Raw genomic sequence first — 288,358 nt, forward strand, 5'->3', positions numbered from 1 at the left:
TGTCTAAATGATGCCGGAAGAATTTGAAAACGCAAAAATAATTATCCGTTAAACTATTTTTCCGCGTCCACACGTAAACACAAAAACGACCCGAAAACGCTAAAGTTATTTGATTCCACAATACACCTACATGTTTTCCACCCGCGTGTCACAGGTTGGATGTCGAATTCAAAACAAAAATCTACCAAACTCAAAGTAAAAAACAAGAATGAAGACTTTGTTTGGACAGACGACAAGCACAAACTCATAAATGCAGCATGCCGCATACTGTCATATCCTTTTAATTTATATGCTTCATGTTATATATAACAGCCATTGCCATAGATACTGACATAGCGATTGATCTTAAATTCCGTTTTGGTACTATGGACGTATCAAATCTTTGAGATATTTTGGCGCCATATTGTTCAAGCATTTATATGTTAATAACTAAAATCTAGATTGTAATTCTGTATTCTACCCGTTGCCAGTGCAAATAGGCGTGATACGGTCGTATTTATTAGACTTGTGCACCGGCCTAGCTGCTGAATTTTGCCAACACTTTGAAGTTTCTGAATCGAATAAGCAGGAAGTCTACAAAAGAGCGAATTTCAAAAGTCTAACCGTGATGTAATAAAAGCATGTACTAGAATTTCAGCCCATTGTCTCGAAAGATATTTGCCTATTTGCCATAAGTTTTGCAGGTGAAAAAGCAGATATACCAGTTTCAGTCACGTGATTTTTCATGGTCATAGCTGAATCAAAATAGACGCCTATATTCATGGCGTTATTAGAAGGTTTCATAATCTCTTCACAGACAGAGACAGAAGATATAGGTGGTGGTGGCGATGTCGAGCACTTAATATAAGGAATTTAGTTTTGTCATTATTCATTTTTAGTAGAGTCTTTGACATCCACTGATTAACATTCTTTATACATGCTTCCATTATAGTCCTTGCAAAGTCCGCCTCTGAAGATTTTAAAGAAATGTAGATTTGGGTATCATCAACATAATAATAGAATGATAACCCATTCCATCACGGATAATATCAGCCAGAGGAGTTGTTTACAATAAAAACAACATTGGTCCGAGCACCGAGCCCTGTGGAAGACCACAAAGCAATTCACTGCGTGTCGAAACTTCACAACGCACGCTGACGAACTGTTTTCTTTCTGACAGGTATAGGATGTAAACTACCTAAGGACATCACTTGTCAAACCAAATAGCGGTGTTAATCTAGTCAACGGTATTGGTGATCCACTGTGTCAAACGCAGCTCATAAATCAGCTAGAAGGAATATAACGGATATCCATGCTCGCAGGACATCATTATATGCACCTTAATAAGAGAGGATTCCGTACTATCCTTTGTCTCATAAGCAAAATGAAAAATTTCATGTAAACTATTTTCGTTGATATATGAAATTAGATACGGGCAAAAGTTTCCAAAATCCTGATGGCCTGATGACAGTTTCTTCAAATGAGGATCCAGGACACAAATCTTTAAGTTACAAGGCATAATACGTCGTAAGGCATAAGTCGTCATAGATAAATTTACGATCTTAGTTATAGCAGGAAGCAGCAGGTCAGAACAATTTTAGAAAAACAAAGCAGGAATTGGATCCAAGCTACAAGACTTGGCCATACTCTAATGTAACAGTTTCGCTACCTCATTATTAGTGGTCATAGTAAATTTAGCGAACTCATTCACACCCTGCACAGGGTGTATAAAAAAACCTGCAAATACCATAATTTGTATGCACGAGATTATAATTATGTACATTAGAATTTCAATGACTGTGCAACTAATTACGCTTCTGGGATTTGAAAATACGTGTCCCAGGGTTATCAGACAAGCACACAAAGTGAACTAAACTTATGAGTTCGATTACGAATGGCTCAGTTAAGAACAGAACTAATAGGCGTACTTTAAAACAAGAAATACTCTTTGCTCTGTTGTTAGCTGAGCCATTCGTAATCGACCTAATTTTAATTCACTTTGTGTGCTTGTTTTGATAATCCTGCACGTATTTTCAAATCCCAGAAGCGTAATTAGTTGCACGGTCATTGAAATTCTAAAGTGCATAAAAATTATGGTATTTGCAGTTTTTTTATACAACCTGTATATGTTTTTCTCTTTGGATATTATCTTTGAATGAAATTCCGCGGGACACAAGACAGCAATATTTAGATTCTGGTAAATAAAGGTATGATGCATACACCTGCCCCTGTCTGGTTTTTTCTAAAAAATATATATTCGAGTTTTTGCTTCCATACTACACTCTTAAAGTATCTTACATACCTGCTATACTGGAGTTGTGAATTTGGAAGCGATCGGTCTTTGCTTATTTTTAGCAGCGCGTGCAGATTCCTGCGAAACTCGAAAGCTCTAAAGAAAACCTTAATTACGCGGAAACAAAACACCGGATGGAACTCGTGCTGCGGCGCGCTCATGGAAATCACTATTGTCTTAGACTTCAACAAATCATCTAAGTATAAGAGAATCATGATTCATGATCCCTAAAAATTAATGCAGATTATCGTTATCGCTTCGATTTTGAAATAACTACCTGCACTTGGCATTATGTGTATTTGCGGTCTTTTCAAGAATGCATAGTTGCACCATGCATCTGCCCACCACATGGTTCTTTTTTATACTAATACATTGTACACGAAGACTTTGGCACATTTCTCTCTTCCCATGCATAATTATCGGACTTAACTATTTAAAAATTTATCAGCGCTAAAATTGTTGTTAATAAATATCTTCTCTTAATATTGTAGCCCCAGTCTTGTTGCCTTGTTGCCTTTCTAATAATTTTCTGTTGTAAACTCAGGATTTCTAACATGCGTAAAGCGCATGGCGAGATCACTTTACTCCAGGGAGATCCAATCTTATGACGTAATTTTCGAAAAGGTCTATTCCGATCCTATAGATAAATCCATATATATATATATATATATATATATATATATATATATATATATATATTATATATATATATATATATATATATAATATATATATATAATCCTAATATATAGACCTATAAATAACTTTTTAAACCATGAGTAAATTCGTTTACATACATATATACATATTGACTAAAAAGATACATTATTAGGCATTTTGATATAGTCTGAAAGCTTTAAAGATATTTGTCGATTAGTTCAATACGAATTTCTTTCCTGTAGCTGCATGTCAGCAACAATGGCTTAATGTCGTAAACATCGCCGAAGATAAACAGATTTTGAAGTATCATTAGTGTAAAGCCCTGGTCAAACGAGAATGATAGTTGATGAGAGTTGAGAAGCGAGAGTTCGCACGAGAGTTTTCCAAACATTTTGCACTATTGTTCTGTCACTAGTCAGAGTCTAGTCTGCTACGAAATGCAAACCGCTAGCGCTTTTGCAACTCTCATCAACTCTTATGACCGATCAAACGCGCCCAAACTCTCATCAACTCTCATCAACTCTCATCAACTCTCATCAACTCTCATCAACTCTCATCAACTCTCATCAAAATTTGAACCAGTTCAAAGTCGATGAGAGTTGATCAGAGTGCACGAGAGTGTATGAAAGTTCGCGGTCAAACGCAAGCGAGTGAAACTCTCATCAACTCTCATCAACTATCATCATTCTCGTTTGACCAGGGCTTAACGATAATATTATAAGAAGCAGGATTTAAGCTGATGATAATTATCCACTTCAACGCGTTTTCGCTGTCAAAATGATGGAAATTAATTGTGTTAAATTCCGCGATAAAGCTGGACAAGTAATAGTTTGATTTGAAGTTTTTTGTTAAGTGATTGGAAAAATATTTATACTGCTGCGATAAAGGAATCCACGGCTCGCCAAATGATGAGACATCGCTCGCTAAATGATGATGACACTTTATTTTATCGGCGAAATACTTCAATTTCGCACCTCTTTTTTGATATTTGGGCTTTGTAGGTATAACTAGCTAGGGAGAAGATATACTGTTGCTGCGTATTTCGAGTACTCGAAGTGCTTGTATTAAATTTTATTGCCATTTGGAGAAGCCCTGTCACTAGGCAACTGCCTGATTATTTATTAGATTGATATCAGGCACTGACGTTCGCTTTTTAGGCCCCATCAAATAGGCGTAGTCAATAACAGAATCCGCTATCAATTCACAATTAGCATATCAAAAGTATTAGTTTACGTATCGATCCTGTGACAAATTTATATTTGCTCCTTGCAAAATATACATATAACAATGTTTGCCTTGGTTAATAAAGCTTGAAAATATTCACAGTCAGCTTAAGGAGAAGCAGCATGAATCAGAGCTAAGACAGTCCTAACTTAACGTAGGTAATAGTTGATACATGCTGTCAAAATACCCGACATGTGTTGATATTGGTGGTATTGTTAGATCTTGGCAGTGAGAGAGTGACATTATCAATAACAACATAGTCAAACAGCGTGTTTGGACCGTTCTCGGTTTGATATTTACTTTTCTTGGCTTCGCCTTACCAGCTGGAAGGTAAGTCTGATCCCCTTTACCATCTGATAGTTTAAGTAAATATAGAATTAAACTTATTCCGAAAAAAGTAACAATATCTTAAAGCAATATCTTGTTAATATCTGCAGAAGATGAATCGAGTGATTCGAAACACACAGATTTATTTAATTGTGTAATGTGAAATTTTGCACACTTTTTTCGGAATAACTTCAATTCTGTAAGTCTGATATTGCGCATATTTTTCTGTATTTCAGTATTGGTATAAAATGATCAAATGAACACCGTCGCAACCCCTCGTCTCTCTTAGAACTATTTATCATCCATAAAAAAATACCATTGCAAATCACAGCACGAAGGCTTATAGTAGGCTAATATGAAATTTGTGCGGAGTTATGAAACATACAATTGCAAATATTTGATTTTAAACATGCATTATTTTTTTATATTTCTTACGGAATTTATAAGATTTTGAATCGTTGAATAAATTTGTTTAAATAAAAACCAAAATAAATACGGGCCAACATATCGTATTAGACTATTTCCTGAATTTGCTGCCGACATAAGTGGTTATCCTATTACCGAAACTTTGTAGTTCCCGCTTACACTATATCGGATTTGCTGGACAAGATATCTTAGTATACCGTTGTTTAAGAAGCAATGATTCGTAGCAAATTCTTATTATATATTGTCATATATCTAAATATTTTGGTATCTAACATGAAATACTTCACAGCGTATAATGACATTATCACAGAGTTGGACCAACTTCGAAAGCAATACGGTAAAATAACTAAAGATGGACACGCCGTATACTGCCAAATTCTTTATCTGTACTTTCATTTTGTGTTTCAAAAGTCGGGTAGACTCTTGTATTTCTCTGTGTTCTGACAGGAATACAATTAGTATTTTACACTATATTTATTATCCCATGCACATTACCTCTTTAGCACAGTCATCATCTCATCGCTCCATACATGCACTATATAAATCCAGGCACGGGAGCATAGGGGGGGGGGGTGAAATATTTAGTTAATTTCCGCTGAAATATTTAGTTAATTTTAATACTGTTGCGCAACCACGTCAGTCACCATATACCCCCCAGGTTCAATTTCGTGGCACCGTCCCTGAAATGCTCGTTGCAATAATTCCGCTCTTTGACTATAAGTCTTTAACAAAACATAATATACTATCCATGTGGTGCATGGAAGTGTTGATACACTACCAGTACTTATAAAAACGACGTCCAAAGCATTGTACACTGACTCACTTTTTATGTAGCCTCGTTTCCCTGACGTCTTTTTATGTAGAGAGTTTGAGAAAAATTGAGACACATTTTTCATCTCACAACATGCAATGTAAAGGATTTCATTGAAATTAAAAACCCCAAGTCTTCCTGTTTTTTACTATCAAAAACAACGACCTCGACCTCTTTAGATTGAGCGGGAAAGCGTTGGCGATGCACGTAATTACAAGTTATACATAACAACTATTTAAGTTATAAAGGTATATTCTTATAAGTTCAACTTAGTTTGTTATGCAGAAGATACTTACCCTATTCTTGACATCCTCGTTCAAGCATAATCATTGACTTGTGGTAAAAAGTGTCTTGCTTTGGGTTGCCAATATTCATTAATTTTTAGAAAGCTTCAACGTATCCAAGAGCGAAGAGTGCATATTGTACGACACTTGGAATATATAACAAGAAGAATATGGACACAATTCTATCGCTTTTCCTGCTCGTCTTGTACCACGCTGAAATAGTGCATGGAGCGGTGGTATTTTGCGATAGTGTTAACTACACAATAATAAGCGACACTCGTCGTAGCACAGCGTTAAGAAGTAAGCAACCCCACATTTGTGATAAAGAAATTATTGTCGACGATCATTGGTATCGATTTAAAAGTGCAGCTGGCAATACAATCCCCACAGTAAATCCGGGTACACAACGCTGTGGCGCGCTGATTCCAATTTGGTTCCAAGGAACTCATCCAACCACCGAGAATCTTGTTGTTGATGGGAAGGCATGTGCGGCAATTCCTTTTTACCAGCCTCCTGGCTGTGGTATATCCTTTTCCATAAAGGTTGTTAAATGTCCGGGCGATTTTTACCTTTATCGACTCAAAAAGCCCGCAAGTTGTGGTTTCGCTTATTGTGCAGGTAAATGGTTTGGTTTCTATGTCAGGCTAAAACATGGCAACGGGGGAAGGTGGCCGGGGTCTTTGACCCCAAATTTTTTTGGAGGTGGGGTTATTGAAGTAAAAGTCAACTTTAATTAGCGTTAAGGAGTTGCTATAGAGAATTAAAATTTTCCTGGGGGTATTCTTTTTAGCACTACCCCGCTACTCCCTGGTGGTGCAAAGACCCCGCCCACTCTATAACACCCTCCGTGGGTCTGTTTAAAAGCAAACTATAAATTTTTGTAGTTGGTGTTCATAAGTTATGTTAATCACCACTGGACAAAGTTTTCAAACAAGTCGTTCAAATTGTAACAATAAGTGATTTCAATTCTACAGGGTGTCCCCAAAAAAACGAAAACTATTGAAATCACCCATAACAATGTAATTGTTAGAGTTTGAATGACTAACGGCACTCATGGTGGGACCCACAAGTGTATAAATGTTTGCCATAAGCATTTTTATGCATGATGCAGTAAAATTTCTCTAATTATCACAATAAACACTCGTTGTTCCGCGGTCAGCTGTACCGTTTTCTTTCGAAGCAATAATAAGGCTAATTTAAATTTAATCATACTCACCATTTCAAATTTTTCGTATTTAGCGTTTTATAAGTAGCATTAAATCCCCATGCACGGACTAAAATTTGTGAACACACATTCAAATTTTAACAATGAGTGATTTCAATAGTTTTCGTTTTTTTAGACACCCTGTATTTTTGGGGGTTTTTTGGGACACCCTGTAGAACAAACCTCATTTTGCATCATTGCTTTGTGTACAATTATTTGGTGTAAGAGTGCATGATACAGTAGCTATAAGAAAGTTTTTAGTAATACTTTTACAAAATATATTTACGTATTTACCAATATGATAAATCATAACAGTCATTGGTAAATCATAACAAGTCTGCCTATGAAAAAGGCGATTCTGCATCACCGTCCGCTTCACCCGCGCGGGCGTAGCGGCCTTTGAAATTCTGCCCATGCGACTGTGACCGGCCTAAAAAACAAAGTGCGCTTGGCCCGCGCGGGCGGAGCGGATTTAATGGAGAATCGCCTTAAATTTCACACGCGTCAACTAATGACTATTCACGACCCTTTCATAACATCTTCGACCATACAATGTTTGATATCCCTGTTTTCTGTACTACCTACCTCTCAGATTTCACTGTCAGAACATTGCAATTTTGCCTAGTTCAATATTTCCCCTTTATTGGTGCTGTTGTTATTGACTTCAAATCCACGATTTACGGTCTCCAATAATTAAAAAAAAATACCTACTGGCTAATAATTATACACTTCGTTTTAAAGACCAACATCATTCCAAAATACTGCAAATTAAACTCCACTTTATCATCTGCAGGAGACAAAATTGCATCGCCTATAATCGATACGCCATCTGACGTTGTGCCGACGGTGGTATTTTGCGATAGTGTTAACTACACAATAATAAGTGACACTCGTCGTAGCACAGCGTTAAGAAGTAAGCAACCCTACATCTGTGATCAAAAAATTATCGTCGACGATCATTGGTATCGATTTAAAAGTGCAGCTGGCAATACAATCCCCACAGTAAATCCGGGTACACAACGCTGTGGCGCGCTGATTCCAATTTGGTTCCAAGGAACTCATCCAACCACCGAGAATCTTGTTGTTGATGGGAAGGCATGTGCGGCCATTCCTTTTTACCAGCCTCCTGGCTGTGGTATATCCTTTTCCATAAAGGTTGTTAAATGTTCGGGCGATTTTTACCTTTATCGACTCAAAAAACCCGCAAGTTGTGGTTTCGCTTATTGTGCAGGTAAATGGTTTGGTTTCTATGTCAGCCTAAAACATGGCACACGGAGCCGGGGTAAGGTGGTCGGGGTCTTTGACTCCAATTTTTTTTCAAGGGGGGGGGCTATTAAAGTAAAAGTAAACTTTAATTAGCGTTAAGGAGTTGCTATAGAAATTAAAATTTCTGGGGGTATTCTTTTTAGGACTACCCCGCTACTCCCTGGTAGGCCAAAGACCCCGCCCACTCTATAAAACTCTCCGTGGGACTGTTTAAAAGCAAATTATAAATTTTTGTAGTTGGTGTTCATAAGTTATGTTAAGCAACGTTTAAAAGTTTTCAAACAAGTCATTCAAATTTGAACAATAGGTGATTTCAATTCTAGTTTTGGGGGGTTTTTTGGAACACCAGGTAGAACGAACGAACGAACCTCATTGGTCCAAGAGTGCATGATACAGTAGCTAAGAAAGTTTTGAGTGATAGTTATGGACAAAATATATTTATGTATTTACCAATGTGGTAAATTATAACAGTCATTGGTAAATCATAACAAGTCTGCTTGTGAATAAATTTCACACGCATCAACTAATGACTATTCACGACCCTTTCACAACATCTTCGACCATACAATGTTTAATATCCCTATTTTCTGAACTACCTACCTTTCAGATTTCACTCTCAGAATATTGCAATTTTTTCCTAGTTCAATATTTCCCCTTTATTGGTGTTGTTGTTATTGACTTCATATCCACGATTTACGGTCTCCAATAAATAAAAAATTTTACCTACTGGCTAATAATTATACACTTCGTTTTAAAGACCAACATCATTCCATAATACTGCAAATTAAACTCCACTCTATCATCTGCAGGAGACAAAATTGTATCGCCTATAATCGATACGCCATCAGACGTTGTGCTGATGGATGTTTCTACAAAACTGTCTGCAACACTGAAAACTAAATCCATCGACGTCGTCACCACATCCAAGCAAATTTATACCTCAGCAGGTAGGCTGATATAATTAAAAAGTATCCCTTAAAAAATCCGTAACCAGTGACAAGGCCATTAAGGTATTATAAGTTTAGGACTAATTTACTCTGCATGTTATTACCATTGATGATTGATTCGCAACTGAACTGAATTTTCTCGAGAAATATCGTAAATGACATATTACAACAATAATTACTTGTAGTCGTGCTCAGGTTTGGAAGACCGGGGCTGATATTTCAGAGATATTTAAAGAAATAATCAACATTAAGTTAAGTTTAGCTTAATGATCAGTTGATTATGAGAATTTACTTTCAATATTGCAGAAATATCAGCCGCAGTCACACAATCTACAATCATATACATCTTCAATAGGTTCGTGTTGTTGTCGTTGTCGTTGTTAATATACATTATTGTTTCGTGAAAACAATATATAGTATTATTATTGACATTTATGCATAAATTAAGTGGAAGCATGGACCACGTGACAAACATAAAATAAGAAACACGTTGTTGTTAAAATTCAGGAGTTTTACGATGTAGAGTATTAGGCCAAAGAAATCAAATAAATACTTAGAAAATATGTGATATTTGGAAAGTCTGTATGATGAGAACTCTACATCGCTGTTTGTTCAATTCTGGCGAGCCAATTATACACCTCCTTTTAAATATCCCTATCAGCAATTAATACATGCAAAAATACTCCTAATTATAATCCACTCTATCATACACAGGCGCCAGGTTTGCATCGACTGTAATCCATACGCCACCAATAACTATTCGGCCAGTGGATGTTTCTACAAAACTGGCTGCAATACTGAAAACTAAATCTACCGACGTCGTCACCGAATCCGAGCTTTACGAGATCCTACCAAGGGTAAGGGTTCTGCAAAGTTACTCATCAGCAGGTAGGTAAAAATAAAAAACTTTATTACATCGCTGAACAATTTTAGTAGCTTCCTCAATGTGTAGACGTTTTACATGCAGTCGATATTATTTACTTTAACATAATTCACTGATGACATCTTGCAGCAAAGATGGAAAATTAAATTATATCATTGCATGTTTTAAACCGATGGGTTTACGAAACTGAAATTTGGAATGAATTTGCATTCGCATTAACCAGTGACAAGGCCATTGAGGTATTTTAAGTTTTGGACTAGTTTACTCTGCATGTAATACCTTTGATGATTGATTCGCATTTGAACAGAATTTTCTCGAGAAATATCGTAAATGACATTGTCGCGCAACTTCGCCTCTCTGCAAGTTACGCTGCTGCTGGCACCAGATTCAACGAATACCACAACTCGGGGACTGCATTTTTAACTTTTATTAACACTCTATGTACAGGTATATTTTGTACACACTTAGTGCACGTGGATGACACAATATTCTTAAGACGACACGCTTAAGATAGACACACTCACTCTGACGTTACGGTGACAACACACCACACAATACAACTCTCCTAACAACACTAACCTAAAGTTTACAATTTTACATATATTTATACTAAAGCTATAGGGGATATTATTCCATTTTGACATCAATTTCCTTTGCGCAATTTATGCACGTCCCAGGATGTTTTTTCCCGCAACGCAGTTAACTCTCTAACCGCACTGCCCCCATTTTTCCATCCGTTTGCGTTAGCGTGTGGGACAGGCGGTTTCCTTCTTCGTGGTTGGACGTGCGTTTGTTTGCGCGCATTATTTCCCCTGTTTTCAAGTTTATTCTTTTTCCACATAAATGAATATAATTATATGAATATATATATAATACACACACAACAACTGTACAGACAAACATGACATTTGACACATTTTCACGACAGACATATTACAACAATAATTACTTGTACAGGGTGTCTCAAAAAAAACGCAACCATCTTAATATTCTAAAATTCATATTGTTCATAAGCTCAATGGATTTTATGCCCCTGGGATTTTAAAATGGCTTCTGCTAATAGTCAAATCAGCTAAACTAATAATGGTGCAGCTAACAACCGAACAACGAGTTTTTATTGTCGTGCATGATAACTTGAATGCTAACTGTCGACCTTGTAAAATAAATTGTAAATAAAATTTTACTTGTTAAATACTTTCAATTCAGCTCGTTGGTTTACGCACCCGACTTTGTTTACCGATGATTGTGCCTAGAATATGATTACAAGCTTTCTCGCATTCCAGGGGCCAAACGTCTTTTGTGTTGTAGAACAAAGAGGATATTCGTGAATATTAAGTGTTGCGTTTTTTTTATACACCCTGTAGTTGTGCTCAGGTTTGGAAGACCAGGGCTGATATTTTAGCAATATTTAAAGAAATAATCAACTTTAAGTTAAGTTAAGTTTAAATTAATGTTGATTATGAGAATTGACTTTCAATATTGCAGAAATATCAGCCGCAGCCACACAATCTATATAATTATATTATACATCTTCAATAGGCTCCTGTTGTTGTCGTTGTTGATGTCGTTGTCGTTGTCGTTGTTAATATATTATTAACAACGTCCCTATCAGCAATAAATACATGCAAAAATATACTCCTAATTATAATCCACTCTATCGTACACAGGAGCCAGGATTGCATCGTCTGTAATACATACGCCATCAGTAGATATTCCAATGGATATTTCTACAACACTGGCTGCAATACTGAAAACTAAACCCACCGACGTCGTCGCCGAATCCGAGCTTTACGAGATCCTACCAAGGGTAAGGGTTCTGCAAAGTTACTCATCAGCAGGTAGGTAAAAAAAAATATTACGTCGCTGAACAATTTTAATAGCTTCTTTAATGTGTGGACGTTTTACATGCAGTCGATATTATTTAATTTAACATAATTCACTGAAGGCATCTTGCAGCAAAGGTCGAAAATTACATCATTGCATGTTTTAAACCGATCGGTTTACGAAATTGAAATTTGCAATAAATTTGCATTCTCATTGGTTTTTTATAATTCAAAAGTATTCCATAAAAATTCGTAACCAGTGACAAGGCCGTTGATGCATGTATTCTATAAATTACATGTTAATAGTTACTTGTAGTCGCCTGTTAGGTTTAAAAGACCGCAGCTGATATTTCAGCGATATTAAAAGAAATAATCAACATTAAGTTAAAGTTTAGCTTATTGTCGATTTTAAGAATTTTCTTTAAATATCAGCCGCAGTACAATCTACAGTCATACAATTTACAAAATTATTATCTGACTTATATGTTTGAAATACAAGATGAAGAGCTACAGATATAGAAAAACACCAGGGGTGGGTTGTATGAAAGCCGAATAGCGCTATCTATCGAATAGTGTTTTTTTCAATCGCTTAAAAATCGTTCGTTGTTTACTATAACTTTGATTAAATCTTCGTATTCCTAAATCATAGATCCTCTTCAACTTAATTGTTGGTTTCAAAGATCAACTTTTATCGTTTTTCGTGCATTTTTAGAATAGTTGAACAAATCACTATCCAGTGGATAGCGCTATCCAGCCTTCGTACAACTGGTCCCAACTGGTGATACATGCATCTAGAAAATCTACACTCCTGAATTTATAATTGCTAACTTGCTGACTTTTTATCCATGATTTATCGGGGCTCTAATCAAATAATTCTCCTTACTGGCAGCCATAGTATGCACTTCGTTTTAAAGATCCTATCGGCAATAAAGACATGCAAATATACTGCTAATTACAATGCACTCTATCATCTGCAGGGGACAGGATTCCATCGCCTGTACTCCATTCACTATCAGAAAATATGCCAATGGAGATTTCTACAAAACTGGCTGCAACTGTGAAAACTAAATCCACTGACGTCGTCACCACATCCGCGCTTTACGGGAGCCTACCAACGGATCTCGAATTTAACACCTTAGCAGGTAGGTAGAAAAAATATCATTGCATGGCCTAATAACTATAATGGCCTCTTGAATGTAAAACGTTTTCTATTATTGCAATTCATATTTAATTGGACAAGAACTGGTCTGCAGCTAGTCTGTTTATTGTTGCTGTTGTTGTTGTTGTTGTTGTTGTTGTTGTTGTTGTTGTTGTTGTTGTTGGTAGCGTTGTTAATTGTCATTATCGTTGTATGCGGAGGCAAAATGCCAAGGGAATAAGATTGGGTGAGTCAGGGTGACGTATTTAATAGAATTTACAATTTTACTGTGCAGGAACGTTTTAATTCTAAATATTCGAAGGTTTGGCATGACTGCATTATTTGCTTGTATGCAAAATTCCTTATAATAGCGTAAAAGGCGAGCATGCTGAATATACCGCTTAGGTTTAGTTGGTAACAATTACTAACAAGTCGGTTAGACGTCGAAGGTGTTTAACGGAAGACAATACTTGATTTTTTACTATACACTGTTTTATATCCATGCAGCATCGAATCATTATTTTAACACATGATTTAAAAACCTTGCAACTCCTGCTGAGGGCTCGTTGTGCACATTGTACACTAAATAATGTTGAGAAATAATTGTCTTTGTCTTAGAAATCAAACAACTGACAGAAATGTTGTAATCACACCAATATATTGGAAGCAATAGACCTGCTAGACTATAACGACGACACACTGGCCGTTTGCTGTCAGAGCGCCTTATATATATATCCGTATAATAATTAGCTTTGGTATGACGATTGGTTTTCAAAGGCATAAGCCGCTATATTTAAACTATTACGACATCGTTAGAGTATATGATTATACATTTGCCGTTCAGGTTTTGTACTGTTTTGATGTTTTCCTTATTAAACATCAGAGGCAGGAAATTACAAAAGATTAAATTGTAATGACATATAATATATATCTTATATATATTTTATATACTATATATATTATATATATATTAATTATTGTTGCATTCTTGCTTTCCTAATCAAGTTCCCTCGGAAACTCATTAATTACTGAAACATTAAGAAGCTTAAAACGTTAAGCCGTTCTAGAAATCTGTCTTTACAATTCATGTCTTGCTATATTTCAAATCATTCTAAAAATGTCAACGTCTTTGTCATGCTAATATCAATAATTTCAACAACATTATATTTAACGTCGCGATTAAAGCATATTTTCATATGACATGTAGAATATGGACGCAATTCTACCGTTTCTTCTGTTCGTTTTGTACCACGCTCAAGGAGTTCTAGGTGCGACATTTTGCGATAGCGTTAATTACACAATAATAAACGACACTCGTCGTAGTACAGCGTTTGAAAGTAAAACGCCCTACTCATGCGATCGAGGATATATCGTCGAGGATCATTGGTATCGATTTCAAAGTGCAGCTGGTAATACAATGCCCACAACAAATCCAGGTTTACAACGTTGTGGCACGTACGTTCCAATTTGGTTCCAAGGAACTCATCCATCCATTGAGAATCTTGTTGTTGATGCTAAAGCATGTGCAGCCGTTCCGTACACCCTTCCTGTTGGCTGTGGCCAATCTTTTGCCATAAAAGTTGTTAAATGCCCGAGCGATTTTTACCTGTATCGATTGAAAGAGCCTACAACTTGTGCATCCGCTTATTGTGCAGGTAATAGATCATTTCCGCGCATCAAACAGCCATTTGCTTAATAATGCTGTGTGGTTTAACGATGCTTAAAAATACATATGAGAATGTTAAGGCAAGCAAACTTCTTTGTTTATACAATGGGATATTTTTCACAATTTTTCAACCTGTGATTTAACTGGAGGTTCTAGATTATCGTGTTAACTTACGACGTGAACCGATCAAACCCTGAGCCTAAAATTTTCTTTCTCTCCCAAGCCTAAAAGTAGAAATGTTTGAAGCCTATGCATATAGCTATTTATGAATATTGTAGTTAAATGCGGTCAAAGTTTACAAACTCGTTGGACATGCATTCCACTTCGGACAACTATTCTTATAAATTTGATTCCAGTTTTGCAAGTTATATAATAATATTTATTGAGTCTCCGTGAGATTGGCGCCAATAATATTTAATTATATTTTCAGAATTGATTAATAAATAAACACCATTATATGTCATTGTTTTGAATACCTTTAGCCAGAGTACATGCTAGCTACAAATAAAAGGTTTTTAAGGCATGTATGGTATTCTTTTAGTTTGCGTGTTTACCAAATCGAAGAATCGAATTTGTGTATTTACCAAATCGGTGAATTAAGACGTTGTTACACTATGCAACTTTCCTTGCAACGTGCAATGCACTTGTACTATTGAGGCAGGCAACTAAAGTTGTTATATACGAACATTTTCTACGATCTGCGACGTCTCACGCCTTGAATTTCGGACACTCTCTACAAATTAACATCCCTCAAAATGAGAATTGCATTGCAAGTTGCAGGGAAAATTTCATAGTGTAATAGCCTCGTTTTGCCTTCAATCAGGAAAAATTTATTTCGAACATTAACTTAATTTAATTTAAAAATATTTGCTGTTATATGAACTAAGGAAAGGTATCGTTGAAAAGCTAATGAATAACTGCTCCTGCAAATCATCAAATTGAATACATCCTTCTTTAAGATCTTCTTTAAGTTTTTTGACACATCATCTGGCTATTGTATCTTATCCGAGTTCCTCATCGACATTAACATAATCGATATTCAAGCCATGGGGGTAATTTTCTTTATACACTCAAACTCTATCTAAGGCTCGATATTTCCTATGGAATATCAGAGCCTAAATTTCAGTGTTTTACCTCAAATGTTATAATCGATCAAGAAATAACTTTCTCAATGACTAGTAGTAACAAAATTCATGTTCCTACACTCGAGTGTGAGTGAGCATTTTTAATACAAGCGTATGTATTACGTGTCATCAGTGTCTCTGATTACGGATATCAAACTGGTATCTTTTTTCGATATTGTCAACCAATATGCCTAATTCTGTAAACTAGCATCCGTAATAAATTTGTTTTTAATCCATACCAAATATTAGGGCCCAGCCACCAAGTATTCAGGTTTGTTGGTGTCCGTTTTGATATTCTAGCTAAACGGCTAGAGTAACGCCCCGACAGCCGATGTGTGCGTGTGCCTCCATAAAAAAGCCATTTTTGTGCCTGTTTATTGAAGCTGTCTTAGCTATTGAATTCATTCAATATAATCTCATTTTTAAAAAATAGTGTAACAAAACGTTATTCTTACATGTAATACTACAAATAATGAGCACCGAAGGCGAGGTGCATGAATGCCCCTGAGTATACATACCGCGTGACGACCAGGTTTTTATTTAGTTTATTCACCGAATCTAAGGGCAAATCATTGTTTTAGTATAATTACAAAGGTGATAATAGCTATAGAAAATTTTCTTCAAAATTTCCGATGATCACCCTTTAGTTTTGTAATTATAATAAAAACTACTTGCATTCTCTATATCCTTTGCAGGGGACAAGATTGCCTCGTCTGTAATCCATACGACTTCAATTGTTTCAGACGCCCGTGTTTCTATAACGCCTCCTTTATCGCTGAGTGCAAACTTCACCGAAGTCGTTAAGCCTTTGATATCAGCAGTTTTGTTATCTTCAACTGTAGCAGGTTGGTCAAAATTCTGATTATATTGTCAATATATAATTTATTGTAACCCTTGCATGTGACATTGTGTTGAAAGAAATGTAAAACAATTTAGACAGAAAAATCGGTAGGAAGCTATACCGAAAAAAAATCATAGTTTATCAAAAAAGACACTTTTTTTTCCTTTGAAACATAAAAATACGGAAAATATGGTCTTGAAATGTTTACAAATGTACTTTTTTCTTGCCTTTTTACCAACGAGTGCCCAGAATTTTCAATATCACCTTAGCTTTGTATCTAATAAAACTAGAGATTACTTCATAGTTGGCGAGTGCGTACGATTTTTATGCACAAGTTGTGAAGGATAACAAAACGAACGAGTGACCGTAGCGAACGAGTGAGTTTGCGATCTTTCACAACGAGTTCATAACAAAATCGTACAAACGAGTCAACCATGAAGTAATTTGTTTATTGAATGTGTTTATAAATCAATTCGACAACGTCACGCTTTGGCGGAATATACAAAAACACAGCGAGCAACAAAATCGAAATTTTATGCATCAAACATATGTATTACCGTTCAGTTTCTTTGTAATTTTGCTCTATAGAATTTAGAGATTCTTTCTGAAAGATTTGAGAATGTGCTGAATGTGAAAACATCTTGAATATGAGAATTATGTTTTGAATCTCCCTCCCCTATTTCGATGCCATCTTGAAAGAAAATGTAAACAAATTACCGCCAAAATGACATACGACAATCTTTTCACGTGTGAAGAATATCGTACGTCCAATCAAAAGCCTTGTATGGCATTTTTCACGCATGAAAAACATCGTACGTTCAATAAAATTGCATGAAATTAATTTACACAGTGAAATATTATTTCATCATTCTGCTGTGCATAAATCTCTATACACATATAATAAAAACTATTTACCTTCTCTATATCGCTTCCTTTATTGCTGAGTACTAACTCCACCAAAGTGGTCAAGCCTTTCATATCAACAATTTTGCCATCTTCAACTTTCAATATAATTTATATTATAATACTTGTGACATTGTGTTGAAAAAGAATGTAAAACAATTTAGACAGAAAAATCGGTTAGAAGCCATCGTAAAAAAATCATAGTTTATTAACAAAGTCACTTTATTGTACCTTTGACACATAAAATACGGAAGACATGATTACATCATCTGTAATCCTTACGTCATCAATGGTTTTGGATGCCCGTGTTTCTAAAACACTTCCTTTTTCACTGAGTACTAACTCCACCGAAGTCGTCAAGCCTTTGAAGTCAACAGTTTTGCCGTCTTTAACTGTTGCAGGTTGTTAAAAATTCTGATTATATTCTGAATAATTATAATTTATTGTAACTCTTGTGACTATGTGTTGAAAGTAACGTAAAACATTTATAGGAAGTATTTTTTTGTAGGTAGCTACAGTAAAAGAATCATATCAACAAAATTAGTCACTTTTTTTCCTTTGAAACATAAAATACGGAAAATATGGTCTTGAAACGTTTGAAAATGTACTTTTTATGCGTGTTGACCAACAGTGTCCACAATTTTCAATAATCGCGTTAGCTTTGTAATTTTAATTAAAAATATCTACCTGCTCCATCGTTTGCAGTAGCCATGATTGCATCGTCTGTAATCCTTTCGTCGTCAATGGTTTTAGATGCCCGTGTTTCTACAACGCTTCCTTTTTTGCTGAGTTCTAACTCCACCGAAGTCGTCAAGCCTTTGATATCAACAGTTTTGCCATCTTCAACTGTAGCAGGTTGGTAAAAATTCTGATTATATTTTCAATATAATTTATCATAACCCTTGTGACATTCATGTGTTGAAAGAATGTATAACAATTCAAAAATAGCTAGTATTAACAAAGTAGCTATAAAGCTGCAGTTTTTTCTTTCCATTTTCCTGCCCCTGAAGAAGAAATTAGCCTAATATGCAAATTTTCAATTCATAAATAAATGCTGCTTTTTACGTAACCATCAAATCTTAAACTGCTAGCTTGAATACTTCTTGGAACTATTAATGTGATTGAAATATTTTGAATTTAGGTTTAAGCCGTGCATGCACTCTATTATACACAGTGCACAATTAATGTATTCTAACTTTTATGACCAATGAATAACGTTATCTACCTACACTCACTGATGACATATTTAACAATTATTGAATGAGGTTAAACATGATATGAAGAATTACCATGCCGACGTTTGTCAAAAATATTGTGCTAATTATAATTTGAGGACTCTTTCATCTGCAGGGAACAGGATCGCATCGCCTGTAATCCATACGTCATCAGAAATTATACCGATACATATTACCAGCGTTGTCACCACATCCGAGCTTTACGGGAACCTATCAACGATTCTGCCCATTTACACCTCAACAAGTAGGTTACAAATTGTATGGCTTAACAATTGTAATGGTCTATTACATAATTTGTTTATTTCACTGCAGATGTTTTGACAACACTCTCAGTAACACCTAGTAGTAAAGGTAAGTTTGCAGCAAACGAAAAAGTTCTAATGATGTGGTGACCATAGTTTCGGTTAAAAAAAGTTTAAGGCCCGTTTCAGACGTTGAATTTTTATGTGCCAAATCGAATACAAATGAACTCCAACAAAGACTATAATATTGCATTAACGTGCGTATTCTAATTGCAAAGTCGACGTTAAAAAGTATCTCGAATAGTGAGTGACATGCTGTTTATGACGATTCCTGAGTTTACTCCATTTTTTTCCCATGTTACCTTATAACTCGAAATCATAAGGATTATACCATTCTTGATTGTTCATTAATTTTGTGCTATGATTGCGTCGTGAACCTTATAATTCATCCAAAGGTTCCTGGTTTAACGGTACAGGGACACGTACCCTTCCTTTTCCTTGAAAACACCAAAATGTGCCCCTTTTTCATGCGAGCTTGTAGTTGTTTGAATCTTTGAACGTGGCAGTCATTGTTCAATTGCAATGTGTATTATACACTATAAATAAAAATTACTTTACTAGTTTGCTATTCTCACAGATGTAAATAATATAGTGATTGCAAAAATCTTGAAATTTACCACAATTAAGCCCGTAGAGACGGGCAAGTTTTACTTCACAAGCTTTCCTAACTAGTTCTCTTGCTCTTTTGTATGGAGAAAAACGTTTTCCTTGACACGTTTTATTTGCTCCTGCATGTGAACGCGAAAAAATGACGAAATTTTCTAGACAAATTTTACGATAATATAAGGATATAATTATTTACGATAATATGAGCCTTGATAAAATGAGCATACGACCGAATCTCAAAACAAAACAAATGATAAAACTTCAAAAACCCGCGCTTTTCCCTACTGTGCTGTTCCCTACTGCGCAATTCCTTGTCATGTTTTCCTTGACGGCCGTACACACGAGCATTTTTATTTGTTGAAAAGCAGTTGCGGAGGGTCATGTCGCAGCTCTCGGAAGCTTTCGTCCAATTGGATAATGCTTTTCTATGCGTTTTAAAGAACGAAGCTATATACTATTTGTTGAAACAGAAATGTATTGCAAAGTTCAGCCGATGAAAATCACTTTGGCGAGGAGCTGCGACACTACCCGTGGGTTGCGAGTCTAGGGTTAGGCAGAATAAATTAAAAGGCTTAATTTTAAATTCAAAATATCTTATCATAACAACGCTATTGGTCATGGATCCCTAAAGAATATTTTAAAATAAAAATCTACCAATGCGATTACGATTTTCGACTGTAGGGAAAACTTGCCAATTTGTTCGCGTACAGTACACACGAGCAAATAAAATTTGGCAAGGAAACGTGTAAAGGAAAACAAGCCCAGCATGAGATGGGACCCTTTAAGTTTATTATTATATAAACAAGCGCTGCATATGAGCTCATGACTAATGTGAAATCTGGTTGACTCTCTACTAGACAGATATTAGCTCATATCTGTCTAGTATAGAGAAACGTAAAGAAAATGGTTGCAAGTTTGAGAGAGTTACTCGACGATGAAACTCAAGTTTCCTTGATAAAAGTACACCAAAGTGCACCGAAAGGGTGACAACCTTGAAAAAACCACGATACGTTATTTAGTTATTCAATTTTTAAAAAAGTGTATTCACTATTGTTTAAATAACAAATGAATTTGAAATTTGTTTTTATCCAGCGCTTGTTTTTTTCTCAATCTCGTCGTATATGACAAATAACTAGCCCGCCTCGTCAACTATCAGCGTATACGACTCCAGTTCGCAAAAAAACTGTTAATTATGCGGTCCGGTTAAATATTTTAGCGTTTCCTGTAATCTGATTGGCCATGCGAGCGGTCCGTATGAGGGGCCGTACGGGCCGCACGAGATTTTAAAGCACGCACGCGGCGGGTGGGAAATCAAAAAAAATAAATATACTCTTTACCAGTTTAGTCGGTACGCATAGGGAAAATTTTCCTCGGTCTCAAAAACGTCCCGAGGCCTTCGGCCTCAGGCTGTTTTTGAGAACTTGGGAACTAGGACCTCCAATCTCGTAAAAACATATATATATTTGCCTTTCAGATGTGATCAAATGTGAAGAATCGCACAAAGTTTGCCATTCCAATGCTATCTGCACCAACAGTGGAGTATATTTTTCCTGTAAATGTCGGCATGGTTTCACGGGCGATGGTAAACAATGTTTTGGTGAGTTTGAGTAAAGTAACTATTAAATTACCAGAAATATCAGAGAGGTTTGTAGTACGCATGCTCATAGTGACATAGTGCCATAGGTTATGAAGTGCAGCGTTATAAGAAAAATAAGTCCTGAACGCAAAAAGTATAGGTTTGCCTTATGTATTTCGCACGTGAATGTGACAACCAAATTTAAAGAATGCAATGGGAATTGACTAACTTCCATAACATCTACAGACACAATGCTATCAATCCTTGGTGTTCCAAAAAACGACCCTGTTTAGATCACTCTTTTGATGTTAATAGTGAGTTTAAAGATTTACCAAATCTACGACGCGAGTGTGAAGTAATGCTGCTCAAATTTCCACAGTTTCCCAAAAGCGATGGAAATTATAGACTCCTTTTGATAAAGAAAGTCAGAGCCATTTGTAAAACAAATTATTACTGGTTTCCTCACGCTAGAAGCATTTTCATGTCACGTCGTAGATTTGGTGTATCTTAAACCCACTATGTAATAATACTATGTCACAATGGGTGTTCAAAATAAAATAACTCAATTGTGGGTACTTTTTGGGTCACCCTGTAGATTACACGTACGGACCAATTATTAGGCCTATTGACCAATATATGCTACATTGCCCTGCTATGTTAAAGTCGGATTAAATCGAAATATATATTCATCATTCGATTTGAATTTGACATGTATATGAGCAAAACATCTGGTAGTAACTAATTAGAACTTCTTATTCGTTTTTTCATCACAAAAAGTGAATATTCGAGATTATTTCAAAACCTATCTAGATCTTGACGAGTGCAATAAAGCTCTTGATGATTGTCACCAAAACGCTACCTGTATCAATACCCCTGGAAGTTATTTCTGTAAATGTGCGAAAGGACTTATCGGTGACGGCAAACAGAAGTGTTCTAGACCGGGTAAGTGTAAATATAGCAGTAACGAAAAGGTTACTCTGCGCGATTTTGTTGCAATTGCAATGGAATTGCCAGTGACCGGAGCTTCCCATTACAAAACTCGCATCTTGCTTGCAAATTGCAAGCCTCTAACCATCATATCGCAAAAATTTGGTATGCAAATCAAAAGAATTTGCACTACAACTTGCATGGCAAGTTGGAAAATTAAACAATTTAAAGAATGTATAAAGGGATTTATGCAGTCAAGTGTTCTTTTAAGTACTACTTAATATCTAATAATCGCATATTTGAAGCTCTGTGTTGATGGTTTAAGCTCGCCTTGTGGGCATTATCCGCCCTTTGATGAAGATTATTTAAACGTTTATATATTATGTACGAACGATTAGCGACGCTATAATGTTGGGTTGGGTTGAGCTGCACCAATGCAAAGTGTTTTTAAATCAAAACATAATGATGGCAAAGTTACGTTAACATTCCATCGGTGGAAATCTAAGATAAATAGTTGGCACTGTTTTGCAACTGCTCCGCTTCCAATCAATGAATGGGTGTTCTTGTGCCGACATAGAGTTCTCATGAATAAGAACATCAATCTATCAAAAAGAAATCTCACATTTTTATGCGGTCTAAAAATGCAGTGTTACATTAATGGTGTGTTAAACAAAGTCAAATCACCTATTTTAATGTAAGTGTTCTCCAATCCAAGATATATTATTTAGAATGGCGGCCGTTGCATATTTGTCAGCTTTTAAATATATCAATACTTCTGCTATATGAAATATATTTACAAGTTTGCAGTATGAAATATATTAACACTTCTGCAGTTTTTCATTACCACATTCAATACTACACATATTTCAATCAATGCTGCATCACGTGTGCAGAACAACGTATGCAGCACAAAAGGTGCAGTACCGCAGGCTCAATATAGGCCCTGTCCTTGGAATGGTTTAATTTTAATTTTTGATTAAACTTAACAACGTTCTTTCATCAAGGAGCCCACTCACAAATTGCGATTTTCGATGAACGAAGATACTAATAAATATATCAATAGACTATAAAAGATAAAAAAGTCAGAGAATTTAAGAACTGCTAATTGCAATCTTAAAACTAATAAAAGGTAGTGTTCTAATATGTTCCGGCCGGAAGATTGTTCCAATCATCAACGTAATGACAGACAAAGCAGTTTTGTCCCCAGGTATTCTTTGAATTCATTTTGGCTTAATTAGATTGTTTTTATTACGAGTGCTATAATTGTGAATGTCAGTAAACGATAAAAAATTAAAATTCTAATCCAAAAGACCATTCATTCCCTTGTAGATAAAAATGAAACAATGTATGCTGACATTTTCCATTTCTTCCATTTCAAATCTGCTAGAGCTTCAGTAGTCGATGATTGTTTAGGTGTATCTATAGAATTATACTCTTCCAGCAGTGTTTTAGATGACTTGTATCTTCTGCATCAAGATTTGATTATGCTCGCCTCCCCATACAATACCCCCATAATCTAATAATGATAAGATCATTGTCTTAACAAACAATTCCCTTGTAGCCATTGGTAGTCAGTGCTTTATTCTTCGGAGAATTCCGATACGTTTATATATATGCTTTATTGCAAACATAATCTACGTGGTCTTTCCAGGAATCCAAAGTCTCCTGAATAACTACACCTATGTATTTTAAAGGACTCTACCCTGTCCACTTCAGTGTTAATATCGAGAGTAAATTGATTAAAGGATTTGAGTTTATTCGTTCACCCAATTAGCATGGATTTAGATTTACTAATATTCAAAGCAAGTTTCTGTAACAAAAGCTTATGTAACTGCGATGCTGATTTTGAAGAACAGCAAATCGCTGTGTCATCACCAGACAATGTTGCAGTGGTGTTAACTAGGCAACTGGTTAATTCATTCGCATTAATAGAAATAAGGGACTAAAAATGGACCCCTGATGAACTCCCACGGTGACCTTGCGTGTTGTGGATGAGGTTTGACCAATCACTGTGCTCTGTGTACGAGCTGAAAGATAAGAATTGAACCATGTAAGATGTGTGGTCCTTATCCCCAGACTCCTCAGCTTCTGGAGCATTATGGTATGGTCTATATGATATGGTCCACAGAAACTATCCATTTCGAAAAGATAAGTTATCAATATAACAAAGATGGAGCAATAACAGCAGCACCATCACGAAGCAGGCGGACACTGATTTTATCGATACCAATAGCCTTGTTGGTTTTTAACGACATAGCTGTTCTTTAACAAACTTTATTGTAACTGGCTGGAATTCAAAACATTAACATGAACTTATACATGGATCAAGCTTTACTGTTGAGAAAATTTTTGTTAGTTTCTTGCCAATGCTTGAAAAGTGCTGATTTAGACTTTCAGCAATTCCCTTGGGAGCCGTTCTTAATTTCCCATCAACTAAATTAGCATTTATATCATTCTGACATTTAGAAAACAAGGATTCCTTAATAGCTTTCCACATCTTAGAGCTATATTATTGCTCGCTTCTTCAATAATCATGAGTCATGGCCAGAAATTGCGGACATGGAATATGCAGATTGCCGTAGCAAATTTGCATATCTGTTCAAATATTATTCGTTTGCAGAACTATAAATTATATTGCGCATTCTTAAATTTTGCAAAATTTAAGAAAATCATTTCATCTTTGCTATTTGCCCTGGTTGTTTCTTGTAACTCGTGTCATATTGAAGATCCTGAGGTAATATTTTGCTGGCAAAGGTTTATGTCGGCTCTGCATTTTTATTTTATTTCTACGCTATTACGGTTTTCGTTTTATATGGTATTCAACGTGATAAATGACCAAAACTTTGTTTTGAAAATGCAGGACGAATACTGATAAAACATTTTGAAATACTGTATAAAAATATTAAGATTAACTTGCTCTGCAACGAGCAATTAAGGCAAATTATAATTGACCTACCTAAAGGTGTATTTTTAGCGTTTAGTACTGTGCACATTACAGTTTACTATAAACTCACGAAGCTTTATTTTGACACCATATGCAAATTTAGGCGGAAGTAGAATGTTAAATATGTCCGAATTTTCTGGCCATGTTACAATAATATCCTGATTTAAGCCGTTTATCCTCACGATTGGCATAATTTCTCAATTTACTTGAATTTTGTTTCCGTAAAAAATGTGAGTTAAAGATTATTCACATTTTTTTGTTGCAATATAGCCCCAAAACGAAAGAAGCTGTAAAAGTAGTTCTGTAATCAGTTTTTTTAGTTATATCACCAAGCTCTCGGTGATTTTAAGAGAAATATGGCATGCAGAATCAAGTGTATTACCCAATTATATTTAAAGACACGATTTCAATAATAATGTCTATTTAAGAAAATGACCCCTACAACAAGAACCGTGCTAACTTAACCCATTTTGTAGAAGAACAGTGTTCAATGCAAATTGTGTAAGTATTTAGCGTCATTAAGTATAGTCGTATAATGTGGTGTGCTTGCAAACTTACGATATCTATTTAGGTATTTATACATTAAATATAATTATTTTTATGGTGCTAATAAGATCCCAGTATTCCCAGTTCGCAATCATTCTTAAAGAATTTTTTTAAATATACCAGTTATGCGAATAGATATATCAGAATAGATGTAAGGGTTCATAGATAGTGTAGAAAAGCAATTATGATATCGTTATTTAAATGGTTCTCATTTAAAAGCAGGTATTGAATCTCAATCACCGAATTAAGGTTCGATATTTAAGTCTCCAGCCATTTCTTTCATGTCGATTTCTTCACCAGCTTTTCCGTGGTATGAAATTCCTTTCGGTTGGCTTCTTGAAATTTCGGCTCTTTGCTTCTTCCTGAGTTCCTCTTCCCTGTGCTTTCTCTGTCTTCTCACACGCAGCACAATAACTATAATGAGGAAAAGGACAACCACAACAACACCAGCGATAATCACAGCATTGCGAATCGTTTTGTCCGTTGAGCCATTTTTGTCGTCGTCTGCGTCATGTTCATTCACTAGGATTAAAAAGGTAAGATTCGTAAGTTTATGTGTTTTTTTACTGGAAAATATCGCAATTCAATAGATTCTAGGTCACCACGGTGCAAATGGAAAGTTACCATAAACGTACTGTTGAAGCATTCTCGTGACCATTAATATTTTTTTTCACAATGGGTAATGATGCAACCTGCATGTGCTGATTTGCAAACACGTTAAACTGCATACAATCAGTAGCGTAGCCAGCCCTGTCGATTTGTCCCGCTATGCTAATATTTTCGTGTTCACTGACTGTGAAAACAATAGATTTCTAAAGACATGAATAATTATAATAACTCAAAATTTACATAGCGGGACAAAATTGTCAGGCTGGCTACGCCACTGCATGCAATGCCAATTGCTCCGTTAATAAGCAGAGTAACTCCACGCGTGCAGGAGTGTCAAAACGTTGGGTGAGTAAAACGATTAGTATAATTATTTTACAGCAATATAATCTAGTTTTATAATAAAAGTAATTGCCGTAATAAAAAACTTTAAACCTCGTTAATCATTATTTTGTGCATGCACTCCTAGCAGACGCATTTATGTAATTCACTTCTCACCGTTCATCTCAAACGTCATGTTGCCGAGTTTGCCAGTCTCTGCCACTTTGAGTAATGGTTCAAGTGGAGCTTTTACTTCATCGGAAAATATCAACACGAAATTTACAATTATACTTCCGGGTCTGTAATTAAAACACGCTAAATTAGGTGCAGGTATTTTAAAGCTCCCGGCTGCTATTCGAACATAATATGCGAAAGAAAACTACATATCATTATTCTAATTATTTTCCCAACTGTTTACATGTTAAAAAGTTTACTATGCACTACTCCTAGAAAAAAGTTTGGTCTAATGGTGAAAGGATTGTCGAGGTAAAGTACAAAGAGAAATACAAACGGAAATACATTGAACTTATTGAATAAAAAGGAATATTTTAAGGAAAAATTCCAAAAATAAGAAATATTTTAAGCAGAAACGTCTTTATTTCTCAATATACAAACAATTAATTGTTGAATCTTAACTCTTCCAAAATTATATTTGACATACCTGAAGTTTTTGACAATTAAGTAACTAAACTCTGGAACGTTGTTATAAATTGTCCTGATCTGTTAAATATGAGAGACATGGTTAATTATATATTATTACGAAACATGTTTAAAACCTATTTTAAAATAAAAGACAACTTATTTTAAAATAAAAGACAACTTTTTTAAAAATTGAGAAATTTGGGCTCAAAAATACCGTCATGCTTTGCGAAAAATATGTAAATTTTGTTGTTTTTTGGAACATGGCGACAAAGGAGTGAATTTATTAAATTTTGTTCTGTTTTTGATATGAAAACATACTCGATGGTTCATCTAAGAGACGAAATTTTAAATTCAACATATTTGACTGTAATGGATGTACATTAGCTTGGTCCGCGACGTTTCAAATGAGAATAATGCGCCTCGAACACTGGGGCCGTATTCTTCGAATGTCGAACACACAAAGGTATGGTTATCTTAACTCTTTTGTTTCTATTCTTATGTAGTTAGATCTCGAAAATATTTCTATGGATGGCAACATATGTACCCAAATGTTGTGTCTTGCCAAGATCGGTTTGATCTTGACCCCAGGTTATTAAGTTTTTTCCCTTTTAAATGAGCGACCTTTTTTTCAGGTCTAAAAGCCTCATTAACGATGGCCTTAAAAATTATACTGCAAATACACCTTGAAATTGATGCCGATCACAAAAAAACTGTATTCCATGTGTAAAAGCGTTATCGTATGCGCAAATAAACGTCAAGTTATTTTTGTTTTAAAGAATACTGATAGAATAAAAATTCATTTTTGATCGGCAAATATTTTTATTGTATACCATTTTTTCGGACGGTTTAGGGTGTCGATAATCGTATCATATTGTAGATATTTCTAAGTTTAAACCAATTGGCACACTGTGGGACCTATATTACATTATACTACAATGTATATGGAAAAAAACAGTGCCTGTTTCAAGGAATTCTAAGCGAATGGTCCTCGCGAAATTTTACTAACTAAAGATATTAGTCACTCCATTTTCCCTACATTGAGCAAAAATTGAAGGTTTTATTTTGTTGGTTTTAGAATACTCTAGCTATTGGTTAAACAATAAAATGTTTGATAATTATGTAGCTCTAAGATCAAATATCATCATAATGGAAGCCATATTCTAGCAAGAAACTTAAAAAAAGGATTATGAGACTTTTTTATTTTGAAAATGTCAGCTTTTTGCATGACTGAGCACAAACATGATGAAAGGCTTCACTTAATTGAAAAAATATTGTTTAATATTGATTGGCACACTCCAAGGTAGTTTTATTCTTGAAGTTTATGTATCACACTACAAAATAAAGGTGGTTTTAAAAAATTTGGGGTGGATGGTCCTCGCAGAATTTGACTATTTTCATTTGTATTTCCATTGGGTTCAATTAAGGTGGTCCTGTGATGTTTTCCAATCCCTGGTTAACTCTCAAGGCTTGTCCAGGGTTATAACTTGCTCTAGATATAAAAACTTGTTTAAATTGTATTTTTTAGCCTTAATTATCTATCCACAAGGTGTTTCTTTGGCAACAGTGATTTACTTGTTAATTAAATAATTGGATTTTGCATTATTTTTGCCAACATTAGTGCATCTTTTATAACCCTCAGTCTTTCTAGAATATTGGCAAAGATGAAAATATTGCAAAAATTGGCTTGTACAATATGAGTTTGTGTGACAAAATTACAATGTTTCAACATAAAACAGATTTTCTATATACACAACCTGTATTTACTTGAATAGCCCAGTGTTGCTAACTGATTTTTGGATATAAAATAAGAGCTATGCTGTCAGCTGTGTAAACAATTGGCTTTAAACCCATTTTATATTTCTATGGAGATTGTATATGGTTTTATTTATCCTGGTTAAACAAACACATGTTGCACAAATTTGTGCAAATACAGGCCCCAGCTTGTCTCTGGATCCTACATCCTAAATGCCTATCTCTGGATCCTACATCCTAAATTTGTCTACAACATCCTTTCTTGTTAACCCCAGATTTGTCCTGATAAATCTCTTATAGAGGAATTTTCCATTGCATGATAAAAAATATGAAAAATCCTTATTTACATATATGAAAAATCCTATATTACTTTTTATTGCAGACTTTCTTTAAAAACAGTGGAAACAACTCAAGATTGGAAAAACACTTTTTATTACTATTATTGTTATAATATTTTAACAATAAAGCCACATTATAATTATATATTACCTATACTTATAGTTTTATAATTTTGGAATGAACTGTCCCATGATTGACCCATCAATTGTCCTACATGAGTACATGTCCTATATTCTGTACCCACCACACAAGGAATTGATTGTTAGAATAGAGAGGACAGTTGTTTTTTAAATAAATCAAAATAGTTTGACTTCCTCCTTGTTTGTGTTGTTTCTTGAAAGAGATTATTTAGGTCTTTATTATTGTTGTGATAAACTGATAGGCCGTAGGATGAGCATCCAAAAGATGCTTAGAAAACGGATTCCGTTGCACCCCTCGTGAAACTACATAATTTTCACATGAATCAATAGATAAAAACTTACTTTATCAGAATCCGTCGCTCCCCAAGCGAAACAGGTGCACAATTGGGAAAACAATCCCTCCAAAGTTTTCTATATTCGCGCTTCGAAATATTCAAATCGCCATTGTTTTAGTAGCAAATGCGCATGCGCTTGTCAGCCAAACACGCACTGCGCACGCGCATAAGCACGCACATGCTTCGAGTTATGCAAAATAATCATGGCTGAAGATATTTATAACACTCGAATATCCTCATGTTTTATTCATTTTGATGGCGTTACGGAGCAACTTTGCAAAGTTACACGCCAAAGGCGTAAGAAATTTCTTGAGTGTAGGTCCAAAATGGGCCAAACTTAAATGTCAACAAGCTGAAATAGCTAAGAAATCTTACGAAAACATCGATGACGGATCTGTCAATTCATACATGGAGAAGAACCCTGACAGCATTAACTGAGAATGGTACCATCATATGAAATGCTGGAAGAGATTTTGTGATGAAGAGAAGATCCGTAGACAACAGCGAAAGGAAGAAAAAGGAGAAGGCACTAGCTCTGAAACTGTAACTCCTACCGAAGGACTACATGTGAAAGTGGAACCAATGGAACCAAGGCGAAAAATTACACGACAATCAGTCGCAGACGTTAATAAGACCCTGCCTAAAAGAAACGAGCATGTACTTCCAGAGATATGTATTGTTTGTGGAAGAGATTCCTCTTAGTTCTCACTAGACAAGGTATGGTCATTTTGATAGATATAATATACTAGTGCAATGTGCACTAGTAGCTGGTGCAATGTGCACTAGTAGCACAGCATTCTCAGTTTGGTTTTAAAATATCTTGAATTGTGGTCAATTAAGTTTATTTAGTCTTAGGGTAAAGTAGTTTCTAATGCTACAAACATCCAACTGTGTTATTAGCAGATATTAAGTTTAATAGTTTTGTTCACATCAGGTGACTAAGAAGAGAAGAAGAACCCCACTCATGTTGGCAGAAACAATTGATGCTGGTCTTCTACGTACAGCTGCCGAGAGAAAGAATGATGAACGGATACTCGTGTAAATCCGGGGGAAAGACTGTGTAGCACTGGAAGTCCACTATCACAAAGTTTGCTACTGCAATCATACAAATTTTCTCACCAGAGAGACAAAGAAGCAATTGGAGACTGAAAGATCTACAGTGTACGAGAAGTCTTATGATGTCTTCTGTAAGAAAGTAATCAAGACTGAGGTCATCGCAAATAAGCAAATAAGGTACATGAAAGATTGCTGGAGAAATTTGTTATCATTGCTAAGGACACCGAGAATGTGGATGCATCTAAATATAGAGCTTTTAAACTCAAGCAACGACAGATGAAAAGTTATCCCCAACTTGTGTTCTATGTACCGAAAATGAGAAATGTTAGTGAGATTGTATATGTGGAAAATTTGGATTCTTCCGAATTAGGAGGAACATATGTCAAACAAGTCAGAAAACAACGATGAAGACTTTGATGAAGAGAGCTATACCGGTACCATTGATGATGATGATCTGAATTCCAACACAGAAACTGAGGGAAATTCTAAAGTCAATGAGTTACAAATTCTATACAATGCTACATTGATTCTTCGCCAAAAGGTCCAAGATATACCAAAACTGAATCTTCCTTGGCCACCATTGGCATCTGATTTGACAATAGATAATGTGCAAAAAGTGGTTCCATGTGAACTTTTTAATGTATTGGCTTGGACTTGTGGATTCTCTTCAGAGCCAACTTTAAGTGAGTACGTGCCAATTGAGGGCAAGAACAGTTCCAAACTAACATCAATTGTACAAGACCTTGTGAATTTAGCATCTGGGGTAAGGAATCTTACACCCAAGAGCATAGCACTTGCCATGGCACTTAGACAACTGACAGGTTCAGCCTCAGTAATTTCTCTATTGAGTGGCTTTGGACATTGCATGTCACACTCATTTGTATTGTGCCATGAAACTGCCCTTGCACAGATGAATATATCCAATGATTCTGCTATTCCTCCAGGCTTTGTTAGTGATGTTCCAACTACTCTTGCATGGGATAATGCGTTTGGCCAAGGCTATATTTAAGCGAAATATTTAACTTGTTTCTTGATTGTGTGAGTTGTATGTATATTTATATATTCTCCGTCCTGTTTGATACAGGTGGGTTTTTTACCTCACAAATTTTTATTGAATTAAGATGTTAATAAGTAGAATTATACGTTAAAACGGTATTTTGAAACAATAGCCAATAAATTGAAGTGATTTAGCATATGAGCAAGCAAAATGTACAATGTGTTTTAACAATATTTATTGTGTGTGTATTTATTCGTTAATATTACAAGGTTTGATCTTTATTCTGTGATTTTATTTTGTTATTTTTACACGGGAAATCGGGGAAAACCCACAGGGAAAATCCATTTTTCCTGTCTGCGCGTGCGCAGTGCGAGTTTGGCTGACAAGCGCATGCGTATTTGCTACTAAAACAATGGCGGTTCGAATATTTCGAAGCGCGAATATAGCAAACTTTGGAGGGATTTTTTTCCCATTTGTGCACCTGTTTCGCTTGGGGAGCGACGGATTCTGATAAAGTAAGTTTTTATCTATTGATTCATGTGAAAATTATGTAGTTTCACGAGGGGTGCAACGGAATTGCATCTTTTGGATGCTCATCCTACGGCCTATGATCTTCAACCTATAACACAGAGCATGCAATAATAAACCATCCACTCTCCCACTGCAACCCAAATGCGAGTTTACCGGTATCTGAAACTATTGTTCATATTTTCCAAGACGTGTTGAAGACCTAGGAATAAAAACCGTAACATTTGAAATTTTTATTTTATCACAAGGCTTATAAATCACTAAAATCAGTATATTTCAATATGTTACACATTGCCATTGGTGTGTGTCACTCCTTCGCGCTAATAAAAATGTGCCCATGGAAAATTATATCATTCAAAATACCAAAAAAATTGAACGAACACTCACCTGATGTTCTTCTTTATTTCAAGGAGCTTTTCGCCTTTTGAAATTCTCCAAAAGTTAGTAAAACAGCTGTCACTCGACACGAAAACTTGACCAAACTTGTAAATTCAAAATGGCCGCGAAGCATATTCTAGCGAAGGCCTGGTTGCTAAGTTTTGAGCCTTTTTCACAAAAAATACGCGATTTTTAAAAAAATCTCCTCTTAATTACAAGCGTCTTAGTAATTAAACTGATTTAAACTAAAAATCCAAAACTTTTACATAGTTTAAAACTTAGAATCATATATATAAAAACTTAACTTTGCTATAGACTTTGTTACTTAAATGGTATGTATGAGTGCAATAGCACTATGTTTTTTGTAATGTATATACACATCTTTGCTTCAAGTAAATTTGTAATTAACGTAAGCTTGTCTTCCTCGTTTTTTTTTATTTCATTAGCTATTCAGTTGTATAGTCGCTAGTTATTATAGGCGTGTGAAGTCTAGGATGTATGTTTACCTATACGGTTTTCCGCGTAGCATAATTTCGAAGTTAACTTTAAATTAAATTAATTTAATTTTTACTTCGACATACCTCAATTGTTATCCGCGAGGCAAGCTCCCTGTACTCTTTGGATGTATTGTCAGTTAATTGATCAACCCATTTTTCACTTTTCAATGTTATTTTAGATTCCACGTGGTTCTTTTCTACGTCCATATTAAGCAAAATTCAAGAGAAGGTGTTTGCACGAATTATATTCAATAACATAAAAAGCAAATTTCGGATAAACAAGACATCTTGAGAATCAAAATATAATTCAAACAAGACGCAGATTAAGACTGTAAATTTTCGACTTTATTACAAACTCATCTTTAGACAGAATGAAATACAATACTTTACAACACATATATATATACAACACAGAGAGAGAGCGCACGTGTCAATCCAGCATGTAGGCGGAAGGCCGGTAAACCAGGCAGAGCGAAACATGATAAGGTTGTGAATAAAACTAAATATGTATGCTAGATTTACAACAATATGTTATATATAGATTTAAGGAAGGAAAAAGAAGACCCGAAAATTAAAATATAGAGAGATTAGTAAACAGATCAGTAAAGTAGATCAGTAAACCTTATCTCGGAAATCGGGGCGATTTTCTGCTTATAAATCTTGTCTCAATAAAACTTAATACAAAGATTTCTTTCCAAACCGGTAAAATTCGTCACAATTTACGACACTAAAAGGTTTTCATATTTTGTTTCCAACAAAGACAAACTTCCCTCTTTATCTCGTAGCAATTTAGTATATTTGCTCTGCGCTGCGGGAAAACTTATATTAATTGGCATGACGCAAAGGTGCCTTTTTGTACGTTTGAAAGAGCATTCTACTAGGCTCTAGTGCGGTAGGCCAACATTCTCTGAGTGTGACACGCTCAATCTTAAGCCACACTACAAAACCAATTCTTACCACTCAACGATATACCTTTATCTTTGAATAACCCTTCTCCTATTGAGAACTTAGCTTTCAATAACTGTAGAATTCTTCACATATAGCTAAATTGAGTAACTATCATATTCTCGCCTTTCTTGAAGCACTCTTAATCAAACATAACAAACCTTTCCTTAACACTGGACTTAAAGCCACTGTTCACTTAATCTCTCTAATAATTAATGACTTTTGCATAATAGACCAACTTTTGAATAGGCAGCAAAAAGGAAATTTCGAAAGTGCAAACAAATTTAGTAAAAACCAAGTTTGGCTGCAAAATATTGTAAAGTACGGAAAATATAGCCATGCGAAGTTGGCAGTTTTGTATACTTTTTTACTACGGCCGAAAGTATGTAACTAAATTAGTTAAACGCTTCCGGACGTAGTAAAAAAGTATACAAAATTGGCTACTTTGCGTGGCTATATTTTCCGTAATACTTGACATTTTACGGCCAAACTTGGCAATTATACTAATTTCGGTATGCGCTTTTTAGCTGTGGTGATTTATTTCCTTCTTGTTAGCTAGATCGTAAGTTGGTCTATTATGCAAAAGGTCCATTGTCGGGTCTTTCTTTTCCTTCCTAAATCTATCTAACATATTGTTGTAAATATAGCATACATATTTAGTTTTATTCATAACCTTATCATGTTTCGCTCTGCTTGGTTTACCGGCCTTCCGCCTATACATGCTGGATTGACACTTGCCCTCTCTCTCTCTGTTGTATACATATGCGTTGTAAAGTATTGTATTTCATTCTGTCTGAAGATGACTTTGTAATAAAGTCGAAAATTTAGCTACAGTCTTAATATGTGTCTTGTATGAATTATATTTTGATTCCCAAGATGTCTTGTTTATTCGGAATTCCTTTTTACTTTACTTTTTTAAATTGTCTGCTGGTCATGGTTTTTATATTCAATACCAGTGATAAGAAATTGGGTACACAATTTAGATCCAATTAATGTAAATTTAAAACTAGGGACACGGGCATGCAGCATCCCCTCGCCATTTTGAACAAAGCTAAATATTTCATGAATTACCTTACCCTCTAATCTTATATTATAAAATGCGTTAAATAAGCCCATAGCCTATGATAGGTGATGTTTCAATTTTTTCGGATTAGTAACCGGCTCGGGGATAATTGACAAACAACTTGGGCGCAAGGTTCTTTGATTGAACTCCAAATCAGTCATGATATAAATCATTATGGTTAGCGGTTAGGGTTATAGGGTTGATAATTGAATGCGGGAAAAACCAAGGCCTCGCAACAAACATCCTTCAACCTCATTTAGATTGATAAAAGATCGAGGAGACATCTTGTTGCAGGGGAATAATTTTAATTACTCATTAATATAAGAAGTGTTCCGGCTCACAGCATAAAAGTATTCGTGTTTTCTTAATAAAATACATACCTTTCACGTTATTAAGTTCACAATATTTTCCATCGCCTTTAAATAATGGTGGACATTTTTCACAGGTATATCCCTCCGAATTCAGTGCGGAAGAACATTTGAGTCCAGGAAAACAGGGCTGCTCGCTGCAAGGATTTGAGCGTTTTTCACATTTTTCACCGGTGAATGGTTCCTTACAATTGCAAATATAGTCGGATTTCTGCACTGGATAAGTGATATTCTGCTTTTTCTGACATGTACCATTTTGTTCACATGGACATTGCATCGCTTTCACATTGAGAACTAGAAAATTCTGGGCACCCTTTTTATCTTTAACCAGTATATAAACACTTCCACTTTCTTTAAGTTCCGGTATTGTAAGAAAACCGTTTTCTGTGATTTCAGCCGTGGTTGCGGTTCCGTTTGACATTAACTCAAAAACTAGATCCTCGTCCTCGGGATCGCGTGCTTCGATCGGAATTCTGAAGTCCATATTCAAGATTGCGTAGACTGAACTTGGAGTATTTATAAGCGGAGATTTATTTTCTATAGAGGTTTTAAAGCAAAAATTTTTATATTCTCGAAATTTAGTAAACTAAATATTAAATATATTTATAAAAGCACTACGTGAATTAGTCTATTGCAGAGCTTTCGATCCGGCCTTCATCGATGGTCAAGGCCATTCGTATCTAACTCACCGAAGCAATCATGGTAATCATCACCAATAAACCCGTCTAGGCATTCACATGTGTTGATACATGTTGCATATTTATGGCAAACATCCGGAATTTTTATGCATTCATTAACGTCTAAAATATTAGCCGTAGCCTAGCAACAGAAACTCGCCTTCGAGGGCACCGTGTCACAATTCTTTCTTATCCAACTTTATGCCCTAGCCATCCATTTGATCAAAAACAGGTCCTTTATTAACGATTTAAAGTGGATTTTGTCGCGCGGCTATGCTGGAGAAAAATTGCACCTTGAAATGTTGTTGGAAACAAGTTACCGCCTTATGAAGATTTCATCATCCGTGTGTATTAATATCTCTGACAAAAAAATAGAAAGCCGAGGGCGAGCTGGCTGATCATTGCAGCCGGAAAACCTTACTAACGGAATCAGTGGCGTAGCGAGCTTGCTTGCATGGCAATTTAGTCCTGCTATGCAAATTTGATGTTATTATTTTTATTCATTTCTTTATAGAATTTCATTGTTTTCACAGTCAACAAATACGAAAATATTAACATACCATGACTGAATTGTCGGGCTGGCTACGCTACTGTACGAAATATAAGAGATACTGCATGAGGCAAAATTAATGAGCACACTACGTGTCAATTTAATTCGTACTTCGAAACTAAAAAGACTAACTTCGAAAAGTAATTGCAATTTTAAACACGATTTTGTAGAACGCCTATGGTTAGTAGATTTTTTGTAAATGATCGAAGATAAAAATGAAATAAAAATGGTGTTCAGGTTTATAGCCTCCCGAGCTTTATGCGAATTAGAAAGAATTTAAGATGCCAAATCATGGGACACTCAGATATGGCAACGCAAAGCAGTGTAAAAGCATGCAATAATACATACGTATCACACGACGTCCTGAAATGAAATGGATCAAACCAAGCGGGATCCTCAAGAGGCAATAAAGCTCGAAATTTCATTTGGCTTTGGACATTTCCAATTCACTGCTGATTCTGGTTTATACATTGTATTAATGAACAGTACTAAAACCCAACAAACCGAACCTGCACTCTTAAAACTTATTAAACATTAGGAATCATAAGGAATTGGTGGAATACGAAGATTTAAACGTCCCCGCGTCACGAATGTATATGAGTATATTATACCTTTGTTTCTACATATTTTAACTCACGTTGCATGCCATGCGTGGCCGACGCATTAGAGGCAAATTCCCCTGCCGCTGCATGTTTAAAAATTCTTCTGCCGCTGTTTAAATTTGCTCTAAATTATACTAATTTTACAGTCTACCATCCCCAATGTATCCTTCCAAACATTGACAAAAATAACTTCCTTCAATATTTGTGCAAGTAGCATTTTTGTGGCAAATGTCAGGAGTTTCCAAGCATTCATTCACATCTAAACATTATTAATTATTTAATTGATTGAGTAATCACTTTGATATTATCCCAACGAGGAATCCACAGAAAAGGCTCATTACAGGAAGTGTTATACAGTAACTTTGCAAATCAATATAAAACTAAAGTTCAATTTGAGTTTCTTTTGTAGAAGGTTGAAAAAGAGGCTCAAATATGTGTTATTCATGCCCGAGACTTTTGATCATAGTTGTTCTAGGTCCCAGCAATTGTACCGTCACCCAAAAGATCATAAATCACCAAAAAAAAGTTAGAAGAAAGTATATAACGCCTGTTTTAGAATTTTTCATGTATTTACATGGTCGTCATAGAATTTTTAGTATAGAACGCGGGCAGAAAACGGCCATACCATCCCGAAAATAACGGAAATACTTAATTGTTGTCGTACTTAACGACAGAAAATAGGTACCATGGAAACCTGTTCATTTCCACTGGTCTAAATGAGACGCTTCAATTTTTTTATTCCGTGTCAAAGTTTAAATTCCCTCAATATCTCGTTAAATAATATATTTAGTGCACCTGGCTTCTTAATTAAAAAACTCACCAGAACAATCAATGTAACCATCGCCAATGAAGCCGTTCATACATTCACAAGTATAATTTCCTTTAGTATTTGTGCACGTAGCATTTTTGTGGCAAATGTCAGGAGTTTTTACGCATTCATTCACATCTAAACCGTGCAAACAATTATGTTTAAATACACTTTTGAATATTTGCATCACCATAAAACCAAATGATATCGCGTATACGTGATATGTCGTATAACCTTTAAAGTGTTTAATTTCAACACACGTATGCCTACGTCACATAATAATCAGCATTTTCCCGTTTAACTTTATTAGGGGAAGTTGATCAAATTATTTAAGATTTATTACGTCGTCCGGTATTAAAGATTTTGCGGACCAGTCATTGGGCGAAAGGTTCGCGCTAAGTTGTATAGAAAACACATAGAATGGGGAAGCTTAACGCTTTTTTGAAAGCTGTTGAAAAAATACCATATGGCGGGCTGAGGATGGCTGAAACTCCACGAAATATTTCTTAACCATTTCTCATCTCTATATGCAGATAAATTTCCACTTTTCCATTCCTAGCTTATAGACTTTCCTTCACTTTCTAAATTTATTCCCTTTTATTAGTTTTCTATTATCGAAAAACTCACCAGAACAATTATGTCTACCATCCCCAATGAATCCTTCCAAACAATGACAGGAATAATTTCCTTCAATATTTGTGCACGTAGCATTCTTGTGGCAAATCTCAGGAGTTTCCAAGCATTCATTCACATCTAAACCGTGCAAACAATTGTGTTTAAATACACTTTTGGATATTTGCATCATAATATGACCACAGGATATCATGTGTGTTGTAATTCTTATAACCATTAAAATGTCTTCGACATGTGTACGCCTACGTCACATAATTATCAGCATTTTCCTGTTTAACTTTATGAGGGGAAATTCATCAAATTATTCAAGATTTATTACCTCCAGTATTCACCATCGCGACGATGTTGTATAGAAAACACATTTAGATATGAGCGAACTTAACATGCTTTTTTCAAAGGTGTTGAAAAAAATACCATTTCGGCGGGCTGTGGATGGCTGAAAGTCCTCGAAATATTTCTAATTATTTTCCTCTGAATATTCAGATAAAGGTTCACTTTTCCATTCCTAGCTTAGAGGCTTTCCTTCACTTTCTAAATTTATTCCCTTTTATTAGTTTTCTATTACCGAAAAACTCACCAGAACAATTATGTCTACCATCCCCAATGAATCCTTCCAAACAATGACAGGAATAACTTCCTTCAATATTTGTGCACGTAGCATTCTTGTGGCAAATGTCAGGAGTTTCCAAGCATTCATTCACATCTAAAAAATGTTAGCAATCCATTGAGAAACCACCGCCACGTTGTAATTTGCGCTATTATACCGACATGAAATCCACAGAAAAGACAACATTATAGGATTTTTCATACAGGAATGTTTCATGTGAATGCGAAATCAAGAGTAATTTCTAGTTTTTTAGCTAGATACGGAGGTGGAATCAAAACGAGGCTTAAATGTGTCATTTCACCACAATTTGGATATCTAAGATTATAGTTGTTCCATGCAGTTGCCAAGGCAAACTCCACCCAAAAGACCATAATTATTGACCACGAAACAATGCAAGAAGAAATATAGCGCCTGTTTTAAATTTTATATGACTGCATGTATTTACAGGCATGGTGCGTATAGGATTTTTGGGGTGGAAACAGCCTGATCATAGCCGAAAACAAAGGAGATACTTCATTGTTGTCGTACTTAGCAACAGAAGCTATAGGTACCATGGAAACCTGTCCATTTCATATAGTCTAAATGAGACGCTTCAATTTTTTATTGTGTATCAAAGTTTAAATTCCCTCAATATCGCGTTAAATATTATATTTAGTGCATCTGGCTTCTTAATTGACAAACTCACCAGAACAATCAATGTAACCATCGCCAATGAACCCGTTCATACATTCACAAGTATAATTTCCTTTAGTATTTGTGCACGTAGCATTTTTGTGGCAAATGTCAGGAGTTTTTACGCATTCATTCACATCTAAACCGTGCAAACAATTATGTTTAAATACACTTTTGAATATTTGCATCACCATAAAACCAAATGATATCGCGTATACGTGATATGTCGTATAACCTTTAAAATGTTTAATTTCAACACACGTATGCCTACGTCACATAATAATCAGCATTTTCCCGTTTAACTTTATTAGGGGAAGTTGATCAAATTATTTAAGATTTATTACGTCGTCGGTATTAAATTTGCGGACCAGTCATTGGGCGAAAGGTTCGCGCTAAGTTGTATAGAAAACACATATAGAAATGGGGAAGCTTAACGCGCTTTTTTGAAAGCTGTTGAAAAAGATACCACTATAGCGGGCTGAGGATGGCTGAAACTCCACGAAATATTTCTTTAACCATTTCTCATCTCTATATGCAGATAAATTTCCACTTTTCCATTCCTAGCTTATAGACTTTCCTTCACTTTCTAAATTTATTCCCTTTTATTAGTTTTCTATTATCGAAAAACTCACCAGAACAATTATGTCTACCATCCCCAATGAATCCTTCCAAACAATGACAGGAATAATTTCCTTCAATATTTGTGCACGTAGCATTCTTGTGGCAAATCTCAGGAGTTTCCAAGCATTCATTCACATCTAAACCGTGCAAACAATTATGTTTAAACACACTTTTGGATATTTGCATCATAAAATAACCACAAGATATCACCTGTGTACTATATCTTAACCCTTAAAGTGTTTTCAACATGTGCAGGCCTACGTCAAATAATAATCAGCATTTTTCTGTTTAACTTTATGGGGAGAAATTCATCAAATTATTCAAGATTTATTACGTCCGGTATTCACGATAGCGACAGTGTTGTGTAGATAGCACATCTAGATATGAGCGAGCTTAACATGCTTTTTTGAAAGCTGTTGAAAAAAATACCACTATGGCGGGCTGAGGATAGCTGAAATTCCACGAAATATTTCTAACCGTTCCTCATTTCCATATGCCCAGATAAATTTTGACTTTTCCATTCCTAGCTTATAAACTTTCCTTCACTTTTTAAATTTATTCCCTTTTTTTAGATTTCAATTATCTAAAAACTCACCAGAACAATTATGTCTACCATCCCCAATGAATCCTTCCAAACAATGACAGGAATAACTTCCTTTAATATTTGTGCACGTAGCATTCTTGTGGCAAATGTCAGGAGTTTCCAAGCATTCATTCACATCTAAAGAATGTTAGCAATCCATTGAGAAACCACAGCCACGTTGTAATTTGCGCTATTATACCAACAAGAAATCCGCAGCAACATTATAGGATTTTTCCCACAGGAATGTTGCATGTGAATGCGAAGTCAACGATAATTTTTAGTTTCTTAGGTAGAGCCGAAGGTTGAAACATAACCAGAAATTCGGGACATTACCAATTACCATAAAAGTTCATAATGCCAGGATTTTGCAAACCAAGATGGCTTCCTTGTTAATATAGAATTATAAGGCACGTGACGAAATTTAAAAATTAAAGCAACTTTTTGTATTATTTGTTTATTTTTATATTACCTCTAACAGTAATGTCATTTCAGCAACTAACCATTATATTGCAAGAATATAATTATAATAGTTAATTGTTGAAATGACATTTTTGTGGCAAATATCAGTAGTTTTTACGCATTCATTCACATGTATAAGCCGTGCAAACAATTGTTTTTAAATACACTTTTATATTATTATTTGCATCATTGTATGACCACATGCATGCAGGATATATACAGCGATATCGCTCTTAGCTCGTTGGCACTTTTTCCGTTATTACCGTTTCCTGATAAAATTAATGAAACTTTTCTCTGAGACTGAAACGTACCTGAACAATTATGGCGACCATCGCCAGTAAACCCGTTCAGACATTCACAGGTAAAGTTTCCTTTCAAATTGGTGCAAGTGGCATTTTTGTGGCAAATATCAGGACTTTCTACGCATTCATTCACATCTAAACAGTAATGTAAATTGTATGAGTTGACTATATACGCATGTAGTAGCCCTTGGGGCTGCTTTCCAATGTCGCTTTTTGCACGTACGTGCACGCGCATAAAAGCTTAAAACATTGTAAGTTGCTATTTAATTTTATTCCAGAAAAACACACCAAATCATCAACAGAATCCAACTCTTTGTTTTTTTTCTGCAATAAAATTATTTATATAATTATAACAATTAACTTATAGAAGGTTTTAAACTTTTACGTGCGTGCAAACACAAAAGACCCGACAGTGGAAAACAGCCATAAACGAAAAACTTCCCAGGAAAATTTTCATAAAAGTTAGCCTATGACTATGTCCAGAAATATCACAAAATATGTAGTTTCTTTTACTCTTAAAACACTCTTATCTAAGATTGAATAATTATATAACAGGAAACGGCCTTAATAGCTACCTGTGCAATTCATTTTTCCGTCGCCCGTGAAGCCATTTATGCACTGGCACACGAAGGATCCATTTTTCTGAACACACTCTCCGTTGATGTGGCATACATTAGGATTTGAGTCACATGGGCCAATTTCTTTTTATTTGGAAGTATGGGAATAGCATTATAGTTATTGTGCCTTAAATGCATATGCGCGATGCTATTAGAAACAGACCTATCAGTCCTATCTGCATGAACTCAATTTTGGTTTTAAACTATTCGCACGGCGTGAAACGCTATACATACACCGATCTGGCTCGAGTTGAACACTCGCGACTGAACAACAATTAAATCAACAACTAAAACAATTCTTTTTGCCTTGAAATATGACTCACTTGATAGGGTACTAATTCCGTTCGGAAACTAATGTATATAGGAATACCCCCGAATTGCATGCGAGCGGATCCAAATTCTGTGTAACGGACGTTGGATTGTTTGGTTAGTATGCGCAAGTGCGAAATTTAATTTCCAGTTTATTTGCAAAATTTTGAGCTTTGTATGTCGTTTTATACAGTGCATGGTAGGGAATGATTTTTTTATATTATTTTAAGATGCAAAAGCCTATAGACGACCTAATGCAGCAACAAACATGCAATATTTATGCACTTTTATATATGGCTATTTCTTGCAAAGAATGACAGTATGCTATTAGCTTTCAACTAATTTGGGACTATCAAGTCGTTTTAAAAATATAAGCTTCAGTCTGGCTGGCTCAACCCACAATTAATGGATCTTCTAGCTACGGCCCTAGTTGAAACGCGAAATAAAACGATACTTAAAATACTTCGTTCACAAGCGATTCGATCGCGAATGTTACCGCTTTACGGTCCAATCCATTGAGTTCCTTTGAGACACTGAATTAAAATAAATACATACCTCTGGTGCAGTTTTCCCCATTTCCTGTATACCCCCATGGACAAGGTCCACAACTGAATGTTGCAATCATATCTTTGCATGGGACGTCAGCGAAACATGGATTGGATGCACACTCGTTCACCTTTAAAAATGCGATGGTTAGAATACTCATAAAAATGCCTACAACAAAAACTCGTGCCATTTCACATTACAGTACTGTCCAGAAATAACCTAACAAAAGTTAACCTAGGTCAAACCTCGGTCTGATCGCGGTTTTATAACCGAGATCAGACCGCGCGCGGGGTAGAACCGCAGTGAGACGGAGCTTTAACCTTGGCCTAACTCGGTCTGACAGACGTTGGCTTAAGATTTTTTCGGTATTCGTTGAGAAGACTAGCTCACATTGCTTTTTTTTAATGACTCATAAAGTTAAAGTTAACATTTAGTTTATACTTTTACGAATAATAATATAATCATTACGGATTAAGCCGAGCAAAAACACTGGGACAAGGTAGTAAAAGTAGGCGTGGCGGGGGTGTGAGTTTTTGTGCTTGAGAAGTAATGTGTTATGATAATGCCTTTGTGATGCTTTTGGTCTTTAAAGGTCGCAAATTTAAATGTCTCCTGAATCAAGGTAAAATGTCTATTTCGTGACAATTTTTGGGACTGTGTTTAAAAAAATTCGACTCAGTTTCATGCCATAATTCAATTTATTCCACTCTAACTAAAATCTACGAACAGAGTCGCCAAGAATTTGGGTTTTTGTTATATTCACAAAAATACATTCGGGTTTCCCAAGGGATTTTGCGGTGAAATGTAAAATATTTTCACAAAAAAACTTAAAATGGCCTGAATTTTGAGGAAAGAAAATAGAATGGAAAAACATTATTTAGCTTGGAACACGTTTACACAAATCTCTTTAAAACTTTACGGCTGACTTTGCGCTCAACTATAAATACTGAAACTTCTTTTACTATAATCGTTAATTGAAGTAACAGATTTAATTCATGAAACAGCCAAACACGGTATATAATGTTACCAAATGACTGGAGAAGAATTACCTCAATTTCACAAAGACTGCCAGTGTAACCTGCAAAACATGAACAGGAGAACCCGGGTTGTTCATTATTACAAGTTCCCTTTTGACAAGGTTTCGACACGTCACATTCGTTGACATCAAGCTCACATAAAGTACCGGAATATTCAGCAGGACAGGAACAGATGAAATTTCCTGACCCATCCAGATAACGATAGTTAGGGAAACATTCTCCTGAATTTTGACATGGACATGTCTTGATTACAACAGAAACATTAAGCATAGAATAAGCTCCACATTCGTCAGTGACGTTAAACTGAAACACTGTGAATTCAGTTGTGTTTTTCGTCCAAGTAAATAAGCCATTTTCTGTAAGAGTTGCACCAAATATTTCATCCTGCGCAAATTTGTAATGGATTTTCCTATTTTCAGGATCTACTGCGTTCAGTTGTACCCGAAGTTGTTTCCCTTGAAATGCATGGAAGACAGCTGGATTTGTAAAGTTAGGTCGCAGGTTATCTAAAAAATTAATTTCTCAGTAAGTTTAAACACAGTATATTTTATTGCATATTTTGCTACATAACCATTATATACCATATATAAACATACAAAGGAAGAAAGAGAATAAAGACAAAAACATATACGATGATCAACATCTCAACTGCACGCACGCGAGTAGTTGAGTTATATAATATATATATATATATATATATATATATATATATATATATATATATATATATTGATATATATATATATATATATATATATATATATATATATATATATATATATATATGTATAGCTACGTCTCTGGGATTCTGGAACAGTACTCTCAGCTACGAAGACACTTGCTTGCATGTGTGTATTATGTAGTGGAAATGCATGCATGCACGTAATATCCTGGCTGAAATTACTTCTACGCTACATCGCAAAAAAGGAAATAATGATATTTTGGTATAGGAAAATAAAAGCTCTTTTGGAGAATACCAGTTCTGTGGATTATATAGGTCTTATACAGAGGTATATGCGTATTATGTTTGCGTTCTTTCGAAACATGCAGCGTTATTCAAATACAGCAGCATGTAGTTTAAATAAATTCATGCTACTACTAGTTTTGTAGGTCCCTAAGTATAGCCCATCCAGTTGGTTGAATAATGGTGGTCAAAATATTACTTCAACCAGTCATACACACGAAATGAATATTTTAAAACTTAAATCTACCGACCATCGCAATTATTCAAAATACATTTTAGCGAGACGATGTCAGAATAATTCGCTTTTCTTTATGGACTTTACTATAGTAAACATTACAAGATTTATTTGGTTTTCATAAGAGATGTTATCTTTGACGCTTCGAAAATTGAATTAATCCCCGAGTCGGTGCGGAGCACCGTGCGACGGTACTAATTCCGCTCGGATATTTACACCCACGATGTGCAAATGCGAAATCAAAGTCGTCCGCCATTATGCAACGGACCTTACGCTATGGACGGTCTTTTACGTTAGATTTAGATTTTTTAGACGGTCTTTTACGTTATTACATTACAGGGAAACTCCATTGTAAAATATACTTGTGGTCAAGACTTTCTACGTTTCTTAACAAAAAAAAACAAGACGCCTACTATAGGCGTTATATGATCGCGTCTTTCACAGCGGCGTAGCCAGCCCAGCTACATGCAAATTTTGTGTCGTAAATGTTCTTAATAATAAAAATGAGCAATATACCGAACTATAGTCGCATGTTGAAAGCAGGAGAAACAAACAACAGCCCATTTCGAAACTGCTTGAAATCCTTTAGTGCAGGCTTATTCTGCTCGGCGTGTGCAGTTAGTTGTATGTGTAATGAGTGTAAAGATAAAGATAGCACTTGCTAGCATCTTGATCGCTTTATTGATTCTACTTTACTGCTTCGAAGTTCGAAGGTGGAACGAAATATGCCCGATACGAACGAAATATGTTGTATAAGTGAATACAACACGTGATATAGCTAGCAACTTACATGTGCGTAGGTTCCCGATTAGGGTGATATGGCCTGCAGCTAGCGACGCTGGGGGTCGACCCGAGAGGAAAATAATAAAAAAAAGCAAGCCGAAACTATAGACGCGATCAACAAGACCAAATTTTCGACCGAATTCAAAGCGTATAATGAAGTCGGAAGATTTTACACTTTTGATAATATCTCACCTGGCACAGCTTTAAAAAGACATTATTTTATGGTAAACACAACTTTAATATTCTGAAATGTATTTCACTATAAATTAACCTGAATGTGTTATGTGATAGACGATATTATAATTTCATTTATAAACTCCTTTTTATAATGACAAAAAGATAATCAAATAAAAGTATTCGCGTGCAAAAGCAAGTCGAGGCCTATGACTTAAAACATCGAAAGTTGTATGAGACGTCTAATGTTGTATTTCATGGTAAATAATCATTAAAATAATTTACCATAACACTGACTATAGATGAATAACTTAACTTCCCGAAAAAGGTAAGAATCTTGTCGTATTTTTGCCATTTTTTTCACAAAATTATGCGGATAAACTTTCATCGTTTGAAACTATGCGGCCGTTGCGAGTTGCTATGACCTAATCTGTACCATCATGGTTATTGACTAGAGTGCATCCACTTCCAGAAAAATATTTCCATACTTCTTTTCTCACATACTCAAACATACTCACATACCACCCTCTAAAACCCCCCAACCCACATAAATTTTCTAACTATCATGCATGTTACCATCCTTATGCTTAGCTAATTTCGTTTAACTGAGGGGAGGATTTGCTGCATGCATGTATTCTAGTATTAAATTAATTTGTATATTTAAATCTAAGCAGGAAAGGCGAGAGGTACGTAAAAACAATAAAGATTAGTTTCAAAATAAGTGAAGTACCTACGTTAAGATTATTGTGCCACAAATGCATGTATTTGAGAAATATTTATTCTGTAGACTACACAATGCTATAAATAACATAATTATTACCTCGTCGTTCCTGCCATGATGTTGTTGAAATATTCGGTAGACATTGTTGACACCAGTCAGTAGGATGGCTTTCGTTTTGTGCAAAACAATGTCCAAAAATTAGGCAGGAATTATTCTGTTTCAAAAGAAATCACATACAAAACAGAATGCACATGGTATTATAATTGATGGGATAAAAGATGAAGTCAATATGGTTCAAAAAAGCCGAGGATAACATTCTGATATTGAAATTTTATTTTATTTTAAAATTATAATCATGCGGATAACCTGGAATCGTGTAATTACAAAAATTTATCGGAAGAGTCTGCATTCTTGCAAAAAAAAGCAAGAAATGTGAAGCAATTATAATGATACCTGATGCATTTCATAACGTGCAAGAACTCGGGAAATATTATACGTACGATTCATGGATTAAGGGAAGGAATTTTTGCACAATTCGCTACTAAGAGCAATTCTTTGTATCAAAATTCAATATGGTTGCCCAAGAAGAGAAAAATACCGACCTTAAACTCACATCCAGTACTAGTATTACAGTCTTGACACACAGAGTCATACGTGATAAATAGCATTGAATTTTTTGAGATGTTGATCCGATTATTGGAAATCCCGATCCTTAATCCAGCAGCTGTAACCCCCACATTGTCATAGTCACCGAGATTGACTGGTGACTCAGGGAGTGAGCATTTTACTTCCGCAAAGTCCACTTGTAAACCAGAAGAAATCATGGTAGCATTGCTTGGTGTCCATGCTGAGTCAATCACCTTTGCGGATAAGAAACATGCTGTTGCACTTGTTGACAAAAACATAGATAACTATTCAATAACTGTTTAATAAGTATTTGGGCTGAGTTAACGTGCAGATAGCTATAAATAACCCTTTGTATGATTATCGCTTCAAATAAATTCGCTCCGAGAATCTTAATCAGGAGAATCAGTGTCCCCTTTTTATTACCTTGTATTCCTTAAGATGACAGGTCAGATTTTCCGATGCTACCAGTGGGAATGCATAAATTCCAACATTTCGACAAGGTCGTTTCCTCACATCACACAATCCAGCCTTTCGAATATCAAAGACAAAAGGCCTGTCTTTTAAAGATACGGAACAGTCAGGAGCAGTATAATCTTTATCGCATATGCACGTTGCATTAGAACAATTTCCATGATTTGAACAATCACTCGGACATAGATATTCAAAAATATCTGTTGCAACTTCAAATTCACCATCGGTGTTGTTTTTGTAATATGAGGAATTTGTTAAAATGTTCTTTTTACAGCTGGTTTCCATCGCTGCAAAGTTGTCCGTTGCCCAAGAAATATCATCAGTCGCCTTTGTAAAACATAGAGATACTAAATACTTCCACATGCACGCTTTAACATTCGTATATTTAATATTTATACACTATTATATATTATTTATATATCTTGGAGTCTTTTTCCAGGCAATTATGATATTTTTATGCTCGTTTGTGGCACGTCTACTTATATATTGAATGCGTCAATGCGATCCTTTGAATTAAAAGGGTATCTTAAATCTTAAACAACTTAGCGTCAGATGTGGCATTACGACTGCCTAAAACAGACAAAAACTCTCCTGACGAAGCCCCTCAGGTCGAAACGTCGAAACGTGTTTTGTCTCTTTTAGAGAGTTGTTATACCACATTTGATGCTAAGTTTTTGGAAGACGCTGCCACGCTGCTCTCTGGTTATATTGGGACGTATCGGCATCTTAGCCACCCTTTCCCCTGCAGCAAAAGCATGGAGGCGGCTCAATTTTAAATTTGAGAGAATTGCGTTGAAAACGTTCTCGCGAATGTTTATAATGACGATGTCATTATACAAATAAAATTCTAGTCATACAAAATTCGAAATAAAGGTATTTTGTAAAGAGTTTATACTCCTGAATGACACTTTTGTCACTGATAGCAGAAAAATGGTCCGAACATGTTGTGTACCTTAATATCCGAAATGCAACTTTCAACAACGCTGTCTAGGTTTACTCCGGTTACAGTCCCGCAACTTTGCCCGCCTTTCGAGTTTCTTATTTTTTCGTTGCAAATATTGGTTACTTCTGCCTCTGTGAGGCCATTTGGCGTGGGCCATGTTGGAGAAGTTATTGTTATATTTGGCGGATTAAATGACGGTATATCATCCTGATCGTCAACAGTGTCATCGGGTGAAAATAAAGCACGTTTTCTTCTTCGGGTATTATTTGGCGGTTCTTTCCCACACAATCCTAAGCAGTGAAATATGCGTCAATTCAACTTATTGCTAAAACAAAATTTGAAACGTACCTACTCTTCAAGCAATTTGCTAGCATTTTTGCAACAAAGTTTAGAAGATAGGGTTAGATAAGAGCAATAATTCTGTTAGAGTTCCTAACATTTTCCATTTCAAAATTAATCGGGTAAACTTAACATTACCTCTACTCCCCCCGAATCTTTTGTAGTCGCTTATTTTCTTTTTTAACCCCCACCCCCTCATGCCAATCTTCGAAATTTTAATGAAAAACACACAAGACCTCCTCCCCGTTAATCTTAAATAGCGTTATAGAAAAACACTCAACTATCTTATCTTAACTATCTTCACAACCAAGCATGGTATCATATTAACAACTTCTTATGGAAATTACTCTGATCGAAGTTAAATTCCTTCTCGACAGTAAAGAGTTCTAACTTCTATTGAACAAAATTACAAAGAAACTGAATGGTAATAAATATGTTTTGATGGATAAAGTTTCGATTTTGTTGCTCGCTGTGTTTTTGTATATTAAAAGCGTGTCGTTGTCAAATTGATCTCTATACACATTTAATAAACAAATTACTTCATGGTTGGCTCGTTTGTACGATTTTTATTATGCACTTGATGCGAAGGATCGCAAACTCACTCGTTCGCTGCGCTCACTCGTTCGTATTGCGATCCTTCACAACTCGTGCATAAAAATCGTATTAACTACACAAATTAGATCTGAGTTTCTGTAATTCTTTAGCCGCCCTAAGCTGGTTTTCCACTAGGCAAAATTTTTTAACCGAACAAAATTTTTCTTCTGATATTCTTTTAAATTGTGAGAATTCGACCGGTAGCGGCTCCCTTGACCGGTGACAATTGAAAAGACACGTGACAGGTCACATGACACGAGCCGTTTTATAATACTGCAATATAAATGTTATTGTTTATTACCAGTGGCGTAGCCAGCCCGACGATGTTGTCCCGCTATGTAAATTTTGAGTTATTATAATTATTCATGTCTTTAGAAATCTATTGTTTTCACAGTCAGTGAACACCAAAATATTAGCATAGCGGGACAAATCGACAGGCTGGCTACGCTACTGTTTATTACCATGGTGCATCGAAAGGTAGTTTAATAAAAATGATATCGCTATCATTTGTCGCAATTATATTCAAAAAGTTTTGATAAAGAGTAGAATAACAAATAAAACATACCTTCAGTCGACTGACTTAGACCATTACCATTGTCGTCTGTAAATACATCAGGGAAACATTTCTTTGCAGCCTTATCACCACAAAAGCTCTTTTCCCTCCCGCAGACACAGATATCTTCATTCAGACATTCATTGTGTATTCCATCTTCACCTTCAATGTCACCGGCATATTGAAATATGCTATCCTTGTCATCAATCCTTTAACGGAAAATACTTCATTAATAATAATTCTCTTTAATGCTATACTACATGTACCAAAACTTTAAAACCATATTTAGTTAAGACGACGTACCGTTTATTGAGGAATATACAAACTGTATATACAGTAGAATCATAAAAAATCATGTGAAAGTAATCATATGTTATTTGCAAAAGCAAAATATTCTAATAACCAATTATTTGAAAAATCAAAGAACGCAATAACCAAGGAATAAATTTTCTTTCGGAATCGAATCCAATGCATTTCTGTCTATAATGATGATTTATCTTGCGTGTTCGTAAATACATCTTCAAAGCAATTAAACAAATTGACAAGGTTGGGTCTTATATTTATACAAGGTGTATCAAAGATAATTCTAGTATTAGTATAGTCACAGCGGGAAATTTGGAAGTTTGAATTTTTCTCCGTGACTACTAAAACCAGAATTATCTGCAAGCTTGATACGTCATTATGTAGCTATAAGGTCTATTACCAGTAGGTAACCCCCCCCCCATATAGCGAGGAAATCACGCACCGCGTGGACCCCACGCGGGACGTCGGAAACTATCGGATTTTCCCGAAGATATGCGTGGTCTCCACGCAGGATGAGAGTGCGAAGTTTTTAAGCGTAATTAAGTACACAGAAAAGATTGGCGAGGGAAATATTTTATTTGTCAGGTTACACATTTCGTATATTAACATTTTAATGGTATTTTCATAACATTAGGACTGTTTATTTTAAAAGTTCGTTTTCTATGTATGCTTTGCGATGCTTCCCCTCTCAGTTCATACTTTAATTTTTATTTGTTCGTAACATGTGTCAATATGCCCATAACGAATGCACGAGCGCCATATTATTTCCATACACCAATTGTCATGACAAGGGCATCCAAGATTTCATAACGTTTGTCAATATATCGATGACGAACGCAAGCGTGCCAAATCATTCGAATAAACCGTTTGTTTGTAAATGTTTGACTTTCATTCCAGATAGGTATCCATCTTTCTTTTGCCTTTTCCGTCAGTTCATTTAGAATTTTATTTTCAAGACTGGAAAAACACATGTCGATACGTTGTATAAGTTCGTCCTTCCATAAAAATCTGATGTTGGCTGTCATAATGTCGAATGATAAGTAATATGCTGTAGCGTTTTCACAGTAAATGAAGCATCTTCGGTTACAAGATCCGCCTATTGTTAACGAAACTCAAACCTAATAGCCCTTTTAATGTTGGCGATACTGGGATAGTGATGAATTGATCAGACAATAGAGGGATTAATGTGAATATAATTAATTACGCTAAAAGCATTGCATTGAAACGTTTCCCCTGGTTAGTTTGCTAACAAATATTATACACTAAAGGATTCGGGGTAAAAATTTTTTACTCAATTTACTAACCCTATTAGTGAGGTGGCTATTTTAATATTAGCGACACTGGGATAATAATGAATTGATCAGATACAGAGGGATTAATGTGAATATAATTAATTACGCCAGAAGTGTTGCATTGAAACGTATCCCCTGGTTAGTTTACTCATAAATATTACACGCGAAAAGATGATTCAGGGGAAATAAGTTTACTCAATTTTCAAACTATTTGCCGTAATGCATAATTTGACTGAAGTGACTCTTTCACAGTGACATTGTGAAAACAAACGAAAGTACGTGTGAGGAATAGTAACGATTTAGTTCATTGATGATGAGAATAATGTGTGTATGATTAATATGAAATTATTAGTATCATAGAGATTTCGTTTACGTTCTTTCGAAAATTTGGGGGTTCTTAAAAAAATACCGGTTTTTTTTCTTTTTCTTCTTCTTTTCCTTGCTTTAAATCTTCTCCAGCTACATCGAGAAGGCCTCAACTTCGACTTTGGCACAGTCTTGGTACGCCCAGGCATCCAAGTGTCTGCCACAGGTCTCTAACCAGCCCAGCTGATCAAACAGTTTTTCTGCTTTGGGGCAGCCAAAGCATTCCAAATTAACTGAAGGGATGCTTAGTTTTTTAGAAAATCCCTTTCAATAATTCCGCCTTTGTAGGCAATCGTACAGTTTGCGTTCTTTTTTATTTTCCTGTAGAAATTATCCACGATTGCCTCCAACTGCGAAATATGGAATGTTTTGACGCCCTGCGGCACCCCAAACGGTAGTTTGTGGATTTTCTTCTGTACGAATTTGCACGCCTTTTGGTCTTTTTCACTTAAATCCGACCAACGAAGCCCAATGTTAAAAAAGAAGGATTGCCCGTAGGTATCCCCGACTTTGATGATACGGAGCTCCTTGCAGCGGAATTCAATTCCTACTCGAAATCCGTCCATATCCACGACAGCTGCGATGTCATCTTTGCAAGCCATTGCGAACGATGAGCGTGATTTGTGAGCTGACTCAAATATAAAGCGAATTAATTTCGAAAGTGGGCGTGCCGTTCATATATCGTAATATCTCGTTAATCTCGTTCATATCTAGTTAATATCTCGTAAACTTTTCATGAAGTTTTTGCGATCGTCGCTGCACAAACCCTCTCCAATGCCTCGTCAAAGTACATACATATGCGGCCGGAAAGAAGAAAATTTCAGATATGGATTAACGATTTTAACATTTATTTGTCTTGCAATTAGTTACAGCAATAAATAATAATTTCTTCTAAAACGTTTTTTTACCATTGGACTAAATTTAAAGTCTAATTATCATCATCGTCATAATCTTCACTGTCTTTATTTTCCTCGTCATCATCAATCTCGTGGTCGCTTAAAAGTCTTTTAACAAGAAACCTTCTCTTATCAACTGCAGCTTCTATTGCTTCTTCTGGCTCAAAATCATCATTTTGAATAAACGCATCTTTTGTGTTCATTATTTTCTTATGTACTGGATCTTTCTTTAGTTGTCTTATCCACAAAAGGCGCTCTAAGTAGATATTTTCTAATTCTTTCTGGAGTCTAGGCATAATATTCAAGTAAGCTTTCTCTTTAGCAGAGTGCTCATCGAAACCTCTGTTTATGAGGCGTTCTTTCATTTCCTCGAAAGCTGTGTTACTTCTTTGTTTTGCTTCTTCTATTAGTGGTATCCAGGGATCCATTTCCTCTCCAGATTCTGAGTCAGTCGCCGTCGAACTTCCAGACTGCTGAGTAGAAGTTGTTGAGACATCGTCACGGAAATCTCTTTCTTGACTGTCCGAGTCTGTTTGAGACATGTTTTTTTCTTGTTCTCGTAATGGACAGTATTCCTGTTCGTGTCTACGCTGATTGTAACCGCGATTAAAGTATCTTCTGCAAAATTGGCAGCTCATTCCCTTAGCACTGCAGGCGTGAAAATGCCTTGTTATCGAGCAGTAATGCAGTTTTATGAGCAAATGAGCATGTGCTCATGAGCAGTTATGAGCATGTGCTCATCTGCTCATCGCATAAAATGGCACCCGGTTCATTGAAATTTTTCAGGCCCAATATGATATAATTTATATTGTTCAATTTAAAAAAATAATGTCGGTTGCAATTTCTATGCGATGAGCAGATGAGCATCTGCTAATGAGCAGTTATGAGCATGTGCTCATCTGCTCATCGCATAAAATTTGTAACGGATATTCCACCTCTAATTTGAAATGGAAAAAACCTGCCCAGACAAATGTTTAAGATATTTGTAAAATTGTTCTACTTAGTTATATTGTTACAAGCGTTAATCCGTGTCTTAATTTATGGTCCAAGCAACGCGTTGATTACAAATTTTATGCGATGAGCAGATGAGCACATGCTCATAACTGCTCATTAGCAGATGCTCATCTGCTCATCGCATAGAAATTGCAACCGACATTATTTTTTTAAATTGAACAATATAAATTATATTATATTGGGCCTGAAAAATTTCAATGAACCGGGTGCCATTTTATGCGATGAGCAGATGAGCACATGCTCATAACTGCTCATGAGCACATGCTCATTTGCTCATAAAACTGCATTACTGCTCGATAACAAGGCATTTTCACGCCTGCAGTGCTAAGGGAATGAGCTGCCAATTTTGCAGAAGATACTTTAATCGCGGTTACAATCAGCGTAGACACGAACAGGAATACTGTCCATTACGAGAACAAGAAAAAAACATGTCTCAAACAGACTCGGACAGTCAAGAAAGAGATTTCCGTGACGATGTCTCAACAACTTCTACTCAGCAGTCTGGAAGTTCGACGGCGACTGACTCAGAATCTGGAGAGGAAATGGATCCCTGGATACCACTAATAGAAGAAGCAAAACAAAGAAGTAACACAGCTTTCGAGGAAATGAAAGAACGCCTCATAAACAGAGGTTTCGATGAGCACTCTGCTAAAGAGAAAGCTTACTTGAATATTATGCCTAGACTCCAGAAAGAATTAGAAAATATCTACTTAGAGCGCCTTTTGTGGATAAGACAACTAAAGAAAGATCCAGTACATAAGAAAATAATGAACACAAAAGATGCGTTTATTCAAAATGATGATTTTGAGCCAGAAGAAGCAATAGAAGCTGCAGTTGATAAGAGAAGGTTTCTTGTTAAAAGACTTTTAAGCGACCACGAGATTGATGATGACGAGGAAAATAAAGACAGTGAAGATTATGACGATGATGATAATTAGACTTTAAATTTAGTCCAATGGTAAAAAAACGTTTTAGAAGAAATTATTATTTATTGCTGTAACTAATTGCAAGACAAATAAATGTTAAAATCGTTAATCCATATCTGAAATTTTCTTCTTTCCGGCCGCATATGTATGTACTTTGACGAGGCATTGGAGAGGGTTTGTGCAGCGACGATCGCAAAAACTTCATGAAAAGTTTACGAGATATTAACTAGATATGAACGAGATTAACGAGATATTACGATATATGAACGGCACGCCCACTTTCGAAATTAATTCGCTTTATATTTGAGTCAGCTCACAAATCACGCTCATCGTTCGCAATGGCTTGCAAAGATGACATCGCAGCTGTCGTGGATATGGACGGATTTCGAGTAGGAATTGAATTCCGCTGCAAGGAGCTCCGTATCATCAAAGTCGGGGATACCTACGGGCAATCCTTCTTTTTTTAACATTGGGCTTCGTTGGTCGGATTTAAGTGAAAAAGACCAAAAGGCGTGCAAATTCGTACAGAAGAAAATCCACAAACTACCGTTTGGGGTGCCGCAGGGCGTCAAAAGCATTCCATATTTCGCAGTTGGAGGCAATCGTGGATAATTTCTACAGGAAAATAAAAAAGAACGCAAACTGTACGATTGCCTACAAAGGCGGAATTATTGAAAGGGATTTTCTAAAAAACTAAGCATCCCTTCAGTTAATTTGGAATGCTTTGGCTGCCCCAAAGCAGAAAAACTGTTTGATCAGCTGGGCTGGTTAGAGACCTGTGGCAGACACTTGGATGCCTGGGCGTACCAAGACTGTGCCAAAGTCGAAGTTGAGGCCTTCTCGATGTAGCTGGAGAAGATTTAAAGCAAGGAAAAGAAGAAGAAAAAGAAAAAAACCGGTTCTTTTTTAAGAACCCCCAAATTTTCGAAAGAACGTAAACGAAATCTCTATGATATTAATAATTTCATATTAATCATACACACATTATTCTCATCATCAATGAACTAAATCGTTACTATTCCTCACACGTACTTTCGTTTGTTTTCACAATGTCACTGTGAAAGAGTCACTTCAGTCAAATTATGCATTACGGCAAATAGTTTGAAAATTGAGTAAACTTATTTCCCCTGAATCATCTTTTCGCGTGTAATATTTATGAGTAAACTAACCAGGGGATACGTTTCAATGCAACGCTTCTGGCGTAATTAATTATATTCACATTAATCCCTCTGTATCTGATCAATTCATTATTATCCCAGTGTCGCTAATATTAAAATAGCCACCTCACTAATAGGGTTAGTAAATTGAGTAAAAAATTTTTACCCCGAATCCTTTAGTGTATAATATTTGTTAGCAAACTAACCAGGGGAAACGTTTCAATGCAATGCTTTTAGCGTAATTAATTATATTCACATTAATCCCTCTATTGTCTGATCAATTCATACTATCCCAGTATCGCCAACATTAAAAGGGCTATTAGGTTTGAGTTTCGTTAACAATAGGCGGATCTTGTAACCGAAGATGCTTCATTTACTGTGAAAACGCTACAGCATATTACTTATCATTCGACATTATGACAGCCAACATCAGATTTTTATGGAAGGACGAACTTATACAACGTATCGACATGTGTTTTTCCAGTCTTGAAAATAAAATTCTAAATGAACTGACGGAAAAGGCAAAAGAAAGATGGATACCTATCTGGAATGAAAGTCAAACATTTACAAACAAACGGTTTATTCGAATGATTTGGCACGCTTGCGTTCGTCATCGATATATTGACAAACGTTATGAAATCTTGGATGCCCTTGTCGATAACATGACAATTGGTGTATGGAAATAATATGGCGCTCGTGCATTCGTTATGGGCATATTGACACATGTTACGAACAAATAAAAATTAAAGTATGAACTGAGAGGGGAAGCATCGCAAAGCATACATAGAAAACGAACTTTTAAAATAAACAGTCCTAATGTTATGAAAATACCATTAAAATGTTAATATACGAAATGTGTAACCTGACAAATAAAATATTTCCCTCGCCAATCTTTTCTGTGTACTTAATTACGCTTAAAAACTTCGCACTCTCATCCTGCGTGGAGACCACGCATATCTTCGGGAAAATCCGATAGTTTCCGACGTCCCGCGTGGGGTCCACGCGGTGCGTGATTTCCTCGCTATATGGGGGGGGTTACCTACTATTACCTTTGCATGTATTGTAAATTTTCCCTTTTACGGGGACTAAACTTGTTAGCCAGTTCACAATTAGTTCTTACCTGTTGGAATTACCAAATTCTTTTACAGATTTCCCCCCAAAATCGTCGTTGGGGTTTCCATTAAAATTTCCACACAAGCCATCTATATCGTGTTGTTCGTCATTAACCGGTCTTGGAGCTTTAACATACGTGCTCAGTCCCCAATACCTTCTCTCGACAGTTACAACGACACCAGAGGGTAGAGTGGTCTACGGAGTAGAATTATGGTTGTACATGGTTAAATGTTGCTTTAATTTTATAAGTCGGAACTGTGGAAATTATTAGGGAGGTTAAGATCGACTTCCGCTACGAGTACCGATACCAATATTCAGTCACGCGAATGCGCAGACGTAACAATCGTCCAAAATGTGATAACACCGGAGTCGCGAGACGCGAGTACCGTTTTGGGGCTGAAAATGGAAGTGGATAGGTAGGCGAAGTACCGAATTATATTTACTGTATTATTGCATTTCCTGCAGTTTTTTCTAATAATATTATTTAGTTTTTAGTTGTGTAATGTTTCTGCTTTGTTTGTTGAGACTTAAGGATTGTGATTGAAGTTTTTGATGTGAATATAGCCGCTATACTCCGCCGTGTTTATTTACTTCTTACGGAAGTCACAATCTTAACGCTTTAAAGTTTCCGCGCTGCCAAACAGTAATACGTCATGTATTTTTGTATCGGTACTGGTACTGGTAGTGGTAGTGGAAGTAGATCTTAACCTCCCTAATATCAGGGCATTGGCAGAGGGTGGACAACGCTTTCAAACGAATTATAATTCAGCTATTACGTAGCTATGCGCAGGGCCGTAGCTAGAAGCTTAATTGGGGGAGGCATCATATTCATGTATTCGTCTTATGCCCGACTGATTTCTTTTGCACGCTATTGTTCTATATAACGGTATATAAACATGAATAATAATATACACGGCCCTGTCTATACGTATGCGACTTATAGTTGTCGAACTCAAACTAGAAAATTCAAAACAACAAAAACTCACTTTGTAATGCATTTGGTTCCCAACTGCGGTTTTCGTTGTACTAAACCCGTCTTTGAGAGAATTTGCCATCTGACGTGACTTGGTGATTAAATTTTGAGGATTTTTCCACCAGGGAGTTTTCCCTTTTGACGGTTCGCCAGCTTGACACATGTCAAAAATTTGAAAAAAAAATCCCTCTTTAATAGCAACAGCACAATTACAACTTGCAAACCATGTTGCACAGCTTTTCTGTCTTGTTTGAACCTTGAACAAGAGAACATTTGATTAAATGAAAAATGACTCTCGCATTGATCGGTAATAACAGAATTCGAAGTTTATTTCACACTCAATGGGAATAAATGTGTGAGCTTTTTGGATACATGCGTATATTCAATTGTCTCATATATATAAATACACTTGTTGATTTCGTTGGTTTGTATTTTTATGCACGACTGAACATGGCTGAAAAACTCTTAGTACTTTATATATTCATAATTATATCAACATTCACAGAAATGTATATTGTTTACACTCCATTTTTCTGAGGACATTTGTCAATCGAATAATGTGCATAATATTAGATTCTTGCTTGATGCTTTTTTTATTTAGACTTAGCCTATTTTTTTATTCACCAATGTGCAATGATTTTTTTCCTTATTTTTTATATTTTCATAATTTTATTATGCGCGTCAGTAATATCATACCTGGGTGTCTGATGCTTTGTTTCGATAGAGGATAAAGGTTCCTATTCCCATGAAGTCATACTGTCTGCACGAAAATACACGAATGATAAATTTATCTTATAAAAGAATTGAAATTTGACAGATTGACAAAATTTCATCCAATTTAGCCAGTTATACAAAGGTTGACAAAGCTAGGAAGTTCAACCGACATGTTATTAGGAAAAGCTCCATAATATCATGTCATAATTTATTAAGAAGGTTTTCTAGTGATTCACTTTTTAAATTAAAATATACAGGGTGTCCCAAAAAATCCCCAAAACTAATAAACCCATAACAATTAAAGTACTGGTTACAGTTTGAATCCATCTGTTTGAGACAAGTGTACAAATGTTTGCACGACACAAGCATTTTTATGCATTAACAACATTTACACTTTTCAAATATGGATAACACTATTTGAATTTACAACACAAGCACCTTGACGTTTGACGTGTCCCTCTTTTCCGGCAAATTTTGGATATTTGTAGCCATTTAGCATTTTATAAGTTGTGGAGGTTCAAAGGGTCTTAATTTCGAGTGTATACGCTTTTTGCGATGCCGATGCAGTGCTCTTGCCATTCAGATTCGACTCCTGCACGGCAGATTCGATTCCTGCCGGAGAACCAATAGTTGATTCATTTTTCCATTAAACGTTCCTGGCTTGAATTTGAAGTGTGTATAATTCCACTCGAGATTAAGACCCTTTGAACCCCTATAATTTTCAAGCATCGTGTGAAATTCCAAAAAAAAAATTTTCAACTGCGAGACACTGCAAAATCACGCTGCGATAGTTATAAGCCGGGTTTAATTTTGATTTTCGATCTGATGATGTGCTGAATTTGTTAGGTTGGGATTTGTTAGGTCTCTAGACATGAGACGTGATAATGTTAAATCCATGTTTTGGTAATATTAAATCCGTTTCACGATTTCGAAGATCATAGAGGGAATCGCCCTCACTGCATGCGCATGCATCGCCGAAATAATTGTTTTAAATTTGGAGCAGTATGATGATCAAGTATGATCATTTCCTTTGGAATAATCTACATTTTCAACTGCCGATCCTATTCAATCATTTAAATGGATAGTAAAATCTATTTTGAGGTGAAGCTGAGCTGTTCTCATTCTCATATCGTTTTTTATCCACCCTTATTTCACAGTATGTTCTACGTAATGTTTTGTTTGTATATTTTTAATGTAAATATGCCCCTGGCCTGATGAAAAACAGCAATGCTGATGAGGCTAGCGTGTTTAAATAAAGTATTATGTATCTACGTGTGCATGTATGTATGTATGTAATTTTATAATAGATCCCCACAGAAAATTCGCGGACATGCAAGTCGTTCAAATTTTAACATTAGCGGATTTCAATAGTTTTGGTTTTTTGGACACGCTGTATATGTAATCGTTGACTTATTGACTATGCTGCATGCATGGGCATACATAGTTCTATGTATAGTTACTGCATGGTAAGGAATAAATGATATAAAACATTTTATGTAAATCACACACTTACCTTTTGTCAAATGATAAAAAATGAGGATCTGTTACGGAGTAACAAGTTTGTTTGTCTTTGGCCCGATTTACAGTGACCTAAGATTTTTATAATTATTTTGATATATATATTTTAGATATAGTTGTTAGGTTAGCCCTGTAGCTATATAAAAATTAATGAAATGTTATAACATATAAATAGATATATAACGGCAATGTCAACATACCGTAATAGTAGGAAACTGGTAACTGATCCAAAATTTATTATTTGTTTCATTGTAAATAGACTGGTGAAATTTGAAGGTTGCCACATCAGGTTGATTGGCATTTTGAACAAATTGCTTGCATGATGCTAATAACTTTATATGCAGAGGGTTATAAAAGGAATTACTTGTCCTTAGTTGAGTTTCACAACGTGGGTTCTGAACCTCGTTTGATATTTCGCCACGCACGCATATTTCGTTCACAAATTCATTGTTTTCTGGATGAATCTCAAAATTGAAGGGTCGCTCATTAATTGGAAGATAAGGCCGCAAAGTTATAGTTATATGTCTGTCGTTGCCACATTCATTCAGCGTCACATGTTGTGGAAATACCTAAAAGTTCAATTGAAATTGAATTTCGTTCCAAATTGATATATACATGCAATATGGGAATGCAGACATCGGCATTCGTCGTTGCGAACAAATCCTACTATAATTAAACTGCACATGCAAATATTTATGTCGACGACTAAATTATGACTTCGTTTAAATATCTCATGACGGTGAACTGATACTGAGATATACTTTAATTGAGTCTTGGAATGTTATTGTAAATATATATGCATTATTCATTAACTGCAATACAGTATTAAAAATATTATCACAAAATGCCCTATACCTATTTCTTGTTATGCAAACGTTACAAGGTTACAGGGTGTTCGAAATGACGTATATGCGCGAGTATCGTGTATCCGGCCCATGCGTGAAAAAACATGTGCTTTTGGGAATGCCTTCGAGGCGAACAATACTGTAACCTTGTGTCATGTATTTTGTATAATTTTCGTTTATTTTATTAAACCTGAAATCAAAAACTGAGTGAAGATACTATTTACAACACAGGGAAGCATAAAAAAATTACAGTAGCTCTATCCATCGGATCCGGTTATCTGGTCTTTCACATATGTTAAAATTGATAAAATAATGAAGTTGAAAATCAGGTATAGTTTTGTGGGCTAAATTCGTAAAACTAATGGCGTTGTTAAAAAAAACTAAAGACAAAAAGTTCAATCGTTCGCGCATGACCAATCGGAAAAAACTAATTTACTTGTAGCCACAGTGCTTTACGAATAATGATGTTACATGCAATCTGACCAAATTCTAAAATTTGATGTATGCCAGTGATTCGTTAAAAACATGTCTTGTACGCATATATAGGCGGGAATAAGATTATATTAGGATTTAAAAAAGGTTTTTTCAAATTATCACATACTGAAATTCCTGTAAAAATTGTGTTACTTTGTTTCCATCCTGACCATTTAGCAGCTGTTCCTTTATATCTTGCTTGAATCTCACAGTAAACCTTAAGAAGGTGAAGTGATTTTTTTTCGTGTTCAATAAAACAAACATAAATAGCGCTATATTATTTAACTGTTTACAAACTAGTAGCAATTAAATTAAAACACCAGGGACCGGTTGCCCAAAAGCCGGTTAGCCTAACCCTGGGTTTTATTATGCATTAGTTGACTTGGATGTTAAATAATAAAAATTTAAAAGCATGTAAAATTTTCCGTACGTGCATGTGTTGTGCGTGCGAATAAAAAACGCGTAAGTCAAAAGCAGCCTTTAACCCATGTTTTGCACTAACCCAGGGGTAAATTTAACCTGCTTTTGAACAATTGGCCCCAGGGGCCGGTTGTTCGAAAGGCGTTTAGCTTAAACGGTGGATAAGCCAAAGTTTAAAAATATTCTCATAGATCTTGTAAATGAGTGAACCTGCATTTTATGCATTAAACATATACTTCCATTGAAAATTAAACTATTTACATCGAAATATTTCGGCTCAATTGTTCAATAAATATATAATATTGCTTTCTATTTTGAAGTTATCCACCGTTTAAGCTAAACGCCTTTCGAACAACTGGCCCCAGGTCTTTAAATTTCATGCGCTTCCTCCTGGGGTGAGTTGTTCAAAACTAGGTTAACAATAACCGGGCTTTGTGCAACACAAATCAATCGACGTTTAAAATTTAACCCTGGGTTAGCGTTAGCCGGCTTTTGAACAACTGCCCCCTGCAAACAACTTTAAGACAGGAAATAACAATTGCCAAATTTATTGGCTATAGCGATTGGTTGTTAAGAAATGTAATTGCCACGTAATTATCCGAAAGGCCCTTATGTTGCGCTACCTAATAAGCAAGTCCTGTCTATTTGGTGCAAATGATAAAAGGAAAGAAACATTTAAGAATGAAAAAAAATGTTTGATTATGCCAATCTTTAAAAAGCGAGATGTATATTTAGAAATACACGGAGGAAGGCTTTTTGAGTTTTCTATTGATTCATCAACTGGCCTACAAAAATACACAAAAATTTGCGTCGACAGTTCGACTTTTGCCCTGATTAATAGTAAATGTATATATAAGGATATATCTATTCTTTATACCTCCGTATTGAATTTATACCATTGTGCCGAGGGAGGGGTCCCAGGTTCAACAAAACCACCCATTCCGTCAGAAAACTCGAAATCATAGAAAAACTCTCTTTTATCCATGCCGTCAAAATCATGTTCAATGCGGCGCTCGGGATCATTTTTATCACCAATCCAGCGTACTTTAAACTCGACAAGAGAGGAATTCCCATTGTACACCCAACTACAATTTAACTGAACGTTTTCTTTACCATCATTGTTTGGATTCGCAACGATTTTGTCGACGACGGGAATGGCGTCTAGAAACATTATTTGTACGATTAATAGCAATTATAGCTAATCAAAGCAAAAATTTAATTTCACCACAAGCATGCAGTAATTTAATATTTTAAGCCAGGCGCACACAACGCCCGATTTTAGTCGGTCGAGTAAAACCTTGCGTAGGCGATGTCTTTTTTACAGTCGGCTGACAGCAATCGGAATATATAAAATCAGCTTGATATTTGCCGATTAAAATCGGCTGACTAAAATCGTGTACGTCTGGCTTTAGTGGAATTCAAGTCCATTTGTGAACAAAGGGTTTTACTGCTGCTATTAATTGTACTTAATTGTTGCTGCATGGCTATAAGCCATTATAATATATAGCTATTAAGGTCAGTTAACTCGAGAGGCAGAGAGACAGAGAGTTGGCATTATATTTGATAATGCTATTTAACTAGCTACTTACCGGGGCAAAGCGGAATATTTGTTCCTGGATGATACGTACATTGCTGTGGCAGCTTTGTACCTAAAAAGTCACATTGTATCATTAATAATATATACCAAAGCGGTAAGGCACGTGCATTGTTGATTTTGACGATTTTACCACTCATTGGAACTCATTGGCTCTTCCCTCGTTAAAATTAAGAGAAATTGTTATTGTAATTGATATATATATATATATATATATATATATATTATAATATATATATATATATATATATATATTATATATATATATATTATTATATATATATATATATATATATATATATATATATATATATATATATATCTTGGCTAATATTGTATAGAAATAATACAAGGCTTACATTCAAATTTAAGTTAAACACCACTCCACTCAATAAACTTTACTTGAAAACGATATATTTTTTAGTTTTTAAATTAAATTAAGTAAAAGAGGAGGAACATTTTTTGCGCCACCCGGATTCCCAAATCTCAAATATTAGGGATTGCGAAAGGGGTTGCATTGAGATTGCGTAGGATATGTTCCGATGAGGATGAATTTAAACAAAAATGTGAAGAGTACTATCAATATCTGATTGATTGTGGGCATGACGGTGAGCACGTTCGTAACGTATTTGAAGAAATTGGTGGTATGACACGTCAGGAAGCGCGCAGGAGTAAACGTAAGAACGAGGGTAGACCTTGCGCTTTTATTAGCAAGTTCAATCCTCGAGCACCGGATATTTGCAAAATATTTCGTAGGCATAGAAATATTATTGATAATGATGGGCTGGCTAAACAAATTCTGCCGGAAGGTGCTATTCGTGTTTCATATAAACGGTCTAGCAATTTAAAAGAGTTATTGGCTCCTTCTAATCCATTTAAAACTAAGGAGCTAATGGTTAAGGGTTCCTTTGCATGTGCGGCCAGGAGGTGTGATTGTTGTAAAAACTTAATTCCTAGTCCCCAGTGTGTCCTTTTGTTCTACCATCACGGGTAGGTCGTACAATATTTGTAAGTCGCTTACGTGTACCTCGCAGAATGTTGTTTATCTAGCCCATTGTGTGGCTTGTGATTTGCAGGGAGTTGGATCTACAGCTAATTTTAAATTTAGACTGGCTAATTACAAGTCACATATTAAGCATAAGAAACGAACGTGTGGGATAGTTAATCACTTTATTGATTGTCATGGGGCAGGTCACTCGAGTCTTAAATTTATGTTGATAGATCAACATCATGAGAATGTTAGACAAAGGGAGAATTTTTGGATAGGTACCTCAATTACCAACTTGAAAGGTTTGAATAGTAGCCACGATTTTGTACAACAATAGTTAGCCTTAGGTTTTCTTATTATTTTATGCAAGTTTTTTACTATATAAACGTTAGCTGAATTTTGTATTAGGTCTTAGTTCTGATGAAGGTTGTGGAACACAATCGAAAATTTAATATAATATTTATATTCAAATATACTTTGATTCGTAGTAGACTTTGTGTTTGATATATCTATGTTTCGTCTACTGAAAAGATCTTGGACATTTGTTACTTATATATATTATATATAATATATTATTATATATATATATATATATATATATATATATATATATATATATCCAAAGAATTAACGGTAACGAAGAGTTCACAGAACTTGACAATGGTTGAAGAGCGCTCAATACCGTTACCGGCAGAGCGAAGATATATTTATTTATTAAAAGACTAGCTTAGCTACTCGGAGTTTCACGCTATAAAGCGATCATCAGGCTACGTGAAACTCCGAGTAGCTAAGCTAGTCTTTTAATAAATAAATATATATATATATAATATAATATATATATATATATAATATATATAATATATATATCCAAATAATTGACTGTAAAAAAAAGATCACAGAACTTGACAATGGTTGGAGAGCGCTCAATACCATTACTGGCAGAGCGATAATATATATTTATTGAAAGACTAGCTTAGCTACTCGGAGTTTCACGCTATAAAGCGATCATCAGGCTAATGGCAGGTCTGGTTGCTATTCTCTATATTTACATCGTGATATAAGGTGTCGAATTACGTGTCTACATTTCGTAAAGAGTTCAGAGCGTTTGTTCAGCAGTGTTCTAGTTTTGTCTTTCATGATATGGAGTTTCTCCTCAAGGCAGAGGTTGCATCTTCTTGAACCGGCTTTGTAGGCTGGGACAGTTTTCAGTAGGGACCATGAAATCGAAAAATCTTTCTTAGCTTCCTTCAGCTTCCATATGTGTTTCGACAGTTCCGTCTCCTTGGCATACTTCTTATTCGCGAAAGATTTTGCGTGATTTCGGTAGCGTGTTTTGAAAACGTCCGCAGTGACTCCGATGTACCTGACTGGTGGATCGTTGTTGCGCGTGGACACTTCGGCTTGGTAGACTACGTTTGATGTGAGGCATTTACCTTCAGCTGGGCATTTTTCCGGTAGTCTGCAGTTGCATTGTCGTTGTTTGCTTGTGTCGTTTGTGTTGCGTTTGTCTGTTTTGTGTGTTGTTCAGTATTTTCTGTGGTTGTTTGTTTATGAATGAGCGCATGTTGTCAAGACAGCCGTAGCTGATTCGTACGTTATGTCGATTGAAAATTTTATGGAGTTGATTGGAAGGTGGGAAGACAAACACTTCCCACCTTCCAATCAACTCCATAAAATTTTCAATCGACATAACGTACGAATCAGCTACGGCTGTCTTGACAACATGCGCTCATTCATAAACAAACACAACAAGAAAATACTGAACAAACACACAAAACAGACAAACGCAAACACAAACGACACAAGCAAACAACGACAATGCAACTGCAGACTACCGGAAAAATGCCCAGCTGAAGGTAAATGCCTCACATCAAACGTAGTCTACCAAGCCGAAGTGTCCACGCGCAACAACGATCCACCAGCCAGGTACATCGGAGTCACTGCGGACGTTTTCAAAACACGCTACCGAAATCACGCAAAATCTTTCGCGAATAAGAAGTATGCCAAGGAGACGGAACTGTCGAAACACATATGGAAGCTGAAGGAAGCTAAGAAAGATTTTTCGATTTCATGGTCCCTACTGAAAACTGTCCCAGCCTACAAAGCCGGTTCAAGAAGAGATGCAACCTCTGCCTTGAGGAGAAACTCCATATCATGAAAGACAAAACTAGAACACTGCTGAACAAACGCTCTGAACTCTTTACGAAATGTAGACACGTAATTCGACACCTTATATCACGATGTAAATATAGAGAATAGCAACCAGACCTGCCATTAGCCTGATGATCGCTTTATAGCGTGAAACTCCGAGTAGCTAAGCTAGTCTTTCAATAAATATATTAATATAATATATATATGTATATATATAATATATTATAATATAATAATATATATATAATATATATATATAATTATATATATATATATATATATATATATATATATATATATATATATATATGTACAACACAAAAGACGAGACGACATAAACTGAACTGACAAAAGAAATATTGAATAGTTTGAGATAAAAGTAGAATGAATATTGAATAGAATGTATATACCCATTATATACCCATTTGCAAAAACGTTGGCCGCAGATAGATAGATAGATAGATACTCGAAATCTAGTTAGAATTGCATATGTTGTATAATATGATTGAAATCCCATGCAAATGTATTCATATGCAATTGTAATTAGACTTCGAGTATCTATCTATCTGCGGCCAACGTTTTTGCAAATGGGTGTGTATATATAAATATATATATATATATATATATATATATATATATATATATATATATATATATATATATATATATATATATTATATATATATATATTTATATATATATATATATATATAAATATTAATATATTATATTATATATTATATATATATATATATATATATATATATATATATATATATATATAGCTATACATATATTAAACCCTATTTCTTATGCAGGCATTTTGATGCATCTCTGTTGCTATCGCATGCTAAGCTTGTAAATGGTTTTAGCTCTAGAAATGTTTTGCCTGAAAGATGGCGCTGGTGTTTCAAGATTCAACATCGGTCTTACCTCGGTTCAACCTCAGTTTCACCTAGGTTTACCACAGTTCAGTTTTTTATTGGGTTATTTCTAGACAGTAGTTTATTATCTATATATAGTTTATCTATTGCTGTAGCGCGTAACGCACCTGCACAATAAGCTAAAGAACATTGCTGTGGCTCTTTTAACCGATACAGATAAAAATCACCTGGAAATTTAACAACTTTGATGTTGTAGGAGACACCGCAGCCGTAGGGAAAGATGTAAGGTAGGTTAGCGCAAGCTTTTGCGTCTGTGACAACATTTTTCGCTGTTGGGTGGTTGCCATTAAACCATATTGGGGAATATGTACCACAGCGAAGAAGACCAGGGTTTGTTGTGGGCATTTCGTTACCAGATTCACTGTGGAATCGATACCACTTATCGTCTTCGATGAAACCGCGGTCACAGATATAAGGTGCGGAACTTTTATGCGCTGCACTCCGGCGCGTCTCATTGATAAATGTATACTCGACATTATCGCAATTAAACTCTCCACGCACAACTTGAGCGTGATACACAGCAAGGAAAATGAATAATGTAATCGCGTTCATATTTCTCTTGCCACAGAAACGGCTAGCTAATAACTGAGCAAAATGAGAAAGCTGCATGTCTATATGAAATTATATTATTTCGACGTTTGCCTTAATTACAAGACTTCCTCATTCATCAACAATTAAAATAGCTATATGCATGTATAAATAATAAACAGATTTTTTCTATACTCTGAGGTACTGTATAGCTATATATAGTTTGAACATCAAATTTTTGCTGTACATATAACGCTGCGTGATACAAAGCTATACCTATAGCTTTCAGTCATAAAACTCATACAACACGTAGCTACTTTTTAGACACACTGTATAATTTTTTTAATAGATATATTTGGAATTTTAATAGGCTATAATTTGTATAGAGTTTGCGTTAATTTCGACGCGATGGTTAATAACCTGTAATTGTCGTCGGAGAATGTTACCAACATCTAGATCTTGCTCTTGACACAACTCGAGAAAACCGCAAAAATAGAAACGCAATAGTATTTTTCTTACAAATATTAGGTTGTCACGTCAACGCTACCAACAAATCGCTTTATTAACTTAATAATTAAAACGAGTAAATGAAAGTAGACTTGAACTGTTATAACTGCAAAAGTTTAATGTGCTTCATTGTGGTATATATACCATACTGTGGTATATATACTATACTGTGGTATAGTTACTCTTTTGAAAAAAGATTTTGCACGCAAATGAGTCGTTTCAGATTGTTTATCTTCAGCAAATATTTTATAAATGCACAGGAGGACTGAGAAAAGTAGCTTTTTAGTAACATTTATTGTATTCTACGCAAAATCATCATCCATGTTGTTCGCGTTACTTGGCAGAGGCTTGGGAAATATCCTTCCTCTAATCATACCCCGCGCGCTGATAATTGTTGAGATACTTCATGTAATAGTAAACCCAAGTCTCTGGGGAGGGGAGAGGTCTGAGAGGACTTGTTGGCATTTTGTTACCAGATTTACTGGGGGATCGATACCACTTAATTGTAGTCTTCGATGAATCCGCGGTCACCATATAAGGTGCTGAACTTTCATACGCTGCACTCCGGCGCGTCTAATTGATAAATGTGTACTTTGATAAATGTGACATTTTCGCAACTAAACTCTCCACGTACATCTTAAGAGTGATACAAAGCAAGGAACAAGATAGATACAATCGCATTCATATTTTTCTTGTCACAGAAAATCAACGGATATTAAATAAGTATAGCATTCGACCGGAATTAATTTGAATTGAGTTCATAAATTCTACTCCTCAGTTAATTTTTCTTCACCCGAAAAACTCAAAAACACAATAACTGTGATACCTACTTGTAGAAGGCATAATCTACGAGGAGGCCGTCAGTATTATTTTGATGTTTTCGAGAACAAACTTCCTCATTCATCAGATTTTTGTTAGCGGCTAAATGTGAGAAACGCTGCGGGATATTAGAAAACAATATATATTAAGCCATAATTTTCATTGAAGAAATAGAATTCTGCGTTGTGTTACTTACTTTGTTAGTTACTTTTGTATATGTACGTACTATGGCATCAGCATAGGAAAACACCCGACAACTTATAGTTAGGTGAAAACAAGATTCAATAACTCAGCGAGTTTATATTTGCGCTAAAAATAGCGGAAAACCAGCAATCGAATGCTTTGAAAAATGTCATAGGTGCGATACAAATAAAAAAGGAATCGCATTGGCCAATGTGAATGCTTAATATTTATTTTCATTTTAGATGGAAAGCTCGTTTCCCCAAATTTTGGAGTGATGCCGTTGTATTTTGATTTTTCAACAATTTCTTCATACAGCGGCCCAACAGTGGACAACCTTACGAATTAAATTAATGATTAAATCCTTCGCCCTGATATAGTTTTTCATATAGATAATTCTTTAGATTTGCATGCATGCATTCAACCTCCGTATAATACGGTAATATCGTTTATTTTTATTTCTGTAGCGCGTAACGTACCTGCACAGTAAGCCAACGAACATTGTTGTGGCTCTTTTAACCGATAGAGATAAAAATCGCCTGGACATTTAACAACTTTGATGTTATAGGAGACACCGCAACCGGGCGGGGAGATAAAAGGTATGGCGGCGCAAGCTCTTGCGTCCTTGACATCATTTTCAACTGTTGGATGAGTGCCGTCAAACCATATTGGGACATATGTACCACAGCGAAGAAGACCAGGGTTTGTTGTGGGCATTTCGTTACCTGATTCACTGTGAAATCGATACCACTTATCGTCTTCGATGAAACCGCGGTCGCAGATATAAGGTGCTGAACTTTTAAACGCTGAACTCCGGCGTGTCTCATTGATAAATGTGTACTCGACATTATCGCAACTAAAATCACCACGCACATTTCGAGCGTGATACAAAGCAAGGAACAAAATAGATACGATCGCGTTCATATTTCTCTTATGTCGTTGACTGCGAAATAATCATTGACTGAGCACAATCAGTAAGCTGTCAAAATTATTTCGACGTTCGCCTGATGTAACATTCTTATTGATCAACATTGTATAAACAGGTTTTTTTATGCTAAATGTGGTAGAAGCGATGCGGGATATTAATTAAATAAGTGTAGCATCAATCCTGAATTAATTTCAATTGAATAGATAAATTCTGCTCCATGGGATACAGATAATAAGTTGACTAACAAAAACTCCAAAACACATTAACTGTAATACAGATCAGTAGGAGGTATAATAACGGAATCTCGTTAGCATGGATTCCTCTTGTATAGCAGAACCATTAGCTAATTAAATGTTTGAGCAAAAATGAGGAAGTTGGCTGTCAATATCAGCCCCTTTTACACTACGCTCAATTTATTGGCACGGCGCGCTAAAATGGGTACGCGTACCCAATACAAAGGCGAATACAAATAAAAAAGGCACGGGTACCCATTTTAGCCGTGCCGATAAATTGAGTGTAGTGTATACGGGGCTATCAGTTCGACGCTTCTCGCCAAAATTTCCTGATTCGTCAGATTTTTGTTATGCCAGATAGAACGCTGCGAGATATTAGAAAACATATAGTTTCAAGCTGTGATACATATTTCGAAAAATAACATCTTGTAAACTCAATATATGAGCTACTGACAAAACAAGACGGGAATTTTACGGCGATATTTTGACTTTAGTTCAAAGTCATTGTAAAACAAAAATAAGCTATTTACTTGCTTGCTTACTGTCATATGCAAAATCTCAACGAGGCAGGAAGAGATGACGTGATAGCGTATAACACTACACTATTAACAAACAAACAATTATGACTTACAAGAGCGAGTTCTTCACGGACGCCTTTTACATAACTATTATTTAGCACTGGCTTTCTACATTTAATGTATATAGAAGGCGGTAGCACTGAGATTCAATGTAAGTCATAATAGATTACTACAGCTCTAACTTGCAATCACATTGGTAGATTTGCATGTAAAAAATAGTATTCTTTAAAAATGAATAGCGTTTTTATCAAGGTATACGAATATAAAATATAATACCAAAATATGGTGAAGCATACGTTTACACATGCCTATAAAGAAGTAGGCTACTCGCGGTTAATAGCGTTTGAATGAAATTTGCGTAAACAAAACCGAAAGAAATAAGTGTAAAAGTATAGTTTTTCTATTACTTGTTTTGTTAGTTTTGTTATCAGCAAATTCGATGTTCGTAAGAAAAACATGGTAAGATCTAGCGCATTACCCAATTATATTTCGAGACAGCCATTAATTGAATAAGCCATGCATGTGTTTGCAATATTTTGTCCCTTAGCAAACGCGGAGTGCCTGCGAGGGTACTTATTCCGCTCGCAGATTAAGAATTAAACCCGGGAGAACATAGCGGAATCCAAAGTGGTCCAAATTCTGGCATATGGTAAAGCAAAAATTTTTATGGGTTGGGGTAAAACGCGGATACGGAGGGACGGATAGCGACGGACGAACGGACGAACGGACGGACAGATCACTTACTTTTCAATAAAACAAATTTTAAAAATATATATATGATTTATATGGTATAAAATATGAATTTCGGGCGTTTAAAAGTCATATCCGTGTTAATGGTATGAAATATGATTTTCGGGCGTTTAAAAGGCATATCCGCGAATCGGGTAAAACGCGGATATGGTATAAAATAGTATTTTTGGGCGTTTAAAAGTCATATTCACGTTTTGCCCAATCGGGTAAAACCGGAGGATATGGTATAAAATATGACGGATATTGCACAAATACAGCAGCAAATTCCACCAGATGCGCAAACACAGCAGCAAGTACCACCTTGTTCGCAAATGCCGCAGAAAAGATTCACCAGTTGCACAAATACCGGAGTAAATACCACCGGGTGCACAAATACCGCAAGCGACTTCATTCGTTCCTCAACCAATAAGTGGAACTTTCCAACTTTATTACCTTGACTACTATCTCTCAAATACACGATTTTGCTTTGGCTGTGGGCAGGCTCTAAAACCAAATAACCATATACTACATCCACCTTTTAACATGACTGTCGTTACCAAAATGCTTTGCTGGTACATGCATCCAATATCAGGTGGAAGAGTCAGCAAGGCGGGGAATGTGTACTTTCATGTGAAATGAGATCCGACCTGCGTAGAAGTAGCAAGCTGGTTAGCACCACAACTCACCATGCAACATCTACTGCTCCGACAGTTTGGAATGCAAATCTAATACACTATTATACAAATATGTATACGTTATACTAAACTTGCACGTTTATGAATCTATTCATATTTCATATTCATATTTTATATTCATGAGCGGAACAGTTTGAAATGGGTGACCTGTGTAATTCCAGTCCGTGCGCGGTTCCAAAAAAGGCACGAGAAAGCATGTAAAGTAACGTAACACGAACGCTGTGACTTATAGAGAGTGCGAGATTATGCATGTGGTATTTGTTTGATTACATTTTATTTAAAAAAAGATTATGAGTGAATATCTGTGTACCGGCACAATTTCGGTACATTCTTATTTTATATTCATATTTATGTAGTCATATTTATCTAGTCACAGTTTATTTTTAAACGCCCGAAAAGCATATTTTATACCATATCCGCGTTTTACCCTATTGGGTAAAAAACGGATATGACGTTTAAAATTTGTTTTATTGAAAAGTAAGCTATCCGTCCGACCGTCCGTATCTGCGTTTTACCCTAACCCAATTTTTATATTCTCGAAATTTAGTGAACTAATTATTAAATATATTTATAGAAAACACTACGTGAATTAGTCTAATATAATACAAAGCTTTGGATCCGGCCTTTATCGATGATCAAGGCCATTCGTATTTAACTCGCCGAAGCAATCATGGTAACCATCACCAATAAACCCGTCTAAGCATTGACATGTGTAATTTCCTTCAATATTGTTGATACACGCGTTGCATTTTTATGGCAAACTTGGCATCCGGAATTTTAACGTCTAAAATGTAGCTACCGACCATGTAAGTAAATGGTAAATATTAGCCGTGGCCTAACAACAGAAACTCGTCTTCGGGGGTACCGTGTCACAATTCTTTCCTATCCAACTTTTCTCCCAAGCCACCCGTTTGATCAAAAACAGGTCCTTTAATTTATTCACGATTTAAGTGGATTTTGTCGGCTATCACTGGAGGATTATTTTCACAGTATATGAATACCAAAATATTAACATAGCGTGACTAAATTGTCTCGCTGGCTACGCTACTGTACGAAATATAAGAGATACTGAGGCAATTCAATTCAATTCAATTCAAAAGCCTTTGTTAGAATACTCAAAACAAACGTTTGAGTTTACATAGATTTTTACCTGGGTATACATCATCATGAGTATTTACATCAATTAAAAGTATAGAATTTAAAATCTCTAAAGTAAGAATAATATGATTTAATAATCTAAGTTCTAGAATAAAAGCGTTGATAATTTATATAAAATTAAATAAGAATCCATTTATAAAAGCTTTTTTGAATCTCTCTGTTTTAACTTTTGTCTTCAATTTTGATGTCAATCCCAGGATTCCCAGCGAAATGGTCAATCCTTGTCCTGTGCCAATGCTTTTCTTTCGCTTTTTGTTCAAAAAAAGCTTGTGACACTTTGTCTTCCTAAAATTGTTGGGCTGCTTTTTCTCTCTCAAAATAACAACCTGAAATCAAGACGAGGTTGCTTGGAACGTAGATGTCTAGAAAATTAGCATAATGTGCATATTGCAGGGGGGGGTGACGAACACGGACATGAATCACATGATGGGAGAACATGCATGTAACAATGTTGAGCCAAGCACATAATATAAACACTGAATTGTCGCAATTAAGCAAAACATTTGTGAAGTATTCAAATTGTTGAGAATTCCATGCTGCGACATGGCTTTAAAGATCTTCTTTTTTGCTCTAACTTTGTTCCTGCTTGATGTTAATGCCTTTTCAAACAAGTAAGTACAGTATATGATTTGCTAAGCCTTTTATGATGTACCAAGCAAGAACGATCGATTGATATACTTTGAAGCCTATATTTGTTATTCTCTACTTAAACACTTCTACTGATTTGCTTACATCCGTTATTTGATTTCGTCTTGAATTGCGTTCAGATTGCAGCTGCATATCGCGCTGTTTTGCAGAATATAGACCTTACTATGCAGCTTATTTTGGACGTTTTGACAAAGATGAACTATCCATGTATACAATATTGCAATTGCACAAAAGTGAAGACTGGGTTCTTCCTAGGTTCATGGTTCATAGTGAGTTCAAGAGGACGAAGGGTAGCCGTTTTTGTTACCCAGGGCAAAGTAAAATACAGGCTATTTCATACTGTCTCCTAATCTAGTAAACCTCTCCTTCATTTAGTTCGTATTTTATAACGGCTCCGTACACATTTCGACCCGGGATGTCTGTGAAAATGAGCGTTCTCATTCTGAGAGCAATGCCGCATGATGCCCCGGTTACAATCAACGTGAAGTTCTCAATTGATGTTAAGCAAATTGCATCTGCTTCTGGAGTTTTTAACGCAGGTTTGCAAGTTGAATAGTCTAAATACATATCCGCAAGACACATTATATCTAACACAGTTGTTGCAATGTTGAAACTCAACTGTATAATATACACTGAGAAAAATGTGATATCTGCATGCACGCTATTATTTGTCACTGTCATCAGAAAACCTTAACATTATTGTTTTAATACTGTAATAATTTTTTTCAACCTTGTGTTGCATGGTAGTGTCTTAGAGGCTAATATGTTCATATTTCTCTCTGATAATACAGGACAAACTGGTTCACTTCTACTTCAAGTGAGTTGGTTAAATATTTATTAGAAATCAGTCAGGCAAACTGTAATCAATTAATCAATCTCTACAGTATTCTAATTCATATATGTTTCCACAGATTCCATCAGAAGGATTTCCAGAGAACAGTGACAACTATCGTACAAATAAATATTTATACATCACTGGTTCTGGTGGGTTGACATTTAACGAGACAAGACAAGCTAATTTCATTACGTTTGAGATGAAAGGATTCACAATATATGTCCAAACTGACAAAGGCATTTATAAACCAGGACAAACAGGCAAGAGCTATTTTATTGGCCACTAAACATTTAACTCAATAACTTAATTTTACATGTAGTATTAATGTAGATGACCAACCAAGTACCGTACTTTTAAATCTCCAACTTTTCCACACAGTTCACATGAGAATTCTGGCAGTTTACCCAAGTCTGAAAGTTCTTATTGGAAAGGTAAATATTCAAACCAGAATAAGTTATTGTAGAGATCTTCAGTTTGTGAAAATACATAATGATCACATCTGTTTTTTCTTTTTATCCATAGATGACAATAACTGTATCAGTAAGTATTGGATATACTTCTTGTTAACCCTACTAGGATTTTCCTTCTCCATCAATTAAGGTTTGCTGTCTTACTCGGTTACTGCTCAGGTATATAATAATTTAATAACGTTTCAGTACTATTTATAGGATCCCAAGGGCAATAAGCTTGCCTTGTGGAAAGATGTGAGCAGTGCTTCAGGTTAGTTCTCTCCAATTCATTCTAGTCAATGATTGCTACAAATTCTGTCATATATCATTTTTTCTTATTTATAAATCTAGGCATAGTTTCTAAAGATTTTGAACTATCCTCCCAGCCAAACATGGGTGAATGGAAAATATCAGTTGAGATTGAGGTAAATTATAACCTATAAATTTGTGAAAAGAAACACAAAATTTGTATGTTTATTATTTAGCCGAATAACTTTCTTTATGTACATTTTCTCAATGATTCTTATTATAGAATGTAAAGAAGGAGACAAAATTTGATGTCAAGGAATATGGTATAATAAAATGAAATATCTTGCATCTAGAAATAAAATATTGTTTTTGAAACTTGACATAATCAACATGCATTGTCTATTGTTTTAATCAGTTCTCCCAAAATATGAAGTAAAAATCTTAACAAGCAGTTATGCATCAAAAGGAAATGGAGATATACAAGGAACTATTACAGCTAAGTATGTTGTACTTAAAAGACTGCAAGACTTTGTGTTCCACTTTAAAGACTTTGTGTTAATCAGTCTGACAGGAAAAATTATTGAGAAACAATGAAACTTTGACAGAGCAATGTATTCTTATCCATCACCTGGTAATTTTTAAGGTATACTTATGGAAAAGGAGTAAAAGGAAAGGCCAAGTTGTCTGCTTATTCCAGCTATGACTTTGTTAGGAAGTATGAACTGAATTTTGATGATGTAAGTGTCTATATTTAATTAAAACCCCTAGGCTAAAAGGAGATTGAGAGTGTCAATTGTACATGCATGCATACTTGCATCAGTATTTTTTGTTGGTTTATACTTCTGCAACAAAAGTTGTAAAGAATTTTGATTGGCAAACTGCAGTAAACTCATAGTCTCATAAATTTAAGCATGATAGAGAGTTCCATGCAAAATTTTCACTCTTGTTAAATTTTAGTTTTCAGGGATCGACTCTATTGATATTTTAGTTGTTTCTTACAGTTTGACGGAAGTCATGAATTTTTAATACCAAAGGAGAAGGTTGAATGGTTGCACACCCACAGCAATCCTTATCAAAATAATTATGGCTCGGAGCTTAAGTTGAATGCATCTGTAACAGAAACACTGACAAAGAAGACGTATTCTGGCAAAACGACTGTGAAACTGTACCGAAGTGCAGTCACTCTTAAGTATGCTGATTCGAACCCTGAAACTTTTAAAACTGGCTTCCCATTTCAAGCGCTGGTAAGATCAAGGATTTCCTTTGAACAACTTAATTATCATAGTAGAGATTCCTCCTCCCAAATTTTAAGTACAGTAGGTGCAACTTTAACTATTCCCTCTCCCTTTTCATTTAGAACAAAACCTATTTTCTCACCCCTTTTGCAAGAAGGAAGATTTAGTTGCTTCCAATTTCTATTATATAGTTTGATCTTGGGGTTTACTTCTAGCCCCCCCCCCTACAAACTTGCATCCACCCCCTCTTTTAATTGGAGGTGGAACCTGATATGATCATATGCAGTATTTATACATTGCTGATTTTCTTTGTTAGATTGAAGTAACTCGACAAGACGGCAGTCCTCTGGCTGATCACATAGTCATCGTCACATCAACAACCAAACCTGATGATCGAGCAATTTCATCCACTTATGCAAGCGATAAGGATGGCTATGTTATTTTTCGCCGAAATATTGGGCAAAATATCAGCAGTCTACGCATTGAGGTATCGTATGGACTGTATGCATGATGACTTTCTCAGGCCATTACAAGTTTGAGAGATAAATGGATTCTGCATCATTAAATTTCTTTGGTTACAGGCAAAGACCAGAGATAGGTTCGGTGAAGAAGTCAGCATGCATCGTAAATCATTGTTGAAATTCAGGTCAAATAGCAATACATATCTGGGTGTAACAGCCGAGAGTTATGAAGTTCAGGTGAGGAAGTGGATCACTTGTTAGTAACAATGTTGCTGCTTTTCGTATTTTATTCACATTTTAACTTAATTCGTACGTACACTTTAGGCTGGGAAAGAAATCGTTTGTCATGTCAAATCAACAGAGAAATTTGGATCCCTAAATTTCATTGTAAGTTGGCTTAAACATTGTAAGTTTCTATTTTGTATAAAGCAAGTTTTGTTTTTTGTAAAAGAGAAAGTAAGTCTGAAAGTAAGGTCTGTTGGGAAAACCTTTCTAAATAAAACGAGCATCCTCCAAACAGTACCGGTACCTTGTGTTACAGTATACACAGTTCAAGAAGGTTGCATCAAGCCCGTTCAGCTTAAACGGTGGATAAGCAAAATTAGATCACTCTCTTAGATCTCACTTTGAACAGTTTCTTGAATGAGTCAACTTGAATATTATGCACTGAATATGTAGTTGTAATTAAACAGTATATTTGTATTAGGGTCAAAAACATGTAGTTTAAACGGCAGACTTGCTTTCTATTTTGAACTTAACCACCGTTCCCATGCAGCTCTGATATAATTTCTTAATCCTTTTATTTAGCTACTCTCGCGAGGAAATACGATAGAATCGAAAACCGTAATTCATAACCCCTTCGTTCAAACTGCAACCTTGAAGTTCATGGCTACCAGTATCATGTCGCCGACAGCAAAGATTGTGGTATATTTTATACGAAACGATGGAGAACTTGTGGCCGACAGTGTTACAGTTAAAGTAAATGGGGCTTTTGAGAACGATGTAGGTCATGAAAGAATAGTAGCTTAAAATTGGACGTTTGCAATAATTGAGAAAATCCGCTTGCTTCAACATGGGACATGCTACATTTCAGGTTTCTGTTGAGTTTAACACCACTCAAACCAAGCCAGGAGAGAATGTTACTGTCAACGTGAAGGCTTCGCCGAATTCTGAAGTTGGACTGTTGGCAGTTGACAAGAGTGTACTCTTGTTGGATGAAGGAAATGACTTCTCTGTGTCCCAGGTTGGTGTAAAAGTTAGTTTAGTTTAGGTTTCCTCCTGTAGTAATAACACTGGATCAATAAGAGATGATCCTTACTGGACCTCTAGGAAGAACAGTTTAAAACTGATAGAGTTATCCAGTATAAATAATGTTAGTTTAGTTTAGGTTTCCTCCTGTAGTAATAACACTGGATCAATAAGAGATGATCCTTACTGGACCTCTAGGAAGAACAGTTTAGAACCGATAGAGCTATCCAGTATAAATAAAGTTAGTTTAGTTTAGGTTTCCTCCTGTAGTAATAACACTGGATCAATAAGAGATGATCCTTACTGGACCTCTAGGAAGAACAGTTTAGAACCGATAGAGCTATCCAGTATAAATAAAGTTAGTTTAGTTTAGGTTTCCTCCTGTAGTAACACTCACTGGATCAATAAGAGATGATCCTTACTGGACCTCTAGGGAGAACATTTTAAATTCTAGGTGATGGAAGAGTTAGAAAGTTATGGCGGGGATGGGTCATTCCCCCCCTGGTGGCGATGGAGACGACGTCGATCATTCTTCCCATGGTACCCCAGGGCGCAAGACTCACTCCAGATATTCGAGGCATGTTACAGACAAAATTATAATAATTATTTTATATTTATAAAAATAATTCTTTATAGCAGAAATCTGCCATAATTTGGAGGAATATAAAACCTTTATTCTTATATGTTAATCCAAATACGATATTTTATACTTGTAGGGAGTGAAACTGCGGGTCATATCGGACTGTAAAGGTGTTAGAAATAATAATAACTTCCGTTATCCTTATGATTGTAAGTATTTTTTGAGGTGAACTCTCTGAGTTGTAGAAAAATCAGTGTTTCTCTGTAATTTATACAAAAAAGTCGCGCAGAAGAGTTTGCTAAACTCGTTGCCAGAATTAATTTTTGACATGGGGACGTTGGTTAAGTTCAAAATAGAAAGCAAGTCTATCGTTTTATTCAACATGCAAACTAAATATTTTAACCTTAATACGACGATACTGTTTACAACTACATATTCAGTGCATAATATTCAAGTTCACTCATTCCAGAGAGACGTAAGAGTGTTATTTAATTTTGACTACACCGTTTAAGCTAAACGGGCTTGATACAACTGGCCCCAGTACTATACCAATAATTTCCAGACGATAATAATACTATATTAGTAAATCGGTGAGTGATTTGTATTAACTAACTCTCATTTAGATTCCCGATTTCCTTTAATGGAGAGAATGGACATGAATGTCAAAGCAGGTTTGCCATTAAAAGAAGTGACTAAAGTCAGAACCATCTTTCCAGAGACTTGGCTATGGGAAACTACTCGTACAAAGTCAGTGTTTTACAACCTTATCGTTGATAGCTAACAGTGATTTTTATTTATGCACACTCCATTACCTTTTATAGTTCAGCGGGGCAAGCGCAGGTGCTGAGTAAATCACCAGATACCATTACGTCATGGGTGTTGAGTGGTTTTTCTGTTTCCAATGTAACAGGCTTTGGAGTGGCAAACGAGAAACCCCAGGTTTGAAAATAAGAATATCTGAATCTCCATAGTTCATATTACTGCAAGTAACTTCGGTCAATGACTTTTTTGTCTTCATATTTCTTCTTTTTTAATATAGCTTCGAGTATTTCAACCATTCTTCTTGTCCCTGGATCTTCCATATTCTGTGATCAGAGGAGAGGAAGTTGCCATCAAAGTTATCGTATTTAACTACGAGAATAAGGAAGTTAAGGTGCATTTTTTAGGCAACTTTAAAGATCTGGATCAATATAGAAAACAGTTTAAAATGCCATAATTTCAGTATAAATAAAGTTAGTTTAGTTTAGGTTTCTTCCTGTAGTAACACTGAATCAATAAGAGATGATCCTTACTGGACCTCTAGGAAAAACAGTGTAGAACTGGGGCGAGTTGTTCGAAAGGCGTTTAGCTTAAACGGTGGATAAGCCAAATTTCAAAAACACTCCCATAGATGTTGTGAATGGTTGCGCCTGCATCTTGTGCACTAAATATGTACTTCCATTGAAAATTAAACTATTTTCATCGAAATATTTCAGCTCAGTTGTTCAATAAATAGATAATTTTGTTTTCAATTTTGAACTTATCTACCGTTTAAGCTAAACGCCTTTCGAACAACCGACCCCTGATCTTTAGAACAGTTTAGAGCTCTCCAGTTTAAATAAAGTTAGTTTAGTTTAAGTTTTCCCCTTCTACAGTAACACTTGCATGTTCACGATTATTGTTAAAGCTATCTATTCACTTTATTTCTTTAGGTAACCGTTACCTTAAAACGTTCTGATGACTGGGAGAATATGGTTGAGGAAGATGAAAATAGTCTCATAAAGAACAGTGACGCAAGTGACGTTATTCACGTCATCAAGGTTTTGGCCAATAGTGGAACTGCAATATCGTTTCCCATAATACCTAAAAAGCTTGGTTACATTCCCATCACAGTTCATGCGCAGACCACGACGTCGGCTGATGGTGTAAGACGAACCCTCCTGGTCGAGGTAAGCCCAATGCATTGCTGGGTTAAAGATACTGTAGTTGACGTCGTGTTCTTATAAACGAATTTCACATTTGACTTCAACTACGTTTAAGTTGCTCGTGATTGGCTAATCTGATAGACTTGTCATATTTGATTGGGTCAAGTTTTCGAAATGATAGCAGTTGTGGTAACACCCAAATCTGAACCTCGCTATTGTCTGACATACTTGAGGTCTTTGTTACCAACGGTTCATCTACGCCCCTTTACCCCCTTTACAATTGACAATTGACTGATTTTTATATCTCTTCAGCCCGAGGGTATCGAGCAAGAATATTCGTACAGTCTTCTTATTGATTTAAGTTCTTCAGGTATTTCATCTCATTGTTTTTAACTACTGACACACGTTCATCTTATATCCTCATATTCCAACGACCATGCATTTGTCTTCATATTTTGTATAGCAAAGTTCACCAAAGAGTTGGAACTCGCCTTGCCGTCCGATGTGGTCGTAGGCTCGCCCAAAGGGACGATATCAGTGATTGGTTAGTATTCATTGTTAGAACTACACTCAGATGCCTTACTTATTAACCAAAATATTCCCACCAATGAACTCCGCTTTGTTTTTATCAAAAGGTGACATTATGGGCTCATCAATTAGTGGCATAGAGAAACTGCTCAGAATGCCCTACGGTTGCGGGGAACAAAATATGATCAACTTTGCACCAAGCATGTTCATTCGCGCCTATTTGGAAAACGTCGGCCAGCTTACACCAAGTATTAAGGAAAAGTCGATTAAATTCATGACGTCAGGTAAGCTCATCCCTTGCACTGTCTTTCCCGCAGATGTCCAAAGTTGTCAAAGTCTTTGCCCTCGAAGGAAAGGGTCTGCTGGATATTCTAGATATTTTAGTTATTTCGTAGGGTACCAACGGGAATTAACCTATCAGCATTCAGATGGTTCGTACAGCGCTTTTGGTGAAGGACGTGGTGGAAGATCGGGTAGTTTATGGTATGTTTTCATTCAACGTCGATTCAATTTCGTTTCTCGTGATGGTCCAGTGAGGATCATCTCTTATTGAACCAGTGTTACTACAGGAGGAAACCTAAACTATATAAACTAACTTTATTTATACTGGATAGCTCTATCAGTTCTAAACTGTTCTTCATAGTAAGGATCATCTCTTATTGATCCTGTGCCACTACAGGAGGAAACCTAAACTAATCTGAACTTAATTTTAGGTTAACGGCCTTTGTTGTAAAGTCATTCTCACGTGCGAAATCCTACATTTATATTGACCCTGCCGTCCAGAGAAAAAGTTTAGCCTTCATCTTGTCAACTCAGCAAAGAGATGGATCATTTTCTGAGTCTGGTCGCGTCAGTAGCTATTTACAGGTATGACTTATAACGCCACTGGTGTCAATACCGAGGGTTGATGCATTGTTAGGCCGTACTTATGAGCTTTTGTGTTTATTCCAGGGTGGATTAAAATCGTCAACTCCAGAGGCCTTAACCGCGTATGTTCTGGTGTCGCTCTTGGAATCTGGAGATGAAAGTTCTGTAAGTATGTGGTAAAAAGCCTTTGCACTGGTAACAATATCCAATAGACCTTTCTCATATTGACTTCAGAAAAAACATTCTTTTTCAGGAGACGAAACTGGGAATTTCCAAAGCTGTACGATTCCTTAAAACAAAACTAAGTGGCATAAGCGATGTCTACACATTGGCATTGATCGCATACGCCTTCGAACTTGCTGATGATACCGCTAAAGAAACTGCTTTAGAAAAACTAATGACGAAGGCGATTAGAGAAGGTAATTTTACCGAAAGAAACGTGTCATTTTGTGAGTATTTATAGACCGCATATCTCTCCAAACTCTAAACTGTTCTTCCCGAGATCCAGTAAGGATCATCTCGTATTGATCCAGTGTTACTACAAGAGGAACCTAAACTAAACTAACTTTATTTATACTGGATAGCTCTATCGGTTCTAAACTGTTCTTCCTAGAGGTCCAGTAAGGATCATCTCGTATTGATCCACTGTTACTATACAGGAGGAAACCTAAACTAAACTAACTTTATTTATACTGGATAGCTCTATCAGTTCTAAACTGTTTTTCGTAGAGATCCAGTAAGGATCATCTTTTGTTGATCCAGTGTTACTACAGGAGGAAACCTAAACTAAACTAACTTTATTTATACTGGATAGCTCTATCAGTTGTAATCTAACATTTGAAGATCATCTCTGATTGATCCAGTGTTATCACCAACTCTGGTTTACTAAAACTGTATACTGTAAAAAACTATGTCTTTACCAGTTTCCAGTTTTAAATTGTTTCTAGATTTTCAGATATTTTTTAATTTTAGATGGAACACTACATTGGAAACAAAGTAGTTCAGTAAATTCCAAATCAAGCCCTTGGCTTCGTCCATATTACAGACCTCCTTCAGCCGACGTTGAGATTACATCATACGTTCTGTTAGTGTATGCTCATAGAAACAACACGCAGAATGGGTTACCTATTGCACAATGGTTGGCTCAACAACGGAACTCACTTGGAGGGTATTCTTCCACTCAGGTAAGTTCGAAGGATCAGTCTGCGAAATCCATTACACCTGTTCCAAATTGTTCTTGCATGGAATGCTAGTAAAACTAACTTTATTTATACTGGATATCTCTATTAGTTCTAAACTGTTCTTCCTAGAGATCCAGTAAGGATCATCTCTTACTGATCCAGTGTTACTACAGGAGGAAACCTAAACTAAACTAACTTTATTTATACTGGATAGCTTCATCAGTTCTAAAGTGTTCTTCCTAGAGGTCCAGAAAGGATCACAGTGTGTGTTTTTTTCACAGGATACTGTGATTGGTCTCCAGGCGCTTTCAGTTTTTGCTCCTCTCGTGTTTTCGTCTGACGTTCATTTCACAGTAGATGTGGGATTGTCAGCAAAAGCTGGTTATAGCAAATCATTTTCAGTGAACAAAGATAACTTGATTGTTTTGCAGGAAGAGGAGGTACGCTTCAAATATGACTACTGAATTAGATTCCTGAAATCCCAGATATTTCACAGAGTGTATAGCGTTCCATTTTTTGCGAAGTGCCAAACAATACCCCATATAAATTATCTACTAAAATGATCGATCTATAGTGAAACTGAATAATATTTCATTTATGTCCAAGAAAAGATCTAGATAAAAGTAAAGCTAATTATACGTTTATTATTTCCTGTAGCTTCCAACAGTGAATGGCAAAGTTTTGATTTCATCACAAGGAAAAGGAATTGGCGTATTACAGGTGAGTTTCTGGTGTGTTTTTACTTCGAATACCCAAAACTCCTGCCGTGTGGTAATCAATATTTACTTGTTCAAGATTGGAGTGACATACAACGTTAAAAATGCTCCAACCGATAATTCGTTTAATGTCAAAGTTAAAGTGAAAAACGTCGACAATAACAAAGTCGAAGCTGAGTCGTGTGTAAGATACACGGGTGATGGCCAAAATTCTGGAATGGCGATTCTTGAGTTTGGTTTGCCGTCTGGATTTAGTTTGGACCCGGACGTTGTACCCAAGGTTTGTTTGTAGTTCAAATTATACTATTAATACCAGCCAAAACAAAATAGTTGAAAAGCCGCAAATGGTTCAGTATTTTGTTTCTACAATTTTAGCTTCTCGAAACCGAGGGAAATAAAGTCGAAAAAATTGAAACACCAGGAAAAAAAGCGGTCCTATACTTTAACGAAGTAAGTTTTATCTATGGTTTTATGTTGTATCAGTTGACATGCAAACATACAACTTTATTTCAACAGGTCCCGAAGAGCAGTGACGTCTGTGTGAAAATAAAATCAGTCAGAACTCACGCTATTGGCAAAACTCAACCAATCCCAGTCATCGTTTACGATTATTATAAACCAGGTATTTACCTTTTTCAAACTAATAACTATATGTTAGTGAATTATTGATCCAGTGTTACTACAGGAGGAAACTTTATTTAACTAAACTAACTTTATTTAAAATGTTGTGCTTTAGAAAAACGAGCAACAACGATGTATGTGACACAAGATGATGTCAGCGTGTGTGACGTATGCGGTGAATGCGCAAACTGTAAACCTCGGCCCCAGGAGACTGGTCACGCGGAACATGTGGCTTCAATCTCTCATATTTTAATGCTTGTATTCGCAATTTTTCTATACTATATTCACTAAGTATATTTGTTAGTTGCATTATGTATATACGTTATAGCTATAATCTAATCTGATACCACAAGAACGTTGCAGTTCACCTACAATAATAGGAAGTTTGAGCAAGGCAACGAAGTACGAAGACGAAGACAAACTTCACAATTTTTTAACGTCTGCGCATCATTTGCGCATACTCCGCTTAAGGTCAGCGGCGAGGGTTTAACGTCTTCGTCAACGGTTTAACTACTATTCCCATGGCTACCTCGGCCGAAACACGTCTTCGTACTTCGTTTCCTTGCTCAAACTCGCTAATAACAATAGGTGAAGTATATATAGTTAGAAAAGGCAAAAATATTCAAGACCCAATACAACAGTAAAACTGATGAACATGTGCTCGCCATTATATAGACATATATCAACTTTAGATATGCTATTTAAGACACTTGAGAAGCGGGAATTGTAAATTTCATATATCATGTTATTAATCTTGCAGACTATTGATAAACACTATTTGTATAATTTCAGTATTGAAAAATGGCCTTTGAGCATTCTGATTGGCTCCCTCAGCAGTAACTCTGAGGCAATAGTTACTGCTCAGAGCAGTCTGAGCAGTAACTATTGCTTTTCCCCAAAAAAACATGACTGAAAATACTCAAAATCAAAATTATATTCATAAAATAAACACGTGTATCAGTTGTATTTATAAATAAAACTTTTTCAATACTGAAATTATACTAAAACAATTAGTCGCCTCAGGCTCGATGATTACAAGCCTATATTCACTTCGCCTTCGGCTCAGTGAATATAGGCTTGTAATCACCTCGCCTTCGGCGACTAATTGTTAAATAGTAATAAATAAACACTAATATGATGCATTAATAAATATTCCTCTCCCACTCAGGCGAAATTCACGTTTATACATTTATACAGGGTGAGTGAAAAAAACTGACACCGGAGTCGGACTTTGGAGGTTGAATGTTGCGGGCTATATAAGAATATTGGTCAAAAATCGCCGTTTAGAGCGGAAGTTGCGGGAAAACTTCTCGTACTGCTTCCACTATGCAATATTTCTTTTCCTTACATTCCGAATTGAAAGCTACATGTTTTGGCGCGTATTTTGATATGAATTTCGTACATATTCAACGTGAATTAGCGTCGGACCGAGGGCCATGAACTGTAGGTCTCTGCTGTTGGTGTCTCTGCTGTTGGTGATGGTTGGTGATGTGAACACAATCAGAATGAAGGCCCGCCGTTTACTTACGAGATAAACTGCAGGCAAGAGAATTTTATATTTTCACCTTGTATGCTTTATTAAATATAGTATTGTTCAATACCGTGTATATTTTGACAAATTTTAAGCCTGACAAATGCTTTCTAAATATATACTGTAAATAGCGTCGGCAATAGCCTACGCTGCTACAGTACACATTGATGATTTTCTTATTGATATATTGTTTATTAGTGTATATATTATATAATATGCTGGAATAAGGGACATTAATATCGTTCACATCGGCTACCTGCGCGTGCAAGGTCGAATTTTAATCAAAAGGTTTTATTGTTATTGTTATTATCGGCTCTATCGTCTATATTGACGCGGCGGCCAAAACACGAGGCTTTTCATGCTGAAGAAACGGGAAATATATTAACTTTGCCATAGCCCATAGGGTCGCCATTCATCAAAACGCGAATCGTATCCTTTGAAATGCGTACGAACACGTTTATTTTCTTGATCAATCTTTTTGATCTCAACTTCGTAAAGGTTATTGTCTTTCGCCTCCCGTTTTTCCACATCGAACCGCAAATTCGTGGACAAAACGTTGAGGTTTGCATAATGTGCGCTTTGGTCTAGACACCATATTGTTTTACAAGGCGCGCATTTTGTAATAGAAAAAAACTGGACACTAGTTTGAGCAAATGTTCATCTCAATAGGGAAAGAGTTTGACGGACACTTTTTATCCATGCAGCATCGATTGAATTAAAAAGCTTGGAACTTCTGCTGAGGATTCGTTGTGCACATTGTAATTTGTACACTAAATGATGTTGAGAAATAATTGTCTTTGTCTTAGAAATAAAACAATTGACAGAAATGTTGTAATCACATGCACCAATACAGCGTGAGTCAAAAAAAAGTCCCCCCTATTGAAATGAAGCCTTTGTTGATTTGAATGCATGATCAACGCAGTAGTGTGTAAATAGCATAGTTATTAGGTTGAGGCATTCAAATAAAGCGTCTTGCTTTCAATTGGGTTTATCATAATATTAAGGCAATCAGATTCTAACAAAGGCTTGATTTCAATAGAGGGGACTTTTTTCTGACTCACCCTGTATATTGGAAGCAATAAGCTTTGGTATGACGATTGGTTTTCAAAGGCATAAGCCGCTATTAAAAAACTATTACGACATCGTTAGAGTATGATTGTACAGGGTGTCTAAAAAAAACCCGCAAGCACTTAAGCCTAGGTTATACGTCGCATTTTGGTCGCGTCGAATGCAATTCAAACAATAGATAATGAGATGATAAACCTCATTAAGCTTCATTATCATCTCATTATCTACTGTTTGAATTGCATTCGACGCGACCAAAATGCGACGTATAACCTAGGCCTTAAATATGCAAGAATATTAATATTGTTCGGGTTTGCACCATACAGTACTGTATTTCAAATTATTCTAAAAATGTCATGCTTTGTCATGTCAGGCTTTGTCATGCTAATATCAATCATTTCAACAACATTTTAACGTCCCCGTTAAAGCATATTTTCACATGACATGTAGAATATGGACGCAATTCTATCGTTTCTTCTGTTCGTTTTGTACCACGCTCAAGGAGTTCTATAGTTGCGGCATTTTGCGATAGCGTTAATTACACAATAATAAGCGATACTCGTCGTAGTACAGCGTTTGAAAGTAAAACGCCCTACATTTGCGATCGAGGATTCACCGTCGACGATGAGTGGTATCGATTTCAAAGTACAGCTGGTAATACAATGCCCACAAAAAATCCGGGTTTACAACGTTGTGGCACGTACGTTCCAATTTGGTTCGAAGGAAGTCATCCGACCATCGAGAACTTGTTGTTGATGCCAAAGCATGTGCAGCCGTTCCCTACATGCATCCTTCCTCCTGGCTGTGGCGAATCTTTTGCCATAAAAGTTGTTAGATGCCCGAGCGATTTTTACCTGTATTGATTGAAAGAACCTACAAGTTGTGCTTCGCTACTTGTGCAGGTAATAGATCATTTCTGCGCGAAGCATAAAATGTTTGTATTCCACTAGAGGATGGATTGGAATAAAAGATTCACTTTAACGTTCGCAGTTAACATCAAACAACCGATCAAACCCTGGTCCTAGCACTTTCTTTCTCTCCCAAGACTAGAAGTAGAAATGTTTGAAGCCAATGCATTATAGCTATTTACTGAATATCGTATTATTGTATTATCATTCCATTTCGATTAGACAACTGTTCTTATAATTGTCACATACAAAGACCACCATATGTCATTGTTTTGTGTATCTTTAGCCAGAGTGCATGCTAGCTACAAAGAGAAGGTTTTAAAAGGCATGTATGGTATTCTTTTAGTTTGTTTATTTACCAAATCGGTGAATTAAGGCGTTGTTACACTATGCAACTTTCCTTGCAACGTTTAATGCACTTGTACTATTGAGGCATCTAAAGTTGTCAAATACGAACATTTTCTACGATCTGCAACGTTTCCTTGAATTTCGGGCACCTTTTACAAATTGACCTCCCTCAAAATGAGAATTGCATTGCAAGTTGCAAGGAAAATTCCATTGTGTATAATAGCCTCGTTTTGCCTTCAATCAGGAAAAATTTATTTCGAACATTAATTTAATTGAATTTAAAAATATTTGCTGTTATGCTGTGCTATGAACTAAAGAAAAGTGTCGTTGAAAAGCTAATAAATAACTGCTCATTCAAATCATCAAATTGAATTTATCCTTCTTTAAGATCTGTTAATTTCATATCCGTTTTTTGATACATCATCTGGCTATTATATCTTATCCGAGATCCTCATCGGCATTAATATAATCGATATACATGCAAGCCATGGATAATTTTCTTTGTACACTCAAACTCAAGGGATATCTCAATCTTCTTATAACGTTTCGATATTTCCAATGGATACCTCAAATGTTATTATCGTTCAAGAAATAACTTTCTCAATGATTAGTAATAACAAAATTTTCATGTTACACTCGAGTGTCAGTAAGCATTTTTAATACAGGCGTATATCTCTAAATTACGGAAATCAAACTGGTATCTTTCCTCGATATTTTCAACCAATATATGCATAATTAGACCCCAGCCACCACGTATTCGGGTTTGTTGGTGTCCGTTTTGATATTCTAGCTAAATAGCTAGAGAAAACGCTCCGTCAGCCGATGTGTGCATGTGTCCATAAAAACGCCATTTTTGTGTCTGTCGTAACTTATTGAATTCATTCAATATAATCTCATCTCTAAAAATAGTTTAACAAAACGTTATTGTTATATGTTGTAATGAACACCGAAGACGAGGTGCATGAATGTCGCTGAATATAGATACCTTGACGATATTCACCGAATCAGAGGGCAAATAATTTTTTTAGTATAATTACAAAAGTGATTATAGTTATAGAAAATTTTCTTCAAAATTTCCAATAATCACCTTAGCTTTGAAATTATAATAAAAACTACTTACATTCTCTATATCTTTTACAGGAGACATGATTGCATCGTCTGTAATCCATACGACATCAATGGTTTTAGATGCCCGTGTTTCTACAACACTTCCTTTATCGCTGAGTGCTAACTCCACCGAAGTCGTCAAGCCTTTGATATCAACAGTTTTGCCATCTTCAACTGTAGCAGGTTGGTAAAAATTCTGATTATATTCTGAATATGATTTATCATAACCCTTGTGACAATGTGTTGATAAAATAATGCAAAACAGTTTAGAAAGAAGAATCGGTATGAAGTTACCGTAAAAAAGTTTATCAACAAAGTCACTTTATTTTTCATTTGAAACACGGAAAATATGGTCTTGAAATGTTTGCAAATGTACTTTTTAATTTCCTATTTACCAACGAGTGCCTAGAATTTTCAATATCACCTTAACGTTGTATTTAAGATGAAAACTATATATACTCACATTTTCATCGTTTTATCCGCAAAAAAAACTGTTCAATGCAGTAACTTGTGTAATTATATAGCGTCATTAAGTGTAGTGGTATAATATCAATTGCGGTATTTATATAGTAAATTATATGCATGGTGCTAATAAGATCCCAGTATTCCCAATTCGCAATCATTCTTAATTAAACAGTAAGTATATGAGTTATTCGAATAGATATATCAGAATAGATGCATGCATGTACATGCAGTATTGTCCAAAATAAAGCCGAATTAAGGTTCGATATTTAAGTCTCCACCCGCACAACTAGCCTTGAATTCCATCTCTTTCATGTCCATTTCTTCACCATCTTTTCTCTGGAATGAAACTCCTTTCGGTTGGCTTCTTGTAGTTACGGCTCTTTGCTTCTTCCTTAATTCCTTTTCTCTGTGCTTTCTCTGTCTTCTCACGCGCAGCACAACAATAAGTATAATGAGGGAAAGTAGGACCACAACAACAGCGATAATCACAGCAATGCGAATAGTTTCGTTCATTGAGTCATTTTTGTCGTCCTCTGGATCAGGTTCATTCACTAAAATTGGAAATAGTAAGGTTTCTAACAAGAATTACAAATTGAGATATATGTTGTGAGTGATCTTCCCTCAGTCATCTGTTGCATGGGTAGTCTTCATGAAGACCTGCAGGATGGTATTGTCGTGTCAAAAAACTTGATATTGTTTATTATACAATATCAGTACATCGTGGTTATGCTGATGAGAATATGAAGCAGTATAATTATACGCATTTGCATTGGATGAAACCGTAGTACTATGGTACGTGTGCTCAGAAAATCATCCTGACAAGCAAAAATCGCTGAAATCGAGATGCACGTCAAAATATAGGGAAATAATTATATTCTAAATATAATACTAATATGGTAATGTGTATAGCTACTGAAATCTCGCATTTTTTTGCATAAGCTGATAAGGCTAGTTTTGAAATTATTTTGTACAATTGCAGCAGCATGCATGCAATTCATTTCTAACCGTTCATCTCGAAGGTCATGTTCCCGAGTTTTCCAGTCTCTGCCACCTTGAGCAATGGTTCAAGAGGGGCCTTTACTTCATCGGAAAATATCAACATGAAATTTACAATTATACTTCCGGGTCTGTAATTAAAACACATAAATTAGGTGCAAGTATTTTAAAGTGTCCGGCAATTATTGAGAGAAACAAGCACGGTTTGCTTCTGGTTTCATCAAATGTTGTTTTTTGGTGATAAATTGTAGAGGTAAATTTAAATACATTATAAGATATACATTACAAATGATTACAATAAAACCGTCGCTTCCTGGAATGGAATGCGCGGAAGAAAAAATCGCGGGAACAAAGGTGCTTGCTTTTGGCCAACAGGGGCAAGTTTTCATTTTTACATGGTAATTTGTGCAAATTTTGTCTAAACAATTACAAAAAAGTATAGCCTGTAATGGTGAAAGACGTGTCGAGGTAAAGTACAAATATAGGAAAACAAACATCGACGAAAATACATTGAACTTATTACTAATACCCGAACCGATAGACCAAAACTGTTGAATCTGAACCCTTGCAGACATACCCCCTTTATGAAGTAAACACGTCAAACGAAAATCCTCATTTTTATGTGTAATAGAGGCAAGGTTATATTTAATAATGATATTTGACATACCTGAAGTTTTTGACAATTACATAACTAAACCCTGGAACCTTGTTGTAAATTGTTCTGATCTGTTAAATATGAGAGAGTTACTAAAAAGCGTCTTCAAATCAATCATGACAGTATATGACGGCAAATTTTGATATGCAATTTACGAAAGAAACATAATGCAGGTTTTTGTATAGTTTGTTTCAACATACCTCATTTGTTATCCGAGAGGCAAGTTCCCTGTACTCCTTGGATGTATTTTCCATTAATTTGACATCCCATTCTTCACTTTTCAATGTCATCTTAGACTCCACGTGGTTCTTTTTAACGTCTATATAAGCAAAATTCAAGGGAGATCTAGCGTTTGCTATATTATTTGAATAAAGAGGTTTGAATAAAATATATTTACCAACAGTTACAAAAATTGTGTTCAGAGGTTCAAATAATTATCCCTATATATCTGTTTATACACTCCCAATTAAAAAAAAAACACTACTAAATAGCCTGAAAATATTAGCTAGCTAAAACAAAAATTTATAAATAATCAACAAAAACCTTGGACTGCTGGTTCTTGCGTCTATTTAATATGATAGTGCATTGATATGATCATGCATTGATAATTTAATGCGGTTAACCTGAAAGGCCTCGCAATGCCTCGGGCTTGATTTAGACCGAATTTTTTCAAAGATTTAAGAGATGGCTAATTGTATTAATCAATATATAGCTATAAGCAAAATTCTTGGAATCAGGAACTATTATATACGGGTTACCAACATGTCACACCTCTAAACTATGACGATGACTAGTTCATTGGCTAGCATTAATAGCTATGAATTACGCAACTCCTTGGCCCACAACATACCTTTCACGTTATCTAGTTCACAATATTTCCCATCGCCTTTAAATAATGGTGGACATTTTTCACAGGTAAATCCTTCAGAATTCAGTGCGGATGAACATTTAAGTCCAGGAAAACAGGGCTGTTCTCTGCAAGGATTTGAGCGTTTTTCACATTTTTCACCGGTGAATGGGTCTTTACAATGGCAAATATAGTCGGATTTCTGCACTGGATAAGTGATATTCTGCTTTTTCTGACATGTACCATTTTGTTCACATGGACATTGCATCGCTTTCACATTGAGAACTAGAAAATTCTGGGCACCCTTTTTATCTTTAACCAGTATATAAACACTTCCACTTTCTTTAAGTTCCGGTATTGTAAGGAAACCGTTTTCTGTGATTTCAGCCGTGGTTGCGGTTCCGTTTGACATTAACTCAAAAACTAGATCCTCGTCCTCGGGATCGCGTGCTTCGATCGGAATTCTGAAGTCCATATTCAAGATTGCGTAGACTGAACTTGGAGTATTTATAAGCGGAGATTTATTTTCTATAGAGGTTTTAAAGCAAAAATTTTTATATTCTCGAAATTTAGTAAACTAAATATTAAATATATTTATAAAAGCACTACGTGAATTAGTCTATTGCAGAGCTTTGGATCCGGCCTTCATCGATGGTCAAGGCCATTTGTATTTAACTCACCGAAGCAATCATGGTAATCATCACCAATAAACCCGTCTAGGCATTCACATGTGTTGATACATCATACATGTTGCATATTTATGGCAAACATCCGGAATTTTTACGCATTCATTAACGTCTAAAATATTAGCCGTGGCCTAGCAACAGAAACTCGCCTTCGAGGGCACCGTGTCTTCACAATTCTTCTTATCCAACTTTATGCCCTAGCCATCCGTTTGATCAAAAACAGGTCTTTTATTAACGATTTAAAGTGGATTTTGTCGCGCGGCTATGCTGGAGAAAAATTGCACCTTGAAATTTTGTTGGAAACAAGTTACCGCCTTATGAAGATTTCATCGTCCGTGTGTATTAATATCTCTGACAAGAAAGTAGAAAGCCGAGGGCGAGCTGGCTGATCATTGCAGCCGGAAAACATTACTACGGAATCAGTGGCGTAGCGAGCTTGCTTGCATGGTAATTTAGTCCTGCTATGCAAATTTGATGTTATTATCATTATTCATTTCTTTATAGAATTTCAGTGTTTTCACAGTCAACGAATACGAAAATATTAACATAGCATGACTGAATTGTCGGGCTGGCTACGCTACTGTACGAAATATAAGAGATACTGAAGCAAAATTAATGAGCAAACTACGTGTCAATTTAATTCGTACTTCGAAACTAAAAAGACTAACTTCGAAAAGTAATTGCAATTTTAAACACGATTTTGTAGAACGCCTATGAAATTGATCAAACCAAGCGGGATCCTCGAGAGGCAATAAAGCTCGAAATTTCATTTGGCTTTGGGCATTTCCAATTCACTGCTGATTCTGGTTTATACATTGTATTAATGAACAGTACTGAAACCCAACAAACCGAACCTGCACTCTTAAAACTTATTAAACATTAGGAATCATCATGCAGGAATTGGTGGAATACGAAGATTTAAACGTCCCCGAGTCACGAATGTATATGAGTATATTATACCTTTGTTTCTACATATTTTAACTCACGTTGCCATGCGTGGCCGACGCATTAGACGCAAATTCCCCTGCCGCTGTTTAAAAAATTCCTCTGCCGCGGTTTAAAAATTCCTCTGCCGCTGTTTAAATTTGCTCTAAATTACTAATTTTACAGCGTATACGTAAATTACTGCATGTTATCTAAAAAACTCACCAGAACAATTATGTCTACCATCCCCAATGTATCCTTCCAAACATTGACAAAAATAACTTCCTTCAATATTTGTGCAAGTAGCATTTTTGTGGCAAATATCAGGAGTTTCCAAGCATTCATTCACATCTAAACATTATTAATCATTTAATTGATTGAGTAATCACTTTGATATTTGCGCCATTATCCCAACGAGGAATCCACAGAAAAGGCCCATTACAAGAAGTGTTATACAGAAACTTTGCAAATCAATGTGAAACCAAAGTTCATTTTGAGTTTCTTTTGTAGAAGGTTGAAAAAGAGGCGCAAATATGTGTTATTCATGCCCGAGACTTTTGATCATAGTTGTTCTAGGTCCCAGCAATTGTACCGTAACCCAAAAGATCATCAATCACCAAAAAAAAGTTAGAAGAAAATATATAACGCCTGTTTTAGAACTTTTCATGTATTTACATGGTCGTCATAAAATTTTTAGTATAGAACGCGGGCAGACAACGGCCATACCATCCCGAAAATAACGGAACTACTTAATTGTTGTCGTACTTAGCAAAAAAAATAGGTACCATGAAAACCTGTTCATTTCCAATGGTCTAATTGAGACGCTTCAATTTTTTATACCGTGTCAAAAGTTTAAATTCCCTCAATATCGCGTTAAATAATATATTTAGTGCACCTGGCTTCTTAATTGACAAACTCACCAGAACAATCAATGTAACCATCGCCAATGAACCCGTTCATACATTCACAAGTATAATTTCCTTTAGTATTTGTGCACGTAGCATTTTTGTGGCAAATGTCAGGAGTTTTTACGCATTCATTCACATCTAAACCGTGCAAACAATTATGTTTAAATACACTTTTGGATATTTGCATCACCATATAACCAAATGATATCGCGTATACGTGATTTGTCGTATAACCTTTAAAATGTTTAATTTCAACACACGTATGCTTATGTCACATAATAATCAGCATTTTCCCGTTTAACTTTATTGGGGGAAATTGATCAAATTATTTAAGATTTATCACGTCCTGTATTAAGGATTTGGCGGACCAGTCATTGGGCGAAAGGTTCGCGCAGAGTTGTATAGAAAACACTTATTGATATATGGGGAAGCTTAACATGCTTTTTTGAAAGCTGTTGAAAAAAATACCATTATGGCGGGCTGAGGATAGCTGATACTCCACGAAATATTTCTATAACCATTTCTCATCTCCATATGCAGATAAATTTTCACTTTTCCATTCCTAGCTTATAGACTTTCCTTCACTTTCTAAATTTATTCCCTTTTATTAGATTTCTTTTATCTGAAAACTCACCAGAACAATTATGTCTACCATCCCCAATGAATCCTTCCAAACAATGACAGGAATAACTTCCTTCAATATTTGTGCACGTAGCATTCTTGTGACAAATGTCAGGAGTTTCCAAGCATTCATTCACATCTAAACCGTGCAAACAATTGTGTTTAAATACACTTTTGGATATTTGCATCATAATATGACCACAGGATATCATGTGTGTACTAATTCTTATAACCATTAAAATGTCTTCGACATGTGTAGGCCTACGTCACATAATTATCAGCATTTTCCTGTTTAACTTTATGAGGGGAAATTCATCAAATTATTCAAGATTTATTACGTCCGGTATTCACCATCGCGACGATGTTGTATAGAAAACACATTTAGATATGAGCGAGCTTAACATGCTTTTTTCAAAGGTGTTGAAAAAAATACCATTTCGGCGGGCTGTGGATAGCTGAAAGTCCTCGAAATATTTCTAATTATTTCTCCTCTGAATATTCAGATAAACGTTCACTTTTCCATTCCTAGCTTAGAGGCTTTCCTTCACTTTCTAAATTTATTCCCTTTTATTAGTTTTCTACTATCGAAAAACTCACCAGAACAATTATGTCTACCATCCCCAATGAATCCTTCCAAACAATGACAGGAATAACTTCCTTCAATATTTGTGCACGTAGCATTCTTGTGGCAAATGTCAGGAGTTTCCAAGCATTCATTCACATCTAAAAAATGTTAGCAATCCATTGAGAAACCACCGCCACGTTGTAATTTGCGCTATTATACCAACAAGAAATCCGCAGAAAAGACAACATTAAAGGATTTTTCATACAGGAATGTTTCATGTGAACACGAAATCAAGAGTAATTTCTAGTTTTTTAGCTAGATACGGAGGTGGAATTAAAACGTGGCTTAAATGTGTCATCTCACCACAATTTGGATATCTAAGATTATAGTTGTTCCATGCAGTTGCCAAGGCAAACTCCACCCAAAAGACCATAATTATTGACCACGAAACGATGCAAGAAGAAATATAGCGCCTGTTTTGAATTTTATATGACTGTATTTACATGGTGCGTATAGGATTTTTGGGGTGGAAACGGCCCGATCATAGCCGAAAACAAAGGAGATACTTCATTGTTGTCGTACTTAGCAAAAGAAGCTATAGGTACCATGGAAACCTGTCCATTTCATATAGTCTAAACGAGACGCTTCAATTTTTTATTGTGTATCAAAGTTTAAATTCCCTCAATATCGCGTTAAATAATATATTTAGTGCACCTGGCTTCTTAATTGACAAACTCACCAGAACAATCAATGTAACCATCGCCAATGTACCCGTTCATACATTCACAAGTATAATTTCCTTTAGTATTTGTGCACGTAGCATTTTTGTGGCAAATGTCAGGAGTTTTTACGCATTCATTCACATCTAAACCGTGCAAACAATTATGTTTAAATACACTTTTGGATATTTGCATCACCATATAACCAAATGATATCGCGTATACCATATATGTCGTATAACCTTTAAAATGTTTAATTTCAACACACGTATGCTTACGTCACATAATAATCAGCATTTTCCCGTTTAACTTTATTGGGGGAAATTGATCAAATTATTTAAGATTTATTACGTCCGGTATTAACGATTTGGCGGACCAGTCATTCGGCGAAAGGTTCGCGCAGAGTTGTATAGAAAACACCTATGGATATATGGGGAAGCTTAACATGCTTTTTTGAAAGCTGTTCAAAAAAATACCACTATGGCGGGCTGAGGATGGCTGAAACTCCACGAAATATTTCTATAACCATTTCTCATCTCCATATGCAGATAAATTTTCACTTTTCCATTCCTAGCTTATAGACTTTCCTTCACTTTCTAAATTTATTCCCTTTTATTAGATTTCTTTTATCTGAAAACGCACCAGAACAATTATGTCTACCATCCCCAATGAATCCTTCCAAACAATGACAGGAATAACTTCCTTCAATATTTGTGCACGTAGCATTCTTGTGGCAAATGTCAGGAGTTTCCAAGCATTCATTCACATCTAAACCGTGCAAACATTTGTGTTTAAATACACTTTTGGATATTTGCATCATAATATGACCACAGGATATCATGTGTGTACTAATTCTTATAACCATTAAAATGTCTTCGACATGTGTAGGCCTACGTCACATAATTATCAGCATTTTCCTGTTTAACTTTATGAGGGGAAATTCATCAAATTATTCAAGATTTATTACGTCCGGTATTCACCATCGCTACGATGTTGTATAGAAAACACATTTAGATATGAGCGAACTTAACATGCTTTTTTCAAAGGTGTTGAAAAAAATACCATTTCGGCGGGCTTTGGATAGCTGAAAGTCCTCGAAATATTTCTATTTATTTCTCCTCTCAATATTCAGATAAACGTTCACTTTTCCATTCCTAGCTTAGAGGCTTTCCTTCACTTTCTAAATTTATTCCCTTTTATTAGTTTTCTATTATCGAAAAACTCACCAGAACAATTATGTCTACCATCCCCAATGAATCCTTCCAAACAATGACAGGAATAACTTCCTTCAATATTGTGCACGTAGCATTGTTGTGGCAAATGTCGGAGTTTCCAAGCATTCATTCACATCTAAAAAATGTTAGCAATCCATTGAGAAACCACCGCCACGTTGTAATTTGCGCTATTATACCAACAAGAAATCCGCAGAAAAGACAACATTAAAGGATTTTTCATACAGGAATGTTTCATGTGAACACGAAATCAAGAGTAATTTCTAGTTTTTTAGCTAGATACGGAGGTGGAATTAAAACGAGGCTTAAATGTGTCATTTCACCACAATTTGGATATCTAAGATTATAGTTGTTCCATGCAGTTGCCAAGGCAAACTCCACCCAAAAGACCATAATTATTGACCACGAAACAATGCAAGAAGAAATATAGCGCCTGTTTTAAATTTTATATGACTGTATTTACATGGTGCGTATAGGATTTTGGGGTGGAAACAGCCCGATCATAGCCGAAAACAAAGGAGATACTTCATTGTTGTCGTACTTAGCAACAGAAGCTATACGTACCATGGAAACCTGTTCATTTCATATAGTCTAAATGAGACGCTTCAATTTTTTATTGTGTATCAAAGTTTAAATTCCCTCAATATCGCGTTAAATAATATATTTAGTGCACCTGGCTTCTTAATTGACAAACTCACCAGAACAATCAATGTAACCATCGCCAATGAACCCGTTCATACATTCACAAGTATAATTTCCTTTAGTATTTGTGCACGTAGCATTTTTGTGGCAAATGTCAGGAGTTTTTACGCATTCATTCACATCTAAACCGTGCAAACAATTATGTTTAAATACACTTTTGGATATTTGCATCACCATATAACCAAATGATATCGCGTATACGTGATTTGTCGTATAACCTTTAAAATGTTTAATTTCAACACACGTATGCTTACGTCACATAATAATCAGCATTTTCCCGTTTAACTTTATTGGGGGAAATTGATCAAATTATTTAAGATTTATCACGTCCGGTATTAAGGATTTGGCGGACCAGTCATTGGGCGAAAGGTTCGCGCAGAGTTGTATAGAAAACACTTATTGGTATATGGGGAAGCTTAACATGCTTTTTTGAAAGCTGTTCAAAAAAATACCATTATGGCGGGCTGAGGATGGCTGAAACTCCACGAAATATTTCTATAACCATTTCTCATCTCCATATGCAGATAAATTTTCACTTTTCCATTCCTAGCTTATAGACTTTCCTTCACTTTCTAAATTTATTCCCTTTTATTAGATTTCTTTTATCTGAAAACTCACCAGAACAATTATGTCTACCATCCCCAATGAATCCTTCCAAACAATGACAGGAATAACTTCCTTCAATATTTGTGCACGTAGCATTCTTGTGGCAAATGTCAGGAGTTTCCAAGCATTCATTCACATCTAAACCGTGCAAACAATTGTGTTTAAATACACTTTTGGATATTTGCATCATAATATGACCACAGATATCATGTGTGTACTAATTCTTATAACCATTAAAATGTCTTCGACATGTGTAGGCCTACGTCACATAATTATCAGCATTTTCCTGTTTAACTTTATGAGGGGAAATTCATCAAATTATTCAAGATTTATTACGTCCGGTATTCACCATCGCTACGATGTTGTATAGAAAACACATTTAGATATGAGCGAACTTAACATGCTTTTTTCAAAGGTGTTGAAAAAAATACCATTTCGGCGGGCTGTGGATAGCTGAAAGTCCTCGAAATATTTCTAATTATTTCTCCTCTGAATATTCAGATAAACGTTCACTTTTCCATTCCTAGCTTAGAGGCTTTCCTTCACTTTCTAAATTTATTCCCTTTTATTAGTTTTCTATTACCGAAAAACTCACCAGAACAATTATGTCTACCATCCCCAATGAATCCTTCCAAACAATGACAGGAATAACTTCCTTCAATATTTGTGCACGTAGCATTCTTGTGGCAAATGTCAGGAGTTTCCAAGCATTCATTCACATCTAAAAAATGTTAGCAATCCATTGAGAAACCACCGCCACGTTGTAATTTGCGCTATTATACCAACAAGAAATCCGCAGAAAAGACAACATTATAGGATTTTTCATACAGGAATGTTTCATGTGAATGCGAAAACAAGAGTAATTTCTAGTTTTTTAGCTAGATACGGAGGTGGAATTAAAACGAGGCTTAAATGTGTCATCTCACCACAATTTGGATATCTAAAATTATAGTTGTTCCATGCAGTTGCCAAGGCAAACTCCACCCAAAGACCATAATTATTGACCACGAAACAATGCAAGAAGAAATATAGCGCCTGTTTTAAATTTTATATGACTGTATTTACATGGTGCGTATAGGAATTTTGAAGTGGAAACGGCCTGATCATAGCCGAAAACAAAGGAGATACTTCATTGTTGTCGTACTTAGCAACAGAAGCTATAGGTACCATGAAAACCTGTTCATTTCCAATGGTCTAATTGAGACGCTTCAATTTTTTATACCGTGTCAAAAGTTTAAATTCCCTCAATATCGCGTTAAATAATATATTTAGTGCACCTGGCTTCTTAATTGACAAACTCACCAGAACAATCAATGTAACCATCGCCAATGAACCCGTTCATACATTCACAAGTATAATTTCCTTTAGTATTTGTGCACGTAGCATTTTTGTGGCAAATGTCAGGAGTTTTTACGCATTCATTCACATCTAAACCGTGCAAACAATTATGTTTAAATACACTTTTGGATATTTGCATCACCATATAACCAAATGATATCGCGTATACGTGATTTGTCGTATAACCTTTAAAATGTTTAATTTTCAACACACGTATGCTTACGTCACATAATAATCAGCATTTTCCCGTTTAACTTTATTGGGGGAAATTGATCAAATTATTTAAGATTTATCACGTCCGGTATTAAGGATTTGGCGGACCAGTCATTGGGCGAAAGGTTCGCGCAGAGTTGTATAGAAAACACTTATTGGTATATGGGGAAGCTTAACATGCTTTTTTGAAAGCTGTTCAAAAAAATACCATTATGGCGGGCTGAGGATGGCTGAAACTCCACGAAATATTTCTATAACCATTTCTCATCTCCATATGCAGATAAATTTTCACTTTTCCATTCCTAGCTTATAGACTTTCCTTCACTTTCTAAATTTATTCCCTTTTATTAGATTTCTTTTATCTGAAAACTCACCAGAACAATTATGTCTACCATCCCCAATGAATCCTTCCAAACAATGACAGGAATAACTTCCTTCAATATTTGTGCACGTAGCATTCTTGTGGCAAATGTCAGGAGTTTCCAAGCATTCATTCACATCTAAACCGTGCAAACAATTGTGTTTAAATACACTTTTGGATATTTGCATCATAATATGACCACAGAATATCATGTGTGTACTAATTCTTATAACCATTAAAATGTCTTCGACATGTGTAGGCCTACGTCACATAATTATCAGCATTTTCCTGTTTAACTTTATGAGGGGAAATTCATCAAATTATTCAAGATTTATTACGTCCGGTATTCACCATCGCTACGATGTTGTATAGAAAACACATTTAGATATGAGCGAACTTAACATGCTTTTTTCAAAGGTGTTGAAAAAAATACCATTTCGGCGGGCTGTGGATAGCTGAAAGTCCTCGAAATATTTCTAATTATTTCTCCTCTGAATATTCAGATAAACGTTCACTTTTCCATTCCTAGCTTAGAGGCTTTCCTTCACTTTCTAAATTTATTCCCTTTTATTAGTTTTCTATTACCGAAAAACTCACCAGAACAATTATGTCTACCATCCCCAATGAATCCTTCCAAACAATGACAGGAATAACTTCCTTCAATATTTGTGCACGTAGCATTCTTGTGGCAAATGTCAGGAGTTTCCAAGCATTCATTCACATCTAAAAAATGTTAGCAATCCATTGAGAAACCACCGCCACGTTGTAATTTGCGCTATTATACCAACAAGAAATCCGCAGAAAAGACAACATTATAGGATTTTTCATACAGGAATGTTTCATGTGAATGCGAAAACAAGAGTAATTTCTAGTTTTTTAGCTAGATACGGAGGTGGAATTAAAACGAGGCTTAAATGTGTCATCTCACCACAATTTGGATATCTAAATTATAGTTGTTCCATGCAGTTGCCAAGGCAAACTCCACCCAAAAGACCATAATTATTGACCACGAAACAATGCAAGAAGAAATATAGCGCCTGTTTTAAATTTTATATGACTGTATTTACATGGTGCGTATAGGAATTTTGAAGTGGAAACGGCCTGATCATAGCCGAAAACAAAGGAGATACTTCATTGTTGTCGTACTTAGCAACAGAAGCTATAGGTACCATGAAAACCTGTTCATTTCCAATGGTCTAATTGAGACGCTTCAATTTTTTATACCGTGTCAAAAGTTTAAATTCCCTCAATATCGCGTTAGATAATATATTTAGTGCACCTGGCTTCTTAATTGACAAACTCACCAGAACAATCAATGTAACCATCGCCAATGAACCCGTTCATACATTCACAAGTATAATTTCCTTTAGTATTTGTGCACGTAGCATTTTTGTGGCAAATGTCAGGAGTTTTTACGCATTCATTCACATCTAAACCGTGCAAACAATTATGTTTAAATACACTTTTGGATATTTGCATCACCATATAACCAAATGATATCGCGTATACGTGATTTGTCGTATAACCTTTAAAATGTTTAATTTTCAACACACGTATGCTTACGTCACATAATAATCAGCATTTTCCCGTTTAACTTTATTGGGGGAAATTGATCAAATTATTTAAGATTTATTACGTCCGGTATTAAGATTTGGCGGACCAGTCATTGGGCGAAAGGTTCGCGCAGAGTTGTATAGAAAACACTATGGTATATGGGGAAGCTTAACATGCTTTTTTGAAAGCTGTTCAAAAAAATACCATTATGGCGGGCTGAGGATGGCTGAAACTCCACGAAATATTTCTATAACCATTTCTCATCTCCATATGCAGATAAATTTTCACTTTTCCATTCCTAGCTTATAGACTTTCCTTCACTTTTCTAAATTTATTCCCTTTTATTAGATTTCTTTTATCTGAAAACTCACCAGAACAATTATGTCTACCATCCCCAATGAATCCTTCCAAACAATGACAGGAATAACTTCCTTCAATATTTGTGCACGTAGCATTCTTGTGGCAAATGTCAGGAGTTTCCAAGCATTCATTCACATCTAAACCGTGCAAACAATTGTGTTTAAATACACTTTTGGATATTTGCATCATAATATGACCACAATATCATGTGTGTACTAATTCTTATAACCATTAAAATGTCTTCGACATGTGTAGGCCTACGTCACATAATTATCAGCATTTTCCTGTTTAACTTTATGAGGGGAAATTCATCAATATTCAAGATTTATTACGTCCGGTATTCACCATCGCTACGATGTTGTATAGAAAACACATTTAGATATGAGCGAACTTAACATGCTTTTTCAAAGGTGTTGAAAAAAATACCATTTCGGCGGGCTGTGGATAGCTGAAAGTCCTCGAAATATTTCTAATTATTTCTCCTCTGAATATTCAGATAAACGTTCACTTTTCCATTCCTAGCTTAGAGGCTTTCCTTCACTTTCTAAATTTATTCCCTTTTATTAGTTTTCTATTACCGAAAAACTCACCAGAACAATTATGTCTACCATCCCCAATGAATCCTTCCAAACAATGACAGGAATAACTTCCTTCAATATTTGTGCACGTAGCATTCTTGTGGCAAATGTCAGGAGTTTCCAAGCATTCATTCACATCTAAAAAATGTTAGCAATCCATTGAGAAACCACCGCCACGTTGTAATTTGCGCTATTATACCAACAAGAAATCCGCAGAAAAGACAACATTATAGGATTTTTCATACAGGAATGTTTCATGTGAATGCGAAAACAAGAGTAATTTCTAGTTTTTTAGCTAGATACGGAGGTGGAATTAAAACGAGGCTTAAATGTGTCATCTCACCACAATTTGGATATCTAAAATTATAGTTGTTCCATGCAGTTGCCAAGGCAAACTCCACCCAAAAGACCATAATTATTGACCACGAAACAATGCAAGAAGAAATATAGCGCCTGTTTTAAATTTTATATGACTGTATTTACATGTGCGTATAGGAATTTTGAAGTGGAAACGGCCTGATCATAGCCGAAAACAAAGGAGATACTTCATTGTTGTCGTACTTAGCAACAGAAGCTATAGGTACCATAAACCTGTTCATTTCCAATGGTCTAATTGAGACGCTTCAATTTTTTATACCGTGTCAAAAGTTTAAATTCCCTCAATATCGCGTTAATAATATATTTAGTGCACCTGGCTTCTTAATTGACAAACTCACCAGAACAATCAATGTAACCATCGCCAATGAACCCGTTCATACATTCACAAGTATAATTTCCTTTAGTATTTGTGCACGTAGCATTTTTGTGGCAAATGTCAGGAGTTTTTACGCATTCATTCACATTTAAACCGTGCAAACAATTATGTTTAAATACACTTTTGGATATTTGCATCACCATATAACCAAATGATATCGCGTATACGTGATTTGTCGTATAACCTTTAAATGTTTAATTTCAACACACGTATGCTTACGTCACATAATAATCAGCATTTTCCCGTTTAACTTTATTGGGGGAAATTGATCAAATTATTTAAGATTTTTACGTCCGGTATTAACGATTTGGCGGACCAGTCATTGGGCGAAAGGTTCGCGCAGAGTTGTATAGAAAAACCTATGGATATATGGGGAAGCTTAACATGCTTTTTTGAAAGCTGTTCAAAAAATACCACTATGGCGGCTGAGGATGGCTGAAACTCCACGAAATATTTCTATAACCATTTCTCATCTCCATATGCAGATAAATTTTCACTTTTCCATTCCTAGCTTATAGACTTTCCTTCACTTTCTAAATTTATTCCCTTTTATTAGATTTCTTTTATCTGAAAACGCACCAGAACAATTATGTCTACCATCCCCAATGAATCCTTCCAAACAATGACAGGAATAACTTCCTTCAAATTTGTGCACGTAGCATTCTTGTGGCAAATGTCAGGAGTTTCCAAGCATTCATTCACATCTAAACCGTGCAAACATTGTGTTTAAATACACTTTTGGATATTTGCATCATAATATGTCCACAGGATATCATGTGTTACAATCTTATAACCATTAAAATGTCTTCGACATGTGTAGGCCTACGTCACATAATTATCAGCATTTTCCTGTTTAACTTTTGAGGGGAAATTCATCAAATTATTCAAGATTTATTACGTCCGGTTTCACCATCGCGATGTGTATAGAAACACATTTAGATATGAGCGAGCTTAACATGCTTTTTTCAAAGGTGTTGAAAAAAATACCATTTCGGCGGGCTGTGGATAGCTGAAAGTCCTCGAAATATTTCTAATTATTTTCTCTGAATATTCAGATAAACGTTCACTTTTCCATTCCTAGCTTAGAGGCTTTCCTTCACTTTCTAAATTTATTCCCTTTTATTAGTTTTCTATTACGAAAAACTCACCAGAACAATTATGTCTACCATCCCCAATGAATCCTTCCAAACAATGACAGGAATAACTTCCTTCAATATTTGTGCACGTAGCATTCTTGTGGCAAATGTCAGGAGTTTCCAAGCATTCATTCACATCTAAAAAATGTTAGGAATCCATTGAGAAACCACCGCCACGTTGTAATTTGCGCTATTATACCAACAAGAAATCCGCAGAAAAGACAACATTATAGGATTTTTCATACAGGAATGTTTCATGTGAATGCGAAAACAAGAGTAATTTCTAGTTTTTTAGCTAGATACGGAGGTGGAATTAAAACGAGGCTTAAATGTGTCATCTCACCACAATTTGGATATCTAAAATTATAGTTGTTCCATGCAGTTGCCAAGGCAAACTCCACCCAAGAGACCATAATTATTGACCACGAAACAATGCAAGAAGAAATATAGCGCCTGTTTTAAATTTTATATGACTGTATTTACATGGTGCGTATAGGAATTTTGGGGTGGAAACGGCCTGATCATAGCCGAAAACAAAGGAGATACTTCATTGTTGTCGTACTTAGCAACAGAAGCTATAGGTACCATGAAAACCTGTTCATTTCCAATGGTCTAATTGAGACGCTTCAATTTTTTATACCGTGTCAAAAGTTTAAATTCCCTCAATATCGCGTTAAAAAATATATTTAGTGCACCTGGCTTCTTAATTGACAAACTCACCAGAACAATCAATGTAACCATCGCCAATGAACCCGTTCATACATTCACAAGTATAATTTCCTTTAGTATTTGTGCACGTAGCATTTTTGTGGCAAATGTCAGGAGTTTTTACGCATTCATTCACATCTAAACCGTGCAAACAATTATGTTTAAATACACTTTTGGATATTTGCATCACCATATAACCAAATGATATCGCGTATACGTGATTTGTCGTATAACCTTTAAAATGTTTAATTTTCAAACACGTATGCTTACGTCACATAATAATCAGCATTTTCCCGTTTAACTTTATTGGGGGAAATTGATCAAATTATTTAAGATTTATTACGTCCGGTATTAACGATTTGGCGGACCAGTCATTGGGCGAAAGGTTCGCGCAGAGTTGTATAGAAAACACTTATTGGTATATGGGGAAGCTTAACATGCTTTTTTGAAAGCTGTTCAAAAAAATACCATTATGGCGGGCTGAGGATGGCTGAAACTCCACGAAATATTTCTATAACCATTTCTCATCTCCATATGCAGATAAATTTTCACTTTTCCATTCCTAGCTTATAGACTTTCCTTCACTTTCTAAATTTATTCCCTTTTATTAGATTTATTTTATCTGAAAACTCACCAGAACAATTATGTCTACCATCCCAATGAATCCTTCCAAACAATGACAGGAATAACTTCCTTCAATATTTGTGCACGTAGCATTCTTGTGGCAAATGTCAGGAGTTTCCAAGCATTCATTCACATCTAAACCGTGCAAACAATTATGTTTAAATACACTTTTGGATATTTGCATCATAATATGACCACAGGATATCATGTGTGTACTATTTCTTATAACCATTAAAATGTCTTCGACATGTGTAGGCCTACGTCACATAATTATCAGCATTTTCCTGTTTAACTTTATGAGGGGAAATTCATCAAATTATTCAAGATTTATTACGTCCGGTATTCACCATCGCTACGATGTTGTATAGAAAACACATTTAGATATGAGCGAACTTAACATGCTATTTTCAAAGGTGTTGAAAAAAATACCATTTCGGCGGGTTGTGGATAGCTGAAAGTCCGAAATATTTCTATTTATTTCTCCTCTGAATATTCAGATAAACGTTCACTTTTCCATTCCTAGCTTAGAGGCTTTCCTTCACTTTCTAAATTTATTCCCTTTTATTAGTTTTCTACTATCGAAAAACTCACCAGAACAATTATGTCTTCCATCCCCAATGAATCCTTCCAAACAATGACAGGAATAACTTCCTTCAATATTTGTGCACGTAGCATTGTTGTGGCAAATGTCAGGAGTTTCCAAGCATTCATTCACATCTAAAAAATGTTAGCAATCCATTGAGAAACCACCGCCACGTTGTAATTTGCGCTATTATACCAACAAGAAATCCGCAGAAAAGACAACATTAAAGGATTTTTCATACAGGAATGTTTCATGTGAACACGAAATCAAGAGTAATTTCTAGTTTTTTAGCTAGATACGGAGGTGGAATTAAAACGAGGCTTAAATGTGTCATTTCACCACAATTTGGATATCTAAGATTATAGTTGTTCCATGCAGTTGCCAAGGCAAACTCCACCCAAAAGACCATAATTATTGACCACGAAACAATGCAAGAAGAAATATAGCGCCTGCATGTTTTAAATTTTATATGACTGTATTTACATGTTGCGTATAGGATTTTTGGGGTGGAAACAGCCCGATCATAGCCGAAAACAAAGGAGATACTTCATTGTTGTCGTACTTAGCAACAGAAGCTATAGGTACCATGAAAACCTGTTCATTTCCAATGGTCTAATTGAGACGCTTCAATTTTTTATACCGTGTCAAAGTTTAAATTCCCTCAATATCGCGTTAAAAATATATTTAGTGCACCTGGCTTCTTAATTGACAAACGAACAATCAATGTAACCATCGCCATGAACCCGTTCATACATTCTTATTTCTTTAGTATTTGTGCACGTAGCATTTTTGTGGCAAATGTCAGGAGTTTTTACGCATTCATTCACATCTAAACCGTGCAAACAATTATGTTTAAATACACTTTTGGATATTTGCATCACCATATAACCAATGATATCGCGTATACGTGATTTGTCGTATAACCTTTAAAATGTTTAATTTCAACACACGTATGCTTACGTCACATAATAATCAGCATTTTCCCGTTTAACTTTATTGGGGGAAATTGATCAAATTATTTAAGATTTATTACGTCCGGTATTAAGATTTGGCGGACCAGTCATTGGGCGAAAGGTTCGCGCAGAGTTGTATAGAAAAACTTATTGGTATATGGGGAAGCTTAACATGCTTTTTGAAAGCTGTTCAAAAAATACCATTATGGCGGGCTGAGGTGGCTGAAACTCCACGAAATATTTCTATAACCATTTCTCATCTCCATATGCAGATAAATTTTCACTTTTCCATTCCTAGCTTATAGACTTTCCTTCACTTTCTAAATTTATTCCCTTTTATTAGATTTATTTTATCTGAAAACTCACCAGAACAATTATGTCTACCATCCCCAATGAATCCTTCCAAACAATGACAGGAATAACTTCCTTCAATATTTGTGCACGTAGCATTCTTGTGGCAAATGTCAGGAGTTTCCAAGCATTCATTCACATCTAAACCGTGCAAACAATTGTTTAAATACACTTTTGGATATTTGCATCATAATATGACCACAGGATATCAGTGTGTACTATTTCTATAACCATTAAAATGTCTTCGACATGTGTAGGCCTACGTCACATAATTATCAGCATTTTCCTGTTTAACTTTATGAGGGGAAATTCATCAAATTATTCAAGATTTATTACGTCCGGTATTCACCATCGCTACGATGTTGTATAGAAAACACATTTAGATATGAGCGAACTTAACATGCTATTTTCAAAGGTGTTGAAAAAAATACCATTTCGGCGGGTTGTGGATAGCTGAAAGTCCTCGAAATATTTCTATTTATTTCTCCTCTGAATATTCAGATAAACGTTCACTTTTCCATTCCTAGCTTAGAGGCTTTCCTTCACTTTCTAAATTTATTCCCTTTTATTAGTTTTCTACTACGAAAACTCACCAGAACAATGTCTTCCATCCCCAATGAATCCTTCCAAACAATGACAGGAATAACTTCCTTCAATATTTGTGCACGTAGCATTGTTGTGGCAATGTCAGGAGTTTCCAAGCATTCATTCACATCTAAAAAATTAGCAATCCATGAGAAACCACCGCCACGTTGTAATTTGCGCTATTATACCAACAAGAATCCGCAGAAAAGACAACATTAAGGATTTTTCATACAGGAATGTTTCATGTGAACGAAAACAAGAGTAATTTCTAGTTTTTAGCTAGATACGGAGGTGGAATTAAAACGAGGCTTAAATGTGTCATTTCACATTCACTTTGATATCTAATTATAGTTGTTCCATGCAGTTGCCAAGGCAAACTCCACCCAAAACCATAATTATTGACCACGAAACAATGCAAGAAGAAATAGCGCCTGCATGTTTAAATTTTATATGACTGTATTACATGTGCGTATAGGATTTTGGGGTGGAAACGCCGATCATAGCCGAAAACAAAGGAGATACTTCATTGTTGTCGTACTTAGCAACAGAAGCTATAGTACCATGAACCTGTTCATTTCATATGTCTAATGAGACGCTTCAATTTTTTATATCAAAGTTTAAATTCCCTCATATCGCGTTAAAATATATTTAGTGCACCTGGCTTCTTAATTGACAAACTCACCAGAACAATCAATGTAACCATCGCCAATGAACCCGTTCATACATTCACAAGTATAATTTCCTTTAGTATTTGTGCACGTAGCATTTTTGTGGCAAATGTCAGGAGTTTTTACGCATTCATTCACATCTAAACCGTGCAAACAATTATGTTTAAATACACTTTTGGATATTTGCATCACCATATAACCAAATGACATCGCGTATACGTGATATGTCGTATAACCTTTAAAATGTTTAATTTCAACACACGTATGCTTACGTCACATAATAATCAGCATTTTCCCGTTTAACTTTATTGGGGGAAATTGATCAAATTATTTAAGATTTATTACGTCCGGTATTAACGATTTGGCGGACCAGTCATTGGGCGAAAGGTTCGCGCAGAGTTGTATAGAAAACACTATGGATAATGGGGAAGCTTAACATGCTTTTTGAAAGCTGTTGAAAAAAATACCACTATGGCGGGCTGAGATGGCTGAAACTCCACGAAATATTTCTATAACCATTTCTCATCTCCATATGCAGATAAATTTTCACTTTTCCATTCCTAGCTTATCGACTTTCCTTCACTTTCTAAATTTATTCCCTTTTATTAGATTTCTTTTATCTGAAAACTCACCAGAACAATTATGTCTACCATCCCCAATGAATCCTTCCAAACAATGACAGGAATAACTTCCTTCAATATTTGTGCACGTAGCATTCTTGTGGCAAATGTCAGGAGTTTCCAAGCATTCATTCACATCTAAACCGTGCAAACAATTGTGTTTAAATACACTTTTGGATATTTGCATCATAATATGACCACAGTATTACATGTGTGTACTAATTCTTATAACCATTAAAATGTCTTCAACATGTGTACGCCTACGTCACATAATTATTAGCATTTTCCTGTTTAACTTTATGAGGGGAAATTCATCAAATTATTCAAGATTTATTACGTCCGGTATTCACCATCGCGACGATGTTGTATAGAAAACACGTTTAGATATGAGGGAGCTTAACATGCTTTTTTCAAAGGTGTTGAAAAAAATACCATTTTGGTGGGCGGGCTGTGGATAGCTGAAAGTCCTAGAAATATTTCTAATTATTTCTGCTCTCAATATTAAGATAAATGTTCACTTTTCCATTTCTAGCTTAGAGGCTTTCCTTCACTTTCTAAATTTATTCCCTTTTATTAGTTTTCTATTATCGAAAAACTCACCAGAACAATTATGTCTACCATCCCCAATGAATCCTTCCAAACATTGACAGGAATAACTTCCTTCAATATTTGTGCACGTAGCATTCTTGTGGCAAATGTCAGGAGTTTTCAAGCATTCATTCACATCTAAAAAATGTTAGCAATCCATTGAGAAACCACCGCCACGTTGTAAATTGCGCTATTATACCAACAAGAAATCCGCAGAAAACGAGGCTTAAATGTGTCATTTCACCACACTTTGGATATCTAAGATTATAGTTGTTCCATGCAGTTGCCAAGGCAAACTCCACCCAAAAGACCATATATATTGACCACGAAACAATGCAAGAAGAAATATAGCGCCTGCATGTTTTAAATTTTATATGACTGTATTTACATGGTGCGTATAGGATTTTTGGGGTGGAAACGGCCTGATCATAGCCGAAAACAAAGGAGATACTTCATTGTTGTCGTACTTAGCAACAGAAGCTATAGGTATCATGGAAACCTGTCCATTTCATATAGTCTAAATGAGACGCTTCAATTTTTTATTGTGTATCAAAGTTTAAATTCCCTCAATATCGCGTTAAATAATATATTTAGTGCACCTGGCTTCTTAATTGACAAACTCACCAGAACAATCAATGTAACCATCACCAATGAACCCGTTCATACATTCACAAGTATAATTTCCTTTAGTATTTGTGCACGTAGCATTTTTGTGGCAAATGTCAGGAGTTTTTACGCATTCATTCACATCTAAACCGTGCAAACAATTATGTTTAAATACACTTTTGGATATTTGCATCACCATATAACCAAATGATATCGCGTATACGTGAAATGTCGTATAACCTTTAAAATGTTTAATTTCAACACACGTATGCTTACGTCACATAATAATCAGCATTTTCCCGTTTAACTTTATTGGAGGAAATTGATCAAATTATTTAAGATTTATTACGTCCGGTATTAAGGATTTGGCGGACCAGTCATTGGCCGGAAGGTTCGCGCAGAGTTGTATAGAAAACACTTATAGATATATGGGGAAGCTTAACATGCTGTTTTGAAAGCTGTTGAAAAAAATACCACTATGGCGGGCTGAGAATGGCTGAAACTCCACGAAATATTTCTATAACCATTTCTCATCTCCATATGCAGATAAATTTTCACTTTTCCATTCCTAGCTTATCGACTTTCCTTCACTTTCTAAATTTATTCCCTTTTATTAGATTTCTTTTATCTGAAAACTCACCAGAACAATTATGTCTACCATCCCCAATGAATCCTTCCAAACAATGACAGGAATAACTTCCTTCAATATTTGTGCACGTAGCATTCTTGTGGCAAATGTCAGGAGTTTCCAAGCATTCATTCACATCTAAACCGTGCAAACAATTGTGTTTAAATACACTTTTGGATATTTGCATCATAATATGACCACAGGATTACATGTGTATACTAATTCTTATAACCATTAAAATGTCTTCAACATGTGTACGCCTACGTCACATAATTATTAGCATTTTCCTGTTTAACTTTATGAGGGGAAATTCATCAAATTATTCAAGATTTATTACGTCCGGTATTCACCATCGCGACGATGTTGTATAGAAAACACATTTAGATATGAGCGAGCTTAACATGCTTTTTTGAAAGCTGTTGAAAAAAATACCATTTCGGCGGGCTGTGGATAGCTGAAAGTCCTCGAAATATTTCTAATTATTTCTCCTCTCAATATTGAGATAAACGTTCACTTTTCCATTCCTAGCTTAGAGGCTTTCCTTCACTTTCTAAATTTATATTCCCTTTTATTAGTTTTCTATTACCGAAAAACTCACCAGAACAATTATGTCTACCATCCCCAATGAATCCTTCCAAACCATGACAGGAATAACTTCCTTCAATATTTGTGCACGTAGCATTCTTGTGGCAAATGTCAGGAGTTTCCAAGCATTCATTCACATCTAAAAAATGTTAGCAATCCATTGAGAAACCACCGCCACGTTGTAAATTGCGCTATTATACCAACAAGAAATCCGCAGAAAACGAGGCTTAAATGTGTCATTTCACCACAATTTGGATATCTAAGATTATAGTTGTTCCATGCAGTTGCCAAGGCAAACTCCACCCAAAAGACCATAATTATTGACCACGAAACAATGCAAGAAGAAATATAGCGCCTGCATGTTTTAAATTTTATATGACTGTATTTACATGGTGCGTATAGGATTTTTGGGGTGGAAACGGCCCGATCATAGCCGAAAACAAAGGAGATACTTCATTGTTGTCGTACTTAGCAACAGAAGCTATAGGTATCATGGAAACCTGTCCATTTCATATTGTCTAAATGAGACGCTTCAATTATTTATTGTGTATCAAAGTTTAAATTCCCTCAATATCGCGTTAATCAATATATTTAGTGCATCTGGCTTCTTAATTGACAAACTCACCAGAACAATCAATGTAACCATCGCCAATGAACCCGTTCATACATTCACAAGTATAATTTCCTTTAGTATTTGTGCACGTAGCATTTTTGTGGCAAATGTCAGGAGTTTTTACGCATTCATTCACATCTAAACCGTGCAAACAATTATGTTTAAATACACTTTTGGATATTTGCATCACCATATAACCAAATGATATCGCGTATACGTGATATGTCGTATAACCTTTAAAATGTTTAATTTCAACACACGTTTGCTTACGTCACATAATAATCAGCATTTTCCCGTTTAACTTTATTGCGGGGAATTGATCAAATTATTTAAGATTTATTACGTCCGGTATTAACGATTTGGCGGACCAGTCATTGGGCGAAAGGTTCGCGCAGAGTTGTATAGAAAACACCTATGGATATATGGGGAAGCTTAACATGCTTTTTTGAAAGCTGTTGAAAAAAATACCACTATGGCGGGCTGAGGATGGCTGAAACTCCACGAAATATTTCTATAACCATTTCTCATCTCCATATGCAGATAAATTTTCACTTTTCCATTCCTAGCTTATAGACTTTCCTTCACTTTCTAAATTTGTTCCCTTTTATTTGATTTCTTTTATCTGAAAACGCACCAGAACAATTATGTCTACCGTCCCCAATGAATCCTTCCAAACAATGACAGGAATAACTTCCTTCAATATTTGTGCACGTAGCATTCTTGTGGCAAATGTCAGGAGTTCCCAAGCATTCATTCACATCTAAACCGTGCAAACAATTGTGTTTAAATACACTTTTGGATATTTGCATCATAATATGACCACATGCAGGATATCATGTGTGTGCTAATTCTTATAACCATTAAAATGTCTTCGACATGTGTACGCCTACGTCACATAATTATCAGCATTTTCCTGTTTAACTTTATGAGGGGAAATTCATCAAACTATTCAAGATTTATTACGTTCGGTATTCACCATCGCGAAGATGTTGTATAGAAAACACATTTAGATATGAGCGAGCTTAACATGCTTTTTTCAAAGGTGTTGAAAAAAATACCATTTCGGCGGGCTGTGGATAGCTGAAAGTCCTCGAAATATTTCTATTTATTTCTCCTCTCAATATTCAGATAAACGTTCACTTTTCCATTCCTAGCTTAGAGGCTTTCCTTCACTTTCTAAATTTATTCCCTTTTATTAGTTTTCTATTATCGAAAAACTCACCAGAACAATTATGTCTACCATCCCCAATGAATCCTTCCAAACAATGACAGGAATAACTTCCTTCAATATTTGTGCACGTAGCATTGTTGTGGCAAATGTCAGGAGTTTCCAAGCATTCATTCACATCTAAAAAATGTTAGCAATCCATTGAGAAACCACCGCCAGGTTGTAATTTGTGCAATTATACCAACAAGAAATCCGCAGAAAAGACAACATTATAGGATTTTTTTACAGGAATGTTGCATTGGAATGCGAAGTGAAGGAAAATTTCTAGTTTCTTAGGTAGAGCCGAAGGTTTAAACATAACCTGAAATTCGGGACATTACCAATTATCATAAAAGTTCATAATTTTAGGATTTGGCAAACCAAGATGGTTTCCTTGTTAATATAGAAATATAAGGCACAGGACGAAATTTTAAAATTAAAGCAACTTTTTGTATTATTTGTTTATTTTTAGATTACCTTTAACAGTAATGTCATTTCAGCAACTAACCATTATATTGCAAGAATATAATTATAATAGTTAATTGTTGAAATGACATTTTTGTGGCAAATATCAGTAGTTTTTACGCATTCATTCACATGTAAGCCGTGCAAACAATTGTGTTTAAATACACTTTTAAATTATTATTTGCATCATTGTATGACCACATGCATGCAGAATATATACAGCGATATCGCTCTTAGCTCGTTGGCACTTTTTCCATTATTACCGTTTCCTGATAAAATTAATGCAACTTTTCTCTGAGACTGAAACGTACCTGAACAATTATGGCGACCATCGCCAGTAAACCCGTTCAGACATTCACAGGTAAAGTTTCCTTTCAAATTGGTGCAAGTGGCATTTTTGTGGCAAATATCAGGACTTTCTACGCATTCATTCACATCTAAACAGTAATGTAAATTGTATGAGTTGACTATATACGCATGTAGTAGCCCTTGGGGCTGCTTTCCAATGTCGCTTTTTGCACGTACGTGCACGCGCATAAAAGCTTAAAACATTGTAAGTTGCTATTTAATTTTATTCCAGAAAAACACACCAAATCATCAACAGAATCCAACTCTTTGTTTTTTTTCTGCAATAAAATTATTTATATAATTATAACAATTAACTTATAGCAGGTTTTAAACTTTTACGTGCGTGCAAACACAAAAGACCCGACAGTGGAAAACAGCCATAAACGAAAAACTTCCCAGGAAAATTTTCATAAAAGTTAGCCTATGACTATGTCCAGAAATATCACAAAATATGTAGTTTCTTTTACTCTTAAAACACTCTTATCTAAGATTGAATAATTATATAACAGGAAACGGCCTTTTTAGCTACCTGTGCAATTCATTTTTCCGTCGCCCGTGAAGCCATTTATGCACTGGCACACGAAAGATCCATTATTCTGAACACACTCTCCGTTGATGTGGCATACATTAGGATTTGAGTCACATGGGCCAATTTCTTTATATTAGGAAGTATGGGAATAGCATTATAGTTATTGTGCCTTAAATGCATGTGCGCGATGCTATTAGAAACAGACCTATCAGTCCTATCTGCATGAACTCAATTTTGGTTTTAAACTATTCGCACGGCGTGAAACGCTATACATGCATACACCGATCTGGCTCGAGTTGAACACTCGCGACTGAACAACAATTAAATCAACAACTAAAACAATTCTTTTTGCCTTGAAACCCCCGAATTGCATGCGAGCGGAATCCAATTGGATGCATCCAAATTCTGTGTAACGGACGTTGGATTGTTTGGTTAGTATGCACAAGTGCGAAATTTGATTTCCAGTTTATTTGCAAAATTTTGAGCTTTGTATGTCGTTTTATACAGTGCATAGTGGGGAATGATTTTTTTATATTATTTTAAGATGCAAAAGCCTATAGACGACCTAATGCAGCAACAAACATGCAATATTTATGCACTTTTATATATGGCTATTTCTTGCAAAGAATGACAGTATGCTATTAGCTTTCAACTAATTTGGGACTATCAAGTCGTTTTAAAAATATAAGCTTCAGTCTGGCTGGCTCAACCCACAATTAATGGATCTTCTAGCTACGGCCCTAGTTGAAACGCGAAATAAAACGATACTTAAAATACTTCGTTCACAAGCGATTCGATCGCGAATGTTACCGCTTTACGGTCCAATCCATTGAGTTCCTTTGAGACACTGAATTAAAATAAATACATACCTCTGGTGCAGTTTTCCCCATTTCCTGTATACCCCCATGGACAAGGTCCACAACTGAATGTTGCAATCATATCTTTGCATGGGACGTCAGCGAAACATGGATTGGATGCACACTCGTTCACCTTTAAAAATGCGATGGTTAGAATACTCATAAAAACGCCTAACACAAAAACTCGTGCCATTTTACATTACAGTACTGTCCAGAAATAACCTAACAAAAGTTAACCTAGGTCAAACCTCGGTCTGATCGCGGTTTTATAACCGAGATCAGACCGCGCGCGGGGTAGAACCGCAGTGAGACGGAGGTTTAACCTCGGCCTAACTCGGTCTGACAGACGTTGGCTTAAGATTTTTTCGGTATTCGTTGAGAAGACTAGCTCACATTGCTTTTTTTTAATGACTCATAAAGTTAAAGTTAACATTTAGTTTATACTTTTACGAATAATAATATAATTATTACGGATTAAGCCGAGCAAAAACACTGGGACAAGGTAGGAAAAGTAGGCGTGGCGGGGGTGTGAGTTTTTGTGCTTGAGAAGTAATGTGTTATGATAATGCCTTTGTGAAGCTAAAATTTGTAAAGATTTATACTTGTTTACGCACAAATTAAAACTATTATTTTGGTAAAAAGATCGAATGAATCGAACATCTCCGCAACAATATGATAATATTGTGTTGTCGTTCTCAGCTGCTAATAACATTTTGTTCGGAAGCGAACGGTAAGGGCGATCGTATTTTTATCCTTGCGGTCGTCTGCGGTTCCTATCGGTCCACCGCAATTGAACGGCAACCGAAAGGCAGCCGAACCGCAACCGCAGACGACCGCATTTCGGGACAGTACTGTATGTAAGGTCAAAGAAGTTCATGAAAATGCTTCTAAATATCCTCCGTTTTTAGTAACGAAAGGACGATTTCATGCTGGGAATAACGGTAATTGTTTGGTCATGCCAATCAAGATGTATTTTATAATTATGCCGGTTTCATAGCAACCTCTGCATGGTGGAAAAATTACGACAATGATAAATACTTTGTTTAGGTCCACAACTTTGTTTAGGCGAATGTTTAGGTCCACAACATTCTTGCACGGTCGCGAGAAAACGTAAATATCAAACATAGATTTTTTGGTCTTTAAAGGTCGCAAATTTAAATGTCTCCTGAATCAAGGTAAAATGTCTATTTCGTGACAATTTTTGGGACTGTGTTTAAAAAAATTCGACTCAGTTTCATGCCATAATTCATTTTTTCCACTCTAACTAAAATCTACGAACAGAGTCGCCAAGAATTTGGGTTTTTGTTATACTCACAAAAATACATTATGGTTTTCCAAGGGATTTTGCGGTGAAATGTAAAATATTTTCACAAAAAAACTTAAAATGGCCTGAATTTTGAGGAAAGAAAATAGAAAGGAAAAACATTATTTAGCTTGGAACACGTTTACACAAATCTCTTTAAAACTTTACGGCTGACTTTGCGCTCAACTATAAATACTGAAACTTCTTTTACTATAATCGTTAATTGAAGTAACAGATTTAATTCATGAAACAGCCAAACACGGTATATAATGTTACCAAATGACTAGAGAAGAATTACCTCAATTTCACAAAGACTGCCAGTGTAACCTGCAAAACATGAACAGGAGAACCCGGGTTGTTCATTATTACAAGTTCCATTTTGACAAGGTTTCGACACGTCACATTCGTTGACATCAAGCTCACATAAAGTACCGGAATATTCAGCAGGACAGGAACAGATGAAATTTCCTGACCCATCCAGATAACGATAGTCAGGGAAACATTCTCCTGAATTTTGACATGGACATGTCTTGATTACAACAGAAACATTAAGCATAGAATAAGCTCCACATTCGTCAGTGACGTTAAACTGAAACACTGTGAATTCAGTTGTGTTTTTCGTCCAAGTAAATAAGCCATTTTCTGTAAGAGTGCGCCAAATATTTCATCCTGCGCAAATTTGTAATGGATTTCCTATTTTCAGGATCTACTGCGTTCAGTTGTACCCGAAGTTGTTCCCTTGAAATGCATGAAAAGACAGCTGGATTTGTAAAGTTAGGTCGCAGGTTATCTAAAAAATTAATTTCTCAGTAAGTTTAAACACAGTATATTTTATTGCATATTTTGCTACATAACCATTATATACCATTATAAACATACAAAGGAAGAAAGAGAATAAAGACAAAAAACATATACGATGATCAACATCTCAACTGCACGCACGCGAGTAGTTGAGTTATATAATATATATATATAATATATATATATATATATATATATAATATATATATATATATATATATATATATATATATATATATAATATAATATATATATATATATATATAATATATATATATATATATATAATATATAAATATATATATTATATATATATAATATAATATAATATATTATATATATATATATACACCCGTTTGCAAAAACGTTGGCCGCAGATAGATATATAGATAGATACCCGAAATCTAATTAGAATTGCATATGTTGTGTAATATGATTGAAATCCCATGCAAATATATTCATATGCAATTCTAATTAGACTTCGAGTATCTATCTATCTATCTATCTGCGGCCAACGTTTTTGCAAATGGGTGTATATATATATATATATATATATATATATATATATATATATATATATATATATATATATATATATTGAATTTATCTTAAAATATTGTCGTCGCTACACGGTGTTTCACGCCTGACCTTTTACAGTCAGACGATCTTCAGGCGACAAATTCAGGATTGAGTTCAATCATGGTTCAATGTTTGCTTGCGACGCATCTTCAACGGTCTGCTGACGCGCGCGCGCGCGCTTAGATGTTCGCGCCCATTCTGCGTGCGTTTGAACCGCCCCGCATTGAACTTGTTCCGGTGGCAGCACTTCGAGAACAGTTCGCTTCTTTTGTTCAATCCTTGCGTGCACATCTAAGCGCGCGCGTGCGCGCGTCAGCAGACCGTTGAAGATGTTTTAAGAATTTTTTAAGAATTATGTAAATCAATAAATATATATTGCTCTATTTGCTTGCAGTATTGAGCACTCTTTTATCTCATACGAAGAATTTCTTAATAATTGTTTATATATATATATATATATATATATATATATATAAACAATATACATATATATATATATATATATATATATATATATATATATATATATATATATATATATATATATATACATATGACAACCTTTTTGATAACGGCTGTATATATATAATATATTATATATATATATATTATATATTATATATATATATATATATATATATATATATATATATATATGTATTGCTACGTCTCTGGGATTCTGGAACAGTACTCTCAACTACGAAGACACTTGCTTGCATGTGTGTATTATGCAGTGGAAATGCATGCATGCACGTAATATCCTGGCTGAGATTACTTCTACGCTACATCGCAAAAATGGAAATAATGATATTTTGGTGTAGGAAAATAGAAGCTCTTTTGGAGAATACCAGTTCTGTGGATTATATAGGTCTTATACAGAGGTATATGCGTATTATGTTTGCGTTCTTTCGAAACATGCAGCGTTATTCAAATACAGCAGCATGTAGTTTAAATAAATTCATGCTACTACTAGTTTTGTAGGTCCCTTAGTATAGCCCATCCAGTTGGTTGAATAATGGTGGTCAAAATATTACTTCAACCAGTCATACACACGAAATGAATATTTTAAAACTTAAATCTACCGACCATCGCAATTATTCAAAATACCGCATTTTAGCGAGACGATGTCAGAATAATTCGCTTTTCTCTATATGGACTTTACTATAGTAAACATTACAAGATTTATTTGGTTTTCATAAGAGATGTTATCTTTGACGCTTCGAAAATTAAATTAATCCCCGAGTCGGTGCGGAGCACCGTGCGACGGTACTAATTCCGCTCGGATATTTACACCCACGATGTGCAAATGCGAAATCAAAGTCGTCCGTCATTATGCAACGGACCTTACGCTATGGACGGTCTTTTACGTTAGATTTAGATTTTTTAGACGGTCTTTTACGTTATTACATTACAGGGAAACTCCATTGTAAAATATACTTGTGGTCAAGACTTTCTACGTTTCTTAACAAAAAAAAACAAGACGCCTACTATAGGCGTTATATGATCGCGTCTTTAACAGCGGCGTAGCCAGCCCAGCTACATGCAAATTTTGTGTCGTAAATGTTCTTAATAATAAAAATGCACAATATACCGAACTATAGTCGCATGTTGAAAGCAGGAGAAACAAACAACAGCCCATTTCGAAACTGCTTGAAATCCTTTAGTGCAGGCTTATTCTGCTCGGCGTGTGCAGTTAGTTGTATGTGTAATGAGTGTAAAGATAAAGATAGCACTTGCTAGCATCTTGATCGCTTTATTGATTCTACTTTACTGCTTCGAAGTTCGAAGGTTGAACGAAATATGCCCGATACGAACGAAATATGTTGTATAAGTGAATACAACACGTGATATAACTAGCAACTTACATGTGCGTAGGTTCCCGATTAGGGTGATATGGCCTGCAGCTAGCGACGTTGGGGGTCGACCCGAGAGGAAAATAATAAAAAAAAGCAAGCCGAAACTATAGATCGCTGTCGCTACGCGACGCGATCAACAAGACCAAATTTTCGACCGAATTCAAAGCGTATAATGAAGTCGGAAGATTTTACACTTTTGATAATATCTCACCTGGCACAGCTTTAAAAAGACATTATTTTATGGTAAACACAACTTTAATATTCTGAAATGTATTTCACTATAAATTAACCTGAATGTGTTATGTGATAGACGATATTATAATTTCATTTATAAACTCATTTTTATAATGACAAAAAGATAATCAAATAAAAGTATTCGCGTGCAAAAGCAAGTCGAGGCCTATGACTTAAAACGTCGAAAGTTGTATGAGACGTCTAATGTTGTATTTCATGGTAAATAATCATTAAAATAATTTACCATAACACTGACTATAGATGAATAACTTAACTTCCCGAAAAAGGTAAGAATCTTGTCGTATTTTTGCCATTTTTTTCACAAAATTATGTGGATAAACTTTCATCGTTTGAAACTATGCGGCCGTTGCGAGTTGCTATGACCTAATCTGTACCATGGTTATTGACTAGAGTGCATCCACTTCCAGAAAAATATTTCCACACTTCTTTTCTCACATACTCAAACATACTCACATACCACCCTCTAAAACCCCCCAACCCACATAAATTTTCTAACTATCATGCATGTTACCATCCTTATGCTTAGCTAACTTCGTTTAACTGAGGGGAGGATTTGCTGCATGCATGTATTCTAGTATTAAATTAATTTATATATTTAAATCTAAGCAGGAAAGGCGAGAGGTACGTAAAAACAATAAAGATTAGTTGCAAGTTAAGTGAAGTACCTACGTTAAGATTATTGTGCCACAAATGCATGTATTTGAGAAATATTTATTCTGTAGACTACACAATGCTATAAATAACATAATTATTACCTCGTCGTTCCTGCCATGATGTTGTTGAAATATTCGGTAGACATTGTTGACACCAGTCAGTAGGATGGCTTTCGTTTTGTGCAAAACAATGTCCAAAAATTAGGCAGGAATTATTCTGTTTCAAAAGAAATCACATACAAAACAGAATGCACATGGTATTATAATTGATGGAATAAAACATGAAGTCAATATGGTTCAAAAAAGCCGAGGATAACATTCTGATATTGAAATTTTATTTTATTTTAAAATTATAATCATGCGGATAACCTGGAATCGTGTAATTACAAAAATTTATCGGAAGAGTCTGCATTCTTGCAAAAAAAAGCAAGAAATGTGAAGCAATTATAATGATACCTGATGCATTTCATAACGTGCAAGAACTCGGGAAATATTATACGTACGATTCATGGATTAAGGGAAGGAATTTTTGCACAATTCGCTACTAAGAGCAATTCTTTGTATCAAAATTCAATATGGTTGCCCAAGAAGGGAAAAATACCGACCTTAAACTCACATCCAGTACTAGTATTACAGTCTTGACACACAGAGTCATACGTGATAAATAGCATTGAATTTTCTGAGATGTTGATCCGATTATTGGAAATCCCGATCCTTAATCCAGCAGCTGTAACCCCCACATTGTCATAGTCACCGAGATTGACTGGTGACTCAGGGAGTGAGCATTTTACTTCCGCAAAGTCCACTTGTAAACCAGGAGAAATCATGGTAGCATTGCTTGGTGTCCATGCTGAGTCAATCACCTTTGCGGATAAGAAACATGCTGTTGCACTTGTTGACAAAAACATAGATAACTATTCAATAACTGTTTAATAAGTATTTGGGCTGAGTTAACATGCAGATAGCTATAAATAACCCTTTGTATGATTATCGCTTCAAATAAATTCGCTCGGAGAATCTTAATCAGGAGAAGCAGTGTCCCCTTTTTATTACCTTGTATTCCTTAAGATGACAGGTCAGATTTTCTGATGCTACCAGTGGGAATGCATAAATTCCAACATTTCGACAAGGTCGTTTCCTCACATCACACAATCCAGCCTTTCGAATATCAAAGACAAAAGGCCTGTCTTTTAAAGATACGGAACAGTCAGGAGCAGTATAATCTTTATCGCATATGCACGTTGCGTTAGAACAATTCCCATGATTTGAACAATCACTCGGACATAGATATTCAAAAATATCTGTTGCAACTTCAAATTCACCATCGGTGTTGTTTTTGTAATATGAGGAATTTGTCAAAATGTTCTTTTTACAGCTGGTTTCCATCGCTGCAAAGTTGTCCGTTGCCCAAGAAATATCATCAGTCGCCTTTGTAAAACATAAAGATACTAAATACTTCCACATGCACGCTTTAACATTCGTATATTTAATATTTATACACTATTATATATTATTTATATATCTTGGAGTCTTTTTCCAGGCAATTATGATATTTTTATGCATATTATGATATAGAATGCGTCAATGCGATGCTTTGAATTAAAAGGGCATCTTAATTAAACAACTTAGCGTCAGATGTGGCATTACGACTGCCTAAAATAGACAAAAACTCTCCTGACGAAGCCCCTCAGGTCGAAACGTCGAAACGTGTTTTGTCTCTTTTAGAGAGTTGTTATACCCGGCACATTTGATGCTAAGTTTTTTGAAGACGCTGCCACGCTGCTCTCTGGTTATATTGGACGTATCGGCAACTTAGCAAATTTTTCCCCTGCAGCAAAAGCATGGAGGCGCCTCAATTTTAAATTTGAGAGAATTGCGTTGAAAACGTTCTCGCGAATGTTTATATAATGACGATGTCCTTACAAATAAAATTCTGGCGGTACAAAATTCTAAATAAAGGTAATTTGTAAAGAGTCTATACTCTTGAATGGCACTTTTGTCACTGATAGCAGAAAAATGGTCCGAACATGTTGTGTACCTTAATATCCGAAATGCAACTTTCAACAACGCTGTCTAGGTTTACTCCGGTTACAGTCCCGCAACTTTGCCCGCCTTTCGAGTTTCTTATTTTTTCGTTGCAAATGTTGGTTACTTCTGCCTCTGTGAGGCCATTTGGCGTGGGCCATGTCGGAGAAGTTATTGTTATATTTGGCGGATTAAATGACGGTATATCATCCTGATCGTCAACAGTGTCATCGGGTGAAAATAAAGCACGTTTTCTTCTTCGGGTATTATTTGGCGGTTCTTTCCCACACAATCCTAAGCAGTGAAATATGCGTCAATTCAACTTATTGCTAAAACAAAATTTGAAACGTACCTTCTCTTCAAGCAATTTGCTAACATTTTTGCAACAAAGTTTAGAAGATAGAGTTAAATAAGAGCAATAATTCTGTTAGAGTTCCTAATATTTTCCATTTCAAAATTAATCGGGTAAATTTAACATTACCTCTACTCCCCCCGAATCTTTTGTAGTCGCTTATTTTCTTTTTTAACCCCCACCCCCTCATGCCAATCTTCGAAATTCTAATGAAAAACACACAAGACCTCCTCCCCGTTAATCTTAAATAGCGTTATAGAAAAACGTTCAACTATCTTATCTTAACTATCTTCACAACCAAGCATGGTACCATATTAACAACTTCTTATGGAAATTACTTTCATCGAAGTTAATTCCTTCTCGACAGTAAAGAGTTCGATTTCGATCTATAGCTACGTACTTTAAAAGCTTTTAAATTAAAACGACAATAATTATCATGCCGAAAATCGTCGTAAGAATACATATAACTAAACTAAAATATAAACAATATAAAATTTCTTACAAATTAATTTCCTATAAATATCTCTCATGCATATACTTTTTCTAAGCGTACTGTTGTTGAAGTTCATTTAATCAAAATTAGATAATTATATTAACTACATAAATTAGATCTGAGTTTCTGTCATTCTTTAGCCACCCTAAGCCGGTTTTCCACTAGGCGAAATTTTTCTCATATTCTTTTAAATTGTAAGAATTCGACCGTAGCGGATTCCCTTCACCGGTCACAATTGAAAAGAAAATCGAGCGAAAATTTTCATTTGATCGAAAAATTCCGCCCATACAGTGGAAAATCAGCTTTAAACCAAGAATGGCAGAAGTTTAGATCTAATTTATCTAACTGATATTACTTATCTAACATGCCTATGCAATATATGCTAACATGACACGAGCCGTTTTATAATAATACCGCAATATAGATGTTATTAGTTATTACCATGGTTCATCGAAAGGTAGTTTAATAAAAATGATATCGCTATCATTTGTCGCAATTATATTCAAAAAGTTTTGATAAAGAGTAAAATAACAAATAAAACATACCCTCAGTCGACTGACTTAGACCATTACCATTGTCGTCTGTAAATACATCAGGGAAACATTTCTTGGCAGCCTTATCACCACAAAAGCTCTTTTCCCTCCCGCAGATACATATATCTTCATCCAGACATTCATTGTGTATTCCATCTTCACCTTCAATATCACCGGCATATTGAAATATGCTATCCTTGTCATCAATCCTTTAACGGAAAATACTTCACTAATAATAATTCTCTTTAATACTATACTACATGTACCAAAACTTTAAAACCATATTTAGTTAAGACGACGTACCGTTTATTGAGGAATATACAGACTGTATATACAGTAGAATCATAAAAAATCATGTGAAAGTAATCATATGTTATTTGCAAAAGCAAAATATTCTAATAACCAATTATTTAAAAAATCAAAGAACGTAATAACCAAGGAATAAATTTTCTTTCGGAATCGAATCCAATGCATTTCTGTCTATAATGATGATTTATCTTGCGTGTTCGTAAATACATCTTCAAAGCAATTAAACAAATTGACAAGGTTGGGTCTTATATTTATACAAGGTGTATCAAAGATAATTCTAGTATTAGTATAGTCACAGCGGGAAATTTGGAAGTTTGAATTCTCTGCAAGCTTGATACGTCATTATGTAGCTATAAGGTCTATTACCTTTGCATGTATTCTAAATTTTCCCTTTTACGGGGACTAAACTTGTTAGCCACTTCACAATTGGTTCTTACCTGTTCGAATTACCAAATTCGTTTACAGATTTCCCCCCAAAATCGTCGTTGGGGTTTCCATTAAAATTCCCACACAAGCCATCTATATTGTGTTGTTCGTCATTAACCGGTCTTGGAGCTTTAACATACGTGCTCAGTCCCCAATACCTTCTCTCGACAGTTACAACGACACCAGAGGGTAGAGTGGTCTATACGGAGTAGAATTATGGTTGTACATGGTTAAATGTTGCTTTAATTTTATAAGTCGGAACTGTGGAAATTAATATTAGGGCATTGGCAGAGGGTGGACAACGCTTTCAAACGAATTATAATTTAGCTATTATTTAGCTATGCGCAGGGCCGTAGCTAGAAGCTTAATCGGGGGGTGCATGTATATTCATGTATTCGTCTTATGCCCGACTGATTTCTTTTGTACGCTATTGTTCTAACGGTATATAAACATAAATATGAATATACACGGCCCTGTCTATGTATGTGACTTATAGTTGTCGAACTCAACTAGAAAATTCAAAACAACAAAAACTCACTTTGTAATGCATTTGGTTCCCAACTGCGGTTTTCGTTGTGCTAAACCCGTCTTTGAGAGAATTTGCCATCTGACGTGACTTGGTGATTAAATTTTGAGGATTTTGCCACCAGGGAGTTTTCCCTTTTGACGGTTCGCCAGCTTGACACATGTCAAAAATTTGAAAAAAAAATCCCTCTTTAATAGCAACAGCACAATTACAACTTGCAAATCCACCTCCACAGCTTTTCTGTCTTGTTTGAACCTTGAACAAGAAAACATTCGATTAAATGAGAAATGACTCTTGCATTGATCGGTAACAACAGAAGTTCTATTTCACACTCAATGGGAATAAATGTGTGAGCTTTTTGGATACATGCGTATATTTAATTGTCTCATATATATAAATACACTTGTTGATTTCGTTGGTTTGAATTTTTATGCACGACTGAACATGACTGAAAAACTCTTACTTTTAATATATCTTTATATATCAACATTCACAGAAATGTATATCGCTTACACTCCATTTTTCTGAGGACATTTGTCAATCGAATAATATGCATAATATTAGATTCTTGCTTGATGCTTTTTTTATTTAGACTTAGCCTATTTTTTTATTCACCCCAATGTGCAATGATTTTTTTCCTTATTTTTTATATTTTCATAATTTCATTATGCGCGTCAGTAATATCATACCTGGGTGTCTGATGCTTTGTTTCGATAGAGGATAAAGGTTCCTATTCCCATGAAGTCATACCGTCTGCACAAAAATACACGAATGATAAATTTATCTTTTAAAAGAATTGAAATTTGACCGATTGACAAAATTTCATCCAATTTAGCCAGTTATACAAAGGTTGCCAAAGCTAGGAAGTTCAACCGACATGTTATTAGGAAAAGCTCCATAATATTATGTCATAATTAATTAAGAAGGTTTTCTAGTGATTCACTTTTTAAATTAAAATATACAGGGTGTCCCAAAAAATCCCCAAAACTGATAAACCCATAACAATTAAAGTACCGGTTACAGTTTGAATCCATCTGTTTGAGACAAGTGTACAAATGTTTGCATGACACAAGCATTTTTATGCATGATGACAGTAAAAGTTGTTTTTACCAACATGTTATTAACAACATTTACACTTTTCAAATATGGATAACACTATTTGAATTCACAACACCAGCACCTTGACGTTTGACGTGTCCCTCTTCTCCGGCAAATTTTGGATATTTGTAGCCATTTAGCATTTTATAAGTTGTGGAGGTTCAAAGGGTCTTAATTTCGAGTGGATACGCTTTTTGCGATGCCGATGCAGTGCTCTTGCCATTCAGATTCGACTCCTATACGGCAGATTCGATTCCTGCCGGAGAACCAATAGTTGATTCATTTTTCCATCAACCGTTCCTGGCTTGAATTTGAAGTGTGTATAATTCCACTCGAGATTAAGACCCTTTGAACCCCTATAATTTTCAAGCATCGTGTGAAGTTCCAAAAAAAATCATTTTCGACTGCGAGACACTGCAAAATCACGCTGCGATAGTTATAAGCAGGGTCTAATTTTGATTTTCGATCTGATGATGTGCTGAATTTGTTAGGTTGGGATTTGTTAGGTCTCTAGACATGAGACGTAATAATGTGAAATCCATGTTTTAGTAATATTAAATCCGTTTCACGATTTCGAAGATCATAGAGGGAATCGCCCTCACTGCATGCATCGCCGAAATAATTGTTTTAAATTTGGAGCAGTATGATGATTAAGTATGATCATTTCCTTTGGAATAATCTACATTTTCAACTGCCGATCCTATTCAATCATTTAAATGGATAGTAAAATCTATTTTGAGGTGAAGCTGAGCTCTTCTCATTCTCATATCGTTTTTTATCCACCCTTATTTTACAGTATGTTCTACGTAATGTTTTGTTTGTATATTTTTAATGTAAATATGTCCCTGATAAAAAACAGCAATGCTGATGAGGCTAGCGTGTTTAAATAAATAAAGTATTATGTATGTATGTTGGTATGCATGTATGTGTGGATGTATGTATGTATGTAATTTTATAATAGATCCCCACAGAAAAAATTCGCGGACATGCAAGTCGTTCAAATTTTAACATTAGCGGATTTCAATAGTTTTGGTTTTTTGGACACGCTGTATATGTAATCGTTGACTTATTGACTATGCTGCATGCATGGGCATGCATAGTTCTATATATAGTTACTGCATGGTAAGGAATAGATTATATAAAACATTTTATGTAAGTCACACACTTACCTTTTGTCAAATGTTAAAAAATGAGGATCTGTTACGGAGTAACAAGTTTGTTTGTCTTTGGCCCGATTTACAGTGACCTAAGATTTTTATAATTATTTTGATATACTGTATTATTATAGTTGTTAGGTTAGCCCTGCAGCTATATAAAAATTAAAAATTAATGAAATGTTATAACATATAGATAAATATATAACGGCAACGTCAACATACCGTAATAGTAGGAAACTGGTAACTGATCCAAAATTTATTATTTGTTGCACTGTAAATAGGCTGGTGAAATTTGAAGGTTGCCACATCAGGTTGATTGGCATTTTGAACAAATTGCTTGCATGATGCTAATAACTTTATATGCAGAGGCTTATAAAAGGAATTACTTGTCTTTAGTTGAGTTTCACAACGCGGATTCTGAACCTCGTTTGATATTTCGCCACGCACGCATATTTCGTTCACATATTCATTGTTTTCTGGATGAATCTCAAAATTGAAGGGCCGCTCATTAATTGGAAGATGAGGCCGCAAAGTGATTGTAATATGTCTGTCGTTGCCACATTCATTCAGCGTCACATGTTGTGGAAATACCTAAAAGTTCAATTGAAATTGAATTTCGTTGCAAATTCATATATACATGCAATATGGGAATGCAGACATTGGCATTCGTCGTTGCGAACAAATCCTACTATAATTAAACTCCACAAATATTTATGGCGACGACTAAATTACGACTTCGTTTAAATATCTCATGACGGTGGACTGATACTGAGATATACTTTAATTGAGTCTTGGAATGTTATTGTAAATATATATACATTATTCATTAACTGCAATACAGTATTAAAAATATTATCACAAAATGCCCTATACCTATACTTTTCTTGTTATGAAAAACGTTACAAGTTTACAGGGAAGCATAAAAAAGTTACAGTAGTTCTATCCATCGGATCCGGTCATCTTGTCTTTCGCATATGTTAAAATTGATAAAATAATGAAGTTGAAAATCAGGTATAGTTTTGTGGGCCAAATTCGTAAAACTAATGGCGTTGTTGAAAAAACTAAAGACAAAAAGTTCAATCGTTCGCGCATGACCAATCGGAAAAAACTAATTTACTTGTAGCCACAGTGCTATAAGAATAATGATGATATTACATGCAATCTGACCAAATTCTAAAATTCGATATATGCCAGTGATTCGTTAAAAACATGTCTTGTACGCATATATAGGCGGGAATAAGATTATATTAAGATTTAAAGAAGGTTTTTTCAAATTATCACATACTGAAATTCCTGTAAAAATTGTGTTACTTTGTTTCCATCCTGACCATTTAGCAGCTGTTCCTTTATATCTTGCTTGAATCTCACAGTAAACCTTAAGAAGGTGAAGTGATTATTTTTCGTGTTCAATAAAAAGAACATATGGCGCTATATTATTTAACTGTTTACAAACTAGTAGCAATTAAATTAAAACACCAGGGACCGGTTGCCCAAAAGCCGGTTAGCCTAACCATGATGGGTTTTATTATGCATTAGTTGACTTATAGATGTTAAATAATAAAAATTTAAAAGCATGTAAAATTTTCCGTACGTGTGTTGTGCGTGCGTATAAAAAACGCGTAAGTCAAAAGCAGCCTTTAACCCAAGTTTTGCACTAACCCAGGGGTAAATTTAACCTGCTTTTGAACAACTGGCCCCAGTTCTTTAAATTTCATGCGCTTCCTCCTGGGGCGAGTTGTTCAAAACTAGGTTAACAATAACCGGGCTTTGTGCAACACAAATCAATCGAGGTTTAAAATTTAACCCTGGGCTAGCGTTAACCGGCTTTTGAACAACCGCCCCCTGCAAACAACTTTAAGACAGGAAATAACAATTGCCAAATTTATTGGCTATAGCGCTTGGTTGTTAAGAAATGTAATTGCCACGTAATTATCCGAAAGGCCCTTATGTTGCGCTACCTAATAAGCAAGTCCTGTCTATTTGGTGCAAATGATAAAAGGAAAGAAACATTTAAGAATGAAAAAAAATGTTTGATGATGCCAATCTTTAAAAAGCGAGATGTATATTTAGAAATACACGGAGGAAGGCTTTTTGAGTTTTCTATTGATTCATCAACTGCCCAACAAAAATACACAAAAATTTGCGTCGACATTTCGACCTTTGCCCTAATTAATAATAAATGTATAAGGATATATCTATTCTTTATACCTCCGTATTGAATTTATACCATTGTGGTGAGGGCTGTTTCCCATGTTCAATAAAACCACCCATTCCGTCAGAAAGCTCGAAATCGTAGAAAAACTCTCTTTTACTCATGCCGTCAAAATCACGTTCAATGCGGCGCTCGGGATCATTTTTATCACCAATCCAGCGTACTTTAAACTCGACAAGAGAGGAATTCCCATTGTACACCCAACTACAATTTAACTGAACGTTTTCTTTACCATCATTGTTTGGATTCGCAACGATTTTGTCGACGACGGGAATGGCGTCTAGAAACATTATTTGTACGAATAATAGCAATTATACTTAATTGTTGCTGCATGCATGGTTTCGTTATATTAAGGTCAGTTAACTCGAGAGGCAGAGAGTTGGCATTATATTTGATAATGCTGTATTTAACTAGCTACTTACCTGGGCAAAGCGGAATATTTGTTCCTGGATGATACGTACATTGCTGTGGCAGCTTTGTACCTAAAAAGTCACATTGCATCATTAACATACTAATGTGGTAAAGCACGTGCATTGTTGCATTCCAAACAAACTATTTCTGCCTACGGAATTAGCAAAATTTCATGCACTCTCATCGTTTATATGTTCAAAAATGAAAAATTTCTCTCCCAAACATGGATAAAAATGCAGAAATCAGCTTTTATATGGCTTAATTGCATGGTTCTACAATTGGTCATAATGAAAAATTATCTTTCATGCATGCGTTTAAGAAAGATTTTTTTAAAAAACACAGATATTGGCTTTATGTATAGCCTTACAGACGGGTGTGCAATCTCTGTCTGCGGAAACAGGCCCAAAATATGTACATCGGTATTCAAGTAAAATGATGTTTCATTGTTAAGAAATTTCAGTTAACCGTACTGTAAATATTTTACAGTGGGGATATACACTAAGGTATAGTATTTACCTATATATAGCATTTTACCTTTACCCGGTTTTACCTAAACATCTACAAGAAATTCCGTATATTTAATACAAAGATGAACATTAAAGAACGCTGGGAAGGACTATACAATAAAGTGGTCTATATTAAAGAGTGTTCCAGCTTATTCGGCAGGCGGAAAACACTGCAGGCTATGTACCGAGGAAAAGTTGTGCCTTTTAAAGGCAAAGAAAAGCCTTAATCGAAGATCAGAACTTTTCGCGAAATGCCGCTATGCAGAAAAATTTCACGCGGGAAAATTCACGAGCGCGTACGAAACCAACGGACACGCGCGTGCGTTAAAAAACCGTTAGTGAGTAGCGTCATGCACCAAACTGAACTGAACCACAGAAAACGTAACAGAAGTAGAACTCCTGTACTTTTTTCGTAAGTGTGATTCGTCATGATTCGTCACTTAGCAAGTGCATTTTTTTAAGGCAGTCACCCCCCTGCCAAAATTTAGCAGTATCGCGCGTGCCATATTGCTAAATTTTGCCAGGGGGGTGACAGCCTCAAAAAAAAGCACTTGCTAAGTGACGAATCATGACGAATCACACTTACGAAAAAATAGTATAGAGTTCTACTTCTGTTAGGTATTCTGTGACTGAACTATGAACAATTGCCTGATGATTGCAAGAAGCATGAAACTTTAAGTAGCAGCTAATACTGTTTTAGGATTAAATAAATAGATATCGCTCTACAACAATTGTGTTGAGCACTCTTCAATCTACCACAGATAAAAGCATTGATTATATATAAATATATTTGTATCGTATACGCATGCATGAGAAACAATAGGAACAAACGAACAATTTGTGTTTAACTGTAACTATGTCACAGGTGGACTGAAGCGTAATTTCATATGTTGTCATACCCATAATACGCGGGTGGTCAGTGAGTTGCAGGTCGTGTGTTTTTCAGTTAGGTTCTTTTGAAGGCGGTGGGGAAAACCTTGGCCACGTAACCAATGGTAAAGTTCTTCTGGGCGTTCGTCAGGCTCTAAGTGGATGTTATTAAAGTCTAGGAAGTGAGCGCCTGTACTACACTGCCACCCAAAATGGGACCGGATTTCTTGCCATATGGTATTTAACGACTCTTGATGATCACATTACGAGAAGTTGTGATAGCGAACACAGCAGTTGCGGTTCGGTTGCGATCAACCGATAGAAACCGCAGACGACCGCAAGGGAAAAATACTGACGATCACAGTTGCCGTTCGCTTTCGAACGGAATGATACGAACTGCTGAGAGCGACAGCACAATAATCAAATAGAAAACATCTTAAGAAATGTCTGTCCGACCGAGTTAATTAAAGATTCAACATCGGTCTCAATGCGGTTCGATGTCTAACCTAGATTTACCGCGGTTTTTGTTAGGACAGTTATTTCTGGATTATTTCTGGATAGGTTATTTCTGGACAGGTTATTTCTGGACAGTACTGTATGCGGAGTTGCGTAAAATTTGGGTTCGTGACTTATTCCTAATTTGTCGATAGAGCACTGAATGTGTTGTATTTTGCTACGAACAGCGAATCCACGCATAGTTTCAGTTCAGTTGAATTAATGTTACAAGGTAAAAGCTAATGAACATGTATTTTGCAGGAAACATATCTATAGAGCGCAAATCTATTCGGAACTTAACGCGGTTGCCGTTCGCTTCCCAACGGAATGATACGAACTGCTGAGAACGACAATAATCAATTAAATCGAAAACATCTTAAGAAATGTCTGTCTGACCGAGTCAATGAAAGATTCAACCGATATCGGTCTTACCTCTGTTCGACCTCGGTCTGACCTAGATTTACCGCGGTTCAGTTTTTTGTTAGGTTATTTCTGGACAGTAGCTTATTATCTATATATAGTTTATCTATTGCTGTAGCGCGTATAACGTACCTGCACAATAAGCCAAAGAACATTGCTGTGGCTCTTTTAACCGATACAGATAAAAATCACCTAGACATTTAACAACTTTGATGTCGTAGGCGACACCACAGCCGTAGGGAAAGACGTAAGGTAAGTTAGCGCAAGCTTTTGCCTCCATGACAACATTTTTCGCTGTTGGGTGGTTGCCATTAAACCATATTGGGGAATATGTACCACAGCGAAGAAGACCAGGGTTTGTTGTGGGCATTTCGTTACCGGATTCACTGCGGAATCGATACCACTTATCGTCTTCGATGAAACCGCGATCACAGATATAAGGTGCTGAACTTTTATGCGCTGCACTCCGGCGTGGCTCATTGATAAATGTGTACTCGACATTATCACAACTAAACTCTCCACGCACAACTTGAGCGTGATACACAGCGAGGAAAATGAATAATGTAATCGCGTTCATATTTCTCTTGCCACAGAAACGGCTAGCTAATAACTGAGCAAAATGAGGAAGCTGCATGTCTATATAAAATTATACTATTTTGAAGTTTGCCTGAAAAACTTCCTCATTCATCAACAATTAAAATAGCTATATGCATGTTTAAATAATAAACAGATTTTTGCTATACTTGGAGGTACTGTATAGCTATATATAATTTGAACATTATCCTGACAAAACTTCCTTCCTCATTCATCAAATTTTTTCTATACATAATTAACGCTGTGTGATACATAGCTTTAAGTCATAAAACTCATACAACACGTAGCTACTTTTTAGACACACTCTATAAATTTTTAATATTAGTTATATTAGGAATTTTAATACGCTATATATAATTTGTATAGAGTTTGCATGCGCTTGGACGCGATGGTTAATAACATGTAATTGTCGTCGGAGAATGTTTTACGAACACTTGCTCTTAATACAATTCCAGAAAACCGCAAAAATAGAAACGCAATTGTATTTTTCGGACAAATATTACTTTGTCACGCGTCGACGCTGCCAATAAATCGCTTTAATAATTTAATAACTAAAACGAGTAAATGAAGGTAGACTTCAACTGTTATAACTGCAAAAGTTTAATGTGCTTCATTGTGGTATATATATTTGCTCTATACCACAAATTATCAGAGCAATATATTTATTCCTACATATAGCTAAATCGTAAAAAAAATGCCGAGACATCGCTACACTTGTCATCAAAGATCACAATTCCAATTGAAATTCCATTTTTTTATCTTATTCCATATTTATTTCTTCATATTTTTATCTTGAATACGTATTCAATTGCATGACGTAAACGAGTCAAACTTAATATTTTTAAACGAGTGTTATATATAAATATGTATGTGTGGTAAACAAATCATGAACAAGAAGCTATCAGTCTAACAGTCTAACCTAACTTTGCCGTCCAGGAACTTAACATAATTATTATGATTAATTTGTATATATATATATATACGCCATCCAAAAAATGCGACATGTATTACGATAAATTCGGAACATATGTAAGCATCACTTTTACCTACCTGATGGCGTTGTAGTCACATTTCCTGTTGGTGATAGAATAGGTTGTGCGACTGTGCTTGAAATTTCTGTAATATTTCAAGAGATTAAAAAAGAAGCTATATTGTTGTGCATTGAAACATCAATTTTGGTGTTGAAACAGCCGTGTGGCCGCCTACTAAAAATTCTTCCTACCTGATGGCGTAATTGTAGTCACATTTTCTGTTAGTGATAGAGTAGGCTGTGCGACTGTGCTTGAAATTTCTGTAATATTTCAAGAGTTAAAAAAACTGAAACATCAATTTTGGTGTTGAAACAGCCGTGTGGCCGCCAACTAAAAATTTTTCCGCAGGACCGAAAAGCATTGCGTTAAAAAAAGCTCCACTCGATAAAATTGTTAGAAAAATTATTAGATAGCTACCGTTCAAACAATGTTCGCATATGATGCATGAGTATACATTTTAGCGTGTAAAACAGTTTTCTTATCGATAGATCAGTCAAACAAACTGCGCGGCTAACCACTATGTGAGAACCGAAAAGTGTCTGTATATATATGTGACGTTCATGTCCGCAGCCAGTGTGACACTGACAGTGCATGAAAGGAAACCCAACTATATCAAAAATTATATGTAAATGTTTTGTCAAATTAATGCGCTGACTCATACTCTACAAGGCTGCAATATTATGTAGAGACCTGTGCGTGTTAATTAGAAAGCATATAGAGAGATGTGCGTTCTAGAAGGCAAATGGAAAATATCAAATATTTTGTGAAACGGTCTATTTGTCGAACGATTTGTTGAACGACAGTTCATTTGCTACAAAGCCGCCAGTATTCACAAACAAGTCTGAAATATTATATATAGAGACAAGTCTCTATATAAATAATATATATGTAAAAGTTTTGTCCAATTAATGCGCTCACTCATACTTTTCCAGGCCAAGGTTTACAAGTATGCAATATTATTATTATGTAGAGATATTCGTGCGTATTAGAAAGCATATGGATAATTGTGCGAGATAGAAAGCAAATGGAAAGTACATATCAATTAATACTTTGTGAATGTATTTGTTGAACGACAGTTCTACGCTACAAAACGGCTAAACCAGGGCCAGCGTTCACAAACAAATCTGCATATGCAAAACTGCAAATACTAGTTATGTTGCAATGTAACATAGAGAGTCACAATCCAATAATATATTCAGCACATTGGCACAGACATTGGCCACTGGATGTAACAATTAAGAATATCGGATTTATGTGAAATACACGATTTTGATTGGTTAACTTTGGCACTAACAAAAGTTAATTTTGCAGAGGGTTATCGCTTCTCTTTTAAAACAAAATTGACAATATATTTACAGTACTGCTCAGAAATAGGTATATACAACCAAAATCGCCTAGGCCAAACCTTGGTCTGATCGCAGTGGTTCAGACCGAGGTCGAACTGCCGTGAGACAGACATTAAACTCGGCCGAACTCGGTCTAACAGACATTCCTTGAGATTTTTTCGATTTGGCTTTTGTATTGTCCTTCTCAGCTGTTCATGTAACATTTCATTCGGAAGCGAACCGCAACTGCGAAGGAATTTTTTCCCTTGCAGTCGTCTGCGGATTCTATCGGTCGACCGCAACCGAAACGCGACCGAAGCGCGAACTAACCGCAACCGCAGTGTTAGGTTATTTCTAGTCAGTACTGTATTTTGCTGTTGATAGAGTAAGTTGAATTGGACACGTAAAATATTCAAGTTATTAAAATGAAGCTAGATCAAATTGCAATCAATTGGCAAATCTGAATGGCGCCTTATAAGGCGACAAACGCGATCGCGTTTTTACAAAAAGTGAATTGTCACAAAAGTATTTAATTTACATTCCAGGATATAATTTCAATAGCAATATTTCAAATTTGCCGTACCATGACGACCAAAGCAAACATATTTCGAAATTTACTTAAATGCGATAATTAAATTAATGAATGTCATATATACAAAACATTCCAACACAACGCGCGAAATATACGTTCACGCATTTCTAAATTTATTCAAGAAAAAGTACTCGCGGTTAAGATCGTTGGAATGATCAAACCCGCGCTGAATAAATAAGGCTCGATATTGCAGACATTTTTATAATCTGAAAAGCATTTATCAGGTGGAAGACAGTGTTTTAAAATCAGAACATAAGCACCGTTTTACCCACCTGCTGGCGTTGTAGTCAACTTTTCTGTTGTTGAATGTGTATATGTTGCGACTGTTGTAAAATTTCCTGTAGTATTTCAAGAGATTAAAAACAAGCTAAGTTTTCCATCTTATAAAACCTAAAGTCTAACCAATTTTATATTTTTAACTTATGCATGTCACCCCAGAAATCTAACACATTTTGGTCATTTACAAACATATAGTTAGACATACATTTACTGCATTCATCAATTTACCAACTTATATTCAAGTGAAGTGCGCGGTTTAATATCGTTAAAAATTAAGGCAAACCTCGATAGGGACATTGATTAAAATCCGGGCAGCAATCTTTAGCTGTGAGGCAATATTCGTCACAGTAGCAACTTCCTGTTTTACTATAGCACAAACTGTTATACCCTTTGCAGCATAGCAATATTCCTCCATTTGGTCTTTGATCACAATAATTCTGCGTGTATGATTGGAGGGTAAACTGGACAAAGACGAGACAAAATAGGAGCGACTTCATCGCGCATTATACCGAAATCGAATAACGTAATACGTTTTATATAGCAGGGGTTATTTCAAGCTGGATTTGCTACCACTTTTTGAAATTGGAACAAATTCTGAAGATGGAAATTAGTATGTGTTTAACTAAATTATTACTAATTTCCGTCTCTGCATGGAAATTTTCTTAACAATTTCAAAAACGTGGTAGCATTCCAGCTTAGAATATCCCCTACTGTACAATTAATAGTTAGTTAGATAAGAGTCGTGTTGATATAATTCGCGGAATTTCCCGCCGTTTTTCAATGTGCGAAATAAACCGTCACGCGGGTAAAAAATATGTCAATTACGTCGTAGCTACCATTACATAGAAGCACACACGCATCTCAATATCTTTAATCAATATTGTTGAGTCATGCCTTATTTCATTTCATTGTTAAGATAGCGACTGAAATGTCATTGTGCTCTTCTAAGATTTATAAGATAGATAAAGCTAGCAAGCAATTGAAACTTAACCTTAAGAGGAAAACAATGATTGATTAATAACATTTTGTATTTATCTTTAGCTACAGATTAAAAACATAACTTTGGATCACTATTGGTGATCACTCAGCATGGCAGGAGGCCTACCGTTCTTTTTCAAGCTTGAAAGAGGAGGTTTGATCGTTATGTAATGTAATGTGGCAGACGTTCTCGGAATGGTAAATAAAACTGCTTACGAAAGCAAATATTTTGCATGGTCACCAAATTGATACGTCTTAATATAGCTCCACGTCTTATCTAAGTTCCGCAATCATTTTTAGCTATTAAGTAAATGCATGAGTATAATTATATGTAATTTTACACTCCATATCGCTATAGTGGTTCTAGTATATTCGAGGAATTGTTATTACAAGCGGCAAGTTAACGTCTAGACTCTCTAAACGTTCGTACAGTTCGTGAGTCTAAATTCGGTATAAATTCATCGCTATAGTTTCTACGCCGTGCAATATGTATATGAAAGCACGCATGCATGCATCTCTATATGATTCATCAACATTGCATGTTGAGTCAGGCTTTGTTTATGTTATAGAAAATTACGAATTTTATTGGACATTTATTAAATTTTTTTGACATTGACTAAAACATAAGTCTTTGTGCTTTTCCAAAACTTCAACATTTCTGAGGTAAATCTAGCAGGTTTGTTACATGTGCTTGGATAAAATGAATAAAGATCTTTAGCTACAGAATAACGCTAGATCAGGCACTCTGCGTGAGACGGCTTATCAATAATTATTCCTTTTTTGGCATTGAAAATGGAGCTTAGCTCATGTATTGTTCGAGACAAACAAAGTCTTTATATGTTCTTACAGTTTGTTTGTCCAAATTATAAATTTATTCATCGCTATAACTTCAATGTTGTGAAGTTGTATCTATTATAATTATATAATATAAACAACTGTGAACAACTGTACAAAACAATAGTACTGCAGCTTATTTACTGTATATCATACCTATATATCAAAACTATTACGTATAAATACCTGAAATATTTATGACGAAATAATGTAATACTAAAAAATATAAACCTTTCAAGTTGGTCGAGAATTTTGTTTCTGATTGAGCTTTCAATAGTTTGCTTTCAACGAGTTTTTGATCCAGTCACGAAAATGCAATTGAGGCCTTTACGGAAGTACAGCTAAATGCGGAAGATACAGACTAGCTTTCAAAACATTGCATGGGTCTCTTTTTTCAGTAATTGAACGCCGTTGAACTTGTGGCTAATCTTAGACGCAATTCGCGGCCAACTTCACACAGGTATAAAATTATATTAGTATTTCATGCTATGACGTTTGAGAAAATGATAAGTCATAAATCTTATAACTGTTTATGGTGGCTCGATACAGTATATTTATTTGCGCTCTTGCGCATGGAAACATTAATAGCCTGGCGATATTTGTCTAGTTTTATTTTCGAACGCACTGCCAAAACCGGCGAGAAACCTAAAAATAAATGCTGCTCAGAACAGCATGCGCGACGCGTGTTTATTTCACGTGATGCGTGTTTTGGATCCCGCGCGAGTAATTGACACGTCATTAAAAAATTCCATTTTTGGCCAAAAAAGCGCGCTACATCTCGGTATTTTGTATGGTGACTTGTGCTGAAATTTTGCATGCTGTATTGTACTTCACATGTCTCTGATAATACCAAAAATAAAAAATTCTAAATTGGCAAAAAAAATTATCGAAAAAAGTCATTTTTACATTTTTTCCAAAATGTTGCATTATAGGTCTTTTTATATTTTGCTAATTGTCAACTAAATAATGCACGAAAAAAATTGGCGGTCACCGTGCTTCTTTTCCAGCTATCCGAGAGAATTGGTCGTTTTAGAGTGAATTTTGTACACGTATTTCGCGATAGCAACGGACGATCTGTTACTAAAACTGATACGATTCCAAAGTAGAGATATCAAAATATATAAAAAAAAACAATATCTCATGAATAAATCATAAAATTGCGATGTTTAAACGTGAAAGTGATGAACGATAGAATTTTTAAAAACTGTATCGAGCCACCTTAAGAGGAGGCTTTACTGAATTGTAAAGTTGCAACAAGCTGACCGCAGAAGAGCGTTATATGGTGAAGGATATTATGAGCTAGCCCCGTGGATGATCATGCATGAAAAGGCACAATATATGGGCACAATCAATATACATATAGGTAGCCCAACTGCGTATACACGCATGCTCTCTATTTATGTATACCTAAAATGATACTTAGGGCCTATAAATCTTTCTCCTACCCTAAAGGAAAAAGATGTTCTTGCACTTTATACTCAGCCACGCCTCTTGGAATGGATCCACATCCAGGGAATTAAGAATTCCCTTTTTAAGGTATATGTAATAAACTTTAGTACCTTACATGCAGCATTCATATAGCTCTTAATTTATTATTAATTTAAGAATTAGAAAACATTTTTCATGTTTCTATATGCACTTATACACTGGCGGTCAAAAACAACTGCTCAAAACAAGTTAAAATGCTCTGAACTGTCCCTCTAACAATATATACGAGTAAATATAGACTAGATTGCATGCTAAGCTATATATGAAATATGAATATTTTGTTGACCCTCCCTTGGCGTTATAACTGATGACGGTCTTACACCGGCGTGGCATACTTTCTGTTAATAAGGTAGTATTCTTAGCGATAAAAAAATTCATCCTATGGACAGCCTTCACCGTAACCTATAAATCATGGACCCATTATGAATTAATTCCTTTCTTGCACTATCCCCTTGACATTGTCCCACAGATTTTCAATAGGGTTAAGGTCTTTCGACTCTGCAGGCCAATCCATTTCTGTCACTCTCTCTTCCTGACACCATTGTTTGACTATCTTGGAAGTGTGCCAGGTTGCATTACATTATTGAAATATTACTTAGCATGAGAGAGTTATCTAAAATGCCTATGAAGCTCTCTCCTATATTCGGTTCTCTTTTATGAATCTGTGTCTAAACGGTTCTTTTTGACCGGCAGAGTATATAAACACCATTAGGAGTTTTAGGGAGAACAAGAAATAATCATTGGAAGAACAGGTCCGTATAGGTATACATAGGGCAAGTTTTTAAACCTTATTTCGACTTCTCCCAAACTCGCACAAGTTTATCAAGCGATGACTAAGCTGAGTCCAGTACAGCTATAGAGTCTAGTCTAAACATAGGAACCATTTTTTTGTTCAGGGGCTCCTTTTCTATTATATTTAACAAATATATAGTAAATTATAGCGTGTATGTTTTTAAATGTAAACCGTGAGCCTGGAAAACTTTCGTGTTTACGGTTATCTATGACAACACGCTTTTCGACCAATCACCACGCGCGTTCTATATCTTATATTATAAATTTATTCGGCATATGTTACAATTTGTCGAGGACTATACCTATATTCTGAGTATGATTACAATAAGCCTTTGTTTCTCTATACAGAGTCTCTGAACAAGGGGAAATTTCGTTTTGGACCAATCAGCGTGTTTGTTTACATTTTCAGTAACCCAATCAGAATGCATAAATTTAGACATCTTCCTGTAAAAAGGTACATTATTTACGATTTTACATGAAGTATTAAAAAATTGGGCATTCTGATTGGCTATATACCTAAAAAATGTAAACACATATGTCGATTAGTTTAAAACAAAGTTCCACCTTGTTTGAGACTCTGCACTTCCTATTGTAAGATCGCGAGAACGTTACTAGTTTTGCTTGTGATACTTTCTCATATCAGCCTATTCGACAGCATTCCTGGCTTTTGTGAGTCCCCAATGATTCGTGGAAATGGTGACATCTTAGCAACTTGTGGCAAACTTTGACTGATCGAATGTAATTTATTCAATCCACGGGAAATCTAAGCGCTCTTCATCTGAAACGGAAAGCTTCTTTATGAGTTTCTTTGGGTTTTCGTTATAAAGGAGATACATATTTTATGACGTATATTTCTTGTAACTTTATATGATAAGTCTTTAGGCATTTAAAAGTATTAATTTTCTTTAGTCAAACAAAAAAGGCAAAAAACCAGCACGCAACTCAACGGAATTTGTCTGTTATCGGGAATATAGTGTTTTCAGAATAATTGTTATCAAGAAGCTATTAGAGAAATTTAGAAAAATTACAGATGAATTTTTCCAACTGAAAGTTACGTCATAATATTAACTTTATAGTTTCAAAATACTCATTACGATGCTAACGCGTGACTATGTAAAGAACTTTTAAATGATATTCTGGAACCCAAATTCACAAAAGAAAATACTTCATGAGAATTTGACATGTACATATGCTAGATTGTGTGCTGTTGTAATTTATATAAACTAAAGTTGAATCCCTCATTGCTATTGACACGACACATGCAAGTGTTCCTGTTATTGTAAACAATTAATGCGCGGGCGGTTTAAACATACATTTTGTAAGCCGCCCGCACAATAATTGTTCTACAATGACAGGAAAATTGAGGTATAATAATTTATCAACATTGTCAGTAGCAATGAGGAACTTTTATATAATTAAACACTAGCATATAGATAAAAGAAGTCAAAGAAGCATCTACTTGCTTTCGCATCCTGTTCAGTGAAGACATATGCTGAGTTATACTTGTATATGTGATTTTAATATAAAAATTATAGTACGCGTGTCCTAATTTTCTGGAAGCGTGTTTTTATAACTGTATGAAAAAACGGAAATTTTCCCCCGAATTTGACAAGCGAAGTAATGTAATGAGAATTTGTAATTGAATCGAATTAAAAAAAATATAGAAATTTTTTTTATTGAGTTATATTATGAACGAAATGGAAATGTTTTTTCCTGTGTTTATATACAGTTACAGAAACACTTGTGTCAGTTTGGGAAAATTTGAAATAACGTAGAAAAAATCGTTTCCCACTGATTATTTCTCGTTCTCCCAAACTCTCGCGTGTAGTTCTATTCCAAAATATATTGAAATTTTTAAAAATAGAAGAAAAAATTTTTTGTATAGGACCACCTTACAAGTGATAGCTATAAAATCGGGCCAATTCCTGCCAAATTTCAATTTTTAAAATAAAAACGACTAATTGTTAAATATATTGTGCAAAAAAATCGATTTCGTGAATTCGACTGGCTAACATATGGCATTAGAAAGTAAAATTATAAGCATTAGTCTATATTGACTCGCCACTATAGCAGCCTGTAGTTTGACATTGAATCAAACTTGAATTTATTTGCCAAACCATAGCTTCATCGCCGCCAATGATTTGCATATGTTTTAGGGCTACCCACATGTACGCATTGCGTACCTATTTTTATTCTTTTCTATAACGTGTAATAAACAGGTAAATTTTTAAAACATGTAAGGCCTGTCTCGGACGTCGAACGTTTCATGTGCCGAACCTAATGTTAATGAGCTGAAGTCTTTCTTAAGGTTCATTTGCATTGGATTCGGCACATGAAAAGTTCGTCGACATCTGAAACGGGCCTAATTTTTCTGTAACATGTTTGAGATCCCAACTTCTCAGGGCAATGGTCAAAATGTTTATAAAGTATGGAAGTTTCTTATTTAGCTCACCAACTTTTCTTCAGGTGTAAAATAGACATTTTACTATTTTGGTAAATTATTCTAACTTCAGGGAATACTCGAAATAATTATTTCTCGTTCTCCCAAACTCCAACGCGTGTTTCTATAACTGTATAGAAACACGGAAAATGTTTTCTATTTCCTAAATATTCTTTACCAAATCACAATCGAATACCAGATTTGTATAGCGCTGCATGAAGTCGACAATTAACATTCCGGCGAATTCCTATATATAATATGATGGCTCTCTAATCAAATTAATTATACAGATAAGACGGGGAAATAAAAGATCCCTAATGTATAAAGTAGCTATACTTGCATTAAATGGGCAATGTATAAATTTGGAAGGTGATTTATCACTTGCTCATTTATTTGTGAACATCGCATAAAGTTTCTCGATAGTAAAAATTCAACTTAATATATCAATGTAAGGCTTTGTTACATGTATTATGCAACGTCTTTTCACAACTTATATTTGTGGCATGCCATTTTGTTGCAAAGGAATCTTGAAGATTTGACATAAGCTATAATCAGCACGTCTTGCGACATATCTGCTGTATCGCAACGCCCCAAATCGGATTTTTTTTTGTTTAAATAATCGATCAACTTAATATTTTTTTAAAATGAATTTTACATTTGATTAATTCGCATCTAAAATGGATCAGATTCAAGGTTTCAGCAGGTTCTTGATCAAATAAAAGTTATTTGATGAAATAGTCCTAATAGTCCTGCGGAAAGGCCAGGAAATCAACACGGCTAGTACAATCGTCTGGACGTGTATTCAATGAACCATAGCCTCCGGCTTTGCAGATTTGTCAACACGCTAACAATAAAAGCACACACTGAGACAACATTATCTCAGTTATATAATCCCTAGTTGCTTCCACGATTACAGAGTTTCCAAAAGGAGTCTGGCTCATTTTGATTTCTTTCCTGTTGTACAGGTATAAAGTGACAGTCTGTTCTAAGTATCAAAGCTTATCGTTCTGTCATGCTTTCAAGACTGTTCTTCCTTGTCGCCGTCGTTATCTTGCTTCTTCCATGTTTTGTGTCTGCGTGCTTTCCCGGTCCAGCACCGCAGCCACCACCACAGCCACCACCACAGCCACCACCACAGCCACCACCACAGCCACCACCACAGCCACCACCGCAGCCACCACCACAGCCACCACCACAGCCACCACCACAGCCAACACCGCAGCCACCACCACTTACACCACCCAATAAATCAGGTAAGTTTCGTCGAAGTATTTCAATCATTTAGTACCGTGTTTAGACTGTGTTTGATTATATTAGTTACATCACTAATATCTGTTAATACGTTAATATCTAGCATAAATCGATACTCTCTGATAGGGTTGGAACAAAACAGAGTCTACTCGTGTCTAACATGCATACCAGAGTGAACTGTTCTTTGAATTGCAAACTTGATTCTTCTCGAGTCTGGTTCATTCGTTTTGTCGATATATATATATATATAATATATATATATATATATATATATATATATATATATATATATATATATATATACGTTGGCCGCAGATAGATATATAGATAGATACTCGAAATCTAATTAGAATTGCATATGTTGTGTAATATTATAGAAATCCCATGCAAATGTAATCATATGCAATTCTAATTAGACTTCGAGTATCTATCTATCTATCTATCTGCGGCCAATGGGTGTATATATATATATATATATATATATATATATATATATATATATATATATATATATATATATATATATATATATATATATATATATATGTAATAGGCTTTGATTATGATTTTTGGCACTTCACTCGATGTAGGTAAATTCTAGAGGTTGAAAGGGTCTTAACCTAACTTATTCCAGTCCACAATACACTTTACATCGCCAGGTTTTGAACACGAATTCTTCGCATTCCACGAGATTATCGAGGGTACTATTTTTGCTATAGACCCATAGCTATTTATACGGGCTAAAATAAACCGTGGCATTACTAGGACGTGCCTAAAACGCAGAGCTGCGATATTTCGCGACATGTTGTGTCTTGTTTTGCTTTGAAAGAGGTTATGTTCATAGTCTATGAACGTACAGATACGATCTAAACCCTTTCGCCCCCATGCATATTAGTCAAGTTTTTCTTTATTTTTTTGTTTTTTTTATTTAAATTGCCTATATATCATAACCTGTATTATACCTAGATCTATTTACAATATTAATTCTTTAACATGGCTAGAGGTCTACCAGAAACCAGAGGTTTTTATTTAAGGCCCCTAGTTATAAAAATATTAAAAATAAAATTCCATTTTCAGTCAACTAAATTTTGGAAAGTTGATTATCATAGTGTATTTAGGAATATATAAAGTGGGAAGAAAATAACAAAACATAACAAAACAAAACAAAAAACTATTTGCAGTGCAATATTGTGCTAGTTATTGTGGTAGTTATATAATATTGGAGATTTCCAAGAAGTGTTTTTTGCCATACTTTTAAAAATATTACATGAAGTAATTAATTTCAATTTTAATTCTAGTCCATTCCAAATGTCAACTCCCTTGTAACAAAGAGTATGCCTCATGTAGTTTGTTCTTTTAAATGATTTATGAACTTGTGTTTTATTTCTTGTATTGTGTTGGTGGATTTGGTTATTATGCATAAAGTAATTAGAAAAAATCTCGCGTAAGTAAAGTTTAAGGTTTAAGGTTTAAGTTAGTAAAAACACTTCAAGAACGAGAAACTTTTCCGCGTTTTCGTAAAAAATCTTCCTTTCTGTTAGGTTTATTTTGCCCTCAAGAAGAAGTTGGATCACGTGAAGCCTATGGAATTTTCTTATGGCCAAAAACGCCAGTTGATAATCGTTCTACACTTGCTTGTCCTTATAACAACGAGTTTAAAGCGACTCGTGATTGTCTTTATTCGCCCCATGAAACAAGCGGAGGTGCTTGGCAACCAGTTAATGCCACGGAATGCATTTTTCAACAAGCACGAAGTAAAGATATATTTTTACTGGCAGAGGTAACTAATGCGTTTTGACACATGCAATGCGGGGATCTATTCAATGAGTGGCAAAAGGTTTTCGATAAGAAAAATAACATGATACGGTCAATCAGAAAGCAAAACCGAATTTCCCCCATGAATAAATATCACAGCAAATACCCGTGGCCACTTATGCTCTTAACAGTCTTTGTATTACTCTTTGTTCTATAAGCTACAATTAACGAATACGCATGCAATATAACTAAGCACGTCCATAACAGCAGTTTTCATTTCTCTAGAATACACCGTACACGATGAATTCTAATATTTACAATTTCAATATAATATTCACAAAAATGACAATTTCATTCGAATAATAACGTTGAAATCCTCCCTACCTAGTTGAATAAACAGCCGGACGTTCTGTAAACCGGCACCGTATGTCCCATAATACACATGCAGCAGCCAATCAAATTTGCCATAAGTATAAATCCTCAAATAAGTATAATAAGTAAGTATAACCTCAGACTTAGTATATTCAGTATTGGTTACAATCTATGAAAAACTACCGAGGTTCCGTACGAGCCAAGTGTTTAATTAGAAACTAACTATAATTAGTAACTCTCCTGACGAAGGCCCACGGGTCGAAACAGGTCGAGAAATGTTTTGTCTATATTAGGCAGTTGTTATACCACATTTGATGCTAAGTTGTTTGAAAACGCTGCCACGCTGCTCCCTGCATGGTTATGTATAGAAATTAAATGGTCGAATAGATCTCTGTAGAAGATATAATGCATAGATGGCTCTTAAATACAGGGGTGGATCCAGCACAAGTGCACTAATTTGCATGACACAAGAAAACTGCTAAAAATAACCACTTTGTTTTGTAATGTAAATTAGTACACTAGTGCTGGATCCACCCCCGCTAAAATAAGTTCCTGCATTAGTTCAATTTGTCTGTAATTTACAGAAAGAAGTGAATGCAGACAACGTGTTGGAAACCACCCAACAATTGGAAAAATTATCTGTTGTTGATCATAACAGCACTCTTCAAGCTGGTGACATTAGCAATATCGCTACAACACTAGAAAACATTGTCGGAGTGAAAGGCAAAGCAAATGAGGTTTGGTAATGGTTGATAATTCATACAAAACCATCAGTACAACGACAAAGAATAAAATTCGCGTTGGACCAAGCAAATTTGTTTGCATTTTCAGTAATCCAATCAGAATGCATTGTTGACTTCAGTTAGGCATTCTGATTGTATTAGCTTGATAAATGTACACAAAATGCCCATTAGTTTGAACGTCCCTCTTTGTTCGGTAAATGAAATGATGATTGTAATGTTAAAAAACCCCGACAAATGTTAATAAAGCCTGCGAAGATGGAAAATTTGAATTGATATTTACCAAAAAATCTTTACTTCATTTACGGAATGAAAAATAGACATTGTCGGCGGCAGGTTTTCGTGTACAGGGGGGGGGGCAAGGGTATTTTCGTGATCTGTGATTAGCATTATTTCTGTATTGTGATGCGTGATTTAAGAAAATGCCATTCCGTGAATCGTGATTAAGATGCGTTCCGTGACTCGTGAAGACCTAAAACGCTGGCAAAGACATCTTATTTCCCCAAATATTTTAAATTTTATAATTTTTAAATACTTGTCCCCAACTAAACTAAAGGTTAAATAATCAAAACAGTAGCTTTCCGCCTAATTTCCCAGTCTTTCCGCTGCAAAGTGGTAAAAATGAAATGATCTTCTTCGTGATTCGTGAAATCTTAAAAACACCTTTGTGATTTCGTGACAAGACCCCCCCCTTGCCCCCCCTCTGTATAGTGCTCGTGAATTGTAGTAGTCTTCAAGACAACGAAAGTAACTTCAAATTCTCCCATTTTCCTGCTGAAACACATTTCTTTCTCATTCAACTGTAAATAAGATAGTTATTTCTTGCTCTTTATACTATTATTCGTTTTGAAGACTCCAGCTGCATGATAATTCGGATAATGTTGAGGTGCCTCATGACGTCAAATTGTGAGGACTTCGATATTGTACTTCGACTTTACTAGTTCCTTGACCTCAGTGAGATAAACGATATATTTCAGATTGTATCTCAGATGAGCTGGGCTTCCTTCCCAGGGCGAGAAGCGCACAACTTTGGGCCCGAGAAGCGAGTTTATTTTAATCAACCACTACCAGTGAACTGAAATAAGACCACTGAAAGTTTGAAGTCAAGATGGCAGAATATGAAGCCTTTTTTATATGTATGATCCAGGCCACCACGCGAAAATCTCGTAGATAAAATGGAGGCAATTATGATTTTACCTTTGAAATTATGATTTTACCTGCGCCAGAGGCCTGGATCATTCCTACAAGAAAGGCTTCATGTTCCGCCATCTTGGCTTCACTAATTAATAAGATAAAGTCAGAGAGTGACCGTTCCAGTCTTATTTCAGTTCACTGACCACTACTTAATACCTTTTAGATTCTCGATAGTTTTTTCAACACAATAGACAACGTTTTGGACGCAAAGTTAGAGAATGTCTTAAAAGGTCAACAGGAGAAGAACTCTTCGTCAAGGTATACACGATAGACAAATTGATCATGCGTGCATGCATGTGAGTGGTTCATGATAGTAGTTCACGAAAACCGGATAGTGCCATCCACGAAGCAGGAATCAGTTTTTACTAGGCTTCTTACTGAGTAATGCATGCTAGGTATGCCAGGGCAATGTCGTAATTACTTAATGAAGTAGAGAGTCCCCTCACACTTGTTCAATTTCAATTTGGCATGCTTCGCGCTCCCTGTTTATCCTTATTCCGCATTTCTTCGACTGGTGCATGTGTTAAGCACCATCTGCAAAAAATATTTTTATTCTTTACAGGATTGTCACTGCTATAAACAACTTCGCAGAATCATTGGTTATCGGTCCAGAAGGCAACCTAGAATCTGTCAAGAAAAACTTCAAAGTTAACTTGCAGGTCGTGCAGGCGCAAAACTTCAGCGGGCTTAATTTCTCAGGCACTACCAACAGGTCGATGGAAACGGAAAGGACGTCGACGAAATTAAATTATAGCTCTTCACAAAATTCAGCCCCTTCTATCATAATCCCCAAAGCAATAATGAGCGGATCGATAGCTGCCGCTAACAACAGTTTGAGAAACGCGACAGCCATTTTTGTTCTCTATACAGACACAAAGTATTTTAGAGTATCATTGACGGATACTACGAGGACCAAAAGCCGCTTGAATAGTCTTGTGATTGCTGGGAGTGTTAAAGGATTAACTGTGGCAAATTTGAGAGTCCCGGGTTATATTGCCCTGCCAATGATTGAACCAGGGGACACAAAAAGCACTTTGTGCTCTTACTGGGAATTCAGCATAGGAGATTGGTCACAAGACGGTTGCAAGTTTGAACGCGTTCTTGAGGATGGAAGAGTGCTTTGTAGTTGCAATCACTTTACTAACTTTGCAATGTTGATGGTAAGAGTATTATCGATTCATACCTCGATCTATATTAGTTTCAGTGAAAAGTATATTCAATTTCCCTTATGATAATTGAAACGGCTATCTTTAAAAGCTGGAACAGGGAATTGGAGAAGGGAATGAGGGACGCTAAAATATTTAAATCAAGGAACACAAAAAACCGCAATAATCAGGAAAAGAAATGATAAACGTGTAAATCTTTTAAACATTCGGGGAGAAAAGCGTATATGAAACAAATTTTCGTCTTTGCCGTCCTTGTTTTTGAGAATCCGGCTCTTTGCATTTCCTTTTTGCGAAGTTTCTCGCTTTTACAATTTCTTGATTTAAAATTGTACATGCGTTTTTTCTTGCTTCTAGTTTCAGGAATTCCGGGATTACTCGTTTCTTATTTTAGCGTTCCCTACTGCCTTCTTCGATTCTCCCGCATGGTTTAAGTCTTTACAAAACGCACGTGCGTTGATTGATGGCTAATTAAAAATTGTTTAATAGGATACCAAAAATTCTCCAAGGCCTCCTTTCTAAGTTCGCACTGAATTTTCTTTAATTTTTATTAGCCACATTCATACAATCAGACTTAAATTATTGATATACCCAGAATTTGGCTTGAAAACGTCATTTATTTGGCATCTATCAATCATTATATCGTTGAAACCGAAGGAAACGAATATTCCGCAACTAGCGGTGTTTTATGTTTGTTCCTAAAGTTCTAAATCTATTTTTTAGGATATCAATCCAGGGAAGATCACTGCACATTATAAAATACTTGGTGTAGTAAGTTACGTTGGATGTGCACTATCATTAATTGGACTTGCTTTGACAATAATCGTGATACTAATATTAAGGTGAGTTTCGAAAATTGATTCATATACTACATTTTCATCATGCATGCAAATCAATAATTAATTTCGCATTAATATCTCACTAACAATGGTTTAAAATTGGATCATATAATTATTCAACCTCATTCCCAGGGCTTTTTCCTTGATTCTGGGTTTGGGGTAAAAGGCCCTCGGATCGGCCAGCCGCTTCGGACTTTTGATTGGTTAAAGGATTTTTCCTAATTGATGTGTCATTAAAAATTTGTAATTATTCCAAATTAGTGCAATTCCGATATACTTTAATGGTGCAATATTATCCGTAGATCAATTCGGAAAATATTAGGCAAAATTTTATGATAAATTGTACGTATTAAAAATACCCACGAATTGTGGGTATTTTGAACGTCCGATCCCAGGGCTTTTCCTAAAGTCCCAAAAGGCCCTGGGAACGAGGTTGTTGATTACTAGCCTTGGCTATATTATAGACTTGACTACGAAAAGGACTGCGAATACCAGATTAATATTAAATCATTTTGGGGGCAAGCGCTTGACATTTGTGGGAGATTATAATGTTTATAGACCTATTAATACAAAAGCCAGTTACGACTTTGTATGAAATATCAAGAACACTGTACATCGCGAATTATATTAGTTTTCTACGAATTTTGCTGAACCCAGAAACCTTTCTATACAAAAAAACAGTGAAATTCAGATCACCCAAAGTGAACATAAAAAATCCATTTTAAACGTTTCATTTCCTTCACATTCACATTCGCAATGGATTTAAATTTTTCCTTTTTCTCAACTTAGGGATCTCCGAACCAAAGCTCCAAGCCAGATCTTGCTAAACTTCTGTGTTGCTTTATCGTTAACGATTATCGTATTCTTGGCCGCTGCGGAGAGATCAAACACGTCCACATTGGCCGGATGTCGGGCAGCGGCAATTGCCCTTCATTACTTCCTGTTAGCAACATTCTTTTGGATGGCGGTAGAAGCGTATAACATGTATCGGGGATTTGTAATTGTCTTCTCTGATTCACATCCACCCAAGTTTATCACAAAGTGCTGTCTGTTTGCATGGGGTAAATTTCAAGACAAATTGGTTTAAACAAAAAAAAAACAGTGGCGTAGCTTGCTTGACGACTTGGATACTAAAATATTTATTAGCAAATGACAATATCGTAAGGCAAGCTTGGTACAGGAGAAATTCTACTGCAGACATTTTCGATTCATCTTCAAAATTATAACATATATATAAGCTTCAATATAATCATATCGTCATTGTCTTTCTTGTATAGCGTGAAAAAGTATTACTACTTTTTTATAGTTGTTTTAATTTTACGGCATTGTTTTAGGTACCCCTACATTGATCGTAGTAATAACAATGATAGCTGCCATTGATAAATATGGAGACGAAACCTAGTAAGTATATATAGACTTAGTTAATGCACAATAAAATATGATTAAACCCCATAATGGTAGTTCTAGTTTCAAATATAAAGCCTGCCTGCATGGAGTTGTTTGCTAATGCTTAACAATTACTTTATGCTGCTTTTTGGGTTTGGATGGCCTAAACAATTGGATGGCCAGAAATTTGCAACATGGTGATTTGCATAATCTTTACTATTTTGGGCAAAATATATATATATATATATATATATATATATATATATATATACACCCGTTTGCAGTAACGTTGGCCGCAGATAGATATATAGATAGATACCCGAGATCTAATTATAGAATTGCATATGTTGTGTAATATGATTGAAATCCCATGCAAACGTAATCATATGCAATTCTAATTAGACTTCGAGTATATCTATCTATCTATCTATCTGCGGCCAACGTTTTTGCAAACGGGTGTACTTATATATATTATTATTTATATTATATTATATATATATATATATATATATATATATATATATATATATATATATATATATATATTATATATATATGTCACCAATTTCTGGTAATGCTTACTGCTTAGTAACATTCCAAAGTGTTTGGTTCAGGCCATCCAAACACAGAATTACGGAAACCATTAAATAATTGTTCTATGAATTAACTATAAGAATAACAAGGTAGTGTTCCAAGTTTTATTTCAATAAGCGAATTAAATTCCCGTGTTACCACTAAACCATACGCAAAAGGAGATTTGCAGATTGTTTCACAAATAAAATTTACTTTTATAGTTGTCGATTACATGGCGTTGCTTTCATTGTGGCGTTTTTGACTCCAACTATTCTTATCCTCGTTGGCAATATCGTGGTTTATTGCTTCATCATTCGATCATTGCTTACTTCCGGTACCAAAGTCACCTCTGACCGCAAGAAAAAGGGTTTTCAGCAAGCTAAACAGGGAATAGCGATTGTGGTGCTGCTCGGGTTGACCTGGCTTTTCGGTATTCTCGCGATTGGTGATGCAAAACCAGGGTTTCAATATTTGTTTTGCATTTTCAACACGCTTCAAGGCCTGTTTGTCTTCCTCTTTTTTGTTGTTTTTTCGTCTGGGACAAGACGCCAACTGAAGAAACTCGTCAAAAGCAAAATCGTATCTGAAAGTCGTGAAGGCCAACCTAAAAAGAAGAAATTCAGCTTTCATTTCATTTTCAACAAGGGATATATTGATAATAATACGGCTTCCACAGGCACGAGTGAATCAAAATCTTCTAACAAAAGCCTTGATGTATCAGTTATTTCAACCTCTTCCAAGAAGACTAACGAATCCGATTCTGAACGCGCGAAAGATCATGTTGACACCAAACCAAAGATTAGCTCGAAAAAGAATAGAAAAAAATGAGTCATATTTCATCATAAGAATCGAACCCAATACGTAATCCAACACTTAATGCTGGTTTAGATGTGTAACCGCTGTTTATGTAAACTTTCCATTCATACAGAAATTGTCCCCGAGAGATATGTCATCCCGGGGAGGGAGTATTACCCATCGAATTCTCCAGACGGAATTATAAATATACAAACTTTCGAAACAACATATACGATATCGTAATTTCAAGTTAGATGTTTTAATCCTATATTAATTAATTTCGATTCTCTCCCACAACATTGTAATTGGGGTGAAGGGAGGGAATATATTAAGTAGCACAATGTACGTGAATGTATAATTATTAAAGTTAGTTTTAATCGTATTGAAAATACTATGACTTGACTGCTATTGTATGTTCCTGACATTATATCTAATATTTTTCATGTTTACTCTTGAAACCATTTTCGTGTAATGCGGAAATTCCAAGCTTTATTTTATTTACAAGATTTTTCTCAATTTATTAGGCCGATACTGACTTTATGAAAGTCCGTACATCTAAAAATAAACTCCCGACTCATAAGGTGCTTAGCATGTATTTTGTATACCTTGTGCCATTGAGAGAAATTATAAGTTGTTTTGGCTTTAGCAAAACATCTTTGTGAAGTTGGCCTTCCCACAAATCAACCGCGTAAAAAATATACTTTTGAATTCCAGCTGAATACAGATTCGAATGTTATCAATATTATGAGTATAAGTATGACAGTGGTAAGTCCTCCACACCGGGATAGAGAGTACAGCCACTCAGTTGATCTGATGCTGCCCCCGTCTCTCAACACCTTGATACAGACAAACTATCCCTACCTGTCCTCCAACGTACCCGGCTTCTCATAATTTTAGTTTATCTTCGTTATCAATCTGCTGGCTCAACTGAAGCTTGTCAACACTTCCAGTCTGGCAGACGAAAATTATTTCCTTCACGAATGCTAGCCATCTGTTTTGCGATTTTAGTGCGATTTTCTTCTTTTGATAGATGTGAACGAGTGAGCTTGTTACTGATGTTCAAATAAAAGGCATTAGAGGCATCAGAGCATTCGTAATCACTAATTCACATCTAGCAAAAGAGGAAAATCGCAGCAAAAATCGCAAGTGAAACGGACTTAAGAATAATGAGTTGATAAAAAGAATAATGAATCGATATTAACTCTTCCAACCTACACGTTCATGTCTTATATAAGCATCTGTGTATGTATAGCTATGATTGTTGTTCTTTGTTTACAAACTGTTTTGTGAGACTATTTCGCTTATAACTCATAAGTCGTAACGAATACTTACGAGAACTTGGCACAAAAATTCCAAGCCAGATTTTGCGAAATTTCTGCATTGCTTTGTCGTTGCTGATAATTGTATTCCTGGTGTATGCCGGGTTGCTGGAAACGTCACCAGTATCTGGCTGTCGAGCAGTGGCAGTCGCCTTGCATTACTTCTTGTTAGCAGCATTCTTGTGGATAGCCATGGAAGGGTTTAATATGTATCTCGGTTTTATCAAAGTGTTTCCTTATTCGTCGCCTTTCAAGTTGATAATGAGGTGCTGTTTATTTGCTTGCGGTAAGTTTTTGTCAAAAATATTTATAACCCCTAAGGGAAAATTAGAAAGGCTATAGGTAAGGAGTACTTTAGTATATATTGCTCAATGGCAGCACTTCAATCATAGACTGAAATAATAGAAATTCTGAGAGATTCGGTACTTCGGCGTGCTTCTGTACCTTCTCTTTTTCAATTTTATTTTTAAACATAGGAGCAATTTGTAACATTTAATAGTTTCCTTTTTATCGATCTGTATATGCGTTCAAAAATTGTTTCTTACCCTTTTACAGCTTTCGACTACAAGGCTTGCCTTTCATTATAGCGTTTTTCACTCCAGCCGTTGTGATCTTTGTTGGTAATACAGTGGCTTTCTGCCTTATCATGTATTCATTGCTTACTTCCGGTACCACAGTTACTTCTGATCGCAAAACATCGGGGTTTTCAGCAAGCTAGACAAGGAATAGCGATCATGGTTTGACTTGGCTTTTTGGCATTCTCGTCAATGATGATGCTAAACTCCTGTTCCAGTATTTGTTTTGCATTTTCAACTCACTTCAAGGAACGTTCGTGTTTATATTTTTCGTTATTTTACGTGCTTCGACAAGACAACAACTGCTAAAGTTCTTCCGGAAAAAGAGCACAGGCAAAAATCGCAATCTTGAAATGAACCTACTCACGAGTGAAAAGTCGCAGCAAAATAACTTAGACGATGCCACAATTGGTACAGACCTTTAGATAGGTTCCTAAAGCTAAAAATATAAAATCTAAGAATAAGTTTATATAATCCGCCGAATGTTTTAAAACAGAACCTCTTCCTTGCACACATTCTGAAGATATACATTATAATTTTGAATTTAACAACTCTATAGCTCTAACTTTTTAAATCATTTTAACGTGGCCTAATGTAAAACGACAAACAGGACTGTAAATCTGATGTTTGGCTAAAATGGGTTTAGATAACTCGCCTTTGAAGAGGGAATCACTAAGTATGTTATAGGCACTTTTCGAACGCTTTGGTGTAAATGAGAGTCAACGAGGCTTAAGAAATCGTTGTACATTACCGCAAGATTTTAAACTACATACTTTAGCATGTACCTAATTACACAACATATTTATATGTACTTATTTATATTATAACATTTTCAATATACATTCTCAATATTCACGAACGCTGACTCAATGTCTCGCTTGTTCACCAAAACTCGCGGGCGCAAAAGTAGTAATTATCTACGTCAACAAAGGACCGCTCACTTGTCGAAATTTTTCGAGAGGTTCACATTTCGCGAAGTTAATTCGTTGCAAATTGTTTTCAAAAGCGTTGTTATATTGCTGTTCAATATTCTATATTGAAATTATCGAGAAAATATGTAAGTATATTTAACATTTTATTGTTTAGTGTAAAAATAATTGTGGTTTACATATATTTTTTGTTTTAATTCATTTTGCGTATTATTAAGTGGCTTAATTTATAAAATATAAACAGAGAAAAGTGTTTACACAGTTCCGCTTCTGTTTCGGAAGGAAGCTAATTTAGTTCACCGTCGAAAGTGATAACGTAAACTGGTTTTGAAATTTGATTTAAGAAATGGAAATCAAAACTATACAAAAAATAAGGCAGCTCAGCGCAACGAACAAAGTAAATGCATGCGCTAATAAAAACGCGCGCGCAAATCCAAACGCCCGTTCAACGTCAATTCACGGCTTTGTAATAAGAATTTTTGTGTAACATCTTCACATTTAGGCGTATGAATGGCCTAGAATTGGGTTCTGCGTGTTTCTCACTCTCTAAATGTTTAAGACTGCGCTTCGATCTTTAAGGGAATTTTTGTTAAAAACTTTTTAACATTATTCATGCATTTTTTCTTTCCCCTCTGTCCAGGAATATGAATTCTAATGGTTCTCAGATCTCTTATAAGGTATGAATTAGTTATTTTTTTTTGGACGGTTCTGTGATTTTAAGAATGAAATGGAAATCGGGAATTAAAGCAGTACTTTAATAAGCTTATAAACGTTCTAATTTTCACAGGAGGAATCAGTATTTTCGTTTGAAGAAGAAACGTTTGAGAGATCTCTGAGGTATGATCTTTATTTACATGGCGTATAGCTATAACATAAGGATGTTTTATTATATTGACACGTGTTTGTCTTTATTTTGGGCAAATATTATTCATCTGTGATACGAAAAAATAACGATGATAATAATACGTAATATTTTATTAATAAATAATAATAAAAAAGCATTTCTTGCGTCACGACAAGCCATACAAGTGCTTCTTACCCATTTAGCTACCCTCATTTTTCAACGCAAGTGGGAGATGTTAAGTTTATGCTGAATTTGTTCTAGTGTCAGTAGGAGAAAAAAATTAACAAACTTTCTGGGAGCGGTTGTTCTAAAGGCGTTTAGCTTAAACGGTGCATGAATAAGCCAAAGTTTAAAAATTCTCTCATACATCTTGTATACGGCTTTGTAATAAGAATTTTTGTGTAACATCTTCACATTTAGGCGTATGAATGGCCTAGAATTGCGTTCTGCGTGTTTCTCACTCTCTAAACGTTTAAGACTGCGCTTCGATCTTTAAGAGAATTTTTGTTTAAAACTTTTAACATTATTCATGCATTTTTTCTTTCCCCTCTGTCCAGGAATATCAATTCTAATGATTCTCGGATCTCCTATAAGGTATGAATTAGTTATTTTCTTTTGTGGACGGTTCTGTGATTTTAAGAATGAATTGGAAATCGGGAATTAAAGCAGTACTTAATTTAATAAGCTTATAAACGGTCTAATTTTCACAGGAGGAATCAGTATTTTCGTTTGAAGAAGAAACGTTTGAGAGATCTCTGAGGTATGATCTTTATTTACATTGCGTCTAGCTATAACATAAGGATGTTTTATTATATTTACACGTGTTTGTCTTCATTTTTGGGAAATATTATTCATCTGTGATACGAAAAAATAACGATGATAATAATACATATAATATTTTATTATAAAGTATAATAATAAAAAGGTATTCCTTGCGTCACGACAAACCATACAAGTGCTTCTTACTCATTTAGCTACCCTCATCTTTCAACGTAAGGGGGAGATGTTAAGTTTATATGGAATTTTTTTTTGTGTCAGTAGGACAAAAAATTAAGCAAACTTTCTGGGAGCGGTTGTTCGAAAGGCGTTTAGCTTAAACGGTGCATGAATAAGCCAAAGTTTAAAAATACTCTCATACATCTTGTATACGGCTTTGTAATAAAAATTTTTGTATAACATTTTTACATTTAGGCGTATGAATGGCCTAGAATTGGGTTCTGCGTGTTTCTCGCTCTCTAAATTTTTAAGACTGCGCTTCGATCTTTAAGAGAATTTTTGTTTAAAACTTTTTAACATTATTCATGCATTTTTTCTTTCCCCTCTGTCCAGGAATATGAATTCTAATGATTCTCGGATCTCCTATAAGGTATGAATTAGTGTTTTTCTTTTGTGGACGGTTCTGTGATTTTAAGAATGAATTGGAAATCGGGAATTAAAGCAGTACTTAATTTAATAAGCTTATAAACGTTCTAATTTTCACAGGAGGAATCAGTATTTTCGTTTGAAGAAGAAACGTTTGAGAGATCTCTGAGGTATGATCTTTATTTACATTGCGTATAGCTATGACATAAGGATGTTTTATTATATTGACACGTGTTTGTCTTCATTTTGGGCAAATATTATTCATCTGTGATACGAAAAAATGTGACCTTCCACGGGAAAACGTACGTTAACGATATTTCGTTGAAACGGCAAAACGAACGGATAACGAACGGGTAGTGAACGATTTGTCATAACGTTTCAACGAACCCAAAAAACGTTTTGACGAATTCAGCTAAAAAAGTGAACGTTTAAAGTCGAGAATACGAACGGATAAATAAACGTTCAATCTGAAGCCGTTTGAACGTTTTATCTTTATGAACGGTTTTAACGATCTAGTCTGAACGCCTGTTGCGCGTATGATTGACGCAAGATATTATTGACTAATTAAAAGAATAGGAAATACTTTCAAACACGTAACATGTGTTGGCGCAAATATGCGTGTACATAAAAAGCTATACCTTCATTTTAATGCTTAACTAAAATTATTAGCTATACTACCTAAATCACAATATTATATACTTTATATACATATATACATTTGCATTTTGCATCAAAATTCGGGTTTATTCGTTAGAAAGCCTTCAGTTATTAGTACAAATTATCATCGTTATGTCGAATTAATCAATGCATCATCTGCAACTATACCCATCAAAATATTCAGCGCGTGTTTATTTGCAACAACGTTACAGATGTTGTAAATCTCTCCACGGACAAACTATATGTATGCATGGGTGGTTAAGGACATATATAAACACATCATGCATGCATCCGTTTTATTAACACGGCTCTAAACCGAGAGTAAACGAAGATTGCCATAAATGGCCTGGCTTCGATAATAATATCATAGGCAATGTCATCGGTCACCGTCTCAGTTTGGTTGAGTTTCAGCTACTGGATACATATTTTATGTTAAACTAAACACAAGAGATTCCATTGTACACTTTTACTTGTACTCTTTGACGCGCAAACGACTAAATTAATTAGCGCAAGGATCAAGTTGTTTACAGATGATAACCAGACATTAATAACAGTTATACAGAATATCGCATACGGAAAGTTCGTTTGTATGCGAACCAGCGTAGTAACGTGTGCTTGCATGCTGTCAAAACTTATTTGGTATCAATAGCCTACTACATTAAATATCCAAACCATTTATGCACGTGAAAATCCACATTTAAATTTCAGCAATGCATTGCGCGGTAATAAAATATTTAAAATATAAGCTTGAATATTTACCTAGTGCACACAATATGTTCCGTGCGGCAATAGCCTCTAGCTGCGGTCAAGCTTGTCGCGGAATGTCGCCTGTACACACTACACAGTACTGTCAGTAGCAACTAAGGGCATCATTATACCTTAAGAATATTTTAAAATATGATAATAATCTATTTTATCGACTGCATGCACCATCGCCATATTTTGTTCGCAAAGCTAAAGCTGCAATGTCCTTATTTCTGCCGCCATATTTTTTCATATAAGTGATATGTTTTGTGACCATACGATGACGTTTGCATGTGTTATGACTTATGAACCAGTATATCGCTAATTAATACTTGTGATATTAAATTAGCTAACTAAATTCTTGGTGGTCACTATATTCATCAGGAAATATTTTATTTCCCCCCAAATATTCGACCATCTACATAGTTAACTGTGTAAATACTTATGCTAGCTGCATGAGCCTAACAATAGTGACCTAAAGAAATAGAACGCGTAAATTAATGGGATAATTTTCGAATCTTCATTTCAAACGATCGCGGCAATCCGCAATCCTGAAGGTCCGAAAATCCGCCCTGCAAAGCAACTTAATACTCAACCCCGGCAGCAAGAAAAATTGCACACTATTTTCACTAAAGCATATAGCAATAGCAGACGGCCCATATAGAAACCGTGTTTTTAAATCACAAAGAGTGCAAATAATTTTCTGCAAAGCATATAGCAATGCTGACGCCCATATAGAAACGACAATGCCAAACGCATGCACAGGGGAGTTTATACTCACCATTTTAAGAAACAAACGATCCTCAAGATCTTCGAGACATCTACTTGTGACACAATTTGTGCCTCCTGCTTACAGTAAAATTAACTAATCAAGATTAATTAAGACATGCATGAAAGCATTAATCCATTTTGTCTGGCGAAATCTTTTTATATCATATAATTATATATATTTCGAGGTAGCATCTACCCTTTTTTTTATGAAAAATGTCAGCAAAGTTTGTAAACAATTGTTGTTTCAATGTAAGTAAATGCATCCTATAAATTGTAACCACCAAGCTAACAACTACTCTAACCTCAGCCAAGCCATTTTAAAGGTCTGGCAACCTTTCATGTCATGTTTGTTCGGAATGATTGGATGATCGTGGCCCAACTTGATTTCACCGGCCATGATAAGCAATCTAAAGGGTTATATTGCAGTGCGCATTTATATCCGAATACATTTTACTCGCGTTAACATATACATAAAATGCAATTGAGAACGCCTTGTTATATACAATTGCATGATCATCTATATGAAATCTTACTTCGAATGCGTGTCATATTTCGCGATATATGCATGGATCAATAGAGAGCTACAGTTTAGCCAAGCAAACACACTGAAGAAAAAATACCTTAAATCGAGCCAACCGTCATACGAATTCTGTTGATGATCTCATTGATAAGCCGGATTTCAATGCTTGGAGGAAAATAATTGCAAGTGCGCCTAATAAAGTGGCCCAGTCATGACTTTCCTTATATCATAGCTAATGTTTCATTTAGTGTTCATACCTGGTATTAACCTTTATATATGCACGCGCTAAAACGCCTTGACTTCTCCATAGATGCTAATATCCACCGAGTATTTGGGACAGTCTTCGCGAAATTATTGGTAAAGATCTTTACCCGCGCGCTCATGCACGCATAAACAGTTGATAGGCGCCATTTCAAATTTGCTCATTTTGCCGCTCTAGCTGGCAGGCGTCAAAGTGCAATGACCATGCATAATTGCAATTTAATATCCGGAATGTAATTTCCCAATAAAGGAGCCCAAATCAAAATTAGTTAAAATTTTCCTGTTTCCCAACAGCTGATATGTTGTCCAAGCAAGATAAATTCCAATGCTCCTTTTCTGATGAATTATATATAGCGAAATATATGTAGCAAAATATCTGAAAGGTCAAACTTAAATGTTTGTAAACGTTAGCTTGGCAACTTGCCCTTTAGGCTTGTGCATGTCAGCCCAGTTGTGCGCAAGGAAGGACTGCACGCACTTTAAAACATAGCGCAAAACTCAACCTCACAAAACACGGAATTTTTTTTGTAATAAACAATGTCACACAATGAACATCATTGATATAGGTTCATTACTTTCATACAGTCTCTATCATTTATACGATTTGAGTCTTTTCCGCGTTCCACGTTTCCGATTCGAGGAGCAAGTCGAGAGAAATCAAATTACAACCAAAATATACACGGGGAGTGAATTGTGCTGAAATGTGCACATATCAATATATATGAAGTATTTTTTTGTGAATTAAGAGTCTAAATAAATATTTACAATGCATGAGTTATATTTATGCCATAAGTTATATTTATGCAATTGCCACCTTTCAACATGCCAGCAACGATCGAGCCAGATGGCTTAGATCTGGGGAGACAAAGATACCTTTTTAAGGAAATAAGACAATTTTGTAAGCGGGGCACTGAGGATCTTGTTGCTCCGGCTCCAGTTTTAGACTAGATGCACGTACATATTTAAATTGCTATGATATTCATGCAGTGGCGAAACGAACAGAGCCGAGGATGGGGTCTTGAGCTATACTTGGTACTGCGGGGTCCCTTAATTCGCTGTTTGTCATAAATCACGTTTTGCTTATACTATGATGTTTCGTTATCTATCCTGGCCCCCAATAAATGGGGATCTCTTAGTTCTCCGCGTCGTAACCCTACCGAACGCGCGTTGGGTCACTGTATTTATGTCTTCAAATATTAGCTAGGGTATTTCAATTGTTGTATAATTTGTAGCTATGTCAGACTGCATTAAAAACAACGAATTTCAAGCTAGATAAGTTTATCAGATGTAAATAAATTAGCTAAATACACATGGTTCAAAAGTACGATATTAATATGTAACACGCAAAATCCCTCAATTCATTTTAAAATCTGGTTTTGTCTGTTTACATACATTTAGAGACTTCCGACAATTATGCAACCTAATTAGCACCTTGCCAAGGCATATTATGGCTCGTAAATGCTAATATATTGCTTGCGACGTTATTTGTGCGCGCGGTGAAATTTGGCTTATGGAAGCTACAGAAGTATAGTAAAGCACAAACTCTAACCATTTAGTGCATTACCGAAATTCAAAAGACGATAAATTTTTGAAAGAAAGCTTACGACGTGAAATTTGACGCTAATGAAATAATTGCATGCACTGAATGTTAATAGCCTTCATGTCTGCATGATCATGACGCTAAGCATGAACCATAACATGAAGCGCACAAAATAGCATTCGCGATTAGGCTAAAGGGATATTTCCTTTACAAGCCTTCTACTAAGGAACTAAATACGTTTCTGGGAGTATTTCTGTGTAGCACATTCTGCGCTTTCTTCTACAAAGTTGTAACATTGCAAATGTTTAATCTAATATGTTGAACCAAATCCAATGCGATTGAACGAAATTCCGGCAAACGTTTCAACGAACGGTAAATCAAACGGTTGAACGCTTTTAGACCAATTTTCAAACGTTTTTTCCTAAGCATTCGAACGGGCAATTTCGAACGATGAACGATCTCGAAAATCGTTTCAACGAACGCTTCAAGCGTTTGAACGGCAAACGAACGGATAACGAACGATATTTTCGAACGAACGAAATAGCGTTAACGTATGTTTTCCCGTGGAAGGTCACAAATAATGATGATAATAATACGTAATATTTTATTATAAGTATAATAATAAAACGGTATTCCTTGCGTCACGACAAACCATACAAGCGCTTCTTACTCATTTAGCTACCTTCATCTTTCAACACAAGGGGGAGATGTTAAGTTTATGCTGAACTTGTTCTAGTGTCAGTAGGAGAAAAAATTTAGCAAACTTTCCGATGCCTGTGAGAAGTGGCCTTCCGCAGAAATCAAACCTTCTCCTTTATGATGCCTTTGCAATGATCTTTCTCTTGAGCTACACGCCGGGTAGCTCATAGGAGCAAGCGTTGTTAGTGTGTATTTACCATGGTAATGTCAGCATCGCAAAGGCGTAGGTTTGAATCTAACAAGGCAACGGTACCTGACAACTTTTTTCTCGACTATTCCTGGCTTGAATTTGGGATGCATGAGTAAAACTTAATATATTACGTAACATAAGACTTAAATAAACGTAAGTGATTTACCTTCTGAATATATAAACCTGTTCTTTTATTTGGGGAGGTTACAGACTTTTACCACTTCAAGTCCCCTACATTAATACAAAATATCTTTTTTAGTGCTGGTAGTGTCCAGTGTTCATTTGATTACATAAACGCGTCTCAAATCTCGGAGTATTCTGAGGTAAAGAACTTTTTAATTTTAGGTTGTATTCTAATTTTTTCCTGATATAATTCATGATTCGAAACAAAGGAAATTACTCTAGTTGATGTTGTAAAATCCGTGAATAAATATTCTAGGAAGTAGTATGGTTATGAGATCTTGAAATGACACATGTTATTATTTCCAAGGCGCGTCTTTGCTGTTTGAGTTTGAGAAGTCAGTTCAACTCTCCACTTAATCAGACTTTGAAACAACTTGCACCAAATGCACCAAATGTGGTATAACAACTGCCTAAATAGACAAAACACTTCTCGACGTTTCGACCTTAGGGCCTTCGTCAGGACAGTTATTTAGAAGACGCTGCCACGCTGCTCTTTGGTTATATGATACTTTGAAACTGATGAATCCAATTATCTCGTATTAAGCTGCCATCCGCTTAACATTGCTCGTTCGGCTGAATATGACACAACTGATGCAGTGTTTCTTTGAAATTTACTATTTCAGTTTTTACGCTTCTTTGACATGGAGTATTCCTGGGATTGGTAAGATTTTATTTATCTAAGATTTCAGTCTTTCAAAGTGCTATAGTTTGAGGGTTTTATGATGCGTTTTCTAAGGCGAATTTAGTGGGGCCATCCAAGGGCCGCGGAAAATTGCTAAGTGTGCGAAGTGTGCGCCAGCCTCGATCAAAATTTAAAACACGCCCCTGTTTGCGCCTATCTTTAACTTAGCGCAATAATTCTGGGCACCCTCTATCATATACGTCGACAAATATTTAGCTTCATTTTTGTACCGACAATTAGGTAGTAAAAAATAGGGCAGCAATTTCTAAATGCGATATTCTTCATCTTTCATTATTTAACTAAATATTCTTCAGTTTCATTAATACACAGTGGAAACCAACATTCTGCCGGTGAACTCTTCCAAATCTCACAGTCGTCTCAACAAATGGTAAGAAATGAGCAACTTACAATCCAAAACTCTTTTTGAAGATTAAATTTATCTCAAAAATAACAATGAAAGATCGGCAAACTTCAGTACTTTTGATTCTAACAAATTTTTGTTCAATAATATTTTGATATTAATGCAATTAGATACGAACACAATAAGCACAAGTCAACTCACTAATCCATAACGATATTCTTTATGTTTATAGCTTCAATCTTGCTCAACTGCAGTTCCAGATAGCACAAATGAAAGGTAGGCGCGGTATTTATTGATAATTTAAGATGGTGTAGCTACATGCAGTCCGTAAAGTAAACAAACAAGTTAACAACAGCTGTATTTATTAAAATATTCCCATTACACTCTTCAATTTAGATCTATTAAAAAATTTTTCAATTTATATTCCCAAGCATCTATGACGTGAAGAGAAAGCGTAACATTTTGAAAGAAAAACTCATCAAGTGGAAAATCATGAAAGAAAGCCAAGTCAAACCTTCCCAACCTTCAAATGTGCCACGCGTCACTAGAGTTGTCGATGGGGAAAACCTTGTTGAAGTTTGCAAGTCAAAAGGCAAGTCGATTCTAACGTTATAGAAATCACGAACCTATTTTTTTAGCATTTGTTTCTTTATTCTAAAATCCATTCTACTTTACATATTTCTTTAGTTATTTAGTTGTATTAACAAGCAATTGCTTTTGACTTTCAGGTGTGACATACTACTATATCGAAAATGGCTTGATTGGCGAAGGTGGATTTGGTGGAGTTTTCAAGGGTTATGCCATAAAAGGAACCGAAAAAACACCGGTAATTCTTACAAAATGTCTCTCCTTCCAAAAACAAACAATCCTCGGCATTATTTGCCATATTGCCCTGCATGCTTCTGAGATGAAGTAAAATGCCCAAATCTTACTAGTTGTCAGCCATACCGTTGAATTTTTCAGGAAAACCATCGATGTAAGTGGTTAATTTTTTTTTCTCTTAGGTCGCCCTGAAATTTGTAAAATATAAAACGGTTCGTGAGTATCGCAAGGTGAGTAACAGTAAGGTCGTAGAAACTCCACGAGGTTGAAGTTTTGGGCATAAGAGATGATATAGCATACAGTCCGTGAAAATTGAGTGTTGCAAACATATTAAATGATTAATTTTGTTAGCCGTTTCCACTCATGACGACGTTGAATTACCATTTTGAATCAAAGAGTTATCTAATTTCCAGGCTGAATTTCAAAATTAATTTAAGTTAACCTAAAATTTCGTGAAATCAGCAATGGTTCTTTGATTGTATCAAAGATTTGTGTAGCATGAAGAAAAGTAATCATTTTCGCATTGTCCACCTGCACTTTTGAAACAGCGGACAGAAACGGGTACTGTACTAGGACACCCTATCGAACAGTTGTCATTCGTTTGCTAAACAACGATATCGAATTCTCCTACAATTGTTCTTTAACAGGATAAAGACCTCGGTGATGTACCAAGTGAAGTGTATTTCCTGAAGAAGATGAAAGATCATCCAAATGTCATCAAGTTCTATCATTATCAGTCTTTATCATCTGAGGAATTTGTGATCATTTGCGAAAGACCGACTCATTGCGAAGATCTCCGAAGCCTCATGTGGGACGTAGGAGGTTTCTTCACCGAGGATGAAACTCAACAATGCATGAAGAAGTTGGTCAACGTTGTATTGGCGATGTCCAAGAAGAACATCGTTCATCGTGATCTGAAATTGGAGAACATCCTTTATGATTTCGATACTGGTGAAATCAAGTTGCTTGATTTTGGATTTGCGGGCTATAATAAACCTGGCAACCTAGTTGACGCATTCTGTGGTGAGTAAACTTTCCAGGAATGTCATGAATAATTTACCTCTGCAACCTCGTACCAGCGTGGGCCTTGGAGCGGAGGTAAAAAGACCCTGGGTACGAGGTTGTTATCTCTGTTGTCTGAGTTTTAATCACCAAATTCCGTTCCCATGCACCTTTAGCGTGAGATTTTGTTATCATAAAACAAATTTGTCTTTCCAATTTCTCTTCCAAAGTAGCAATTCATCAGCTATATTGTTAAAAATCCTTGATCGAACCTGTGAGAATTTACTTTTTCAGGTTTCAAAATACTGGCTTTAATTTTAGTCAGGTTTAATCTCTTGTAAAACTATCAACCCCAGTAATATTTCTCATTTTCTTAAATTTCAACTTTTCCGGTCATTGCTTAGTAGTTTTATTATGGTTAATTGCATTGTACATGTTTTATTCCCTCAGGCACTCCATACAATATGCCTCCGGAATATATTCTGCATGAATTGTATGATCCTTGCAAGGAAGCTGTGCGGTCTATTGGAGTCATGATATATGAAATGTTGCACGGCGAACCACCTTTTACGGATTACACAACATTTGCAGATGTTATCTCAGGACCGCCAAAACTGGATGATTTATCTGAAGGTAAGTTAAATTCATGAAATTATAACAGGTTAGAGAAAGCCGGAAAATATAGAGATCAGCATTCATACATATATTCCCGAATTCCCTTTTGAAGTTGGAATGCATATCAATCACACCAACCGTTGTTGCTAAGAATATTTAAATCTTGCTTGTTGTTTTTTCGTTTTTCTCATATATATGACAAGGCCATCCAGGATTTTGTATTCGAATTTTTTATCTGTAGATTTGCAAGACCTAATGAGAAAATTATTTAGCATGGACCCAGCGGCCCGACCAAGTATAAAAAAAGTTGCAAAGCACTCCTGGTGAGTAACTTCACCTTCAACTATAAAATCAATATGTATTTCGGAGACGGTGTGATCCCGAAATAGTGCAACAATATGCCTAGGTTCCTGGTCAGTGGTCCCTGCGACGATGTAAACGTGCTTTACTGATATTGAATACTGAGTTGTTAGATCATTAGATGTTTGTTACTATCCACCTTTGCTGGTTGCGAAGTCTTTGCAACGTTATTTCTAACTCTGTTTAATCGTTTACGCTTTGAAACAAGGCTGTATAGTTGTGAAAGTTGTTTTGCTGTGTCTATTAGCATGACAATATTCTTCAAATCATCAGGATTAGGCGTCTATAGCAACAATTATAGAAATTATGTTTTATTCTCTTCAAGGTTGCGAGTAAAGCGTTCATTCACTGAACGACTGTCATCCTTTTTCCGTCGTATTTTCCACAGACGTCGTGGTTCGTACGACGTCTCTGCCGTGGTGATGACAAAACAAACGTCATCCCAGGCTCTTCACCAATCACTTGGAAGCAAATCACCAACAATCAGTGGCCAGTCATCTGTTGGCCAGTCATCGAACCAATCCCAGATAAACAGTCAGGAATTGTTGGAGACGTCTATGGAAGAAAATTACCAGGAATGGCCGATCACTGTCGATGAGCCGGCCAGCCATTGCGACCAGTAGTTACCATTCTGATGACAGGATATTCAGCTCCAGGTTTGTGGCTCCGGGTTCGCGAAAACGGAGCTGGAGTGGTTAGTTTTCATACAAGCCGATGTGGCCGCTTCGCTTTGGAAATCGAAAAATTTAAAAAGGGCCTTAATTTTTCTTTTTTATATATATTCTTAAGAACATGGCCGAAAATGAGAGTCTTATTTAGTAGCTCCGTAAAGTTGGCTTTTTTTTAAAGTTGGCGCAAAGTTGACTGGTCAGCGGCAGCTTTATAAAAGTTCGATTTACTAGCTTTACGACGAGTTTTTGTAAAAACTCAAAGATGGCCATTCGAGAGACAGCTTATGAGAATATCCTTATACTTCTAACCTTCTAAAGTCTAGCCGTCTGCTTTCATGCATGCACCCGTGACATAAATTTAATCCGGATCCCTTCGCGAAGGCAACCGTAGCCCGGTTACTGCGTTTTTCCACATAGGTTTATTGAACTGTAAATGTCATATGATCAATGTCAATGTAAATGTCATATGATCAATTGTTATATTGATCATATGACATTTACATTGACATTGATCATATGTGGAAAAACCTATGTGGAGAAACAAATATTTGCAGAAACCGGGTTAGTTGCCTTCGCGAAGGGATTACATTTATGTCACGGGTACATGCATGAAATCAAACGGCTAGACTTTAAACAAGTTGCCTGTCGTGATTTCGCAAGCTAGAAGAAGGTTAAAAGTCTGATATTCTCATAAGCTTTCTCTCGAATCGCCATCTTTTGGTTTTTACAAAAACTAAGCTAGTAAATCGAACTTTTATAAAGCCCTGCCGTCGCCCATGCCGCTGACCAGTCAACTTTGTGCAAAAATTAGCCAACTTTACGGAGCTATTGCGAGCAAATGAAATGAAATAAAACTCTCATTTTCGGCCATGTTCTTAACAATATAACAAAGAAAAATAGCCTTTTTAAATTTTTCGATTTCCATTAAAAGCGAAGCGGCCACATCGGTTTGTATGAAACCGGTTCGCGAACCCGGAGCCAGCTCCGTTTTCGCTAACCCGGAGCCACGAACGCCAAGCTGAATATCCTGTCATACCATTCTGCCATCAAATAAGACATCTCATTGGTGGCCAGTAGGAAGAACATATTTGCGAGCAGTGTGGACGAACTAAGCGAATGCTCTGAACTTATACAGCTATGAACTTATTCATGTTTTCGGTAATTGGTCAGTCATCCTAGTGTCAATTGTTCTTTTTGGTACTCTTCTTCTTCAATGGTCGATCAATCGAAGTTGGACATTTACCTGACCTGCACCATTCCGGAGAAAGTTAACATCACCATGTGGCAGCCACTGGCAGAGAGCTGCTTTGATCAACCAGAAAGTGTCAACAATAACCTATGAATCGTCTGAGAGTATTCTGCTGAGAAGTCTCTCAGCCATTATAAGACGAATGCCAATGGTCTGACTGTAATTGCAGGAGAGTAAAGGAGCATTATTGAACTAGTTTAGAGAACAGGCTGTGCAAATGTTTGTATAAGATCAATTGCAAACATCATTGTAAATAGTTGTCAAGTGCATGAAATTATGAATATATATCATTATATGATGGCATTGTAACTTGTAAGTTTGAATTTTTCGCAGTGACTACTAAAACAAGAATTCTCTGCAGGCGTCACGGCTTGATACGTCATTATGTATAAGATCTATTTCAGGTTTACTCGAGTTTTTAAAAGCTAGCTTTTAGCTCTTAGATTACAGACTTTACAGCCAAGTTATTTAACCATCCAGGTTAAGCATGAGTTCAGTGCCCGTCCTGAAAAGACTGAGTACTAACGAAGACAAATGGCGCAAATTGTGAAAAAAATAAGCATTTGCTCATGATCGTTTGCTTTTGTTACTTTGTAGAATTTAAAGTCGAATACTTTTGCAACAAAATGTAGTATTTTAGATTCACCATTCAACCATGCCAGTGATCGAGGTACGGGGAGTTGAAATTGATTTCCCATACAAGCCTTACGACTGCTAAGTAAACTACATGAGCAAAGTTATTGAATGTTTGCAAGAGGTTGGTTGGCCTACATTTCATTTTGTTTTGAATTTTGAAGGTGTTTAACATAGACCTTGTCTCAGATGATTATGAGAGTCTTGTGTACAATTTTTGTTAGTCTCTGATCGCTGACACATCGACTCTAATGCATTCCTATTCTCTTATCTGTTGATTTGCATTTTGACCCAATGCTTATGTAGTGCAGTACTCTTGGTGATATAATCCCACAAATAACACATTTTGTTGCTGCATTTTAGAAAGGGTATAGCGTGAACAGTTGCAGAAGATTATCAAAAAATTTTCATCAATATCAGCTATTATTAATCTGGATCCATTCCAGAAATATTTTTACAGTAAATTTAGTCCTTGTTAACCATTAATCATGCAATTAGAAAAGAAAGGACCAACACCTTAAAATGTCTGCATTGCACAACTTTGCTTCCTGGTGCACTAACCCACACAAAAATCTTCAGATTTACCAGCCAATGTATATTGTTAAAAAATCACTTAGGGGCTAGCTGTTTACATGAGCCCTATAGGGAAGGCTAGCTAGCCCTACCAAGCAAAATAGCTCGTGCTACTATGAATCCATACTAAAGAAAAATTTTGTTTTCATTAGAGGAGGACCAGCCCTACCAGGCAAGATCTCGCTATTGACTACCCGAGATCTCACCTGGTAGGGCTGGAAATTTTCCATGTAAACGTAACAGGGCCAGCTAGCTAAAGATTTGACGTCAGGGATGACACTATTTGACGGTTCCGGCTTTCTTCATTAATTTTTCAAAGCAACAACAGGGTATGTTGTTGAAAAATCATTAGGAAAAGTAAAGATATTTTAAATGATATAGTGAAAATAACAATTTTGTGTTTTTTTGCCGGCCATTTTGTTTTTGGTGCCAAAATGTGCCGTCCAGACTCAGCCCTAGATGTGGGGCTAGAATTTTGCATGTAAACTTTACATGCAAAATTCTAGCCCCACATCTAGATTGTAAACAGAGGTGAAAAACAGCCATTCAGGTTGGGCTAGCCCTGACATGACGCTTCTGCTAGGGCTCAGGTAAACTTAACAGCCCCTTAATGTCTTGTACATCCAGGTCTCTAATTTCCATCATTTCGACTTTTGTACAAACAAAAGAATTTTACATGACAGTTAGCCACAAGAATAAAAAATTGAAAATTATAGCAGCACATTATCTGGCAATTCACCCAAATATAATGATTTTTTTTGTATCAAGTTTTTTGTCTACTATTTTATTTGTCTTGTGTTATAATATCTTACCTTTGCTCCTCCATCTTTAAAGTTTAAAGTTTTGTACTAAATGTTGCTAAAATGTAATTAATGATTAATATATCATCAGGTGTTAAGGGTTCTTTTGCATTAATGTAAATTATTTTTGAGTTTGTCATTAATATATGAGTCAAGTTATCAACAATTACTAAAAAGCTGTGTATTTTTTTCTTTTAGTGTTATATGTGTCTCACCCCCTAATTGTGGCTCACCCCACCATACCACCACCATACATTATAACATAAATAGCCAGCTTTCTGCAGATAATAACGTCCTAGCATTTTTAGGGTAAAAATGGTATCTTAGAATCACCAACAGGAACTGGAAAGACATTATGTTTACTTTGTGCAACACTGGCCTGGAGAGACACGTTTGTGGCTCGCTTGCAACTGAGTATGAAGGTTCAAGAAAATAAAGCAAGTGGCCAGTTTTGTGATTATTTAGAAAGAAACCTTGGGCAAGCAGCTGATGGCTGGATGTCAGAAGAAAGTGAAGGTAAATGTAAAGTGAAGTGAAGGTAAACTATTGTAAAATCTGAGTCTGATTTGAATGCATAATTGCCTATTATCTGGGCATAAAGTCCATAAAGGCATTTGCTTAAATTTTAATGAAAATAAAGTACCAAGAACTATAGTTCAGGTATCCTTTTGTACAGCCCATAATAAGTCTCGAAATTGATACACGGAACGATTTTTAACGAAAATTCCAAGCGCAACAGGTAAATCTGAAGTCGTTCAACTTTCGTATAACTTTGTTTACATTGTGATTTGTGCCCTTAATAACTAGACACAACTTACTGTAAAAGGTTAGAAAAAACACAAATTCAAAACAACATCTTCATGAATCTTCATATAATCTGATGAAAATTAATTATGTTTACCTAAAAAATGGCGTATGTGTTGCTTTTAGATTTTGTTGCCATTTTCAATAATTAGAATTTCGAACTTGTTTAGGAATATTTCACATTTTCAATAAAACAACGGGCTAAAAAATGTAAAAATGGCGAAGGAACCCAGTTGAAACTGTATTATTGATATTATATTTCTTACCAAGGGATAAATAGTAAACATTCTCCTGATATACTTCTCAACGGCGGTTCTTAAATGCGAATGTTACGATTTCGCGCCAAAATGGAGCAACTGTACCGAACTCAGGAACGAATCAGAATGCGAGCTAGACACTATAATTAATCAAAGAACCAATAGCTGCACGTTTTTTCATCACATGACCAAACAACAGAAATGATGTAGTATGAGCAATTGTGTTTTACATGCGCTCAGAAAGTACATTGTCAAAGATTTTAAGTATAATTTCTAAGATTTTCTTACTTGTTCGCTTTATTTTCTTTCCGATTTCTACAATTAGCCTTTAGCCTTTTATCAAACGATCTGACGTCAAATAAGCAAGATAATTTTGCCATAAGTCAACATGTTTGTCTTCTAAAATATACTCGTTCATAACATTTATTGACTTCACAATATATTCACCGCCATATTTATAATTTGTTCTTGGATTATTTACATGTGAGCATATCCTGCTTATCTAGCTCATATTTAGATAAATATTCTAACCGTCTTAATTAAATGTTAGAGAAGCTTCCTAATGTATCACGTTTCTCCGTAAAGGTCCGGAATATTTAGTTCCAAAAATCATCTACACATCAAGAACTCATTCGCAACTTACACATTTTCTATTGATTTTTGTTTCAGACCCAAAGTATGCGTGCTAGGTTCACGTGTCCAGCTGTGCATTCATCCCCAGGTTCTTGAACAAGAAACGCACACGGCCAAGGCAAGTGTAAATGACTTCGTTGGAGTTATGTAGCTCAAATACATACCATGTACCCATTTTCTTGCACGGTCGATAAGTACGTACGAAAGTGTTATCAAAGACGTGTCATTACTATAATATGCTTGAACGAGGTACTACCACTAAGAAATGTTTTTATTTGGTTATTCGGCCATTGCCATTGGCGTATACAGTATCGTCAGAGATTGTTTGGTATTCCCTTGCAAAGAGACACTTCAAATTTAAGGGCTTTCCCCACTAACTTGTGTCCTGTCAATCTAACTAGAGTGATGAATTTATATGGTCCAAGAATGAGTCAAAAAAGGCGCTTAATATCACACCCGTCTTCTTTTAATTAACTATAATAAGGCCCGTACGCAGACGTCAAACTATTCATGTTCGGAACCTAGAGTCTTTAGTCTGTTTTTGTTTTCAATTCGCAAAATAAAAAGTGCGACGTCTAGAACGGGCCTGCATTTTGTTGCATGCCTAACAAGCTCATTTAAACAGGAACTTATTGTTAATTTCTGTATCTCTTGTTGTAGATGATTCTTGTACAATGGTGACAATAAATGCGACAAGTGCGTGTAAGTCGTTTTGAGTCTGATCGTTTTGATATATTTATTATTTTTACAGTCGCTGTCCTTACTTCATGTCACGAAAACAAAGGAAAAACGCTGACATTGTATTCATGCCGTACAATTATTAATTGTTGCAAAGGTATTTGACTCAACTCTTCGATTTGACTGCTTTTAAAGCCGATTTCCCCCGGAAAAAAAGCCACAATTGGTACAGACCTGTAGATAGGTTCCTAAAGCTAAAAATATGAAATCTGAGCAAAAGGTTTCTTGAGTAAGTTCAATTAACCCGGCGAATGTTTTAAAACAGAACTTCTTCCTTGCACACATTCTGAAGATACATTATAATTTTGAATTAAACAACTCGTGGCGTAATGTAAAACGACGAACAGGACTGTAAATCTGATGTTCGGCTAAAATGGCTCAAGATAAATCGCCTTTGAGGAAAGAATCACTACGTATGTTATAGGCACTTTTCGAACGCTCTGGTGTAAATGAGAGTCAACGAGGCTTAAGAAATCGTTGTACATTACCACAAGATTGTAGATTGCATACTTCAGCATAAATATGTGCTTACATAAAATAATTATATGTACTTATTTATACTATAGCATTTTCCATATTACGAGGAAATAGCGAACGCTGACTGAATGTCTCGCTTGCTCACCAAAACTCACGGGCGCAAAAGTATTAATTATCTACGTCAACAAAGGACCGCTCACTTGTCGAAATTTTTCGAGAGGTTCACATTTCGCAAAGTTAGTTCATTGCAAATTGTTTTCAAAGGCGTTGTTATATTGCTGTTCAATATTCTACATTGAAATTATCGAGAAAATATGTAAGTATATTAAAGATTTTATTGTTTAGTGTAAAATTAATTGTGGTTTACATACATTTTTTGTTTTAATTCATTTTGCGTATTATCAAGTGGCTTAATTTATAAAATATAAACAGAGAAAAGTGTTTACACAGTTCCGTTTGTTTTTCGGAAGGTAGAGAATTTAGTTCACCGTCGAAAGTGACAACGTAAACAAGTTTTGAGATTTGATTTGAGAAATGGAAATCAAAACTATACTAAAAATACGGCAGCTCAGCGCAACGAACAAAGTAAATGCATGCGCTAATAAAAACGCGCGCGTAAATCCAAACGCCCGTTCAACGTCAATTCACGGCTTTGTAATCAGAATTTTTGTGTAACCTTTTTACGTTTAGGCGTATTAATGGCCTAGAATTGGGTTCTGCGTGTTTCTCACTCTGTAAACGTTTAAGACTGCGCTTCGATCTTTAAGAGAATTTTTGTTTAAAACTTTTTAACATTATTCATACATTTTTTCTTTCCCCTCTGTCCAGGAATATCAATTCTAATGATTCTCGCATCTCCTATAAGGTATGAATTAGTTATTTTCTTTTGTGGACGGTTCTGTGATTTTAAGAATGAATTGGAAATCGAGAATTAAAACAGTAATTTAATAAGCTTATAAACGTTCTAATTTTCACAGGAGGAATCAGTATTTTCTTTTGAAGAAGAAACGTTTGAGACATCTCTGAGGTATGATCTTTATTTACATTGCGTATAGCTATAACATAAGGATGTTTTATTATATTGACACGTGTTTGTCTTCATTTTTTGGAAATATTATTCATCTGTGATACGAAAAAATAACGATAATTATAATACGTAATTTTCTATTATAAAGTATAATAATAAAAAGGTATTCCTTGCGTCACGACAAACCATACAAGTGCTTCTTACTCATTTAGCTACCCTCATCTTTCAACGCAAGGGGGAGATGTTAAGTTTATATGGAATTTTTTTTTCTGTCAGTAGGACAAAAAATTTAGCAAACTTTTTGGGAGCGGTTGTTCGAAAGGCATTTAGCTCAAACGGTGCATGAATAAGCCAAAGTTTAAAAATACTCTCATACATCTTGTATAACATTTTTACATTTAGGCGTATGAATGGCCTAGAATTGCGTTCTGCGTGTTTCTCGCTCTCTAGATGTTTAAGACTGCGCTTCGATCTTTAAGGGAATTTTTGTTTAAAACTTTTTAACATTATTCACGCATTTTTTCTTTCCCCTCTGTCCAGGAATATGAATTCTAATGATTCTCGGATCTCCTATAAGGTATGAATTAGTTATTTTCTTTTGTGGACGGTTCTGTGATTTTAAGAATGAATTGAAAATCGGGAATTAAAGCAGTACTTTAATAAGCTTATAAACGTTCTAATTTTCACAGGAGGAATCAGTATTTTCGTTTGAAGAAGAAACGTTTGAGAGATCTCTGAGGTATGATCTTTATTTACATAGCTTCGCTATAACATAAGGATGTTTTATTATATTGACACGTGTTTGTCTTCATTTTGGGGAAATATTATTCATCTGTTATACGAAAAAATAACGATGATAATAATACGAAATATTTTACTATAAAGTATAATAATAAAAAGGTATTCTTTGCGTCATGACAAACCATACAAGCGCTTCTTACCCATTTAGCTAACCTCATCTTTCAACGCAAGGCCAAGGGGGAGATGTTAAGTTTATGCTGAATTTGTTCTAGTGTCAGTAGGAGAAAAAAATTAGCAAACTTTCCGATGCCTGTGAGAAATGGCCTTCGGCAGAAATCAAACCTTCTTCTTTATGACGCGCCGGTGCAATGATCTTGCTATTAAGCTACACGGGTAGCTCATAGGAGCAAGCAATGTTAGTGGGTATTTACGATGGTAATGTCGCCATCGCAAAGGCGTAGGTTTGAATTCTAACAAGGCAACGATACCTAACAACTTTTTTCTCGACTATTCCTGGCTTGAATTTGGGATGCATGAGTAAAACTTAATATATTACGTAATATAAGACTTAAATAAACGTAATTGATTTACCTTCTGAATATATAAACCTGTTCTTTTATTTGGTGAGGTTACAGACTTTTACCACTTCAAGTCCCCTACATTAATACAAAATATCGTTTTTAGTGCTGGTAGTGTCCAGTGTTCATTTGATTACATAAACGCGTCTCAAGTCTCGGAGTATTCTGAGGTAAAGAGTTTTTTTATTATCAATTGAAAAATAAGTTTGTTTTTTTATCACGTATTGATCTCCTAAGCAGTTGGATAATTTTAGGTTGTACTCTAAATTATTCTTAATATAATTCATGATTCGAAACAAAGGAAATTACCCTAATCGATGTTTTAAAGTCCCTGAATGAATATTCTAGGAAGTAGTATGGTTATGAGATATTGAAATGACACATGTTATTATTTCAAAGGCGCGTTTTTGCTGTTTGAGCTTGAGAAGTCAGTTCAAGTCTCTACTTAACCAGACTTTGAAACTGATAAATCCAACTCTCTCGTATTGAGCTGCTATCCGCTTAACATTGCTCGTTCATCTGAATATGACACAACTGATGCAGTGTTTGTTTGAAATTTACTATTTCAGTTTTTACGCTTCTTTGACATGGAGTATTCCTGGGATTGGTAAGATTTTATTTATCTACGATTTCAGTCTTTAAAGTGCTAGTTTGAGGGTTTTATATATGATGCGTTTTCCAAGGCGAATTTAGTGGGGCTACTTAATGGCCGCGGAAAATTGCTAAGTTGGGGGAAAATCATTGACTAAGTAGCGAAGTGTGCGCCAGCCTTTAAAACACGCCCCTGTTTGCGCCTATCTTTAGCGCAATATTTCTGGTCACCCTTTATTAAATACGTCGACAAACATTTAGCTTCATGTTTGTACCGACAAGTAGGTAGTAAAAAATAGGGCAGCAATTTCTAAATGCGATATTCTTCATCTTTCATTCTTCAACTAAATATTCTTTATTTTCATTAATGCACAGTAGAAGCCAACATTCTGTCGGTGAACTCTTCCAAATCTCACAGTCGTCTCAACAAATGGTAAGAAATGAGCAGCTTACATTCCAAAACTTTTTTCGAAGATAAACTTTATAAAAAATAACAATTAAAGATCGGCAAACTTCAGTACTTTTCACTTTAACAAATTTTTGTTCAATAATATTTTGATACCAATGCAATTAAATTGAAATAATCACACACAAGTCAACTCACTAATCCATAACGATATTCTTTATGTTTATAGCTTCAATCTTGCTCAACTGCAATTCCAGATAGCACAAATGAAAGGTAGGCGCGGTATTTATTGATAATTTAAGATGGTGTAGCTACATGCAGTCCGTAAAGTAAACAAACAAGTTAACAACAGCTGTATTTGTTAAAATATTCCCATTACACTCTTCAATTTAGATATAAAAAAAAATGTTCAATTTATATTTTTAAGCATCTATGACGTGAAGAGAAAGCGTAACATTTTGAAAGAAAAACTCATCAAGTGGAAAATCATGAAAGAAAGCCAAGTCAAACCTTCCCAACCTTCAAATGTGCCACGCGTCACTAGAGTTGTCGATGGGGAAAACCTTGTTGAAGTTTGCAAGTCAAAAGGCAAGTCGATTCTAACGTTATAGAAATCACGAACCTATTTTTTTAGCATTTGTTTTTTTATTCTAAAATCCATTTTACTTTACATATTTCTTTAGTTATTTTGTATTAACAAGCAATTGCTTTTGACTTTCAGGTGTGATTTAATACTATATCGAAAATGGCTTGATTGGCGAAGGTGGATTTGGTGGAGTTTTCAAGGGTTATGCCATAAAAGGAACTAAAAAAACACCGGTAATTCTTACAAATGTCTCTCCTTCCTAAAAACAAACATTCCTCGGCATTTTTGCCATATTGCTCCATGCTTCTGATATGAAGTAAGATACCCAAATCTTTTTAAGTTGTCAGTCATTTGATTTTTTCAGGAAAACCATCGATGTAAGTGGTTAATTTTTTTCTTTTCTTAGGTCGCCCTGAAATTTGTAGATTATAAAACGGTTCGTGAGTATCGCAAGGTGAGTAACAGTAAGGTCGTAGAAACTCCACGAGGTTGAAGTTTTGGGCATAGGAGATGATATAGCTTACAGTCCGTGAAAATTGAGTGTTGCAAACATATTAAATGATTAATTTTGTTTTCCGTTTCCACTCATGACGACGTTGAATTACCATTTTGAATCAAAGAGGTATCTAATTTCCAGGCTGAATCCAAAATTAATTTAAGTTACCTAAATTTTCGTGAAATCAGCAATGGTTCTTTGATTGTATCAAAGATTTGTGTAGCATGAAGAAAAGTAATCATTTTCGCATTGTCCATCACTTTTGAAACAGCGGACAGAAACGGGTACTGTACTCGGACACCCTATCGAACAGTTGTCCTTCGTTTGCTAAACAACGATATCGAATTCTCCTACAATTGTTCTTTAACAGGATAAAGACCTCGGTGATGTACCAAGTGAAGTGTATTTCCTGAAGAAGATGAAAGATCATTCAAATGTCATCAAGTTCTATCATTATCAGTCTTTATCATCTGAGGAATTTGTGATCATTTGCGAAAGACCGACTCATTGCAAAGATCTCCGAAGCCTCATGTGGGACGTAGGAGGTTTCTTCACCGAGGATGAAACTCAACAATGCATGAAGAAGTTGGTCAACGTTGTATTGGCGATGTCCAAGAAGAACATCGTTCATCGTGATCTGAAATTGGAGAACATCCTTTATGATTTTGATACTGGTGAAATCAAGTTGCTTGATTTTGGATTTGCGGGCTATAATAAACCTGGCAACCTAGTTGACGCATTCTGTGGTGAGTAAACTTTCCTGGAATGTCATGAATAATTTACCTCTGCAACCTCGTACCAGCGTGGGCCTTGGAGCGGAGGTAAAAAGACCCTGGGTACGAGGTTGTTATCTCTGTTGTCTGAGTTTTAATCACCAAATTACGTTCACACCTTTAGCGTGAGATTGTTTTATCATAAAACAAATTTGTCTTTCCAATTTCTCTTCCAAAGTAGCAATTCATCAGCTATATTATTAAAAATCCTTGATCGAACCTGTGAAAATTTACTTTTTCAGGTTTCAAAATACTGGCTTTAATTTTAGTCAGGTTTCATCTTTTGTAAAACTATCAACCCCAGTAATATTTCTCATTTTCTTAAATTTCAACTTTTCCGGTCATTGCTTAATAGTTTTATTCCATTCATCAGTCAAAAGACTGGTTAATTGCATTGTACATGTTTTATTCCCTCAGGCACTCCATACAATATGCCTCCGGAATATATTCTGCATGAATTGTATGATCCTTGCAAGGAAGCTGTGCGGTCTATTGGAGTCATGATATATGAAATGTTGCACGGCGAACCACCTTTTACGGATTACACAACATTTGCAGATGTTATCTCAGGACCGCCAAAACTGGATGATTTATCTGAAGGTGAGTTAAATTAATGAAATTATAACAGGTTAGAGAAAGCCGGAAAATATAGAGATCAGTATTCATACATATATTCCCGAATTCCCTTTTGAAGTTGGAATGCATATCAATCACACCAACCGTTGTTGCTAAGAATATTTAGATCTTGCTTGTTGTTTTTCGTTTTTCTCATATATATGACAAGGCCATCCAGGATTTTGTATTCCAATTTTTTATTTGTAGATTTGCAAGACCTAATGAGAAAATTATTTAGCATGGACCCAGCGGCCCGACCAAGTATAAAGAAAGTTGCAAAGCACTCCTGGTGAGTAACTTCACCTTCAACTAATATCAATATGTATTTCGGAGACGGTGTGATGCCGAAATAGTGCAACAATATGCCTAGGTTCCTGGTCAGCGGTCGCAGCGACGATGTAAACGTGCTTTACTGATGTTGAGTACTGAGTTGTTAAATCATGCATTTGATGTTTGTTACTATCCACCTTTGCTGGTTGCGAAGCCTTTGCAACGTTATTTGTAATTCTGTCTAATCGTTTACGTTTTGAAACAAGGCTGTGTAGTTGTGAAAGTGGTTTTGCTGTGTCTATTAGCATGACAATATTCTTCAAATCATCAGGATTAGGGGTCTATAGCAACAATCATAGAAATTATGTTTTATTCTCTTCAAGGTTGCGAGTAAAGCGTTCATTCACTGAACGACTGTCATCCTTTTTCCGTCGTATTTTCCACAGACGTCGTGGTTCATACGACGTCTCTGCCATTGTGATGGCAAAACAAACGTCATTCCAGGCTCTTCACCAATCACCTGGAAGCAAATCGCCAACAATCAGTGGCCAGTTATCTGTTGGCCAGTCATCGAACCAATCCCAGATAAACAGTCAGGAATTGTTGGAGACGTCTATGGAAGAAAATTACCAGGAATGGCCGATCACTGTCGATGAGCCGGCCAGCCATTGCGACCAGTAGTTACCATTCTGATGACAGGATATTCGGCTCCAGGCTTGTGGCTCCGGGTTCGCGAAAACGGAGCTGGAGTGGTTAGTTTTCATACAAGCCGATGTGGCCGCTTCGCTTTGGAAATCGAAAAATTTAAAAAGGGCCTTAATTTTTCTTTGTTATATATATATTCTTAAGAACATGGCTGAAAATGAGAGTCTTATTTAGTAGCTCCGTAAAGTTGGCTTTTTTTAAAGTTGGCGCAAAGTTGACTGGTCAGCGGCTTCTTTATAAAAGTTCGATTTACTAGCTTTACGACGAGTTTTTGTAAAAACTCAAAGATGGCCATTCGAGAGACAGCTTATGAGAATATCCTTATACTTCTAGCTTGCGAAAACACGACAGGCAACTTCTGTAAAGTCTGATTTCATGCACGCACCCGTGACATAAATTTAATCCGGATCCCTTCGCGAAGGCAACCGTAGCCCGGTTACTGCGTTTTTCCACATAGGTTTATTGAACTGTAAATGTCATATGATCAATGTCAATGTAAATGTCATATGATCAATTGTTATATTGATCATATGACATTTACATTGACATTGATCATATGTGGAAAAATTTATGTGGAAAAACAAAAATTTGCAGAAACCGGGTTAGTTGCCTTCGCGAAGGGATTACATTTATGTCACGGGTACATGCATGAAATCAAACGGCTAGACTTTAAACAAGTTGCCTGTCGTGATTTCGCAAGCTAGAAGAAGGTTAAAAGTCTAGATATTCTCATAAGTCAGGCTTTCTCTCGAATGGCCATCTTTTAGTTTTTACAAAAAGCTAAGCTAGTAAATCGAACTTTTATAAAGCCATGCCGTCGCCCATGCCGCTGACCAGTCAACTTTGTGCAAAAATTAGCCAACTTTACGGAGCTATTGCGAGCAAATGAAATGAAATAAAACTCTCATTTTCGGCCATGTTCTTAACAATATAACAAAGAAAAAAAGCCTTTTTAAATTTTTCGATTTCCATTAAAAGCGAAGCGGCCACATCGGTTTGTATGAAACCGGTTCGCGAACCCGGAGCCAGCTCCGTTTTCGCGAACCCGGAACCACGAACGCCAAACTGAATATCCTGTCATACCATTCTGCCATCAAATAAGACATCTGATTGGTGGCCAGTAGGAAGAACATATTTGCAAACAGTGTTGACGAACTAAGCTAATGCTCTGAACTTATAAAGCAATGAACTTATTCATGTTCTCGGTAATTGGTGAATCATCCTAGTGCCAATTGTTCTTTTTGGTACTCTCCTCCTTCAATGGTCGATCAATCGAAGTTGGACATTCACCTGACCTGCACCATTCCGGAGAAAGCTAACATAACCATGTGGCAGCCACTGGCAGAGAGCTGCTTTGATCAACCAGAAAGTTACGGCAAGTGTCAACAATTACCTATGAATCGTCTGAGAGTATTCTGCTGAGAAGTCTCTAGTGCATTATAAGACCAATGGTCTGACTGTGATTGCAGGAGAGTAAAGGAGCATTATTAAACTAGTTTAGAGAACTGGCTGTGCAAATGTCTGTGTAAGATCAATTGCAAACATAATTGTAAATAGTTGTCAAGTGCATGAAATTATGAATATGTAAGATATATAAATTTTAATAAATATATATCAGTATAATTTATGATAGCATAGTAAGTTTGAATTTTTGCAGTGACTACTAAAGCAAGAATTCTCTGCAGGCGTCACGGCTTGATACGTCATTATGCATAAGATGTATTTGAGGTTTACTCGACTTTAAGCTAGCGTTTAGCTCTTAGATTACAGACTTTACCGCTATTTTACAAGTTATTCTACCATCCAGGTTAAGCATGAGTTCAGTGCCCGTCCTGAGAAGACTGAGTACTAAGTACTAACGAAGACAAATGGCGCAAATTGTGAAAAAAATAAGCATTTGCTCATGATCGTTTGCTTTTGTTACTTTGTAGAATTTAAAGTCGAATACTTTTTCAACAAAATGTAGTATTTTAGACTCACCGTTCAACCATGCCAGTGATCAAGGTACGGGGAGTGGAAATTGATTTCCCATACAAGCCTTACGGCTGCCAAGTAAACTACATGAGCAAAGTTATTGAATGTTTGCAAGAGGTTGGTTGGCCTACATTTTATAATTATTTTGTTTTGAATTTTGATGGTGTTTAATAACATAGACCTTGTCTCAGATGATTATGAGAGTCGGTACGATTGTTGTTAGTCTCTGATCGCTGACACATCGACACTGATGCATTCCTATTCTCTTACCTGTTGATTTGCATTTTAACTCAATGTTCATGTAGTGCAGTACTCTTGGTGATATAAACTCACAAATAACACATTTTGTTGCTGCATTTTAGAAAGGGTATAGCGTGAACAGTTGCAGAAGATGATCAAAAAATTTCCATCAATATCAGCTATTATTAATCTGGATCCATTCCAGAAATATTTTTACAATAAATTTAGTCTTTGTTGATCATTAATCAATTAGAAAAGAAAGGACCAACACCTCAAAATGTCTGCATTGCACAACTTTGCTTCCTGGTGCACTAACCCACACAAAAATCTTCAGATTTACCAGCCAATGTATATTTTTAAAAAATCACTTGAGGGCTGTTTACATTCATAACAGTTATTTTGCTGTTTATTTTAACAGTTTATTAATTATTATTATTATTATTATTAGTTTATTTATTTATTGTTTATTTTAACAGTTATTTTTGCTGTTTATTTTGCTGTTTATTCATAACAGTTATTTTGCTGTTTATTTTTGCTGTTTATTTTTGCTGTTTATTTTGCTGTTTATTCATAACAGTTATTTTGCTGTTTATTTTCATAACAGTTATTGACTGTTACCAATCGCATAGCGAGTACGGAGTACGCGCGGGTGCATGGACGTACCCGTGAGATGTAGCTACTGTTTACTGACTGTATATACTGTACGAATTGTTTGCAACAATCTGAGTATTCCCTATCATTGACGGCGCCGTTCCGGGTGACAAAACGTTTTGACGCGACAATTATATAATGCTCTTATGAGTGATGTTGTGACGTTCCTTGGAGAGTTCAAATGTCTGCTCCCCACTGCAATTATCGAGTTTCCAAGTTCATAAATTATCCAGTGATGATGATAGAGCTCCTTGATTCGACATGCACAATTTGACTGGAAAGTTTGTGAACTCGGGAGCTGTACTGCATTGAAAGTGAACTGCATGGGGTGATGGGGAACGAACTTCGCAACATTTTACGCTACAAGACAAACGGAAATTGGCAATAAATTCGCTATCATGATAAGCGTTTTTCACACACCCGCCACGGTTTTTATCAATTACAGTACGTGTCCATTTGATTTTCCGTAATTCAGGCAAGACGGCCCAGGTCATTCATGTTTACGTAGTTCCACTTCGTTAATCATACAAAATCGTTGCATCGATTAAACCACATTTGAATTGAAAATTTGCGAGAGCAACAGCTTATAGCGAACACGTTTGCTCAGAGATTCATCGCCATGCAAGTACACGTCTTTTGCACTATACGTGGGTAAACGTGTACGTGACACAGAATAAGAAATATTCGAACAATAAGAACAACAGAGTGTATTCTCAGCTTGTATTTAGATGTCTATACACTATTTGCCTCCCACGAGTAAGCTCACTGATTTCAGTACAATAATACAGAATTCCTCCTAGTTTTGGTACGTGGACATGAGTTTTTGAACTATATGTAACGAGAAAGAGGATGCGAAGATGGGTTTGTCGATTTGTCAGAACAAATATTCTGTTTACTTGCAAAGCACCGATAATCAAGAAGGTGGTCAGGTAAGAAATGTTTATGAGATTGCGTAATGTTATCTTGCCTTCCTTGTCTCTATATGAGGAGGATGTAGAGCACTCAAACTTGCGATGTTTACCCTATATTTAGCAATCAGCTCGCCAGACAAGGGCGGGCAAACATTTCAACGTGTTTATAATGACCACCAACTAGTTAAAAGCTTCCAACTCAAGTGTCTTTTTGTTTGTTCCTTGCGCTGTGACCAGGTTGCTAAAAATTGAAAGCAATAACATCATTATGTGGGCGTTTGAAATCTTCCCAACAGCGCCAGGTGCAGACACGGCGCGCGGAATTACGGACTACGAGTGTCCGGGTTCGTAGAAAACACGTTTCCCCGCTCTGAATATTTAGCTGCACGCTCTCGATGTTTACCTTATTTACCGCCATTATCGGAGTTAAGTTTGGTCTTCTGTAAAAATGATTGGCATTTAGCAAGCTTTAGCCATTCAGATTTTTCTACAGTGTTATATTCATCAGACTTTCATAACAGACTTTTGTGGAAGATGATATAATGAAATCCTAACGTAGTATGAATGAGCAGTCGCTAATATCAAATAGTACAATTCTTACTTTTCCAATAGTAGCTACCATTCAATTTTCAATGTTTCATAAAAGCAAGACATAAACGAATACCTTTCAACCGATTAGAATTACAGACAAAAATTTCCCAATTAAATGCAAATGGCTGCAAATAATGATGCATTATGGCATGTTAAAGTCTGATTATCATCGTTTCTAAGGCACACTGCATGTATAAAACACACTAAGTTTACATCGGCGATACTCTTTAAGATAAAATGCATGCATTAATGTGAAGAGGATGATTGAGAAATCTCTCTGCAGCCACTCGATCTGCACAAGACAACACCAGACAAACGTTTACATTCCAGGCATATTTTTAAGGTAAACAAAACGACAGGGTTTTCTAAAAAGGAAGCGCACAATGCAGTCAGTAAACAGAGACCAAGGAGCCGAATTCATTGGAACACAAATATGAGAATGTAGTCTAGAAATAATCAATTACTTCTTAAAAGTGATTCGTTTTTATTTCTTGGAAGACTTATTGCTAGCATGATTCAACCAAAATATTGACAAATACTGTGCATTGACCAGAATCATCATGTTTGCATTAAAAATTATGTTCCAAAAAACGTATAAACCGCTAAAAATTACGGTTTATTATGCTAAAATTAAATAAAATCATTATTAATGTTGCTTGTTTAATGAGGGATTAATAGTACTCCTTATATTTGAAAATTTTGCCAAATTGGATTCACATCGGCGGCTCGTTCGTCTTATTTCTACAACAAAATCTCAACTTTTTTAAAAGACAATCTTTCAGTTTTGGCCGGCATAGACAACAAACAACGAAATTACAAAACTTTGCAAAATTTTACCACAAATTCGTAAATAATGGTGTAAATACCGGATATTAATGCAAAAAGTATAGAATACTTGTCCTGCTGTGAAGAATCTTTGGCATGCGTTTTACTTCGTCATATTGGATAGATAAAGAAAGTTAGTCTAAAATAGAAATAATTGTCTATTCACATATATAGCCCTATGTATGATTGGGTGCGCAAATACTTGATGAGCAAATAAATAAACGTACTTGTAACGTACGTTGGAAATAGTTGACTATTTTATACGGAGCAACTGGTTTTAGGTGTCATTAATGCCACCAGGCCAGGGCGCTATCGAACCGCTTTAAACATAATAATCATAATTTAAAAAAATGTTAAATTTAATGACCCTTTTATGTACATTCCATTCTCTGTAACAAATATGCGCTTTTGAATCATTCCTTATCAACGCTGTTTTAGTTATGTTTCGTGAAGACTATATAGCAATTTCCTGACTTTAGTGAATAATCACACGATAAGAAAGAAATTTTGAGGCAGCCAAACGGTGCCAGCCGTCTGCGAATTTTCTCAGGTGTATCCAAGTAAGATATGTGTTCAACTTAAAACAGCGTTTCCTCGAGGACTTTCTTGTCGAACGCTAGGGTATATCGTAAATGAACGACTAAAATACACAATATCTTGTCTAGCTTGGATTTCCTGTAATAGACCAGTAGGTAAATGGCATGATGGCATCAGTGCCATAATATAGCACCAGTGCATTATGTTTTTATAAAATAGCGTTATGAGAATAAAGCTATTGGATCACTTATAATACATCAACGGCGAATGACAGAAGAAGATATCAGTGTGATACTAAAATAAACCAATTACCTAAATACGCAAAGTATTTTTGAAGCATGAAATCCTTTTACGGTGAAATTAATTAGGCATGCAAGTTGTTCTTTGTTTTAAAGGACTTGCATGATGATCTGCGCCAGATTTGTATTGCATTGGTAGGGCTGAACAACATAAACCTCAATTTGAGAACACGACGAGTGGAAATAGCGCGATGGCAAGAATATATTTGAGTGCTATCCTTTTGTTACATTTGATAGGTCGAATTAAAAGTAAGAATATAAATTCAACGCTCTTGCCGAAGATACCGTCGTCAATAAAGATTGTGTCACAAATTTCAAGGACCGTCGCACTTCCTACCCTTTTAAATACCACAACTTCGACAGTGGATATTTTACGCATACCACGCGACGATATCACCTCTTTACCACGTAAGCAATTAAAACCCAGTTTGCTATGCTGTGTCATTAATCTTGAATCTTTTTTGTTCGCTATCAATAGAATGCACGCTTTGTCCAGTAGGGACCAGTAGAGAGCAGCCTTAGTTATCTGGTTGGCAAAAAGAACGTGCACTAACTTGCGTGCTTATTATTTACCAGTAAAAGAACATCTGAAATTTGTAAAGTTTAAATTCGCGTTATCCATTAACTTAATTTTTAGAATATATAGTAGCCCAACTATGTTAACTCAAAATCTGACTTCTCGGAAATAGACACAGCAGGTGTCATATGCTTAGCGGACGAATGTTCCAATCCGAATGTCCCCATCAATGTCATCTTTACAAGACTTATCATCGTCAACATGCTGCATGCCCGCCCAAACATCGACAGTCTTGCAATGAATGCATGGCTCTAAATATGATTTCCAGCAGATGAAATTAGGGAGCTTTAGCAGTGACTACGGGTACAAGATTCGTCATTCTCGCGTGCTGTTTTCTTACGCCATCAGCCAAACATCGTTGTCGTCGAGCTTTTGAGTACGAGTTTGTTGATTTATTTCGTCTTTAAAGCCCAAAGACAACCAGTGTCGTCCGATGACGTAGGCCGAAAGCATCGATTTTTGCGAATCCTGTACCCGTGGTCGTACTGTTAGTCACGGCTGAAGCTCCCTGCTAACATCTCGATGGTTAATTAAACTTGCAATTTTTCCTTATGATATCTCCGCATCACATGTAGTTCCCACCACATCAGGTTGTGTACGCCCAGCAACTCTGGCAATTGACCATACGACAGGTATGTCAAACAATGGCACTTCACTTTCTCGTTTCGAGTTTATCTTATATCAGTTGTCGGCTATAAATATTGCAACATTATCTAAACAATAGATAATGTTGGAACTTTTTTGAGTGAACTTACGCCGTCGTCGACAAAATCGTTGCGAATGCGAATAATGATGGTATGAAAGGAAAGCGTTCCGTTAAATTGTGATGTGAAACGTACCAAAATTTCGCATGATTCAAATTTATTGTAACGTAAACTTGACTTTAGGTTTCATTCACAAACCTACCAAACCTTATTGACTGTTAATTTTAAATGTTCTGACAAAGAGTTTAAAAGCAGTGGCGTAGCCAACCTGACGATTTAGTCATGCTATGCAAATTTTATGTTATTATCATTATTCATTTCATGTGAAATTCAGTGTTTTCACAGTCGATGAACACCAAAATATTAGCATAGCATGACTAAATTGCCAGGCTGGTTACGCCACTGTTTAAAAGTAATAATAATATTAGAAGTCGTGCAAGATGTACTCATGGAGAAATCTCGTATCACTTCTAATATCATTATTACTTTTCAGAATTCTTTGTCAGAATATTTAAAATTTAATATATCAATCAAATTATCAATGTCAATATTGACAATTCTCAGCAGTCCCGCCGATCGACCCCTATTGCTTATCTCGTAATTGTTCGGCTTTGAGTTTTTGCATTCATTGAATACTTCTGCATGTGTAGATTCATGTGGCCAAAGTTTCTTGTGCTCTCCTGGTACGCTCAAAAGTCCCGACTATCCGTCTCGATACCCTAACAGCATGAGCTGCACCTGGACTATTTTTAGCACGATTGGACAGAAAGTTCTCTTGCAGTTTTCTCTATTCAAGGTAGGTTGAGCTCGCTGGTTCGAAAACCGTATAGTGTTCTATGTGAGATAGCAACCTCGTACCCAGGGAATCTGCCATTATATTGCACTTTTTTAATCCTAATATTACGATCCCGAGCACCTTTATAGTATTACTCCAAATTTGATCTCTAAATCTTCATTACCAGAAATTGGTGACAATATGGCTGTTGCTTGTGCGCTAATTTGCATTTAATCCATACATAATGGCATTCGAGTTACTATAAGATACATGCATTGCGTGAAAAATTAAAACGTCGTAACGTCAGAGCCACAGACTTGGAGCACTTTTTGCCGACCTCTAGATGGATAGAATAGCTGTTTAGAAACGTTTTGGTAACCGAATCTTTTACCTTGGGTATTTCTGCAGTCCGCCAAATTTAAAAATACACTGCCCAAAAATTTGGCCATGTTCTCTCAACGAACTTATGAAATAGCTCACATTCATACGCACATTTCGATTCGGATTGTTGATGAATTGACGTGTGATATACCAAGAAATTTTGTTAAAGATATTGTGTTTCGTATTCCTAACAGGAAATTTTCTGTATTGTTCGGATTTTTTCTGCAGTTGCAGATTAAAAATGTTATCAGTCTCGTAAGGCAGTTCAACCATACAAAGCGTATATACACATTTGAATACAGTCGGTTGGCGGAACGTAGAAACACCCAAGGTAAGTAATTTGATCTTCAAAGCGTTGTAAAATGGCTGTTCTATTGATCCAGAGGTCGGCAAACAGTGGGCAACATCCAGGGTAACGGCAATTTTAGGTGTTGAACTTTTGCTATGTGTATTTTTACAGTAAAATTTAAAGGCCTTTATTGTTGAAAATTATATGCAAATTAGTTTATATGCAAATCACCATGTCACAAATTTCTGGTAATGTAAAAGGAGATTAATTTCATATTTAGTCGCGTTTATTGGATTGAGGTTGATCGTAGGTTGATCATCTGGTACAAATCAGGTAATTAACAGTTTCAATATCAAATTTGGAGTTATTTCACTTCTAGCTGGAGAGCCATCCTTCCTGTGCGTGGGATTATTTGGACGTTTATGATGGTGATTCGAAGCACGCGCCAAGACTGGGCCGGTTTTGTGGAGACAATTTTCCAAAAAGACTGGTTTCTTCTGGATCTAAGCTCCATCTTGTTTTTTACGCCGATAATAATATGCGCGAAGAGGGATTTATTTTGAATTTTACATCGATATATTATGGTAAGATATAATCACTTAATATTTAATTTAGTCTAGTTTAATAGTAGTTTTGATGTATTCGCCTGAAGATATTAAGCAGTGAACTTGTCAAACGATGCAGTTAACGAAATAATGTGAAATATGGATTACCTCTTGCAGCCCCGGGGCTTTTTCTCAAAATTCTAAATTTCGATATCACTTGTAGCTTTGTAGTCATAGCTAGATTAGTTGATGCTAGGGACAGGAACTAACATATCATTAGATTCCTTAAATCATGAAGAAAGTGAATATTACATCACTCAAATAAAAATGTGCTATCATTGTGCACCATCGTCCCTTGAATTGCAACAATATTTTCAGATTGTTACAGTAATTTCAAATCGACTGCATTTTTTGCAGTGTAGTTTATCCTTTTGGTCTTCAGTTATCCAATTTTATGAAAGAAAAGATCAAGAGCTTAATTTTGATATACATATCATTAATATAAATTATGACGTATACTTTTAGGTTATCGATTTCTCGGCTATATGAGCAAAGCTACATACGTATACCGTATATTTATCATTTATAGACCTGGCGTGAGGGAGGTTTGTCGAAATCATTCGACACAAGACCTTCTACACCTTTACTTTTCGCACCGTAAAATATTTTATACTATATATTGTTGGGATTTTGGTTATAGTCCGTGCAAGTGCTGAAAAATTTACCCCTAAAAAGTGACGTGCTCAGAAAAATTTCAATTTTGAACTCCAAATTGCTACAGCTCCAGTGATCAGAATTTCTGCAACCAGGAACACTAACACCAGATTCACATTTAAGAAATGGATTTCGTATCCATGAATATCAGAAGTTAATGAAGTATAAGTCTAGTAACATTTAAGAAGCTCTGTTCCAACGAGCTCGAGAGGAACTTCTTCGTTTGCAAAAGAATTCGATCGATTTCATGACATTAAAACATGCTCCCGTTCCTTTATTTCCAAATTTAGAATTTTTATACTTTAAGATTTCAATTTAACAGATTATTAAAATGAAGGAAAGAGTTCATCTTTCAAACTCCCTAAAATCGTGTCTCTCATTACAGAAATATCATCCCCAGTTGCAATCCCCATTCAATCGTCAACAGTTAATCGTGCAGTTCTGGATGCAAGCAGTGATCTACATGTGCCACCAGAAACTGTGATTTCAACGGCTGTAAGTAACATGTCGACTACGGTATTGTCCGATTTTACTTCAAAAACCATCCCTGTAACACCAAGACAGCTAAGCAGTAAATACCTTGGACTCAATGCCTCCTCCAGGCATTCGGAACTCAGGACCCATCAAGTTTACCATAGAACAGGTCGGTAAATCGTTCATCCCACGCTTTCAATGGCCTAAGAGTGTTGACGCAAGTATGATTTAGCTATATTTTATATCGAAGTAAAAATTCTTAATCTTACTGAATTATTGCAGAAATAACATCAACAATCTCACGTTCCGTTCAATCAACAACAGTTAATTCCGTATCTTTGGGTAAAAATTATTCACAAGTTCTTTCAAGAAATATGATTACAAAGCCTGTAAATAACATGTCAACTACCTTATTGCCCGCCGATGTTATTTCAAAAACGCTTTCTTCACCGCAAAGCAGTAAAGACATTGGACTCATCACCTCGTCCAGGCATTCGGCTCTCACGAACCATCCAGTTGACCATGCAACAGGTGGGCAAATTGTTCTTCCTACGTTTCGAAAAGCTTAAAAATGTTCACGCTTTTAGAAATAAAAAGATTTATAATGTTACAAAATAATTGCAGAAATATCATCAACGGCCTCACTTCCCATTCAATCATCAACAGTTAATTCCATAGCTTTGGGTAAAAGTGAGTCACATGTGCTGTCAAGAAATTTGATTACAACACGTGTAAATAACATGTCAACTACATTATTGTCCGATGTTATTTTGACAACGCTTCCTTTAACGCCAAGTGGTAAACACATTGGACTAAACACCTCGTCAAAGCAATCTGATCTCAGCATTCGTCCGGTTAACCTTCGAACAGGTTGGTAAATTATCCCACCTACAGTTTCAAACTATCGACTCTAGTTATGTTTAGTCACATTTTAGAAGTAAAACTATTTAATCTTACTGAATTATTGCAGAAATATCATCAACAGCTTCACTTTCCGTTCAGTCATCAACAGTTCATTTTGCAGCTTTGAGTAGAAGTGATTCACATGTGCGATTAGGAGATGTGATTACAACGCATGTAAGTAACATGTCAACTACGGTACCCTCCGCTGTTATTTTGACAACGCTTCCTTTAACGGCAAGCAGTAAACACATTGGACTCAACACCTCGTCCAGGCACTCGGACGTGAGGACCCATCAAGTTGACCATAGAACAGGTCGGTAAATCATTTGTCTAAAACTTTCAAAGGCCTAAGGCTGTTGACGCGCTAGCTTTATTCAGCTGCATTTTGTAACATGATTCTCAGCTCACCTGCACATGCACAATGCTCAATGAACAATGCACTATTATGATTAATAACTAGCTATGTAGAAAGGCAGTTGATGTCTTGATCAGAAGAACTGCACAAATTACAAATTGGAAAACATTAGAGCTTGTCGCTGTGTTAGTTTTCGACTATTAAGCTGTCCCCCATACGACCCCGACGATCCTGCTATTATTCAGAAGCCAAAACACATAAAGAAAAGGGGTCGTTTAACAATTTTATGCAAGTAAACGTATTTCATCTCACTGAATTATTGCAGAAGTATCATCAACAGTCTCACTTCCGCTTCAATCATCAACAGTTAATTCCGTACCTTTGGGTAAAAGTGAATCACATGTGCTATCAGGAGATGTGACTACAAGTACAACGCCTGTAAGTCGCATGTCAACTACGGTACCTTCCGCTGTTATATTGCCAACCCTTCCTTTAACGGCAAGTAGTAAGCTCATTGGAGTCAGGACTTTGTCCAGGCATTCGGACCTCAGATTCAATTCATTTGACCATACAACAGGTTGGTAAATTGTTCTCCCACGGTTTCAAATGTTTTAAGACTGTTGACGCTAGTTATGTTTGGCCCCTTTTTAGTAGCAAAATGCTTTAATCTTACTGAATTATTGCAGAAATATCACCAACAGCTGCTCTTCCCATTCAATCGTCAACAGTTGATTCCGTAGCTCGGGTAACGCGGGTAAACGACATGTCAACAACATTATTGGCCGATGTTATTTTGACAACGCTACCTTTAACGCGAAGTAGTAAACACATTGGACTCAACACCTCGTCTAGGCATTCGGATTTCAGGACCCATCAAGTTCACCATAGAACAGGTGGGTAAATCATTCGTCTCAAACTTTCGAAGGCGTAATTAAGACTCTTGACACTAGTTATATTTAGCTACATTTTATAGAAGTAAACATATTTTATCTTACTGGATTATTGCAGACATACCATCAACAGTCTCACTTTCCCTTCAATCGTCAACAGTTGATTCCGTACCTCTGGGTACAAATGTGCTTTCTGAAAATTTTTTTACAACGCGTGTAAATAACATGTCAACTACATCATTGCCCGATGTTATTTTTACAACGCTTCCTTTAACGCCAAGTAGTGAACACATTGGACTCAACACTTCATCAAAGCATTCCGACCTCAGGATCCATCCAGTTGACCATACAACAGGTTAGGTCGGGAAATTATTCTTCCTGCGGTTTCAAAAGCTTGAAATTATTGACGACGGTTATATTTAGTCGCATTTTAAGCGTATTTTTCAAGTAAACGTATTTTTATCTTACTGAATTATTGCAGAAATACCATCAACAGCTTCATTTCCCATTCAATCGTCAACAGTTAATTCCTTAACTTTGGGTACGAGTGATTCACATGTGCACGTTCTATCTGAATATTTGGTTACAACTCCTGTTAATAACATGTCAACCAAATTATTCTCCGATGTTATTTTGAAAACGCTTCCTGTGACGCCAGGTAGTAAACACATTGGACTAAAGACCTCATCAAGGCATTCTTTCCTCAGCGTTCATCCAATTAACCTCAGAACAGGTCTGTAAATTGCTTGTCCTACGGTTTCAAAGGCTTTGACACATTTTAGAAGAAAATTGTTTTATCTTGTGCTGGGGCCGGTTGTATCAAAGCCGGATAGCGCTATCCACCGAATAGTGATTTTTTCAACCGTTCTAAAAATGCTCGAAAGGGGATAAAATTTCAGCTTGAAAGCAACAATTATTAAAGAGGATCTTCAATTTAGGAATACTAAGATTTAATCAAAGTTGTAGCAAATATCGGGCGATTTTGAAGCAATTGAAAAAACCACTATCCGGTGGATAGCGCTATCCGGCTTTCATACAACCGGCCCCTGGTGCTTTGGGCACAAGTGATTCACATGTGTTCCTATCATATGTGATTTCGACGCCTGTAAATAACATTTTAACTACGATAGTGTTACATATTTTTCGAAAAATAATGGTACACATATTGAGTCTCGCCACCTCCAGGCATCCGATACTTTTAGTCTACAAGAAGTAAACAAACAATTCGCTTCACTGTTTCAATACGCTCAAGATGTTTGAGGAATATATTATAGTCAAACGTTTAAGTTTCAGGTTTACGTGTTTGTAGAATGAAATTGTGGAAGAGATATATCGCTGCCATAAACATTTTATCGCATTGTATTTTTGCAGAGATATCAAAGAACGTCGTACTACATACTCGGTCATCTGCAGTTTATCCTTTGAAGACAAATAACTCATATACGCCAGCAGTGTTTACAGCGCCTACGAATGGCATGTCAATTACAGTTTCCTCCGACGTTATTTCAAGAAGTAAATACATTGAAATTAACGCTACATCCAGCAATGCGGAACTCAGATCTCTCAAAAACGTCCCTAAATCAGGTAAGAAAAGAATTTGTCTTCATAATATATTTTTATACACACGGTTTCATAAGCTTAAGATCTTTGGCTGCAGTTTTGGTTATATTTAGGTACTTTTTGATACCATACATTAATACTGTATTTGAGTTATTGCATAAATATTTTCTTCAGTTGCACTATTTTTTCAATCATCTACACGTGGTTAATCCGGTAATTTTGAGGATAACGAATCCACATATGCTACCAGATGATGCGATTACAACGCACGTAAAAATATATTCTTAGACGCTGTCTTAAAAACTCTTCCTGTGGTGTCAAGTACAGCCAGGAATTTTGTACTTGTCACTACAAGAGGTGGGTAAATATTTGGTCTGACGGTTTTTTAGGCTTACGATGATTGAAGCAAATTATAATTAAATTCATAGCTACTTTTTATAGGAGCATAGATAATTTTTTTTTATTGTGTCTTTGGGAATTATTGTAGAAATGTCATTAACAGTCGAAGCTCCAGCTATATCATCCGTAGGTAATCCTGTCGCCTTGGAGACAAGCAGTGATTCATATGTGCCATCACAAGACGTGATTACAACACCTGTAACTAACTGGTCAACTACAGTATTGCCATCCGTAACGCCAACTAGTAGACACTTGCAAACAATCACTTTGTCCAAGCCTTCGGTTATTTGGACTGCAACAGGTAGGCGAAGAATTGGCCGTTCACGGTTTCATAAGCCTTGCTCGTCACATTCTCTAAAAATGATAAGGCTTTTTCGCGCATTTCACTAATCTATAGAGATTTTACTAACTTTACACGAAATCGTACGTCAATTACCTGCAGATAAAGCTCCTAATTAACTATTGCTATCTATTTACAACCATGCATGCTATTCATCCAAGGAAAAATGAAGACTACGTCTGAGCTTGGAGTGTCAACTAAAATTCTGTCTGGTCCTTCTTCGGCAATACTTTCTTTTACACCAAGTAGAAAATTCGTTGAAATCAACATCACATCCAGGTCTTCAGTTTCTTTGTCAACGAACCAAACTACAGGTGGGTTTAATAATAAAGTTATATTGTTTTTAACATTGCACATTCCCTTTTTGGTTGGAATTACAATACAATTTGAATTGATATAACGACAAACGTACGAATGCTGGCTCATAGCTAACGAGTCAGAAATCACTGCTAATTAATGTGACTGCTTTGCGTGTTTAAGGACTCAATTCGATATCTAATTATACCGGTTTGTTACGTAACTAATACTGGCCAAAAATGGCTGTCAAATTGATTAATATTGTCAAACCTTTTGAGTTTTTAATGTTGAGTCATTGAATAACGGAGCTCAGCAGCTCCATTATTGGCATTTTAAAGTTTGAAATAAATCAGTTAAAGACGTTATTTGTGTAACTGTAAGGAATTCTGCTTTGATTGATATTCGCATTGAGCACTTTTGGAGAACTTATATTTTTTTAAGAACTTTTGCAGACATCATAGGCCGAAATACATCCTTTAACAATTTTTACCAGATACTATGAAGTATGAAGTTTTTGTTTTTTTTTAATTATGGCAAAAGTTTCATCGACCGTCGTACAACCTACTCTATCATCTGCAGTCACTCGCGTAGTTTTGACGAGAAATAATTCACATACGCCACCAGGCGTAGTCACTAAAACGTCTTTAAATAGCATATCCACTGCGAATTGGTCTGATGTTAAATGGACAACGCTTTCTGTGACCGAAGGTAGTGAATATATTAAAATCAACGCCACATCCAGGCCTTCAATACTAAGAACTCTACCACTTCCAACGGATCCAGCAACAGGTGTGTAAAGAATCAATGGCATAATGTGATTAATATTTTCCTTCCCATTTTTGTCCTGGGTCAATTTTGAATTGGGAACATCAAGAAGAAGTGCCTACTACTATTACTAAATTCGCATCTCACTGAAATTTTGCAGCAATTTCAACCACGGTTATTCTACCTACTCAGTCATCTACAGTTTTGAAAATGGAAAGTTCACATACACTGGGAAAGGACGTGACTACTGCGCCAGTGATTGACATCTCAATTACAACTATTTCAGCCGTACTTCATGTAACGCCTAGTAGTGCTTTCAGTATCACTTCCAGTCCTTCGGTGAAAACGACGATTTCAACGCAAGGTTGGTAAATTATTCAATGGTTAATTTGTTATGCTCATATTGAAAAGGAATTGTCTATATGAGCTGCACTAAAATTGTAATTTTAACACTTGACTATACTGAAGTGTCTAATTTCATATCTGGCAAGTACATTTATTCAAAAATAATATGCGATGTAACCATTTTATTATTTCAATGGCTTCTGATTGGTTGTTTTGATCACGTGGTATAAAATAGTAAGTAGGTTTTATAATCAATTTATAGCAATATATAAAAACATTTTTATTTATAATAACTTTTGCAAATCATTCGCAAAATATTTCTTAAATAATTCAATATAACATTAGATCTTTTTCGTTTAATATAGAAAAAATAATGAATATTTTCATTCGTGTAACGATATAATTAGAGTGTCTAATTCATCTCACAGAAATATTCTTATCAATGCACATATAAACACTCATTATTAGTCTGTTATTCACTGTGTAAATTATCAGTTTAAAAAAAAACAGTAGATCTTCAGTAGAACACGCGGAACGAATATCAAAATATTTTTCGACCTCGTCCGGCGTTTAGCTTCGCCTTTTGAAAATCTAAATTATTAGTAAAGCAATATAATATGAAGCATATTTGAAAATGTCCCATAAAGCTACAATTCTGCATCACATTTTGCCTGTTTTAAAAGGTTCTTGCTCAAGAGATGTTGATGGTTCACCTGAAGCGTATGGAATTTTTTTGTGGCCAGAAACACCAACTGGAAACATTTCTACGGTTGCTTGTCCCTACAACAACGAGTCTTTCGCCAGCCGTGAATGTTTTTATACAAACAAAAAAGGTGGCGAAAGTGTTTGGGGTCCTACTGTAGCCACTAAGTGCATATTTAAAAACGAGAGAAGCAAAGACATTTTTCGATTGTCAGAGGTAATACAATTTCAGCTAAGTAAGCTCTTCTAGCTTTTCCATCAGCGACAAAATTTAGCCAAGTTTATTTTTCCTGCTGAAACGTATTCAAGCCTAAAACTAACAAAAGAAACAACTTGCCCTTGAACAGTTCTCGAATTTCACTCGAATTTTCAGGAAGAAGTAAATGTTAACAACGTGGTAAAAATAGTCGAAGAATTGAAAAACTTGTCCATTGTTGATCAGAACAGTACTCTAAACGCAGGAGATATCGACAATATCGCTACGGTATTAGAAAATATTGCTGCAGTGAAAGGAAAAGCAAACGAGGTTAGATTATGTTTTTTAATGTAACTGCATTGTAGTTATATATATTTCAACATCAACAACATGTGATCAAGCTAGTGTGATGATTGCTTTGTTCTATGAAGTGTGCAATTGAAGTGAATATTTAGACGTCTATTTCAATCCAAACTTTCTTAACGAAAAGAATAGAATACGCGTAAGAATAAGGGCGATATGTATAATTTTAAAGTTGTATGAATCATGATTATCAAATTATGGACACTGATTGCTTTAGTGACCTCCGACTGAACTTGTAACTTTTTCAAAATCGCTGCAAGATTTTTTTATAATAGTGAAAGATGAAAAAGTAAGTCATAAAGAAGAGACACACTTGAATACTGTTTGTAAAAGCACAAAAGAAAATTTGGTACAAGGGCTTTCCAAAATGAAACATGAAAGGTCATAAAACATCATTTATTTTAAATTTCGATACATTTGTCCAGACATTATTTTACGTTTATAAAAAATATTCTAAAGCAGGCAGATTTTCTGAAATGATTACGTTTTTAATTTTACTATAATTGTAATAAAACAATTCAACAATTACTTACTTCATGCTCGGTAAATGCCCGGTAAATTTGCTTCATGCTCTCTAAATATAAACCATGTATTCATCATCTTTCATTCAGGGACATCCACCTCTTCTTCCGAGAATTGTTAATAAAGCCGGGAGCTTCGACCTGCATAATTTTTGCGCAAAGCGACATTTTACTTCTCTTTCTGATCTCTCAGGTCTCAACCATCTGGAATGAGTTGCTCAAATCCAAAAAAAAAGGGAATGATAAATTCACTTCGGGCGAAAAACATCGCTAGTGGAAAACGGCTTTAGTCCGCAATTATACCTGAAAATCTTGTGCGCATGTGCAAGTCCCACACGCAGCTGCAAGTCTCTGTCGACAACCATTATTTGACAATCAATATAATATGTTTGTGGGTTTTTCGTAGATTTTTGACGATTTCACCGACACAATAGACAATGTGCTTGACAGCAAAATAGAAAATATCTTAAAAGCTCAAGTGGAGAGAAAATCTTCGTCGAGGTACGCGGGTATAGATTAATAATTTGAATTAACCAATAATATTAGTGCCCTATGCAAAGAATAACTAATTTTTTTTCTTTCCAATTCTACCGCATAACGCCAATTAGTTTCCACTTCAGATTTCAGTCCTATTCTGTTGCAAAATTTTGGGCGTGTCATTCAACATTATCAATTTTCAGTTTTGGTATTGTGTAGCGATGAGTGTAGTATAACGGCGTGGAGCGTCTAATAATAGCGCGAGGGTATTAATTCCGCTCGGAGATTAGGAATTACACCCGGAACCCGGGAGAACATAGCGGAGTCCAAAGTTGTCCAAATTCTATGTCATGGACGGCCGACGTTGGGTGGTTTTGTAAGTTATGCGCATGCACGAGTCACCACTGGTAATCAACAACTCTCTCATTGGCTGAAATAGAAAGTTTGCATTTCAATAAGAATGTCAGCTATTTAACTGTCATTTCGTAAACTCTTTTGTAAGCGTTTTGTAAACTTTGTGGAAAATAAAACGAGAAGAAACAAGATGATATATAATATATTGGATGGTAATGCAATTAAGCCTTGCCCAATAAATCTGGAAACATTCAACTCAGCTTTTTTATTGTTTTACTTATCAGTTTATTCGATTGTGTCTACTTTTAATTTAATTTCTGATCTTCACAGGATTGTCAACATTTTGGACAACTTTGCAGACTCATTAGTTGCCGGTCCCGAAGGGAAACTCGAAGCAGACAAAAGAAACTTTGCCATCAACTTACAAACTGTGCTTACGCAGAGCTTTTCCGGACTAAATTTTTCAGGCGTTAACAACGTATCAGGTGAACCAAAAAGAGAAAATAATGGCATCCCACCATCTCTTATGATTCCACAAACAATATTCAACGATTCGACTGTTAATACCAGTGCTGCGAACCATACTGTCATTTTTGTGCTTTATAAAGACTCGAAATTCTTCAGAGTGTCATTGGAGGATACCACGAGAACGTTTGGTCGCTTGAATAGTCTTGTGATTTCTGGAAGGATCAAGGGATTGTCTGTTCAAAATTTAAATAACGCAGTGCATTTTGCATTATCAAGCATCGAAGAAGGCGACACGAACAGTACACTGTGCTCCTACTGGAATTTCACCATAGGCACAGGAAATTGGTCACAAGAAGGCTGTCAGTTTGAAGGTGTTCTTAATGATGGAAGAGTGCTTTGTAGTTGCAATCATTTAACCAACTTCGCTATGTTGATGGTAAGACTATTATTGATCTGATAAGCCCTGTTTAGATAAACTATCCTTTGCAAGTCTCATTGATTCGTCACTTGTTCCTGTGAACAATGAACATTTTTTGTGACGTTAATTTTTACCAACGTGGCTTTAGAAACTTACCTTTCCTCAACAGCTTTTTCTTGATGCTCTTCGTCATTCTCGTATGCAAGAGCAGCCTGAGCAGTGAATCTCCTTGTTAAAACGCTGGTGCTAATAGCATTTAAACAAAGCTCCTTAGTTATATTATCGTGTATAATTAAGGAGCTTTGTTCAAAGCTATTCACATTCATTCGCGTATGATATAAATGCCTTGTGTTTTTTATCACACTTTCTCAGGATGTTTATCCAGGAGAGAAAACGGTACACGATAGAATACTTGGGGTAGTGAGTTATGTTGGATGTGCGCTATCACTGGTCGGGCTCACATTTACAATAATTACAATACTAATATTGAGGTAAATATAGTTAGGATTACTTTGGCATACATCGTTCATTCGTGAAAATAACTGGATGTCCAAAAAATTTATGTTCACTTTTTGATATGCCGATTTAATCCTCAATGCAACACGATTTAGGCAATCTTAGAAATGTACTAGGTTTGACCTAATATGGTTGAGGAAAAATTCCTTACGACGGCTGTTTACACGACATGCAGTTTCTAAGTAGGACCCCAACATTCCCTTTAACGGGATAAAAAGATCTTTAATTGCCTTCCCTTTAAAACCATACTCATCAGTTGGATGGCTTAGAGCGGACACTGACCTGCATACATTAGCATACTAGTTTATGTATGATCTTGCTATGCATTTATATTATTCACAAATTATATTAATGATAAAGTGAATATTAGTATGATAAGTTAAAAAAACACTACTACTATTATAAAAACAGATCAGTAATAGACCCTTTGCACATGACGTCACATTAAGCATCTGTAGAACAAATTAGCATAAATTTTGCAAAAAAAAGGTAAATTTGGAGAAAAATACAGAATTATTTACTAGTTTGAGAAAGTTTGCTTTGTTAACTGCTTTTGATCGCTATATAAACCTTCACCGCTCGAAAAACGATTATTTTCAGTGAAACAAGAAAACATCTGAGGCCGGTTGTATAAAACACTTCAACTACATTCTGCATGGTTAAATCCTAGTTAACTCAGAAATACATGACTCTGAATGGCCAATTCTGTCCTAAACTATAAGGGGCCGGTTGTTCGAAAGGCGTTTAGTTTAAACGGTGGTAAATTAAAAATGGAAAACAAATTATCTATTTATTGAACAACAGAGCTGAAATAATTGGATGTAAATAGTTTAATTTTCAATGGAAGTACATATTATATGCATAAGATGCATGGTTCAGTCATTCACAAAATATATGAGCGTATTTTTAAAATTTGGCTTATCCACCGTTTAAGCTAAACGACTTCCGAACACCGGTCCCTGGAGGACAATTTTTAATGATTATAACGTCAGTGTGATGGGTCTATAGGAAGCTGCAGTCGTAAAAGAAAAATCAATATTAATCAATTTAAGAGGAAAAATATATCTATTTTATCGGAATTATTTTCTTATATTTTTGCATGTATCTAGACTTCCGGTTACAAAGAACAGTTGCATGAATAATGTAATTCCTTTCCACACTTCTTTCGTCTATATGACAAATTATTCTTTTTTTCCAAATTAGGGAACTTCGAACCCAACTTCCAAGCCAGATTTTGCTGAACTTCTGCATTGCTTTGTCGTTGACGATAGTCGTATTCTTAGCGGCAGCGGAGGAGTCGAAAACGTCATCATTAGCCGGCTGTCGGACAGCGGCCATTGCGTTGCATTACTTCTTGTTAGCAGCATTCTTGTGGATGGCGGTAGAAGCGTATAACATGTATCGAGCATTTGTGATTGTCTTTGCAGATTCGCATCCATCCAAGTTTTTGATGAAGTGCTGTTTGTTTGCATGGGGTAAGAATTGTCAGAATATGGATCATTATTTCAATGCAAGCTAATCTCAATTTATAACAATACACCCTTCATTGTACGTACAGTACCTACCGACAAAACGACCGGGTTGTTTTTTAATTTGTTTCTTCGAATTTTTGTTCATTAAATTATTTATCAATTAATTCGATATTAACTCTGCGTACGATTTTTGAATGCCTAGTTTCTTTCTTTATGATTTTTCTGTTGCATGTCTTTATAACTCCTAATATTTTGCACAACTATAAAAATTTATCTTGGCTGAAGAAATGCGAGAAGATCCTCGCTTGTCTCGTCTGTAACCAAACTACTTCACAAATGTGGTGTTTCGTTGAGGCTAATCACGAAGTGTCCCAAAAAAGCGGAATCCAAATAAACAATTATGTGAGACTACAATTATGTGACACCATCGTTCACAATGACGTTATTATTATTCGGTAAAGTTTAATACTAAAAATTTCTGTTCTACCAGAATTTTGTATATTTTGTGCACTAAACATAAATGCAGGACAAACCAAAACCCAAAAAATGTCTTTGCTGATTTTTTTTAAAATAATTTTATACCTATGTGAGTTCTATTTTTTAAGGAGACCTATATATTACTACACTGGCGGTCAAAAAGAACTGCTCAAAACAAGTTAAAATGCTCTCAAATGAACGTAACTGTCCCTCTAACAATATATACTAGCAAATATAGACTAGATTACATGCTAAGCTATATGAAATATTAATATTTTGTTGACCCTCCTTTGGCTTTATAATTGATGACGGCCTTACACCGGCGTGGCATACTTTCTGTTAAGGTGGTAATCTTCACGGTGAAAAGAAACTCATCCTATGAACAGTCTTTACAGCAACGAATAAATCATGGACGCTTTATAAATGAATTCCTTTCTTGCACTATCCCTTTGAAATTGTCCCACAGATTTTCAATAGGTTCAAGGTCTTTTGACTGTGCTTGCCAATCCATTTCTGTCACTCCCTCTTTCTGAAACCATTGTTTGACAATATCTTGGAAGTGTGGTAGGTTGCGTTACATTATTGAAATATTGTTTGGAATAAGAGAATTATACAAAATGCCTTTGAAGCTCTGATATATTTGCTTGAGTTCTTTTTTATGAATTTATATCTAAACAGTTCTTTTTGACCGCTAGTGTACAATAAAAGATAGATTGCCATGATTCCTGTTACATACGATATAATAGCAACATTTGAGCAGTTCTTTTCAGTTGACCGCCAGTGTATAACAGTAAACGATTTTTAACGATAAAACCTACGGAATGTAAAGTAATTCTATAATTATTTATGGTACGCTTTAGGTTCTCCAGGAGTAATCGTAGCGATAACAATGATAGTGGCACTGGAAAAATATGGCGACAAAACTTAGTAAGTATAGACTACATGATGTAGACATGAACACCGACAATATATAATAGACATTGCTCTTCTATAAAAGAAGCTACCTACTTTACATTTTCAAGAATGAGTTTAATAAGCTTTATGCCACCGGAAATTAATGTCACAGCTCACTATAGACCCAGTGTTTTGGGGTGCAAAGAGTTCGCATCGCCATCCTTTAACCAGTTTTCTCGACTTGTGAACCATGGCAGGAACCCATATAAATTATACTGCTCAACTTAGTTTTGGTATCTCTGGATCAATATGACGTACAGTAACTCAATTGACAATAAATTACTTAAACTTTAAACCACAGCTTTCATTTGATTAATAAAAAATAAAACAAACATGATTTGACTGAGGAAAACTCCATTTTTTTAGTTTTAGATTACATGGCGTGCCCTTTATTGTGGCGTTTTTGACACCAACAATTCTCGTTCTTGTTGGTAATATCGTGGCGTTCTGTTTTATCATGCGATCATTGCTCACCGCCGGTAAAAAGGCCACCTCAGACCACAAGGAAACGGGCATTTTGCAAGCTAAGCGGGGAATCGCGATTATGGTGCTGCTTGGTTTGACCTGGCTTTTCGGTATTCTTGCGATTGGTGATGCAAAAGTTACGTTTCAATACCTTTTCTGCATTTTCAACACACTTCAAGGACTGTTTGTGTTTCTCTTTTTCACCGTTCTACCTTCTGGAACAAGACGAAAACTGCAAAAACTTGGCAAAGGTAAATATTCAAAAAGAAGCAAACTCGAGCGTAAGAACCTAAACGGTGGAAGCATTCATTACAACAGCAAGGCTTACTCCAGTGAAAATAATACGTTTTCCACCGGCATGAGTGAAAATAAAGTTGCCGAACTGAGTATAGCTGTTGAAGCCTCCTTGGATGGTATCATTGAAAGGGATACTGGCGCTAAAGAAAATTACATAAACTTCACATTGGACGAGATTCCGGAAGAGGTGCGGGAGACTTTCATTGGGTACATCTGAGAAAATTTTCGAAGGAAAATTAATTCAAATACCCAGCGCTAGTTTAGCTGTCATGGGGTAATAATAATTCCTGCTGTATTCAGTATATCTCGTTCTATATATCTAATTCAATATATCTTCTAAGCTACAAGCATTTCGGCAGGATGCGGTTTGAGCATTATTTTAAAACACATAATCGCAAATAAAACGTATACCCTATCGTACTTTGTTTACTTATATATTCGTTGTCATGCTTGTCAAGTTGGCTTTCTGCTTATAATTATATCAATACTAAGAAATATTTACAACTTAAAATATTCATATCATTATCTCGTAATGGCTAGCCTAAATCTTCAAACTGTAACTTCATCTTACGAATTAACCTAAATTCACTGATAATTTTAATAAATTAATTTTTTGCGACGCGTATACAGGGTGTCCCAAAAAAAACGCAACCATGCACTTAAATATGCAAGAATATTAATATTGTTTGGGTTTGCACCATAGTTCAGCTAAAATGACTTTTAACATTGTAAATGAAGGATTAAGAGCCATTTTCAATTCCCAGAGGTGCTTATCTATTGCGCTTTAGAGCTGTATTAATGTTCTGCATATTTAAGTGGTTGCTTTTTTTGGGGGGCACCCTGTATATTCAAGTGCTGAATGGCACAAAATATATATACGAATAATTGACATCGTGCTTTGAGATTAAAAGTAAGCTTGGCTAATTGTTAATAAGTTATGTAAACATTATTAGTTACATCACAATATTGTTTGCCTGAAAATGACAGTTTTAGACAAAAAATCGGCCTTTACAGTTGAAATACTTCAGTCGTCTCCATATCTGTCATTATCTGTCATATAACACCCACACCGATGCATCTTCAATGGCTCCCAGTGAAATTCCGGATAGACTTTAGAATCTTGCTAATAACTTATTCATGGCTTTGCTCCTGAGTACTTAAATGAACTGATTCGCGTAAAAGCACCATCTAAATATCATCTTAGATCGAACAATGAATTACTACTCTCACAGCCAGAGTTTAAATCATTAAAAACGTTAGGTGCATGACCGTGCTTTTATATCAGCGGCACCCAATTTATGGAACTCATTACCAAACAACGTCCGTAGAGTAAAAACAGTGAGCCATTTTAAATAATTGTTAAAGAAACATCTTTTTAAGATTGCTTTTTTTTAATTAGGTACATATTTTAATTGTTCCTTATCTTATGTATATACACTTGTTTTATAAATTATGTAATGCGCAGGTGAGCATCTTCCTATGGAACTTCGCGCAGTATAAATCTAAGTAATAATAATAAATTAATAATAATAATAATAATAATAATAATAATAATAATAATAATAACATGGGAAAAAAGTCACTAGTGCTTAATTGTGATTGGGGGTTATATTATTACCTAGTCGTGTTCTGACGAAAATCAACTATTTCGCAGTGTCAAGCATATAACAGTATACTTGCTAATAAAGACCCCCGTTCACACGGGATACCGGAAGAATTTGAAAACGGAAGAATATTCTACCGTCCACACGTATTCAGCGCTTTCGCCCACTGAAAAACGGAAGAATCTGAAAACGCTGTACCGAGTGCCGGAAAAATTTGAAAACGATGACGCATCAGGCATCAACACGTTACCATGTTAATGACTCATTTAATGAGGCCTGTTTCAAGCCTTGCATGTGCATGGCTTATGCTCAACTTTATGATGCTATATTGGCGTCAACTGAGTCTTATTTGGCTTATCAGTTTTCATGGTGAGTGAAAGGCTCTGCGAATCCTTTTAAGTATTTTACGCCAGAAACATGTCGAAAATGTCGGAATATGGTTACACACAGTTTTTTATACACGACATGCATTTAATATACTCAAGAACTATACAGGGTGTCTAAAAAAAACGCAACCACTTAAATATGCAAGAATATTAATGTTGTTCGGATTTGCACCATAGTTCAGCTAAAATTACTTTTAGCATTTCAAATGAAGGATTTTCAATTTCATTTTCAATTCCCAGAGGTGCTTATCTATTGCGCTTTAGAGCTGTATTAATGTTCCTGCATATTTAAGTGGTTGCGTTTTTTTGAGACACCCTATACTTAGGAGTTCGGGCTTGTCGTCTGTCCAAACAAAGTTTTCATTTTTGTTTTTCGTTCTGCATTTGGTAGATTTTTGTTTTAAATTCGACATCCAACCCGTGATATACGCGGATGGAAAACATGACGGTGTTTTGCAGGATCAAATAACTTTACGCTTATATCGTTTTCGGATCGTTTTTATGTTTACGCGTGGATGCGGCTTTGTTTGCATTGTTTGATAGTGATTTATGCACGGTTCCAAACATTTTGTCTGTGTTTGAAAAAGGTTTATAATTTTATTTGCCGTGGATTTAGACGCCAAACAATTGACTTTGGCCTTTAGCGCTGCTAGTTCCTGCTTTAAAAAATATTTTCTTTACATTGATAATGATTTAATATAATTTCATCTCCTGTGGATTTAGGCGGCAAATAATTAACTTTAACCGATGCACAGTCGATTAAAATCACATAATTATTGTATTAAGAGTCGTGCAAGAGTTTCATCACGAACTTTATTTTACATCCTGTTTTGCAACCACGTAATTTAATTAGATTTTGAAGCAACCAATCAGATAAGACCATCTATACATTCGTTCAATTTTCCGCCAATCACAAGCTGGCAGTCCGGAGAGAGATATACGCTTATATATCTGCGCCCACGCATATAATGCCATAAAGGAAATGTTTCGCGGAAAAGACTGTCCGAAAAAGGAATAACTCTAACTGCGTTAACCACGACGAAAGAAAAGCAAATAATTAGTGCAATAATTACGACTGGAAAGAATGTATCAATCCCGATATCCAAGTGTGGAAACTGCAGTATTTTTACTCTTATGTCTGGGTGAGTGACGTAAATAAATTTCGAACTTATTGTTTTACATCGAGTGATTCAGACCCTTCATTTTATGCTTTAATCAGTTCCCACTTAGCATTACTATTTCCTGGTTTAATTCATTACAAATACTACGAATCTACGGCATTTCGGAGACCTTCATCTCATTATACTTAGAAACATTGAAGCTTGGATAATTATTTCACAGTATTTCTGACAAGGATAAAAGTAAAAATCAGTGTGTGGTTCTCCTTCATCAAAACTCCTCCTGTGTGTTAATCACGCTGTTTGTCGTTTTTTGGTACAAACTTATTATGTGAATATAACTATATATGATAGCAATCATTACAACATTGATTTTTACTTTCAGCGTCTTGGTATATTGCACTGAACTACCAAGGGCGCAAGGGTGTTAATTATGATTACATACATGAAGGAACAATATCATTAAAACAATATCAGTCGGGTATAAGACGAACATGTGAATATACATTCTTCCAACTCAGTTTCTATAGCGATGGCCGAAAATGAATGCCCATGCAAGCTCAAACAGGGTTGGCACTCGACGAATCGTAATTCAAGAGATTCAACCAACTATAAGGCCTATAATCACATCCCAAATGAGTTGAAAGCTAATCCTCTGTCAGAGAGTGAACAGGCAAACCAAGAAACGGTGGGGTACATTCCCAATGCAAACAGACGCTTTGTTTAGCTCTAATTGTATTTGCTAGTGTCCGGTTTAGCCGGGCTAGCTCGGCAGTGCGGGGATCTCGCTTTACATATTATTTCACAATATTTGTAAAATTGCATTCATATATATGAAACCGGGCCAGCCCGGCTGTGTCGAGATCCGCATGAACGAAACGAGATATCGCCTTCAACGGGCTTAGATGAAAACATCAAGCAGGACAGAAAAAGCGAGCCAGCCAGGCCATTAGACCGTTTCTCGATTTCTTTGCAAACATGGGAAAATGAGGCTAAATTATGGTCCCATTCATTTTTTCGCTTGTCGATGCGTGAAATGAAAGCAGGCACGGAGCTGAAGCCTTCGCCTTACCTACCGCCTTAAAAAGTAGGGATATATGCACACACATGCATGCAAGTAGTTCTCTTGCATGGGTATAAATGTAGCTATTATTTATCATCATGGATAATCATATACAATTTGCATTTAATGAATCCGAAAATTTTCTTTTGATTTTAAATTCTTAAGACACGTGGCTTGAAATTTAAGGCAGTTGTACATTGCAGATACATCAAGGACGGTCGCACAGTTTAGCTCATCATTTAACTCGAGCTCTACCCTTACTTCATCGCGGACACCTGGTCCTACAATAGGTTAGTAATGATTCCTAAAATATTGCGTTTAATATATATGTCCCTTCTTGTGGTCGCGGGTCATGCATGCTTGCTTTTTCGAGCGAAAAACAAAAAACGTATATATATATATATATATATATATATATATATATATATATATATATATATATATATATATATATATATATATATATATATATATATATATATATATATATATACACCCATTTGCAAAAACGTTGGCCGCAGATAGATAGATAGATAGATACTCGAAGTCTAATTAGAATTGCATATGAATACATTTGCATGGGATTTCAATCATATTACACAACATATGCAATTCTAATTAGATTTCGGGTATCTATCTATATATCTATCTGCGGCCAACGTTTTTGCAAACGGGTGTATATATATATATATATATATATATATATATATATATATATATATATATATATATATATATATATAGTATTCACAATTGCTATTATTTCTAGAAATTCTAGCTCGAACGATAATTGGGGGGGCCCATATTCATATATTCGTGATACGCAGGTTTAATTTCTTTTCAAATCAGTTGTCTTTACAGTCTGTTAACATGAATATATGAATATGGGCCTCTCGCCCAATTATCCATACTGGCTACGCCACCGGATCTAGTTTAGTTTGTACGCAGCCGAAGTAAAAAAACACTCTGAAACCAGAGCCTATAAATGCTTGCCAGTTACTCTATATGCATTCCTACTCTTCGCCTTGCCTACCGCCTTGAAAAGTAGGGATTTGCACACACACATGCATGCAAGTAGTTCTCTTGCATAGATATAAATGTATTATTTATTATTATGGATAATCATATACAATTCGCATTTAATGAATCCTAAAATTTTCTTTTAATTTTAAATTCTTAAGACGCGTGGCTTGAAATTTAAGGCAGTTGTACATTGCAGATATATCAAGGACGGTCGCACAGTTTAACTCATCATTTAACTCGAGCTCTACCCTGGAAGCAAGTCATACAACGAGTCTAATACAATTTAGCACTATTCTGCCTTATGCGGTTACTTCGGTAGTTAGTCCTACTTCCCCGCGGACACCTGATCCTACAATAGGTTAGTAATGATTCCTAAAATATTGCGTTTAATATATGTACCTTCTTGTGGTCGCGGGTCATGCATGCTTGCTTTTTTGAGCAAAAATCAAAAAACGTATATATATATATATAGTATTCACAATTGCTATTATTTCTAGAAATTCTAGCTCCCACAACATTAATGCGTCTTTTTAATTTCTTTTCGAATATTAGGAGAAGAGAAAAAATGTTCAAGATTTCAAATAAAGTATACATTTGAGACATCACCCTTAAACTGCATGTGTAGCCGTTAATAGTTTCAGCCAGCAGCAGTTGATGGGTCAGAAGCTGAGCCTATAGAACTATAGTCCTATATCCGGCCCAAGAATTGTCACTTATAGTCGGTTATTCCTTTTTCTACCTCTTCAGTAAAAGGTTTCTGCCCAAGGGAAGAAGTTGGTTCACGCGAAGCATATGGAGTGTTCACGTGGCCAAAAACCCCAGCTGGAAATGGTTATAGACATGCTTGTCCTTACAACAAGGATTCCAGCGCGAGTCGTGAGTGCTTGTATTCCAACAAAACGAAAAGTGGAGGTGCGTGGGGTACAATTGAGGTCACAGGATGCGATTCGCAAAACCCTCGCAGTGGAAAGGTCTTCCTATTGGCGCAGGTAAGTTATGTTTTATGTTCTTCACCCTTTCTTGCTCGTAAAATTAATGATGATGCTTAACTTTGCTCGAATTCCTGCACCTCGTAAAATTCTATACATTTTTTCAACATATATTGCTTGAATTTTCAGACAAAAGTAAACGTTAGCAACGTTGTCAAAATATCCAAACAGTTGAAAAACTTGTCGGTTGTTGATGAAGAGAGCACTCTTCGAGCTGGAGACATTGTCAATATCGCCACAATATTAGGAAACATTGCTGCGGTGGGGGAGAAAGCAAACGAGGTTGGAATAATATGATTGATTCATGTAGCTGTTTTTCTTTTTTTAACTTAGACCATAGTTCAGACCACGTTTACACTATACGGGATTCACATGGTCGCGACATCAGCTTAGGTTGTTTTCGGCATCTCTGTCCTCAGAACTTTTTAATTTGGTAAAAGCAATCTTGCTATCATACTAGACTGCATGACTCACTTTGACATGGCTTAATACTGATTTTAAATTGCTGAAATGATCATGCTATAATGCGGTATATAGTGTAAACAAAGTTTAATCAATGAATGCTTATCAGTGCAATGGTAAGAATATATTCATGATCGCCGTAAAATATAGAATTTATTATACAAATGTAAACAAAAATATTTATATAACAAACTCAGATGTTTTAGAATTGTTATAAAAAAATGACAAAAAAGACACAAAATGTTGTGGCAAAATATTTGTGTTTATAAATGATAATCCCATCGGGCATAATATTCGGATTCATGCATGATCAAAATAACTCTGAGGGAATATAATGGAGGAAATATAATTGTGAGGGAATATAAGTGCCATATGATCGCAACTAGTTCTAATTTGAAAAAAGTTCCAATTCTACGATATTGCATGCTCGCGGGCGCTCATCCTGCAGGGGCTGGTTGTTCAAAGCTAGGTTAGCGCTAACCCTTGGGTTAAATTTTACTCCGCTGTTTTGGTCTATATGCTTCGGAACCACTGTTTGTGTCAAGACTTTACAAAATAAGACTTTTATTGATCCACAAAATATTTGTGAAAAAACATGTTCAGCTTCATTGACGAGCGAGTAAAAAAATTGATGTGAAAATTTGAGTTAACTTGGGGTAAAGCTAACCGGCTTTTGAACAACCGACCCCAGGACTCTACAGAGTATTTTTGCAAGAAGAAAAAAATTCCAGTTTGTTGTGGTTTTTGTAGATTCTCGACGATTTTCTGGCCACAGTAGACAATGTACTGGACGCCAAAATAGGGGATCTCTTAAAGGGTCAAGAGAAGCAGAATTCTTCATCAAGGTAACGGAGGAAGAGTGTGAAAAAAAGAGCACCAATGAATAATACCCCCAAACATTAAAAAGCTTTTTCTGATCTCTTTCATTGAACGACTGATTTATCATTTTTTTACTGTTTTAAAATCTTCCTGTTATGTTCAACTGGGTATATATATATATATTGGCAATATTAATATACCGAGAAATTAAGGCTTTCAGTGGCAATCAGCCAGTCAGAAGACGAAACGAATATATCATTATGAATTTATTTCTTGAATTCTTGACGCTTTGTTTCTTCATTTGAATAATTAAGTAAACTAACTCCAGTTCATTTTATGAGTCATGCATGGCTGACTTCTAATTAATGACGTAACATATCTTGTTCCTCGCAAGACAACAAGCGCTACTAACATTTTTTATGTACATCAGTGTCTTCTACAGTTTGGATTTCAAAGAAATAAAGTAGATGTCGTCCTATTGACAACGTAGCAATAATGTTTAGGACGTCGGCCCCAAATTCCGTTGCTTAATGAGACAGATATCAATATTCTGGCCTATAACAGACTGATAACAAAATTTGTAAAATTCATAAACTAACTTCTAACTTCCAAACATTACATGCGCAGTATTTTGGTCACATGTGCACATGCATCTGTAATTCATCATAAAGGTCTTATCAATTACTAATTCATATTATTAACTTTGATACAGTTATAGTCTTAATTAGTATTTATAACTTTGCTACACACCTGCCCCACTATGCATTAAGCTTAATTCATTTCACAAGAACGTTAAAATACTCGCGCACGGCCGATCTGTATGGGTATTTACAATGGCGAGTGCGTAGCACGAATTTTAACTAGTTCTTGAGGTCTTGACAAATATCCACCCCAATATCTACCTCACGTTTGCAATTGCGCTACCCATCGTTCAACACAACAGCATGAACAACAGAATCAACATGTATTATTCTATCTTTATCAGGATTGTCGAAGCCTTGAACATGGTCGCAGAATCATTAGATATCGGTCCCGAAGGAACAATTGATAAGGCCGAAAGAAACTTCCGTATTAACTTACAAGCCCTGAAGCCGCAAAACTTTAGTGGGCTTAATTTCTCCGGAATCATCAAAGAACCTGATAAATTAGAGAAAAATAGCACCTCAAAAAAATTAGGTGATGGCGTTTCGGACACTTTATCTCCTTCTCTGATTGTTCCTCGGTCCATATTCAATGAGACAACGTACAAAAACAGTTCCGCAGACCAGACAGTGATTTTTTTACTCTACAAAGAAACAAAGTTTTTTCGATTGTCATTGGCGGATACGAGTAAGACGTCAAGTCGCCTGAATAGTCTTGTAATTGCTGGAAGTATCAAGGGAATACGTGTTGCAAATTTGAACGTTCCAGTTTATATTGCACTTCCAATGATCGAACCAGGAGACACGAAAAGCACTCTGTGCTCTTACTGGGATCTCAACATAGGGGATTGGTCGCAGGAAGGTTGCGAGTTTGAACGCGCTCTTGAAGATGGAAGGGTGCTTTGTAGTTGTAATCACTTCACTAACTTTGCAATGTTGATGGTAAGATTTTTAATTATCGATTGATTAAAATCATGATACGGAGTTCCCCCATGCAATGACGATCAAAATGACTATCTCTAAAACCTGCAACGGGGGATGTTTATAGAAGGAAACATTTCAAACCCACAGCTTCCATCATATGCGGGATTGGTAAATATTTTGATGCATGAAAAAACAGATGAGATGATTCCGCATGGTGTATTTGGTGTAATCGCGCTGACCTATATACTAACGTATTTGTTTATCTCAGGATTGAATGCTTGCGGTAAAAATGTGTCCGCAGTAAAGATGACAAATATAGGACCTTTGAGCGAATTGTTTTTAAAAACTTTTCGGTTGTTTGAAAAACCAGGAAATAAGACTTTAGGGAAACTTACCCCCTTGCAGGGGCCAATTGTATAAAAAGTTAAATATGGTTAGTGGAAGAATTGGTTAATCAAAATCTTTTATTCTCCAGTTAACTACATTGAACCACTCAAACACAATTAAAAGTTTCAGACAACTGGTCGCTGCAATTTACATCTATTGCACTCTCTTTTCAAAAACACCCTAAGTACGAGGTCGGGGGAGGGGTTCAGAACACCGTCTCAAGTTAAATGCGGCGCTTGTATATAATTGGAACACCTGTTGAATAGAGTAAAGACGATTTAAATAATATTTTTTTAGGATGTCTATCCAGGAGAGAAAACTGTACATGATAAAATTCTTGGTATAGTTAGTTATGTTGGTTGCGGGCTATCACTGATCGGGCTAACTTTGACAATTACTATGATTCTAATATTAAGGTAAACATGAATTCTAATAACTTGCAGAAAAACATTGCATGTAAATATTCCGGAATGTCGTTTTTTTACGAGTTTGTTATTGCTCAAAATGAACCTACGAAACTGACCCACAGACCAATCGAATTGTGCTTGCATGTTTAGAAAAGTTTTCTCTATTCAACATTCCAACTTTTTAATTCAGGAATCTTCGAAATCAAGTTCCTAGCCAGATCCTGCTGAACTTTTGCGTTGCTTTGTCATTAACGTTGATTGTATTCCTGGCTGCTGTTGAGAGGTCAAAGGCAACCTCATTGCCAATAGTCGGCTGTCGAGCAGCGTCAATCGCCATTCATTACCTGTTGTTGGTGACATTCTTCTGGATGGCAGTACAAGCATTCAATATGTACCAGGCATTTGTGAAAGTGTTTACACATTCGCGCCTTTCCAAAACCAAGTTCATGATAAAGTGCTGTCTTTTTGCATGGGGTAAGGTTTCAATTGTTATATCTTCCCGAGGCGAGCCGTGGTTTCGAAATTTGCAAAACTGCCCATCATTCTCCAGTTAAACCAAAGAGCCGCGCGTCACATGGACCTCTAGTCGCATTGAATGTGGTATAAAAAATTTTTTCGTTTAAAATTTATGGCAGTTATTATACCACGTTTAATGCGAAGTTACCCTCCCAGCAACATTAAGCCTGGAAGTTTGGCTCCAACTTGTCTCCAACTTTATCCTTTGCTCCACTCTATCCTAAAATCGTTGTAGAAAATCATAAATATCTGACAAGGAAAACGATAAATATTATTCTAACGACTATTTATACTAACGACTATGCATGTTACTACTATTATTTCGTAATTTAAGTAATTATATTCATTAACTTAATTTGTGTAACGTTGCACTTCAGGCACCCCAGCTCTGATAGTTAGTATAACGGCGAATTTCTCCCTGGATAAGTATGGCGACAAAACCTAGTAAGTAGAATTAGTATAAATATTGCACTTCGGAGCTCGCGACGTGTGTCGTTTTTAATTTTAAGATGGGACATTTTGTTGGAGGAAAAGAAAATTTCTTTTCCCAAATGTTTCCACGGGTGGGTAAGCGGGGAATTAGAGAACTGACGAGTAATCAAAAATATTTGCGTAACAAAATTTCGTTTACCTAAAGCTGAGGATCAAGAATCTGTCAGCATTTTTTAAAGGGAATCGAGTGATTGTTAGTAATGTTCATGATTAATCAAAGCTTTGTGCCTTTTAGCTGTCGATTACACGGAGTACCTTTTATCGTGGCATTTTTGGCCCCAATTGTTCTTATCCTGGTTGGCAACATCGTGGCATTTTACTTTATCATTCGCTCATTGCTCACGTCCGGTGCCAAACTAACCTCGGACAAAAAAACGACAGGATTTCAGCATGCCAGACGGGGATTTGCGATTATGGTACTGCTCGGTTTGACCTGGCTTTTCGGTATTCTCGCCATTGGAGATGCTAAACCAGTGTTTCAATACTTGTTTTGCATTTTTAACACACTCCAAGGTCTGTTCGTGTTCGTCTTCTTTGTTGTTCTACCCGGTGGAACCAGGCAAAATCTTCGTGTACAAAAGCCGATCGTACATAATCGTGTTCAAAATCGCTCAAATCAGTTAAAACGTTGGGAAGGAAACAGCTCCCATTTCAACAACATAGCTGATACTACCACCAACCCGTCGACACCAGCTACGAGTGAAAGAAAATTTTTAAATTTAAGTAGTCATAATTCAGCTATTGAGAGCCCTTGGAAGGGTATCGAGAAACCTGATGAAGCAAATTACAAAGGCAAAGAGCATCTGGACGCCCCATCTGAAATTTATTGACGATGTATGGACTGCCCAGAACAGTTTAACGGGCTTGTGAGTGCAAAAAAAAATGGGAAAAATCATATCACGAATGTGTTAGTTCGCAAGATTCTCAAAATACATTTTGTTAGTTAAAATGGCGCGGGGAAAGTGAAAATAATTTAGATTGCCCGTTATGTAACAAGTATTTAGTGTGTACCTTGAATTCTTTTTTTCTTGCTCTTTCGCTAAATTAAAATTAACATTTTCAACAAAATCGTAGACAATCCTCATTAAAGCCAAATCGCTGTATTTCTCAAAATATCAAGAAATTGCAAAATACTTACATTGCTTGGTTTGCTGTACTTCTAAATAAATATGAGCTAGAGTAGAGTTTATGTTCGTAAATACACACTGAAGCATATGCATGTGGTATTTTAGCAATTTAAAGTACCGGTGACACGCGGGCCGAAATTTAAGGTGGCTATCGTTTTTTTGCGATCGCTTTCTTTTCAAATGTGTTCGATCAAGCTCGTCTAATGCGAATAGTCCCGCCTGATTGTGTATATTTCAAAGGAAAGGGATCGTAAAAAGTCGATCGCGCAACATTTGGCACTGAATAAAAGCACAGGGTAAATAACTGATTTCATTTACTCTGTGAAAAAAGGGAAACGCTATATCTATTTTGCTGGCCTTTGCCTGTCCAAGGCTCACTGGCCTTCGCCGGCTTCGTTCTTCTGCTCTGCGCGCGCACCAAAGGCACGTGGTTGCCGCCACCGGGTTTTGCTTGCTGGCCGCTTGGCAATAAAGCTAGGCGGGTAGAGACGAGATAATCTGGGCTTTTAGGCCTAGTAAATCGTGATAAGAAGATAGAAGACAGAATTCAGAAGCAAAAGAAGCAGCCGTCAAAGTCGTTGCCCTGGAAGTCGTTTGGTATCCGTGGCCTGGACGATATGGACATTCTGGTGGTGGTCCCTGGCTGCATCCTCCTGGTGGCCTGGCTTGCTCGCATGGTCAGTTGTTCCGCTGTGGTTGTCGGTATTAGTAATTCCTTTTTTGTGTTTGGCTGAACCTTGAAGGTCCTTCCAGTTTGTGTTCAGGTATTTCTTTTTTTTCCTTTCTGCGTTTTTCTTTTCTTTATAAAGAAGTTGGACGGGGATTATTCTGCACATATCACTGTAAAAAAGGTAAAAAAATGGTTAAATTTATGAAAACTCAATGGTCTAATCGAAGTGAGTATTTTAGTAAATTTTTAATAAAAAAATAAAAAATTGCAAGTGTGAATTTGACTGAAGGCAGATGTTGTTTTATCGAGTGCCAGACCAGTGATTTTATCCAGCGCTTGTCAGGCTTATGTACATAATACTGATAATAGCTAATAGCTATAGCTTAATGCGCGCCTCGTCAGCTAACAGGGCATATACTGCAAGCTAAAACCGTTGTATACTCGTATTATTCTTTCTAATTGGGGTTTCAAAGGTTCGTTTATGTAGTATATAACTCAGTGGGCGAAGCCACAGACTAGTCCCTAGTCCTCCTTAGCGCGCCTTGCATTCTTGAACGAGTTTCTGCACTCCTTGCACTTCCTTGTTTCGTTTGCATCAAATGCGCCAATGTGCTGGAATAATCATGAACATTTATACCGAGGGAGAACTAAGATATTTTAGGTTAGCCAAAGGAGTTATAGGTTATTCCACTGCCGCTCTAAGAAAAGCATTTAGGCGAGAATGGAACCGTCTTTATCCATCTAAGCCATGGCGAGATGATGGAACGAGCGGAAGAAAGATGCTTGCAGAAGAACAACTATCTCGGCACTCACGTCTGTACGACCCAAAATTTGCAAATGAATGTCAATCAATCAAGGATCATTTGAAACGTGGAGATGTAGAAGAATGGGACGTTACGACATTGGTATTTGCTTTTCTCTACTCTCATGCTTTAAACGGTATACGTTACCGTTCACACTGGGGAACAGTGAATACTGCTATACACAAAATAAAGCAGGTTAGAAATAAAGTTTTTGCACATGCTAGCGAAGCGTCAATTTCTCGCACAAGTTTCATGAGAAACTTTGGTATTTTGGAACAAGGGGTGCAGGACTTACTCCACACAAGGTCAGATCCTATGGTTAAAGATTTGAGATTGTTGCGAACAGAAACCGAATTCGTAACTGATGATCTTGTAAAGTATAAGAAATTGCTTCAGGAAGATCATAATAGCTTACTCTTAATTGATGAAAATCTCAAAACACTGGAGAGGAAGATGAACATATCTGAACCCAAAGGTGGGAAAAATTATGCCATTGCATGCCCTGGGACCTTTGAAAACAGTGAAATCATTTCATCGGTTTCACATCGAATCAACAGACTGGAACATGAGTTGTCAAGTCCAGTTGACTTGGTGCCATCCTGTTTTAAGCCACCAATTTTCCACAGTTCAAGATATATTAAGCTGATGAATGGATCAAATTCTATGTCATACAATTTTTGTTGGGATGAACTTAGCATGTTCCTCAAGGGATTTGATGATAATCTGGACATAAAGATGTTTGCTGCTATCCAATCAGCAGTATCACTCAGTCATCAATCAAGAAAAGATGAGAGTTTTGATGCTCTCAATAGTTTAACTGCCAAAGATCTCTTGGGTACACAATATGGGTAAGTGAAATAGCTACCAACTCCCCCCCTTTCCAGTTTTAATTTCTTAGGTTTAGAGGTTTTCAGTTATGGTGTAGCTTTTTACATTTATTAAACTGTGAGAAATCAATTTATAACACACCACTTTGTTTGTTATAAACAAATAACAAACTGCATGCATCTTTACCAAAATTTTTATCACATCTTTCTTTGTTGCCCAAATGCAGGTAATTCCATAAATCCAGCTTTATTTTAAAACCTTGTGTAGCTTAATCGACAAATAAACAAAGTAACTAAAGAGAATGTTTACTGCACAAGGAGATTTTCTAGTGGAACCACGAACCAGTAAACATGCATGAAATTCATGTGTGTGGAAAAACTCCCAAAGCAGAAAAGCAGCCAAGGGGGGCCATATAGCTACTGCACTACTTAACTGGGGGATGTACCGGTATATTCATATATCTTTCTTATGCCTGACTGATTTCTTTTCTATGCTATTTGTGCTTATGGACTGGTATATAAACATGAATATATGAATAAACACACCCCAATTAAGCAGTCTAGTTATGGCTCTGCTTTTCTGCTTTGTGTATGTTTTTTCCACAAAGCTGAATGCATGTTTACTGGTTCATGGTTGCACTAGAAAAAATCACCATCTGGTGGGTAGTGCTTATATCCAGCCTTCATACAACTGACGCCAGGCTTTTATGATCCCAATTGCAAAACCTGTTGAAGTTAATTTTTGGATGGTAAAGGTGTTAGTTACTATTTTGCTATTACACTTTTTCCTATTCATGAGGCATATGCTCAATGTAGGACACAGGCACCATAATAGAAATAAAAGTAGTGGAAGTACTGGGGGTTGTTGAAAAGGAAATTCATAAGGAAAATTTACTAAGGAACTTGTAGTAGTAAATGTTTAGCAATAAAATAAAGGCAAAATCTGAAGCATAAAAGTTTTTAACATATGGTACACTATGGTACATGTTATAATAACACTGCATGGTTAATATAAACACCTAGTATCATTGCATGAAAGCACAAGTTATCATCATTTTTGGGAATGCAGACAAGTAAATGCCACTGTGTAATTTCCAATATCTGTAACCAAGGTGTGCCACAGGGCTCTTGGCACTACATTGTTCAGTTTGTGTACTATGATATCCCCAGCGCCTGTTTTGGATAAAAATAGGTGTATGTCTTTATAACTTATTATAATATATTACGAATGAAATTGGCTGCCATTTGGAATTCTGAAAACGTATAAAGCCCCCCCCCCCCTCCTTCGAGCTAGAAACCATCAAGTTTATAAAAAATTACATATTAAAATATTGACGTATAAGAATTTTTCTCAACACAGAATTGTTTAGTTATCCCCCTGTACAACAACGCCACATTACTTTACTGATAGCGTAAGAAAGTTTTTGAAAACTTCGTTTTGTGCCTTGTGTCTAAAAGAGATAGATAGGCGTAGAACAATTTAAGAGCAATCCTAAACTATTCCAGCTATGCTGGTGAAGGAGTTGTTAAGTTGAGATTGTTATGGAACTCAGGGCCTGTTTACATGGCGCCGAGTTACCCGGCTAACCGAGTTACTCGCCTTGCCAGGACAAAACGGTACTGTGTTTATAAGGAACCAAGTAACTCGGTATATGTTACAGTACATTGTTATTACATGACGTACTTCCTATATAGGGTGAATTATCCGTGCGAAGAGTTTTGTAATTTGTATTGCAATATCGTTTCTGCATCAAAATCAACGCTGTTAAGCTGGCAAGAAGTTTTGTATTCTTTCAAGCATTTAATCTGGGATAACTGCATTTCTTCTGTCCAGTGAAAAACCTACTTTTTTTCATCACTTTTACGTTGCTTCGACTTGGTTCCGCTATTACTTGCGCCCTCTTGGTAAATGAAACGTAAACGCGCATGCGTGTTTGGCGAATATTCTACTCGCCTAGCCGAGTTTCCCGTTGCAAAGTGTTTACATGGTATAATCGAGTAACTCGCCTTGCCGAGAACCCGGCACAGTAAATTTGCCGAGAACTCGGCACGCCGAGTTACTCGGATGCGCCATATAAACAGTCAACCGAGATATCCATACAATATATAGAACAGGCGAGAACTCGGTGCTGCCGAGTAACTCGGTTAGTCGGGTAACTCGGCTCCATGTAAACAGGCCCTCAGATATGTGATAATGGTTAGTTTGCAAAAAGGAGACTATATATCTATACTAATATATACTGATTTGGCCTTTTTTAAGATTGGTATTATTCGCTCGAGTTAAGATCCGCAAAGCATATATTTTACATGATCGTGGTAAGGACGATGAAGCAATAAAAGAGGTACACGAGGCTGAATTGATGTTGAGCAACGGAGATTACCACGAAGACAGGGCTGAAATCAACTGCGCAAAAGCCAATATATACCTATCATCGGGCAAAAATAGCGCAGGTGATCGCGAAAACATCTTACTCCACTTGGACAAATGTATCCACTTTTGTGAAAAATCCACAGTTGATAAAAGTGTGACAATTACTCAGGTCAAGTTGCGCAAGGCTCTGTGTCATCTTGGCTATTACCAGCATGGTATTATAGTAGAGGCTCCCAAGATTTCCGAAGTTAACATTGCTGAGACAATTTTGAGCCGCATTTCCAAAGAGTCTAACTTGTCAAAACGCAGCCAAGTGTACTTAAAATTTGCTCAATCATTGCTTGCCTACAGAAAGGGGGAAACAAGCACTGCAATAGAATTGGAAGAAAAATTGCGAAGAAAATGCGAACGCCATGAAATACGCTTTGAGATCAAACAACTGGATATGTTGAAAGCTTTGATACGAGGCTCAGAGTAAATTACTAAGTTTCGGCATAGGCTCAGAGGTAGGTGACCGTGAAGAATATAACTGCAATTGGCTGAAAATACCTATACACAGCGCATTCAAGATAGTTAAGTATAAAGCAGCGAATTATATGTTAACCATAACGACAATTTGGCAGTCGCAATCTTCAGATGGCAGTCGCAATCTTCAGATGGCAGTCGCAATCTTCAAACGATCGCGCCGACAAACGGTATAGAAAGAGACTGGGACTAGTCCTTAATTCCGCTTTAAAGATGGCGACCATGCACGGGATATTATTTTGCCTGAGCAATGTCTGAGACGCACGTCGCCCTTGCAGGCAGCGTGATGTTTGAAATTCTCGGAAAACCGGAATGCTAACCCGCCGCTAACCGGTAAAGAATTTTACCGCTCGGCCGGCAGGCATGCCCTAAATGAACACCAGTTAAACGTCAGAGTTATATTAATGTACAGTAAAAAAAGATTCCCGAAGATTAGCATCTTAAAAGCAACTAGCATACCGAGACAAGATCCGAATAAGTTTGTGATATCAACATTCTATCACAAACACTGTGTCTGATGACCGATGATAAAACCTGTGCACTTTCTAAAAAAAACAAAGAAACTCAAAACTGCAGCAGTTGTGCCTCACCATGCATATTATATATGTAAATAAACAAGCTAGCGGAAAAACAACTCATTGTAACTCTGTCAGCTATTTTGTTACTGTAAATGCCGTTTTCCACTTCAATCGTAGCGAAACGTATCGTATCTCGTTGTTTTAAAGTCATAAGTTCTGGTCGAATACTTCGGAAACAAAGAAACACGCTACGTTACGATACGATCCGGTTGAAATGGAAAACAGGCCTAAGTGTGGATATTGGATGACCGTGTCAAATTGATTATAACAATATGGATTGGATTAATCAGAATTAATTGAGTGCCCTTATGATCTCCTTTTTATCAACTGGATCTAGCTACATTAGAACGTTTGCGGCTGTACATAAAGGATAAAAAAACTTTGAAAAACATGTTACGTTTCCTGATATGTTTTCGGTTTTGGTTGAGAATTTTGACCGATTTTCTCAGTAAGACATACCTATGCTAATTGCTGCAGCAGACAGAATCTACTCTAGAAACTAGAATGTCATCAAACAGACTATTGCCGAGTTGGAAGTCTACACCAAGACCGATGTCAAATTTCATTCTCATTGTTGCGAACGCGTGCATGAATTAAAACGTGATGTGAAATCAGTTTGTACCTCGCTGACCCTGCATGCTTCGCTTGGGAATTTATTTTTTTTATCGTTGATCTCAGTAACAATCCTATCATTTTTCTAATTTAAATATGAAAGCTGGATATAGCGCTGTCCACCATATATACTGTGAATCGCTTTAAAATTGCCTGTTATTCAGTATAACCTGTGAGAATTGTGACCGATTTTCTCGGGAAGACAGAGTCACCGAGCTATGATGTAGCAGATAGAATCTGCTTTAGAAACTTGAGTGTTATCAAACAGACCGAGTGCCGAATTATTGGTAATCTACTCGAAGACCGATAGCAAATTTCATTCTTTGCTGCAAACGCGTGCGTGAAAACGTGATGTGAAATCATGTTGTAACTCGCTGATCCTGTATGCCTGGTTCGCTTGGGAATTCATTTTTTATTGTTCATCTCAGTAACAACGCTATCATTTTTCTTATTAGAATATGAAATACGAAGCCGGATAGCGCTATCCACCTGATACCGGCTGTTTTTTTCAATCGCTTTGAAATTGCCCGTTGTTCGGTATAACCTGAAATCAACCTTGATATAATTGAATTTAGTGTCCCCTTTCAAATAACTGTAGCCCTAAAGTGTAATGTTATTGCTTTTTAAACATGTTTAAAACGGTGGAAAAATCGCAATCCGGTGGATATAGCGCTATCCATCTTTCTTGCTATCGGCCTCAGTACTCGATGAGTATATAATAGGTTGAAATATATAGTTAATATACTACTCCCCATATTTTGAAAAACAACTACACAACCACAAACAGCCCATAGCTATTCCTGTGTATGAAATAATTAATCTCCCCACCCATGGGTGGTGAGCACTAAAATAAATATCAGGCAGACAAGAAAAAAACAGGATACATATTTTTAGATAACGATTTTAATAAATAAGACATTCTTTTACTCTATGTACAATTCTATCTAACAGTTTGCATTTAAATAAATGTAAATGTTCGGTTCTCGACTGTTCCAGCGTTGTTGATTGTTTACAAGTGGCCAAGGTAAATATTTACAAATGAAGCGCGATGATTTCCATGTATAAAAAACGTATAGAAGTGCGCGTAGAGCCGAGTGTCAGTCCTAATATTAACATATAATTTCAACTCCTATATTACTTTCGAGACGAGTTCCCATGCAAATCACTCAGCACCGTAATCACCGACCCCCAATCGCGACCCGCAGCGACGCTCAGCTGTTTGACGCTCCTGAAACAACCTACTAATAGATGCAATGCAAATTGCCAACCCTGAATAAATAAATTCTCTTGCAGACAAAATAAACCTTCACGTGGCTATCAATTGGTGGTTTTCTAAATGTTATCTTTTGTAGTCAGATAACGAAAAACATCAAATGCATGATTAATTCAATCCACGATCAATGAATTCACTGTTTAAATTTGCCGAAATCGCTTGTTCATATGTCTTTAATTAATTTGTATCGAGATAAAAGAAACTATAAATTAGAAATTTGGTAACACCGGTTAAAGTACGGTTTCTTATTATACCAGTCGTCTAGAAAGTTCTAAAACAGACTACGGATCGAAAGTTATTATTTTTTATCGCGTAGCTATACTTAATCCTGCCTTATTTTTAGTACTTTTGTTCGGTGGGTTCAAAGTCGTTTATTGTTAACCAATTTAGATGTCCGTGAATCCATTTAATTCGAGAATTAAAACTATTCGAAGTATACGAAAATTTTAGCGTGATTTCACCAGTGACTTTTTTTAAACTTGATTCATCAGCACGTTTTGATAGCTCGTTAAATGGGAATAAGTGCATTCAATAGCGGAAACCATTAATTCCGTCACGAAAACCACCGTAATGCGAGCCACACGAAGATTTTGTAAAACAAACACAAATTCACGCCCTTCGCTGGCGTATATACGGGATGCTTCGAAGCCAACCCGTTTGCGCCAACGTCATAGCAAATGAGTGGGATCTCGCGCGATAGCAGTTTTGACAATTTGCACTTCATCGATTGATAGAAGCAATCTGCTGTTATCTCGCGTTTGAAATTAATATGTTAGCATATCGCGTAACACAGACGTCGATAGTGCGGGCTGTTTACGTTTCAAAACCTAGCAGCGAAGCAAAATTTGCCCAGTGAAATCATGCGTCTGCAGTTGCGCGTGTGAAAAGACATGCGCAAACAGAAGATTGCGCAAAGCACGTGCGAAACAAATGACTTTCAGATTACGACTGAAATTTAACTTTGATTAATACAAAAAAAAACACAAAAATTATTCGAAATTTCGGGTTCTGTCTTCTCAAGAGTGTGTGGAAAACCTTTGGCTCGAAACGAAATCCGCTCAGTTAAATTTCACACGTTTGTGTTGCAAAAGAGGAATCGAAACTATATATGGTGGTTGATGCAAACTTAATCCCCTCAGATGTATATGTTTAGAAATTTCTGAAGGATTTTTCACACCGCTTATTCTCATTATTAAGTGATTGGAAATGAAAATAAACGCGAATATATTTTAGCATGAAAAAGTCTGACCACCCGTACTAACTATTTGGTCAAGTGACCGAATGCTTGTTCTGCAATATGGAGTTCGGCGTTGATAATGTTTTGCCAGATTGCCTTCAGGCTAGCCAGCAACGGGAAGGCGATTTCGTCTTATCATAAAATACCAGCCAATGGTGTTCCGTCATTGAGAATACAGAAATGAATCATCATAATATGAAATTATGGTCCATACATGGTGTCGAAATGAAAGGAAAGGTGGAAATTTTGAGGACTATATTTTCACGAGATCTCGCATGAAATTTTTTGTTACTTTGCGAAATCATCCCGAAATGAGTAAAAATTTCGTAAATTTCAAATTCACTTGTTGAGAATCAAACTGCTAGAAGAACAGCTCCGTTTTCTGATGCAGAATGGGAAATTTGGAAACTCGCGCGCTGTTTCGAAACGTAAACAAATGCAAATCAAGTTGTTTTCATTGCAAAAGTATATTGGCAATTATGACACTATTACCGTCCCGCGAACATTTTGTTTGTCGGTGAAGATAATTTGAGCAATTTGCAGAGGTCAATTATGGACAGAGTTCATCTAGCTACCCAGTTTACCCGGCGGTATTTTGGCATCGAATTGGCGTTCTTCCTTGCTCTGACCACCACGAAAGACTCGCAGGTTTCCTGTTTATGCTGACATCGAATTACTGCCGATGAAATTGCAAAAACTTCGGTCAACAAATCCGTCCTTGATGCTGTCAACAGGCGCACCATTTCTGATTAAAATTTCTGCGCATTCGAAGTTCCCAGCGCAAACTGCCGCTTCGAGGGCGGTCAATCCTTCTGGCGTCGTGATGTTGAAGTCCGCACCGTTTTCGACCAAAATCTCCGTGACTTCTTCGAGACCCGAAAACGCGGCGTGGTGCAGCGAGAATAGTCCCAGTTGTGCGCCGCGATTCACGTCGACTCCGTCAACTTTTAGAAGTTTCAAAATTTCCTCGATGTTGTTCTCCAGCACGGCCGAGTGTAGTAAAATTTCGGGCACGAGCGAGACAGTTCGTTTCTCCTGCCGCTGAATGTTTATGCTCTCGTTCAGAGCGTCTGAGAAGCTCTTGGTGGATTTCCCACTCGGAGAACAGGGCGACATTGGAAAGGAATATCGGTTGAAGTCCGTGATTGTCGGGCTGAGCGGTGCGATATTTTCTTTGAAAGTCAGCGGCCTGTTCCTTGCGTTAATATTGTTTTGATTTTGATCTGTCGTTACGCCACCATCGGGCAAACGTCTCGCAAATCTCCTTGAGTACAAAGAGTCTGGCCTTGAGTTGCGATTTATCTGGTCGTGCATACTGGATATAACAAAATACTCGTCCGTCTTCAAAATATACGTAGAATTTCTGCCGCTTAGCTTGTAGTTAAACGCTGAGTGCAAACAGATTTGAATCTCGCGTGTCGTCTTTTACAAGTCGTCTTAAAAGGTTTGTTGTCCCCTAAATGGTTCGCCAACCTGCTGAGTTACAATAGAGTACGTTTAGACTCCTTTTGAGCTGATACAAAAGCGTTCACTCTTTTATATGATGCGACGAAACCTAATAGTTAGGATGCTTTCGCAAACGGTTTTTGATTGGCCAGGCGTTTAAAGCGTTGCCTTCTGATTGGTCGAACGTTGACAAAGGTGACAGATGATTGCTCATTAACGAAGACAGGAGGCGGAAAAGACTAATCCGGCGAACAAATAAAGTTTTGAAACCTATTCGGAATGCTTATCAACTTGACACACACACAAGCCAAGTTTCCGGCAGCACTAACTGACTGGCCGACAGCAATGCGTGGTATTAGAGAGGCTTAGCCTTTATCAGGGCTGAGCTATGCCGTCATCCGCTCACGAAGTGTGCACTCCTAAGAAATTTAATCACAATGCCTTGCCCTAAGGTGTGCCTGACTTATTGCAGTTACACAGGAGATACTTGAACCCATGCACTGACCGATGACAACGTCTTTGGGAATTAAAAGTATTGACTGCGGGAGTTTCTCGCTTACTTATTTACAAACGACCACTTATGGTAATTAGAAAACAACGGCAGTTCTAAAAAGTGAAAACCGATCACAGTTTTTATTTGTAGTAAAAAACGGAAACCATGCATACTTATATATATATTTATATGCATAAGACTTGATATATGTTTTTTACGGGACGGGAACGATACTAGTAACTAGTATAAAGTTACGAGATTCACTTTTTCTGCTATTGTGTCTGAACTCGGTAAAGAATAAGACACGTAAATCCACTTCAAAGAGATTCACTCTTACGGTTGTCTTGTTGGGAAAACATGAATCATAAAGCATTATCCTATTGGCTGCCTGTCAAAATCCTGCTCGTGTTATATTGATGTTATTAATTCCTGTTAATCAAACGTGTTTCCATAGACATGCAATACTCAAGGGAAAGGTCTTATAAAAAGAGGACGTGAATTGACCAGTGCTATAGCTTGATGAAACAGGATGTATTGCTGTAAATCAAATTCGGCTAGTTTGTTCAGTTAAAGCAACGAAAATTAATATGTTTTTGACAATTCACCGCAATGCTTTGCCTGAAAGAGTGTCAAAAGTTTCTGCTTTCAGTGTCTTTGAGTTATACAATGAATCGTTTTGACTCAATACAATTGGCAAATTGACAAGAGAAATTTAAGGATAATAATTTTCACTCATTGAGTGTGAAAACACTATGAAAATTCCTTTTTTAAACTTACGATCACCTGATCATGAACAAAAATGCAAAATGTTCACCTTTAAAGGTCAGAAAGTATGCGCGCCAGATATTTCATCCGACATTTTTCTGATTTTTATTTTGACAAAATACGCGACTTTCAAATTTTAATGCCGGCAATTTGGCTCGTGTTTTTCGCCGGCCATGGCATGTGTTTTCCTCCGTGACATTCTGCACGGATGCATGTAGTCCTATCTTTGACCTCTACATCTTGCAATCCTCCCATTTGATTCATAACAATTGAATACTGAGTCAGTCAAAACGACACAAATAAGTGCATTGCCATTGGATCAGTCGTCAACACGATTCAAGGAGAAAATTTATCAGTAATCGGCGCATGACCTATTGCGGCCTATTGAACAGCCAAGAATGTCCCGCATTCGGTTAAGAACATATTTCATCAGTTTGTTTTTCACCTTAGTTACACCTGAGATGTATTATAATTAAATTAGGGAAAGGAACAGTCGAGTCGATCTACTGTTCGATCAGGTATGCCGCACTCTCAGTCAATGAGCCGCAAATATGCGCGAAAACTTGCATCGCAGGTGTAAGTGGTAACCGAACAACATTTAAAAAATTCAATGCACGGTCATAACTCAATGATTTTTTATCAGGTTTTCACACTTGTGACCGACCATCCACATCATAAATCATCGGAGTGATGCCAGTGAATTACGCCTGTTGTCTGACAAAAATATCCGAGAAATGTCGCTTGATAGCTATTATACGCGTGCATATATTATATACAAGCTTCCTATTTTCCGGCCTTTGAAGGTGAGCATCTTCTGTTCTTTTGGCGTTTTCACCGGCATTATGTTTTAAACGGAACTTTAGCACTCCCACTGTCCGGCGAAAAAGAAAAACGTTTCCTCGTTAATCCGGCTGTTAAATTGTGTCTAAATGATTCATTGTACTTCGCGGATTTTAAAAACAATATCGTTTGACACTCCTTTAGACAAAGCTTTTGCTCGCAGACAATGTCTTCCCTTGATGGAGTATCCGTCAGTTACAGGCTCACAGCGTCGATCAGTTCTGTCTTTCAAATACAGTCAACAACGTGCTAACACGGATACTTTTATTCACATCCTTATACGTATAAGGCTATATCTTTAGCAGTTTTGCTTTGTTGTTTTTCTACACTGAGTAGCTACAAGTGCACAAGTATAAGTGCTCAACGATATATTCTCTAATCTCAACTTCTTTTACGGCCGTTAGTTGGCAAGTAAAATTTATTGTAAATTGGTTGGATAAAAAAGATGTTAAATTATTTGATAGTTAGGATAATCATTTTCCTACTAGTATATATGTATGACTTGCATGTGTCTTCGGAATCGTTGTGTTGTTTTTAGGTTGTTTTCGCTGTAAAATCTTATTATCAAAAAAATTGTATTATCGATATCTATATTTGTACGGCTGGGGCCGGTTGTATCAAGCCCGTTGGACTAACGGTGGATTAACGGGGAAGTCAAAATTAAATATAACACTCTTATACATCTCTCTTAAATGAGTCGACTTGAATATTATGCACTGAATATGTAGTTGTAAACAGTATCTTTGTATTAAGGTTAAAAATATTTAGTTTGCTTGTTGAATAAAACGATAGACTTGCTTTCTATTTTGAACTTAACCACCGGAGTTTAAGCTAAACGGGCTTGGTACAACCGGCCCCTGGGTTCGGTTGTTCGAAAGGCGTTTAGCTTAAACGGTGGATATAAGCCAAAGTGAAACTACATTTTATGCATTGAATATGTTCTTTCGTTGAAAATTAAACTATTTACATCGAAATATTTCAGCTCAGTTGCTCAATAAATCGATCTTTTTTCCATTTTCAACTTATCCACCTTTTAAGCTAAACGTCTTTCGAACAACCAGCCGCTGGCATCTATATAGGGTATTAACTGAACTCTATAAGATGTGTGGATTTTCAGTTGTACAAACAGAAAACTACCACAAAAAGTTCCATATCCGCATATCGTTCAGAATGCAACACCAGGATTTAGAAGTGATGGGCATTGATTGAAACCGTCATAGTTTGGAAAGCAAGAGACGATCATCACTTTTCATTTGCGTAACACAACGGCGTTGACAGAGCATTTTGAGAAGCAGGACGACATTTGCCGGTCAATTGGGCTCATTAGAGAACGAATCATTCAACCACACATTCCTCGTGATAAATAAACGCACTGGTTGCTATAAACTTTATGAAATACAGAATCTATGGAATGCACTTCAGTCACAGCACTCACATGTTAAAATAATTTCGCCAAATTAATTTAGTGCAATTTATCTGCATGGCAAATGAAATCCTATCTAACTTCACGTTTGCGCGTACAAACTTGTCTAAAGTAAAAGTATACATTTGGCGCATTTTTGGAAGATAAGGGAATGGGAATTCATCTAAATACAATTAGGAAAGCAAATTGAGATTAACTTAAAGGGATTTAGAGCATTAATCGAGTTGTTACATTATTTTTTCTATACTTTTCCAATTACGTATGCCGTAAATATTCAACGCACGTCTGCTTGCGCTTTGTGCAGCTGAGCTCGGATAGCGATCAAAGTTTCACTGCATGCAAGATTTTCGCATTTCAGATTTCAGCACTAACCAAAAGGTATCCCAGCTTCGATTCAAGTAATTCGAGTCGGTGCCGAGAGCAAGTGAAGTACTAACGCATACTATGATATTAGATCATAACATAGTACGATTTTATTCAGGGAGTTCAAAATGTCAGTCGCTATACTGTATACCACTGTCGGGTGTTGCGATCAAACAGCATGCAGTTAGCGTTCTCTATTCGAAAATGTCACTATGCTAGTATGCCTGATGGGAACAAACAGCAAACAATGAATAGCAATAGTTTCCCTGCTGCGACCTAACCGCGAGTGGCCAATTACATATATATTTTCCTCCCATTTTGCCCGATTGAGTGCATAGGCCGTCATTGACGGTTAAGCATGACGTCTGCTCTCTCGATCATACAAATTGCGGTAAGTTGTGAGTAAGTGATTCAGTTTAGAATCGCGCTAACGTTTGGAGTTTGGCCTTGTATTTTCAACGTAAAACTGACTCTGAGTTATCATAAATTCCGTAATCTAAACAATAGTTGACTTTAGCTGGAACACTCGGACTAAAGTGAGCATCTTATAGCGTGATATAGGCTTGGAATTGCCTATTTTGGGGCAGAGCAGAGAGATCTACGTCAATTGACTCCAGATTTTGTTCAATGTTTGTGTGTTTTTCTATTTTTCAAGCCAAAACAACATGGCACTTGTGTGCGTGACTAATTTGGACTCCAAACATGGCTAACATGCGTATAAAGAACGCAGCAAAGTGGCGAACAACGATTTTAAGCCAAGCTCAGATAATTTATAACTGTTTATCAAAAAGTGTATACCTTGCAGCGAGACATGCAAGTGTCTGAGTGTATAACTAACTATATATACAATTAATACAAAATATTGAGTGCATGACTGACCGCTTCATGCATAGAGTTGAATCGAAGCCAAATATATACCAGCGGTTTCCTAATGAATAAAGGGCCGGATTTCCCAGCGACCAACGCTTTAATATCGAAAACAGTGATAATTTTCATAATTTGCATAGATGAAATAAACTTAACATCGTTTCAATTTGATCAGGGTGCCTATATAGAATATACATATTATATGATTCTATATATTCTATATAACAGGGGTTCCCTATCTCGATGTGAGAGAAATGAGCAATTTTTTAAATGCATGCACGGTGTCAATTTCATGGGAACGTTCTAGTTAAGTAGGCAATATAGCTTCAAAATTCTGATTTTTGGAATAAAAAAAATGCACCATATCAGGCACATCTAAATCTAGGCATTTATAAAGCGAAATTTGGTTTGCGATCAGTGCGATAAAGTGCTATAAAATCGCTGAAGAAATATGATGCCATGGTCGTGATCAAGTACATGCATGCATAAACAAGACCTCTATAGTTTCGTCAAAGCTGCATTTCTGGGTCATACTTTTATGAAATAACCAAAACATGTGCCATGCTATACTATATGCGATAATAAAGTGGTTTGCTAAACACCTTTGACGGATCACGTCGCGATCACTGCAGGCACCCAGCGCTCTAAAGTGCAGTATAAAACGGTGTTTCCTAATTTACAACCTCTTAAATAATTTCCGGACATATTGCAGGTATAGCAATCATTAGCCTAGTTATCCTCAGTTGGGGAGGGTATATAGAACTGTTTATAGCCTGTTAGGGAAGCACCCAGCTGAATAAATAAAAGTTCGCTTCGGTTAGTTTATAGTTATTTTGATCTTCGTCATACATTTTGCTCTCACATCATTGGCGCTCTTGTGACGATTACGTATGCGTTCTTAAGTCCGTGCATGATACGGAGTCACGAGAGATGAAAATGCAAGACATCTAACAGCAGAGCGATCACGTTTACTTTTTTTCCAATCTTTTTTTTGGGTACTTGGCACGGAGTTATGTAGTTTGTTGGATGTTTATGTAGTTTATTACGTATACCGAGTCTTGGTAAACGTGCTGAATTTTGGATGAAAGGCTGTGGCAACCTTCCCACTATTTTCAAAACCGTCGATCAGTGAATTGATGTATAATTGTTTGACCAGCCTGATTGATACAATGGGTTTTTCAACTATAAGCCTGTCGGTAAATTTGGAATCAATTCAACACAGTTATATATTATGCAAAAAGTTAATTAATGTGTCTTGATTACGACAAACAACATATTTTACCCCACTTTGACAATATACCATCATTGCATCGGCAAATTATGAATTACATCCGCGCATGCACCCTTAAGTTGAAAAGCCCTAATTACGCAGGGCTCTGCAAAATTGTCGCTTGATTCCTGCGAATACGGAATATCAACAATTCACTCTCATTGATATCGAAACTAGGGGGTGATTTGTCAAAGTTCATTCGTACAATACCAAAAATTTCAAATTCTGCCACAATCGTTCATTCAAAACTCTTGCAGCTGTTCGAGCATATAACTTAGTACCTTTTCCTGCTGTCTACTAGCAATGCCTGCAAGGGTAGCCGGGCGCCCCACAGCCATATTGACTGCGAAAATCATATTTTTATCTCGGTTTTCCGCTTTACTTGAGGCAATTTCCCAATACTGAAAGGCACCGGTATATATTTATACTTCAGGACATTTCAAATACTTCATGTTCGAATATGAATTTTTCCGTTTAGGGTAAAGCATGATTTGGGTCTTTATAATTAATGTTTTAGCTGCACCGGAAGATGTGGCTACTGGCTAGTGTTTGAAAGACTTTAAACTAACCCTCAAAGTTTGTCTGATCAAGAAAGTAAGTGAAGGCAAACCGTAAAATTTTAAAAAATATAAATTTTTAGACACTTGGCAAACAAATTCTAATTTCGGCAATTTGGCTCACATTCTGCAGTTAAAAACTGCACGTTTTTTCGTTCTTTTTGTAAACAGGATAACCTATCTAATCTCAAATATTTTTTAACGTTAAACTTCATGCATATACGTAGCTATACACTAGATAAGTTAGGAGAAAAACACTCACAAGATTAGTAGATTAATAGAGCGCACTTATGAAATTTCCGCATGATAATGGCCAGAACGTGGTGACCGCGCGTGCAAGCGCAATGTCATATACTGAGGCTATTGAGCTGTATAATTTCCACATATTTTTTCGCAGTTTTGAGATGGTTGAGGTTATATCGATATGATATTCGGAATATCGATCACACTTTAATTGTCTTTTGCAATGGCTAATGAGGTCGCATTCATTATTCATATATATTTTGTCTCAAATACCAATCGCATATATGATTACCAGCATGCACTTATAAGGCAGGTGAAGTATAGCCTTTCTGGAGTTTCAGGCGGTTTAATTGATAAGCAAGATGCATTAAGCGAGACAATACACTCATATTGATAAGCGCCCACATATTGTTCACTAAGGCATGATATCTCATTATAACGATATCATTTTATGCTTTTAAGTATAATTGAGCCTGAAAGCGTTTCAATATTTGTTGCAATTTTCGGTGAAAATTTCAGTTCCTGAATTCCAGATGCGAATGAGCAATTAATTCTGAATACATTGACGCGTGAATGCCCTTATGTAAAAAAGTGGAAAAACTATATAAAAAACTATAAATGCTTGTATATATGCTTCAAGCTCTGTTAAATTTGGGTCTCGGATATTCTTCACAACTTGCGTGGATTTTGGAGCATGCCGGACCGTATAAGTTATAACAAATTATTATGGTCATCAAAAAGGCAAAATTCTGTGCAATCTCTGTTCGATTTTACAAGCATTGATAAGTTATTTTCTAACGGATTTGTCCGAAATTTCATAGTGCATGCATGCATTCTTCACGTAGCACAAAGTTTTCAAAGAGATAGCAAATAGCGATTAGGAATAAGTCTGTCACGACTGATGCAGTCCCAATGTCCCATGCAATTTCATCCACTCAGACTCAGTCAGTTGTAGTGTGGTTGTAGTTATCAGGCCGTGGCAGTGCGTGGGTAAAGGAACGTGGCAAATGACCGAGGCAGCTTTTCGATTATAGCATTTAGCCTGTTGTTTTAAACCCTTTATTAATGCATGAATGCATATACTGGTTGCGTCGACTGCATATCAAACCATTATTAACAATAATATCAGACACTGCATGTGATGTAGCTGTAAACATTGGCATTGCCAAGTCTTGACGTATAGCGCATGTCATTATTATATATAATGCATAAGTTTTTGGGTAAACACGTATATTTACTTCAGTATCATATACTGCTGTATTACTATACAAATATATATATATATATATATATATATATATATAATTATATATATATATATATATATATAAATACCCGTATTTATGTTTTATATTTTTTTATTTATGAATATTATTTTTATTTACTTTTGCCCATATTTTCCGATTAATGAACATTAGAATGGCAGGGCACCGCCACCGGCCTGCAAAACTAAGTAACTATATACAATTGCTGTTTACCTGGTTAATTTAAGGATATTTTAAGAGTATTTTTTCGGTTTGATCTGTATACTGCACAATATCAGAATACTGCACAATCTGGAAAAATCTGCATATAACGAATTTAAGAGTCAAAGGTTACTAAGTACCATGACCGACGCATGCAAAGAATAGATATCAACACTCTCATTTTTATTGAAGTACGGGTTAAATTCCTTTGCATTAAGTTTTTTTATTCCACCCTACGCACTCTGTAATCCCCTGCAACTATATCGTCATCAGTTTGGTATGACCATGCACTATACGAAACGTCTCATGCGAACAAACTAGAAAACATGCATATTTAAATATTGATAATATTTCCTCGAATATTCTGTCAGGGAGATGGAACTGTATACATGCAATATCTTAAAAAATCGAGACTGATTTTTCCAAGCTTAGAATGCAAGCAGGATATTATAAACTTGGGATATGTGATCCCAATATTCAAATTATAGTGATTTGGCTTGAGATTGTCACGCATATATTGTTGTTTACTTATAGTTGCTTTAATAGTGTTCCGACACTTTGAGATAGCTACGTTATAGCTATACATGCATGGGCAAATTCTTGTGATGGATATACCAGTAAAATAAGTTCTAATAAAACCAGTAGGCTGGCCCATTTTTTAAACTTTTCTCAGGACCGAAACATGCAGTCAAACAGATGTTAAATTTTTGTCATGTGAATACTCGACCAGAACTAATTTTTAATCACCATTTCCTGCCCGCGAGAAACATTCTTAAGTGACAAAATTAATCTTCCCATACCACGCGAGCAAACTCGCTTGGAAAAATATGTTTGTTCGTGCATAAAAAAAAATTCGTCATTTGCGCGGCTGTATATTTGTGATTTTCGCTGTAAATTTGTGATTTCCGCATCTTAGGAAACTTCGAAAACCAACTCCGTGGAAACTATATGTGACTGAATAGCTCGCGGGAGTTTGAACACGTTGCCAAGCACTGTCTACAACGACAAAACAGAGAAGTCTCCAGCATTTTTCAAAACACCCACGTCTGAACGGAAAAATGAACTTAGAGCATGCCTAAAAGTACTGAATTAAGTGGAACACTCGTCGGTCGAAATTATCCGCAATCGTATGACACTGCATGTTTCTAAGCGCATGTTGCGCAAATGATAAATTCGGTACCTTCCTTATTAACCGGGTAAAGCCCGCCGCACAAGAGGGGAACTTGCTGAACTAACGATCTCCCAATCCGGTCAACTCAGTAGGTATATTTCTTGTGTGTGTGTCTATGCCGTGTGCGGATGGATTTCTGGCCTGGTTATACTTTTCTTTGAGGACGTTTTCTTTAATGAACTAACTGATTCGCCATTAAATCGGTTAAGCAAAGATATAGTTCTTTAAATTGCCGTTTAGGGAAAAACGTACGAATTAGTGTTCCAAGAACTTTTAAAATGTCCAAAATGCAAAAATGCAGGAAACTTTTGGCAAAACCAGTATAAACTGTTGTCGCAACGAAAAATGAAATTTGTTAATTTGCAACGGAAACATACTGAAATGCATTAATTGTTACTGGATTTTAAGTGAGGATCCCCTGCTATATATGCAGTAGTTTTAGGTTTTTCCGGCACAACTCACCATTAGCTGCAATTCTAGGGACCCATTGAAGCAAGACTTACATAAAGTTATATGTACATGCATGCTTTGCCCACAAACTGTGGCCCCAAAACGGCCAAAAGTATCTAGCTACACGACTTAAAACTATCAGGTTGATGCAATATTGATATGAACAGGATGGAACAATGTTGTGCTGCCCACATTGTTCAGAGTTGTTATCAACATTGAACAATATTCTTACACGCGATTCATTTTCAACAATATTGTTCAATGTTGTTGACAAGTGTGAACAATAATGGCAGCACAACATTGCTCCATGCTGATAAACCGCAGGCTCAGAGTTTTTAGGCTTGTATATAAAGAGTTGATAGAAGCTGAAACTTTCTGAATCCTTGCCGAACTACCAAATATATGTATATCGACTTGTGTTGACCAATTGTGCGCGTCATTCAAGGTGAGCACCTTTGAGGGAGGGCAACTAAATTAGGAGTGAAAGGAAACGTTTTGACTAAAAGAAAGGTAATGGGGAAAGCATAGGCCCTATCTAAAGGATGCACCCGGACAAGATAATCATCAATTGACACAACTATATGTATTTACTGCGCAAACAGTGCTGCGGGCTTGCCAAGTTGCGTGCGTCACTAAAGGCGGCCACGAGGCTACTAAATACGTTTGCACGTTGATATGATTGATATGATCGAGGTCAGTCTAGGGCAGAAAGGCTGCATGTATACGTGCATGGGACAAGCTAGAGACCACCTTTTTTCGAGAACTTATTTTAAAAAATGCAATATTTATATATGATACAATAGAATGAAAGGAATGCATGAAATTAGTGAAAATGTTCTTACGATTTAAAAACAGATGAACGTATCAAAATATAAAATGACTGAAGAAACTTCATAGTGAAAGATATACACATTTATATCTATACCGCTGCGTGCATGTATAGTACTGTTCAAAAACACGTTTTAACTTGTGGTCGAGTATAGGCTGCAGCAACTATATCTTACTCTCAAATTCATTCCTTAAATGGAAGATTTAATGGGATCTTGAATTGTATTTCACGATAGAGGTATTAATTTCCAAGCGACTTCAGCTTAATTTTGAATCCTTTAGACCTAAGCGCCAATTGCTTGAGAAAGAACATGCACTGTCGCGATAAAGGCAAGTTTTCCGAAGAAGGCGACACGGGTCACCTCGCTCAAAATTATTACCTTATTAAACCAACAAACAAAGAATCAGACAGACTTGACCTTAACGAAAAACTACTCATAACGACAGTCGAGATTCTTATCTCTGAATAAAATGCCATTAAATTTGCGCGTGAGTGCTTCACACAATAGCGCTAAGTAAGACTATACAAGGTGAGTAAAAAAAAACTGACACCTTTGAAATTCAAATTAGCTGCGAACTTATGGCTGGAATATGACAATTCCCATGTACAATCAACAAAAACGATTTGATAAAACTGTTCTTGTGTATTTACAGAGCTTAGAATGCATTTTAACTCCCAATGGGAACAAACTTTATATGCTTTAGGTTAATTAATATAATATGCTTCGTATACCTATGAAATATTTTAAGCAACTTCTGCCACATTACAGCCGCTATGCGACTAATTTGAATTTCAAAGGTGTCAGTTTTTTTTACTCACCCTGTATGTACATTAAGAAGTCCAAGTTTTTCATTTTTTTAAACCCAATATGCATGACGTGCTTTGAGAAAACTTAAAACTATTTTTTCAATTTTCGTTCATACAGGATTTGACTTTTTGATTAAATCTTCAAAGATAGCGAGTTGAAATTCATTCAGTTTAGTTCAGCAAACCTGCATGGTGCTCACTATACATGAATGCAGGATATACCTCTGTATATTTAATATGTATAACAGCCACTTCTGTCACTTAATGAATTATTATGCTGATAGATTGAGCAGGTTACTGAAGGTTTTATTTTCGAAGGCCATGCTTGGGCAACGGATTATATACTGTGATTTGGACAAAAGATCAGAACCATATGTTTCGCACCGTAATTAATTTGCATAGGACCAATTTTTTTGAAAACGAGCACGTTCCATGCAGTTTCACTCGTCGGGATATCTGTCGTCAGTTCGACAGATATCGAGTTTTCCATTTAGCTTTTTCTCAGTTTTACGTATATCTTCAAGCTTCTCGTTAATGTGTTCTCACTAATTCTAATAACACATATCGAAATAAAGACATGGATATATGTATAGCAAAAATATTCGTGGTTCGAATGTATATAATAATGCTTGTGTACCGTCATGCACCAATTAAGGGAAGTCATTATTTCATGCCAACTATACAGCGTTGGCTGCGTTGCCAATATTGAATGCTATACGTTTAAAAAAATTGTTCGATTTATTCTGACTATTGTTCGAACTATCTATATTATATTTAAACAGTATTTAAACACATTTATATATCTAAAACGAGAGTGATTATACATGAATCAAAAGACGTGCCAGATTAATTGTTTATACTGTGCTAATGGCTATATACACTAGGTTTGACGAAAAAAATAAGATTGTCGATGGTAAAAACGCGATAAAAATATATCTAAACTATAATGAAGTGATGTGTTAGTTGATCTTATTTCAATGTATCTTATTGTTCAGAGCTTATCCAGGATAAAGATATATATCAAACGGAAGGCGGATTATAGGAAGTGTAAAAAATGAAAAGGAATTAAAGTTCAGTCTTAACTTTAGTGCAATATTTCACCAACTCGATACTTCAAATGTTATTATTTAAACGTGAGGTAAATCTATACGTACAATGGCTTTATATAAGCGCAGAATTTTCAGTCTAGACGTAAGCTTATGTATATTGGGCTTGTATACGAGTGTTTATCTTGACAAATTCAGTCTAATCTCCTAAGTCCTAACCTCGCGATTCATATTTTTTTATACATGCAGTGAATGCCAAGTAAACAGTTAAGAAAACAGTATAGTACGCATGTGCTTCAACTTTAATACCAGTATACCTTTGTTTGCCGGAATATCGCTCTACATTTTGGGAGTATTTACTGCACTTCTGTAACTCTGCAAGGGAGCGCTTACATGCATTCTTATAGTAAAATACAGTAATCAATAAGCTATAAAATCACATTATAAAATCTGTAGGAATGGTTAATCTCTTAACGCAATTTGAAGACCGGTTCTTCTGTAAATCTGAAGTATATATAGATCGGCGTAAAATGCTCTATACAAAACTGATATATACCAAGATTGGATGATGGATGTTGAATGGATGCAGTAACCCGATTTCAGTAATTCCGGAATATTGCTGATGAGATCTGAGATCGGATTAACGAAAATGTGTCAAATTCTGACCTAGGCTTAATCTTTTGGTTTCTGAATTCGATATAACTAGGAAGCAAGCATACATTCCTGCATGGTATAATTATAACTTGTAAAACAGCAAATTTATAGGGGCTGTTTAAATCATTCGGTTACCCGAGATTCAACGAAGCGTGAGATGATTTTGAGGTATTGAAATGAGCAGATAACATGATCCTGGCAGTCGTATAATCACCACTACAATAGCATGTGCTTGTTTGGTGTCATAAAGACTTATTTCAATACCTGAAAGTCCCCGCACGCTTCGTTGAATCTCGGGTAACCAGGCTTATGTTAACAGCCCCTAATATTCGCATATTTCGTGATATTATGTTTAAGTTTAAACACGCTATAGTATTCAAAATGCTATAGAGAAACTCCTCTCCCCCCTTCCCCTCTCCAGGTATATAACGACGCCCCTGGAAGACTGAAGGCTATTTACGATAAAGTTACAAGTCACTCTTAAAAATATTTTCCTTTCCTGGTATGAAAAGAAGGTAAAAGCATGCTATATAGGCATGCATGGACAGTTAACGTAGCTTAGAAACGAGATGAAGAATATCAGCATGCACTTAGTCCACCTAGTTCTCTCAGCTAATTTTCCTACATAGGCGCTGGTCCCTGCCCTGTCCGTCAGTTCTGCCACCCTTCACTCTCCCCGCCGTCACTCCGCAGTCACTGTGCTAATCCAGAATGCTAACATTAGACAAATGACTGTTCAAATGTAAAAAAACTCAATAGGAAATAGAAAACCAGATTATTAATCTTCTTATTGAAATTAAATCATCTCCCTGCTTTATTTTAGGAAAACGTAAAATGCATGAAATTTGAAGATCGTGAAATTTTACGGGAATTTCGATCTGTAATATTGAATCCGTGTTTAATAATTCTTCTGTTCCCCGAATCTGGCGGCGAATATACCAGTTTATCAGCTACATGGACATGATTTTCACTGTAAAAATGCAGTGCGTATTTACAGGGCGCGTATATGAGTTATTTAAAAGGTTTAAAAATTGGCTAAAAATGTTATTTTTATATGCGCGTGTAGGAGGATTATTATAAAAAAAATCTAGCCTTTAAATGCACAAAACACTTAACTCCCCCAATGGTTTAAAAGGTTGAACAGAGATCCAAATTCTTATGTTTCCGCTAATACGCGTGATGAGTATAGCAATTTCTTAAGTCGTTATTTATTTAGTTTTTGTAAATAAATTTCAGAGCTCGTTACAACGTTCAAAAATGAATGCTCTATTGAATGAATCGGTATTGTGCGGACCTAATTGTTGTGATTTATATGAACTTAAACTTTGATTTCCTCGCGGCTTGAAAATAACTCTCGATGTTTATTTTTAAAATTACCTCGTCATAGACTATATACGAGTCGTTTTGAAGTGCTTCACAACATTCCCGCCCGCGAGTACTAGTATAGATTTATCGTTCATCGGCCACTGGTTCAAATTTTTTGTTATGACTATAGGTCGCTAGGTGGATGAAAATAGTATACTGCTTGTTATACATATATAAATACAATTAAACGCTTTTAACTTTCAAAGCGTGACGAAAAAAAACTTTAAAAAAAATGTGACCCGAACTTTTTCAATCGTATTACCATATATCCATGCCAATTTGAAAAACTGCATCACGGCGAAAAATATATTTGTGCAGTGCATTTTCATTTAGGGCACGAGGTACCATGATATATCAAAAACTACTATGACGGTGACGGCGCAAACATATTCCTGAAAATAACATTTCATCGCCAGCAATAATGTATTATTAGGGTGAATACTTCCCATGCATTGTCACGTCTGTCTGCGTCTATGGAGATACGGTCGTATACGATAAACTCAAGACTTTCAATATGAAATTTAATTCTTATGAAATTTAAGGTGAGCTCGCTTGTCTTGGGGGAAGTTGAATGCCCAAATAGGTAATTGATTTTTATTTTTTATATTCATAAACGATATTTATGCATTTCCTAAAATTATACCAGCACGTAATTTATGAAAAGCGTTTTCATTGTTTTATGTGTTTAAGTAGCATTGGTGACAACGGACTGTTAATTTTCGACGGATGTTATAATGATGTTTGAACTAATTAATGCACCACTTGCAATTGAATTAGTTCAATATTAGGAACATTTCCACAAAGCAAACGCCTTATCTTTTAATTAACACTGGCTTCATCGTCGTTTACGGCTGTCCCCACCCTAAATAGCTAATGAATTGCAAAATAATTTCAGGAATGTTTTCAATTAGGAAGAATACGTGATAGCAAAAGAAAACATACTCGTACGCCTTACTTGAAACACGACATTCATAATCATAGATATAGGAAGCTTTCCTTTAAGCGCCCAAAATGGTCAAACCGGCCCTATTTTTAATTGAAATTGAGAATTTCGTTAAAAATAAAGGGGTGAAACATTCCCCTGTGCTAGGCAGATGTAAATAACGATTTACTTGAAGCAGAGATCTTGAAGATTAATAAATAACAGTAATCTGTCAATACTGAAATTCAACAGAACCGGTCCGGCCGTTTTTACAGAATAATCATGGATAGTTAAAAGACTTTATGATTTTATTATCCATGGTATAATGCAGACCGCCATAGACACAATGCACGTATTCTTGTCTTTCTTTGAAGGTTTTATCTAAATTGTAAAGTTCTCTCCAGACTATACGGAAAATTGTACACATACATTTTTTATTTCATTTATAAAGCTGAATGCCTGTTAAATCTAACTTCTGCATGATAACTGACCGAGATACTCAAAATAAAATAATTCACAAATAATAATTCACCGCAAATAATTCACGGTTAACTGATAACCGAATTGTGATAATGGAGCCAACGCTGAAATATAAAGACATCAGAATATGATAATAATATAGAATCAATTTGCTGCTCGGGATTAAAAATTCTGAAAGGAAATCTGTATGGCTAACATAAATAGTTCGCTCGATCCGATAAGGTGATACTATAAACAATCAAGTTCTTTCATGCTCTTTTTTGAAACACTAAATCTAAATGCGAATTGAACATGCATATACCAATTTAATTATAAATGAACAAAAGAAATATAACCTATATTAAATTATAATGAATATTCATCTATACGAAGACGAAGAAAACAAGTAAATTAGGCAAGTAAATTTTCAGTATTTCCGGGTGTAGAAAGTTAGCTAGTGGCGTGCCATACTAAAATGCTTCAAATATCCGTTTAAATTTTTATCCTTTCAAAGATGTTTGTATATGCGCATGAGCTTGGTTGGACTTAGAGCTTGTGGGGAATTATCTTTGGCCTTTAGGAATTTTAAAAATGAGACTGTTGGTTCCAAAAAACTGCAATTTTATTTAAATCTCACTTCCTATATGCAGACATGCGAAGGCCATAAGGATAAGCATGCATGGAACACTGTTTATGATGTATTCAATTTAATACGTTGTGCATGGTATTCATTTTTAGTATTAAATCTTCAGATTACTGATCGAACGATTAATATCATTACAAAATGGTATTTTTTGCTTACGCTGTGAGCTTTAATGCTGTGAGCATGTGGTACATGCACAAATGGCTCGCTATAATCTTGGGATTGTTCTCATGATTAAAACTGGCCTTTGTAGCTAAATCGTGTTTTCTACATTATATATATATAATAACTAATATCAAGATTTTTCCATTTCTCTAAATGATGCCCATTCGTTTAAAACATAACATTGATGCTTGTAAAATACATATTCATGTGATTTTTTACAATTTTTGATGAAAGTGGATTATCACTATTTGTTAGTTTATGTACCTAGATATACTGAAGGTAGGCGAGCCAATCAATCAGAAATTCCATGGAAGCGTTAGAATGTCGGATTCGGATGTTATCATTTTTACAACATTTGTGCACTTGCCACGCCCTATCTCTAATTCATTCGCAACCGAGCTGACGACATCAGTTTTGAATATGCATGCAAGGACACATTTTGAGATGCTGATCTAAGTGATTACATGTGAACGTATTAATTTAAATCATATTATACAGGGTCTTAAACAAGGCGCCATGCAGGAAAATGTTTGAAATTTCGCGTCTCTAGATCGTTCGAACGAGCATTTCCTTAGCCTCTGGTACCATTTTAAGTTCCTAAGCTGGCTTAGTATTGGTAACAGAAATTAAACCTGTTATGCATGACACATTCATGCATGCAATAAGCAATTTCCCAATCCAGCAGGGTAGTGGGTCTAATCGCGAACCGCAAAGCACCTATGCATGGGCTGAGCTTTTCATGGCTCACCAAACTGCATGGACGCATTCCAGAGTATTTCTTGAGATTTGCACAACTGCACCTTCATGGGTGCTTCCGCGGTGCCGCCTGATTCCCAATGCAAGCAGGATTTTGTTGAAACCGGCCATGCGCTAATGCAGTTTGGAATATTGACCATCAAGTAACATTACTGACTTTCCAAAACTGTTTCAAAGTCATGTGGAAAGTTTTTATTTCTCATTTGCTTCATTTCAAATCATCGTGTACATATGCCACTCATTAGTGAGTACACAAACCATAGATAATAGCCTACATGGATGTATTTTGAGTGAGTGATTACACATACCATAGATAATAGCCCACATGTATGCATTTTTGTGGAGTTACACTTCGTGCGTACGTGCGTCAAAGACGTCACATGCAGACCGTAATAACTAGAAAGATGTACATTTGATCTATATATACCCAAAAGCAGACACACAGTTTTAATTTGTGTTTTGTTATGTAACATGCATGTTTATCCATAATTTAAGATATGTTAAAACAAGCCAGTCACACAACACGACGAATCTATCAAAGCGGTGTCCAACGATGTGCGTCAAAAGGCGGGGTTCCTCGTTTTTATCACAATTGGCGTGGTCTAGGATGACAAATTAAATTGGCGCCACATTTTGATAAAATCTTAATGGCACATTAGGATATGATTGCATGTGCTCACGAAAAGGTTTCAAAACTGCACGCGATGTACGGAAATTACTTTATGCCGATAAAGATCTAAAAGTCGATTATCGTCTCATTGATCATTAAAAATGCATTTAGATCTTAATTTTTGTGTACATTAGGAACTGCATGAGTTAGACTAAAGGTAACTCTTTACATGGATACGGCTGATTTAATAGAAAGCGCTTTTCCCCCAACTTGTGGGAGATAATGTTTTGCGGATAATTTTGGCTTGTAAACTATAGGAAATTTTGCTTGGTAAAACTGGTAAAAATGCCTGAAGAGATGACTTGCTACAGAAAAAATACTTCAACTTGGTCTGAGGCAATTTTTCGACTTTATATCTGGCATAATAGGTCACGGCCATCAATGTTTTTGTTGTTGATTGCGTTCAAAAAAATTTACCGATTAATGCAGGATGTTTAATTCCTACTTGGAACATACGGAAAAGATTTTTCCAGGTATTAAGCCTTTTAGATGTCTTAAACTAAACGAACTGCATACATAGTACGCATTTATGTTTCGTGATATCACTATCTTAAGACACTCCACCCGGATGTTTTGATATTTTTTATAGTTTACTCTCATTGTCAACGTATATATATGATAAGGGGACTCATTGATAAAACGTAAAACGCACTGTCTTTCCAATCGATCAAGTGGCTGAATTTGCCAGCTGAAAACCAATATTGACAAATCCCCCAACTGGCAAATACAAAAAACTTACAAATCCCCAAACGGAATTGCTAAATCATCAAAATAAACGTATCTGAATAAAAAGAATGTTAATTGAATTATTAATTAAGGTTGCATGCATGAATGGTTGTCTCAGATGCAGTTATAATTGTTCAACCAATTTTTGTCAATACAAATGAAATGTTTAAATAACTCATTTTATATTGCTGTTAAACCTGGCGAATGAAATACATTATATTCTTATTATTGTTATTATTGTTACGAAGGGATATCCCTGTAATTATTTGCTTATATTATTTATTTTTATGGCTCAATTTTTATGGCTCATAGTCAATATCAATGTTTCAGTTGATTTTCAGCAGCTCGAAGTATATGAAGATAAATAATTGTAATGTGATTAATGAAACAGACCGATTGTCTGGTTTAGTGTGGATTATTTCTGAAAATCATCAGCAAGCAGTTCGCGCGGTCCTTTTAATCACAGGTACGTGTGATTGAGTTAACGTAAACAACTCCTTAAAAGGCCACAACACAACCATAGAGTGGGAGTTTATCCAGGCGGAAAAGTGCAATTCACGGATCATTTCTCAGTTGTCGAAATTACGAAAGAATGTGAACCTAACACTATAAAATCGATGCATAAATGGAGAGTGTAAATGCAAAATTTGGGAGCAGCTAGGAACGCTGGAACTCCATTTTCACGCCTTTCGCGAGCGAAGGCAAGGAGAAATAAGTTGCTCGCTAAAGCCGGTTTTTCACTAGGCGGAATTTTTCCATCGCACGAAAATTTTTCGCGAAATAATAATGAGAATTCGACCGTAGCGGATTCTCTTCACTGGTCACAATTGAAAAGAAAACCGAGCGAATAATTCCGCCAATTGGAAAACCGCCCTGAATTCGTAATTACTATTCGAAATCCCGCGTACGCACTTCGAGAATAACCAGTCATCAAAATTATAAAAGTTCTCAAATATCAATTCAAAACAGTGAAAAACTGTTTAACCAAAAAAATGGTGCGTTAGTTCCATTGGCGTGAATCGAACGCTAATTGAGGGGGACCGTATTTATATATTCTGCTATGCCTGGCTAATTTCTTTTGAAAACAATTTCACTTTCACAAAAAATAAGCCTGGCATGACAGATTATAAATATCCCCTCCAATTAATGTTCCATTGACGCCAAATGTTCAAATGCGTGTCGATGTTCTCCTTCATTGCCTTTTTACTGTTTAATGCATAATCGTCTGTAAAATTGGTGTATGCAGTCGCCTGATAGTGACCACATTCGTGAATCGCTGGTATCATCTACAGGGTGAGTAAAAAACTGACACCTTTGAAATTCAAATTAGTCGCATAACGGCTGTAATGTGGCAGTAGTTGCTTAAAATATTTCATAGGTATATACGATGCATATCATATTAATTAACCTAAATCATAAAGTTTGTTCCCATTGGAGTTAAAATGCATTCTAAGCTCTGTAAATACAAAAGAACAGTTTATCAAATCGTTTTTGTTGATTGTAGCTACATGGGAATTGTCATATTCCAGCCATAAGTTCGCAGCTAATTTGAATTTCAAAGGTGTCAGTTTTTTTTTACTGATCCTCAGATCCTGTATATAAAAGAGCATTCTAATGAGGCGCATACACGCATCAAACTTAAAATTCATTGTTTTCTATTGCAAGTTTAATTTTCACACTTGGTACACAAGGTGAAGGTCCTTTAAAGCAATCCCCACCCCCATGATTTTTTTAGGTTTGCGCGCCGACGCGAGCCAAGCTGACTGAGCTGATTGAAGTTTAATTTTTACACTTTTTTTTCTCAAATTTCAAGGCCAGGAAATTTGTTTGTATGTAAACCCAATTACATTATAGAATATATATGTAATACTTCCTGACTATATAGCTTTGCGCTTTAACTCGAAATTTTTGCTCGGATTCAGTGAGAAGTTTAGAGAGAATATACGCACATTTATGCACGAGAACTCGGAAATTAAGAGCATACAAATATTTAATGCAGATTTTAGTCTGGCACCGAGGAAGGTCACAACATCGCTATAGAGGATAATCCACCATTTTTTGAAAATCTTAAGGGTTACACAAGAATTCTGTAGTCTCTTGCATATAGGTTCGTGTTAAACACATTGCACACGTAATGTCATTTTCACGAGCAATCTCGAAACACTACATTTTATACAAGTTATATACCAGCGTAAACAATGGTAAATATAAAATAAGCGTTTCTAAAAATATGGCGATTTCGGTAGGATTTAGTTGGGAGGAAGGTAATTCTCGGTAATTACCAATTACAAATCTATCCTGACTAACCTATGCATGCATGACTTGCCTCAAATAGGTAATTCCTATGAATAGGACAAATAAGTATATTGGAAAGGAAGGAAATTCGGTAAACTCGGAAAAATATTTACTTGATCACAAGGGGAAGTCTACCAAAATGAAATACAAAGGAAGACAAAGAGGATATACATATACATGAGTAACTGATACCATAGTGTCCTCGGTGTATGTTAAGTAGCAATTTGCTGTAAATGTTGTTAGTGTTATTAAAATACAGTTCGAGACAATATAATACGGTGAAGATTGATGCATGAAAAGGAAAGGAAATAATTAGCCTAAGTCAGTGTATGGAACGTGCCTAATCTCTTGAAATATAAGTATACCCTCCAGTGGAGAGCATGAATCACTCATAAGTTTAGAACAGCCAAGTCAAATTGGCCTCTGTCAGCGTATAGGACTTGCTATTGATGGGTGGAAACTCTTCATATACAAGTACCGTCTATTGAAGAGCATGAATAATCATTCCTACAGTGATTTTAAGATAGGACAAGTCGTGTTAGCTATGTATGTAAGCGTGGATTTCCACTTAGAGAGAAATAGTTCGCTAGCGAAATATTTGCATGAAGACAAATATTTCGCTAGCGAACTATTTCTCTGTAAGTGGAAATTCAGCCTATATGTATTGTTATTGATTAATCTTTTAATAACCTTTTAAAGTGGGTATTTCCTACGGGAGAGCATGAATCTTTGTTATTATTGGAGAATTGATCAAGTCAAATTAGCCCATATAAGTTAGCCTGTTTGATCAAACGATCTTTTAAAATCGATTGTTTTTTCAGTCTGTTAATATGAATATATGAATACCCTCGCCCTTACTACCGATGCTGCCCCCCCCCTCTTAAATGAATCCGCAGGTAACAGACGTTTCTTCATAAAAGGGAGTCAGAATTCATCTCATTATACACCATACTTTGTTCGACACGCGACTACTGAAACACATTAGATTTGGAGCAGGCAGGAAAAACTAGATACAGCCGATAGCAGATAGCTGTATGGAAGCTGATTCCTACGTAAACACAAAGACGATTCATGTAGGAATGGGTCGGCGCGAGAGCGCGTCCGTATAACTTCCATTTTCCATTAGGGTTTAAAAGTGGTCTCCTAGGTTGATATATAAAAGAATACTTGATTGATGATGTGTACACTTGCATTACCCCATGGCGACATGCACTCAGAAGATTAAAAACTCCAGCGGAATTCGTTCGGTCGACCATTCTGAGTCACAAAATGAGTTTTGAAACAAAATCAGTTTTGTCTCAATCCGAATGGATTAGTTCGTTTTTTTAACTGCATTTTGTCAGAAAGGAAATTATTTCAAACAACACTTTATGACTTGATGACTTTAAGCTTCTCAGGAACTCGAATTTCCTCTTTGTTCGTTCTAAGCCGGTACAAAAATAAATATATGTTTGGGTTTTACGGCACATAATTTCAGATGATCGAATATCATAACAATTTTCAAACCCTGCCCTTTTTGGTCAATTTAGATTTGAACGCCTGCTTATATGGCAACGAATTTTCGCTACTTAGGTGAACCCTCTTTAGAAAAAATGCATTAGCGTTCGCGGGACCATCCATAGCATGAGAAAAAAATTATCAAGCGTCCTCTTTACGACCTTGATATGTCCGCCTCGATTTTCACGGGGAGGTGGCCTGGATGGGGTGAACTGCAATTCGACAAGGTCTAGTTATTTTTATTACCACGTTCGGTTGGAAGCCCAACCTGACTTTAATAATTACATATTTATACCAGAGGGGGGAGCAGTCTGACTAGATTTGAAACGTTTTGGGATAAATATTCGCATATAATTTATGGTCACACTTGTGGACTGTGGAAGTGTTTAGATGTCTAGCTAACATACTATTACAGTATGTTACTCTAGTATTGATTATAATACTACAGCCATTACTTACTCAGCTCATTTTTGCAATGAAATGAACTTAGAGGGGGGGGGAGACCTCTCACCCTCCATTCCCTTTGGTACAGCCACAATACCGTAATTACCGTTTTTCATGTAGTGTTCTGTGCAGTGCAAATACCTATTTGGCGAGACTAGGTAGGTATGCAGGGGTATCAACTATCAACTGCCACAACGTTCCGTGTTGAGACTTTACACTACAGAAGTATCTTCTTGTCGCTTCTTTACACTGAGTAAAGTCTAAAGTCTTTACCAATTACGTGAATTACCAGAACGTTTAATTAGGCTGTGATGAGTAGAAGAGAGTTTGGCATTAATATATATTCTCTTTGGCTCTTTGCCTTGCACTATTCTCTGTCTCTGAGCTATTACAGTTGTTAGACTCATATTAAACTGTAGACGCATTCTACGCGAACATTTCGTAGGATTGGACAAAATCGTGCGACAAAAGTCATAGTAATATTTACAAAGACAGTAATGGCAGCTCAGCGCCAGCTTCCAAAATCCGAAAATATTATGTGTATAAAAATTATTTAATCTAAAAAAACGACACATTTTGGGCCGTCTATGATAAAAAAAAGAGGAAAAATAATACATTTTTTTCGTCTATGATAAAAAAAAAGAGGAAAAATAATACATTTTTTTTAAAGGGGAGCTTAGTGACCTCCTGAATCTCTGAATTCACAAAAGTCCATCGATTTCCCTTGTTATCCCCAAGAAACAAAATGGCGTAAAATTGTTACGTTTTGTTCACTGAGCTATAGTTTTGTTGTTTTGCAAATTCTATCGTAGGTTTCTGGGGCTATATTTTCACTATGGTGAAGGCACGAAAGAAAGGTGGGTTGCATTCAGTATAGCCTTTGTCTTCATGTTCTTTTAATGCTACAGATGAAGTAGAATTCGTTTGTATTCGTTTGTATTGTACAATACATATATTATAAATTCATTTAAGATTTTTTAATACACATCCTGATAAATATAGACATTTTATTAATACACATACATAAATGTATGGTTGCACTTGTATGATCACGATATCACAAGTAAAATAAAAATAAATCTATTGATTTTCCTGAATTCTGAGTGGTGAGTGCTGACCATATAGCTATGGTAGACATGGTAGTCTGGTAGATATTCCTTTAGGGGTAGAGAGGAATTAAACTGGAATTTCTGGAACTGGAATTTGGTTTGGAAATAAGCTTGATAACATTTGCATTGTGGTATGCTTAGTGCCAGACTGGAAAGTGGGCAAACTGTAAATAAATATATAAAAATTGTTTTACCGCTGGTGCTTGCAATGCATATATTCTTTCCTGCTTAACCTATTGGTCAATCTAACTGGCCTTGAAAAACCGTGCATCATTCATTTTTGGAAGGCTGTAAACTAAGCTTTTAAAGATACCAACAAATATAGCTTTTCAAGAAATGCATAGTAGATTATTTTTACCAATCCCATTTTCCAACTCTGAGTATAAATACTAAACAAGAATTATCATTCATAATATATATTCGCTTGTGGGTCCTTTTCACTTTATAGGACTTTAAAATAACGACATTTCTCAAATATTTAGTGCCAGAGGCTTCACGAGCTGAGCTGATGATGCTGACAATATCAGATATTGTGAATCAACTAATTGAAGCACACAACAAGGGAGAAGATTCAAATTTAAATAAGTAAGTGCTTTATCTTAAATGTATTTGAATAAACTATATATTATTCATCACAAGTTTGAACTGCATCGAAGTCATTAGTGCAAACAACTGTAATTGGAATCTTTTTTAAGAATTAAAAGTCATGCAGCCAGTAAATATGGACTGGCATCACAACCAAGACTGGTGGATATCATTGCAGCTGTTCCTGCTGCTTATAAAAAGGTGTTGTTTTTTTACTGGCTTTTTAAGCCAAAGCCATTGTGTACTTGTTTCATCATCTCTAGTACCCCTGAAGACATTGCGGGCTCACTGGTTTAATTTTATTCAAATATAAAAGTAACTCCACTATGGTGAATGCATATTGTTTTTTTATATCACCACTCTAGGATTTGCTTCCAAAGCTTAAGGCCAAGCCTGTCAGAACTGCATCTGGGGTAAGACAGTGTCTTTCTTTATATAGTGTAAACTCATTAAATTGGCAGTTACTGTAATCTGTCTTAGGAGAAGAGCACCCAATTGCAGACCCTCTAAACCAACTTGCATTTCATCTTGCATAAATAGAAAGAAATGTGAGTTCACTTTACCCCAAGGCTGCCACCAATTGTGTATAGTACATCTTAATAGTATATATACATTTGCAATAATCGTACTTCAACCATTTTTGCTCTTGGCTTATTAAGCCAGTGGAAGATTGCCAACTCACAAGAACAAATTTTGTTACTGTTACCTAAGCCAGCCTGACAATTTCGTCCCACTATACAAATTTCAGATTGCAGTTGTTGCTGTGATGTGCAAGCCTCACCGTTGTCCACATATCAATATGACTGGAAATATCTGTGTGTAAGTAGCTACATGTCACTAACTTTCAATGTCATACATTTTGTCCATGAAGCAGCTCGGGTATTTACGTATTATAAGCAATCGATCTTAGGAATTTGTGAAGGATTCACACAGTCAGATTGATTTATTTGTTTAGAATGTTTATTTAAATGTTTAACAAGCAATGTGTTGGCGAATGTTCATGAATCGTAGTTTCATGTTGGTTCATCAGTCAAATAGTTTCATTTAATAATGAGCAAAATTGATCAGACCAAGAGCGGCAATCAAATGTGCCACAGAAATTGTATCAATCGGCATTCTTGAATCGGATATTCTCTCGAGTAGATATTGTTAAATATGGCAAAAGTCCGTGGCAATTCCCCCTTCTCAATTTCCCGCCAAGTTAAGTTTTCCCGGGAAACTTTCCTCCGCTTTGTCTCGCGGATTTTCCGAAGTGTGTCCGAAAAGTGGCTCGTGCAACTCCGATTTGCTGATTATTTTGATAAAATCTGGACAACCAAATCATGTATTTTATAATTTTTTACAGTTATTGTCCGGGTGGCCCAGACTCGGACTTCGAATATTCAACTCAGTCATACACTGGTTACGAGGTAGGGTAGATTTTAATAAAATAACACGAATATTCAAAATTTGATACCGGAAAGCGGGATTTTTTGTAGGCATAGGGCCCGAAGAACTGCCTCAATGAAGCCAGCATCAAGGTGAAGATAAGAGCCCTCGCGCCTGGCATCATGACTCTAAATGATCCAACAACCATTTGCACATTTCACGCTAGGGCAAAGCTTCATGAGTGTTGTGGAGGCATATAGTAGCCCATTTGTGGGTAATGTGGCGACCGTCCCCCGAAATATTCACGGATAAGAAAAGTCATTTAACTAGTATAGCGATGGAAGTATTCTGATTATATTATATTTCTGTTTAGCCGACATCAATGAGAGCTATTCGCGCCAGATATAATCCATATGTTCAAACAAGACACAGACTTGAACAGGTATTGGAGTAAACACGGCATTGTATGGAGACTACTAAAACCATTTAACTTTGTGTATAACCGTTATATATTAAACTTTTTATGTTATCTCAATTTTGATAATTTCACCAGTATTCCAAGGCCGCACTCTGCAGTGACTTGATTATTGGTAGTGATCCCATGTCCAGAATTCACGAATATAATCCTATCTTTAATCCTAAACCAGAATATAATCCTATCTTTAATCCTAAACTGGACCATGACCGTTACCCAACTGCTAACTGTGAGGGATTGAATTGAGGATTATGTTCGTGGATTCTCAACGTGGAATTATTACGAATAAATCGATGGTGTGACACTGATGGCTGATGATCTGATAAAACATTGGATATAGCAACAATATCTATCAAAATTAATACAAGGCGTATTAAAGATCACGAGATTGATTTAGTTGCCATATACAGTGTATTGTTAGATCAGTGCTAACACGGAGGTGGTTTTTCTGTCAACGTGTGAGTGTCTGTGAATCAGGGAATAAAATTATTGCCATTTCTTTTTCTCTAGCTCAAGCAGTTAGGACACAGCATTGACAAGGTATTGTATGCTTTAAATGGCCGTGCATTTAATCGTCGATTAATAGAAGTTTTTGCATCAGAGACTAAATCTTTGTAGTGGTCGTTCTTCCAGAAAACATTACTAAAATTGCAAATTATGGTTCAAAACGTTCTAAAAAAAGTAAAATGCGGAGAGTATCTTTGCGAACTTCACACATTTTGCATATACGTACGCGGTAAAATAGTACAACACTTCGCGAACACGTAACACTTAGTATACTCTTTCCTGTTTTGATGATAATTATTTACCCTTGCCATGCAGTAGATCAAAAGTTAGTCTAGAACGCAAATAGTCCATCATTCCTTCAAGGTTGAGTTTATCGTGATGGGTGGGACCTTTATGTCACTGGATGATGAATATCGAGACTTCTTTATCAGAAATCTTCACGACGCACTTTCTGGTCACGTCAGTAATAATGTCAACGAAGCTGTTTGGTAAAGCCCGTTTTCCACTTGGCGAATTACCACAAATTCTGCAACGAGATTGGCATTCGCTGACCAATCACGATGCTGGATTTCCGCGTAGAACTTTCTTTATATATGTACCGTATATCTAGTCCTAGACTAGCGAAGATAGTAAAGTTTAACGTCCATTTGATATTTTTCTTTATAGTTTCTCGGAGAAAAGTAAAACGAAGTGTATTGGCATCACAATAGAAACAAGACCAGATTACTGTCTCACAAAACATTTGAGGTACGACCAGATTACTGTGTCACCAGAACTATAGTGACAGGATCAGTAAATGGCATTATAGGATAGAAAATAAACATTTCCTACTAAGAAAACGTATGACATTTTCGCAAACACTCGTTAAAATTCAACTTCTAATTTCTCTTCTTTCTACTAATTTCTCTTCGCTATGCAGTTCTATGCTGGAATATGGTTGCACGAGACTTGAAATTGGTGTTCAAAGTGTCTATGAAGATGTTGCGAGAGATACGAATAGGTAAGATATTTTCTGTTAATGACTTTTTTCTGGTGATAATTTATATCCCTCAGGGGCCTGTTGTACTGTATCAATCCAGTTTAGCTTAAACGGTGGTTAAGTTCAAAACAGAAAGCAAGTCTATCGTTTTATTCAACAAGAAAACTAAATTTTTTAACCTTAATACATCGATGCTGTTTATAAATAAATATTCAATGCATAATATTCAAGTTGACTCATTCAAGAGAGGTGTAAGAGTGTTGTTTTATTTTTGATTTATCCACCGTTTAAGCTAAACGTGTTTGATGCAACCACCCCCTCCCAGGTAAATTGCTGTTGTGATGTCGCTTTCCACCGAAATTTCTTCTTAATTTCTTCTACCGAACAACCGTAATGTGTTCTAATGATTTTGTCAGGGGACATACCGTAATAGCGACGTGCGAATCGTTTAACATGGCCAAAGACGCTGGATTTAAGGTGCGGTATAGGATTCCGAATATGGCGATGATCTGTATTATTACCGTATTTGTTCACTTACTAGAAAATACTTCGTGGTTACTCTCGATAGAGGGGTTAGTTTCGAAGAGGCGTTTATTTTCAAAAGTGTTGGAATTGTGAAGGAATATATAAACAAAAGGTTCATGCCAATGCAGCAAAATATAATAATAAGAATTTTTCTTGCTATCTCATAGGAAAGGAAAAGGAAGATAGGTCTCGAAGGTGTTTTGGGGATTATGTTATGTTATTTATATATTAAATCATTGTGTCGCACCTTGTATGATATGAAGGAATTTGTGATTGGTTTTCAGCACCTTGAGGGCTCAGTGATCGCAGTCGCATGTTCGGGGAAATGCTCCTTAGAACTTGAACTCCAACCATTCTCTTTCAACCATATGAATATTTTATAGGTCGTCTCCCACATGATGCCAGATTTGCCAAATGTTGGTTTGGAACGGGACATTGAACAATTTATTGTAAGTACAAACGCGCCAATGATTGTTCCAAATGATGGATTCTTTGCTACAAGCCTTTGCCACAATTCTTTGAGCTCGCGCTTATATTTTAACCGATCAGCGCGCAGAATGGCTGTCGAAATAAGAAATCCACTCTGCAGTGTTTATCGATTAGCTATATATTTTGTAATCTTTACGAACTTAGTCGCCGTCCTGAATTTTGTGATTATGTTTAGCTACAAAAACTAGTTCTGACATAAATTTGAAACCGAAATAAAGTATATTTCATGAGATAATAAGTTGATAGTAAATAATAGCTAGTGGATGCATGAGACTCGGGTGTAGACCAATAGCTAGAATACATGAGACTCGGGTGTAGACTATATATGAAATGAATATTGTGATGATGCTATCCTGAGTAACCAACCGGGTTAGCTGAAAACTTAGCTTAACCACGGTGGGAATCGAACCTGCGACCTAAGTTGCATCATCACAATATTCATTTCAGATATTAAGTTGTTTCAACCGAGAAATGGATTTTTATGTGACCTTTCCTGCCATTTCTGAACACTGAGATGCTTCAACTACAGTATATGTATTATATCTAATGGGGTTTTCTGTTTTTTTCCTAAGGAATTTTTCGAGAATCCGGCATTCAGAGCTGACGGCCTAAAGATATATCCAACCTTGGTTATTCGCGGAACAGGTGCTGTATGATAAAGAAATTGTAAAATTTAATCAACTATACAACGTGCTTATGGCGCTGTCAGTAGAAACAAACATAAAATACAAGAAAAGAATACATTAAAAAGAAACAAACTTGTAGTTTGTCAGTCGGAAAAGTTATAAAAACAAAAGCTGTTATGATTGTTTTGCTTTTCATTTATATCGACCATGTACTAAGAAATATCGTGCTACCATGCAAATATATGAAAAATCAAAGGATTTAATGCACCACTAAGGAATTTTTTACGAAATGATCATCGCTTTCTGCAAAAATCTCGAATAAACCCTGTCGTTGCCATCGTTTAACTGCGTTTTTTTCCTGTTTAAACTTTAGGCCTTTACGAGCTATGGAAAACGGGAAGATACAAAAGTTACCCTCCTGATGTTCTGATCGACCTGGTTGCTAGAATACTAGCTCTAGTACCACCTTGGACAAGAATTTACAGAGTGCAAAGGTAAATTTCCCATGCAAATTGTTTTCCATATCATTCCTGTCCGTCGCGGTGCGAATTATTTAGCGGCTAGTAACTTGTCCGAACTGATCCAACAGTATACACTGTCACTGTCCAACATGTTTTAAATAAAGTTTTGTGCTGTCTCGGTCGTGAATTTATTGGCGTCATTGCGAGCCAAATTTTATTGTTTTAGTTTGGAATGGTCCAACAAAGTATCAGAAAACTAAAGTATCAGATTACATATTTCAATGTAATATGCGCAATATAAATTAAATTATTATTATTATTAAAACTTCCGTGCAGCAAATCTTGAGCTATATACTTTATAAATGTAATTTTTCTATACACTTTGTGTATCACTTTCATGGCTACTGTTAACTCTTATGGTATATTGATTCACATGTATTTATCTATGTTGAAAATATTCAAATATTTTATAAACATGAAATGACTGCCGAACAAACTAATTCGATCTCTGATAGACTGATACGGTCCTTAGGATAATGTGATGTAAGGCATTATGGGTATAGTACAATACGTAGCTACCGCAGGTTATATCCATTCCCTTGGTGATACCAACGTCTGCTCTCAATTTTTGACCAGGGATATTCCGATGCCGTTGGTCACATCAGGCGTCGAACACGGTAATCTTAGAGAACTGGCACTGGCTAGAATGAAAGATCTTGGAACCACGGTGAGAGTTCTACTGCATGTAGTTTGATCCGAGACCACTGAGCAATATATAAGAGCTAGCGAATTCCACACTAGGGTATGACTTCATTCATACAACGTTCCTTTTCCCATGTCCTAACCAATCAGCGTCGAGCCCTCGGAACTTGTGTTGATTACCTTGGATTAATTACCTTTGAAGATCGTATAAACATAGTAAGATAAAATGGAAGAAAATATATACCTTCACAAAGTGATTGTCATATTTTTGATAAAGGATTTTTAAGGCGACTTAATTCTAAGCGTGTTGTCAATGGCAATATTTTCATCACATTCTATCAATATAGATATGGTATACATGAGAAAGGACTGTTCTATGAATGTTATCATGTATAGAATTTTGTAGGGCTAGCATATGATATAAAAAGCACCAACGTAGCTACGTCTATCTTCTGACATCTCATCAGTAAGTTTTTTATTCGAACGCGAATTTTGCCTAAAATGATTTTTTGCCGCAAATCTTCCCTAAAATGGTTTTTGAAATAAAAGTTAATCTTGATAATATAACTTTACTGCAATGTTGTTGCTCAATGTTTAGTGTCGGGATGTGAGAACAAGAGAAGTTGGAATTCAGGAAATTCATAACAAGGTTAAGCCTTACGAGGTATGTTGTGATATCTTGTACTTCTTGGGCCGGTTTTTTGTACGGCATTTTGTTTAAATGGTTGATAAGCCAAAGTACTCTCACAGTTCTTGTAAATGAATGAACCTGCATCTCATGCATTTAATATGTACTGCCATGCATTGACAATTAAACTATTTACATCGAAATATTTTAGCTCTGTTGTTCAATAAATAGATAATTTTGTTTTCCATTTTGAACTTATCCACCGTTGAAGCTAAAAGCCTTTCGAACAACCGGCCCCAGAATACAAAATCAAATAGCATGTGTTAAAAGACTTTGATTTTGATTTTGTTTATATAAAGAAAAGTGTGGTAAAACCATATTTGTGCAGCTACCGAATTATGCAATTCCAAACAGCATACAAAGTTACATGAAGAATTAACCATGCAATTATATTATATTAAGAAAGTTCCACGTAATACAACTCTTAATGATTTTTTTTCCCGTATAGGTTGAGTTAATTCGTCGTGATTATGTCGCTAATGGCGGTTGGGAGACTTTTCTTTCATATGAAGATCCTGCACAAGATATCCTTTTTTACATCACTTCATATTTTAGCTTAATATTTCGTTTAATATGAATCGCAAACAATTTCGTCCTAACATCATGTTGGTATATAAAATATTTTGCAGATATTGTAGTGTTTTAAGACAACAGAAAGTGTTGAAAACCAAAGCTCTTGCCAAATTTTTCAAACAAATTTAAGATGGTGTCATGATTTTGCTTTCACTAAACTTTGCAAAAATTTTTTGAATTCGATTGATAGTAAACATTAACACATCATCTTTGATACTCAGACACTAATCGCGGGGGTTTGTGATTGTAAGAATATTATCCTGGTCAACAGGGCTGGCGTTTTCAAGAAAGAAGGTAATCTTAAACTTACGGGATTAGATAGACTATCCTCGGACAACTAAGTTTAACTAACATTATTCATTCCATACTATCATCACATTGTGTTGCTTAACCGCTTTAAGATATCCTAATAGGCCTTCTTCGTCTTCGCAAATGCGCCAAAGATACTTATCGTCCCGAACTGTCGGGGAAATGCTCCATTGTTCGGGAGCTACACGTGTATCCTTTTTCGTTCCAATTGGCCTATCATACGTTTGAGCCAATGAACAGTTAACTATTCTATTTTCCTAGTCGACTCGAAACTGTACATGCTATGAAAAAAGAAAGTGATGTTTCCTTGGCTCGATGTTTCCAGCCTGCGAAACGTGGCGGGAAACGGTGATTTTTGCCAGTTTGACTCTGCTGTGTGGCTAATAAGTACGGTCTCAGTCTAAATACCCAATGTGGTCAAAATGTCTCAAGATATTGCCATTCAGTTGCCCATTGACTGTCTTTTTTATCATATTCATCAATATAACATTCAGTGAAAAACCTTAGAAGACCTGTACATTAGCTTATGAGGCGCTAGTAGTATAACATGCATGGTTCGTCAATTTTATTGCTGGCACCTCCTTAACATAAAGTTTAGTTACGGTAGCGTTGTACCAGTCAGTTCACGTGATCCAACAAAGTTTCAACACCAGGTAACCCTCTCCCCGACTTTTCTTTTGCGGGTATTGCGGTATTGCGGACCATTTTGATATCGGATCCAATTAAACCTTTCCGCTAGTCGAAAATTAAGGGAAAAGTTAAACCACTGATCCGATATTACACTGGATGCAACAACCATACCTACAAAAAGCGAAGCCGGGTTTAATGAACTCTCTGCTACTTTACGACTTTGTTTTCGATAGACATGATTCTTCATCCAGCGTATAATTAGATCAGTCGATGGAACGCATAAATAGTTTATTTGAGTTACAATTGTTTTTTCGAAGGGTTTTGGTGTGCTTCTAATGGAAGAGGCGGAGAGGATTGCAAAAGATGAACACGGCAGTGTGAAAATTGCTGTCATTTCAGGTAGTTATTGCAGAGGTATTCCCAATACACCTATCCCGCAATAAGAGCGAGGGAATTTTGTTTTAGACCAATCAGCAAGTTCGTTTACATTTTAGTAACCCAATCAGAAAGCATAAATTTTTATTACTTCAGGTAAAAAGGTGCATTATTTACCATTTTACATGACGTATTAAAATTTTAGGCATTCTGATTAGCTTAGCCTGAACAATGTACGGAAACCGCCGATATGTTCGCATTCCCGTTATCATGTTTGCTGGGTTTCTGGCAAGTATCAAACGAAATTTTACCTGAAAGTGTCATTTTTCACATTTGAATACATTTGTGAAACTAGTTAGGTGTCTTTACGAATTTCTAAACTATACTTTTTATAACCGGAAGTCGTTTCATCTTAGTGTTTTTTAAACGCAGTCTAATGAAGTCCGTTGTTAGACGGAGAACTTTCATTTTTCCAGCCTTCAAAAAGTCGATACTGACAGATAGCAAACTCTTCCAATCTTCAATATATTTGACTTCTGGTCTAGCTCCTATATACATATCTCGTGCGAAAGCCAAAATGTTGTAAAATTTCAGGTGTTGGTACCCGTAATTACTATCGCAAGTTGGGATATGATCTGGAGGGACCTTATATGACAAAGATGATCAAGTAAGGTATTTGTAATCTATAAACGGTAAAGTCTTTTCACCGGAACAGACAGTCAAATGATTGAGGTGCTGAAAATGTGGTATCGTCGTTCCCCTGGTGGTTGGCATCGAGGAAAAGTCAAGGAAACACTCTAAATGAACTAAAATCACCGTAGTGGTAACAAGTTTTTCTGCACCATGCTGGTAGCTATGTTTTCCTCTGAGATCAGCATGATGGTAACTAGTTTTCCTCTAAAATCATTCTGCTGTTAACTATTTTCTCTCTGAAATTACCATGTTGGTAACTACTCTTCTCTGAAATCACCATGTTGGTAAATGTGAATCACCATGATTCTTTAAATTGTATAGATTCCCTTAAATCTTTCATGTCTGCATGTGAGCTGGACAAGTTATATTTGCCGCATTGGCATAATAATAACTAATAAGATACGTAACAAACTTTATAATATTCTAATGATTTCGTGGGTGATTATAAGATCACTGAAACGTTATCATACAGAGTGAGCTTTTATGTTCAAATTTACTGCACAAGGTGTGTGATTTGATAGAGCCAGAGGCAGTGAAGTGAAACATAAATATTGTTCCTTTAATGTGGAAGTAAAAACCGAAAATGTGTAATAAATACTTGTATACAAGAAGGGACTGTCATATATATAATTACCTGCAAATTTGAACAAGGAAGACATCTTTTTTTCACTCTCCCCGTAGATTCCTTATAAACCTTCACAAATACCCACATGAAGGTGATTAACATATCACAGCTTCTTCATATTTTCTGTTCGTTACGTGATAATTACGGATTATTCTTAGATTGGTAATGAATAAAAATAGGTATGCAATGCATCCATGTGGGTAGCCTCCAAAGCATTGGCAAAGATTTGTTCAATGCTAGTTTGCTAATTGGATACAGTTATAACAAAGTAGACAAGAATAATCAATGAAATACCATTTCTGCGATTAATTTATCTGAAAGTTTAGGCCAGTTTGCACCGATCAGGCTGACAAAATTTCGGCTCTGCCCAGTCTTTTTCGTAGATAAACATTTAGCGCCGCCCCCGAATGAGCGCCGCGTTTGCGATAATTTTTTCTTAAAGAGCGCCGCACTAATTATTCCCAAATTCGGCGCTTAATCGACGCACCATCAGAATTGTTGAAGACGCTACTGTTAAATCGGTCTTTAGAATTTTCGTAAGGCACAGGTCAGACCTGAAGGCAGAGATTCCAGTAATTTGTGCGAGGAGGTTTGTTTTCTGTAAAATGTCCAATGTTTTGTTACAATTCACAAATAATATTTTTTTAAAGAGCGCCGCCCTCGATTAAGCGCCGCATCTTAAGTTCTAAAAATTCAAAGAGCGCCGCGGCGCTCAAACGAGTAAATACGGTTACGTGCATAAATAAACTAAACGTGTTCTCGAATTACTGTGCATATACATTTCAAATGATCATTTGCAGAATTCCACGAATGCGTTTTGAATTTCGGTGAAAACTTTTAAAACAATAATTATTTATATATGACAAGACTCTTTGCCGGCGATTTGAACGCGTCTATACATGCATAGATTTGAGATGATAGAATTTTACGAAACGGTTTTCAGCTTATTATTTCGAAGCGGCTTTATTCAAAGAAGCATATTTTAACGTATCCGCTAATCCGCCTATCCGGTATTCGTGTTTTCTACGATGCCATAGCTGCAAAGGAATTTCGTGCGAAACAAACAATCAAGTAATTCTGTGATCTGTTCATTCTCGCTTGGATCTCTTTGCTGTATTAAATCGTTTATGCCCATGACATGGCTTATGGATAGGACAATGGCCAACCGCGTGCGAGGTTTTGCAATGGCATATCAAAACAGAGGTGATGGCAAAGAAAGTTTTATTGCTAATCTGGCTAGATTGGAATTCAATATCTGCAAATACGCTAGGTCTCAGAACGCCGATGACAATATTGTCGACCTCTCGGAGGACATACAATCTATAAAGATTTGGGCTGAGGAGCAAAACGCCCATTCCCAGAAAAATTCACGAAATCAAAGAATCACTAATGTGGGAAATGCGATCGCAACCACCGTACGTTCTTTGGACAGCCTGAGCAGCGAAAAACCTTATGAAGTCATGAAAGGATGCCTTAGCATTACGACCTCTATTGCTTTCGTTGCTGGAGGCCCATATGGTGCTGCAGTCGAGGCTGTATCCCACGTGTTAGCCACGATCTTGTCAATTCATGCCCCGAAAAGACCCAATTTGGCGACAACCTTTGTGGAAAAGGTTTATGAAGAAATCTTGAAGCTTAATCAGAAGCTTAAAAGCGAGAAATTCAGCGGGTTGCAAGCGCGAGTACGATTAATGCTGATAAATCTGAGGAGTCTCGAGACACAAGGGGATTTGCCAGACGATAAAATCCTTTATGAGACTGACTTCCCCCAGTTTATTGGCGAGGTCGCTCATAACTTTTCACACGGTTTGAATCCTGATAGCAAAGACGAGGACGTTCACGACTGCCTCACCTCCATGGTTGCATATTGTCACGCATGACGTCCTTTCTTGTGCTGCTGTCAAATGTGCTGGTGACATTTCAAGCAATTGGTAACAACACTGAGTGCATCGTCAGGCTGCTGAACGATCAGATCAGGGACGCGTTTGAGAAGCTCGAATACTTGTCATATTTCAAGACGTACAGCTTGGCTATGTCTCCAAACGATAAAAGAAAATTATACCTAGCATTTCGTTTGCGAAACAACCACATTATATATGAGATCGTGGAGGAATTCAGACAGGGCTTGGGGATGACGAAGATGCCGCGATTCGATGAGATTAAAAAAGCTAAACAAAATGCTGAATTGCCCTGGAAACTTGAAGACATCACCCACCGTTATAATGTCATTGATTTGCCAAGACTGTTCTCTTACCGCTGTTACTTCCAGTTCATCAATCACACCAGTGTACCTGTCAAAGTAGTTTGTGATGGCAACGTAGGTTACCACGTTAACGCGTTAAAGTTTCGTACCGATGTAGAGCCATTTACATCATACGAACATCAAGCCACAAGGCTAATGGATTACACTTTTTCTACCGGCGGATACTTTATCATCTATTTGGATGGAGAAGTGAAATCTTTTGAAGACAAGTTCGAAAGCAGTAATCTCAGAGTGTTCTCGTTTTCACTATCCTTCCCAATTCTAGGTATCGCAAAGATTGCCATCTTAGACAAAACGAACGACCTGGATTCTGCAAGTGACAACGACTGCTGGAAACAAATGAATTCCGATCACTGCTCACCCATTAACTTTGATTATGGCGATAAACACTATATAGTGAATGGCGAAATCAAAGAGGGAAGAATTTGGCAGTTTATATTACAGGAAGACGATCCTTTACATACATTCATAAGTCTGTTGAAAATGTAACTCCATCCCAAGGACGTAGCCACGCCGGCCTTAAATTGGGGGGCGGGGGAGGTTCGTGAATCCAGGCTGTATAGTGTTTATATGTATAAAACTGCGTCCCGTGGGCATCGATGTACGCATCCAATTATAATTTTGAAGTATATAGATGTGTGCAACATGTTCTGCTTGCGATTTTCCTGCCAGAGCTTAGCTGTTATATATACCCGGCTAGCTTCGATTTCGTTTGTTTTATATCCTGTTATATAATAAAGTTGCAATATAGTAACATATAATCTATTGTTGTAGAAGTTGAATTCATCACTTACTTTGCATGTCATTTCATTTTCATTATAATCCAGCCTTGTATCATTTATATAGATACGTTTTCATGAATGTAATGTTACTATATATCTTTTTTAATTATTACTGCAAATAATATTCTTTGTTTTGTTTCATATTACCCTTTAATAGCCATTATATAAAAACTAAACTAGGTGCTGTTTAAAAGCTTGTCTAGGATTTTAGTTCTTTCTATAGCTATCCCTGGCAGTGACAGAACTTTTAAAAACTACAAAGATGGTTGCATTTTTCGATTGAATGGCAGTTGCTTTTGTATTTTTGAATGTTTCTATTCTGTCTAAAGCCTTGAAATTTCTGCATATGGAACAGCATTTTCATTTATTTTACTTTATACAAAATTCACTAAACTTAATTCAGTTCACTTCTGATCACGTTTATCAATCTGACTAAATTTCCGCGGACGTCCAGGAAAAATTATTTTCTTTGATATTGGAGGAAATTACCCTAAATATTCAAGGTCCTTAGAGTGGAGAGGGCGCTTTATACGGCATGTACAGCATATATAAGGTGAGAAGACTGTCCTCTTATAGGAGTTAGGGCCGCATGCAGATTTCTCGAAAAGCCCCGACCCAAACCATCTTCCTTGCTTTCAATTTACTTGTTAATTTCTCTTCCTCATGAACGATTTATTTTTGCAAATATGACTTCTAGTACATCCCTTTGATAAGTATAGCGGTAAAATATGTTCAAATATACATACATCCGAGATTATCTGTTTTCGTCAACTATAGCATATATGGGAGAGTTTAGTGATATAAAAGATTGATCTGGTGTACAACAATGATTAATTAATATTTATTTAGCGAATCAAATTTCATAGCGTTCAGTAAACAAATGATGTGAAGAATGTTTCCTCATGTTATGACTGTTTCGTTAGTATATGAAAAGCAGCTTAATACACGAAACAACGTTTCTGTAACTTACAAATTGCGATTATCATTAAGGCCTATTAATTATTGCACGCGCACGTACGGTGATGTAGCCAGAGGGGTGACGAGGGGGCCCTCTGCCAACTTCCAGTTGATGCTTGGGGGGAAGTATGGCACCATCATGCCCTATTTGTTATGTATTGCACTTTTGTATTTGACCCCTCACTCTTGACGCCTCCGCCCCACTCATGTTGGTTGCACGGCTACGCCACTACCATGCCATTTCTCCAACATTTCTGTACAACCATGACTCTCCAAGAAAATTATTTCATTTAGTGACTAGGAGTACGACTTCGAGATACTACAATGCCTACACCATCTGACGAAAATCGTAGTCGTTGGGCTTTTCAATCAACAAATTCGTACTCAAAGCTCGACTACTACGAGCTGATGGCGTAAGCAAACAACATGCTAGAATGACGAATCATGTACCCGTAGTCGTGTGTATATAAGCCCCGTTTACACTACACTGAATTTATCGGCACGGCACGGCTAAAATGGGCACCCGTGCCCAATTTTATTAGTGTTCAGGCTACCAAAACAAAGGCCGAGTACAGATGAAATGGGTACGGGTGCCCATTTTAGCCGTGCCGTGCCAATAAATTGAGTGTAGTGTAAACGGGGCTATAGTCACGGATATAGTCGTAACTCGTAGTCACGTACTGCTAAAGCTTAATTCCTTACTAAAAGTTAAGTTACTAAAACTGTATAAATTAAAGAGCGGATTTTGACCGCTCTCAAAACTTATAATGCAGCGTAAAGTGTATTCAAAAAGAAGCAAGAAGCCTCCTAAGTTCATTGACATTGATGCGATAGTTTTAAAAAACTTCGTTGCCGTTGGTGAATTCGTGCACTGAATCGCCTATAATATAACTGGGTCTTTTACCAAATCTAAACTGCTAATGTGTGACAGTCACTACAATAAGGGCCAGCAATAATAGGGATGTAAAAGTACTGTACCCCATAATATTGTTTGTTGGTTTATATATATGCTTGAACTTTGTCCACAAACACCGGCCAACAGTTATTAGGGATGCGATACGCCGATACCGCGATACAACCGTAAGTTCCAACAGAATTTTTCTTGAAAGTCGACTGTTGACAGCTCCCATGCAGGAGTTGCCAACCACGATTTGATTGTGCACGTGTTCGTATATATTTCATATATTCTTCTAGTGTGCTTAATCATGCTTCCTCACGGAGGACCAATAACTTGTGCATCGTTCAGTTTGTCCTTTTTTATCCCAAACTGATCGAGTGCATCGCCAGATAGTCTGTCTTGATTCTTCCTCTTGTTCGGTCGTCGCAAAAATTCGTCGATTGCTTTGCGACAATCGCTCCATACCTTCTCTTCCATCATCTCAGTGGTGGGAAATAACTCGAACACGTATTTTCTGATCTTCGCCACGCGTTCTGGGTCGAGTTTGTCTTTGTTTCTAGTTCCTGAAAGGCACGGACAGAACGTGAAGGGAACAGCTATAGACATTGTGGGAAAGTAATTGTGCAGGGTACCTACATCACTCGTACTATATTAATCCCGAATTGTACTCGCTTGTACTTGAAGTTTACGTAAACTTAGTACACCTAAACATACCTGAAACGTTTTTCGCCGCTAGCTCGTGCGGTTTGAACATCTCACGTACGAGGTGCACGGCAAAGTTACCAACCGACTGGCTTCGTGCTTTTAAACGGACCAAAGTAACTTCGTTCACCTCCCCCGGTTTAGTTTGCTGATGCAGGAGCTGCTCTGGGGACATGCTTCCAGTGGTGAGGTATATGGCCTGGGGGGAAATGGTAGATAGGTCGGGACCAGCCTGAGGAGGGGTACCAAACCCCGGCTGCTCTTCATCACCGGAGGCCCGAGGCTCGCCATCCACACCACCTTCCTGGGCAAGCACGGCGGTGGTTGTGACACCGTTGAGGGTTTGGGACATCGTCGAAGCAGAAATCAAGCCGACATGTTCGGCAGCTTGCACCAATGCCAGGGTGCCGTCCATTCCGATGGTTCGTTTGCCGGATCGGGGGGAGCCCATGGTTCGAGCACCGTGCATGTTACTCTTGATGTTCGTGGTTACTTTCTCCGACATTCGACCGTCACCCTCGCTGATGCCAGCCACGAGCAAGTTGTTCAAAATTTCTACCTATTCAACGAATTATAGCCATATTTAAAAAATGTTTGACAGAAAAAATAGAAAATCTGTTTGGACTTTCACTACTTCATTTTGCTAGTAATACGTAATACCGCTTATAATTTGTAAATCTATTTTACCTTTTGTATGATTGCTTGTTGGTTTCTCAGTAGAGAATTTTGGTTAATTGTGATTGTGTTTTGATTGGTGACAATCTGCTTCAAAAGGTTCTCCATGTGAAACAAACTGTGCTGATTGATGCCCGCCTGAGCGCCCTCCTCTTGCATCCGTTTCACCACGTTAGCGATAAGCCGTGAGATCTCCATATGCGACATGATGTTGATGGCCAAATCGAGCCTTGCGGTTGGCGCCCGACTTCCTGGACCTCGTCAGCGGTTGCCGTCTCGTCCAAGGCCTCCGCCGCGTGTTCCAGTCCCTCTGGCGGGCACTCGTTCGCGGTTCCATGCTCGATTTCGGTCTCAGTGACAAGTCTTGTGACCTCCATTACTGCCTGTTTTTCCTCGGCTTGGTCCAAAGTGTGGACGCTCTGCTCTTCTGTGATCAGCGTTTCCGTTTGCTCTGCATGGGGCTCGACCATTTTGTGAAACTTTCAGAGCTGAAAACAAAGAACTTGGATATTTCAATTCAAGGTATGCAAAGCCAAGCCCAAGGTCACCTAATAGGGGGGGTGGTGGGGGTTGGTGGACAACTAACTTGTTATGCCAAAGATACCAAAACTTATTTTTTGCAAAACATGACACAAGCGATTTGAACCTTACATATTATACTGATTACTGAGGTTTAATTTTTTTTCTGAAAGGCTTTACTTTTTCTTGCACTTGAATTGCCAAATCTCGATCTTTATAAATATAATAACTGGTAATTGCTCAGAGTAGTATGTGTTACTTGATTTGTAAAATTTTCATGACATTTGTATTCATATTCTCAATAATTTCACTAAAAGTGTCAAAAACACTTGAAAAAATCAATTGTGTTTATTCCTACAAATATTATGTGATTATTTAAATTTGAATACCTAATTTATTATTATTATCTATAAAATTATCTATGGGAATTATTTGCATCAGAATTAAGATATTGGCTATTAAGAATTATAAATTTCAAAATATGTGGCCTATTGGAGTATACCCACAAATTTATGAGAAATGTTCACATGAAATTTTTTTGCCATTTCATGGCAACATACACAAACAGGAGCTGGGATTAGCTTGTTATGAAGAAGTGAGTAGTTGAAAAAATTTCCTTTTATCAAAATGGCAACACTTTGCAAATCATTGGGATTTAGATAACAGATCAAAGCCTTGCAGTAAGGACCTCTACTAGCTTCAAAAATAGCTTCTAGCCACTATGTAGCCCTGCATGACTGTGCATATAGCATCTGCTGATATATATAGAAATGTCTGGAATCTACATATAAATAAATAAAAAGGCAAATCTGGATGTATTTTCAGGTAATTAAATACGATTATAGGTCGGAAAAGAAAGCCATTCCTGTTCCCTTATTAGGAATATGTAAATATTGAGAACATTTTCAAGTCTTTTCAAGCACATGAAAGTTTGCAGGAAGGATAAGATCTTATTATTTCGACTTGTGACTATTTTTCTTCAAAATAGCACGCTATTATGGAACATCGTTCGACACAAGTCAGACTGCAGATTTTCAGCTTCTCTATCACCGATGTTTCAAAAATCGCCCTCAAATTCCTCGAGCCGGTTGGAGCATTTTGAGAGACATCAAAACATATACATAGCAACTATTTATAATAAAATACAATTTGAATAAATCGTGTGCTTAAACCCTAGTGAACGGCCGGCGCGGGTGAACGATGAATTCACCAAATAAATCGACTCGCGTTTCAAACCATTTACAGTACAATTTGGAATATTTCTCGTTTGTTTACGTCGCGAAAAGTTCGGGAGTGTGAAAGCCCACGACACGAGCGATCATCACAAGCTTGTCGCGTACACGATTCGCGAATTTCACGCTAAAAACACAAAATAAAAGCTTTCCCTTTCCCTAAAACAATTCCAATGCGGACTGACGTACCTTTTTATGTTTTTGTGCGTTTTGATTGCTTGATTTTTACCAAAGAATACTAAAATTCGCCCTCGTGAAATTCCTCGCAGGGCGTTGAACGTGGCAAAATGGCCGCTTGGAAAAACGAAACAATATTTTCGTGTCATTAGTAATTTCCGTGTCAGAGTAATTTCCGGGGGGTGTTTCAGTAAGATACCCGAACAATACTGACTAAAAATGTCTATTTTTGTTGTATATTTGCGTAGATACGAGCATCGTGAATGAAGGAAGCTGAATCGCGATAATTCATTGTATTAAGATGGTTTTTGGAGTGTCTTAAAGAAAATCAAGGAAACATTTCTGACAAAGAATACGGATATGATGTCTTTTTTTACCCCCCGTGCCTCTTTGCTTCCTTTGATTTAGTTCTCAGTCTCTCGTGTAAACAAACGTGGATGGTCAACATGGAGAAAGTAGAAGAAATTTATAAGTGACTGTTTTTATGGGAAATGGCTTCTGTGCAGTCAGCAACCGAGATTACAAAGCCAGGTGCCATTTCTACGGACTCTGGTGAAGAGAGTGACGATGCATACGACGATGTGATCGAAGTCAGCCCGTGTGGGCGATGGGAAAAGCGAAGAATTGAGGTGGAGAAGAAAGCTTGTTTTCAATGTTTTGATTCACTCTAGGCATTTATAGAATATAATATGAAACTTTATATAAAAGTGTCACAATCATAGGCTAGTTAGTTACACAGCACTAAGGTTGTATGTACGAATACCAGAAGTGTACTTTTATATAATCGTACTTCATTGTTATTCACAAAATATTGTCTTTCTGGTGTCAATCCTCCCCATTTCGACAAGTACAAGCAGATACAAAACCTAACTGGAAAGTTTACAAATTTCCTGCCATTTTCAGTGCTGGATATATTGGTTGTACAATACATACTTGGTTATACAAAGTGCTGGTGGTAATGTGTAGGGTAGTGTTGAACTCAATGACTTGAGTAAAAATCAGGTCTATTTTAATAGCATGAACACCTTTGACATCAAAGACAACATGGTTTTGCATATGAGATATCACAGTCAGTTCATTTCGCATTGACACTGTCACAGATGTCTGTCTGCTCAATCACTGTGTTGGTTAAGATGGATGTCGTTGGCATGAATTTTCAAAATCCCTCTAATGTATTTTATTCATTCTTTATTTATTGAATAACATAATTCATGGTCATAATTCAATGGGACATGAAATGTTCATTCACCCTTATGTGAACAAGTGATTCTTAGCTTTGGTATTGAGAATAACACTAAAATTTCTGCACAGGTAACACAACGTGATGTGCCTGGCATTGACAAGGCATTCCTTGCCATGGATACAGAGGAGGGTGTCGAAGTGGTTTGGAATGAGGTTCAGTTCTCTCAAAGAAAAAGTTACAAAGCACAGGAGGTGGGCATCAAACAGTCATCTCAGTTTTTTAGCCTGTAAATGAAATGGCTCTCATTAAATCAACTTCTTACTTGGGATGAGGTAGCTTACTGTCCTGTATGTCATCTGCTCTGAAATACCATAGAATATTAGAGAAATGTTCAATACAGAATCATGGTATTTATTGGTTTGTATTGGTCCTACATTGTGGGAGTCATAGCTAGCAGTACTATTATTTTGCTCCCTTAATGAAACATCTTTCGTACATGATGTGTCTGCATGCATTTCCACTCTCCCATTTCTGAATTTCAGATTTACCCAACTGTGGCATTTTCTAGTCATTACCATTACTACTGCCACAGTACCATTTTCACAGATGATCTATTTTTAATTTTAGGCAACCATCAAAACAATATTTCAAAATTTAACCAAGTTGAAGGTAATATATTATTTCTACACTATTATAATGTCTGCGGCGCAGGCTATTATAATGTCAAACCACCGTCATTAGATGCTTGAAAACAGATACCTGCTGACAATGTCAAAAAATTGTTAATAAAAGCATAGTCTTATACATCAGCTATAATTAAATTGCATAATTACAAAGGAATTTTTAGGCTATATTGTCGGCATTGTGATCAGATCGTCTCTTGGCAACACATTTGTTTTTCATAAAACCAATCAATCAAACAGCCAATCAGTTACATTTTTATATATCAAGAAGTTGTCAGAGTAAAAGTGTCTAAACCACTTTTCCAAATATAAGTAGATGCAGGTGTTGCTTAACTTTATCTACTTGGGTCATTTTTTTTTAAATATTGGTGCTGTTTTTTATTCATTAGCACCCAAACATCGTGAAATTTCACAGGTTTTGGAATGACATGCAGGGTGACAAGGCTCGTCTTGTCTTCATTTCGGAATATATGACGGCTGGATCATTGAAAAAATTCCTCAAGAAGACACGCGCTAATAACAAGACTATCAGTCCTAAGGTAAAATTTCAGCTATTTTCCAACAAACTCAGCACCAGCACCCCAGAAACACTGGCAGAGAGGTTGGGACAGGGGGAGGTTTGATCGCGTGAGCCAACAGTGTGCCCTGGTGATAATTCGATGTCTAAAATCAACGGATATCGTCTTTAATTGAATCCTCTGAAGGCTAGTTTCCACTCAGGAAAATTCTCCTTTGGATCGAACAGGACAGGAAAGTTTCCTTTGTATAAACGCCGCCTGAGAACTCACCGACAAAGGAAATTTTCCTGTCCGTTCCGATCCAAAGGATTTAACCTTAGCATAAAATTATAAAAAATACACTGACATGACCATGTTCGGAAAAAATTACTAGTTCACATGCGATGTTCCAAAATCAATTATGGTCACATTTGAAAAGCGTGCGAAACACCAAACTCGTACCCAGGGCATCGATATCGCCAATGTGGAGCAAAATACCCTGGGTACGAGGTTGTCGAAACACGCGATTTTGAACTGAGAACACTGTTCTTTATTCAATAGGTTGTTAGAAAGTGGTGCCGTCAGATTCTTTCGGCTCTAAGGTTGGTTCATGAGAGATATCATCCGTTTATGAAGGCTTGTTTTTTTATTGAAGATAAAGAGTTATATAAATGTAAAAACTGTTTCATGCCAATTTTTCCCTAGTTACCTGCACGCCTGCAACCCACCTATTGTCCATGGCAATCTATCCTGCGATACGATCTTCATTCAACACAATGGTCTGATTAAAATCGGTTCAGGTAAAAAAAAGCATTTTATTTCGTTAATGCACTTACATATATTGTGTATACATATCATTTTTACTTGAATTCAGTCTGTTCATTGCATGTCTAAGCCTTAAAAGTGGGATGGGAACGCGTTGGGAATAACTAGGGCAATTTGGCTCGTTATTTGCGCTAGGGCAGTAGTTGTAGGGGTAGGGATCAATAGATGAGCACAAGTATAACACTCCCTCCATTTCTGCTCGGTTTTCAACTTTTCACTGGAGTAGCTATGGAGACAAAAAGTTCAATTTGGCAGTTTACAGTTATACGGCATGTCTATGACAATCACCCGCGATAAAAGTTCTTTTTTAAGACGTTAAATCAATTGAAATTTCAGTTGCTCCTGACACAATTCGTGACCACGTGAAAACATATCACGAGGAAAGGCGAAATATGCATTACCTAGCACCGGAATATGGTAAGGAACACTGTATCATTTACACCTTCATAAAAAGGTTGTGTTTTGACGTAGTTTATGGATAGGGCATGTTCCTGATTGGTTACTGGCAGCATCTCCTCATGGCATGTGTCCATGGCAACGTCATAACGCAATCTGACGCAATGATTTTTGAACCATTCTTGGGAGTTTTGTCACCCTGGAGTATATGCATATTTCTACATTTCAATTACATTTTCTGTCACCAATGGTCGTTTGCCCAGTAGTGTGTGCTTTGAACTTTGTGTTCTTGCTTCTCTAGGCCTTCCTGGGACCAGCAGGCAATATCACACAGCTGTTGATGTTTTTGCTTTCGGTATTTGTACACTTGAGGTAAACCCAGTGCTTCCACAAGGTGAATTAATTTTTTCGCAAACCCATAATATCCGGATTTTTGACATAAATTTGTGTAACACGTGTCCTTTCAAAATAAGTGAGAAAACTGATATACAGAAATTTTATGCGTCGGGTTTTTGACCATTTAAACAACGACAGTTGCGACACACTTGCGCGCATAGGTGTTGGCAGGAAATCTCGTTAGCAAACCCCGCGGGGGGCCGTGGCCTCCTTAAATGGGTATGGGGGGATATTAATTTCTGAACTCAATCAAAAGAAGAATTACCTTTACAGTTGCAAAGCCGTCCTCTTAAGCCCTGCTTCGACAAGCGAAATTTTCAAGCGAAATGCGAAATATTTCGCCTTTTCGTTTTGAATTGTGAGCAATCAAGCAGAATTAATATATTCAAGTGGTCATAATTCAAAAGAAACAAAATATTTCGCATTTTGCCAAGAAAAAGCGCCTGCGGAATCGGGCCCTTCAATACGTGTCTTTGAGATTAAATTCGGCCCGACATCTTTCATTCCAGATGGCTGCATTAGAGTTGCAAGATAAAGAAAGTCACATCGGTTCTGAAGCGGTGAAAAAAGCAATCGATGGCCTCACAGACGATGATTTTAAGGTACTTTAGAAAGCCGATTTTTTACCAAATGTATAATGCCCCTTCCATAATCATTATCCAGTATTGACATACACGCAGATAATAATACAGACTTTATTTTATCGCCAGCTTCAACAAATCGTGTCTCAACAGCTATTGCAAGTTGACAGGGCTTGACGAGAGGCTACAATATAAGCGGAAAAGCTATATAAAGTTTTCTCTAAAATAACGTGTAGAAAAGGCGTAATAACACGAGATGGCGTGAGCGATAGTGTGAGCGATAGCGTGAGCGTTTGCGTGAGTTGTAGCGTGAGCGTTAGCGTGAGGGATAGAGTGAGCGATAGGGTGAGGGATAGCGTGAGCGATAGCGTGAGCGTTAGCGTGAGCGTTAGCGTGAGCGATGGCGTGAGCGATGGCGTGAGCGATGGCGTAAGCGATGGCGTGAGCGATGGCGTGAGCGATGGCGTGAGCGATGGCGTGAGCTTATGTCGGAATTTTTCGCATTCTTTCAAAAATGTTCGTGCGAGTAGGAATGGCCATTCCCATTTAAAAAATTGTTATAACTATATCGAGCCATCTTAAGTAATTTGCACAAAGATTGAAAAATCGTATTATCTTATAGGATTTCATCGGGAAGTGTCTCATTGAAGATCCTGTCTTGCGTCCGAGTGTGATGAAACTTATGTTTCATAAATGGTTGTTTGAGGTATGTCCTGGAAAGAAATGGAACTACGATTTTCTCGTATACAGGATTTATATTAGATATTTAGGAGTTTGATGATACATCACCATGGAAAGGTAGACCTAAACCACAGGGAAAACACAAGAAATTTTTCCCGATATTTTTTTAAGGTTCCCTCGTTGAAACTCCTGTCAGCTTATGCAGTCGTGGATACCGGCGGTATGTTGTGAATTTAATGAACCAATTGCATATAACTGATTGACTGGGTGAAATCTATCAAATATGCTTTGAAAGAGCAACCCAAAGTTTGTAAGTAAACTTCAAAAGTTTGGTTGCAAAGTATTCCAAATTGTATTGATGTTGTATTTTCTTTAGTTACTCTTCCCGAGTCGAAGGAAGTGAAGGATCGAGAGAGAATTCTAGTAGACATCCCAGCCCTTGGAGGAAATTTAGTTCGACGGTGAGGAGTATTAGACTGAAGACCCCTACCACCAACATGCTCTTTCTTGATGAGGATCCGAAATCTGCCCCTCATAATAACCCTGACTGACTAACAATAACCCTGATTTTGCAAGCCTTACCAACTAATCTGTCATAGGCTAAGTACTGTTTCCATCATAGAATGAACCCGATTTTAAAAGAGTTAGGAGTCAGTATTGACGCCCCCAGTGATAACAATCCCCTATTTATTACATTGCGTACGTGCATAGCAGCCATTTTGCACTTGCATCACAATATTATGTGGTCGCATCAGACACCCGCCTTCATTGCTCTTCGTATGCACGATGCACTACGATTCCAATACAAAACCGTCACTGACCTCAAGTATCGCTCAACTTATCGAGCACTGAACTGCACCACACAAGAGTTCGCAAATTTAATTTCCCTGCACCATTGTGAAGCTGTTTTTTTTATTTTGTAGTTAAATAACATGACACCGTTTTAAAAGCATTAATACGTCAGTGTATATCATATCGCGTGGGTTTTATTTTTTAGTGAGAAGGATCTACCATCATTGGAGAGGGAGAAATACCTCGAGGAAGTCCAGTAAGTTCATGTTGATTGGTTTTGTCAAGATGTGCTTTGCTAATGACCTCATTTATCTTTGTTCTTTGTAGAGATGGTCTGTATCCTCTGACCATAATGGAACGCAGACAAAGTCATGCGAACATTCAAAGGTACACGGATGCTTCTGCTAGGATTGCAAAAAAATAAAAGATCTACTCGCGAGGAAATTGTGTTGTATTGTGATGGCTATACATTGTATATATTTATAAAACATCATGTATAATTTACACATCAATTTCACATTAATCTGACACTAATTGCCGCCCTAACCATTGAGCTGGTGAGAATCCTTTGATAATTTGCTACCTATAGTATGATCATTCTTCATCTAGACCTCTAACTCCGGAGGAGGGAGAGACAGAGGAGAATTCAAGTCCTCCCCCGGATGATGTCGAGACGAGACTGGTGAGTTTCACTGTGCTGAATTTGAGCAAGGGTGTGGGCGAATTATATAATCGAGTGCTTGTGAAAAACGCGACGCTTTTGGCTAAATCGTGGAACAATTTTTAACAGGTGTTGAATATGAATTGCAAGACCAAAGTTTCCGAACATCCTGGAAAGCGAATGGTAAGAGAAATCCTTGAAACACTACGTCTAGAAAGTGCATCTTATAAACCTGAGTATCGGGCTTTCTGCGTTCGACGTCATTATGAGTAAGGTCTATGAATGGAAATGAAATATTGGTACTTTGTATTCACTTATTTAGAAAGACCTTTTCTAGCAGAAAATTTTGCGAAATATAATATAAAACATACTGTACTCCGAAAATAAACATTTGAAACTAAACTTAAGATATGAGTTGTTAATGAACAGGACACAATATTCAGGTGATATTTCGATTCTAAGTCATTGTCAAACCTGACTATTTAATAGCATGCAACATCTTTAACTTAATACTTTCACGTTAAAGTTAATACTTCACCTTCAAATGGATGATCAGATGAACAGATTGCTGACGTGTGATTTAGAATCAGGTAACTACTATTAGGCATTATCGTATAAATCAACTTTCTGCACATGATATGATAGTAGAACATGCGTGGATGAGTAATCACTATTTTGCTTTTTGATTTATAGAAGATAAAGCTGGCGAATTAGCGGAAGATTTGGTCAAACACGGATTTATCAATCCAGTAAGAGCTTGCTAATCATAACTGCAAAAAATTATCATAACATTAGTTGATATTCAGTAAGAACGATCACTCGGTCGCCATCTTTAAAGCCGAATCGGGGACCAGTGCCAGTCCGTTTCCAGTAGTGAGGTTAAGATACCCCGGTTTCGGTATACGGGTCTGGGTTGCCATATTTTATTCATTAGAATTTCTTGTTGTTTGCACGTTTCATGATACAAATCATGCTTGTTTCAAGAAACTAAAGTCTACTGGAAAAGAATCGTCGAGGTAATCTTCGAAAATTTTGAGAAACACTGATGGAAATTCAGTCAACAAAATAAGGCTAACCGTACCCGTATACCAGAATCATGGTACTTTAACCTCTATATTGTCTTTGTTTTCACGGTCGACGATCGCGCCTACAAAAACAATAGAAAGGGACTGACACGGGTTCTTAATTGGCTTCAAAGATGGCGACTAAACGTAAACATAAGTTACAGTTCACTTTGCTAATGAAATAAATATTTTGATCAATTCTCCCAATAATTTTTTGTTTATATTTCAAAAGGCTGATAAGGAGAGGATCTCAACATTAATACAAACCAACTTGAAACGGTAGGACTTCAGTTAATAACATTTTTCATTTGGGTTAATTTTGACACGAACCTGAACAAGAACAACATCTTGTTCTACATCCGAAATGACCAGTCGTATGTCTCATGACCCAATCGTACGAAAACTATAGAAAGGGATATTCCCCCGGGGGACGGGTAGTGATTTTACACCGCTGTATTGAATCCGCAATTGAGTACAATGTAAAGTTTAAACCAGGTTGTACCGAAAAATGGGCAATTTTCAAGCGGTTGTAAAATCACTATTCGTTAGATAGCGCTATCCAGCTTTTATATAATAAAATTATGCGCTAGGGACTTTGTTTACCTGCGTCTAACTGTGTATCTCACTATATGACGTTTGCTCTTTGTATAGCGAGGTAGCCGTGGCTTGAGATAAAGCTCGCAGGTGAAAATGAAAACGGTTATAAGAAAAGACGCTGGTTTGATCCGCTTTTTGTAATTTCCTGTACATACAATAAGATTGAGAAATATTATAAGATTATGGACCGTTCTGGTATTCCGCCTCCGGATGAAAGCCAAACCAAAAGTTGGAGCGAAACAATAATGCGAAAAAGAAGTCTAAATATCTGTGGGTTATATATATATATATATATATTGCAAATGTCACATTTCACGCAAGTGACCTTTTCCACGTTGAATTCAGAAATATCGGAATGATTTTCAAAGTATCCTTAGTGGAATAAAATCAGAAAATTCTAAGTTAATTTCAGATACTGCATGCAGATGTCATTCCGAGAGTGGCAATTAATCGCAAATAAAATTATATGAGTTTCACGATGATAAATCAAGCGAATTTAACGTTTGATGATAAACTTTGATTACAGAAATACTGATAATAACGACAACAAATGCAAAAAAATAACGTAAACAATGTTTAACTTTCAACCTGCCACATAGCATCTAGCCTGTGGTGTGCCTTTGAAACTCGAAGCCCCTGCCCCTTCCGTAAATTTTGCGATGCGTCTTTTCCCAATCTGGTATCCTACCCAAGGTTCCTATTGTTTTTATAAGCGAAAGAAGCATCACGTATCATTGATGAAATTCGGCATGAACAAACATTTCTTGCATAAAACACAGTGAATACTTGTCGTTGGGTTCACTGAAGGAAACTATAGATGCAGTAAGTTTTATAAAATTTGTTAGTGAGATTTTGCTGATTTACGTCCCATTAAAATGTTCCTGTTTCTGTTGTTAGAGAGACAAGTGTAACATATATTTAAATGATGATCCAAATTAGCGTAAATTAAGTGTAAAATTCGTAATGGTTGATTTTGAGTTAGAGTGGTCTGCATACCTCTGCAGGACAAAGCCCTCACTGATTGCTCTGAAATCTCTTACGTCACAAGAGTTAGCCTGATGACAAGGTAGAATTGAAAATTAAACGAGACTTGCCTGGAGTTGAAGTTTATTGATTTGGCCGGGAGTGTGAGAGTTGTATGCTCCCCCCAGTACTCTCCCATTTCCTTACCTCATCCGCGCGTATTTTTCCCGTAGAGATTAGGGAGGTTAAGATCTACTTCCACTACCAGTACCGATACGAAAAAACATGACGTATTACAGTTTGGCAGCGCAGAAATTTTAAAGTGTTAAGATTGTGACTTCCGTAAGAAGTAAATAATCATGGCGGAGTATAGCGGCTATATTCACATCAGAAACTCTAATCACAATCCCTAACTCTCACCAAACAAAGCAGAAACATTATACAACTAAAAACTAAATAATATCAGAAAACTACTGCAGCAAATGACAATAATACAGTAAATATTATTCGGTACTTCCGCCTACCTATCCACTTCCATTTTCAGCCCCAAAACGGTACTCGCGACTTCCAGTGTTGTCACATTTTGGACGATTGTTACGCATGCGCGTGACTGATTATTGGTATCAGTACTCGTAGCGGAAGTCGATCTTAACCTCCCTATTATAAATAGGGACCTTAAGCATGTAGGACGGGAACACGACGACAAGTGCAATCAATACAATGCTTCATTGAAAACGGAAATGAATTATCAAATACCTATGGGAGTTTTAGACGTGATCTACGTTCTGTTTACAACGGCAAAACGTCGTTTATTACGTCCTATGTAGGACGTCTGCATTTCAGGACCCAGTGAGCGTTACCTCGAATTAGGCTTTATAGAGTTGTCCCTAAACATAAATTAACACAGTGTTTTCAACGTCTTACATCTCATTAAACTGGTACAGTTGATAATATAGAAGAACACTTTATCATAACATGAATTTAAAGAAGTATTCCAAATGGAATTTGGACGAGAAAGTTTGTCCTAGCACTTTATCCAGTAAGTATACCAAAAAACATTGTTCAGTACAGGCAAGCAATCTTGTTAATATTTTTATGGGGTTGTGCATGGGTAAAATAGTAATATCACGTAGTGAAAATTAGCCGATATTTTTTATAATGTTAGTTTCTGTATTTAGGATTTGTCAGATGGTCGTGTCGTGAATATTTTCCATCATTATACGAAGTGGCCGGACCACGGCGTACCGCCCGATGGAAGTGGCGTCATCGCCCTGACTCATTGGTCGAGAATTCTAGAAAGATTCATGGTCATGAGCCAATCAAAGGCAATCATAGTCGCATGCAGGTAGATCGATTGAAAAATAACATGACAAAATTACAATCGTTCAGTTTTAATTCCTGGATTGATGGACGATGTTCTTGAATTTCTCACAATAGTCGAAAGCTCTTGTGACGGTCTGTGTGACTGTCTCCTTGCCTCAGTGCTGTGGACGTTTTTTTCCACAAGAATAATTGACATTTGTTTTACAACGATGAGGCAGGACGAACAGGCACGTATATCACCATTTCAAATGGAATGGACGTCTTCCAGGCGATTAAAATCATCATTGTATAAAATCATTGCGGTTAAAAATGGATATATTTCTCGCGCGTGTGAACACGTCGAGAAAAGGGGCTGATAGAAAAGGGCTAAAATCGGCACGATTTCTTTCGGAAAAATATCGCTGCTACGCTTAACGCCATGGCAAGTGACAACTAAAATGAAATTCGATGATCAATTACCGTCATGCTTAGGGCGCGTGCTGCTAAAAGGGAAAGGTTATTATTAATTACTCCGGCGTCAGCGACGGAGTTGAAAATTCGCCTATAATAATTGTATTGATTTCATCTAGTTTCTGAAAAGAAATATTAAAACAAATAGTTACTGAACTGATGGCAAGCTGTAGTAGGGATAGCAGGGGAAGGAGTTTGGGGAGTGGCTACTCCCCCCTCATACCCCACCCCTCTTAAAAAATTCAAGAAAAACATAAGAGAATGTAAGAGAAAGGGTGTGGTTTGGCCAGCTCTCCAGCCCTAGCAATTCAAGCATTTTTGTGACTTCCCCACTGTTGCCCCTCTCTGTGCTACAGCCCTGGAAAGTTTGTTAGCTGCTCAAGATTTTTTACTTTTTTTACCAGTGGAACTTTATATTACCTTATGTTTGTACGAGCTTGCCATGTCAGTGCTACATTTAGAATGAGAACAAGTGTGGTATAGACATCATGCATGAAATAAGTAATAATATTTAGATAGATTAATAGTTATTTTAGTGGATATTGATAGGTATCTGATACCACAAATCTAAAATAAAAATCATTCACAATTATTTGATTCCCATTTTTTCGCAATTCCAAGTAGTTTCAAGTAATAAGGTGTTTTCTTTTATGAAGGGAACAAATCTTATAGTAGGTAAGGTCCACTCGTGCTATGGCCCAGGGGGGAGGGAGGGGGCAACTAGCTTGAAAAGTGGTTAGGGATGCACGTGCTTGACGGACAGATATGAAAATCACCCTAAAATGTATGCATGAATTAACAAGCTCCAGAAGCTGATTTCATACCCTTAAAGATACGACCATATTTAATTAATCAACCACGACATTTGATGTAAATTTGTATTGAACGCCAAATGTTTCCCCTACGGTACTGAGTCAGAAGTTTCAACTAGTTTGTCAAGTCTCCCTCTACCGGGATGGTAATAAAAAAACTTTATTTAAAAGTTTCATCCCGTTCTGTGATATATATATTAAGAACCATAAATTTGAGTATCTTAAGGAATAAATTAGTCTCGTGTAAAACAGGATTAACGAAAGTAAATGTCGCTTTACGCGAAAAGTAATTAACGCTCGTCTTTAACTCAATAAATTTCATAATGAAGCGCTTATCAATAGTCTCCAAGCTTCAAGGCTTTTCAAAAAATTATAATACACTTTATTAAGTATTTTGTTTTTTTATCTCCCAACATAAGATTATCAAAGTTACCGAACGAAGGTTTCATTGAAATAAAAAATGGTTTCGCTTGGACAAACGTGAAAGAGGAAATCTTTGATATCACTCGTGAAAAATCGCTCTGTCAGGTTGTTGGGATTAATGGGACACTGGGGAACGTTAGTAAGACTCAGGGAATTGAAGATGGTATAGCATTAGTAAGTGGTGACTTATGTTATGACGTACCTCAAAACGAGAGATGCTGTGTCCATCTTTATCTCTCTGTAGCATCGTCAACAGTTGATGCACCATATGTAACATGTGAGTAGGATTTTACTGAAACTTTAGGGGCCTAAAAGGCAACCAATCTGACTTTTTGTTCGGTTTTAGGCAAGATATGCGAGAATGCAACGAGAGCTATCAATACAATGCTTCATTGAAGAGAAATGAATTATTAAATACCTATGGGAGTTTTAGACGTGATCTACGTTCTGTTTACAACGGCGAAACGTCGTTTATTTAATTATTACGTCCTATGTAGAACGTCTGCATTTCAAGACCCAGTGAGCGCTAGCGCTACCTCGAATTAGGCTTTTTAGAGTTATCCCTAAACGTAAAAACAATGTTTTCAACGTCTTATATCCCATTAAATTTTTACATTTGATAATATAGAAGAACACTTTATCATAACATGAATTTAAAGGAGTATTCCAAATAGAATTTGGACAAGAAAGTTTGTCCTAGCACTTTATCCAGTAAGTATACCACAGTCCACAAACATTGTTCAATACATGCAAGCAATCTTTTTAATCTTTTTATGGGGTTGTGCATGGGTAAAATAGTAATATCACGTAGTGAAAATTAGCCGATATTTTTTATAATGTTAGTTTCTGTATTCAGGATTTGTCAGATGGTCGTGTCGTGAATATTTTCCATTATACGAAGTGGCCGGACCACGGCGTACCGATTGACGGAAATGGCGTCATCGCCTTGACGTCATTGGTCGAGAATTCTAGAAAGATTCATGGTCATGGGCCAATCAATGGGCAATCATAGTCGCATGCAGGTAGATCGATTGAAAAATAACATGACAAAATTACAATCGTTCCGTTTTAATTCCTGGATTCATGGTCCTGAATTTCTCACAATAGTCGAAAGCTCCTGTGACGGTCCGTGTCTCCTTGCCTCAGTGCTGGGGACGTTTTTTCCGACAAGAATAATTGACATTTGTTTTACAGCGATGAGGCAGGACGAGCAGGCACGTATATCGCCATTTCAAACCTTCTGGAAAGA

At 36.2% G+C, this 288,358-nt stretch overlaps 16 protein-coding genes, 2 long non-coding RNA genes and 1 pseudogene across 20 annotated transcripts; 15 read left to right on the forward strand and 4 right to left on the reverse strand.

The window, feature by feature from the left end:
* The first annotated feature begins 4,184 nt into the window (after positions 1 to 4,184).
* LOC114534659 lies at positions 4,185 to 24,219 on the forward strand. Its single transcript, XM_028556132.1, has 15 exons — positions 4,185 to 4,486; positions 6,106 to 6,622; positions 8,002 to 8,439; positions 9,284 to 9,421; positions 10,136 to 10,309; positions 11,972 to 12,142; positions 13,105 to 13,269; positions 14,525 to 14,920; positions 16,751 to 16,900; positions 18,553 to 18,654; positions 19,150 to 19,278; positions 19,347 to 19,385; positions 21,417 to 21,539; positions 22,329 to 22,460; positions 24,140 to 24,219. The coding sequence occupies exons 2-15, from the start codon at positions 6,175 to 6,177 to the stop codon at positions 24,217 to 24,219; spliced, it is 2,685 nt and encodes an 894-aa protein (XP_028411933.1). The 5' UTR covers positions 4,185 to 4,486; positions 6,106 to 6,174.
* A 1,508-nt stretch (positions 24,220 to 25,727) lies between these two features.
* LOC114534643 (fibrillin-1-like) lies at positions 25,728 to 121,525 on the reverse strand. 2 transcript variants are annotated; one of them, XM_028556112.1, is made up of 43 exons: positions 121,193 to 121,525; positions 119,604 to 119,724; positions 118,735 to 118,860; positions 118,169 to 118,294; positions 117,408 to 117,533; positions 116,820 to 116,945; positions 116,198 to 116,323; positions 115,586 to 115,711; positions 115,000 to 115,125; positions 114,378 to 114,503; positions 113,766 to 113,891; positions 113,178 to 113,303; positions 112,560 to 112,685; positions 111,308 to 111,433; positions 109,997 to 110,122; positions 108,794 to 108,919; positions 108,086 to 108,211; positions 106,900 to 107,025; positions 106,196 to 106,321; positions 105,617 to 105,742; positions 104,996 to 105,121; positions 104,289 to 104,414; positions 103,705 to 103,830; positions 103,082 to 103,207; positions 102,375 to 102,500; positions 101,792 to 101,917; positions 101,170 to 101,295; positions 99,882 to 100,007; positions 99,260 to 99,385; positions 98,553 to 98,678; positions 97,969 to 98,094; positions 97,347 to 97,472; positions 41,668 to 41,793; positions 41,084 to 41,209; positions 40,465 to 40,590; positions 39,750 to 39,875; positions 39,167 to 39,292; positions 38,552 to 38,677; positions 35,915 to 36,439; positions 33,611 to 33,723; positions 27,524 to 27,582; positions 27,040 to 27,161; positions 25,728 to 26,457 (listed from the first exon to the last, which is right to left on the reverse strand). In XM_028556112.1, exons 1-43 carry the CDS (start codon positions 121,448 to 121,450, stop codon positions 26,180 to 26,182), a joined length of 6,012 nt encoding a protein of 2,003 aa, XP_028411913.1. In that variant the 5' UTR covers positions 121,451 to 121,525; the 3' UTR covers positions 25,728 to 26,179. The 2 variants fall into 2 exon arrangements, with proteins under 2 accessions (XP_028411913.1, XP_028411914.1); XM_028556113.1 differs by lacking the exons at positions 25,728 to 26,457; positions 27,040 to 27,161; positions 27,524 to 27,582; ... (6 more) ...; positions 41,084 to 41,209; positions 41,668 to 41,793 and adding exons at positions 92,237 to 92,869; positions 93,324 to 93,445; positions 93,982 to 94,040; ... (1 more) ...; positions 94,820 to 95,344; positions 96,652 to 96,777.
* LOC114534649 lies at positions 31,505 to 32,356 on the forward strand. Its single transcript, XM_028556120.1, has 2 exons — positions 31,505 to 31,809; positions 32,071 to 32,356. The coding sequence occupies exons 1-2, from the start codon at positions 31,506 to 31,508 to the stop codon at positions 32,133 to 32,135; spliced, it is 369 nt and encodes a 122-aa protein (XP_028411921.1). The 5' UTR covers position 31,505; the 3' UTR covers positions 32,136 to 32,356.
* On the forward strand, positions 75,807 to 87,736 carry LOC114534645 (CD109 antigen-like). Of its 2 annotated transcripts, XM_028556114.1 has the most exons (37): positions 75,807 to 75,983; positions 76,396 to 76,559; positions 76,812 to 76,837; positions 76,932 to 77,115; positions 77,234 to 77,286; positions 77,378 to 77,395; positions 77,524 to 77,575; positions 77,656 to 77,729; positions 77,837 to 77,876; positions 77,969 to 78,053; positions 78,197 to 78,290; positions 78,555 to 78,797; positions 79,105 to 79,275; positions 79,370 to 79,486; positions 79,574 to 79,636; positions 80,057 to 80,251; positions 80,343 to 80,492; positions 80,952 to 81,074; positions 81,214 to 81,286; positions 81,701 to 81,824; positions 81,899 to 82,016; positions 82,117 to 82,230; positions 82,769 to 83,005; positions 83,294 to 83,351; positions 83,445 to 83,525; positions 83,617 to 83,793; positions 83,905 to 83,992; positions 84,223 to 84,376; positions 84,461 to 84,541; positions 84,630 to 84,795; positions 85,349 to 85,560; positions 85,839 to 85,997; positions 86,215 to 86,277; positions 86,353 to 86,553; positions 86,649 to 86,723; positions 86,790 to 86,895; positions 87,010 to 87,736. In XM_028556114.1, exons 1-37 carry the CDS (start codon positions 75,916 to 75,918, stop codon positions 87,183 to 87,185), a joined length of 4,383 nt encoding a protein of 1,460 aa, XP_028411915.1. In that variant the 5' UTR covers positions 75,807 to 75,915; the 3' UTR covers positions 87,186 to 87,736. The 2 variants fall into 2 exon arrangements, with proteins under 2 accessions (XP_028411915.1, XP_028411916.1); XM_028556115.1 differs by lacking the exons at positions 75,807 to 75,983; positions 76,396 to 76,559; positions 76,812 to 76,837; ... (5 more) ...; positions 77,837 to 77,876; positions 77,969 to 78,053 and having other exon boundaries at positions 78,201 to 78,290; positions 78,542 to 78,797.
* On the reverse strand, positions 121,500 to 141,189 carry LOC114534660 (von Willebrand factor D and EGF domain-containing protein-like). The gene is made up of 18 exons (XM_028556133.1): positions 140,976 to 141,189; positions 140,686 to 140,751; positions 138,688 to 138,756; positions 138,516 to 138,581; positions 134,592 to 134,651; positions 134,166 to 134,449; positions 133,243 to 133,332; positions 132,180 to 132,548; positions 131,970 to 132,046; positions 130,392 to 130,455; positions 129,715 to 129,957; positions 129,188 to 129,375; positions 128,454 to 128,650; positions 127,077 to 127,357; positions 126,092 to 126,466; positions 125,644 to 125,901; positions 125,141 to 125,255; positions 121,500 to 121,684 (listed from the first exon to the last, which is right to left on the reverse strand). Exons 1-18 carry the CDS (start codon positions 141,187 to 141,189, stop codon positions 121,500 to 121,502), a joined length of 3,201 nt encoding a protein of 1,066 aa, XP_028411934.1.
* Positions 141,190 to 148,427: 7,238 nt separating this feature from the next.
* On the forward strand, positions 148,428 to 151,339 carry LOC114534642. The gene is made up of 3 exons (XR_003688152.1): positions 148,428 to 148,477; positions 150,017 to 150,255; positions 151,187 to 151,339. It is a non-coding gene; the product is annotated as an uncharacterized LOC114534642 (long non-coding RNA).
* A 1,947-nt stretch (positions 151,340 to 153,286) lies between these two features.
* LOC114534683 (adhesion G-protein coupled receptor G2-like) lies at positions 153,287 to 157,638 on the forward strand. The gene is made up of 5 exons (XM_028556156.1): positions 153,287 to 153,696; positions 154,423 to 154,541; positions 155,328 to 155,599; positions 155,873 to 155,939; positions 156,719 to 157,638. The coding sequence occupies exons 1-5, from the start codon at positions 153,337 to 153,339 to the stop codon at positions 157,323 to 157,325; spliced, it is 1,425 nt and encodes a 474-aa protein (XP_028411957.1). The 5' UTR covers positions 153,287 to 153,336; the 3' UTR covers positions 157,326 to 157,638.
* A 3,833-nt stretch (positions 157,639 to 161,471) lies between these two features.
* On the forward strand, positions 161,472 to 172,450 carry LOC114534678 (serine/threonine-protein kinase pim-2-like). The gene is made up of 15 exons (XM_028556152.1): positions 161,472 to 161,553; positions 161,670 to 161,719; positions 162,289 to 162,325; positions 162,442 to 162,491; positions 167,963 to 168,026; positions 168,510 to 168,547; positions 168,899 to 168,956; positions 169,162 to 169,205; positions 169,361 to 169,521; positions 169,658 to 169,755; positions 169,934 to 169,981; positions 170,399 to 170,774; positions 171,204 to 171,386; positions 171,610 to 171,691; positions 172,054 to 172,450. The coding sequence occupies exons 3-15, from the start codon at positions 162,293 to 162,295 to the stop codon at positions 172,349 to 172,351; spliced, it is 1,533 nt and encodes a 510-aa protein (XP_028411953.1). The 5' UTR covers positions 161,472 to 161,553; positions 161,670 to 161,719; positions 162,289 to 162,292; the 3' UTR covers positions 172,352 to 172,450.
* Positions 172,451 to 174,095: 1,645 nt separating this feature from the next.
* Positions 174,096 to 177,466, forward strand: LOC114534679. Its single transcript, XR_003688153.1, has 3 exons — positions 174,096 to 174,405; positions 175,963 to 176,170; positions 177,385 to 177,466. It is a non-coding gene; the product is annotated as an uncharacterized LOC114534679 (long non-coding RNA).
* Positions 177,467 to 178,012: 546 nt separating this feature from the next.
* LOC114534661 lies at positions 178,013 to 182,517 on the forward strand. The gene is made up of 10 exons (XM_028556134.1): positions 178,013 to 178,879; positions 179,392 to 179,428; positions 179,541 to 179,590; positions 180,131 to 180,167; positions 180,280 to 180,329; positions 181,016 to 181,079; positions 181,479 to 181,516; positions 181,876 to 181,933; positions 182,136 to 182,179; positions 182,334 to 182,517. Coding segments are annotated over exons 1-10 (564 nt in total). The 5' UTR covers positions 178,013 to 178,877.
* Positions 182,518 to 182,638: 121 nt separating this feature from the next.
* Positions 182,639 to 185,454, forward strand: LOC114534689 (serine/threonine-protein kinase pim-2-like). Its single transcript, XM_028556163.1, has 6 exons — positions 182,639 to 182,725; positions 182,899 to 182,946; positions 183,359 to 183,734; positions 184,179 to 184,361; positions 184,584 to 184,665; positions 185,030 to 185,454. Exons 3-6 carry the CDS (start codon positions 183,407 to 183,409, stop codon positions 185,325 to 185,327), a joined length of 891 nt encoding a protein of 296 aa, XP_028411964.1. The 5' UTR covers positions 182,639 to 182,725; positions 182,899 to 182,946; positions 183,359 to 183,406; the 3' UTR covers positions 185,328 to 185,454.
* A 3,941-nt stretch (positions 185,455 to 189,395) lies between these two features.
* LOC114534662 (tolloid-like protein 2) lies at positions 189,396 to 194,700 on the forward strand. The gene is made up of 4 exons (XM_028556135.1): positions 189,396 to 189,471; positions 192,532 to 192,588; positions 193,311 to 193,456; positions 194,485 to 194,700. Exons 1-4 carry the CDS (start codon positions 189,396 to 189,398, stop codon positions 194,698 to 194,700), a joined length of 495 nt encoding a protein of 164 aa, XP_028411936.1.
* A 6,586-nt stretch (positions 194,701 to 201,286) lies between these two features.
* On the forward strand, positions 201,287 to 207,226 carry LOC114534663 (adhesion G-protein coupled receptor G6-like). The gene is made up of 8 exons (XM_028556137.1): positions 201,287 to 201,371; positions 201,508 to 201,711; positions 202,376 to 202,611; positions 202,768 to 202,920; positions 203,881 to 203,975; positions 204,636 to 205,209; positions 205,564 to 205,682; positions 206,911 to 207,226. Exons 2-8 carry the CDS (start codon positions 201,558 to 201,560, stop codon positions 207,224 to 207,226), a joined length of 1,647 nt encoding a protein of 548 aa, XP_028411938.1. The 5' UTR covers positions 201,287 to 201,371; positions 201,508 to 201,557.
* Positions 207,227 to 222,564: 15,338 nt separating this feature from the next.
* LOC114534682 lies at positions 222,565 to 226,617 on the forward strand. The gene is made up of 2 exons (XM_028556155.1): positions 222,565 to 223,651; positions 225,891 to 226,617. Exons 1-2 carry the CDS (start codon positions 222,600 to 222,602, stop codon positions 226,477 to 226,479), a joined length of 1,641 nt encoding a protein of 546 aa, XP_028411956.1. The 5' UTR covers positions 222,565 to 222,599; the 3' UTR covers positions 226,480 to 226,617.
* Positions 226,618 to 230,883: 4,266 nt separating this feature from the next.
* On the reverse strand, positions 230,884 to 231,540 carry LOC114534664 (putative ankyrin repeat protein RF_0580). Its single transcript, XM_028556138.1, has one exon. It carries the CDS (start codon positions 231,538 to 231,540, stop codon positions 230,884 to 230,886), a length of 657 nt encoding a protein of 218 aa, XP_028411939.1.
* Positions 231,541 to 255,631: 24,091 nt separating this feature from the next.
* On the forward strand, positions 255,632 to 266,555 carry LOC114534650 (elongator complex protein 3). The gene is made up of 22 exons (XM_028556121.1): positions 255,632 to 255,715; positions 256,450 to 256,552; positions 256,663 to 256,753; positions 256,918 to 256,965; positions 257,301 to 257,371; positions 257,898 to 257,961; positions 258,294 to 258,362; positions 258,906 to 258,935; positions 259,266 to 259,390; positions 259,569 to 259,649; positions 259,822 to 259,902; positions 260,298 to 260,358; positions 260,790 to 260,855; positions 261,468 to 261,540; positions 261,895 to 262,015; positions 262,619 to 262,709; positions 263,283 to 263,348; positions 263,821 to 263,896; positions 264,347 to 264,443; positions 264,853 to 264,907; positions 265,202 to 265,283; positions 265,854 to 266,555. Exons 1-22 carry the CDS (start codon positions 255,694 to 255,696, stop codon positions 265,928 to 265,930), a joined length of 1,650 nt encoding a protein of 549 aa, XP_028411922.1. The 5' UTR covers positions 255,632 to 255,693; the 3' UTR covers positions 265,931 to 266,555.
* A 1,186-nt stretch (positions 266,556 to 267,741) lies between these two features.
* On the forward strand, positions 267,742 to 269,469 carry LOC114534693 (annotated as a pseudogene).
* A 1,759-nt stretch (positions 269,470 to 271,228) lies between these two features.
* On the reverse strand, positions 271,229 to 273,072 carry LOC114534685. The gene is made up of 3 exons (XM_028556159.1): positions 272,867 to 273,072; positions 272,192 to 272,738; positions 271,229 to 272,040 (listed from the first exon to the last, which is right to left on the reverse strand). Exons 1-3 carry the CDS (start codon positions 273,059 to 273,061, stop codon positions 271,793 to 271,795), a joined length of 990 nt encoding a protein of 329 aa, XP_028411960.1. The 5' UTR covers positions 273,062 to 273,072; the 3' UTR covers positions 271,229 to 271,792.
* A 2,007-nt stretch (positions 273,073 to 275,079) lies between these two features.
* On the forward strand, positions 275,080 to 283,308 carry LOC114534686 (nuclear receptor-binding protein-like). Its single transcript, XM_028556160.1, has 20 exons — positions 275,080 to 275,411; positions 276,094 to 276,216; positions 276,593 to 276,634; positions 277,038 to 277,187; positions 277,707 to 277,747; positions 277,851 to 277,945; positions 278,307 to 278,387; positions 278,668 to 278,738; positions 279,272 to 279,364; positions 279,966 to 280,049; positions 280,196 to 280,244; positions 280,401 to 280,485; positions 281,022 to 281,072; positions 281,144 to 281,203; positions 281,426 to 281,498; positions 281,607 to 281,660; positions 282,004 to 282,067; positions 282,171 to 282,226; positions 282,774 to 282,820; positions 283,193 to 283,308. The coding sequence occupies exons 1-20, from the start codon at positions 275,274 to 275,276 to the stop codon at positions 283,209 to 283,211; spliced, it is 1,476 nt and encodes a 491-aa protein (XP_028411961.1). The 5' UTR covers positions 275,080 to 275,273; the 3' UTR covers positions 283,212 to 283,308.
* The last annotated feature ends 5,050 nt before the right edge of the window (positions 283,309 to 288,358 follow it).

This window comes from Dendronephthya gigantea, unplaced genomic scaffold (genome assembly GCF_004324835.1).
Source record: "Dendronephthya gigantea isolate DGI-Jeju-01 unplaced genomic scaffold, DenGig_1.0 000104F, whole genome shotgun sequence".
Lineage (NCBI taxonomy): Eukaryota > Metazoa > Cnidaria > Anthozoa > Malacalcyonacea > Nephtheidae > Dendronephthya > Dendronephthya gigantea.

Coding starts and splice junctions, on each gene's coding strand:
- LOC114534659 (XM_028556132.1), top strand. CDS start 6,175: ATGGACACAATTCTATCGCTTTTCCTGCTCGTCTTGTACCACGCTGAA. Junction 19,386..21,416: donor AGTAACACCTAGTAGTAAAG/GTAAGTTTGCAG, acceptor TTTGCCTTTCAG/ATGTGATCAAATGTGAAGAA. Junction 22,461..24,139: donor ACAGAAGTGTTCTAGACCGG/GTAAGTGTAAAT, acceptor TGTATTTTAAAG/GACTCTACCCTGTCCACTTC.
- LOC114534649 (XM_028556120.1), top strand. CDS start 31,506: ATGTCAAACAAGTCAGAAAACAACGATGAAGACTTTGATGAAGAGAGC. Junction 31,810..32,070: donor CTCTTCAGAGCCAACTTTAA/GTGAGTACGTGC, acceptor CTATTCCTCCAG/GCTTTGTTAGTGATGTTCCA.
- LOC114534645 (XM_028556114.1), top strand. CDS start 75,916: ATGGCTTTAAAGATCTTCTTTTTTGCTCTAACTTTGTTCCTGCTTGAT. Junction 80,493..80,951: donor ATGACTTCTCTGTGTCCCAG/GTTGGTGTAAAA, acceptor TTTAAATTCTAG/GTGATGGAAGAGTTAGAAAG. Junction 82,231..82,768: donor ACGAGAATAAGGAAGTTAAG/GTGCATTTTTTA, acceptor TTATTTCTTTAG/GTAACCGTTACCTTAAAACG.
- LOC114534643 (XM_028556112.1), bottom strand. CDS start 121,450: ATGCTTAATGTTTCTGTTGTAATCAAGACATGTCCATGTCAAAATTCA. Junction 116,946..117,407: donor TGGTAGACATAATTGTTCTG/GTGAGTTTTTCG, acceptor TGCACGGTTTAG/ATGTGAATGAATGCTTGGGA. Junction 39,876..40,464: donor TGGTTACATTGATTGTTCTG/GTGAGTTTGTCA, acceptor AACATTTTTTAG/ATGTGAATGAATGCTTGGAA.
- LOC114534660 (XM_028556133.1), bottom strand. CDS start 141,189: ATGAAGTCGCTCCTATTTTGTCTCGTCTTTGTCCAGTTTACCCTCCAA. Junction 140,752..140,975: donor TAATCAATGTCCCTATCGAG/GTTTGCCTTAAT, acceptor GAAATACTACAG/GAAATTTTACAACAGTCGCA. Junction 129,958..130,391: donor ACAAAGCATCAGACACCCAG/GTATGATATTAC, acceptor TTCTTGTTCAAG/GTTCAAACAAGACAGAAAAG.
- LOC114534683 (XM_028556156.1), top strand. CDS start 153,337: ATGAGCGGATCGATAGCTGCCGCTAACAACAGTTTGAGAAACGCGACA. Junction 153,697..154,422: donor CTAACTTTGCAATGTTGATG/GTAAGAGTATTA, acceptor TCTATTTTTTAG/GATATCAATCCAGGGAAGAT. Junction 155,940..156,718: donor AAATATGGAGACGAAACCTA/GTAAGTATATAT, acceptor TTACTTTTATAG/TTGTCGATTACATGGCGTTG.
- LOC114534678 (XM_028556152.1), top strand. CDS start 162,293: ATGAATTCTAATGATTCTCGGATCTCCTATAAG. Junction 162,492..167,962: donor ACGTTTGAGAGATCTCTGAG/GTATGATCTTTA, acceptor TATCTTTTTTAG/TGCTGGTAGTGTCCAGTGTT. Junction 171,692..172,053: donor AAAGTTGCAAAGCACTCCTG/GTGAGTAACTTC, acceptor ATTCTCTTCAAG/GTTGCGAGTAAAGCGTTCAT.
- LOC114534661 (XM_028556134.1), top strand. Junction 179,429..179,540: donor ATTCTCGCATCTCCTATAAG/GTATGAATTAGT, acceptor TAATTTTCACAG/GAGGAATCAGTATTTTCTTT. Junction 181,080..181,478: donor AAGTCTCGGAGTATTCTGAG/GTAAAGAGTTTT, acceptor TTACTATTTCAG/TTTTTACGCTTCTTTGACAT.
- LOC114534689 (XM_028556163.1), top strand. CDS start 183,407: ATGAAAGATCATTCAAATGTCATCAAGTTCTATCATTATCAGTCTTTA. Junction 183,735..184,178: donor CCTAGTTGACGCATTCTGTG/GTGAGTAAACTT, acceptor TTATTCCCTCAG/GCACTCCATACAATATGCCT. Junction 184,666..185,029: donor AAAGTTGCAAAGCACTCCTG/GTGAGTAACTTC, acceptor ATTCTCTTCAAG/GTTGCGAGTAAAGCGTTCAT.
- LOC114534662 (XM_028556135.1), top strand. CDS start 189,396: ATGTGGGCGTTTGAAATCTTCCCAACAGCGCCAGGTGCAGACACGGCG. Junction 192,589..193,310: donor GGCAATTGACCATACGACAG/GTATGTCAAACA, acceptor CTGCATGTGTAG/ATTCATGTGGCCAAAGTTTC. Junction 193,457..194,484: donor TGCAGTTTTCTCTATTCAAG/GTAGGTTGAGCT, acceptor TTTCACTTCTAG/CTGGAGAGCCATCCTTCCTG.
- LOC114534663 (XM_028556137.1), top strand. CDS start 201,558: ATGGAAAGTTCACATACACTGGGAAAGGACGTGACTACTGCGCCAGTG. Junction 201,712..202,375: donor AACGACGATTTCAACGCAAG/GTTGGTAAATTA, acceptor CTGTTTTAAAAG/GTTCTTGCTCAAGAGATGTT. Junction 202,921..203,880: donor TGAAAGGAAAAGCAAACGAG/GTTAGATTATGT, acceptor GGTTTTTCGTAG/ATTTTTGACGATTTCACCGA.
- LOC114534682 (XM_028556155.1), top strand. CDS start 222,600: ATGCGCCAATGTGCTGGAATAATCATGAACATTTATACCGAGGGAGAA. Junction 223,652..225,890: donor CTCTTGGGTACACAATATGG/GTAAGTGAAATA, acceptor GCCTTTTTTAAG/ATTGGTATTATTCGCTCGAG.
- LOC114534664 (XM_028556138.1), bottom strand. CDS start 231,540: ATGCACGACCAGATAAATCGCAACTCAAGGCCAGACTCTTTGTACTCA.
- LOC114534650 (XM_028556121.1), top strand. CDS start 255,694: ATGGTGAAGGCACGAAAGAAAG. Junction 256,754..256,917: donor TTCCTGCTGCTTATAAAAAG/GTGTTGTTTTTT, acceptor TCACCACTCTAG/GATTTGCTTCCAAAGCTTAA. Junction 259,650..259,821: donor TGTCTCACAAAACATTTGAG/GTACGACCAGAT, acceptor TTCGCTATGCAG/TTCTATGCTGGAATATGGTT.
- LOC114534685 (XM_028556159.1), bottom strand. CDS start 273,061: ATGTCGCATATGGAGATCTCACGGCTTATCGCTAACGTGGTGAAACGG. Junction 272,739..272,866: donor AACAAGCAATCATACAAAAG/GTAAAATAGATT, acceptor TTCGTTGAATAG/GTAGAAATTTTGAACAACTT. Junction 272,041..272,191: donor AGCGGCGAAAAACGTTTCAG/GTATGTTTAGGT, acceptor CGTGCCTTTCAG/GAACTAGAAACAAAGACAAA.
- LOC114534686 (XM_028556160.1), top strand. CDS start 275,274: ATGGCTTCTGTGCAGTCAGCAACCGAGATTACAAAGCCAGGTGCCATT. Junction 276,217..276,592: donor AAAGTTACAAAGCACAGGAG/GTGGGCATCAAA, acceptor TTTTAATTTTAG/GCAACCATCAAAACAATATT. Junction 281,661..282,003: donor AACATCCTGGAAAGCGAATG/GTAAGAGAAATC, acceptor TTCACGTTAAAG/TTAATACTTCACCTTCAAAT.